Consider the following 260,909-nt stretch of genomic DNA (forward strand, 5'->3'; position numbering starts at 1 on the left):
GCCGGGAATCGAACCCGGGACCCCGGGCGTGGGAAGCGAGAACGCTACCGCGGGCTCCAGTGTGTTAAAAAATGCGCTACCTCGCTCTGTCTGCCACTCAATATAGGTGGGTAGATGACATTATAAAAAGTGCAGGAGCAACATGGATATTGCAGGAGGTGTCCATCTGACGCCGGATGTTGTGTCTGCCCGTGAGGGAGTGTTCGCGCGTGTATATATGTGTGTGTGTGTGTGTGTGTGTGTGTGTGTGTGTGTGTGTCTAGATGTTCCCACTTTGGTCGTCGCAGGTACGCCTCTGATTGGAAACCTGTTGGGCGTGTCCTCTTCCTTAACGAGCGAATTCCCCGCAGCTACAATTATTGCCTCCAGCTCGCCGATTAGATAGCGTTCGGCACCATTTCCTACACGTGACGGTCGCGCTTTAAAACGAGCCTCACACATTGTACACCTTTAGTATCCGGGTCGTTGTCAACGCAACATCGCAGGTAAAGAAACGAGTCGCCATATTTTACTCCTAAGTGTGCACTTTCAGCACCTTCAGGTGTCTGGCGGAGAGTGCCTCACGCCCTGTGGTCCTTCTTTGTTCTAATCACGAGTAGCGCGTGAGAGGATCGATTGTCGATAAAGCTCCGCATGCCAACTAATTTCTCTGATTTTTAGCCCCTTGTTATATATGGAAAGAAGTAATATGAAAACTGACTTTTGTTGGAACATCTCTCGGAATTTCTACAGAAAATGATTTTTCCATTACGGGTGACCACAAACGTGTAGAACATTTTGAAAGAAATTTCTACTATTTCATTGTAAATTGCTGTTCATTTATTTCACACTGTCATGATTTCGGCCTTGTAGCCATTCTAAAGTGCAAGCTGAACGACGACAAAATGCCCGGCGTGCCTTATACATCAGTTGATGTATGACTGACGTTGACTTCAGTTCATGTATGGACGTAATGAACGCAGTTTACAGTAACGTACTGGGTGTCAAATGCGCACTACAGTGTGTTAACATTTATTCCCTGTGCAGAATTTCACCATTAATATGTCTATTTTGATATGTACTCATGTCTAGTAGTACTACCGGATATGTGTCATCTGGACCTTCAACTGACTCCCCGTCACAGACAATGAGAGCCACCCCGATATCTGAACAGGTACAGCACAAAAGCGTACAGGCCGAACTCGTCTGTTGACTGACATGTGTAATAGGCAGGTAGCTATCCAAGGCATCACACAGGAATTCCAAACTGCATCAGGATCCAGTGCAAGTACTATGACATTTAGGCGGGAGCTGAGAAAACTTGGCTGCTCATAAGCCACACATGCCAGTAAATGCCAAACGACGCCTCGCTTGGTGTAAGGAGCGTAAACAATGGACGATTGAACAGTGGAAAAACGTTCTGTGGAGTGACGAATCACGGCACACAATGTGGCATCCGATGGTACGGTGCGGGTATGGCGAATGCCCAGTGAACGTCATCTGCCAGCGTGTGTAGTGCCAACAGTAAAATTCGGAGGTGGTGGTGTTATGGTGTGGTCGTGTTTTCCATGTAGGGGGCTTGCTCCCCTTGTTGTTTTGCGTGGCACTATCACAGCACAGGTCTACATTGATGTTTAAGCACCTTCTTACTTCCCACTGTTGAGGAGCAATGCGGGGATGGCGATTGCATCTTTCAATACGATCGAGCACTGTTCATAATGGACGGCCTGTGGCAGAGTGGTTACACGACAATAACATCCCTGTAATGGACCGGCCTGCACAGAATCTGTCCTGAATCCTATAGAACAGCTTTGGGATGTTTTGGAACGCCGAATTCGTGCCACGCCTCATCGACCCACATCGATACCTCTCCTCAGTGCAGCACTCCGTGAAGAATGGGCTGCCATTCCCCAAGAAACCTTCCAACACCTGACTGAACGTATGCCTGCGAGAGTGGAAGCTGTCATCAAGGCTAAGGGTGGGCCAAGACCATATTGAATTCCATCGTTACCGATGGAGGGCGCCACGAAGTCATTTTCAGCCAGGTGTTCAGACACATAGTGCATTGCTAGAAGAGAGTCACAAATGTCAGTACTCTTAACACGGAGCGTAGGAAGAGCACGGCTGGTTGCACATCGTCTACGTTCACGTTGGACGAGTGGGCACCACCTCAAACACAGGCAACGCACAACTACAGTGTCACCTGTCCGACCAGCTCCGGACTGCGCTTCCAACTAAGCACCAACAACCAACCTCCGTGCCTCTCTCTGATAAACAACCAGCTCCACCAGTGACATCACAAGTCCAGGACGCGGAGGTACTGCCAACCACTACATATAGTGCCAACCCTCGCACACCACGTATCTGTGAGCATTCAGACTGCCTTCAAGTTTTATCAAATCAATGCTTATATCATATTAGGTAACTCCCTATATCATATTTCAAGGATCTGGAGGGATATAGCGCCTGAGAATAACATCAGTATTTCCAAATTTCGTTGTATTCTCCGGACCACTTACCTTCTCCAAACTCACGACGTCAGGGTATTGTACCAGAAGATTCTTTCCCATAATAAAACTGATACAGTCATCTGGTACCACCATACCAATAATTCTCATCTCTTTTTCTTTACACCTCATTTCCATCAATATTCGTTTCTTTATTCCAATGGCATCTACGACCTCAAATTCCTGCACTGGTAACCCTGGTACGCTCCTCTACCTGTTTTTTTATTGCCACGAAACGCGAGCCCTTTCGTTTCATATCGATATTGCTGGAAATAGTATCTACCGTAAAATATCTACGAGTAACTATCCACAATGGCCTAAGTGGAATGACCACACAAAACAAATAGTAGGAAAAGCAGACGTCAGACTGAGAGTCACAAGAAGAAAAGATTTTTTTTTTTGAGTCATCAGTATTCTGACTGGTCTGACGCGGTCCGCCACGAATTCCTCTCTTGTGCCAACATCCTCAACCCAGAGTATCACTTGCAACCTACATCCTCAAATATCTGCTGGATATTTGAGGATGCTAAGAGAGCTGCATGGTCACCGATGGTATCTGTTGTTTCGGACATGTCCGAAAAGAACAGATACCATCTTCATATATAGTTGTCGAAGTTGTGGTTCGGATGCGCAGGAACTGTTGCAACATCGTGGTGGTATGGATGAAACGCCACTCTGGGATACCAGAAAATGAACACTGATACCCATGCTCAGAAAGTGGTTGTTCGGACTCGCAAGAGGAATGGTCGCAGATATCTAAAATCAGAGGCAGTCACTGGGTACTATTTCATCCCACAGTTCCAAAAGTACCATGGTATAGTAAAATATAACGAGTAGCTTCTCGACCGTTATAGCACCGCTGAAATTTGATCATTAGAAGTTCAACAAACACCTCTATAGGATAAGCCTAAGCGCCACGCTCCTACATGTTTGCGGAGAGGAAGAAGATCCAAACCATACATTTCTACAACGCCCTCGAAACACGTATCACATAAACGGCTTTGCAACTACTCTTCGGACTCGAGCAGCTTCAAACCTTTTTAGCATCCAACGATACTGCGATGTGTAAGCTACTGAACGAGGTCATCAGGTGTGACAACACTAAAATGTAGCTTCCCGCACTGCTACTGGTACTTAGAATGCCAGGGGAATAACAAAGGTAAATTAACTGCCCATATCCCCACATCCTACTCTGCAGAATATGGAACGCTCAGCCTCTACATTTATGTCAAGATGTACCTCCCATGTATACGTTTGTGATACTGGTGTATTTATACCTGTGCCTCCAATACATGACTCTGGTTTTGTAAACTATTCGCCTGTTCTGTTTAGACGATATTTATGGACTTGCCCAAATATTCATTTCTCTATCCACAGCTTTTGAAACAATTCTCACAGGACATACGAACATTTAATTGTTAATTTAGAAATACAGGGTGTTTCCGTAAGGGCATGCAGGACATAGAGAATGCTCCACTGAACAATTTGAGGTTGGGAACCAGCAGTCGGAGAAACCATCTTCAGGAGATATGGAAGTAAACTTGTCTACCGCTTTTTCTAGGCTTACTGTTTCCCAGCTTATGTACATCAAACATGTGTCAAAGTTTACACGTACTTTTTTTTACGTGTAAATTCTTTATTTCCTGCAAGGAAAAAAGGGGGACAAGCCTGAGTACTGGGAAGTCATGATGCAGGTTTTGTTCTACCCGACCATCTGAATGACCAGCTGTACTTGAACTTCGTGCAGAGAGTTCTACCTGAGTTGTTGGAGAACGTACTCTTGGCTGTTCGTGAGAGGATGTGGATACAACAGGATGGTGCGCCGCCTCACTTCATTTTAGATGTCCGCAACCATCTCAGTGCTGTATTTCCAGGTCGCTGGAGTGCAAGCTGAGGTCCCCTTCCATGGCCTGCGAGGTCACCTGACCTGAATTACTTTTATGTCGATATCTAAAGCCACATGCGTATGAGACCCCAGTGGATATGGAGATGGAATTATTTGCCATAATTGTAGCTGCCTATGATATGATTCGATATACAACAGGGATATTTCTCACGGTGCGTCAGATCTCGTTCGCCGATATCACGCTTGCACTGAAGTTGATGGCCGTCAGTTTCAGCACAGTTGGTAAGGTACAGAACAAGTGGCACGTTCAATGTGTCAGTGATGGTATTTGTATTTAACTGTAACTAATGTAAATAAAAATTGTACACAGTAACGTGATTTTATTCCTATTATCTTCGTAAGCTGGCTTCTCCGACCCCAGGTTCGCTGCCTCAAATTGTTGAATGGAACATAGAATGTTCCGTCAAATTTTTGTACGCTTTTATGGAAACAGCTTGTGTAGACGTTAATGTGAACTGAACTGGGGATATCCCAAAAGTGTACAAATGGTGATTTACCAGTGACGCTTCCTCTTTGTATGTAAAGAAAGTGCTGGAAAAACTCTTACGTTATTTGATTTTCACACAGCTGAGCAAAACTGAACGTACTCAGACAGTTCTCTCTTTACTTGGTCTGATCATCACTAAACTGACACACAATATTTATAGGGCAACGCAATCTGACTTTCAATAATCCCTACAAAAGAACGGCCCTGACTAACAATAATCTATACCTTTCATGAATCACTTACCTCACAAAAATCTTCATTACTCGAACTACTGCAATACAGCGAGCGCCAAACCTGCCAGCTAAATAAAAGATTCTAACTACGGAAGGCACTAACTACTGATAGGCATAGTTAGCAAATGAAAGATTTTGATATAGAACAAACAATGTATTTACCTTAATAGTGTTCAAAAGTCATAATGTATAAAGGGTGTTACAAAAAGGTAAGGCCAAAATTTCAGGAAACATTCCTCACACACAAATAAAGAAAAGATGTTATGTGGACATGTGTTCGGAAACGCTTAATTTCCATGTTAGAGCTCATTTTGGTTTCGTGCACCTACGCTCAATGGAGCACGTTATCAAGATTTCACGGGATACTCTACCTGTGCTGCTAGAACATGTGCCTTTACAAGTACGACACAACATGTGGTTCATGCGCGATGGAGCTCCTGCACATTTCAGTCGAAGTGTTCGTACGCTTCTCAACAACAGTTTCGGTGACCGATGGATTGATAGAGGCGGACGAATTCCGTGGCCTCCACGCTCTCCTGACCTCAACCCTCTTGACTTTCATTTATGGGGGCATTTGAAAGCTCTTGTCTACGCAACCCCGGTACCAAATGTAGAGACTCTTCGTGCTCATATTGTGGACGGCTGTGATACAATACGCCATTCTGCAGGGCTGCGTCAGCGCATCAGGGATTCCATGCGACGGAGGGTGGATGCATGTATCCTCGCTAACGGAGGACATTTTGAACATTTCCTGTAACAAAGTGTTTGAAGTCACGCTGGAACGTTCTGTTGCTGTGTGTTTCCATTCCATGATTAATGGGATTTGAAGAGAAGTAATAAAATGAGCTCTACATGGAAAGTAAGCGTTTCCGGACACATGTCCACATAACATATTTTCTTTCTTTGTGGTTGAGGAATGTTTTTTGAAAGTTTGGCCGTACCTTATTGTAACACCCTGTATATCAGTTCATGGCATCCAGTCAAAAAATTTCCTTTTTCTGACGGACACACGCCCAGATCGTCCGCTCATAGTACCTATCAAAGCGTTGGCATCTCTCTCCCCACATCCGCCAGTCCTAACGGCTCACCTCCAACTGCCCAACGCCACGCGCTGTTCACATCCAACTGCCCAACACTACACAAGCGAATATTCCAACAATGAGTCCAACCAGCCACAGACTGCACACAGCGCAGTCAGCGATTTTCATACAGAGCACTACGTGGCGTTATCAACATAAAAACCTAAACAACCTACTTACATAGCAGAAAAAGGAAATTTGTAAGACTGGATGTCACGAACTGATACATACATATTATGACTTTTGAACACTATTAAGGTAAATACATTGTTTGTTCTCTATCAAAATCTTTCATTTGCTAACTATGCCTATCGGTAGTTAGTGCCTTCAGTAGGTAGAATCTTTTATTTATCTGGCAGTTTTGGCGCACGCTGTATTGCAGTAGTTCGAGTAATGAAGATTTTTGTGAGGTAAGTGATTCATGAAAGGTACAGGTTATTGTTAGTCAGGGCCGTTCTTTTGTAGGGACTATTGGAAGTCAGATTGCGTTGCCCTATAAATATTGTGTGTCAGTTTAGTGATGATCAGACCAAGTAAAGAGAGATCTGTCTGAGTACGTTCTGTTTTGCTCAGCTGTGTGAAAATAAAATAACGTAAGAGTTTTTCCAGCACTGTCATTCTTTGCATACAATGGGGAAGTTTCACCGGTTCTTACTATGTTCCACAGAAGGATTTTTATAGTATACTACCAGTGTATCTCTTGTGTTCCATTTTAGTCTCGTTTTCGTATACTCTAGTTGTAAATCTTGTTTTATGTCAGATCAGTCCTCTGTTAATCCTGCGTTGCGTCGTATCAGGGTACGACTTCATAATGTCTACCATGAATTGACAAAACCACTTGTAATACAATACGAGGGCTATCCACAAAGTACATTACGTTTTGGAATTGAAAATAAATAAAGTATTGGAATTTTTTTTATTATATACAGATGAAAGCCACACTTAAATACTACTTTTCAACATAGTTGCCATTTAAATTGAGGCACTTATCGTAGCGATGGACGAGTTTGGAAATTCCTTCGTCGTTAAATTCGGCCGCCTGCGCCTTCAACCACGTGGTTACCTCTTCTTGAAGCTGTGCGTTGCCATCAAAACGCTGCACAGCCAACCACTTCTCCATTGCTGGGAATAAGTGGAAGTCGCTCGGTGCCAGGTCGGGACTGTACGGCGGATGAGGAAGCAACTCCCACTTGAAAGATTCGAGAACTTCACGAGTGGCATTTGCCGTGTGGGCCCGGGCATTGTCGTGGCTCTGAGCACTATGGGACTTAACATCTATGGTCATCAGTCCCCTAGAACTTAGAACTACTTAAACCTAACTAACCTAAGGACAGCACACAACACCCAGCCATCACGAGGCAGAGAAAATCCCTGACCCCGCCGGGAATCGAACCCGGGAACCCGGGCGTGGGAAGCGAGAACGCTACCGCACGACCACGAGATGCGGGCATCATTGTCGTGAATCAGCAAGATCTTTGAGCCCAACTTTCCCCTGCGCTTGTTTTGTATTGCTCTTCTGAGGTTGTGCAGAGTTTGGCAATACCTTTGAGAGTTTATTGTAGTGCCTCTTTCCAGGAAATCCGCAAAAATCACACCTTTTCTGTCCCAAAAGACAGTCGCCATCACCTTCCTTGCCGACATTGTCTGCATGCATTTCTTGCGTTTTTGGGGGGGGGGGGGATTTGTGTGCCCCCACAGCATTGACTGCAATTTTGTCTCGCAGTTCACATGCTTAACCCGTGTTTCGTCACCAGTAACGATGCGATCAAGTAATGAGTCGCCATCTTTCTCGTAAGCGTCCAAAAACTTTAACGCTGCAGCCATTCGCTGATTTTTGTGAATCTCTGTCAAGAGTTTTGGTATCCATCTTGCACAAAACTTGTGGTAACCAAGCTTTTCGGTAATGATTTCGTGCAACAAACTTCGTGAAATTTGTGGAAAACTCATAGAGAGTTCCGTTATTGTGAAATTATGGTTTTCACGGACCGCGGCATCGACTTTTTCGACAAGTTCGGCAGTCACTATGCTGGGTCTTCCACTTCACTCTTCGTCGTGACCGTTAGTTCGGCCATTTTTAAATTTTATGACCCACTGACGCACTCCACCTTCAGTGATTATGTTGTCCCCATACACTTCTCAAAGATGCCGATAGATTTCTATCGGTGTACTGTTTTTCGCAGTCAGAAGCCTTATTACAGAACGCACTTCACACTTCGCGGCATTTTCAATTAACGCTGGCATTTCAAACTGTCACAGTAGCTCAACGGAGTACAGCACGAACCTCAGTGCACGGCAGGCAGGGTGCCGACTGAGCTGCGGAATGCCATGACACCAAGATGGCCACGCTAGCCCCGCCCCTAACGGACGCAAACGAAAACGTAATGTTCTTTGTGGATAGCCCTCGTATCTCCTGTGATTGTCTGGCCGGGCACGACCCGAAATCCAATTAAGAGAGCTAAGCTACTTGCTCACCAACCAGCTACCCTAGCGACCAGCTGCTCACGGTGTGTTGTGTGTGTGTTCCCGCAGCATGTTGGCGACGTGTCTAGCGCTGTCGGCCGTGTACCTGCTGCTGCCTGCTGTCGTGGGGGACCGCTGCGGACACAACGTGGTGCCGCTGTCCATATTTGAGGGCAAACCCTGCCAGCTGCGCCTCACCAGGGGTGAGTAGGCCTACCGCACCAGCGCTGCACCTGTAGTGGTCGTAGTAAGGAAAGGAGGGAGGAGGAGGATATTAGTGACTAACGTCCCGTCGATAACGAGGTCATTAGAGACGGAGCACAAGTTCGGATTAGGGAAGGATGGGGAAGGAAATCGGCCCTGCCCTTTGAAAGGAACCATCCCGGCAGTTGCCTGAAATGATCTAGGGAGATCACGCAAAACCTAAATCATGATGGCCGGACGCGGGATTGAACCGTCGTCCTCCCGAATGCGAGTCCAGTGTGCTAACCACTGCGCCACCTCGCTCGGTCAGTAAGGAAAGGAGGACCCGTCAGACACTGTTGACTGTGAGACCTCGAGGACTTGTCTACAGGGTGTTACAAAAAGGTACGGCCAAACTTTCAGGAAACATTCCTCACACACAAAGAAAGAAAATATGTTATGTGGACATGTGTCCGGAAAAGCTTACTTTCCATGTTAGAGCTCATTTTATTGCTTCTCTGCAAATCACATTAATCAAGGAATGGAAACACACAGCAACACAACGTACCAGCGTGACTTCAAACACTTTGTTATAGGAAATGTTCAAAATGTCCTCCGTTAGCGAGGATACATGCATCCACCCTCCGTCGCATGGAATCCCTGATGCGCTGACGCAGCCCTGCAGAATGGCGTATTGTATCACAGCCGTCCACAATGCGAGCAGGAAGAGTCTCTACATTAGGTACCGGTATTGCGTAGACAAGAGCTTTCAAATGCCCCCATAAATGAAAGTCAAGAGGGTTGAGGTCAGGAAAGCGTGGAGGCCACGGAATTGGTCCGCCTCTACCAATCCATCGGTCACCGAATCTGTTGTTCAGAAGCGTACGAACACTTCGACTGAAATGTGCAGGAGCTCCATCGTGCATGAATCACATGTTGTGTCGTACTTGTAAAGGCACATGTTCTAGCAGCATAGGTAGAGTATCCCGTATGAAATCATGATAACGTGCTCCATTGAGCGTAGGTGGAAGAACATGGGGCCCAATCAAGACATCACCAACAATGCCTGCCCAAACGTTCACAGAAAATCTGTGTTGATGACGTGATTGCACAATTGCGTGCGGATTCTCGTCAGCCCACACATGCTGATTGTGAAAATTTACAATTTGATCACGCTGGAATGAAACCTCATCCGTAAAGAGAACATTTTCACTAAAATGAGGATTGACGCATTGTTGGATGAACCATTCGCAGAAGTGTACCCGTGGAGGCCCATCAGCTGCTGATAGTGCCTGCACACGCTGTACATGGTACGGAAGCAACTGGTTCTCCCGTAGCACTCGCCATACAGTGACGTGGTCAGCGTTACCTTGTACAGCAGCAACTTCTCTGACGCTGACATTAGGGTTATCGTCAACTGCACGAAGAATTGCCTCGTCAATTGCAGGTGTCCTTGTCGTTCTAGGTCTTCCCCAGTCGCGAGTCATAGGCTGGAATGTTCCGTGCTCCCTAAGACGCCGATCAATTGCTTCGAACGTCTTCCTGTCGGGACACCTTCGTTCTGGAAATCTGTCTCGATACAAACGTACCGCGCCACGGCTATTGCCCCGTGCTAATCCATACATCAAATGGGCATCTGCCAACTCCGCATTTGTAAACATTGCACTGACTGCAAAACCACGTTCGTGATGAACACTAACCTGTTGATGCTACGTACTGATGTGCTTGATGCTAGTACTGTAGAGCAATGAGTGGGATGTTAACACAAGCACCGAAGTCAACATTACCTTCCTTCAATTGGGCCAACTGGCGGTGAATCGAGGAAGTACAATACATACTGACGAAACTAAAATGAGCTCTAACATGGACATTAAGCGTTTCCGGACACATGTCCACATAACATCTTTTCTTTATTTGTGTGTGAGGAATGTCTCCTGAAAGTTTGGCCGTACCTTTTTGTAACACCCTGTATACTCTGTTCATCATGAAAAAACCTCTCCGCCCCGATAGTGAATGGTCAGTGTGACGGGTTGCCGTCCTCCGGGCCGGGTTCGATTCCCGGCTGGGTCGGAGATTTTCTCCGCTCAGGGACTGGGTGTTGTGTTGTCTTCTTCATCATTTCATCCCCATCCTGCGCGCAGGTCGCCCAATGTGGCGTCGAATGTAATAAGTCCTGCACCAAGGCGGCGGGACCTGCCCCGCAAGGGGCCTCCCGGCCAATGACGCCAAACGCTCATTTCCATTTCCAGAACAATAAACCTCATGTAAGCATTACACTGTGTATTCTTCCCCGTTTGCTGGAACCTCATTGGATTTCGTTTCACGTGGAGCGGAAGCCAAGCTGTCTCGAGTACAGTTACGTCCGACAATGAGGGTATGTTTTATGCTTTACCGGCGCATTTAACCTTTAGATCACTAGCCAGCAACCTGGTCCAACTAACCTGCAGTGAAGTGAACAGTTGTAATAAAGGCGTAAAAAGAGGGGAGCAGAGATCAATATAGTCTTTAATGTCACTTAATTTTTCAACAGAAGGAAATAATATAAGGTAAAACACAGTGACCAGACGGAAAACATAAGACGCTCTCTACCTTAGATAACATAGTATTGTAATTAAAAACAAGAGTGATGAAAATTCCTGACATTAAGAAGCGTAATTTTTCTGTGTGAGTTATGGGTTCCATTTGAACCCGCTGAAAGTATTACAGTCAGTCGTCTGGTAATCTCTGTGATACGCCCGATCAACCCTTTGGGCAGACCAGGTGATTAGGATTGTGGAAAGGGCCTAATAAGGTTGGGGTCACCTTCACCTTAAAATTGTAATTCATTGTAATTTAATAACACATTTACAACCAAAGCGGCACATAGCCGAACTTTTACGAGTCTCAAACTCCAAATCTTTCACGGCTGAAGGCCTCCAAACAAGAAATCTTAAAAATCAACCAGATAAAAATGCAGTTAAAATAGCAAATAAAATAATTAAAATATGTACATATATATCACAGCTAGATGGAAAGCCTCAAGGCAAAAGTAGATAGAACAAACACATGCAAGGTGCAATACAAACGGGTGACGGCCACAATTAAATTTCAAAATTTTAAAATATATTACAATAATTTTTTAAGGCGGAATCCGGCAATGTTTTCGCTTAAGGGGAAATTTTGAGAATAAGGCTTTAAGCGGCTGAAGGCCCAGAGTTGATTTTCCAAAAATTCAAAAATACCTTAACCTTTAAATTTTCAATGGTCGAACGCACACAAAATGAAAAAGCAGCGCAACGACAATAACTAAATTTAAGAATAAGGTTTTAAGTGGCTGAAGGCTCACAATTGATTTACATAAACTGATTTACATAAAACACAATATATTTTTTTTTTGAAACGTTGGCTGTAATAGATTACCAACAGGACAGTACAGACAACGGCACTCAGACGCCTCCAGGTAGGGAGCGTGGGGGGGGGGGGGGGGGGGGGGCTGCCCACGAAACATTAAAACATTAACGTTCACTTAGTTGAGACAGGTAGTGGGCCAAACTACACTTGATCCGACGGTAACCCAACCAAGAGACACAGACCAACCGACCAAACGACTTCCTCGCCAACTATCGGTACATAAAAACTCAAAGACCAAACTCTTACAGACATAATTATCCACAATGAAATATGTATTAAGCTGTCGAAACTACACACCATGTTGGACAGTGACAACAGGTGAGGAAAGGACGCTGCTGGAAATTACGTTAGTGGCCACTGTGGGTAACCGGAACACTAACGGCCACAAGGCAGAAAATTTCGCTGGTACACTTGACTTTGAAATAAGGTAATATAGTTAACTTCACTAAAAAGGAGCACTGCCTGTGTGGCCAGGGCAGGTAACCAGAACACTAACAGCCACAAGACAGAAAGTTCCGCTGATGCACTTGAATTGTAGTGAACCAATATAGTTAACTCCACCGCACGGCGGCTCGATTTCACCATTGCAAACACTCGCTGTTGCCCACAGGAAAAGCTTCCCAACAGCGAATCACCGAAACGAACGACACAACATGAACGGTTGTGGCTTGGGTACTTAACGCACCACTCAACTTTGACGTCCTGGGTCGGTGAGCCACTAATCTCGTAGCGATCGGACAGCTCCACGCACGCTCCGACACCGCGATGGGACCGCCAGCGGACCCAGCCGACTGCACCGCACAGAGATCCTCCCTGGTCCTCACTCCTGCAGACCCCCTAGCTGGAAACTATATGCACAAGATCAAAGATGGTACACGGTGCAAATATCGATGCACATCGCTGCTGTCACACGTAGAAGGAGGAAGAACCATGGCATAACTGCAACAACAGCGGGAAACCAAACACAGATCGACAGCCAAGTTCAAGAAAACGCATAGTTGGGAGTGAGCACGGCTCTCTCTGAACTCCTTCTATATCGGACTCCGAGGAATACATTTACTTCTATGCTGATAACAAGGCGATCAGCAACAGAGTCCCAAGTCACCAAAAAGTCCACGTTTCCTCCTCCTCCTCCTCTTTTGTGACGGTCTGTCCCACATTTCGCCATGATTCGGCAGTGACGTGTCAGAAAGCTTCGAGCATTAGTTCCAGTACGTTTGGCAGCTTAAATGTCTTGTTGTTTCTCGCGAAAAATCCCTGAACTTGGTTCCATATTAGTTCTATTGGGTTCAGATAGCACTGTTAAGGAGCCAAGTGTAAAAACCGGCATTTGTACCGTGTGTTCGACACCTTGAAAATTATAGTTTTCCATGTTTCTATGACGCTTATCACTCTGACTCGTGTGAGACTACATCTTCCAACAGAACAATGGGCATATTCGAACAGAATATCATATTTTTCATTTTTCTCCAAAAAATTTAATTGTGTAATGTTTTCTCGACTTCAACAATCTTTAACAATCTTTTACAAAATTTAGATGATTAAGAATTGTATTGGCAATGAAACCCAGAATTTTGCATGAAAATGATGGTTAAGTATGAGCTAATTACCGTATATTTGATAAATTGCATATTTAAATGATTTAGGTATTGAAACCGAAAAAAAGACTTTAACGAGCTTTTTTTCTTCTTTTTTATTTTTTTCGTTTTTTCTTTTTGTTTTCCCTTTTTGTTTCTTTGTTTTTTATTTATTACTCTTTTTCCTTTTTTAAGAGAACCGGTGCACTTTTTACTGTTTTTTTCTTTTTCTTTTTGTTTTTTATTCTTTCATTCTTTTCACGGTGAACGGACGAGAACCGGTGTATTTATTTCTTTTTTTGTTCTTTCTTTTCAAAAAATGGTTCAAATGGCTCTGAGCACTATGGGACTTAACATCTATGGTCATCAGTCCCCTAGAACTTAGAACTACTTAAACCTAACTAACCTAAAGACATCACACAACACCCAGTCATCACGAGGCAGAGAAAATCCCTGACCCCTTTCTTTTTCAAATTTGTCCCGAATTGGAACCACAACCTGTTACCTAGTGCTCTTTTAAGAGAAAACTAATTCCGTTTCCTCTTCTTGATCAACTATTAAAAATGAATGAGATCAGTCTGTGAATCATCGAATCTCGAGTGCCAGACTGAAAGATCAGGTGAAAGAATAGGAAGGGCTCACCACCAGAAAAAATTAAGTGTGATGCAGTATCACATACGCATGATGTAATGCTGCTGACAAGAAACTTGCAAAGAGTTCACGATGTTTGTCACTATTTTTCGTCTTCAAAAACTGTTGCCAGATGCAAGTCAAATAAACAAGTCCACCATGAGTTTGCCACTCGATGAGGGCGTAGACGGTACGGCCTAACAGCCACACAGCAATATTGTGCTTTGCAGGCGGAAAATATTTAAAGTCAAGTGCAACGACACTGTTAGTGGGCCAGTGTAGTTCGAGTGCTGAGAGCCTTCACTAACTGACAAGTCCCTCCTCCACACGTCTGAAACAGCGCGACGCTGGAGGCGGTGTTCCCTGGTATCGGTCAGGCCACACCTGCCACAGTTGGGGGAGGCAAGGAGTTGGATGTCGGCTAAACGCCGGTTGGTGGGCAGTGTATTACTGACAACTTTGTATCACAACGCAGACACACCGGACGACAAGACACTCTTATTGACATCTGACCACACTTGCTTCCAGATCACAGTAGGTAGACAGACTGCCAATTTATGAACCGGAAGTCGTCCCATCAAGTCGATGTAGGGTCGCCGTGCTGTCCTACGAGGTGAATCTGTGGCCGTGCAGAGAACGTAACTTCCGTTGAGGATGTATTATGTTTTGAATCGCCGCCCACCAGCTCACACGATTTTCAACCTATAACGTTACCGAGTATGCAACGCATACGATTAATATGCCGTGCCTTTTTTTATTACATAATGTTTCTCAAGACATGTCAAAGCAGATTTCTGTCTATAATCTTGTGGAAAACATTAACACTTGTTTCTCGCTATTAACGGTGTTCCACGCACGTGTTTCACCATGGGTCAGGAAGGAGTGTCGTCCATTTTCACGGTACTTATGAACAGTGAGACAATCAGAGCATAAGTAACGTTTACAGTGACTGTACACGATTTTTGAAATGAAAATTACGTGGCTGTTAATACCCAGACTGTCTTAAAGTTTCATCTAGAGTGACATAGTAGGCCTTCTATGGTATCTAATACATAAATAGGACCTACCTCTAAGAGCGGAACAACACCAGTGAACGAGAGCTGCGGCTACTAACCAATCGCCGGCCGGAGTGGCCGAGCGGTTCTAGGCGCTACAGTTTGGAACCGCGCGACTGCTACGGTCGCAGGTTCGAATCCTGCCTCGGGCATGGATGTGTGTGATGTCCTTAGGATATTTAGGTTTAAGCAGTTCTAAGTTCTAGGGGACTGATGACCACAGCAGTTAAGTCCCATAGTGCTCAGAGCCATTTGAACATTTTACTAACCAATCATCCCGTTTGTTTGTTTACATCAGGTTTATTCCTATGATGAACCAAGTATAGTATTATGTGGACACTATATCGTGGTAGTTTGATGTGGGGAGCGTTTTCAACTACGGTTGCGTTAGCTAATGGTAGAGGTCATGCCTAAAATAGCACTGCCAACTGCAGCAAACAATGGCGCTGTAGCCACTACCAAAGGCTTTGTGTACTACAATTTCCTTTGTGCTGTGAATGGCTTCTTTTTTTTCTTATTTTGAAATGAGTCAAAAGATTAATCCTGGTGCATAAAGGTATTCGAATGCTACTCTCACTATGAATCAGGGTTCGTTATGACCGTTATGTCAGCTTTGCTTTCGTTTGCCCCATCTGTTCCTTTTCCTCGAACATGTCCACGTCCTCAACACCTCCTGCTGACTTGATCACCCTCATCCCATGGTTGCTCCTCTTCTCTCCAACCCCCACCCGCTGGCGCGTCTTCACCGTTGTGTCCCCCCTACCCTCCATCTCTACACCCTACATCTCCTTTCCCAAGGTGGCTTCCGTCAACTCCCCCTCCCGGATGATGCCCTCTCTCCCTCCATTTATCCCTCCTATCAACTATGATCCTCACCTCCACTGCACCCCCTTCCATACATCCTGTTTTTTCTCCACCTACCCACTCATTGCCTCCTTTCTCTCCCCCTGAGTCCTTTTTATTTCCCCTCCACTGTCTTCCCCACTCCTTTCACCCGGCTGCCCTGCTCCCCCCCCTTTTTCTGTGCCCTCTCCCTCCATCGGTTGCCCTCTTCCTCCCCCCCCCCTCCTTTAATCTGTCCGGGTCCTGCCGTGGCCCCCCATACCCATATACCTTCGTACTGTTTTCTGTGCACTGTTTTCTGTGAGTGTTCAGTGTTGTGTGTCCTCTTTTTACAGTGCTGCGAACAGAAACCAGACTGTCGCCGTATTTTTTAATTGTGCTTGTCTGTTTCATAAGTTTTTTTTTTAATCAGCATTACTGACCTGTTTGTTTTTTCTGTTTTCTTCACAACTTTTTGGCCATGTACCAGTTTTAAACAGCCACCGTTTTATCACCTCTTTTTATTGTTATATCTCCTCATTATGTTTTTTAACTCTATCTGTAGGCTGTAGAGCGACATATTACGCTGCTCCGAGGCTGCTCCCCATGGGGGTGGGGGAAATCGAAATACAATAAAGAAAAACAATTTGTTTTCGTGAAAGCAGAAGTAAGTTGGCAGCCCTTCGAGAGGGAGGCGGGTCTTACTTCCCTGCACCGCCCCTCACCCCTCGGACAGTCATCGCTTGTTTACGGTCGCGGCCGACTGCCACGATATGCATTTCTTGCGGCACGATCGGTCAGAGCTTGCTGGCTGTGTTTCATTTCTTATGTATATCTGAACGCCACAGGGAAAAAGGAGATGGTCAGTTTTTGGCTGGAACTGAGTTATTGGAATCATTCGTTTGAAAAAGAACGAACAGTTGGTAACGGTAAGCAGTTTCTACTGATATGTTGAAAATAACTAATAAGTGGGTCAAAAATGAATATTTTGCTTCTGGATGCTGTACCGAGTTGTTGTTTCCGTTTTCTGCACAGTATTACAGTTCTCGCATTTAGTACACATAACATCATATCTCACAGCTGATGGCTGGATCGGTCGTCAAAATATTGTGCAGAAAATGGAAGGGACAAATTAGCAGAAGACCCAGAAGCGTACCGTCAATCAGTGACATCGAGAAAGTCTGAGAGAGCAGGTCCATAAATCAGTGACATCGAGAAAGTCTGAGAGAGCAGGTCCATAAATCAGTGACATCGAGAAAGTCTGAGAGAGCAGGTCCATAAATCAGTGACATCGAGAAAGTCTGAGAGAGCAGATCCATAAATGAGTGACATCGAGAAAGTCTGAGAGAGCAGGTCCATAAATGAGTGACATCGAGAAAGTCTGAGAGAGCAGGTCCATAAATCAGTGACATCGAGAAAGTCTGAGAGAGCAGGTCCATAAATGAGTGACATCGAGAAAGTCTGAGAGAGCAGGTCCATAAATCAGTGACATCGAGAAAGTCTGAGAGAGCAGGTCCATAAATCAGTGACATCGAGAAAGTCTGAGAGAGCAGGTCCATAAATCAGTGACATCGAGAAAGTCTGAGAGAGCAGGTCCATAAATCACTTGCAGTTTTGCACACAGTGCTAGGCGCTGCCTGATTTAGAGCAACGAGTGACCCCACTGTACTGTGGGTGACTAGAAACGATTGATTTAGAGTGATGAATGACGCTATACCCAGTGGCAACCCAGTAGAAGGGTTTGGGTTTGTCCAATTGCTGGAGATGCAGTGCCAGCAGTGAAATATGGAGGACGAAGTGTTATGTCGTGGGGATGTTTTTCGTATTTGGCGTTAAAGTAAATGCTAAATGCGGAAACATTGATTGATTCGCGGGAGGGGACCAAACAGCGACGTCATCGGTCGCATCGCATTAGGGAGGGATGGAAAAGGAAGTCGGCTGTGCCCTTTCAAAGGAACTGTCCCGGAACTTGCGTCAAGCGATTTAGGGAAATCGTGGAAGACCTAAATCAATATGGCCGGACATGGGTTTGAATCGTTGTCGTCCCGAATGCGAGTCCAGTGTGCAAACCATATCGCCACCTCGCTCGGTAAATGCGCGGAAGGATATGAACATATTTTAAGGCATTGAGTGCTTTTACCAATAGAGGAAGAGTTGGAAGACGATGAAAGTTTGTATCACTATGACGATGAACAGTGTTATAAAGCAACTGATTGTGGACAATAACGTTCCTGAAATGAAGTCACCTGCCGAAAGCCCCAACATGAATCCAATGGAGCGTCCAGCATCACTGTCTACTCTGGTACCGGCTGTTGAGGGAGAATAGAGCAACATTCCTCCACAAACATACAGACATGTAATTGGAAGCGTATCCAGCAGAGTTCAAGCTGTCATAAAGGCGAAAAGTGAACATGACAGCCATATTATTCTCTAGTAATAGGTGTCCAATACTGTTGATCAGGTAGTGTAGAAGGACCGACTTTTAGGTTTTTACACAAACAGTGAAAGAAAACTGTTTGGGTAGATATTGTTTTGTTGTTCTCAAGTTAGTCACATTTAAAATTTATGTATTTTTACCTGAGTACGAACCAAATGTGGAAACATTTTCGTCTCGCAATACGACGTCGTATAGTGATTTTGCATTTCTGTGGGCGATTTTTTTTATGATTTCTCTACAGCGATTTACTCCAGGTAGCTTCTGATTGGTTCAAATGGCTCTGAGCACTATGCGACTCAACTGCTGAGGTCATTAGTCGCCTAGAACTTAGAACTAATTAAACCTAACTAACCTAAGGACAGCACACAACACCCAGCCATCACGAGGCAGAGAAAATCCCTGACCCCGCCGGGAATCGAACCCGGGAACCCGGGCGTGGGAAGCGAGAACGCTACCGCACGACCACGAGATGCGGGCAGGTAGCTTCTGAACTCATGTCAAATTGTCTGGACTCCATCTGAAAAAGATGTGTTTCCACAGCCAAATGTTCATTCAAGATCGAACAAATTTACAAGACAAGCATATTTTCTTGACTTTTTTTTTTATTTTGCTTATGTACAATGGGTATTTGGGATGATCAGGATAAATAAGACACAGTGTAAAACAAAATATTTTTGAAGCATTGATTTGCGGGTATAAGAGTTTTCTTGTACAGTCTCTTCCTCCTTTTTTTTGATAAAAATACACTAATTGTGTAAAAAGTGAAACACTAAGAAGCAATGGCCTTCCTCAGGCCGTGACAAGAGGACGTGTAGAACCGCGGAACCGTAGTAAGTGACTGAAATGGCAGAGAGGTGGCGTGCACGTGCGTTCTTTTCTGTTTGGCCGGACAGGCCAGTGTTACATAACAATCAAACGCGGTGGAGCTGTCATACGAAGTGGAAACGTGTAACCAAGTGGCAATATGGCTCTCCGACGATACAGTGTGTAACACCAGAGAGTGAATGCGAATGGTGCCGAATGGTGGTGGTGGTGGTGGTTTTGGGGAAGGAGACCAGACAGCGTGGTCATCGGTCTCATCGGATTAGGGAAGGATTGGGAAGGAAGTCGGCCGTGCCCTTTCAGAGGAACCATCCCGGCATTTGCCTGGAGTGATTTAGGGAAATCACGGAAAACCTAAATCAGGATGGCCGGACGCGGGATTGAACCGTCGTCCTCCCGAATGCGAGTCCAGTGTCTAACCACTGCGCCACCTCGCTCGGTTGAGTGTGAATGCGCTCGAATGGGGCAGAATGACTGGTCTCCGGTATGTGGGTCTGTCGTTCCGTGCCATTGCAGCTCGTACAAGGCACGCTGTGAGGCATGTGTGGAACCAGTGGAGAAGAAAGGCCGCACACACCACGGGATGACCGCCATCTTGTCCGCTTGGCGGTAACGGACAAAACAGCTTCTTCGACAGTGTTAACGCCATGTTGGAGCACTGCAACGAGTGTGGACATGTCTGCGCCGACGGTTGGACGCCGTCTTCTGCTGGCTACAATGGTGATGTTGATGATGATGAAGTCCCATACTCTTCGACAGAGCGTAGGGGACGATGCGGGAGACCCGCACCGGCGTACTAGGCAAGGTTCTAGCGGAAGTGGTTTGGTATTGCCTTCCTCCGACCGTAATGGGGATGAATGATGATGATGAAGACGACACAACAACACCCAGTCATCTCCAGGCCGGTGAAAATCCCTGACCCCGCTGGGAATCGAACCCGTAAGACCACGAGTCGGAGACTGCTACAATGGTGGCAAGCATGCTATTGCGTCTGATTCCACTGACCAGAACCCACCAACCGTGCAGCGTGCAACGCATACGTGAACGCCGGCAATGGCGTGGGGTGCTGAGTGGCAAAATTTAGTATTTTCGGACGAGTCCCGCTTGAAATTGTCCTGCAGTGATGGCTGCAGACGTATTCCACGCCGCCGTCTTGAACGCAATCGAGCAGACTATATTGCTGAGCGGCATAGCGGACAAACGCTAAGTGTGATGTTTTGGGGCGCCATTGCCTGTCAGACGCGATCTCTCGTCTTGAGGACACCCTGAACAGCTGCCGCTACATCAGGGAGGTCTTTCAGCCCGAGGCGCTGCCCCTCCTGCGGGCCGTTCCGCATGCTATGTTTCAGCAGCCGGCCGCAGCGGACGAGCGGTTCTACATGGTACAGTCTGAAACCGCGCGACCGCTGCCTTGGGCATGGACGTGTGTGATGTCCTTAGGTTAGTTAGGTTTAAGTAGTTCTGAGTTCTAGGGGAATGATGACCTTAGAAGTTAAATCCCATAGTGCTCAGAGCCATTTGACCCATATATTTCAGCAAGACTACGCCCGGGAACAGATGGCGACAAATACGAAAGTCTTCTTTGAAGAACGACGGGCATCGCGGCTTCCCTGGTCTGCCTGTTCACCTGACTTTTTCCTCATCGAACATGTCTGGGACATGGTTGGTGGGCAACTTGTTCGTTCATGTCCTCCTGCAGGCACAGTGGACACGCCTACAAATCACGTGACAGACTATTTCCCAACAGCATGTTCAGGTGCTTTTTGACTCTATGCCACGACACGTAGCGGCTGCGATTACAGTTCGTGGTGTCGTTTCTCCGTGCTGTACGGTGCATGTACAGGTCCGTAACACTAATCATTTGTGCAGTGTCACCCCCCTAATCGACGGAATAAATGTCATTGCGATCTCATCTCTCGGTGTTACTGTTTCACTTTTCCCGAAAAGCAGTGTATCACGAAACCGCCAATAACATTGTGAAACATGATTTTTGAAGTTTAACGGAAATTCCAATATTTCTGAACTAATTTTTCTGCCATGTTTTGAGATCTATTATTAGTGTTCTATTACGTTCAGTTTTTTCTAATCAAGTAAACTCGTTTTTTATTCAATCCAAAGTTCCACAGAGAGAAATTCTGTTACAAGTAAGGGAAATTTCATTTGAATAAAATGGTGTAGTTCGTGACACTTATCTCGTTGTAGTGCGGGATGGTTAGTTCATTGTTAACGTGTTATAGTGGTGTAAGGTTACATTTGTGCTATTAAACGTAGTTTTGCAGTTTCTTAGAAATTAGCTCCCGCAAGTGTTTGAATAGCCGAAAAGTATTTTGTAACGTTTGTGGTAGCAACGTAACTGCTAATAAAAGAGAGGACATTAACAATTTCATACATGCACTTTGGTATAGGGCTTGCTGATCACGGCACATAAGGTATGCAGTACATTGCGTTGCAGGATCGAGACTGAGAAAATGGGAAGAACAGTGCAGTGCCTTTTGCAGTTCCTCCCCGGGGCAGGATTCTTACCTGCGACCGTAGCAGCAGAACAGTTCCGGACTTAAGCGCCTAGAACCGCTCGGCCACATCGGCCGGCCTGAAGTAGTACAGAAAAGACAAAACTAGATTTGAAATTGGAATGAAAGATACTACAAATATTATCTTCCAGTCACAAAACATCGTTCCAAAATTTTTAATGTGAGCCATAATGTTTCATGGCAATGAAGAGACTGGAAACAGCTGATTTATAGACACCAATCGTGTAAGACACGAAAACGATATTTGATGGGTCTAGAAAAATCTTTTCAAGCCCAACACGTGAAAAATGTCAGCGATAACTGTTCCCTAAATTCGGTTTTCGTCTTCCGGATTCTACGTCGCGCGGAGACGAAGGTAGTCCGAGAGTAAAGGGAGTCCCTTGTCCTTCACTTGCAGCGCGACAGCTCTGCTGGTGGAACTCTATAAACACACAAGCGGAACCGGCGTGCCCTTTGCCTGCGGCAGCGTGACGTCACCGGCACTCGGCAATGTCAGATAAGTTAACATGCTGGCTGTTCTCTTTCTCTGCAGTGACCTAGCAGCCCTAGATCGCAACGCCGTCCTTGTCTAAGTGGAACGCTCCTCTGGAGTTGGGCTGTTGATAAAATATCGATATATATCGCGATATTCTTTTCACCGAAATACCGATATCTAAATGGCAATATCGAGTGCCAATATTTTTGTTTTATGTCACATTTTTTTTTTCGCAATTTCCGGTTAATGTTCGAAATTGTTCCTTTGAAATTGTAGTAGAACATAGTTTTACTTTCAATGTGTGAAGGAGTCTTACTTTTGGGCTTTCATCATGTCTAGTCTCTTTCTTTGACTGCGTGAAGCAAGTACAAGTAGCACAAAGGAAGAGGTCCGATTGCACTGGAAGGGGGGTGGGTGGAGGGGGAGTTTCAACGCAACTAGTGTGCTATTTCTCCACAATTTCTGACGGTAGTGCAGAGGACCGATTGCGTCAGCGTTTCCCCTCAAATGTCTCCGCCTAGCACAAAGATAAATCTTGTCATTTAGATTTTTGCTCATCAGTTTCAGCAACTATTTGCGTTAAAAATTCTTTTTTAATACAACTGGTGTGCTATTTCTTCACATCGGCATTCTTCAAAAACAGCTGCTGAAACTGATGAACAAAAATCTAAGTGACAAGACTGGTCTTTGCGGCGGGCGGAGACGTGTGAGGGGAAACGCTGAAGTAATCGGGGCTCGGCGCTACGCAAAGAAACGGCAACGTTTGAGTTCAATACGCAGTTTCTTGACACTACGATTGCTAGTTTCGTGGCGTTTGCAGAAATGACAAACAGGGAAGTCGACATGAAGTGTTCCACACAAATCCGATATGTGACCAAACCGAACGACGGACCCATCGGAAACCTTTTATTGTGCCACTTACTTGGTGTTACCCTTGTTAGCCAAATGGTTATCGCCAAGCATGAACGTGCACCGTTTTCCTTTCAATTCTTGCTCTAAAGGGAATAATCAGGCTGCTAGCTTGCTGATATACAGAATATCTAATAATAAATCAGCAGTTTTATGCACAACTCTAAAACTAACAGTATATTTACAATGTGCAACCGATATTATTATAGGCCGGTACGTAGTTATTTTCCGTCGATATATCGATAATTTTTTCGATACATTGAGTGCCTTCGGCGACACATTTTAAATATCGATATTTTTAATCATCACTCCTATTCTGGATGGATTTGAATGGCTTTCTTTTTGGAACGGTGGGCAAGCCACTGGAGTCGTACTCGGGTGGAACCTAAGGTCGAGTCCCTGTTCAGCTGACCGAGTGTATACGAGCACACCTGTTCCCTGGGGCCTCGAAACACGGACTAGTTAAACCATTATCTAAAAAGGACGTTGCCACAAAACCCTCTGATTATCCACCGATTTGCATTCTTCCTGAACTGTCCAATACCTTACAATAGGTAGTCCACTACCTAACAGCAAACATCCAACTGCTAGATGAATACCAATCAGGTTTCCACAAACATTGCTGCACAAAACCTACCTTAAAGGAAGTAACAGATGATCAGAAGCTTGCTATGGTCGCACAAGAAGCGACTGTCATGTACTTCAGCAAAGCCTTTGACACTGTCGACTTCGACATTTTACCTGCCAAACTTATATAGCGGCCTTAATTTCTCGGCAAATTTGGTGCAATGCTTTCGCTCATACCTGAAGTCTCGCCAGCGATGCGTCATGTGTGGCACCATAAAGTCACAATGAGGGCAGGTAGTATCTCGCGTCCCCCAGGGTTCAGTATTAGGTCTTATACTCTTTTCATTGCACGTCAACGATGTGTCATCAGTTTTGTCCCACAGCAAATACCACGTGATGACTTCCAGTTGTATCTAAGTGCAAAATCAACAAACCTGAAAAAAGCCATTGTACATTACTCTGAAAAAAATAATTTGTTTTCCAGTTATGATACAGCACTACATAAGCTTTGCTACATGTTGCTTCTGGCAAACATTGAGTACTGCTGTGAGATAACTGGAAAAAAATTATTTTTTCTGATTAATTTGTGACCAAGTATGAAAGTCATGGATGCAAATAATTCTAGACTACACCCCACAATGCTACAAACAACCAATAACTGTGTGTATAACCAGAAAATCAGTCGCTAGGCGACTTGATTAACGCTAGCAAAATGCGACCGGCTGCAGCTATTTGCGAAAACCTTTATTCATTAAAGTCGCAGTGTTCCACATCGATAATGGATAAAAATTTTATACAGAAAGATCGAAACAGGTGCATGCGACTGAAAATGGACAGTACACAGCCATTGCCGTGAAACTTTCCTTTTTCACCTCCATGTAAGCTCTTCACCCTCAGCTAAATAATGTCTGATGGTCTTTCAATAAATTGTGAGCATTAATGAACATTGTGAACGCAGTGAAAAGGGGACAGGCTTTGACAAAGTGATTAAGGTCTCTTTCTGCTCCGGTAGACCCGCTGATTCAGCTCATCCATGACTGCTTACGGCGGCTCCAGCGCCGAGGCAAAGAGGTAATCTTTTGCTGGGTACCTGGCCACGTTGGGATACAGGGTATTGCCATGGCTGATAAAGCTGCCAAGTAAGCATGTTGGGATGGTGTTGTCCATCAATGTCCCATTCCATTGCACGCCATTATCTCATTTTCTGACAGATGCATCATGCATCAGTGGGAGACTGAATGGTTGCAGGTGTGGGACAACAAACTGGAACGAGGGCTTGCTTACCAGACTGCGCATCAGAAATATCACTTTCAGCCATGGCTTCCTCCACTGGGGGGAGGATCCACCTTTCTGTGAAGTTTGTGGCGTGCCGCTTTCAGTTCAGCATGTCGCTACGTATATCTTGTTTAGTGATTTTTGGGCAGCCCTTGGTCTCGCTGGAGATCTTCCCACCGTCCTCGCAGATACCGATACCAGTGTTAACAGAGTGGTGAAATTTTGTGAACTATCAGGCCTCATCCCTAAACTGATCGGGAAGGGCGGTAGGCTTTAGTATATTATAAACTGCTCTGCATGTGGGAACAGCCTTTGTCCCCAACCATGAGATTTAATGTTGACTTTTCGTCAGGGCACTGATGACCGTGATGTCGAGCGCCTCCTCAACCCAACTCATCATCATCATCATCATCATCTTTCTGTTCCACTCATGCAACTGCTGGGAAGCGTCACTGTTTGTTCAGCCCCGTGAGAGCTATCAATTGTTTAGTTTATTTGTTTATTTATTCTTCAGAATTCCAGTCTATTATCTTGGAAGCTAACACAGGCAATATGCCTCACTTCTCTGCTCATAACAAAAAATTATACATTAAATTTATTCCTGGTAATTATGTATGAGGGTCGTCCCAAAAGTAAAATTGGTCATTGTTTTTGAAAGAGAAGATAGTATACCGGGTGACACGAAGAAACACTATATGAATCCACACACGTTGCTGGTTGAACGGCAGAAGGGCATCAGCGGAGGAGGAATGACGCATGCACAGAGTGCCGAAGAAAAGAGAGTTGCAGAACACTGGCGTGCCCAAGGTTATTCGAGTACACCTCACGATGGCAAATGGACGTGTACTGACAACACGGTTGCCAGTGGAAGTGCATGTGTGTTATTTGGTATAAATGGGCCCATGACACAAGTGTGTCCGTCGTCCATGAACACCAACAGACCGTATATGAAGTCATGTCTCATCAAATGGTTGGTCGCTGGTGCTGCATGCTCGGCGAAAAAAGGCAGAGTGTGGAGGATGAAGGTCAAAGTGGCCGTCCCTCCACATGCATGAAAGAAAATACACTACTGGCCATTAAAATTGCTGCACCAAGAAGAAATGCAGATGATAAACGGGTATTCATTGGACAAATATGCTATACTACAACTGACATGTGATTACATTTTCACGCAATCTGGGTGCATACATCCTGAGAAATCAGTAACCAGAACAAGTTACCCAACCACTAACACTACTGTCAGTACTACAGATTTTGTTCTGTTTATGTTCATTTACTAGAGTGCATCAAAATGTTGGTTGTATACCCTACTGGACCCGTCACCATACTACCCTGTCATCAGGCATTTTCTGTTGGATTTCTTGGGCATAGGGTAGCACGTCAGCGCTGATTCCAACGCAATATGCGATTCCAAGATTCACTATAACATCTTGGAATCCACACATCCGTGGTCACTTGGACCAAGGGGATGGAAAGTCATTTGTAGGTTGTCGATATCAACTGCCTCTTCTCGATCTGTAGAGCTTGTTCTCTAGACGGGATAGCTGACCTGCAGTTTAATGCTTCGTGAAATCCTCCTTGACCTTCCTGGACACTACACCTGCAGTATCGTCCAAGATGTGTCAGACCGACTCATTTCTCAGTACTGCTCTGGGATCCAGCATTCTTAATGCCTGTCGGCCGTTACCTGCTGCGTCTTTTTAGAGCACACATCGACGCGCAAGTCGCCGAAGTGGCGTCAGATCGAAAGACTTGCACCACGCGAGCGGTCTACCCGACGGGAGGCCCTCGTCACACGCCATTATTATTATTATTTAGAGCACACAGTCCCCCAATGAGTGTTCTGAAGTGCCTACACTGCCGCAGGCGCAACTTATCATTCGTCCGTCTTTTGATTTTCTGCAGATACATTGCATATGGGTCGTGGCCAGTCAGGTAATGCATCAGTACACTCGACGGGTAAAGAAAATTCATTTTGAGTCTCTTCCTGATGTTAAATACAAAATCCCATGAGCTCCTACCTGTGCCTGAAGTGTCCCATTCATTTTGCCATAGTTGAGATTAGTACGAACTGCTATATGCGTGGTTTTATCTGCACGATTTCTACAGGAAATATACAAAGAGGTCTGAACAATTGTCAATCGTTTTACACGATCCAGTCACAGTAATGTGATGACCGCCTACGTTCGACGTCGACCAGCAATAACCACACACAGACGGCAGGTTGAAGCGTTAGCAGTGGAGGACATACAAAAATTATCGGGGGGACGCGGAAAGCAGTGCAGTCGTTGTCATAATGCGAAAAAGGAGCGATTTATCTGGCGTCCTAAAGGCCATGATCATTGTCTTTCGGGCCAAAGAGAGGAAGAATCTCCGAAACGGCTAAGTTTGTAAACTGTTCACGGGCTGCCGCGGTTAAAGTATACGTGGATGGCAAAGTGACGCTTTCGAAAATCGGTGTCGAGGAAACTGTGGTGCACCACGGCGTAAACGATGGCTGCGGAGATATGTATGGGCGAACAGAAGTGTGACTGTTGAGCACCGACCGCCCAGAGAAACCAAGGGGCTATCAATAGTGTTCATTACCAACTAAGGCTGGCCTTTGCAGGCCAGTACCACAAACAGACGTCCACTGAGTGGATGCTCCATCGGACAGACGCCGTTGTCGTGTACAGCTCTGCAACAATCGTCGGAAGGGCCCACACGGAGGAGGGAGCGTTATGGTCTGGGGAATGTTTTCCTGGCGTTTCCTGGATGATCCGGTCATTCTGGAAGGTAGAATAGATCAACGCAAGTATGCATCTATACTTTTGGACCATGTCCAGATATACATATAAGGGGCGTTCAAAAAAAAAAAAAAAAAAACCGGAGGCATAATTACAGAAACCAGTACCTGTATGTTAGAAGTATTGCCTCTGGCTGTTGAGACACTTGTCCTACTGTGACACAAGCGATGAATGGCTGTCTCATAAAATTCCCAGGCTGCGATGTGAACCAGATCCGCACGTACAGCTGGACGTCGTCGTCCACACGAGTGCAGGAAAGGTTATGCTGACGTTCTTCTTTGATGGCCTCCTTCTGGTTCACTTCCTGTAGCACGGGACAACAGTGAATGCCCAGTGTTACTCGCAAACCTTGACCACCCTTCGCTAAGCGATCAAATCAAAACGACCAGGCAACCTCACCTGTGGGATCATTCTGCTCCACGACAATTTGAAGCCTCATACTGCGAACACAGTCGCGGCACTCCTGCAGAAATTCAAATGGGAGGTTCTCGGTCATCCTCCATACAGTCCGGACCTCTCTCCCTGTGATGAGGCCATTTTTGGCCCCCTTAAAAAGGCTATGAGGGGCAAACGATTCACCTCGGATGGCGAAGTCCAGCTGTACGTGCGCAACTGGTTCACACTGCAGGACCGGGAATTGTATGAGACAGCCATTCACCGCCATGTGTCACAGTAGGACAAGTGTCTCAACAGCCAGTGTCAATACTTCTAACATACAGATACTGGTTTCTGTAATTATGACTCCGGCTCGTTTCTTTTTGAACGCCCCTTACACATTTGATTTTCCCGGGCACAATGACAGGTACCAGGAGGGCAATGCAGGGTGTCACACAGCTTGCAATGTATGGGCATGGTTCGAAGAGCACCAGCATGAGTTTATTCCGCACACATTGCCATTCCTGAAGAGCCAAACACAAGGTTATTGCTGAGAAAGCACATCACACAAATGGCCTCCATCGTTGGCGATGAACTGAAGAACATTCCTGTAATTCACTTCATTACGTTCTCAATCATGTCTTGAGGAATGGCCGGCACACAGTTTTAATCTGCCAGGGAGTTTCGTATCAGCGCACACTCCGCTGTAGAGTGAAAATTTCATTCTAGAAACATCCCCCAGGCTGTGTATAAGCCATGCCTCCGCAATATCCTTTCTTCCAGGAGTGCTAGTTCTGCAAGGTTCGCAGGAGAGCTTCTGTGAAGTTTGGAAAGTAGGAGACGAGGTACTGGCGGAATTAAAGCTGTGAGGTCGGAGCGTGAGTCGTGCTCGGGTAGCTCAGTTGGTAGAGCACTTACCCGCGAAAGACGAAGGTCCCGAGTTTGAGACTCGGTCCGGCACACAGTTTTAATCTGCCAGGAAGTTTCATATCAACGCACACTCCGCTGTAGAGTGAAAATTTCATTCTAATGGCCTCTATTGTTTCCCAGATTGCGTCTTTCAACTCATCAATATTGTGGAGTTGTTCTTGAGACGACTCCACGGAAAAAAAGCTCAGGGGCTGAAAGATCAGCTGACCCCTACGGCGGTTGGGTATCAGCGAATGGTAAGAGTAATCGTTGTACAAAGTGGTGCCTCCGTGTACTCACTGAATTAAAGGTCGTATGCGCTGGCCCCGCGTCTTATTGAGACCATATCGCGTTTAGAGGTCAATGTCCCTGCAGATACGGAATGAAGAAATTGTCGATGACTGTCACATTCTGCTTGCAACTGACATTTACTTGGCGGCCCTTGTTGTCTTTAAAAAAGAATATGGCCCAACGATTCCAACGGATTGTCCGATAGCACACCAGGAACTGGCCTTTGGGCTACCTGGGCTTTTTCATGTCTATGCTGCGGATTTTATTTTAGCAATATCGAAAGTTTCACTTACTGACAAACTCATTCAGATTAAAGTTCGCCGTATCAGACATCACAATATTTGTCAGAGGCCGTGATCCTGGTAAATTCTGTCAAGTAATGCTGTGCAGAAATTGCACATATTCACTGTTACCTCCAGGCCACATCTGTTGAGCCACTTGCAACTTATAAGGACGAAACTTTAAACGCTGTTTCACAATCCTCTGAAAATATGATGGAGGATCAAATACAAACCGGAACTTTTTTTTATAAGTATGTTTAAGTTCCAGATAAATTCAGCCTCCTGAACAGGGAACACATTTTTCCCAGCGGATAAGGAATTTCTTGATCCCGTTTTACATAAAATGAACGTGGCTGTGACAGCAGCCATCTGCGCATGAATTCGTGAATATTTTGTTCAGTTCAGTCAGCTGTGGGGGTGATCGAGCGATGTCGTGAAGCATGGTCGCATCATGGGTTGGAAATGTGTGCCTTTTCTGACAGTATACAAGGCTCGTTTGATCCTAAAGTCGGCAATAGTACGCGCTAAGACGTCAGTGGAGATAATCGATTACAAGAAATCCTTTAAAATAAAAAAAAAAAAGACTTTTGCAAGAACCTTCCCCGCAGAGAGATGACTTTTGGCTCTGACGGGCCCATGTTTCATCAAAGTTCACAGTCCGGTGTAAAAAATGTACTCATTCAGCTCGGTAGTGTGTCAATAGCCGTTTGCATACCTCGAAACGAAACTTGTGCTTTGTGGTGAGAGGATGACAAGATGAGAAACCCATTTTGCGGACACTTTCCGAAACACAAGTTTGTTAGTAATGATGGCCTAGAACCACCGTAGCTTTTGTAACCACTTCTTTTGTAACCACTTCAGCCATTTCAGCAACTGTTAATGTGTAATCGTCTTCCGTAAACTGGCTAACAATGCGAATATTCTCCTCAGTGAGGCTGGTCCTCTGACCACGTTGGTGAGCTGCGTCCCAGGTGTTTCTCGTTCTCGTGAAAACTTTTTTTGCCTTGTGTACACTTGGGTGTTTCTCAGGGTGTTGTCTCCGAACTGCGCACGATGCCTTTTCAAAATTTCGGACGCTTTTACGGTCTCTGTTGTGAGAAACCTGAATATAATGCGTTGCGCAACAGATGACGGTATCCCTCGCCGTGACATTAGGATTCTGACTAAAGAAGCGGTACGACCAATTTCTAGCTGCGGGGAACCCATACTGGAAACGAAAGCAGCCGGCCGCTGTGGCCGAGCGGTTTTAGGCGCTTCAGTCCGGAACCGCGCCGCTGCTACGGTCGCAGGTGCGAATCCTGCCTCGGGCATGGATGTGTGTGATGTCCTTAGGTTCAAATGGCTCTGAGCACTATGGGACTTAACATGTGAGGTCATCAGTCCCCTAGAACTTAGAACTACTTAAACCTAACTAACCTAAGGACATCACACACATCCATGCCCGAGGCAGGATTCGAACCTGCGACCGTAGCGGGATGTCCTTAGATTTGTTAGGTTTAAGTAGTTCTAAGTCTAGGAGACTGATGACCTCATATGTTAAGTCCCATAGCGCTTCCAGCAATTTGCTTTGAAACGAAAGCAACAATGAGCAGAGATCGTGCAGTTCCTCGTTTACAAAAAGGCGCCTAGAACAAAAATTCCAGTGTGTATTATTCACCCTCCTTCGTGCGAGGTATTTGTCATATTCTGGAATGACGACGAACAAATCACTGTGGGCTTCGTTGCAGAGCGACACTAGCTCCTCGGATATTTTCCAGCGTTCCGAGTGTCATTTCAAGTCTCTTATGCTTCACATTCGTTACAGAACTCGTACCACGCCGTTGTCTTATCCGCCTCGATAATGTCCTTCTGCCTGGAACACGGAAATGCCGGCCCCGTCAACGGCTCATTGAGAGTTACACAATCGCAACGCTATGCACACGGCAGACCTCCAGCACTGCCTCAGTACGCACTTGCGCTGGACGGCGTTCCATACTGAACCGAAGTCATACTCCGTGAGCCAAAGTAGACGGGGTGGATAGAACCAGCACCTCTACACCTTGAAGAGAGGCCAATTGAAGATGTTTCCCGCGGGCCACGCTCTATGATGACTCCCTGACCGACAGGAAGATCACCGTAATGTTAAGCCGTGCGTGGCTCGTGTTCCGTTATCATGTATGCTACACCCTCTTTTTAACGTACTTCCACCTCACTACGTTAATTTAAATTACTACTGTCACTGAGTTGCTGCTTTGCCTGACCGTGAGCGGCGCTAGCAGCGCGTATCGATATATCCCCTCTCGTAGTATCTTTGCTCCACTGCTATTACTTCCCGGTCGTTGTCTGTCGTAAGACATTTCGGGTCGCGAGTTCGGGTCTGCCAGTCAGTTGGAACGCGTCTGAAGCACAGTCCAGACCTGGCAGTCGGGGAGTTGCATTGCGGCACTGGTGCAGTCGGGTTGGAGCAGCAGTGAGGTCTGCGTCGACATGGCTCGCCCGACCATTGCCGCCACGCATCACTTGAGCCGGGCCTCGGCCTTGGTGGATCGTCGGTCGGTCGTCCTACTGGACGACGCGGTTTGCCTCGCCGATCGTTCATGAGTCGGCTGTGTGTGTGTGTGTGCATCGACTCCCGATTTGTCTTCGTGCGTGTTTAGTTACTGTTGGGTACCGTTCAGGTCTTAGTGCAAGTGTTTGTCAGGTTGTGTGTGTAGCTGGCGTTATTTCAACGACTGCTTTAGACGTTGTCGACATTCTGAGGGCAATCGGTCGGTTGCTGCGGACCAAGGAAGTTACCTCCGCGCGGTGTAGTTGGTCGGGCCCGCTGGCGGTCCCTGCGCAGTGTCGGAGCGTGTGTGGAGCTGTCCGATCGCTACGAGCTACGTAGCTCACCGACCCAGGACGTTAAAGTTGAGTAGTGGTTTCAAGTACCCAAGCCACGTCCGTTCATGTCGTGTGGTTCGTTTCGGTAGTTCGCTGTTGGGGAGGTTCTCCCGTGAGCAACACAGAGTGTTCGTATTGCTGACTACAATTCAAGTGCACCAGCGGAATTTCCTGCCTTGTAGCTTTCCGGTTACCTGTCGTGGCCACTAACGTAATTTCAGGCAGTGTCCTTTCCCCACCGGTTGTCCCTGTCCAACACGATCGGTGGCAAGCAAGTCGTTTGTCGGTCGGTCCGTGGCTGTCCCTTGAGTGGGTTCCGACGGATCAAGTATAGTTGGGCTCACCACCTGTGTCACCTAAGTGAACGAGGGCAGACCGACCCCCTGGAAGCTTCTGAGTGCTGTTGTCTTTACTGTCTTTCTCACCAGTTTTTAATTGTCTGTTTATAAGCTATCATAGCCAATGATTAAAAATTTTTTTTGCTTTTACTGTGTTTTATGTAAGTAAGTTGAATTCCAGCAAGTGGATATTTGCTGAATGGTTATTGCGTTGTCTTTTCTTTTAGTGCGGTTTCCGCTACTTAAAACTTAAGGTTTATGGTTATTTTTTTTTAATTTTGGAAAATTAATTGTGGGGCTTCAGTTTTGGAACCTTATTCTTAAAATTACAAGCTTAAACATTGCGGCCTTCTGCCTTTGAAAGGTTATGGTAATTTATTTTAAAATCTTGAAAATTTTATTGTGGGCCTTCAACCATTTGCATTGCATCTTGTTTAGGTTTGTCTATCCACCCTTACCTTGAGGCTTTCAGCCTACCTGTGATATATTCATATTTTAATGATTTTATTTGTAACTTTTACTGTGTGTCTTCGTTTACTTGAAATTTATTTGATTGCTTTTCAGATTTCTTGCTTGGAGGCTTTCAGCCGTGAAAGAATTGCATTTTGAAACTCGTAGTTGCAAAAGTTCGGCTATGTGCCGCTTTGGTTGTAAATGTGTTATTAGTTTACAATAAGTTACAATTTTAAGGTGAAGCTGACCGCAACCTTATTTGGCCCTTCCACAATCCTAATCACTTGCTCTGCTCAGCAGGTTTAGCGGGAGTATCAAGTGTCACATCTGTCCTCACTCCTTGAGAAACTGCGGAGAGGTTTGGAATTTAATTCGGCACACTGGCGCAAAGACTGGTGGCCAGGAACGTTACGCCACCACCTCTCCTGCCCTTGCCGGTTAAACACTGACGATGAGGGTTCCTTCCACCATACGATTAGAAACCACTGCCTCCGAGTCAAGAGCCACCGCACACACGGATGTTGGCGGATGCGGCTCCGTCCAATCCGATTTCCGTCCCACACAGTCTAGTATTATTCAAGTATCGGGTGTGTAGACCACGAGGAGCGTTCAGTAAGTACTGCGAGACATTCTTTTTTTTTAAAACAGTTTGCTTTTATTCAGGATTCCAACACATCATATTATTCTCAATATTTTGACTACAAAACCCTATTTCTCAACATAATCTCCATTCAACGTGACGGCCTTACTCCATCGGAAGATGGACCGTCTCCCTGCATATGCCACTCTGCTCTCAAATGGCTCTGAGCACTATGGGACTTAACTTCTGAGGTCATCATTCCCCTAGAAGCTAGAACTACTTAAACCTAACTAACCTAAGGACATCATACACATCCATGCCCGAGGCAGGATTCGAACCTGCGACCGTAGCAGCCGCTTGGTTCCGACCTTAAGCGCCTAGAACCGCTCGGCCACAGCGGCCGGCTACACCAAGAAGGAGTTGTGTTCACATAAAAGCAACTTGGTAGGCCTGTTTCTACGTCTGAAGATGATCACTATTCCAATTTCGCGCCAGTCGCTTTAGAGCGGCGTTAGTAGCGCCACTATGAAGGCGCAAGTCAGCTTTACTTAAAAGACACGTTGTAAAGATAGTGAGCGTTAGTTGGCTTTGACATTGGACGTGATGAGTTGATGTTCGTCAAAAACGCCTTGAAGGCAACAATTATCAACACCTCACTGAGTCTGAGCGAGGTCGTGTAACGGGGTTATGAGAAGCTGGATGTTGCTTCGGCAATGTTGCAGAAAGGCGTGCAGGAATGTGGCCACTGTACATGACTGCTGGCAGAGGTGGTCTCGATATCAATAGCACCCCACGGGCGAAGTTGGAAACGGAATTGCAAGTTTCCGTCAGACGCCTATAGTGGTTATGTGGGATCTGTCGGACTCAATGGTGCGCACCCGCTGAGCCACACCTCCAGCGCCCTCTGCCGCCCTGTTGTAGCACGGCTGGCAATAGCGAGATGGCCACTACCACTTGGAGCCTCTTTGCTACAACATCATCGCTCGTGCTTACTTCAGGCAGCATCATCCTTGTTGACATTGTGATAGAGGGCCTCCGTTTCTTGCGGCGTTCTAATGAGTCTTTGTATACTTGGAGAAAGGTAAGTTACGTAAATTTTCTGTTTACTGAGTTAATTTGTTTGCTAATCATTTCTGCTCCTGTTAGGCTTTCCTACAGTGACATCTACCACGCCACTCTGTAGTCCGCCTCTCCTTACTGTTGTGTATAAAGTCGGACACAACAACCAGAATGTACGTTCACAAGAAGACTGCGCCTGGACGGCCACGTGCCACTACCGAGAGGGAAGATCATTGTGTTCAGCGTACGGCTCTGGAGCGTCATACTACATGTGCAGCAGCAATCTGACCAGCAGCTGGCATCACAGTGAACAACAAACTGTTACATATCGGTTACTTCAAGGACAGCTCCCAGCCAGATGCCCTGTAGCGCGCATTCCACTGACCCCAAACCACGGCCGTTTCAAGCTCATTGGAGGTCAGATTTGAGGTCAATGAATGTAACTCATCTTTTGGTGGAGTATGGCACTACAGTTGTTCATGTTCAATAAGAACAATACCAATCTTTCTAGGCAACCAGTTTCGACGTTACACTACGTCATCTTCAGGCCTAAACTGCTACATTTGTAACACGAAGGTTCCTAGACTGGGGCAACTACCTGTATAAAACACATAAGCACGTTCAGTAAAAGCATTAAAAGGTATTGAATTGGAAAAACACACAACAGTATATGCTGACTAGAAACAATATAAAAAATCCACTACGGCGTACATTAACAGCCTTGCTTATTATAGCCAAATATACATAAACTTAGGTCAGTTACAGCTTCCGGATGAGCAGGGATTCGTTATGCAATTGACTAGTTCTTACCACGAGGCAAAAGGAATTTTTCTATCTTTCTTAGAGTACCTTTTACAGGTGAGTCTAGTAATACGAGGTGCATTCAAGTTCTAAGGCCTCCGATTTTTTTTCTAATTAACTACTCACCCGAAATCGATGAAACTGGCGTTACTTCTCGACGTAATCGCCCTGCAGACGTACACATTTTTCACAACGCTGACGCCATGATTCCATGGCAGCGGCGAAGGCTTCTTTAGGAGTCTGTTATGACCACTGGAAAATCGCTGAGGCAATAGCAGCACGGCTGGTGAATGTGCGGCCACGGAGAGTGTCTTTCATTGTTGGAAAAAAGCCAAAAGTCACTAGGAGCCAGGTGAGGTGAGTAGGGAGTATGAGGAATCACTTCAAAGTTGTTATCACGAAGAAACTGTTGCGTAACGTTAGCTCGATGTGCGGGTGCATTGTCTTGGTGAAACAGCACACGCGCAGCTCTTCCTGGACGTTTTTGTTGCAGTGCAGGAAGGATGCACCTGTTACCGTAGTGCCCTTTGGAACGCAATGGGTAAGGATTACGCCCTCGCTGTCCCAGAACATGGACACCATCATTTTTTCAGCACTGGCGGTTACCCGAAATTTTTTTGGTGGCGTTGAATCTGTGTGCTTCCATTGAGCTGACTGGCGCTTTGTTTCTGGATTGAAAAATGGCATCCAAGTCTCATCCATTGTCACAACCGACGAAAAGAAAGTCCCATTCGTGCTGTCGTTGCGCGTCAACATTGCTCGGCAACATGCCACACGGGCAGCCGTGTGGTCGTCCGTCAGCATTCGTGGCACCCACCTGGATGACACTTTTCGCATTTTCAGGTCGTCATGCAGGATTGTGTACACAGAACCCACAGAAATGCCAACTCTGGAGGCGATCTGTTCAACAGTCATTCGGCGATCCCCCAAAACAATTCTCTCCACTTTCTCGATCATGTCGTGAGACAGGCTTTTGTCAGCCCGAGGTTGTTTCGGTTTGTTGTCACACGATGTTCTGCCTTCATTAAACTGTCGCACCCACGAACGCACTTTCGACACATCCATAACTCCATCACCACATGTCTCCTTCAATTGTCGATGAATTTCAATTGGTTTCACACCACGCAAATTCAGAAAATGAATGATTGCACGCTGTTCAAGTAAGGAAAACGTCACCATTTTAAGTATTTAAACCAGTTCTCATTCTCGCCGCTGGCGGTAAAATTCCATCTGCCATTCGGTGCTGCCATCTCTGGGACGTATTGACAATGAACGCGGCCTCATTTTAAAACAATGCGCATGTTTCTATCTTTTTCCAGTCTGGAGAAAAAAAATCGGAGGCCTTAGAACTTGAATGCACCTCATACTAGTTATGGCAGGCGAGACAATGGATCAGGTCTTAGTGCCTTGCATTTTAAACAGTACAGTCATTGGTGCCTTAGAGTTTCACAGACTTGACAGAGGCTAACAGTCAAATAAACCCGTAGGTAAGCTGGGAGGGGAAAGAAGCAGTCCGAACCACAGATTTACTCTGACTCCCCCCCCCTTTCGTCCTCAAAAGGGGACAAACGGACTACCCTTTCTCATATTACCACCTTCCCGCGGGTGGGCGGACGAGAATGAATGGCGGGAAACCCCCCAAAAAATACGGCTGGTATAATTAACAAGAATAAGTAAATTGGATTCAATTAAACTTCATAAAATCTGTTAACAATCAATACTCAACTTCTGGTGCGTTACGACTCCCAGGACTGAACCAACGCAGCACCTCCAAATGCTCTGCCGAGCCGCCCGCTGCCAGCCGTTTCAACGGACGCAGGAAGGCGCGCCGATTTTCAGAACCTCCTCGCCGGTCGACAGCATACGGCCGAACTGCTGATTAGACCCCTCGCCGACCCACGCTCAGGAAGATTCCTTTCGCGACGAGCAGTTTTTTTTTTTTAATTTGGCCTTTGAGTGTGTACTCAATTTAGCCATCGGCAACACATAGTGACAATGTACACATAATTGAATAAACAAATATAGAAATGCATATTTACAAGAATAAAAAGCTTAACTGTTACAGTTGTGTACATAATGTTTTAAAATTTGAATTGAATTGAATTGGAAAATAATTAAAAGTGTCTTGGCTTACAATTTACACCAATTCTGAAATATCTTCATCAGCAAGACATATTTATAATTTACGTACACCATTAAAGACTACATATTGTGACCAGTACTCTTGATGAAGTTAACTATCACTTTATATAGACGAACGTCTTTAGTACACAAAAGAGAAGACGCTGATTGAGGAAGATGGTAGCCCATACTCAGCAATGCCTTCAGAAAAACCAACCGTTCACGGTCAAATTTGGGGCACATAAATAAGATGTGGTTGACTTCAATAAAATTCTTCAGGGTATCAGACCGCATCGTCATAATTTAAAATGCACCAACGTTTCGGCCAGCGTTGCAGCTAGCCTTCATCAGGGCCTTACGTTAACAAGATGTGGTTGACATCAGCTTCCGACTCAGGATCACACTCACATGCCGGTGAACTGTAAACGTTGATCCGATGTAGATGTTGTGGGAAAGAGGCATGATTGAAGCGGAGTCTTATAATGGTAGAAATCGTGGATCGGTCCAGATGTGTCCTCATGAACCACGGCTGTGAAGGAATCCGAGGTTGTAGCACTGCGTAATAATCGCCTTTTGTCTGTTGAGAAACGTTCCACATTTCCTGCCATTGTTGTCTTGCGTGATCCTTGACTACCCGTAAGTAGTCTGTATAAGGAAGGTGCAGATCCAGGACGGTGCCTACGGTTGCCGCTTGTTTGGCTAATGCATCAACTTCATCATTATAGAGGATACCAGAGTGGGAAGGTACCCACAACAAATGGATCGTCCGGCCCGTGCGTGTGCTGCGAATATATTCAGATATCACATCCAAGATATAACTGTTGGTTGTTTTGTTCCATCGACTGTACTGAATGTTTTTAAGAACGCTTTGCGAGTCAGATACTATCAATATCTCGGGGAAGGAAGTGCTAGAGACAAACTTAAGTGCTTCCAAAACTGCCTACGAGCAGTTAACGCCCCATAGCACGGAGCCGTTGCTCGCGTCGCTTACGCTGATGCCGCGGTCTGCGTGCTGTCCCTCTAGCACCGGCAGAGAAGTCGCTTCGCGATGCCCCGACTGCCAACTCTCCAAGAGACCCTATACAGACACTTCTCAAACCCACTCGAACAGCCCACTTTTCCCCTTTGCCTCTACAGGGAGACACCGAAGCCTTCAATTGCGACAACGGCGCCACCGCCAGAAAACGGAGGGCGACTGCTTCACGCTATGCGCTGCGGCGCGGTTTTCAAAGCTAACTTTACTGCGACTCATGGACTTACACCTGCAGTTATGATCTGAGTTGCGATTTCGTATGACAGCGTATCCCACGGACTTACACCTGCAGTTATGATCTGAGTTGCGATTTCGTATGACAGCGTATCCCACGCACCCTAACTGCAATTCTGTACGTTAGACTGTTGATTCAACCTGTTGTTCTGCCATTCATGAACTGCATACCAGGGGATGTTTTCCAACAGGATAACGCTCGCCCACATACCGCTGTTGTATCACAATATGCTCTACAGAGTGTCGACATGTTGCCTTGGGCTCCTCGATCACCTGATCTGCCTCCAGCCGAGCACATGTGGAGCATCATCTAACGAAAACTCCAGCGCCATCCACAAACAACACTAACCGTCTATGCGTTGACTGACCAGGTGCAACGGGCGTGGAACTGCATCCCACAAACTGACATCCGGCACATGTACGACACAGTGCATGAACGCTTACGTTCAATATTGGCGTTTAGACAGGTTATTAATGTACCTGCATTTCCCATTTGAAATGGCGTACCTCGCCCTTACGTTAACCTGTGATCTTTCAATGTTAATCACTCAAATATGTTACCTAGACATACCCATAAATTTTATTACTCTAGATTACTTATTTTTTGGTGATGCGAACTTTTTCCATCAATGTGTTTTTGTTCTGCGTATCCTTCATCACCAAGTAAATTGGAAACTCCTGAGTTAGGGTGAGAGCAGAAATTATCTCGATGTTTCCACTTTCGGTGTAAACCGTGATTTACTTTCAAAGAATACTCTTAAGAATTTATTTTATTTACTAGCAATTCATAAATAACATTAACACATTTAATCACACTACGTAAGCATGGAACTAGTTGCCAGGGAGTAACTAATGACATCATAACCAAATTCCTTTTAACAAATGGGAATTTTATTCACTTTAATAGTGCCTAAAAGCTTTTTTTAAAAAGAAACAGATTTAAAATTATAATCAGAAAGCACCTCTAAATATCAAGTTACAATTTATTCAGAGGCAGAAAGAAACAAGTTTTGACTGTATGAGCTTTCGGGCAGAGAACCTTGCCGCTCCCTTTTGACACGGCCGTAGTTACGACTGCTCACAACAGCCTCTGAAAGACTACACTGGTGCAAATCTGCAACACACTAGATAACTTTAAACTAAGAGTTTTAACAATTTACACAGGCACACAAACTATGCATCCCCCGTAGGAGGGATGGAAAAGGTACAAAACACTAACAGTTAAAATATTAACCTTGCTACGGTAGGTGCAACTTGATTTTAACTTCTAAGAAAGTCTTACGGTGAAAGGGTGGCAACTTTATGTACCAAAACGATCATTTAAATAAAAGCCCATGAAATGCAATCTTATATAAAATTCTACAAGGTTGGCCAAACAATAGTTAAGATGCTCTACAGTACACAGATACCGCCGCTCAAGATCATAGGCAATAATATCAAAGTTTCCAAAGGTCAAAACATATTTCAGGTATTAGGCCGTTATACTCCAAGCAATAAATTCGTTAACACACCAAGTCTGACAAACATGACAGAGGGAGCTACTAACGTACGGTAGATTGATAGGGAGATTACCGAACAACCCGAACCGCAGGTTGCTCTAACCCGCCCCTACTCCACAAGGGAAAAACTGACCACCCAATTTATAAACAACCACCTCCCCGCGGGTGGGCAAACGGAGAAGAATGGTGGGACGACCCCAAAGCAAAACGGCTGGTGACCTCACCAAGAAAACAAGTAGAATTTAACAAGAGTAAATCAAACAAGATATCACCAATCACTTAACTTCTAATAAACTGCAATTTCTCGAGAAGACCTGACGCAGCATCCCCAAATCGCTCTCCCGAACCGTCCGCTGCCAGCCGCTTCAACGGACGCAGGAAGGCGCGCCGATCTCCCGTCTCACGGCGTCGCAGCTCGCACCGGCCAGACCGATGTCGTGGGTTGACTCCTGTTGCTCTCGTGTCGACCGCGAAGTCACTACACCTCGCTATACGCCACGGCCCACTGGACTCACGTGGCGACTTCACATGCGCCGACGCTCATGACGGACAAGTCATCTCGTGTCCCAGTGCGCAACTGACCAACCGATCGATCCAACCGCCAATGACCATTGCCGAAGCAAACTCGAGCAGACTGGCGGCCTAACACGCAGACTCAGATGCAGGAACTAAGCCCCGACCGGGCGACCACTCGCTGAGTTCTCTTACTGGCGGAGTGGAAAGACTCATTTTGCCGGCTTTAAAGGTTGATCCGAACGACAGACATACTAGCACTCCGAACGACAGACAGACAATAACTGCCTAACAAATGCGGACGAGAGACAGACTAGCAAGCTGGGGACGAGAGACTGACCCAGACTGACCGACTGGCGAGCTCATAGCGCCCCTTAAATGCACGTGAACAGGCAACCTTTCCTCTTTCCCACCAGAGGGAGACACCATACGATTGCCACAGCGGCGCCACCGCCAGAAACGGAGGGCGACTGCTTCACACTACACGCTGCGGCGCGCTCTTCAAAACAGCAACTTTTCCCACGTCTCACGGTGGCTCGTGTCTCGAAGTTTAGCAGTCTCATAAACTTACCTGTATAGCTAAAAAACTTGATAGTAACAAAACTCTCACCTCTGCTTAAGGCAGCTTATTTCCTGAAGGCTCCAAATGCAACTCAATAGAATTTAGTGTACTCGAGAACGAAGTTCTCAAGTTAACACACATAGAGGTATGGAACAAGTGAAAAAATTAATTTGAACATGTTGTGGTTGGCATGAGAGCCAACACCGTGTTACTAGAGGAGGCCGAAAGGCACGCGTTTTAGCTCACGCAAGCTGGCGTGAGGTCTGGAACAGGACAAGGAAATTAGAATTTATAAAAACGGACGTAGCTGGTGGAATACTTAACTTTAATCCATTGATGATGAACGTCGCTCTTGACGGTACATGATTCTAAATATCAATACTAACTGAATATGGCGCCTTGCTAGGTCGTAGCAAATGACGTAGCTGAAGGCTATGCTAAACTATCGTCTCGGCAAATGAGAGCGTATTTTGTCAGTGAACCATCGCTAGCAAAGTCGGTTGTACAACTGGGGCGAGTGCTAGGAAGTCTCTCTAGACCTGCCGTGTGGCGGCGCTCGGTCTGCAATCACTGATAGTGGCGACACGCGGGTCCGACGTATACTATCGGACCGCGGCCGATTTAAAGGCTACCACCTAGCAAGTGTGGTGTCTGGCGGTGACACCACAGAACACAAAAGAAAAGGAATGAATATAAGCTCGGGAAGATCCGAAATTACTCTTTAAGAAAAAGCGCATCACGACGGAAATTGTGATGGGCCCGAAATCGCTAGATGTGAAAGAGGTTCACAAATTGTGGTATTTGATAATGCGTCAGTCTAACTCTGGTCCTTATGCTAGCAGTCATTCAGCTCGGCATTCACTGGTATAGTTGTTGGCTCCTGAGGATGTCGTGCCAAATGCTGTCCAATTGGCGCTTCAGATCGTGAAAATCCCGAGATGGCTGGAGGGCCCTTCCCATAATGCTCCAAACGTTCTCAATTTGGGGCCAAAGCAGGATTTGGCAAGCACAAAGGCAAGCAGTAGAAACTCCTGCCATGTGCGAGTGGGCATTACCTTGCTAAAATGTAAGTCCAGGATGACTTGCTATGAAAGACAGAAAAAGGGGACATAGAATATCGTCAACGTGCCGCTGTGGTGGAATGGTGCCGCGGATGACAACCAAATGGGTCCTGCTATGAAATGAAATGGCACCACCGACCATCACTCCTGGTTGTCTGCCCGTATTAGGCGCGACAATCAGGTCGGTATTGCACCACTGACCAGGTCGTCTACAAATACGTTTTCGCTGAAATCTCACTGAGTGGGGTGTAGAACTCCCAGTGATGAGTTCCGCTTCGAATTGAGCTCTGATGACCAACGAAGGCGTGTCTGGAGGCGCACTGCACAGTGGTGGGATACTGCCCTGACTGTTGCTGCCATACAGCCAGACAACAGCGACTGATGCTGTGGGATACCATTTCACTTCATAAAAGATCTCCTTTGGTTGTCATCCAGAGTATCCTTACAGCAGAGTGGCAAGTCGACGATACTCTACGGCCCATTTTGTTGCCCTTCGTGGCGAGCCATCCTTGGCTAACATTTCAGCAAGATAATTCCCGCCGACACACAAGAATTTCTACTTCTTGTCCTCGTGCTTGCCAGGTCCAACCTTGGCCAGTAACGTCGCCGGAATTTGGCTGTCTAACGCGCTAGTGGACAGTTGGCAATATCCCTCAAGAGGACATCCATCAACTCTTTATCAGTCAATGCCATGTCGCATTAGTGCTCGCATAAGGGTCAGAGGCGGACGTACGCCTTATTGACTTGTTCAGTGGTTTGTAAAGGTCTTTCTCTTGAGCAAGTCATCCAGTTCTTCTGAAAGTATAATTTGTTGTCTGTACATATACGTCAGATCTGCCGATTTCCGCCCGATCCGAAGAGTTCATTCGTGGTGCGTTGTTTTTCTGCCTTAGAGAGTACAACATGAACAGCAAGAATCCCAACACACTTCCCTGGGGCACGTGAAAATATACTTTAGCATCTGTCTTGGCTGTCCATCCAAGATAGCATACTGCCGTATCCAGTCATAAATTCCATGCCATTTCTTTTCAGGCTTCCCAAGACAACTTTCCACTTGATGTTATTTTACATAGTACTAACCACAAGCAAGACATGTTGAATCCACAGACTGCAATGCCAACTGGCCAATTCATGCAAATACCTGAGTATAGCAATTTGTAGCTACATGAAATGGAACGATGACATAGGCTCACTTGTATGTAAGGTAGGTGGCAGACCTCGGTTCATTGGTACAATAGCCGGCCCCGGTGGCCGAGCGGTTCTAGGCGCTTGACTCCAGAACCACGGGGCTGGTACGGTCGCAGGTTCGAATCCTGCCTCGACGTGTGTGGACGTGTGTGGTGTCCTTAGGTTAGTTAGGTTTACGTAGTTCTAAATTCAGGGGACTGATGAACTCAGCTGTTAAGTCCCTTAGTGCTTAGCCATTTGAACCATTGGTACAATATTAGGTTCAAAAATGGCTCTGAGCACTATGGGACTCAACTTCTGAGGTCATTAGTCCCCTAGAACTTAGAACTAGTTAAACTTAACTAACCTAAGGACATCACACACATCCATGCCCAAGGCAGGATTCGAACCTGCGACCGCAGCGGTCTCGCGGTTCCAGACTGCAGCGCCTAGAACCGCTCGACCACTTTGGCCGGCTACAATATTAGGGAAATGCAATCAAGTCACAATGGAGATTCCTTAGAAAACACTTGTGGTCGCATGTAAAGTACACTAGCGGAGAGACACAATCAATACTTACGTGTCCGATAACAATGGCTATGCTATTGAAGACAGCGCCATTAAAACAGAGTTACTGGAAACAGTTTCCCGAAATTCCTTCACTAAAGAAAGGAAAAGTAAATATTCCTGAATTCAAATAATGAACAGCTGCCACCATGAGTTTCCTCCTTGTAGCGAAGCAGCTTAAATCACTTAATAAAGGCAAGTTCTCCGGTCCAGATTGTACATCAGCCAGGTTCCTTTCAGATCTCCATACTTAGCAATGACATATAACCGGTCGCTCGATGAAACATCCATACCTAAAGACTGGAATGTTGCACAGGCCATACCAATACTCAAGAAAGGAAATAGAAGTAATCCGCTCAAATTCCGACCCATATCATTAATATCGATTCGTAGTAGGGTTTTGGAACATATATTCTGTTCGAACATCAAGAATTACCTCCAAGAAAATCATTTGCTGACGGATCCATAAAAATAACTCTTGCGAAAGACAGGTAGCTCTTTATTCGCACGAACTACTGAGTACTATCGACAAGGGATCTCAAACTGATTCCATATATCTAAAGCTCCGAAGGGCTTTTGACACCGTTTCTCACAAGCGACTTCTAATCAAATTGCGTGCCTATAGAGTATCGTCTCACTTCTGTGACAAGATTCGTTATTCCCCGTCAGAAAGGTCACAGTTCGTTGTAATTGAGGGAAATTCATCGAGCAAATCGAAATAATATCTGGCGTTCCCCAAGGAAGTGTTATAGGCCCCCTGTTGTTCCTGATCTATATGAATGATTTAGGGCACATTCTGAGCAGCACTTTTAGACTGTTTGCAAATGGTGTTGTCATTTAACGTTCTGTAAAGTCATCGTACGAGGGGCGTTTGAAAATTCCGTGCAAAAATGAAAACTACTTACTTGTTTGGGATAAACCTTTTCTATTTTTCGACATAGTCTCCTTTTAGACTCTTACACTTCGTCCAACACTGTTCTAATTTGTTGATCCATTCCGAATAATAGGAATTTTCCAAGCTATTAGTTGCTACAATCACCTCCTCGTTTGAATAAAATCATTGTCCCGCCAGCCATTTCTTCAAATTGGGGAACAAATATCAGTCCGTGCGAGGCAGGTCTGGAGAATAGGACCGTGGAGGGGGGGGGGGGGGGGGGGGGTGAAACGAGTTGGAATCCTATTTCCAATAATTTTGCGACCACAACTGCTGAGGTGTGTGCTGGTGCACTGTCGTGGTGGAAAAGGACTTTTTTGCGGTCCAATGGCCGGCTCGGTTTTTAAACGATCCAATAACGACGAATAATATGCATCTGCAATAGTTTTACCCTTTTCCAGATAGTCGATGAGGACTATCCCTTGCGAATCCCAAAAGACAGTCGCCATAACCTTTCTGGCAGAAGGAATGGTCTTCGCCTTTTTTAGTGCAGATTCTCTCCTGGTAACCCATTGTTTAGATTGTTGTTTGGTCTCAGGAGTATCCATGTTTCATCCACAGTGACGAAACGACGCTTAAAGATCTGCAAATTCTTCCTGAACAGCTGCAAACCATCCTTGCAACACTTCACACGATTCCGTTTTTGGTCAAACGTGAGCAATCGTGGAACCCATCTTGCAGATAGCTTTCTCATGTCCAAATGTTTGTGCAAAATATTACGTACCCGTTCATTCGAGATGCCCACAGCACTAGCAATCTCACGCACCTTAACTCTTCTGTCATCCATCACTGTATTATGCATTTTATCAATGATTTCTGGAGTCGTAACTTCCACAGGGCGCCCAGAACGTTCAGCATCACTTGTGCCCATCTGGCCACTCCGAACATTTTGAAAGCACTTATAAACTGTTCTAATCGAAGGTGCAGAGTCACCGTAATGTTTATCAAGCTTCTCTTTAGTCTTCTGAGGCGTTTTGCCTTTCATAAAGTAATGTTTAATCACCACACGAAATTCTTTTTCGTCCATTTTTTTACAATCACTCGACGTCCTTGATTCACACAAATGCCAAACACAAAGAAATAGATCAATCTGGCTGAAAGCAGGGGTGCCTTCTTTCCAAAGATGCTACTAACTAAACATGATCTCGATATGCGCCAGTGGTGCCATCTCTCGGACGTTGCACGGACTTTTCAAACGCCCCTCGTATGATCAAAACGAATTTCACAATGATTTAGACGAGATATCTGTACGTTTAGAAAAGTGGCAAAATGACTCTAAATAATGAAAAGCATGAAGCCATCCAGAAGAGTACTAAAAGGAATCAATTAAATTTCGGTTACACGATTAATCTCACAAGGGCTGGAAATTCAACTACATACTGTGGGATTATAATCACAAATAACTTAAACTGGAACGAGCGCATGGATACTGTTGTAAGAAAGCAAACCAAAGACTGCGATTTATTGGTAGAACACCTAGGAAGTGCAACAGGTCTACTGAAAAGACTGCTTTCTCTACGGTTGTACGCCCTCTACTACTGTGTGATGTGGGATCCATATCAGATAGGATCAAAGGAGGACATCGAAAAAGTTCAAAGAAAGACAGCTCCTTTTGTATTACCACGAAATAGCGGAAAGAGTGCCATGGACATTATACTTGAACTGAGGTGGCAATTATTAAAATAAAGGGGTTTTTCGTTGCAGCAGGATCTTGTCATAAAATTTCAGTGACCAACTTTCTTCTTATAATGTAAAAATTATTTTCTTGGCGATCACCTCCCTAAGGAGAAATGATCATTGTAAGAAAGTAAGTGAAATCAGAGCACGCTGTTCGAAAGTGGAAAGGTAGAGAATTAGTTTGAAGGGGGTTCGATGAACCTTCTGCCAGGCTCTTAATAGTGAAATGCAGAGTAGTCATGTAGATGTAGATGTAGATGCGAGTCATCCTAGAAGATTGCTGAAGTGTGTGGGGCCTCTACGAAACAGGACTAACAACGGTTATTGAACGTACTTAGAGAAGGGCTTGGCGCGCGGGATTAGCCGAGCGGTCAGAGGCGCTGCAGTCATGGACTGTGTGGCTGGTCCTGGCGGAGGTTCGAGTCCTACCTCGGCCATGGATGTGTGTGTTTGTCCTTAGGATTATTTAGGTTAAGCAGTGTGTAAGCTTAGGGACTCATGACCTTAGCAGTTAAGTCCCATAAGATTTCACACACATTTGAATATTTTTAGAGAAGGGCAATACGAATGGGGGCAAGTTTGTAGTGTTGAAGAATCTCACACAGATGCTGAGAAAATTGAGCAGGCAGACACTTGAACATAGCCGCAAACTATCCAGAGAAGCTTACTTATGAAGTTTCAAAAACCGGCTTTAAATGATGTGACTTGGAACCTACTTCGAGCCTCAACGTATCGTTCCTGTAGGGGTCGTGAGGACAAGATTAGATTAACTGCAGCATGCACACAGGCTTAAGTTAAGCCCCATCATGAACGGAACGGGAAAAAGCCGTAATAATTAGTAACGGGAAGTACCCTCTGCCATGCACTTCACAGTTGTTTCAGAGTATGTGGTTTGTTGGGCAAGGTAGGGTTCGGCGAGCACGAAGACAACTCCCGCCGAGTCCAAGGGCATTTTTTAAAACGTAAGCCCAGGCTGGCTTCCCACAATAGCAACAACATGGGGTGTAGAATATCGTCCACGTACCGCTGTGCTTTAAGGGTGCCGCCGATGACAACCAAAGCGGTCCTGCTATGAAATTAAGAGGCACCCCAGACTCTCAGTTGTCCGGCCATACTCTGGACGACACTCAGGCTCGTATCCCACCGCTATCCGGGACGCTTGTAAGTTAGAAGCGGGACTCGTCAACGAAAATAATTCCACTCCAGTCAGTGAGATTCCAGGCCGAACATGCTCCTGGAGACGCCACGGGCAGCAGTGGGATACCAACCTGTCGCCCGCCTTACACCTCGACAACCGGGAATGATGCTCTGGGGTGCCATTTCTTTTCATAGCAGGACCCCTTTGGCTGTCATCTGCTGCATCCTGACAGCACAGCGGTACGTCGACGATATTCTACGCCCAGTTCTGAAGCGATGCAGTCCTTCAACAAAGAAAATAGCTTACACTACGTTAGTTCGTCCAGTCTTATTGTTCGTCTGTATGGGACCCTTATCAGTTGGGTCTGATTAAAGAGACTGAGAAGGTCCAAAGAAGAGCGGAAAGATTCGTGACTGGTACACTAAGCCATCGCGAGAGCGTTACAAATCTCATAGAAAGTTTGAAGTGGGAAACACTTGCAGATAGACGACGCGCTAAACAGGAGGGGCTGCTCACTAAATTCCGAAATCCAGTCTTCACCGAGGATGTAGAGCATATATTATTGCCACCAACTTTCAAATCGCATAATGATCATCATTCTAAGATAAGGGAAATTGGAGCTCGTACTGTGGCGTTCAGACAGCCTTTTTTCCCTCGCGCGATCCGCGAGTGGAACAGAGGGGGGGAAATATGACTTTGCCGCGAATTGTGCCCTCCGCCACACACCGCTTGGTGGCTAGCGGAGTATAGATGTAGATGTTCTGTTGCCGTTCATAGCGAGCCATCCTAGGCTTACATATCAGCAAGATAACGCCCCCCCCCCCCCCCCCCCCCCACCCCACGCACACGGCGAGAGTTTCTCCTGCTTGTCCTCGTGCTTGCCAAACCCAACATTAGCCAGCAAGGTCGCCGGATGTCTCCCCAAGCGAGAACCTTCGTAACATTATGTGCAGGGTGTTCCGACAAGCTCGGTATTTTGATAATCTAATGCTCCAACTGTGCAGAATGTTCCCCTATATTTCTCAGGGGGACATCCTACAGCTCTCTCAATCAGTGCCAAGCCGAATAACTGCCGAATAACTCGCTCAATTTGTGAAGTTCTTTCTCTTAAATAAATAATTTTTCTGAAATTGTAATCATTCGTTTGTCTGTACATCTACTCATAACCACCAATTTCCATCTCATGCTGATAATTCCTTTGCGCAGCGTCGTGTTTTTATCTTAGAGAGTAGTTTAGCCAATTTGCACCAAGTACTTAAATTAAGAGGGCCACCAGGAAAGTAACAGACGTTTCGGTCTGTCGTGGCGGAGGGTAGGGCTACAGCCGCCGTCTTGGAGCCACAACATTCCTACACTCACAAGGGAACCTCCCCATCGCACCCCCCTCAGATTTAGTTATAAGTTGGCACAGTGGATAGGCCTTGAAAAACTGAACACAGATCAGTCGAGAAAACAGGAAGAAGTTGTGTGGAACTATGAAAAAAATAAGCAAAATATAAAAACTGAGCAGTCCATCCGCAAGATAGGCAACATCAAGGAGAGTGTGAGCTCAGGAGCGCCGTGGCCCCGTGGTTAGCGTGAGCAGCTGCGGAACTAGAGGTCCTTGGTTCAAGTCTTCACTCGAGTTAAAAGATTAAGTTTTTATAAAATCAACTTCGCTCTCCAAAATTCCAGGACATGTTCAGATTTGCTTGGACATATGCAGGATTTGGCGGTCAACACACGGAAAAATTTGAAAACGTTAAAAACATATGTTTTGACAGAGCACAGGGAAAACTGTGGGACTGTGAAACTGTTGCATTCATTTGTAGCAGTTTATGTGACAAACTCTTACGTTTTCATCACGTTTTTGGGAGTGATTAACACATCCACAAGAAAACCTAAATCGGGCAAGGTAGAAGAATATTTTTATCCATTCGCCAAGTGTACAAGTTAGGTGGGTCGACAACATATTCTTGTCATATGACGCACATGCCGTCACCAGTGTCGTATAGGATATATCAGACGTGCTTTCCTGTGGAGGAATCGGTTGACCTATGACCTTGCGATCGAATGTTTTCGGTTCCCATTGGAGAGGCACGTCCTTTCCTCTACTAATCGCACGGTTTTGCGGTGCGGTCGCAAAACACAGACACTAAACATATTACAGTGAACAGAGACGTCAATGAATGAACGGACAGATCATAACTTTGCGAAAATAAAAAAGGTTAACTTCTCACTTCAGGGAAGACTTGAACCAAGGACCTCTTGTTCCGCAGCTGCTCAAGCTCACCGCGGGACCACGGCGCTGCTGAGATCACACTGTCCCTGATGTTGGTTATCTTGCTCATGGACTACTCAGTTTGTATATTTTGCTTATTTTTTTCGTAGTTCCACACAACTTCTTCCTGTTTTCTCGACTGATCTGTGTTCAGTTTTCCAAGGCCTATCCACTGTGCCAACTTATGACAAAATCTGAGGGGGGTGCGATGGGGAGGTTCCCTTGTCAGTACGTAGACACCGGTGGTACCGTGAGTCTCTCCTACACTAATGGCCATTAAAATTGCTACACAACGAAGATGACGTGCTACAGACGCGAAATTTAACCGACAGGAAGAGGATGCTGTGATATGCAAATTACTAGATTTTCAGATCATTCACACAAGGCTGGCGCCGGTGGCGACACCAGCAACGTGCTGACATGAGGAAAGTTTCCAACCGATTTCTCATACACAAACAGCAGTTAACCGGCGTTGCCTGGTGAAACGTTGTTGTGATGCCTCGTGTAAGGAGGAGAAATACGTACCATCACGTTTCCGACTTTGATAAAGGTCGGATTGTAGCCTATCGCGATTGCGGTTTATCGTATCGCGACATTGCTGCTCGCGTTGATCGAGATCCAATGACTGTTAGCAGAATATGGAATCGGTGGGTTCAGGAGGGTAATACGGAACGTCGTGTTGGATCCCAACGGCCTCGTATCACTAGCAGTCGAGATGACAGGCATCTTATCTGCATGACTGTAACGGATCGTGCAGCCACGTTTCGTTCTCTGAGTCAACAGATGGGGACGTTTGCAAGACAACAACCATCTGCACGAACAGTTCGACGATTTTTGCAGCAGCACGGACTATCAGCTTGGAGACCACGGCTGCAATTACCTTTGACGGTCATCAGAGACAGCAGCGCCTGCGGTGCTGTACTCAACGACGAACCTGGGTGCACGAATGGCAAAACGTCATTTTTTCGGATGAATCCAAGTTCTGTTTACAGCATCATGATGGTCGCATCCGTGTTTGGCGACATCGCGGTGAACGCACATTGGAAGCGTGTATTCGTCATAGCCACACTGGCGTATCACCCGGCGTGATGGTATGGGGTGCCATTGGTTACACGTGTCGGTCACCTCTTGTTCGCATTGACGGCACTTTTAACAGTGGACGTTACATTTCAGATGTGTTACGACCTGTGGCTCTACCCTTCATTCGATCGCTACGAAACCCTACATTTCAGCAGGATAAAGCTGCAGGTCCTGTATGGGCCTTTCTGGATACAGAAAATGTTCGACTGCTGCCCTGGGCAGCACATTCTTCAAATCTCTCACCAACTGAAAACGTCTGGTCTATGGTGCCCAAGCAACTGGCTCGTCACAATACACCAGTCACTACTCTTGATGAACTGTGGTATCGTGTTGAAGCTGCATCCAAGCTCTGTTTGACTCAATGCCCAGGCGTATCTAGGCCGTTATTACAGCCAGAGGTGTTTGTTCTGGGTACTGATTCCTCAGGATCTATGCACCCAAATTGCGTGAAAATGTAATCACATGTCAGTTCTAGTATAACATATTTGTCCAGTGAATACCCGTTTATGATCTGCATTTCTTCTTGGTGTAGCAATTTTAATGGCCAGTAGTGTACTTTGCTTCATGTTAAGTGTTAAAGCATGCCCCGCAATAGAAAATCCAGCCACTTGTGAGATGCGTTCTGTGTTAAGATTTTTGGTGGCAAAGAACTGCGAACCAGTTCAAATTTATCGTGAACTTTGTGATGTGTACGGAAAAGAAATAATGAGTGAAATCCGAGTGAGGCAATGGTGTACTGATTTTGGAAACGTCCGTACCAGTGTTCACGATGACCTTTGTGACTGACGAACTAGTGATGAAAATCGACGATAAAAATTCGTGAAAATCGTCGTTTCACGCTTACGGAACTCCTACATCTTCCCCAAATTTCACGGAGTTTGGTGCATGAAATTGTGGCGGTGAAATTTGATTACGATGAATTTTGTGCGAGAAGGGTTACTAAAATCCTGACGGAAGACCACAAAAAGCAGAGACTAGCTGCAGCACCGACCTTCCTCGAAGATTGCGAGGAAAATGGCAACAAAGTTGTCGACCGTATCGTAACTGGGGACGAGAATAGGGTGAAGCGTGAGAGTTGTGAATGGAATAGACACACAAAAAATCTGCCGGGAAACCAAGGAAGTGTTTGCAAACGCTGTCAGCAAGAGCGGTTATGGCTTCTGTTGTTTAGAACTGTAAGGGAGTGATATCCTTGAACGAGGGACAACAGTTAAATCAGAGAGGTGTTGTCAGTCACTGACAAAGTTAAGGCGAGCGATACAAAAATAGCAGCGGGGGGAAAACTTAGCGCAGAAGTTTTGTTTTTTCACTACAACAGTCGTCCTGACACGGCCAATCGTACCCGGGTTTTGGATGGGACGTGTTTGATCATCCACCGCACAGCCCGGATTTGGCGCCCAGTGACTACAACCTCGTCCCAACAATGAAGATATGGCTCACCACTCGACACTTTCATAGTGAGGCCGAACTGCATGCCGGTATAAACCAGCGACAGCAATCACAGGCGGCTCACTTCTACAAAGACCATTTGGAAAAAAAATGTGCCACAGTATGATAAGTGCCTCAGTTTGATTGGCTATTATGTAGCAGAATAGCTTAAGGGTGTACCTTCAAAAAGTATGTAATAAAATTTGGTTTTTCCATAGTGTAATTTTTAATTCAAAAAGTCTGTTACTTCCAGGATAGCCATCGAATATACGAGGGTTGGAACTTAAATAGTGGCAACTATTTATTCGCAACCGATACAAAAGAGTTATATGTTTGCACCTGTTACTGTCCTGCAAAGTGGTCACGAGCGTTGTGTAGAACCCGTTGTCAGCGATATGGAAGGCGTAGTACACCGTTAGCACAGCCTGTTCTGTTGATGGTACTGTAGGGAAGCAGCCTACTCACGCTGTAGTAAATTCACATCAGTTTCCATTGTGTGCCAGCCAGTCTGCTGTAACTCTGTAACTAGCTCTGACGTCATAAATGTTGCGCAATACCTTAAAAATCAAGCAAATGACCTAAAACTTTTCTAGCATGTCAGGAATAATACTAAATTAATGTGTGTTAAATATCAGTTCGATAACTTCAGCCATTTTCGAAATTTGGACGTTTTTCTGGAAAAATCATTGGCGCAACAGAAAAGAGCTAGAGACTTCAAAATTTATATTTAGATTCATCTTTCATAATGATTTAATAAAAACAGTACTTTGGATTTCACAAATTAAGACTTTAGTGGAAATTCATGATTTTCTGGTTTTCGTCTCAAAACTGAAGGAAGCAAGATAGATTAAGTAGGCTAATAAATAAGGCTAGGATGTTTAGATTTAAATAGGTTGGAGGTCCGCTATGATTATGAAGATGTGTAAAGTTTCTTTTGAATACCTATAAAATTATAGCGATAGCGGATCTCAAAAGGGCCAGTTCAGAGCTCATCTACTGCGTGCAGTGTAATTTAATTAATTCTCTCGCCCAAAATATTTAACTTAGCCACGTCAAAATTTTATTATCAATACTTACCTGCGTGCTGAATGCACGTTTAAATTAAGAGCTTCATCGGCCATCAGCAAAAGAAGCTATAAATTATTATGTAACTTGAAGTGGTGCGTTACTAGCCCCGCGGCTAGTCGGGAGAGCCGAAAAGATCAGGCGTTCCCTAAGCCGTCCGCACCGCGGCTATATATACAAGAAAGCTGCGCGAGGAAGAAAGGCCCCAGTTCTCTCCAGACACTGAATGACGCGCCATCTGCGTCGGGAGTCGCGTCGCGTCGCGTCGGTATCACTGCTACATACAGCCTCGGGTGCCGTATTAAGTTACTAGAGATACGCGGAACCATGAAAACATTTCATGTGAAGTGTTAATTCTGGGATGATTTTCATTATCTAGCTTCAGTTTGCGTATTGTCGTATTTTCATGTGCCGTCGCGGGACAGACATTCTACCAATTATTTAGCGTGGCGTTTGATGAAGTATATTCATCAAATTATGGCGAGCATTCATTTCAACATTTAATTCGGACATTTATAGTTGCATCAGCGCATTAGACTCTGAACTGCTCTGTTAGTTAGGTTGTAGGGATACTTGTGTTTTTTATCAGTGAATTTCAGAATATACTCAACTATTTTGGAAAACCGTTTTTGATTAGAAATCCCGGACAATCTCCTAATTCCTTAGAGCTATAAGCTGCAGCTATAATGACATTCTCAGCTAAAGTGGGCACTAGGATCTCTAATTACTGGTTCCATCTTTTGTTAAATCACTTTCTGGGTGCTAAAAAAGTAAATAGAGAGCCAGTGTTGAGAACGGCGAAAGACAGCATTAACAACATTCTAAAAGCCAGAAACTGATTCTACATGCAAGTGTATATCCAGCAATCAGATTTTTTATTATTTTTACGAACTTATTCGCCGCCCCACATATGGTGCATCGGCCGGGAAATCAACTAAGTGAAAGTGATTTTTAACTATTCGGATTCGCGAGTGGAATGCGACACGCAGCTGAGTAATAGAACAGTGAAAGTGTTACGTGTGCATGTGGACGACGCAATTGGATTAACAACGCATCTGGATTGATGGAGCTGGCACTGAGTCTAGCGGTGCTGCCGGCATCGCGAGAAGCCAGTCTCGCCGCACCGCAGTCGTCCGCTGGAGCAGCCGGCGCAGAGCCTGCAATTGCGGGCCACGCAAACACACAACAGCTGTCGGAGAGCCGTCTGCAGTTCAACGTGCCACGTCGCATCAGGAATCCTGGTACGCTGCGCCGGCAACGCCATACGTCGTGCAGAAGGAACTAAGTTAAGTGAAAAGCTGTTAAAAATTTTACTAACCTGCACTAAAAGACTGTCGGTGATGGAACCGTCAAAAGAAGCTGAGGTTAAACTTAAATCAGAACCTATGTCTGTTGAGGGAACTGTAAATCCAGACAACGGTTCAAGTGTAAATATGCATGAAAGTAGTAAGGTTAAAGTGAAATATGAAGTATTGTCTCCTGACAGTAATGTGCGAAGGGGCAATGATTCAATAATAGAGACCCCTGTAGTAAAGCGGAAAGTAGAAATGGTAAATTTATTGGATGATAGTTTCTCTGATGAATTAAAAATGAAACAGTCATCAGAGATGGTAGAGTTTAAGAAGGAGCAGTTAGATATGACTAATCAATCAGAAGTTTCATGTAGTTTTGATGATTCTGCTATTGGAGCTAGTTTTTCGTCACCTGAGTGTGATAAAAAGCCAGCTCGTGAGCAACCCAAAGATGCTGGGGCTGTTGATCTAAATGTTATATTACAAGCAATAGCTGCCAGTCAAACAAATTTTAATATGCGGTTTGAGGCAATGGACAATAAATTAGAATCCAATAATGCTAAATTAAAGTCTGAAATAAGTGAACAGGTCAAAAGCAGTAATGCTGAATTAAAGTCTGAAATTGTGGCCAGCCAAACAAATTTTAATAAACGATTGGAGGTAATGGACGATACCTTCAAGGCTGGTTGCAATAAGTTGAAAGAGGATCTAGACAGTTTGAATTATAAAATTGATTACAATCATGAAGATATTAAGAAAAAGGTTGCTCAACAGTTTTCTGAAATGTATAAAACAGTTAAATCCGAAGTTGCTGAGGTTCGCAAAGACTTCCAAATGGAAGATGCGAAGCTGGAGCACAAGTTAACAGAAAAGATCGAGGCGGAATCTGAACTGTGCTCAGATAGATTTAAAGATGTTAATATAAAAGTAAACATATGTCAAGCAGAAGTAGAAGCAATCAAAACTGACACTACTCATATTGTGCAAAGAGTAGATAATGTTGAAATGAAAGTAGAAAATATCAGTACTAACATTGCTAACATTGAAAGTAAAGTAGCTTCAGTAACTTCTGTTAATGGTAGTATACAACAAGTTGTAGCTGCAAACGCCGCTTTTATCGGGTGTCGGCAGTTCTTGCGGTTCGATCCAGATAAAAGTATCCATCCGCTAGATTTCTGGAACGATTTTGAAGATGTGATTCCACCAACTTGGTCTGAGCGAGAGAAAATTTCATTTATTAAAAGCCATTTAGCAGGTGACGCCATGCGTTGGTCAGCTGATGTTATGTTAAAGTGTAAAACATTAGCAGAATTTAAAACAGCTTTTATTAATGAGTATTGGTCTAGCAATAAGCAAAATGAAGTGTTGAGAGAATTTTGGAGTGGGAAACGCTTCAATGCAGGCAAGGAATCAATTAAAGAGTTTGCTAGGTCATGGATTTCACGTTTGTCACATTTGGCGGAAAAGCTAAAACCAGAAATGATTATACTAGGTCTTGAAGCCAAACTGCCATGGTATTGGCAAACGAGAATTATATCAGCCCCTAGAGATAATCTGGATCGTTTCATTGAGTATTTGGAACGTGTAGAACGTGTTGCTGCCAATGAGGAGCAAGCACGTAATAACCGAATTGCCAATAACAATAATAGTAATTTTAGGAACGAGCAAAATGGCAATGTAAACATCAGAACAGTAGGTGTTCGCCATCCTAAGAGAGGTAGGAATTGGGGAAATAGTTATCAGAACCTACAATGGCGTCCAAGGGATAATAATTTGGTTCCAAACAGAAATATGCATGTGCTTCATAGGTTCTCGGGACTTACGCCGGATAATATTGTAGAAGCCGCACAATATTTCAGCGAGACAACTGCCCGCCATCTTCAGGTGCTACTGTCGCGTCGCTGAGAAACGCGCTAATTTATATGCTGGCTTTCTAGAACAGCGCAGGCGCCAGCGGGGCATAACGTCATCGAACACCAATCGTAGGCAGCGTCGAATACCAGAGTCCTCTGCTGGAGAAACGGGTCGCGGTCTGCGGAAGCGCGCCGCGGCGCGGGAAATGCGGCCGGGAGCGACGGACCCCGTTCGCGCGCGCGAGGTGTTGGCGCCCGATTTAAGCATCTGCGCTAAGGCTTCCCATCTGCGTTGACGGGTGCGCTAAGGCTTCCCATCTGCGTTGACTCGGTGCGGTTGCTAATCTGTGGCTGACGGTTCCTTAGTGCCGACAAGGCTGGTTCCCAGGCTTTGCTCAGGTGAAACCCCGTGTCTCTGTTTATTAGCTCACTGCTTATACGTATTTCGACCGCCTCTTTGATGATGGAGTCCCAGTATGTGGAAGCATGCGAGAGGATCTTGGTTTCTTCGTAATTCATGCCGTGTCCCGTGTCAAGGCAATGTTCAGCAACCGCAGATTTCTCTGGCTGACCCAACCTCGTGTGACGTTTATGTTCGTCGCATCTGTCTTTGACCGTACGACACGTCTGGCCAATATAAGATTTCCCACACTGGCACGGGATTTTGTATATTCCTGGTCTCCTCAGGCCGAGGGCGTCTTTAACAGAGCCCAGCATCGATTTCACTTTTGCTGGAGGCCGGAAAACACATTTAATACGGTGTTTCTTGAAAATTCTGCCCACCTTAAAAGACACGCCACCGACATACGGTAGAAAAACCAACCCTGTGGTGTTATCTGCTTCTTCAGGTTGTTCTTGAGGTTTGGAGCGTGCTGGTCGAAAGGCGTTCCGGATCTGCTTCTCGGAGTACCCGTTCTGGGCAAATACAGAGCGGAGATGGTTGAGCTCTGCCGATAAGCTGTCCTGATCTGAGATGGCTCTAGCCCTATGCACTAGCGTCCGTAATACACCGCTGCGCTGTGAGGGGTGATGACAGCTCGTAGCTTGTAAATACAAGTCTGTGTGTGTAGGCTTCCGGAACACACTGTGACCCAAGGAGCCGCATGGGACAGCAACGCTTCCTTCTTTCCTGGAACATTTGAACTCTATCCATCCAAGTATCTGTTTTACCATGGAGGTAGAAAAAGATGGTGAGCTCCCGTTTCTGGATGTTTTGGTGCGTAGAAAAGGTGACGGCTCCTTGGGTCACAGTGTGTTCCGGAAGCCTACGCACACAGACTTGTATTTACAAGCTACGAGCTGTCATCACCCCTCACAGCGCAGCAGTGTATTACGGACGCTAGTGCATAGGGCTAGAGCCATCTCAGATCAGGACAGCTTATCGGCAGAGCTCAACCATCTCCGCTCTGTATTTGCCCAGAACGGGTACTCCGAGAAGCAGATCCGGAACGCCTTTCGACCAGCACGCTCCAAACCTCAAGAACAACCTGAAGAAGCAGATAACACCACAGGGTTGGTTTTTCTACCGTATGTCGGTGGCGTGTCTTTTAAGGTGGGCAGAATTTTCAAGAAACACCGTATTAAATGTGTTTTCCGGCCTCCAGCAAAAGTGAAATCGATGCTGGGCTCTGTTAAAGACGCCCTCGGCCTGAGGAGACCAGGAATATACAAAATCCCGTGCCAGTGTGGGAAATCTCATATTGGCCAGACGTGTCGTACGGTCAAAGACAGATGCGACGAACATAAACGTCACACGAGGTTGGGTCAGCCAGAGAAATCTGCGGTTGCTGAACATTGCCTTGACACGGGACACGGCATGAATTACGAAGAAACCAAGATCCTCTCGCATGCTTCCACATACTGGGACTCCATCATCAAAGAGGCGGTCGAAATACGTATAAGCAGTGAGCTAATAAACAGAGACACGGGGTTTCACCTGAGCAAAGCCTGGGAACCAGCCTTGTCGGCACTAAGGAACCGTCAGCCACAGATTAGCAACCGCACCGAGTCAACGCAGATGGGAAGCCTTAGCGCACCCGTCAACGCAGATGGGAAGCCTTAGCGCAGATGCTTAAATCGGGCGCCAACACCTCGCGCGCGCGAACGGGGTCCGTCGCTCCCGGCCGCATTTCCCGCGCCGCGGCGCGCTTCCGCAGACCGCGACCCGTTTCTCCAGCAGAGGACTCTGGTATTCGACGCTGCCTACGATTGGTGTTCGATGACGTTATGCCCCGCTGGCGCCTGCGCTGTTCTAGAAAGCCAGCATATAAATTAGCGCGTTTCTCAGCGACGCGACAGTAGCACCTGAAGATGGCGGGCAGTTGTCTCGCTGAAATATTGTGCGGCTTCTACAATATTATCCGGCGTAAGTCCCGAGAACCTATCAAGCAGATGCAGCGCCGGGAAAGCCTCAAACAGCAGAAATATGCATGTAAACAACAGTACGGAAAGTAATGCTGTGCCAGTCAACTATAATGAAAATAAAGGAAACAGTAGTAGGCCGAGGCAGGAAAACTAGTTCCCGTCTATGAGGACACTGGCGCTCACCAGGCGGTTACTTTTCCTAAGCCAGTAGTTAAGGGAATTGGTAAGACAGATCAGAATACTCAAACCGAACATGTGGATGAAGAGTCGGTAGCATCCAAGGATACAACAGAAATATTAGATCACTCACAGTATTTGATAGATACCGTATTAGAGACGCTTTCTAAGTGGGAAGAGAAAGAGACGGTGCAGCTGTGTAACGATAGGGACGAGCTACAAAATACTGAATTGTCAGGTGAAGAAGCAGAAGAAATTCATGCTTATATTTACGATGAGGATGATGTGCTCTTATCTAAAGTGCCTGTGCAGGATATTGATAATGTACTAATAGATTTAGGACAGGAGGTAAGTGAGAATGTAGAGGGTAGGCTGTTGAGGGTCGATGAACCCAGTAGCTGTGACCAGTTGTCACTTGAGAAGGAAACCGACGATAATGGTGAAAGTGGTTTAGCTGTAACTAATGTTATGCCCGGTCTGGAGGTGCAGAATCGCTCAGACTACAGTAATTTGGGTCATGTTCAGCAAACTAAATGTAATGAAGTCGTGCGGTGTTTCGATTTAAAATTAATAGACCGACTGGAAAAGGCAGCTGAAGATGTAATTCAGGAAACCCCTACACACTGTGACCTAAATGTAATGAAGACAGATGTCGATTACTTTAGTTGGAGACAAATCCAAAAGGAACTATTAGATGAATCTGAGGAGCCACCTGTACAACCTAGAATAAGCCACCCTATAATAATAGTGAATATATTGGGTATCAATGTACGTTGCCTCTTAGACAGTGGAAGTGAGGTGAGTGCAATATCTCAGTCCTTCTTTGATGCATTACCTGGTAAAGACAAACTTACAGTCATGAGGGTATCAGGACTAAGAATAATTGGTGCTACTGGCAAGGTGTCAAAAACGGTAAAGCAAGAAGCTTTGCTGCCCTTTAGCATTAATGGTAATTTAGTTGATCATCCATGTTTAATTGTAAACAATCTCAGTATTGAGGTTTTAATTGGCATAGATTTCTTGTCAAAATATCAGAGTGTTGTTGACTTTGAAAGAAGCCAGTTAAAAATGGTCTTGCCAATAACTGGAGTAATTATAGTACCTTTTAGTGATAAACATGTAGTAACTGATCATGAAACTTGGGAGCTGCCTATTCGAGTTCTGAAAAATAGGAGGTATTGGGACGAAGGTGTTAATCTTAGTAACAGTAAGCTTAACACAGAAGAAGAAGAAGAAGCAATTATTTTAGACAAAATAGAAGCTAAATTGCAGGAAATCGAGAAGATTTCAGCCAATCAGAAGGAAGAACTGAGACAGGTTCTAAAAAGGCATCATAAAGTATTTTCAGATCGATGGGGCGTGGTCAAAGGTTATGAATGACGGCTGTAGGGAGGAGGTTGTTCTGTAACCTCTACACAGTGTGGCAGCTGTGCAGTCCCAGCTCTGTGAGATCTTCTTTCCATTTCGGGTCTCACTCATTCTTCCTCTTTCCTATCCTCAAAAATTTCGACCTCTTCTTTCATACATTAAATTTTCCGGTATGGTTATCAATACAGCATTAAGCTAATGAATGCTGTAGGGAGGAGGTTGTTCTGTAACCTCTACACAGTGTGGCAGCTGTGCAGTCCCAGCTGTGTGAGATCTTCTTTCCCTTTCAGGTCTCACTCATACTTCATCTTTCCTGTCCTCAAAAATTTCGACCTTTTCTTTCCAAATACTCAAATTTTCCGTTATGACTATCAAGCCAGCATTAAACCAATGAATGCTGTAGGGAGGAGGTTGTTCTGTAACCTCTACACAGTGTGGCAGCTGTGCAGTCCCAGCTGTGTGAGATCTTCTTTCCCTTTCAGGTCTCACTCATTCTTCCTCTTTCCTGTCCACAAAAATTTCGACCTCTTCTTTCCAGACATGAAAATTTTCTGTCATGGCTATCAAGCCATGAGTTATGTAACCATTCTATCTACCGATTAGTGACAAAAAAATACCTAATGTGACAAACCTAATAGTGACAAACAGTAGAGAAGTATGACGTAATGAAGATATAAAATGTATTTGAGTAACAATTATGTATAGTACCCTGGTAATATAGTAAGTACAAAGTGTTGTTTTATTGGAAATGGTCCACCAACAGTAATTTAAAAAGATATATGAATTCATGTACAAGCAGGATCTGAAGTGGTAGTGAAACCTAGTGTATGCTGTAGAGCTAACTAATTAATAATAAAAGAGATTGCTTAGTGTTATGAAAAATATGCAGATAAGTTGTAAGGATAAACTCACCTGGTGTAGCAAGGAAAGGCAGTGTAATAGAATTGAGCAGTGTTTGTGGTTGAGACGTGAAGGACACGTCCCTGAAGTATTTATAAGGTTGGAGCTGGCCATTATTTTAGTGTAGTGTGTGACAGGATACACCTACACGTATTGAGGTTATGAGTTGGAGGCGTGAATGCGACCATAGGTACCCTTATGTTAAATGAGACAGAGTAGCTCATGGTGTCCTATAGGTTTAAGGAATTTAGCATTACGCTCGTCCATAATTACTTGATGCACTTTAGTGGCAGGTCTGAGAGAGACTACCTGAGGTTTCAGCGTCCGATCGAGTGGAAATGGATTGCCACGTGAGCAAACTAATCAGCTGCAATACACTATGAATATGAAAGAAATGTGCTATCCTATGCTTTAAATATTAATAGAGTGAGTGTTAAATAAGTACATACACTAGCAAGATAAATAAATAACACACTGACAGACGTGAAACATTATTTTAGTTCAGCATAAATACACTTCTAAGTAAGTAAGTACCTAATTGCAGATGTGGGACTGACAACACCAGAGGACCAATAAGTGAATTTTGTAGTCAACTAAACGTAGTGTGTTTTGAACACTCAGAACTGTACTATTACCAAAAGTTACTCACATGTACAAAGAAGCTGAGAAAACAACCACTAATCAAATATACTCATACTATCTCTAAGAATAAGGTAATCAAAGATGAGTCAGTTAAGTAAATAAAATGCAGATTTGTCAGGAATGTACCGAGCATTGGTTCAGTGTTCCGGCCCAGAACTAATAAATTCAGATTAAATAGGATTTATGATTATATGCCTTGAGCATAAAATTTTCTCTTGTAAGTGACTAACGGCGTTTTGAGCCATTTGTTTACCGATTTTATGACAGTTAAGTAACCGTACGAGTAAAATTGAGAAAGGTTCTGTTAACTTTGTTCCAGTAACATACTGAAGGATAAAATGTATATATCCCCATTTCATTGTGACCCACCCTTAGATATTAAGTGAACAGAGTCTGAGGCACTCTTTTTGTTTGTTCTACAGGACAAACCAGATAATGGCAGCCTGGTAACTGCGTGAAAGCGTGGAGTGACTTGGACACAACTCACAGTGACCCCTCCCCTTTCCCCCATGTAATTTAGAGAGAACGTGAAGGACGCACACCATAGCAACTTCCCCTTCTCTACCCTTGTGAATGGAAGTGTAGGACGCCAGCCAAAGCGGCTACAACCACGTGTGTAAAAATTATTTGTGAAAATTTCTTTCAGGTTTAGAAAAGACTGCTAAGAGACAATCATCTGTTTATGTATCATGTTATTTTCTTTGAATTTGTGTATGTAAAAATGTATTTAATGTATTTAATGGATCTAAGATTTTCATAATTTTTCAATTTGTATGTGTTTGTTTGTCTAAGGCAATATGTATGCCAAAATATTTCATTGACTTTGCTTAAAATTTTGAGTAATGACATTGTTTAAAAGGCAGTGAACATGCCTACAATTTAAATAATTAATGTAGGTAATCAGTTTTCTTTACTGTTTCTACAGGTTTATATTTCAATTTGAATTTTCATAGGAAATTAAGCTGTACTCTTGCTTCCCTTTTTGTAATTAAATTTTTTTTTCATTCATTAACATTCATAAACAAAAAATTTAAGTAGAGGGTGATGTAGGGAAGCAGCCTACTCACGCTGTAGTAAATTCACATCAGTTTCCATTGTGTGCCAGCCAGTCTGCTGTAACTCTGTAACTAGCTCTGACGTCATAAATGTTGCGCAATACCTTAAAAATCAAGCAAATGACCTAAAACTTTTCTAGCATGTCAGGAATAATACTAAATTAATGTGTGTTAAATATCAGTTCGATAACTTCAGCCATTTTCGAAATTTGGACGTTTTTCTGGAAAAATCATTGGCGCAACAGAAAAGAGCTAGAGACTTCAAAATTTATATTTAGATTCATCTTTCATAATGATTTAATAAAAACAGTACTTTGGATTTCACAAATTAAGACTTTAGTGGAAATTCATGATTTTCTGGTTTTCGTCTCAAAACTGAAGGAAGCAAGATAGATTAAGTAGGCTAATAAATAAGGCTAGGATGTTTAGATTTAAATAGGTTGGAGGTCCGCTATGATTATGAAGATGTGTAAAGTTTCTTTTGAATACCTATAAAATTATAGCGATAGCGGATCTCAAAAGGGCCAGTTCAGAGCTCATCTACTGCGTGCAGTGTAATTTAATTAATTCTCTCGCCCAAAATATTTAACTTAGCCACGTCAAAATTTTATTATCAATACTTACCTGCGTGCTGAATGCACGTTTAAATTAAGAGCTTCATCGGCCATCAGCAAAAGAAGCTATAAATTATTATGTAACTTGAAGTGGTGCGTTACTAGCCCCGCGGCTAGTCGGGAGAGCCGAAAAGATCAGGCGTTCCCTAAGCCGTCCGCACCGCGGCTATATATACAAGAACGCTGCGCGAGGAAGAAAGGTCCCAGTTCTCTCCAGACACTGAATGACGCGCCATCTGCGTCGGGAGTCGCGTCGCGTCGCGTCGGTATCACTGCTACATACAGCCTCGGGTGCCGTATTAAGTTACTAGAGATACGCGGAACCATGAAAACATTTCATGTGAAGTGTTAATTCTGGGATGATTTTCATTATCTAGCTTCAGTTTGCGTATTGTCGTATTTTCATGTGCCGTCGCGGGACAGACATTCTACCAATTATTTAGCGTGGCGTTTGATGAAGTATATTCATCAAATTATGGCGAGCATTCATTTCAACATTTAATTCGGACATTTATAGTTGCATCAGCGCATTAGACTCTGAACTGCTCTGTTAGTTAGGTTGTAGGGATACTTGTGTTTTTTATCAGTGAATTTCAGAATATACTCAACTATTTTGGAAAACCGTTTTTGATTAGAAATCCCGGACAATCTCCTAATTCCTTAGAGCTATAAGCTGCAGCTATAATGACATTCTCAGCTAAAGTGGGCACTAGGATCTCTAATTACTGGTTCCATCTTTTGTTAAATCACTTTCTGGGTGCTAAAAAAGTAAATAGAGAGCCAGTGTTGAGAACGGCGAAAGACAGCATTAACAACATTCTAAAAGCCAGAAACTGATTCTACATGCAAGTGTATATCCAGCAATCAGATTTTTTATTATTTTTACGAACTTATTCGCCGCCCCACAGTACGAATGGAGGGTCTAAAGTTACGGTGATTGTCGTGTACGACTGTGATGGTGTTAGCCTAACGCATTACGTTCCTCCACGGCAGCCGTCAATGCACAGTATTACTATTGGAGCTTCAGCTGCGACCAGCTTTGCGAAAGAATCGGCAACACTTTCTGCGCAATCCACCCATCATTTTCCACGACAATGCGCGGGCACGTATAGCGCAAGTTGTGGCTGCTCTGTTCGGTCGATGCGACTGGGAAGTACTGTACTATCCACCATACGCTCCGGACTTAAGGGGGCTAGGACGTGAAACGGGTCGACTTGGAGTAGGAGAGGCAGCACAGGACATTTTAATTTGCACTGTCTATACTTTTACAAATAAATTTATAAAACTTCGTTAGCATGACCAGGAAGGATTCAGCATTCACACTCATAGCAGTGGGAGTTCAAAAACATAATAAAACAAATTTTCTTACATGTGAAATTTCATCATTTTTTCACTTAGTATTGGCTGCATTTGTTGCTGTAGGTACACTTTTCTTCATAACTAAGAGAGATTCTTCGATGAATTTTGCACAGCGTACAAATCATACTTACAGGTGTATGAAACTCTAGAATTTCCCAAATCTGTTAAAAACTGTGGTTATAATTTAAATAATTAACTATAAAATTCGAGTTTTCTCTAAACACAAAGTTTAAAATGTAACAACTCATTCATTTTTTCACAGATGAAATAAATTCTACAGTTTCATACACCTGTAAGTATGGTTTGTAAGCTGTGCAAAATTCATCGAAGAATCTCTCTTACTTATGAAGAAAAGTGTACCTATAGCAACAAATGCAGCCAACAGTAAGTGAAAAATATCATGAAATTTCACTTTTAAAAAATATTATTTTTTCGTGTTTTTGAACTTCCACTGCTATGAGTGTGAATCCCGAATCCTTCCTGGTCATGCTGACAAAGTTTTGTGAATTTATTTGTAAAAGTATAGACAGTGCAAATTAAATTGTCGTGCGATGCCTCTCATTCTCGAAGTCGGCCCGTTTGACGTCCTACCCCCCTTAAGTCCTTGTGACTTTGATTTGATTCCGAAGATGAAGCAACCACTTTGTGGCATTCGCTTCAGAACTGTTCCAGAGATTCGACAGGCAGTAAACCGCTCCATTCGTACCATCAACAGAACAGGCTCTGCTAACGGTATACTGCTCCTTCCACATCGCTAGCAACGTGTTCTCCACAACGCTGGTGGCTGAAGGACAGTAACAGTCGCAAACATGTAACTCTTTTGTATCGGTTGTGAACAAATAGTTGCCTCTGTTTAAGTTCCAACCCTCGTACTCAAACGTTCATCACGTTCTTCTGGAATCAACGTATACATCAGTTCCTCGGATTATCTTTCACATTAGGCGGAAAAATGTGGCGGAGCGCTGTAATCTGGCAATATATTCGTATGTATAGATTATGGGTTCTGTCCTAGGTGTAGCACTGGCAATAGCTGCATGGGAGTCGTGAAAAGACGTAGTACGAACGACTGAAATTGAAGCACTCGGCAATACGCTTTCTGAAACGCTGTTCTTTGAACAAACCCTCTTAGTCTCCTTAAGTGTTTTGGGTGTCCTACATTGCCGAAAATAACCATTACTTTCACAATGCCACAAGTGAACTTTAGCACTGCCAACAGTCCCCCTTGCTCTTTCATTTCTTTTCTCAAATACGACGCCAAACCGCGAATGCGATTTAACAGTCGGGCTTGCAGGCTCGTGTGTTTTCCTGTTCTTCTCGGACAGCTCACTAGTCGCACGGTTTACAACCAATTTACGCTAATTATTCTGACAACGCTGGTATCGGAACGTGGAACCATTTAAGTACGATAACAAGTAAATAATAGATAGTGATAATTAACGAGTCAAGATACGTAGTTTTAAAAATAAGTAAAAATAGGAAATCTGTTGAGTTACGTCCGCCATGCGACCGTTATCCCTACCCAATGGGCAGTGTGATGACGCGGAAAGTGCAGCAAGTTATTAATGCTTAGAACTGTTCTTAATTACTTAGATTGCTTACAGAACTAATAAGTTGCCGAACAAGCGCTGCGTACTACACTACTGGCCATTAAAATTGCTACACCACGAAGATGACGTGCTACAGACGCGAAATTTAACCGACAGGAATGAGATGCTGTGATATGCAAATGATTAGCTCTTCGGAACATTCACACAAGGGTGGCGCCGGTGGCGACACCTACAACATGCTGGCATGAGGAAAGTTTCCAACCGATTTCTCATACACAAATAGCAGTTGACCGGCGTTGCCTGGTGAAACGTTGTTGTGTAAGGAGGAGAAATGCATACCATCACGTTTCCGACTTTGATAAAGGTCGGATTGTAGCCTATCGCGATTGCGGTTTATCGTATCGCGACATTGCTGCTCGCATTGGTCTAAATCCAATGACTGTTAGCAGAATATGGACTCGGTGGGTTCAGGAGGGTAATACGGAACGCCGTGCTGGATCCCAACGGCCTCGTATCACTAGCAGTCCAGATGACAGGCATGGCTGTAAGGGGATCGTGCAGCCACGTCTCGATCCCTGAGTCAACAGATGGGGACGTTTGCAAGACAACAACCCTCTGCACGAACAGTTCGACGACGTTTGCAGCAGCATGGACTATCAGCTCGGAGACCACGGCTGCATTCATGGCACTTTGAACAGTGGACGTTACATTTCAGATGAGTTACGACCCGTGGCTCTACCCTCCATTTGATCCCTGCAAAACCCTACATTTCAGCAGGATAATGCACGACCGCATGTTGCAGGTCCTGTACGGGCCTTTCTGCATACAGAAAATGTTCGACTGCTGCCCTGGCCAGCACATTCTCCAGATCTCGCACCAATTGAAAACGTCTGGCCGAGCAACTGGCTCGTCACAATACGCCAGTCACTACTCTTGATGAACTGTGGTATCGTGTTGAAGCTGCATGGGCAGCTGTACCTGTACACGTTACCCAAGCTCTGTTTGACACAATGCCCAGGCGGATCAAGGCCGTAATTACGGCCAGAGGTAGTCGTTCTGGGTACTGATTTCTCAGGATCTATGCACCCAAATTGCTTGAAAATGTAATCACATGTCAGTTCTAGTATAATATATTTGTTCAATGAATACCCGTTTATCATCTGCATTTCTTCTTGGTGTAGCAATTTTAATGGCCAGTAGTGTATTATTTATTTGTTTTTTCTTCAGTAATACATCCACATACACACTCCACAAGCTGTAATTCCGATCCTGGTGGAGGGTCTTCCTCACCAGTATTATCGGTTTTGTGGGAAAAATGGCTGTCTATATGTGTTCGTGCGCACAATAATTTCATTTAGACTCATGATACGTACGCGAGATTCAGACCGATTAGTTAAATAAATTATGACCACTGCACACCGTGACACATTGGAGGCACACGACGCAGTAAAAAAAGTATATACGCTGATGGAATGTATTCGCAAACTGCAAATACGGTACCATACAACTATACAATTTACTGGAGACAAATGAAAATTTGTGATGAAATGGGACGCCACGGACCCACCCAAACGTCCATGTGCTCCAGTGTCTCCTTTCCATACCGCTTGCACAATTATCTGATCCCCGCACAGGAATGGACTTACACTCATGCTCATAAATTTAGGAAAATTGCAGAATGTGGTGCCACACAACGTGGCACTACACAAAACTGGCGCTAATAGCATAGGCACATAGGGAACACACACGACACAGATCTGTAAGTCCACAATATTCGTGATAAGTTGAGAAAACCGTCCCAAAACACATGTGCTACAAAACACCACTGCTTCCTGTGCATGTTCCCCGACATCAATATGGGATATGATCACCATGCACACGTACACAGGCCGCACAACGGGTTGGCATACTCTGAATCAGATGGTCGAGAAGCTGTTGGGATATAGCCTCCCATTCTTGCACCTGTGCCTGTCGCAGCTCCTGAAGTGTCGTAGTGGTTTGAAGACGCGCAGCGATACATCGACCGAGAGCATCCCAGACGTGCTCAATGGAGTTTAGGTCTGGAGAACAGGCAGACCACCCCATTCGCCTGATGTATTCTGTTTCAAGGTACTCCTCCACGATGGCAGCTCGGTGGGGCCGTGTGTTATCATCCATCAGGAGGAAGGTGGGACCCACTGCACCCCAGAAAAGGTGGACATCCTGGTTCAAAATGACGTCCCAATACACCTGACCTGTTACAGTTCCTCTGCCAAGGACATGCAGAGGCGTACGTGCACCAATCGTAATCCCACCCCACACCATCAAACCACGACCTCCATACAGGTCCCTTTCAAGGTCATTAAGGGGTTGGTATCTAGTTCCTGGTTCACGGCAGATGAAAACTCGGCGAGAATCACTGTTCAGACTATATCTGGACTCGTCCGTGAACATAGCCTGGGACCACTGTTCCAATGACCATGTACTGTGTTCTTGACACCAGGTTTTACGGTTCTCCTGTGACAAGGGGTCAGTGGAATGCACCTTGCAGGTCACCTGGCGAATAAACCATGTCTGTGTGTCTGGAGACAACTGTTCCAGTGGCTGCAGTAAGGTCCCGAGCAAGGCTACCTGCAGTACTCCTTGGCCGTCTGCGGGCACTGATGGTGAGATATCGGTCTTCTTGTCATGTTGTACACTGTGGACGTGCCGTACTGTAGCGCCTGGATACTTCTCCTGTCTGCTGGAATCGTTGCCATAGTCGTGAGTTCACACTTTGTGGCACACGGAGGGCGCGTGCTACGACCTACTGTGTTTGACCAGCCTCCAGTCGCCCTAGTATTCTACCCTTCATAACGTCATGAATATGCGTTCTTTGAGACATTTTCAACACTCAGCCACCATTAGGACGTCTGAAAACGTCTGTACACTTACTCGCTGCACCGTACTCTGACATGCACCAACACACCTCTGCGTATGTAGACTGCTGCCAGCGCCACCATGCAACGACCGTAGGTCAAATGCATCGCATGGTCATACTCTAAGTGATTTAAACCCACAAACCGCCCACCAGAACGTTGTTTCACCATGTATCAGCATTATCCTTATGAGCATGAGTGTATTTAGTTTTCATGCATGCATGCATGTCTGAAGGAACATTGTATCAAATCTTACAGATATTATCAAATACAGACACTGCACTAACGTATTTCATCTCAAAGCGAAGGTGATCTGACGAGGAAACTAAATAAGTCTCTCCCTGTGCAGGAGTCACATAATTGTGCGAGCACTACGGGAAACAGACACTCGGACATATTCAAGTTTGGGGTGTGTCCGTGCAGCATGCTCAGACAGACAAAGTGGTTTAGGTGAGCACTCGCGTAAAGTGGGAAATACGGCTTCGGGTCCTGATCCGGCACAGATTTTCATTTCTTTCCAGCAAATTGAGCTGTGGTGGTACCATATTCGCAATTTGCTGATACATTTCATGATTTAATATGGCTGTAAATCGTTTGTGGTGTTTGCTCCTATGGACATGCTCGTATTTCCAAAAGAACTTTACAAGCACTATCAAATACTGACACTGCCATAATTTACTACGGGGTAATTTTCTTGTCTTGGAACAACGAAATATCTTAAAAAAAACTATGTATCAGATGGAAGAACAGATAAATACAGCCACACAGGATTAGCCAAGCGGTGCCGGCACAGTAGCTCAGTGTGTTCAGTCAGAGGGTTTAGCTACCCTCAGTAATAAAAAAACTGAGTGAACAGATCAACGAACAACCTGAATGAGTGTCATCGGACGTCCGCCACGAATAAAATCAACAAACAATATAGAACAAGATGAGACTAAAAGAATAAAAAAAAGAAAAGCGGTCTAAGGCGCTGCAGTCATGGACTGTGCGGCTGATCCTGGAGGAGGTTCGAGTCCTCCCTCGGGCATGGGTGTGTGTGTTTGTTCTTAGGATAAGCTTACACAAGCTTAGGGATGATGACCTTAGCAGTTAAGTCCCATAAGATTTCACACACATTTGAACATTTTTTAGATAAATACGTGTTCGATATTTTTAAAAATACTATCCGGCGATACCAATGTTGATCCCCTCCCCCTGCCCCTCTGCCACGCCCCCAGGGGCGGGGTGGGGGCGAGATTTAAATCTTACATAGGAACTGCCCATTTTTACTCTAGATACGTTTGTCGTTGCACGACAGATGACACTGTAATCGACGAATAACACATTTCCAAAACGGTTTTATCTAGAGAAAAATGCACTGGATTAAAAAAAATCCAGACGTGTTCAGTGATTGTGAAAAAAAGCTTCTTTGAGGAGTATTCTCTCATTTCCCACCAAAGGGATACTCGTTTGTAACACTTATCTGACAGTAAGTGCTCAAAAATGTAGCAGCCCACTTCGATGCACTTATTTATCTCGACATGGAATGATGTGACACAACTGAGAAGTGTTTACTGTGTAATCTGCTAGCATCCATTGGTGATAGATTGAATCATGTTATGTCACGTTGTTATAAACTTAACTCTTCAAGTAACCCCATAAACAAAAGTCAGGGAGAAGTAAGGTCTTGCGATGTAGCAGGCTAAGATACTGGACCACCTCTTCCAATTCACTGACAATTGTACACGGCATCTAATGCCTCCCATGCTGCTACAGAATAATGTACTGGACAACCATCATGCTGAAAACACAATGTTTGTCTCAAGCTGAAAGCAGTACTGGAAGGTCGTCCTCCAAGGATGTTTGATACTTATCACCGTTGAAGATGCCATTGATAAAGAATGGACAAATGAATTTGTCCCCAATTATTCCACACCAGATATTCACTTTCCACAGAAGCTGATGTTCAACCTGCTGTAACCAATATGGCTTTTCCTCATTCCAACAATGTATGTTATGTTGGTTAATCGTGAGGTTGACCTGTCAGAGCACGATAGTTGAGCAAAGCAGTTGGTACCTCTGTATTTGCTGGAACAGCCACTGGCTTCTGGAAATCATTGCTGTGAATTTCCTGAGGGACTTAAAAATTTCGGGAAATGCTAGCCTGATGAATTTCCGATTCACAATTTACGCTACGCACCACTTTAGTGTGTTCCAGTGTGATTTGAGCTTGAAAAACGTGACAAGAATTCCAGCAAATGTGGCGGCCACACAGAATGGGAAAAACTGCCTGGTAGCGGTAGTCAGACGGCCAAGTAAGTTCACGTACAAATAGGTGCAGCAAAAACATTTGGCGATAGTGCAGTTTCGTCAACTATTGGAACTGACTCTTGACTCCTTCCTGCAAACATTTTTTCTATATAATTTTTAATATGTCTCCGTAACTCACTCTCTTAACTGAAAACATAACTGGAGAAGGGTTATTCACTTGCTATACAGGTAAGGTACCTTATTGTTCCCTGCATTTCCATCTACCTGCCTGCAATTTTAACCTTCTCAGATATTTATCCAGTATTCTTTCCAACGGTTTTGCATCTCCTTACCTAAAATAGGACGTATACATGGTAACTCAGATACCTCTACTGCTGAGTTTTATGCAGTCTGCAATGTCTTCAAATACCACATGCGAGATTTTCATATTCTCTCACTCACTATGTGCAAACTGTTAGTCCTACAGAAAAGTGAACAGGACCTTTTTATGGGACATTTCATGTAGTTTAGTATTGTACTTGAATCCGTTTGCCACAGTTTTTCAGTTAGTCAAGAAAAATTCAGGTGAAGTTTGCTTTTGTATGAGGGTGAGTCAAATGAAAACCTTAAATTTGTAATAACAATTCGAAATTTTGCGCTGTTATCCTGTAAGTTGGTAAGCCTGCTACAATCAAGTGAACAAATTACATAGGGTCAAAAGTACTTTGTTAAAACCGAACAGAAGAAAAACAATAATGAAGTCTTGATCCGAGATGTTCTTGGCTTAATACTTGGTAGCGTAGCCCTTTGCATGTATTACTGCATGTCTGGATGGCAGAGATTCCTTGAGTTTGGCCAGTCACTCCTGGGAAATCTTCCATTGCTCACACAGTTCTTGAAGAAAACTTCCTTCTTGGTGCAAATGCATCTGTCTAGCTCACCCCATGTTCTATGGGGTTTAAGTATGTACTTAGGCTTAGCCATCTGAATACCTTTGCTTTGTGCCTCTTCAGAACTTTTTTCACATGGCCAGAAATGTGCTTCGGATTTTTGTTATGTTGGAATTTACAGTTGTAATGCACATTTTATCTTCCGTGAGGTATCATATGGTCTGTTGATATGTTATCATACTTGACTATCCATTACCCTGCAAATTTTTATGACAGGACCTACACCACTTGGTGAGAAACAGCCCTATACCATGGTAATCTCTCCTCCATGCTTCATGGTGGGTGCTTGGTACTTTCTGTCATTCTTTTTATTTTTTGGCCATCGAACGTGCTGTACCCCATCTGAGGAGAAGAGATTACACTTGATTTCATCACTCCACAGAATTTTTGATCAGTCTGGAGTGGTCCTCAATGAGTACTTCTTAGCAAATCATAGTCTTGCCTTCCTATTTTCTGCACTTATCATAGGATTTTGAGAAAGTCACCTGGCATTTAGATCTATAACTATTAAGTGACATTTAACTGTTGAAACATAGACCTTCAAGCCATGTTTTACCCGTAGGTCACCACTTATTGCCCAGACATTCACAAGCTGTTGTGAGAAGCCAAACACTACAATGAAGGTCTGAGTTTGGCCTTGAATCAGTGCTGTTAAGACAGCTTGTTTGAAATCTACTGAATATTCTTTAGATTTAGGCACTAGTGTAAGTAAATAAAAATATTAGAATTAGATTTGCTTTGTGTAGCTAGGTTTGTAATAGTCTTCCTAACTTGCAAAATGCTTATGAACCTCTTGGAAACACTGTTTATGGCTGATGTCCACGATTACCTGCACTCAGAAATAAATACATGTAACTGCATCAAGGTCAAGCAGTCTTCTGTCTGAATAACCAGTTGTTTTGAATCTGTGTATAGATAAACATGCCTAACAACCTACAAGTTCAACTGCAAAATAATTTTGAGCAATAATGTATGTGCACCATCCTAACCACAAAATTCTGAATGGCTCCAGTACAAGCAAGATATAGACCTGTATGAAACTTCAGTCTTTTTCATATTTATCACAAACTAAACAAACTTCTTGTTTTGACTCTGCAGCTACAACATCTAGTCTATTATTGTCACACAAGTTAGTCAAATCTTCCTCCCATTCAGGTTCAGATGTTAAAAATTCAAGTTTTCTCTTACAATTTGTACATTTTGTGTTAGAAGGCCTGGCTTTCTTCTTCGATATTGTGGAGCTATATGATGCACCCAGCCACTGCATGCTATATTACCCCTTTTTGCATTGTTTGACTTAATATGTTACAAAAAAATAACTGTGAAGTTCATTTTATTAATTACGGTACTCCAGCTCTAAATGTAGAAACACATAAAGATTACTTATGTTGTACACACATTTAATAATAAATTATATAGTTGGTGTTAGATGGTTTGAAGGGAGCCACCTGAGTTTTTGCCTTGCACAACTTAGGGTAACTAAAGAGCACCTAATCCCAGATAACTGAATGGGAATACAACCTCCTATCCTTCCAAATATGAACCCAGTGTCTCGATGACGGTGCCACCACAGTCGCTGACTCAGTGATTTGTTGTTTGCTATGGCCAAGTTAAACTTCTCACCTTCGTGTTAAGGTGCTCTTTATCAATGTCACAGCTTATACACTGTGTTGGGTAAGAAGTGGTGATGCGGGCTTGTTATTACAGGTGAGCTGAATGTGAGTGACTCTGAACTGTGGGACGTGGTGCAGCGTGGACTGAAGAGGGGGTCCAAGCTGGCAGAGAAGGTGAAGGACCATGAGCGGTGGGTGTCCCAGCGCCTGCATGTGCCACCGTCCACACCAGAGTACCACCACTACCTCACCAATGAGGCCTCTGATTCTGAGAAGCAACATGTGATGGACACGCTAGAAGACCTTGCCAATGTCACTGCATTGGCCACCCTCCTGGTGCACAAGTGAGTCTCTCTCTCTCTCTCATATATATATATATATATATATATATATATATATATATATATATATAAACAAAGATGATGTGACTTACCAAACGGAAGTGCTGGCACGTCGATAGACACACAAACAAACACAAACATACACACAAAATTCAAGCTTTCGCAACAAACTGTTGCCTCATCAGGAAAGAGGGAAGGAGAGGGAAAGACGAAAGGATGTGGGTTTTAAGGGAGAGGGTAAGGAGTCATTCCAATTCCGGGAGTGGAAAGACTTACCTTAGGGGGAAAAAAGGACGGGTATACACTCGCACACACACACACATATCCATCCACACATATACAGACACAAGCAGACATGTCTTCTTGGGTCTGTATATGTGTGGATGGATATGTGTGTGTGTGCGAGTGTATACCCGTCCTTTTTTCCCCCTAAGGTAAGTCTTTCCGCTCCCGGAATTGGAATGACTCCTTACCCTCTCCCTTAAAACCCACATCCTTTCATCTTTCCCTCTCCTTCCCTCTTTCCTGATGAGGCAACAGTTTGATGTGAAAGCTTGAATTTTGTGTGTATGTTTGTGTTTGTTTGTGTGTCTATCGACGTGCCAGCACTTCCGTTTGGTAAGTCACATCATCTTTGTTTTTAGATATATTTTCCCATGTTGGATGTTTCCCTCTATTAATTAATATTAATATATCCCCTCGTGGATCATTCAGCGCTTATTGACTTTTGCATCATCCTCTTCTGACACTTTGTATTTGCTACTACTCAGTCAGTTAATTCATCAACTGGCATCATATATCTAGACAGACAGACAGACACACACACACACACACACACACACACACACACACACACACACACACAGAGTGACCCAGAAACATTGTGACAAACTTCTAGTGAAGGTGGCGCTCATCATAACGATTGAGAATTTGAGAATTTCATAGCAGCCCATGGCCACAAGTGCCAGGGGTAAGTTGTAGCAGAGGTCAAAGATTGGAAAGGAAACACTAGAGTGATTCATTTGACAAATTTGTTGGACACAATGTGTACACATCGTGTATGACTTGACTAAAGCTCTCGTGTTACAACAGATGCTAGAAGTTTGCCCCATCAGATGCCATGCATACTCGACACTAATGGAGAACTGATTGCCAGAGATGCTTGACACTAATGGAGAACTGATTGCCAGAGATGCTCAAATTCACCAGGAGCTTCTTTGATTCTAGCAACTTCTAACAACCCTACCACAACAAAGGTCAAAAATTAATTATGATTGTAGTGTTGCTCACGCTGCTAAATATTGCATTTTTGGGCAACAACAAAGTTATATTACGTGGCAGGTATCGTTAGAGCACAGTTAATAAAGCCATTTCTTGAAATAATGGATAAACTAAGAACTCATCTTTTCGTGTTTCCCATGCTGGTCTCATTGTGAACTCATGGCTCAATCGTCGAAAATCTAAGTAGTGATGATTCCAAGCTCAGATGCAAAGAGGCCTAGGTGTTATTCTGCAATATTCAAAAGTTTTATAGATGTGTTTCATAAACCATTCCTGAAGGTTAAACTTTTGCAAGTTAAGACAGTGGTGATGTAAAAAAGTAATCAGCACTCCGAATTTAAGTTACACTTCTTTTTTATTACTTTTGTTGCAACATCAATTGACAATATAAAACATACTTGAAAAAATCTTCCTCACTGTTAAAGTTCACATTTCATAAGCTGACTACAATTTGCGTCTTTTCAACATGACAACCAAGACTTGACTCTCTATAATAACCACTTACGCACCCAAAAATCAGAGTTACAAGTACGTCAAAGATCATAGCGATAAAAGAAAGAATACACATAAGAATAATATCATTACAATATAAACATATTGGTGTATCAAAGTATCTCTACATTAATGAAATCAAATCTTAATGTTGTCACAGAAATATGTTAACTATTTTACAGAAACACAGTAGAATATTGCTGGTATCGAGAGGTTGAGGTGAGGTGCCGTAATGGTTACGCAATTCAGGTACCATTACAAACTGCACAGATGGTTCTTGCAATTAGATCCAATTCAGACTTCACAGGATCGCAATACATGAGAATCTCATGGATACGCACAGAAAGAAATCAAGGCTTGATAAATCCAGTGAGTGTGGAAGGCAGGCAACCAGTCCATCATGCCCAGTCGATCAGTGTAGAAATGATCTCTCCAAATTCCTATGAAAAGCCAGTCCATAATAAGCAGGCACCCATATGTTGGAACCACATACTGCACCTCAGATTTTCTCATATATCTTCAAGCAAGCTGTGAACAACCTGTTCCAGAGAGGTCTAATAACTCATGGCAGTCAAGTGGGATTGTGAAAGGTACAGCCTGACTATGCACTCACTGACCAAAGCCACCTACACATTAACTGTAAAGTGACATTAAACCACACTGTGCCATACACCTTGGGGGAATTCCTGGTACCCATAAGTGCTCACTGTGGTGACTGTGTACGCTACCCCTAGTGAATGTGGCCTCATCAGTGGACAACACATAAGCTGGGAAATTCACATCTTGGCCACTTCGTTGCATAAACCGCTGCAAAAAATGCATCTGTGCAGAATGATCATCAGGATGCAATAACTGCACCCTTAGGAGATGAAAGGAGTGTAAGGACTTGGCATTCAAAACATGCTGGATACTGCTACAGCACATTCTTAAGTTGGTTGGTTGGTTTGGGGAAGGAGACCAGACAGCGTGGTAATCGGTCTCATCGGATTAGGGAAGGATTGGGAAGGAAGTTGGCCGTGCCCTTTCAGAGGAACCATCCCGGCATTTACCTGGAGCGATTTAGGGAAATCACGGAAAACCTAAATCAGGATGGCTGGACGCGGGATTGAACCGTCGTCCTCCCGAATGCGAGTCCAGTGTCTAACCACTGCGCCATCCCGCTCGGTCATTCTTAAGTTCGAGGCAATGCCAAGTATGCTACTGCTTGGATTGGTCCACACTGCATCTGACACACTTTCTTCCCTCGTGATCAAACGTGCCAATTGTGGGCTGCCCTCACTAGCCCTGTCACTTCTAAATTACCTGTGCTCCCTCAAATTTTGATGCAGATGTGCAAACAAACTGTGGCACAGTTGGCATCATTCTGGAAAGCGTTCTTGACAAGTGTGTCCAGCAGCTCAGCCATTGCACTCAGCTATTCCACAGATTAAGTGCATGCCTGCAAGCTCATCATTCGTGTACTGTTATGAGCTTCTAACATGTTGGCTAGTGCTTGAATGAGGAAATCTTCACATTCCCTTCCAGTACTCCTGTGTCTAGCACCACCTAGCAGCAATCTGCTCCAACAATCTAGGGTACAGCACCACCTATCAGTGTACAATGATGTTTGTGGACAGTGCAGGCACCCAGGGTAACATCACTCATCCACTTGTTGGAGTTGACAGTAGACAAACACAAACTGAGGAAGCTGCACACTGGACTTCCAGTCAGTCACTTCAGTTGAAGGTTTGTGTGAGTACGAGGTACACTAATGAAGAGTCATTATCAAATGCTACTCATTTATGAAGAATGAACACAACATATTATTTAAAGGTACAACACTAGTGTACTGCTTGTATCTGTAATGTAAATAAGAAAGCTTTATTGCAGTTACTGTTCTGCTAACTTGCATTCTACGTAGATGAGTAACATTTCTACCTTTTCCTCATTGTGTACAATGTACTCAAACAAATCTTCAACAGACAATGGTTGACTGGATGATCAGTGCACAGTTTTCTTTTTCATTTCCATTTGCTTACTGTCAGCTCCAGCAAGTGGATGAGCTCCAATTTAAGACAGCTGATTGAATGAGTGATGTTCATTATCCTTGTATTTCCACTTATTTTCTGGCCACTCCTGCAAGTGAATGAGGCAGTCATTATGGTTAAGGTCCCATGGTAGCTTAACAAATTTGGCTTCATACACTTTTTATTTTGCTTCTAGACAAAAAGTTATCTAGGGTGGGCAAAGTAAGTAGGACACCCTTTCTAAAGTAGTGTTCAGTCAAGAAAATTATAAAAATATAAGCCAGAATTGCTGCTAGTACTTACCTTCCAGAGGTGAAACATCAGGACTATGGATGTATATGTGCAGACAGCCTGTCTCATCCTGGGATCTGGGTATTTGTCCCTTCTTCTTAAACTTCCTCAACCTATCCCATTCTCTTGCCTGTGGGAGGAAATATTAGTTCCAAAGCCTGAGATATCATTATGTGTTTATTAATTGATCCTGTAATTTTACAACTGCAAAGTGTACAAAAGATATTGGACCATTTATAGCCACTATATATATTTATTGATCTTTTAAACACACAGTTTTCAAGAAGAAGTAATATTACACAATATTTTATTGATCTGTCACACAAACAACAACATGACAGATATCGAAATAATAGAAAAGAGATAAGAGACAGAAAAGCAACTGAAATTAACTGGCAGAGGAAAGGCCACTGAACTTGATGGAATACCATTTAAATTCTACACAGAGTGTGTGAAAGAATTTACCCCACTTCTAGCAGCTGTAGGTCCCTAGAGGAACAAAGCATTCCTAATGGTTGTAAAAAAAGCAGAGGTCATTCTCATTTTCAGGACAGATCATTGAAGAGATGCTAGGAAATATAGGCCTATATATCTGATGCCAGTATGTTATAGAATTTTGGAACATGTTTTATACTCATGTAGTATGATGTTTCTGGAGACCAAAAATATCCTCTGTAGATATCAACATTGATTCCAGAAACAACAATTGTACGAAACCCAGCTTTCCCTGTTCATCCATGAGATCCAGAAGGTGGTAGATACAGGTGCCTAGTAGAATTTCATGTTCCTTGACTTTCAGAAGGCATTTGATACAGTTCCACACTGCTGCTTATGGAACAAAATATGAGCATGCAGGATGCCAGACCAACTGCATGATTTGACTGAACAGTTTCCATCAAGCAGAACAGGATGTCATTCTCAATGGAGAGTTAGTTAGTTGGTATCATGTCCCACAGATCATTTACATGATAAATTGCATTGAAGTGGAACAAGTCATCAAACATATAAGTTACTTTAGGTGTATCCCAACACAGTGTTATAGGTCCATTAGTTTTCACAACACATACAGAAGAAATAGAAGACAACATCACAAGTTCCATCAGCATTTCTGTAGCTGATACTGTTGTATATAGAATGCTATAAAATTACAGTGAAATACAGGAAAACTTGGACAGGATCAGTGCTTAGTACACAGAATGACAATTGACTCTCACCAGAAAAAATTAATGTAATGTGAATACATAGACAAGAAGACCCTTTACTGTAAGTTTACACGATTACTAAACTATCAATGGAAGTGGTTAATTCCATAAAATGTCTAGGATATGTTTACAGAGTCATTTGACATGCAGCAATCACATTAAATTAACTGGATGTAAGGCAGATGCAAAACTGAGATTCACTGAAAGAATTCTCTGGAAACATAGTCCATCAACAAAGGAAGTAACTTACACAACATTCATTTCACCAATGTTTGAGTATTTCTCATCAATTTGAGAGTTTTGCCAGATAGGATTGATACAGAAAATAGAGAATACCCAAAGAAGATTACCACATTACATTACATTTAGTTAGTGCGAAAGCATCACAGAGATGTTCGGCCAACTTCAGTGGCAGACACTGCAAGAGAGGTGTTCTGTGTCATGATGTGGTTGACTGTAGAGGTTCCAAGAGAGTACATTCCTAGAAGAGTCAACCAACATATTGCTTTCTCCTGTGCATAGCTAATGAAAAGACCATGGAGATAAAATTTAGATTTGAGCCCACATGGAACCTTACCAGCAATAATTATTTGCACAAACCATATGCAACTGGAATAGTAAAAGGTAGAAGAGACACTGGCTCACAAATACCCTCTGCCACACACCATAAGGTTGCTTGCAAAGTGTAGATGTATATGTTGATCTGTACACTTTCCAAATACAATCTTAATTGCTGCTACAAGGTTTTTTCTCAGAAACTCCCTCATTGTATAGAATCAGTGCTTGACCAAGTAATCCTTCATGGTTGACTTGAAACTGTTCCTGTCCATTACTGTTTTCACAGATGTGGGTAAAGTGTTGTACAAGCTGATGCTAGGAGGATGGAGTATGCCTTTTTGTAATCATGCTGTATTTGTATGTTGTAAATGTACTTCATTTATTTTTCTTGTGTAGGAGCTGTGTACAGATTCATTACAGGCAATACATGGATTTTTTAAATAATAATTACATTTCATAGTATGCAAATATGTATAAGTAGTAGTAGAATTTTATTTTTCCTAAATGGCTGCCTGCATGAAGCTCTTGGTCTATCAGTTCCATTAGACTAATTATCTTTTTCTGTAATCTTAATTATTTCAAACATGCTCCACACTTTCCCCAAAATATTACACCATATTTCAGTACCGAGTGAGCATAGGTAAAATATGCAGCCCTGATATCATCATTTGATGTAGAGTTTCTTAGTATTTGTATTATGAAAGATGTTTTGCTCACTTTTCTGTTTACGTCCACCCCATTTTAAGTTCTATCATATCCATGCACAGAGAAATTTCGTTCTTTCTATTTTACTAATTGCATGTCCATTTAATTCAATATGAGTATTACTTGGGGTCCTATTGTGGGTGGTTAATATGTCTATTGCAACAGTTTTTTTTTTCAGGTTTATAATGAAACTGTTTGCATCAAAACTACACTGCTATGTTATTTCCAGGCAATTAAATGTTCTTTTTTCAAATGTTTCTTTGATACCTTTTGTAATTAAGATGCTTGTGTCATCTGTAAACTGGTCTAGTTTCCTTTTACTACTGTTTGTATCAAAATCAGTTAAAGTAGTAAAAACAGGATTGAACCCAGTGCTGAACTCTGGGGGACACCATTATTTGACCACTGATAATTCTGCCTGTTTACTTTATTGCAATAGCATCCAGCACAAACAAATACATATACCTGAACCACACCAGTGTGGATGCCACCACTGTTGGCACTACATAATTATTTAAAGCTAAAATAAAGTTCCAACTCGAGTGATACACATCATGTGTTCATCGCTGTCATTGTCCGACCAACAGCCCATCACTCTGCCCAGCTTCAAGTAAGGCAGCTAGTTTTGTAACAATGGTCCATGAGATCATTCCTATGGCATCAGCCAAGCCATACATCATAATAAAAACTTGTCTTCTAATTCAAATATTAAATTGAGCTGAAGGTCAATTTGTTGCAAGATGAAGTGCATCATAATAAAAATTAGATTCTCTCACAGACTGCCATTCTTTTAATATGTAAATAATATTTATAAAATGTGTGTGAATTCTTAAGGGACCAAACTGCTAAAGTTATTAGTCCCTACACTTACACACTACTTAAACTAACTTATGCTAAGAACAACACACACACTCATGCCTGAGGGAGGACTTGAACCTCTGGCGGGATGGACCATGCAATCCATGACATGTTACCATAGTAACTATGTTTACTGAACTAATATGACATTAGGAAAGCAGATCTAAAAACATGTGAAAAGAATTACAACAAACAGGGCTGGTTTTAGGCCCAAGCGACACAAGCTGTTGCTTGGAGCACCAAGCTGAGATGGGTGCCAGGGGTGCCACAATTGTGAGATATCTGTGCAGAACATAGTACAATCAGTATGGCTGATCACCCCTGACACCCAAATGCAGGGCTTGTATACTGTGAATATTGTCTGAGTGGGGGTAATTTATATCAATGGGAATATGCAAGGGGAAAGTGGGAAAAGAGTGGGTGCCTGTGCTGAAAAATATTCTAGAACAGGCCCTGACTACAGCACTCTCAAAACAAAGGCTGAAAAGAATCTAGTTGTTACGTGTACCAAATAACTGCACTTGTTTAGGACAGTAGGAGTCTATAATCAGATTTTGTGAAGCAAAGTGTTTTGAAAATTATTGGTGTATTTTTGTCTAAAACTAACTTTTAATAGCAGTCGGTTGTCTGAGTTGTGCTATTGTGGTCTGCTGCTACTGAGGCACCTCAGTTGCTTCAGAAAGCATTTTGGAAAGGTGTGAAAATAATAAGTCTGAGCACTATTTTTGTATCAGGCTTGGTGGGACTAACTCATGGAAACCATGTTACAGAAAATAAGAGGTGGTCCTGACATTCAATAAATGTATGTTACACTTTCCTTCCAGTTTGATAGTATCCATTTAGCCGGTGTAGGCAAATCCCAAAGTGGATAATGAATTTTACTCGGTCATTAGTAACTGTAGTACAGAAAGTGTTAGTTGCAGCTTTAGCCTTAGATTCTGATGATATTACAGATATTATTTGTCACAGACAAATCTTTTTTTTTCACAGGTTTAACATATCCCGAGACAAAGTGGGTGATCTTCTCATTGATATTCAGGTACCAGCAGATCCATCCCATATTCCACAAAGTCCAACCTGCAATGCATCTGCCATCTACAGAACATATAATGGGTCATGTAACAACTTGCAGCATCCAATTTGGGGAATGACTGAGACTGTTTACCCACGGCTTGTGGGCTCAATTTTTCGTGATGGTAATATATGTAGGGTGGTGATATATATATATAGTTGTACTTACTATTACAAAGCAAAATTTTAAATGATACATATTAATGACTCATGAAATGTTGTGAAAGTTAATTTATAACAATGGAAAGCAATAAATTCTAACAATTTTAAGAAAAAGTTCTACTACTTTTGTAAAGTATTTCATAAGCACACTTACAGCTGAGTCTGAGCACAAGCTCAATGAACTATAAATCCTCTATAACCATTGTATAAAAATTAAACAGTCAAATTGGACAGAGATGAAGTATGTTGTTGCTGTTGTGGTCTTCAGTCCTGAGACTGGTTTGATGCAGCTCTCCATGCTACTCTATTCTGTGCAAGCCTCTTCATGTCCCAGTACCTCCTGCAGCCTAAATCCTTCTGAATCTGCTTAGTGTATTCATCTCTTGGTCCCCCCCTACGATTTTTACCCTCCATGCTGCCCTCCAGTACTAAATTGGTGATCCCTTGATGCCTCAAAACATGTCCTACCAGCCGATCCCTTCTTCTAGTCAAGTTGTGCCACAAACTCCTCTTCTCCCCTATTCTATTCAATACCTCCTCATTAGTTATGTGATCTACCCATCTAATCTTCAGCATTCTTCTGTAGCACCACATTTCGAAAGCTTCTATTCTCTTCTTGTCTAAACTATTTATCGTCCATGTTTCACTTCCATACATGGCTACACTCCATACAAATACTTTCTGAAACGACTTCCTAACCCTTAAATCAATACTCGATGCTAACAAATTTCTCTTCTTCAGAAACGCTTTCCTTGCCATTGCCAGTCTACATTTTATATCCTCTCTACTTCGACCATCATCAGTTATTTTGCTCCCCAAATAGCAAAACTCCTTTACTACTTTAAGTGTCTCATTTCCTAATCTAATTCCCTCAGCATCACCCGACTTAATTCGACTACATTCCATTATCCTCCTTTTGCTTTTGTTGATGTTCATGTTGTACCCTCCTTTCAAGACACTATCCATTCCGCTCAACTGTTCTTCCAAGTCCTTTGCAGTCTCTGACAGAATTACAATGTCATCGGCAAACCTCAATGTTTTTATTTCTTCTCCATGGATTTTAATACCTACTCCAAATTTTTCTTTTGTTTCCGTCATTGCTTGCTCAATATACAGATTGAATAGCATCGGGGAAAGGCTACAACCCTGTCTCACTCCCTTCCCAAACACTGCTTCCCTTTCATGTCCCTCGACTCTTATAACTGCCATCTGGTTTCTGTACAAATTGTAAATAGCCTTTTGCTCCCTGTATTTTAGCCCTGCCACCTTCAGAATTTGAAAGTGAGTATTCCAGTCAACTTTTTCAAAAGCTTTCGCTAAGTCTACAAATGCTAGAAACCTAGGTTTGCCTTTCCTTAATCTTTCTTCTAAGACAAGCCGTAGGGTCAGTATTGCCTCACGTGTTCCAACATTTCTATGGAATCCAAACTGATCTTCCAAGAGGTCGGCTTCTACCAGTTTTTCCATTCGTCTGTAAAGAATTCACGTTAGTGTTTTGCAGCTGTGACTTATTAAACTGATAGTTTGGTAATTTTCACATCTGTGAACACCTGCCTCCTTTGGGATTGGAATTATTATATTCTTCTTGAAGTCTGAGGGAATTTCTGCTGTCTCATACATCTTGCTCACCAGATGGTAGAGTTTTGTCAGGACTGGCACTCCCAAGGCTGTCAGTAGTTCTAATGGAATGTTGTCTACTCCCGGGGCCTTGTTTCAACTTAGGTCTTTCAGTGCTCTGTCAAACTCTTCATGCAGTATCATATCTCCCATTTCATCTTCATCTACATCCTCTTTCATTTCCATAATATTGTCCTTAAGAACATCGCCCCTGTATAGACCTTCTATATACTCCTTCCACCTTCCTGCTTTCCCTTCTTTGCTTAGAACTGGGTCTCCATCTGAGCTCTTGATATTCATACAAGTGGTTCTCTTTTCTCCAAAGATCTCTTTAATTTTCCTGTAGGCAGTATCTGTCTTACCCCTAGTGAGATAAGCCTCTACATCCTTACATTTGTTTCTAGCCATCCCTGCTTAGCCATTTTGCACTTCCTGTCGATTTCATTTTTGAGACGTTTGTATTCCTTTTTGCCTGCTTCACTTACTGCATTTTTGTGTTTTCTCCTTTCATCAATTAAATTCAGTATCTCTTCTGTTACCCAAGGATTTCTATTAGCCCTCGTCTTTTTACCTACTTGATCCTCTGCTGCCTTCACTACTTCATCCCTCAGAGCTACCCACTCTTCTTCTACTGTATTTCTTTCCCCCATTCCTGTCAATTGTTCCCTTATGCTCTGCCTGTAACTCTGTACAACCTCTGGTTTAGTCAGTTTATCCAGGTCCTATCTCCTTAAATTCCCACCTTTTTGCAGTTTCTTCAGTTTTAATCTACAGTTCATAACCAATAGATTGTGGTCAGAGTCCATATCTGCCCCTTGAAATGTCTACAACTTAAAACCTGGTTCCTAAATCTCTACCTTACCATTATACAATCTATCTGATACCTTCTAGTATCTCCAGGATTCTTCCATGTATGTAACCTTCTTTTATGAGTCTTGAACCAAGTGTTAGCTATGATTAAGTTATGCTCTGTGCAAAATTCTACCAGACAGCATCCTCTTTCATTTCTCTCCCCCAATCCATATTCACCCACTATGTTTCCTTCTCTCCCTTTTCCTACTCTCGAATTCCAGTCACCCATGACTATTAAATTTTCATCTTCCTTCACTATCTGAATAATTTCTTTTATCTCATCGTGCATTTCATCAATTTCTTCATCATCTGCAGAGCTAGTTGGCATATAAACTTGTACTACTGTGGTAGGCATGGGTTTCATATCTGTTTTGGTCACAATAATGCATTCACTATGCTGTTTGTAGTAGCTTACCCGCACTCCTATTTTTTTTTTATTCATTATTAAACTTACTCCTGCATTACCCCTATTTGATTTTGTATTTATAACCCTGTATTCACCTGACCAAAAGTCTTGTTCCTCCTGCCACCAAACTTCACTAATTCCCACTATATCTAGCTTTAACCTATCCATTTCCCTTTTTAAATTTTCTAACCTACCTGCCCGATTAAGGAATCTGACATTCCACGCTCCGATCCATAGAACGTCAGTTTTCTTCTTCCTGATAACGACGTCCTCCTGAGTAGTCCCTGCCCGGAGATCCAAATGGGGGACTATTTTACCTCCGGAATATTTTACTCAAGAGGACGCCATCATCATTTAACCATACAGTAAAGCTGCATGCCCTCGGGAAAAATTACAGCTGTAGTTTCCCCTTGCTTTCAGCCGTTCACAATACCAGCACAGCAAGGCTGTTTTGGTTAGTGTTACAAGGTCAGATCAGTCAAACATCCAGACTGTTGTTCGTGCAACTACTGAAAAGGCTACTGCCCCTCTTCAGGAACCACATGTTTGTCTGGCCTCTTAACAGATACCCCTCCGTTGTGGTTGCACCTACGGTACGGCCATCTGTATATCTACATCTACATCTACATCTACATTGATACTCCGCAAGCCACCCAACGGTGTGTGGCGGAGGGCACTTTACGTGCCACTGTCATTACCTCCCTTTCCTGTTCCAGTCGCGTATGGTTCGCGGGAAGAACGACTGTCTGAAAGCCTCCGTGCGCGCTCTAATCTCTCTAATTTTACATTCGTGATCTCCTCGGGAAGTATAAGTAGGGGGAAGCAATATATTCGATACCTCATCCAGAAACGCACCCTCTCGAAACCTGGCGAGCAAGCTACACCGCGATGCAGAGCGCCTCTCTTGCAGAGTCTGCCACTTGAGTTTATTAAACATCTCCGTAACGCTATCACGGTTACCAAATAACCCAGTGACGAAACGCGCCGCTCTTCTTTGGATCTTCTCTATCTCCTCCGTCAACCCGACTAGGGCACGCAAGCCTCCCCACCAACGACAAGGTCCATGGTTCATGGGGGGTACATAATGGTACAAATGCTATATTATTACAACTTATCTATAACACTATAGGGTACTGCAATGATAGCATGTCGTTTACTACATTCATTTCACCATAATATCAACAAATTCTCATTTATCATGTTAACTGAACTCACAGATTGGCTGAGGAGATGTCTCAGTGTGCCACTCCTCACTTTGCCGCTTTGTCTCTGTGTCAAACTAAAAAATGCAGGATTCAACATCTGTGATCAGATGAATGAACCATTTGTAGTCACTGGCAGTCTCTCAAGAAGGTCAATGCACACGTTTGATTGTCCTTTTGCTCAGTTGTGAGGTTTCTTGGGAACCAGTTTGGCAAAAGCCTTTCGCATGTGCAGAATTTGATGCACAGTGAAAGGGTTTAAGTTTAACACATCACCCATCATCATTATTGTTAAACATTGGTCTGATCCCATAAGAGCACACATGCATTAAAAATTTTTGTCAGTTTTTGAAGTTGGAGTTGTCCCTGAGTGAGGTTCATCATTTCCAACGTATTCTTGGTCTCTGAAAACTGATTGATGCAAGGGAAAAAGTTGTGTTCTTGATAAGGAATGATCCGCAAAGGCCTGTTTAAACTTTGCAAAGGTCACTCTCATGGATTCCCCAAGTTTAACACAAAACTTGATGGCATAACATTTCTCTAAATTCTGCTGTTCCATTTTCATAACACATGTCAAAAACACAATTTCAGTGATGGTGCTCTCAACAACCACATGATGGCTCTACAGACCTGAAACTTGGACTGAGTATTTGGAAGTGACAAACACACAGGTCTACACAAGCAGAACAACACAGCATTACCAGACTGCTTGCAGTATTGTCAGTCTCATTACTTTTCTTACACACCTCCTATGATGCTAAAATGTGTGGCACATTTGTGGCTGTGATTCCTGGACTCTGAGAGCTGAGGCAGAGAATAAATTAAATTCTTCTGAGGTGTAGTGCTAAAGATAAATGTTCAAATTAAAGTGGAGTGACATGATTGCAAGTGAAGAAGTTCTTAATTAAAGAAGTGGGTGAGAAGAGAAGCATCAGAAGTTAGTTGTGAAAAGCAGAGTGATCTAATGAGATCTGAGAGAATCTGGAAACACCTGCTGAACAGCATGTTAATGGAAAGAGACTGAAACAAAGATCACAACTAAGGTACATACAGAAAATTAAGAGCAGTTAAGAGCAAACTGGAAAGATGTGATAGTGAAGATCTGCTATCGACTTGTCCTCAGATGGATCACTACAGAAGAAGATAAAAAAAATCACTGCATAGTAGGTCACCACTAAGAGATTTGACATGAGTTATCAGGGCTTTATATATCTTTATGATTGACTAATTTACTCCTTTGTGTACAGCACTGAGGATTTTTATCACTTTATGTAAATCCTAGTTATTACATGCATTGTACTCATTATATACTCTCTTCAGTCTGTATAACGTTTAATTTTTTTACAATGAAAAAGATAACTCAGAAAATATACTCATATGTCTTGGTGAGGATTCCAGACTGTTTGACTAAATCTCTTAGGAATGTCTGGGATGGGCTCAGTTCACGGTTCTGATAAATGGAATGAAAGAAACAAACTATTTGCATGAGTGTCACTGCCATAGAATATAATGCTGTGCACCATAACTGAATGGAAATAGCCCTAGCAGACTGATTTGGTTGCCTTCTTTTTACTAACGGATGCAATCATATGAATAGCAAATGTTGGATTTAGGCTTCTACATGACGCATAAGTACGTAGCATTTTTGTTTTGCATGTTGGTATTCCAGTCGCTATGGATGCGTTTATCAATTTTCATGTTTTACTTGTACTTAAAGGTTTCTATTTGAGTTTACATACTGACATTTTGTCATTTGGAGATAGAGAGTAGAGCTGTGGACACTAGAAAATAGAGTGCAAAGTGGAGATATCAAAACATTTCGACATATTCTTCTGTTTGAGTGAAATAGAGGGGCGACAGCAGTGAATGCAGCAAGAAACATTTGCTCTGGGTATGGGGATAAGAAGAATGTTGAAAATTAGGTGGACTGATGAGGTAAGGAATGAGGAGATTCTCTGGAGAATCGGTGAGGAAAGGAATACATGGAAAACACTGTCAAGGAGAAGGACAGGATGGTAAGACATGAGTTAAGGCATCAGGAAATAACTTCCATGGTACTAAAGAGAACTGTAGAGGGTATGAACAGTAGAAAAAGACAGAGGGAATAACTTCCGTTGTACTAGAGAGAGCTGTAGAGCGTAAAAACTGTAGAGAAAGACAGAGACTGGAATACATCCAGCAAATAATTGAGGATGTAAGTTACAAGTGCTGCTCTGAGGTGAAGAGGTTACCAAAAAAGAGGAACTCATGGTGGGCTGCAAGTGTACTTAAGAACTGGCAAATGTGATGGACTGTAATCATTCCACCATCATGTGATATTTGCATGCAATGGGGAAGGTTCAAAAATCTGGTGTATGGATACCACGTGCTCTAAGCAAAAATCAATGTGTTGCCATATGCATCTCTGCTTACTCGTCATGAATTTGCTCGTGAACAACACTGACCATTCCTATACCATATCTACACATATGATGAGAAATGGTGTCTTCATGCTAAGATAAGGAAAAGAAAGGAGTGGCTGAGCCCAAACAAAGCAGCAGTTCCCTGTGAAAGACCTGCACACGTCCACAAAAATAATGTTATGCATCCGGTGAAACAGCCATAGCATTCTGTACTACAAATTTCTTCTCCAAGGTGTAACCAACACAACAGACATTTACTGTGAACAATTGAGATGTCTTGCAGACACAGGCCAAGAACAACCACCAAGAAGACTGTACGAAGTGATGCTACTCGACGATAATGCCCACCCGCATTCTGCTAGACTGCAAACAATGCTATACAGGAGTTGGATTGGGGAGTCATTCCACACCTCCCTTATTCACCCGATGTTGCACTCTCATATTTTCACCTTTTTCGCTCTCTATTGAACAACTTTCAAGGAACTTCCTTGTTGGATTAAAATATGTTCTAAACATGAGTTCTCAACAACAAACCCACGTGATTTCTACAGCTGTGGAATCAAAAACTTACCCCAGCATTGATAGACTGTTGAAATAGTGAAGGAGAATGTATTATTGATGACTAATGTGGCTCCTGTTATGTGTACCTGTTGTATTTATTAAACTTATGGAAAGTGCTACTAACTATGCACCAACCTAATAGCTTGCGTACTGTCCTACACAAGCTAAACCAAGCACTAAGAGAGCTTTGTAAAGTGCAGAACCACATGTGTTACAAAGACCTCTTCAAATATCTTGGAATTTCTAAATTTTTTAATTTATTCCCCAGTACATTAACTCCTTAATGGTATTAATTCTTAACAATAAAAATCAGTTACAACAGAATTCTCATTTACATTCATTCATTCATACACTGCATTCCATAAATTTTATAATATGGGAGAGGCTTTAGTGATGTGTAAAATTCAAGTCTTACATTAACTGGCAGAAGTAACAATTTAAGGTCATCTCTGTATATTAAGAATACCTGAGCTCTTTGGAGACCTATGTTTCAATGTAACCTTTAGAATAATGATGATATGTCTCTCTTCTTGGCAGGTATCAATGCACCAAAGAAGTCAGTAACAGGCAAAGAGTTGCCAAATCCCAGAATTCTCAGACAGCACTTACTGCCGACTGGTGATTTTGACGATGAAACAAATACTCTGCTGGTAATGCAGTATGGACAGCTAATAGCACATGATTCTGCACTTAGTTCTGACTGGCTTGGATTTAGTGAGTAGTACTGTCTTCCTTTTTTTACAAATTTCAGTGTTACACCAATTTTTAGAACAACATTTATGATGACCCAGTTTGGTTCTAACAAAGAGAAGATAGCAGGTTACACAGTCTTGGAGAACAAAATGTGCCAAACAAAAATAATATTCCTCATTTTTTTGTACTCACATATGCAGCAAATCCTGTGATACTCACCTGTGACCACTGGCATTGTACTTCGCCATACACAAGGTGTAATAAAAAAGTAACAGGTATTTTTTTAATTTTGTGGGCTTCATGCATCTAATTTTAAAATTATTTTATGTTTTTGGTACATGTGTTCCTGGCGTGCATTTGGATTTTCAGTAGATTTCAATATTTAGTTTACTGTTGAAGTCAAAAAGGTTAAATGAGTTTTTGAGTGGTTGGCAAATTTTTACTTTAGAAAAAGCTGGATCAAAGAATTTGCATTTTCTTGAAAAATTGAATAATTGCAGCACCACATTCAAAATGTTATTGTGGCTGTTGTGTTCAAAGAGGGTTGACAAAACACTGAAGACATCGACTGCCCTGGACATCCTAGCACATCAGTTACTGATGACAATCTGGAGGAAGTAAAGAAATTGGCTCTGGAAAATTGCCAAACCAGCATCAGAGAGGTTGCTAATGATGTTGGAATATCTTTTGGCTCATTCCAAGAAATTTTTGAATGTTTTGGGCATGAAATATTTAGCAGCAAAGTTTGTTCCAAAATTGTTGAATTTTGCCCAGAAAAAACATCATTCAGACATCTCTCAGGAGTTGCCGAATGAAGTCAACAATGATCCAGAATTAGTAAAGGAGCTTGTGGGTGAACAGGTGACAAAAAATGGGTGTATGGGTGTGATATCAAAACAAAGGCCCAATCACCCCAATGGAAGCTGTGTGAAGAGAACGAAAAAATATTTGAGAAGTTCCATCACATGTGAAGGTTCTTCTCACTGTTTTCTTTGACTACAATGTGATAGTGCATCATAAGTTCCTGCCTTCTGGTCATACAGTCAATAAAGAATACTACCTGGATGTTATACATTGTCTGTGTGAGGCAATCCGAACAGAACAACCAGAATTGTGGCAAGACCACTCATGGTAATTGCATCAAGACAATGCTTCCACTCACACTTCAACACTTGCTTATGATCTTTGGCAAAAAACAAAACTGTTATGTTTCCTCAGCCACTATATTCATGGGACGTGGTCCCTGCAGCTTATTTTCTATTCCTGGGGATGAATGAAGCCATGAAAGGATGTCATTTTGCCATCATTGATGATATAAAAACAGAATTGCTGAAGGAACAGAACACAATAACAAAAAGTCAGTTCCAGAAGTGTTTCTAAGATTGGAAAAAATGCTAGCACGTGTGTATGATATCTGATGGGACTACTTTAAAGGGGACACACTTGATGTTGATGAATAAATGAAGACTCATTATGAGAAAACAATTATCATTACCTTTTTATCACACCCTGTATACTGTGATTAATCTAACCTGGTGCTAGTTTTACTCACCAAAACAGTACGTTAATCTATTTTATATTATCAATGATTTTACATACAGTCCTCCCCCCCCCCCCCCCCCCCCTCTAGAGAAAAAGTAGTTCATAACATCCTACAGAAATATCAGTCTTCCGCATGACTGAAAATATCAAATTATTTCATGTTCTGAGTATATAAATTGTAAGTAATTAATCATGCAATCACAAATTACCATATTTTTTAATCTTCTGATGTGTAAAGACTTGTAATTCTCGTAATACAGATCCTTTTACTGTTTACTTCAGCTTCATATTTTGTCAAGACCTGCGTGGATACTAGTATTAGAAAAACGTGTTTTCGATAACAATCTCTTGCACACAGCCATTATGTTGGTTACAAAAATCTAAGATTATGGCTAATGTTATCTGCCAACATAAGAATATGTAAACAGCACTTGTCTGGATCCACTTGTTCAGCGTAAACATCAACCTGTGAGACAAAGATGTCACAGTCACATCATAGTCACCTCATAGCCACATTCATTCTTAGCAACTGACAAATATATTTCTTCACACAGACATTGTGTTGTTGTTGTTGAGGATGATGATGATGATGATCAATTTGACACCAAATCGGTAATTTCCATGCCTCTAACCTTACCATGTAGTCCTACTGGTGAAAGGGCTCTACAGTTTAACATGGACTCAGAACAGTGTGCTGTTCCTGGTGAATTCTACATCATTCAGAAGTAAAGGCTAAGTTACAGGAAAACTCAAATATTCTGTGGTCTAAATGCAGTTTGTTATACAATCTCTTGATTCCCAGGTGAGTGTTTTGCTGTTAGACTGTAAGACCCAACATTTTGAGATTAATTTTGTCAGCTGATCCCAATCTGAGAATTCTGTAGCTTCTAACAGAAACTATTTAAAATACATAAAGTAATGCAGTGATGCATATGTTAGTCAGACAGACTAATGAGTACATCTAAGCTGTCCCTGTATCTACAATGATAATTTTCTCACTCTTTCACTGTGAACCCTGAAGGTGGAGTAAGCAGCAAAGACAGTGTCACAAACACGCTTTCTGATCAATGAAAAAAATGACTTGTAACACAAACAAAGAATTATAATAATTTCATCAAACACGAACCATAATGCAGAGACTTTTGTTGCCCGCTGTGGCGATGATATTACAAAGGTGAGGCAAACCAAGGCCCAACTGGTAAACCAGATCAACTGTTTGTTTGGTTTACCAGGCAGCCTGAGTGTGGATTTCAGTTGGTTTTTCCAACTTTTATTGGTAAGTGCCAGACTTATTCACAATCTTTGTATCTGATACACAGCACACAAATATATGAATACCTGTACAAGTGGAAAAAAGTAATACAGTTCACAGACTCAGTGTGCACAACCTTTACTCCCCTTGGGGTTACCAGCCACAGAATTAGAATAAAACAACTGTCTAATCATGGGTTGATCATGACCTATTGCTAGCAGACAATGCAGTGGTGGGACAGGCACTGAAGAAAAAGAACATGTATGGTAATAGCCCTCTCATCCTTCCCTGAGGAACACCAGCAGTTGCTCATGAGTCTGAGAACGTCTCAATAGTCAAGGATGATGTGTTGCCTTGTGCCCATCACTAAGTCCTCAGTCATGCTATATAATCCACTGTCAACATATTTTTTATATGGAGTGTTGAAGTGCTGCTGAACCAAAACCGTTTTTAAAATCAAGAGCCAATGCTCCATATTGCTTATTTCCCACAGTGTGCAAAGTTATAACCTAATAATGTTCTAATGTTCACTGTTCAACTACTGCTAGTTTTTCACTGTTTCAATAAATTACACAGTTCATGATAGGGGTTTTCATAAGCAATAAAGTTAAGGCTGAAAAACTTTTGCATTTTATGAGTGCTATCCAGAGAGTAACAGACATTTTTGTCTATCATGGCTGTGAGCAGTGCTACAGCTGCCATATTGGTGCCATGAGGTTCCTCCACTCAATACGCATTCAGCAATGGCAGCGTATGGTCTGTGCCTACACTACTTTTGCTTTCTGTGATGTGTTAAAATGTGCACTGCAATAGAAAATTCCCCACTTGTGAAGTGCATTCTGTGATTTTTTGGCAAAAAAACTGCAAACCAGTTGAAATTTATCACGACCTTTGTGGTCTGTATAGAAGAGGAATAATGAGTGGAAGCTAAGTGAGGCAATGATGCAATGATTTTAAAAATGACTATACCAATAAGGACTGCAGTGGTGTGGTAGGCTTGGGAGTGACAAATTGGTGATGAAAATCAGTGTGCTAGGTGGTTCTCAAAATCCTAATGGAGGACCACAAAAAAATTGAGACAAGCTGCAGCACTCACTTTTCTCAAAGATTATGAGAGAAATGGTAACTAAGTTACTGACCATATCATAACTGGGGATGAAGCATGGCAATTGTGAAACAGAAAGGCAGTCAATAGAACAGGGACATACAAATTCTCCCAAAACAACAAGAATGTGTTTGCAAACACTGTCGGCAAGAAAGATTATGGCTGCTGCATTTTGGGACTCTAAGGGAGTGAGTCTCTTTCATTACCTTCAATGTGGCACAACAATTAACTCAGAGAGTTATTGTCAAACACTGACAAAGTTAAGGTGGCCGATACAAAACCAGGGACTGGGAAAACTTAGTACAAAAGTTTTGTTTTTTCACAAAAACACACATCCACACATGGCCTATCGTGCCTGAGAGCTTCTATGGTGTTTTGGATGCGAGGTGTGTGATCATTCACCCTACAGTCCGAATTTGGCACCAAGTATGTGCCACCTCTTCCCAGCATTGAAGACATGGCTCGCTACACAACACGTTGATACTGATGCCCAACTGCATTCTGGTATAAATCAGTGGTTGCAATTGTGGGTGACACATTTCTACAGAAATGGTGTTGAAAAACCTGTGCCATTGTATGATAAGTGCTTGGTGATTGTGTAGAAAGTGCTTGGTGATTATGCAGAAAAATGGCTTAAGCCTGTACCTTTAAAATGTGTATAATAAAATTTGGTTTAACCATATCATTAATTTTTTTTATTTCAAAACATCTGTTACTTTATAGATACCCTTTGTATTTGTTTTTATTCAATAATGAGCACATCCATGGATGATTGTCCAAAACCTCACATATTGAAATATTTATACTTCATACAGAATGTACATTTTCTGCCATGCATTTCTTATGTATAATTCTGACTGTAGACATCATAACTGTCTTATCAAGTTTTAACAAATTAAAGCTCATTGGGGGGATGAGAAGGGGGTGCTTGTGGGGAGGGGGAAGTGCTATTTGTAGTGTTGGCAGAAGATCCAACACCGTGTTGCTAGAGGAGGCCGAAATGCACGTGTTTAAGGTCACGCAGGCTGGCGTGAGGTCTGGAACAGGTCAAGTAATGAATACTAGCAAATAAAGTACGTAGCTTCTGGAATACTTCACTTTAATACATAATTGGTGAACATCGCTCTTGATGATACATGAATTACAAGATCAATAGCAAATGATAATGGCGCCATGCTAGGTCGTAGCAAATAACGTAGTTGAAGGCTATGCTAACTATCGTCTCGGCAAATGAGAGCGTAATTTGCCAGTGAACCATCGCTAGCAAAGTCGGCTGTACAACTGGGGCGAGTGCTAGGACGCCTCTCTAGACCTGCCGTGTGGCGGCGCTCGGTCTGCAATCACTGATAGTGGCGACACGCGGGTCCGACGTATACTAGCGGACCGCGGACGATTTAAAGGCTACCACCTAGCAAGTGTGGTGTCTGGCGGTGACACCACATTCCTCCCCCGCAAATCGGCGTACGGTTGTGTTATAAGGCTTCCGCCCGCCGTGGGGAGGACCCCATGTTGACGTATGCGATGAGGTGGGGAGCCTAACAGGCGAGGCTGTGCCACCCGCACCCTGCCATTCGGTCTGAGGGGAGCTAGGAAACGCCTGAAAACCTAGTCCAGGGTGCACGCCAACATGCGGTGTATGCGCCCGTAGAGAGACAGGAGGGGCCGAAGAGTCGACCTCCATCGGGGCGGGGCACCCGACGGATGAAGACGCCATGTGGTCCGGAGCGGGCAAGAAGTCCATGGTGAAGGACAACTGGTCACGGGAAGCGATCGGCTGTGCGTGACCCAGGGAGGCGCCCGGCGGTTGCAGCGACGCATCCACTGCGGGCGTCACAGGTGGGAGAACAGGCGGCGGTGGCGGCGCATCGCCATGGGACAAAATGGAAGGCAGCGTCGGTAACACCTGAGGATGAGGCAAGCCAATAGATGGGGCCCCAGGGCGCTGACCAGACGGCACCATCGCTGAAAGCAGATGGGGAGCGGCAGAACCCGTGTGACGACAGAGGCACAGCTGATTGAGATGCCGATGCACCTCACCAGAGGCCCCCAAAACCAGATACATAGCGCGGCCGAGGCAGCGAAGAATTCGCCCTGCAAGCCAACGCCGTGAACCTCGATAGTTGCTATAGTATACAACGTCGCCTGGAGCAAAAGCAGGTGGCTACCGCTGCACAGGAACCTGATGCAGCGGATGTAGCAAAGACATCAAGGTTCGATGAGGACGACCATGGAGCAACTCAGCCGGCGAGCGACCATCTCGGGGCTGAGAGTGATACGAGGACAAAAAGAGCAATAACGCGTCCTCCCAAGAATGCGACTCTTTCAACTTCAACATCTGTGACTTGAAAGCCCGGAACAATCGTTCAGCGGCACCGTTTGACTGAGGCGAAAACGGCGCAGATGTCAGATGTTGAATACCATTGGCCTTGCAGAATGACTTAAATTCTGTGGACGTGAATTGTGGGCCATTGTCGGAAACAATAGTCTGTGGAAGACCTTCAATGCAAAAGATAGCAGATAACACTTGGATGGTGGCAGATGACGTCGTGGAAGACATCCAGACAACAAAAGGAAAATTACTGAATGAATCTACCACAACCAACCATCGAGCATTCCAGAATGGACCAGCAAAATCGATGTGTAAGCGTTGCCAAGGGGTAGTGGCTTTCGGCCATGTAAAGAATTTCCGCGGTGGTGCGGATTGTTATTCGGCACACGCCATGCAAGAAGAGCACATATTCGTAATCGCAGCATCGATTCCGAACCAAGTACAGTGCTGACGAGCAAGTTGTTTCGTTCGCACTATACCCCAATGTCCTTGGTGGAGAAGCCGTAAGACAGAGGACTGTAACGAACGTGGGACCACGACCCTGGACTGATCATTATCAGAACGCAACAGCAAAACACCACGTGGAACAAAAAGTCTCTCCTTGTGAGCAAAAAATCGGCGAACCAACGGATCCTCGATCCGTGATTTTGATAAGGGCCATTGCGTAGCAATAAAACGCAAAACGGGAGCAAGGACAGGGTCAGCAGTCGTGGCTGTAGCTACACGACGAAAATCAATCGGAAACGATTCGACCACGTCATCGGTTTCCGCATCAATGAACATGCAAGTAAGTTCGGAAGAATCGAATGCTCTATCCTCAGCAACAGGCAAATGGGACAACGCATCGGCGTTTCCATGCTTAGCAGTGGACCGATACAAGATATCGGAGCGGTATTGCAAGAGGAAAATCGACCAGCGAATGAATTTCTGCGCTGTACGTGAAGGTACAGGCTTGTTCGGATGAAAAAGCGATGTCAAAGGTTTGTGGTCTGTGATGATGGTAAAGTGACGACCATACAAGAAATCATGAAACTTAGTAACACCAAATACGAGAGCCAATGCTTCTTTCTCGATCTGTGAATAATTTCTTTGCGCAGACGAGAGCAATTTGGACACAAAGGCAATAGGGCGATCATGTGACCCATCTTTGTGCGCAAGCACGGCACCGATCCCGAAATCCGATGCATCTACCATCAACAAAAGGGGTTTTTGGGGTTCGAACAGCGTAAGGCAAGTATTGGAAAGCAACGCCGATTTCAACTGGCGAAAGGCGCGTTCGCATTCCGTCGTCCAGACGAACAGAACACCTTTACGGCGTAAGCGATGAAGCGGAGCTGAAATGGAAGAGGCGTGGCGCACATAGCGATGATAATAATTGATTTTTCCCAGCACACTCTGTAGATGCTTCAAATTCTGCAGCGAAGGCAAGTCTTGTACGGCACGGAGGTGCTCTGGACTGGGATGTATGCCTTGGGCATTGAGTACATTTCCCAGGTAGGGTAAGTCACGAGCAAAAAACACACATTTGTCCTTCCGCAAGCGAAGACCATTTTGTCGCAAGACCTGAAATAATGTTCTGAGATTGGCTAAATGTTCTTCTTCCGTCTTTCCGCAAATCACAATATCGTCCAGATAGTTTGCTGCAGTAGGGACCGAGGCACAAACAGTTTGTAAATATTGCTGAAACAATGCAGGGGCGGATGCACACCCGAATGGCAGTCTTTTGAATCGATACAAACCAAGATGCGTGTTAACCACCAAAACGTGCTGGGATTCCTCGTCCACCCGTATTTGCAAGTACGCATCTGCTAGGTCCAACTTCGAAAAATATTTACCCGGGCACAGTTTGTCAAAAAGATCTTCCGGGCGGGGTAAAGGAAAAGTTGCAGTCACTAGTTGTGGATTCACTGTTGCCTTGAAGTCCACACAAAGTCTCAATTTTCCGGAAGGTTTTGGCAAAATTACTAAGGGTGATGCCCAGAGAGAAGCCTGCACACGTTCAATCACACCTTGTGATTCCAACTCGTGTAATGTTTTTGTGACCGCATTACTCAATGCTTGGGGAACATTGCGCGCTCGGAAAAATTTATAGTCGTTAGCACAACCGAGGCCCGGTTCAAAAATGTCTGCAAACTCTTCACATAGACGAGAAACACTGTCTGAAGGCACAGTCTGGTTCACTGATAGGACCTGATTGACTATAGACAAGTTAAACAACTGAAATAAATCTAAACCAAACAAGTTCACAGCAGAAGGAGAACGAAGTACATAAAATGACACAAGTTTTGTTTGTCCCTTGTATGTTGCGAGAAGGCTGCACTGTCCTAACACAGGGATAGCTTGTCCTGAATAACTACGTAACTTAACATTTGCGGCATGTAACGGAGGTGTGCCCAGCTGTTTGTACGTGTCTTGATTGATCAGTGAAACTGCAGCTCCGGTATCGAGCTGGAACGGTATCACTTTGCCATTTATGTCCAAGTCTACAAAAAGTTTATTGTCCTGTTGACGACAAGAGCGACTGTCTCGTGCACCGTGAAGTAACACCGGTACAGAATCACTTGCGACGTGACGGGATTTCCGGCGATGTCGACGCACACTATTTGTGGGACGAACACAGTCACTGTTAGCGAGAGTGGCACTGGGCGGAGTGGAATGAACTACATGAATTTCCATGGGCGAAGGTTCACGAGCCTGAGTATTCCGGGTTCGATTCCGATTCCGGCGCGAAGCAAAGGGCCTGGAATGGTTGTGAGTGTCCGTTCTGAGCTTTTTCTGGCAAACACTTTGAACATGTCCTTTTTTATTACAGAAAAAGCAAATAGCCTGGCGTGACGGGCAATTCTCACGCGAATGTCTAGTAGCACACCGCGGGCATGATCTCACTGCATTTGCTTGCCGGTGTGGGACACGTGGCAGAGAGTTTGGTGGCAGCTGCGCGGACAGGCACGAGGGCTGTTTACTGTTCCGTGTAGCTCGCCCGACGGGCCGGTTAATGTGACACACGGCTGGTGAAGTTTCAAATGCTTCCTGAGCAAAGTCAAGTGTGTCCTGCCGATCCAATATGTCTATCACTTGTTGAAGGGAGGGATTGACTAGTTTCAAAATCTGTTCCCTTATACGAACATCAGAAACGTTCTGTGCAATTGCATCACGCACCATAGTATCTGAATAAGTGAGTCCACATTGACACTCAAAAGCACAATCACTAGTAAGGCCTTGCAAAGTTGCAACCCACTCCCTATTAGTCTGACCTGCCGTACGTTTTGTAAGAAAGAAGGTATACCTTTTTGCAACTACATTGACTGATTCTTTGAAATATGCATCTAATGCAGACAAAATTTCGTTGTAGGACAGAGTTGCTACATCGCGTCGGGGAAATAATTTCACTATCACACGGTACGTTTGGACGCCAATGGATGAAAGAAGATAAGGATGCCGCTCATTACCTTGAATTCTGTAGGGGACGAGATGGAATCCAAATTGGCGTGATCACTCCGTCCAGCTTTCCAGTGCCGCATCAAAAGGACAAAAAGGTGGTGCAACTGCGTGTCGTGGTGGCAGTAGCGGTGGAGCGGCGGCTGCCATGTCGTTTTGCATTGCACGTTGACCCTGGACGAGCTGTCCAAGGGCATCCAGCATGGCCTGCGTCTGCTGATTCTGTAAGCGATAAAATTCGGACAGTACATCTGGAGATTGTGGCGAAGCCATTACACAATGAAATCAGGGCAGTATAGATAAGAACACCATTTTTACACTCATCGCCAATGTAGTGTTGGCAGAAGAGCCAACACCGTGTTGCTAGAGGAGGCCGAAATGCACGCGTTTAAGGTCACGCAGGCTGGCGTGAGGTCTGGAACAGGTCAAGTAATGAATACTAGCAAATAAAGTACGTAGCTTCTGGAATACTTAACTTTAATCCATAATTGGTGAACATCGCTCTTGAAGATACATGAATTACAAGATCAATAGCAAATGATAATGGCGCCTTGCTAGGTCGTAGCAAATGATGTAGTTGAAGGCTATGCTAACTATTGTCTCGGCAATTGAGAGCGTAATTTGTCAGTGAACCATAGCTAGCAAAGTCGGCTGTACAACTGGGGCGAGTGCTAGGAAGTCTCTCTAGATCTGCCGTGTGGCGGCGCTCGGTCTGCAATCACTGATAGTGGCGACACGCGGGTCCGACGTATATTAGCGGACCGCGGCCGATTTAAAGGCTACCACCTAGCAAGTGTGGTGTCTGGCGGTGACACCACACTATTCATAGTCCAATCTGATGAATCATGTTACTGACAACAATGTGCAATTCCCAATCCACCTCATTCTATGTAGTATAAGTTAGGACATATTTATACTAATACTTCAAAAATTTTGTAAGTGGTTTTACTTCACACAGTAATTTTAGTTAATAGCATAATTAACACAAATTTCCTTGTAGCTCAGCATAGTTTGTATGACTTTTTGACAACTGTTATTAATTAATCAGCTCCGACTTTATTGGAATGTCATTGAAACAGTTGTACCAGACAAAATAACGCTCGCCAGTACCACGGTGGGTTCTTAGCTTTAGTTCTGGTTTGACTGACATGTTACGACAACACAAAAATATTACAACTTGAACCAGATGAAATAACTTTGTAACAATCCATGTCCACAAGAATATCATAAGTATTCATTACTGTTATTCAACATTAATGCATACCTTGATGTAGAACAAGATACTAGTCCCTTCTCACAGAGTACAACCAACTACAAACTTTTATGCTGATTTCTGGTTTGCTAGAGACACAGTGCTAACTGGGCTGAGTGGCACTGCATGTAGGTGTAAGTAAGTGAGCAGATGCGATGACATATGGAAACTGTTCTGGGTGTGTCTACACCTCTGTCTTACATTTTTCATTGCTTCTAGTAGCAACTATGTTTACTTGTAGTTCCATCATAAGCGACCAAGCTTGCTTCGGCACCTCACTTTTTGGATGACATCACATTGTTACATTACTATCTTTTTATATAAAGAATCAGATCTTTCAATTAACAACACTTTAAGACTATTAGGTAAAATTAAAAGCATTTCTATTTTCACGATACCTAGTAACATAAGTTAGTATATAAATTAATGTTCCATCAAGAGTTTACTAGTGAGGTCAAAAATTTTCTAGTTCATGAAATTCTTAAATGTTAAATCTCAAGTGCTTCAGTAAAATTCACAACACTATAGGGATCATCAGATCACGAATTGCTGTCTGACTAATAAGGATTTGGAAAACATAGCCCGTGAAGTAATCCTGATATTTTTTTAAGAAATTGTTGTCCGAAATCAAATTGTAAAAGGAAAAAATATAATATTTCTTTACTGTAACCAAAGGAACTGGACATGCTGTACTTTGGAATCTTTTAAATGGAATGATAAGTATTGTTATGTGTATTTGTTCAGGAGACCACAATGGCAAACAATGGAGTTAACTGGGATTGCAATAATGATTACACTACCACTGTAGCAATTACTGGAATGTTATGTGTTGTATTAACACCACACAAATTTAATGTGTTATAAATATGATAAAATGTCTTACATTCTTAATTGCAGATGGGCTTGGGATAGAATGTTGCTCATATAACGCATCTCCTCTCCCATGTAAGAACATCAGCGTTGGTTGTTACCCAGCTAGGATACCACGCAATGATGAGTACTATGCAGACAAAGGGGTGACATGTATGAGTGTGGCAAGATCTATGAAGACTTACACTTTTGGAGGTATCTTAGGTCCAGCAGAGACAGTAAGTAATTAAGCATGTATTTAGCAAGATACATTACTACTTTATGAGGACTGCACTTTATTCATCATGTGACGAAAATCTGCAAAACATTTGGTTTGTGTACAGGAGACACATCAGTAATGTACATCATAGTAACAGTACTTTTTATGTGAATAATGACTAATACAACATTAAAATGCAATATCAAAGAATAAAAAGCTATATTTACTTAGTGGGGGCAAGTAACCTGTCCCATTTTAATTACTATAAACATAATTAGAATTCATAAGCAAAAAACTGTTCACTATTGAGGATCCGGAAAGTATACTCTGAGTTGGCATGTGGGATACATAAAGCTTTCTTTGTTTATCGCATTGTATGTATGTGCAAAATGATAACAATTCCATAAACAGACATAGAAAGGACTGACATGATTCTTTATGATGTACAAATCACATGTTCTGAATGTTTTTTTTTTCTGTATCTGTAGTATCCACGCTGTGTTACCCAAATTCTTCAAAAATGAATATTATGCTTAAGTAGAGATTAAAAACAATTATTATATGTTACTCTTAATGTGTCCATGCCAATTAAAATTGATAATATATGCATCGCAAATGCAAAGCTGCTAACTTGTTTACCAAGTATGGCACTCCATGTATGCATACTTCTCAGATACACTGATAAGTTAAAATATTATGACTACCGCCCACCACCAGATTAATGCCACCTGATGGAGCTATGAGCACAAGCTGCAATAAGAAAAATACATAGGCAAACAAGTGACAAATGATGAATCATTGTAGTGATGAAACAGACTGCAAATGAGGAAATTTTTTTGACATAATCAACTTCAACAGAATGCAGAGTGTTGCAACCTGACATCTATGAACAAAATGGAAAAGCTGGTGTGCTATTTGTGTGCTGGTATTATGGGCATTTATGGAAACTGGTAGAAGGATGGTGAAGGGACAATGTTTTGGTCATCCATGTCTCACCACAGAATGCTTGCCTACTCTGTAAAGCAGAATGGGCAGAAATTTGTGACAGATTGCATGATGGAGTACAATGCTGGTGTGGGCACAAGCATTTTGGAACACACAGTTCAAGGCATATTGTTGAAGATGGGACTTTTCAGTAGATGACTCCTACGTGTTCCTATTGGCTCAACATCATCTGTTGTCATTCCAGTAGGCATGGAATGTGGACATTTGGACCATGGATCATAGGAAATGTGTCACCTGGCTGGATGAATCATGTTTCTTGCCAGACTAGGTCATTGGTCATATCCGGATGTGCCATCATCAAAATAAATGCCTGCTGAAAAGATGCACCGTGCTGTGAACAGAGGCTGACGGAGACAGTATTATGCTATGGGGACATTTACCTGGGCTTCCATAGGACCAATTGGATGCACCATGAGAGCTATGAGCTATGAGAAGATTACTGTGGACGACCTGCATCCCTACATGCTTGATTTCTTTCCCCATGGCAATGACATCTCCAATGCCGCGCCCACAAGCCACCTGGCCATAATTTATGGCAGATGCACAACCTGTGCACAGCAAAATGGTGGCACATATATCCAGAAATGTACCAAGAACTTTTTGAATGCATGCAATGCATAACTGCTGCAGTTTTGCATTTCAGAGATGGACAAACACACCATTAAGCAGGTGATTTCAATGTTTTGGCCCTTCTCTCAGTGTTTATAGCTAAATTAAATCCAAAGAATTTGATGTAGGCAGTCTGTTTCAACTGTTATGGGTAATCTTAACTAGGCCACAATTTGACTGTTTGGTTCTGAGTTGCACCATATAGGTTTCAGACATATTCATGTTCAACCTATTTCACTGAGACCAAGTTTTTAAGCTACTGAGAATACTGATCACCAAGTCATGAAGTTTTTCTGCAGCCTGATTTTCAACTAACACAGGAGTATCATAAGCAAACAAAATTGATGGGAAACTGATATCTACCAGCAAATCACACACAGAACATAAACAAGACAGGGTCTCTTATTGAATCTAGAAACACAGAGTGGAATCTTGTTTACCAGTCAGACAAATAATTTTTTCTGATTTATAGTGATGATAACTCTCTCTTTTCTGTCCCATAAGTTGGACTGAAGCTATGTGGAAAGCTGCCCCTAACTTGTTTACTTATTCTCCACAAGCAAACAATTCATGTCAAAACTTCCCAGAAACAACACAAAAAACACAATATATGCCAATTACAGAATCAAAAGGCTTTGTGAGATCACAGAATATTCCTGTAACTTTGTTGCTCTTTTCTAATGTTTTGCTATTTTCTCTAGAAAATTGATGTCTGTATCTATTTAGCTCCTCCCTGCCTGAAAATCAAACATCAGTTAGAATAATGTAATGCTTTGTAATGAAATTTTTGATTTGTGTAACAGCAAATACCTCAGATATTTTTGATGTGGCAGAGAAAAAAGAGGTAGGTTTTTAATTTCCCATCCACTTTATCACTTTCTTGCAATGAGTACTTCATTACCTGTAGGAAGCAGCCTTGATTCAAAGACTGGACATGTCATTATGTTGGGTAATGCTTTGAGAATTTTTGGTGGGTACTGTATCTACTTAGCTCCTCCCTGCCTGAAAATCAAACTGATTGGTTAGAATAATGTAACACTTTGTAATGAAATTTTTGATTTGTGTAACAGCAAATACCTCAGATATTTTTGATGTGGCTGAGAAAAAAGAGGTAGGTTTTTAATTTCCCATCCACTTTATCACTTTCTTGAAATGAGTACATCATTACCTGTAGGGAGCAGCCTTGATTCAAAGACTAGACAAGTCATTATGTTAGGTAACGCTTTGAGAATTTTTGGTGGGTATTTTTAATCATAATTTTGCATTTTCTACATCCTTAATTGAAATTTTTAACAAACAGTCAAGGCCCTCAAGAGTTCTCATAAAGATCAAAGATAGTTACTTTATTGTGACACTCTGTTACAGTGATACAAGTTATCACTTCATTTTTAAAGAAAACTTGCAGCACTCTGACATAGAGTTCAACATACAACAATGTTTCCCTCAAGCTCAATTTCTGAAAATATTTGTAGATTTTAGCACATAATCGTGATTTAACAGCTGACCACTTGATATTCATCCTATTTCTATATTTTAAAATTATTCTCTTACTTGCACTTGTTTTTCTACTTTAACAACTCCTTCTAAATATAAGTATATAAAGTGTTATCAGAGTTTTGGTGTTATAGTTTTATTCTTGTGCCAATTCCTTTTCCATTCACTGTAAATTCTTATGCTTTTGGTGATCCACTTTAATTTATTTGGCACAAGGAAATGTTTCACTGAAGACATCTTGAATATTGTTAAAGAATTTGACAAAATTTGGTTACTTAAGACACAGTCACCAAGAAATTTTTCTATCTTATTTAGCTTACTGCTGAAAATAAAACAAGTTTTCTTTATCAAAGGTCCTCTTCATGTGGTTTTTCCTAACTGAAATGTTCCTCCTTGTTTGGCTGCTTTAATTAATATGCAGAATAGTCTGAGAGTCATAAACTGAAACAAAATTGACACGTATGTTCATATACATAGTTATAATAGAGGGAAACATTCCACGTAGGAAATATATATCTAAAAACAAAGATGATGTGACTTACCAAATGAAAGTGCTGGCAGGTCGACAGACACACAAACAAACACAAACATACACACAAAATTCAAGCTTTCACAACAAACTGTTGCCTCATCAGGAAAGAGGGAAGGAGAGGGGAAGACGAAAGGAAGTGGTTTTAAAGGAGAGGGTAAGGAGTCATTCCAATCCCGGGAGCGGAAAGACTTACCTTAGGGGGAAAAAGGACAGGTATACACTCGCACACACGCACATATCCATCCACACATACAGACACAAGCAGACATATTTGGTCTTTAAATATGTCTGCTTGTGTCTGTATGTGTGGATGGATATGTGCGTGTGTGCGAGTGTATACCTGTCCTTTTTCCCCCTAAGGTAAGTCTTTCCGCTCCCGGGATTGGAATGACTCCTTACCCTCTCCTTTAAAACCACTTCCTTTCGTCTTCCCCTCTCCTTCCCTCTTTCCTGATGAGGCAACAGTTTGTTGCAAAAGCTTGAATTTTGTGTGTATGTTTGTGTTTGTTTGTGTGTCTGTCGACCTGCCAGCACTTTCATTTGGTAAGTCACATCATCTTTGTTTTTAGATACATATACATAGTTAGTTACAATATTAAAATATTGGTTACCAACTGGATGTTTCTTCTGGGACATTTAGAGAAATTCAGACTGAAACTAATCATCACCATCTGTTTCAGATTAATTCTGAAAATCACCTTATTGATGCTTCTTTCATATACGGCCCTAGCCAGACGCGTGCATATGAAATAAGAAAATTTGAAGGTGGGAAGCTTACTGAACAGGTCCTTCCTGACGGCAGAAAGGTGTTGCCACAAGTGTCTAACTCAATGGTATCCTGTAGCCTGCCATCAAACGGAACATGCTTCATCGCAGGTACATAATTTTACATGTCATTTATTTTTATGGGGCACTTTTTGTATGTGAGGAAGTGTTGTTCAGTGATACTTCTTTGCATTATAAAGGAACAGTATTGTAATGTCTATACAGAGCCTGGCTACAGGGGAGGGGTGTGGGGGTGTGGAAAGAGGAGAGATTGAGAAAAAAATGTCATTGCATTAATAATTGGAATTTAGCACAAATGTTCTGTACTTTCTTATGTTGTGGGTACAAACAGTACAAACATAAGAACTGAATCAGATGGGAGTTCATTTCAAACATAGATTTAGCCCAATATACAAAATATTATACAGAGAAACTGCAGTTTCCTGTATGGATACGCAAAAGAGTTTATGCCAGTATGTTTTGTCTACAGAATTTCTAATATTTCAATCTTGTATCAATGAGTGAAACTAAATGCATTAAATGAAAAACTGAAAATGAATCTGACCTTATTCCACAAGTTAAAATTGATTTTATTTTCACAGTGTCCCATTTAATCTATGATATAAAATGTCACATGTGCAGGTGATGTGCGCGTGAACCAGAACACCCAACTAACGATTCTACAAAATTTGTATTTACGAGAACACAACAGGGTGGCTGACAAGCTGTCTTCCATTAACCCACACTGGGATGACGAGAAGACATACCAAGAGGCTCGTAGAATTGTTATTGCAGAACATGAACACATAACCTACACGGAATTCATTTCACAGATTCTGCGTAAGTACCCTTGTTAACCTGTTATACTGTAAGAGAATTAACTTATTATATTCCTCTGTTTTAACTCAGAAACTACTGAGTCTCCATTAATTCATGCATCGCATTCCCTAAACACCATAATGAAGGAGGACTATAGGGGTGTGAAATGAGACAAGCTATACTATAACAGGCAGAAGAAATCACTGTAGACTACATTTTTTGCATATACTAACAACCGGTTACCACTAATGCTAATGCACTTACAATGACAATGCCTTATATATACAGGCTGTTACAGAATGAATGGTCAGTATTTAAGGACATGATGGTATGATCATTCGAAACCAAAATTTCGTATTGGCATATGGCCTGTTCTGAACGGTTTCCAAGATAGAATGCATTCAGTGCACATTTTTTTTTTTTTTGTTTTTTTTTTTTTTGTTTTTTTGTTGTTTTTCTGTGTTATTCAATACATCGTCAGGTTTGCAAATATACACACGTACAACAGTTAGTAAACATTACAACATGTGTTTTACAAAGTATCAATTGAAAATAAATAGTTTAACATATTTACATCTAAGCATTATCATATATTTCACACTACAGGTGTTGTACAGTCCACAATAAACATTTGAATATCAAACATCAACTTCAATGGATTTGTGCAGTCTTGGGAGAACATGTTGTGTTGATTGTCTGAGTGCTTTGCAACGTCCATGATGTAACCAAGCAGTTCATCTCTTGTATTCACCTTTCATTTGTCCACCTCAGACTTCATCTAGTCCTACAAACAAAAACCTAATAGCATAAGGTCTGATGATTTTGGTGACCAATTAATAGGTACTACCATACCAATCCAGCAATTATGGTAAGTGCAGTTGAGACGTTCACTCAAATACATTGCAAACTGTAGAACGTATCCCTCATATTAGAGGTATGCTGCCGTCCAAACGGTCAAAGGAACATTCACAAGGTGTTAAATAAGTGAATTTTCCAAAAACTGCAAATATTTCTGTCCCACCAATTGCTCTTCTAAAATGACTGGACCTACCAACACATTACTGATCACCTTGCACTACATATTGTTCAAAAAGTGAAACTCAAATTTGATTCTCACTATAGTGTGTGAATTTTTCTGCAACCATCAATGATTACAACATGTGTTGTTGATTCCATTCCATGTAAATGTGGCTTCATCAGTGAGTAGAATTGAAGAAAGTAAATGGCAATTGTCATTTACCTGGTATCAAATTAAGGTGTGTGGTGTTTTCAACAACTTCAAGATTTAGGACATACTTATGTGAAATGGATACAAGTTTTCCACATGTAATGATCACCATACATTTGTTCATGGGACACTGATATGTGCAGTAAGTCATCTTATGCTGATAGATGGGCTACGCAGCACCATTTCAACAATGTGTCACTGTTCCTGCACAGGTTGTTTAACTACATGTTCAGATGAAAAAGGGATCTTGGAAGAATACTTATTTCATGCTAAGTGCTAAAAACTCTGGTAAATACCCTATAATCATGAATTCAATGTATCAGAAAGAACTCATGGTATTCTTTGACAGCAGCACAAGCACTACCATCACAGTAGCCATATACATACACTGTAACTGCATATTCCTCGTTATTGTAGATGTGTGATATTTTACCCAGGATATGTACAAACACAGTTAATCTATGTTTCTCTCTGAGACACTCTCAATCCTTCACACAACTTCAATCAGAACACAGTATGGAAAACTGTGCATTCAGTGGGTAGTTCAATGGCAGCAGACATCCTGAGCAAAGAGGTTGAAAGCAGTGAGGTAAGTTGGGCTAGAATAAAACTTCAAAAAGGTTGAGTGGATAAGATACATACATACAAGCTACCAGCACAAAATTAAATGTACATTAAATGTCTTCTGTCTCAGAAACTGTTCAGATTAGGGCGTATGTCCATAAGTAGGTTTTTGTTTCAAATGAGCATTCCTGTCATACCATGAATACTGACAATTCCCCCTGTATATTAATTAAGATAGATTATCAAAAATAATCAATATTTCAAAATATCGTGTAAGTGGATAAATAAAAAACCTACTCACCAAGAGGTGGCAGGAGGAAATTTACAAGCTTTTGGAGCCAGTGGCTTCTTCTGTAGACATTTTCGAAAGGACTGAATGAAATATGTAATATGTGCTTCTTTTTTGCCACTCCCACCACCTCTAACACACCAAACCCTTCTCTTTTGCCATGATGAATACCATCACACATTACATTTGATCCTTTTGAACACATGTACAGGAGAAGAAGCCACTGCTCTGAAAACTTGCAAATTTCTGTACCTCTACATGTGTTTTTTCCTGCTGCTGCTTTGTGAGTAGTTTTTTTATGTATCAGATTATGATAGAATCAAATGAAACTAGTCGGATAGGGATGGGGAAGGACAGTGGGCTGTGATGTGAGCACCATGTTATGGGATTAAAGGATGTGTTATAGGAAGACTTCCCACCTGTGCAGTTCAGAAAATCTGGCATTAGTACTGACAAACCATTGGTGTGGGCTGTGAAGCAGTCTTTGAAGTTAAGCACACAGTGCTGTGCAGTATGTTTGGTATCTGGGTGGTCCAGCTGTCAACTGGCTACAGCTTAGGGTTGGTCATTTATGCAAGCAGAGAGCTTGGTTAACGGTCAAGTCCAAGTAGAAACACATAAAGTGGTTGCAGCTAGGTTGGTTGACTATATGGCTGCTTTCACATGTGACCCTGCCTTTGGTGGGGTAGAAAATGCCAGTGACAGGACTGGAGTGGACAGTAGAGGGAGAAAGTACAGGACAGGTCTTGCGTTGAGGTCCATTGCAGGGACATGAGTCTCAGGGCAACAGGTTAGTAACAGGGCTGGAACAGGGACAGGTAAGGATAATGAACAGATTGTGTGCGTGGGGAAATAGCACTGTGGGAGAGGTAGAGAGAATAGTGAGGAGGATACTCTTTACAGAACAAAGACTCGACACAACTACACTAAAGTATACCTGTCCCAATTAAAAATTTTATGATACCATCTTTTATTTGTTTATTTAAAAATATTTGAGTTTACCCCTTCTTTAATTTTAGGCGCTAATTCTGCAGCACTATTTATCTGTTGCTTACAGGTGATGACTTATTAGAGAAGTTCCATATAAAATCAAATCAAACTGGCTACAGCAACTGTTACAAGGAGGATTTGAAACCAGCTACACTTTCCGAGTTCACAGAGGCAGTTTACAGGATGTTCCATGGGATCGCTCAGAGTGACTTGCTGTAAGTGATACTTGATTCTAAAATTAACTCATAACGATTTCACACAAATTAAATGACACAGCGTAATATCAGTTTTTCCAAAACTGCATTCTGCAATTTCTGACATACACCATAAGAGATCTGTAAAAAGTATGAAAATCTGCTACAAGACACTGTATTAGGAAACTGGGCTTCCATGTATTTGTAAGTGTACTGTTGCGTCATCATACAGGTATAAATACTTAAAATGCTAGAATGCTAAGATAAATGACATTTTACTGCAGAGAACTGTAATAATTTGAACTAAATATTTAAGAATATCAGGCAGGATTCAGACCAAGCCTTTCATATCCAGAGCAAATCTTAAACCTATAGTTAATCCTAAGACATCACAGCATTTGTAGCAAAAATTTAGTCTGCACTTTAGTTGATTTCAAAAAAGCTATGACTCAGCTGATTATGAATCACTCTTCCAGATATTAAAAGAACAATGTCTAAATGTGAAAACACTTGTAATCATAAAAGAGACACTGAGAGATATAAAGTCCAAGGTTAAATTTATGGCACAATGCCCACATCCTTTTGAAATCAAAACAGGAGATGGACAGTCACAGTTATTTTCCAACTCCATTCTTGAGAAAGTGATACAAGAATGATGCAAACAGAAGTCAGATTTCAAAATTCATGAACCAGTCACTTCAGGCAGAGGAAAGTTATCTACAGATTGCCTAGCACTTGAAGACAATCTAACAGTATTACCTCATGACATCTCATCAGCCCAAAATCAGACTGAACTCTTGAAAGAAAATGCAGAAAAAGTCAGTTCCCAGATATGAAAAGACAGAGTACATGCTCTGCAACAAAGACACACAAAAATTCATGGAGACAAAATATGGCAAAATTAAATTAGTTCTGCAATTTGAATAGCTCAGTCAAACAATTGAGTGAAATGGAATTGAAAGAAAAGCAAACAAAATTAGATGCCAGAAGATGGAAACTGCGTATTGAGTTACCCAAAATAGTTTCAACAAGGAATGTATCATGAAACTCAGACATTACAATACAGTAATTAAACCAGCTGACTCTATGGATCAGAAATGTTAATTCTGGTTAGAAAAACAGACATTGGAAACATTATAGACAAACAATACCAACTCCAAAGCACTCAGGAACTCTAACAATACACAAATATACATAGTGACATTTGAAAATGCAGGTTAAGATTCTATGGGCACATTAAAAGCATGAAGCTAGACAGACTTACAAAACAAACAGAAATTTTTTGACAGCAGGAGCAAAGCCAAAACTGACACAATGAAATGGGTTTGTGATATCCAAACTGATCTGAAATGAGTGGGAATCAATCCACAAGATGTCCAAAACTGTAAAATATTTAGGTCTGAAATTCACAAATGACATGTTGACCAAGAGGAGAAACTGAAGAAGAAGTCTGGAATGACATGATCATAAGAGAGGAAGGAAGCCCACAGGAAGGGAACGTGAAAGAAATATGGGCACAAAGGAAGGCAAATGCTCACCTCTAAGTACTTCATGCAGTCCTAATAGGCTTATTTTCAAATAATAATAACATTCAGAAAATATTTACATCATTATCATTAGCAGTATAATTTGTAGTTAGGGGCATAGGACACTTAGGAGTGTCTTGGAAGTCATGTGCAATCATAGTAATTCATACTTGTTCCTGCCAATACAAAAGAAATTGTGCTCCAGATGTAAAATGAAATATTACAAAGCCAAATTAAGAATGCACCAAAGTATTCGAAAGCAAGTAATTTGTAGTATGTTGCAATAAGAACATTATGCCTTTAAAAGTGCACAGAAGTCTTTGCCATCTAAGCATTTCTTGAAGAATTAATTATCACGGGGGGCGAGGGGTACACAATGTGGCAACTAAAGTTTTTCATCACTTACCTAGTGATGTAAAATATCTGAAAGACAGCAAAGCAAAATCCGATAACAAAGTGAAAACATTCCACCTCGACAACTCCTTCTATTCAAGAGAAGATTTTCTATTATTCTAATGTGCCAAACTTGACAGGTAGGAATGCTCATAAATTTTCAGCACATAACCATATTTCCTAGTTAATCTGAGATGTGATTGTAAAATGACTCACTCCGAGTCAATAAGATTTAGCATGTAAAATAATCCATCGCACATGAAACTAATTAACTAACTTTTAGTCCACGAGTGAAACAATAATACAAGGTGAACATCAAGGCTCTATCCTTGGTCACTTTCTCTTCCTTGTAACAAGAAAGACATTGCATATCCCATTAATCCTGATATAATAAGCTCTGCAAATGGTAATTCAGTTTTATTCTATGGTAGAGAGTGTAAGGAACTAGTGGTGTAGGAAAAGTAGAAAAAATACAATGATCAGGGCCTCAAGGTGAATGTCACTAAATCTCACTTACTGAGATTTAAAGCAGATAGTTCACAATACAACTATATTAATTATGTATGTAAACGCTCAGTAACAAAATCTGATGGCAATAAATTTCTTGTATGTATGATGATACAAGTTGTCGGTGGACAAACCACATTAACTCTGTCTGTGGAAAAGTCAGTGGTGGCTTATATCTCCTTAACCACTTCACATAGATAATTGCTAGCCAAACATTAAAAATTTTAAAGGCTACCATGGAATAAATTACACCTTTTTTAATTAAGGGGTTGAAATATGGAGCTGTCCAGCTGATATTCACTCAAAAGAATATTTGTGTTACAGGAAAGTCGAATAATATTTATTTGTAGGATCGCCCACAGAGATTCATGTTGTGAAGTACTTTTGCATGACAAGTACCTAACAACTTATTCTTTATACACATTTAAATTAGTTACATTTTTTATGAGTCAACCAATGAAATTATCAAGTGCAATGATGTATATGATCACAACACTAGGAGAAAATTTAACTATTTCTGGAAAAGAACAAGACTAAAAATAAAGCACTCCATCTTCAGGCCACGAGTGGTCTATCGGGACCATCTGACTGCCATGTTATCCTCAGTGGAGGATGCGGATAGGAGTGGTGTGGGGTCAGCACACCGCTCTCCGGGGCATTATGATGGTATTCTTGACCGAAGCCACTACTATTCGGTCGAGCAGCTCCTCATTTGGCATCATGGGGCTGAGTGCACCCCGAAAACAATTTGTTGATTTATTTATTGTATTTTTTTTCATGGAGTCACCAACTGATTACTTTTGCAAATGCCACAGCAATTTTTGCATAAGTGACTAGATATTTGAGTATATGATACAAATATAAGGTTACTTAGTAAGACAATAGAGTTTACAAGTTTTTTACAAAGAGAGAGGAGATACATTTTATACACATATAAGTGATTACATATATGTAATACAAATATCAGTTTACTTAGCAAGACAAAAGAATTAATAAGTTTAGAATGAACAGAGAGCAGATACATTTTATGTATGCATAGGTGATTACATACACATAATGCAAATGTCAGTGTACTAAGTAAGACAACACAATTGGATATTACATCATAATTATTACAAATATTCATATTTCACATAAGAAAATATACAAAGATTTCATTTCAGCTTAATGTCAATATTTACTTAAAAATTATAAACACTTTTCCATCAAGAATGATTTCTGTTTAAATTTGAATTAGTTCTCTTTGTGATACCTTATAAAGGCCAGCAGTTTGATTTACTATATGTGACTATTAAAGCATGGGCCATTGCTTTTAGTTTAGCTCCTAGTCAATAGTAGCATCCTTCCTTTCTTTTATTACAGTCATACATAATAGACTGCGTGAATGCTTTCTTCTGACATCACAAAAAATGTAATTGATTTGTAAAGCTACCAGTACAATGAGCAGACTTTGAGGTATTTATGACATACAATTATTTCTGTGTGTGACCCTCTGTACCCTGTTCCACTGATGATCACGACTGCACTTTTCTGCAGGGTTAATATTCCATTCGTATGTATGTCAGTAGCACAGTCCCATATCTCTATCCCATAAATAATCTGTGCAAAAATTGTCCCATGGTAAATTGTTTTTAATGTCTGATGGGAGAAGACTAGTTAGCCTTAGTGCACTACTGATTTAATACATGTGAAATTGATATCTTTTACCCCTCATAGGTTTTCATTTAGGTAAATACCTAGAAATTTAGTCTACAGTCTTCTGTTTCCACTGCTTCAGTTCCACCTATATTACTGACAGATGTTTGGTGTGAATTTGCAAGTTTAAATGGTAATAACAGTGATTTGCAGATATTAATCTCCAAATCTCAGTCCTGGAAATAAGCAATTATTTGACCTCAGTTATTTAACTCATCATTTTGTTTGCCACCAAATAACAGTAAGACATCATCTGCATAAGTTACCAACTGGGAGATGATGGGTGACTCTGCATCATTCATGGACACTAGGAAGAGGAAAGCGACTAAAATTAGGCCCTGGGGTATACCTTCTGTGGCTGCTTCATATCTGGACTGAAAGTTTGTAACCTTATCATTGAGTTTATGTCAGCTTTGTACATCACTTATGATTAACTATGTATATAGTCAGCACTTGCATGGATGCATGCAAAGAGGAAACTCATTAATGTTTTTACTTGGTCTAACCAACTACCAAACTCTCTAAGAAAGTGTATGGGGAACAATTTTAATGTCACATTAAAATTTTTCTGACAGGTAAATGTTTATATTCATTTACCAAATTTTAAGACTTTGAACAGTAACTTCAACTAGTAGCATATTAACTATTAAGTAATAAATGTATAAAACAAATGTAAGATATAACAACTTTAATATGTAACATATTTTGTAAGTGCAATTATTGTCACTTCTGACATGTGCAAAAGGCATTATTGTATGGCTCCACGCAAAAAATATAAATAAAGAGATAAAAACTGAACAAATATTGTGCAAGCCCTCTTACAGCAGCTGCTACCAAAATCTAAATCCATTTCCTTTTCGAAGAAACAGTCCATGTATACATTCATTTTTCTTTTTAATGAGATAAACTAATTAAATCACATTTTACAGTATGTACAAAGATATAGGATGTCCAGTCGGAAAAATAAAAATAAACAGATGGTTCGATAAACCAGAAATCCTCATTCAAGGTAATAACTTGGATCAGCTGACCTTGGGCCTCACACAGCAGCCTGCCACAAAGGATGACAAATACACAGTCTATGAGGTAAGGCAATTTTTTACAAACTTTTCTCATACTTAATGCAGTTGTTCTATAAGCAGATTTGAGATATTAAATTTCACAGCCTCATCCTGAATCAATTGTAAATTGTTTGCTGCTGGAATTTGGCTGCCACACACTCACTTTTTGCATAGCATACTCCTCTTTTAATTTTTGTTTCTCAGGTCTGAATATTCTGCATGATATCATCTTGATTTCACAACTGAATAACAAATTAAAGTAAAGTCAACACATGTTCAAACTAATCATTAAGCTTAATTCAGTACATAATGGTTTTCAGTATGTAGCAGCTTGCAACTTTCAAATATTGAAAAAAATACACGTTTAATTGTTTGCACCTAAATTGCTAATTATTTATTGGTTGACAAGTTTCAGGCTTTCCCTATTTTCATAAGCCACATATTTTGTATTTGGTATATGTTTTGTGAGGATAGTTCTATTTATGTCATCACACTTTAGATGTAGCTCAGATCTTTATTAACCAGCATGACCTGAGGTATGTGACAATGATATTTCACAATACAATGGAGAATTCATTCTTATTGGAATTCACCATGTGTCATGCTGGCTTATTTGTCGTAGGTGTTATTGTAAATCTGACAGATGTCAATGCAATTCATTATGAGTCAAATTTACAATCATACCTATGAAAAATAAGCCAGCATGAGATGCAGTTAATTCCAATGAGAACAAATTATCCATTGCATATGAAATATCTTTGCCACATGAATCAGGATCATGTTGTTGTTGTCGTGGTCTTCAGTCCTGAGACTGGTTTGGTGTGTGCAAGCTTCTTCATCTCCCAGTACCTACTGCAGCCTACATCCCTCTGAATCTGCTTAGTGTATTCATCTCTTGGTCTCCCTCTACGATTTTTACCCTCCACGCTGCCCTCCAATGCTAAATTTGTGATCCCTTGATGCCTCAAAACATGTGCTACCAAACCGATCCCTTCTTCTAGTCAAGTTGTGCCACAAACTTCTCTTCTCCCCAATCCTATTCAATACCTCCTCATTAGTTACATCATCTACCCACCTTATCTTCAGCATTCTTCTGTAGCACCACATTTCGAAAGCTTCTATTCTCTTCTTGTCCAAACTAGTTATCGTCCATGTTTCACTTCCATACATGGCTACACTCCATACAAATACTTTCTGAAACGGCTTCCTGACACTTAAATCTATACTCGATGTTAACAAATTTCTCTTCTTCAGAAAAGCTTTCCTTGCCATTGCCAGTCTACATTTTATATCCTCTCTACTTCGACCATCATCAGTTATTTTACTCCCTAAATAGCAAAACTCCTTTACTACTTTAAGTGTCTCATTTCCTAATCTAATTCCCTCAGCATCACCCGACTTAATTTGACTACATTCCATTATCCTCGTTTTGCTTTTGTTGATGTTCATCTTATATCCTCCTTTCAAGACACTGTCTATTCCGTTCAACTGCTTTTCCAAGTCCTTTGCTGTCTCTGACAGAATTACAATGTCATCGGCGAACCTCAAAGTTTTTACTTCTTCTCCATGAATTTTAATACCTACTCTGAATTTTTCTTTTGTTTCCTTCACTGCTTGCTCAATATACAGATTGAATAACATCGGGGAGAGGCTACAACCCTGTCTCACTCCTTACCCAACCACTGCTTCCCTTTCATACCCCTCGACTCTTATAACTGCCATCTGGTTTCTGTACAAATTGTAAATAGCCTTTCGCTCCCTGTATTTTACCCCTGCCACCTTCAGAATTTGAAAGAGAGAATTCCAGTTAACAATGTCAAAAGCTTTCTCTAAGTCTACAAATGCTAGAAACGTAGGTTTGCCTTTTCTGAATCTTTCTTCTAAGATAAGTCATAAGGTTAGTATTGCCTCACGTGTTCCAACATTTCTACAGAATCCAAACTGATCTTGCCCGAGGTCCACTTCTACCAGTTTTTCCATTCGTCTGTATAGAATTCGCGTTAGTATTTTGCAGCTGTGACTTATTAAACTGATAGTTCGGTAATTTTCACATCTGTCAACACCTGCTTTCTTTGGGATTGGAATTATTATATTCTTCTTGAAGTCTGAGGGTATTTCGCCTGTCTCATACATCTTGCCCACCAGATGGTAGAGTTTTGTCATGACTGGCTCTCCCAACTGAGTTGCCATCTGAGCTCTTGATATTCATACAAGTGGTTCTCTTCTCTCCAAAGGTCTCTTTAATTTTCCTGTAGGCAGTATCTATCTTACCCCTAGTAAGACAAGCCTCTACATCCTTACATTTGTCCTCTAGCCATCCCTGCTTAGCCATTTTGCACTTCCTGTCGATATCATTTTTTAAACGTTTGTATTCCTTTTTGCCTGCTTCATTTACTGCATTTTTATATTTTCTCCTTTCATCAATTAAATTCAATATTTCTTCTGTTACCCAAGGATTTCTATTAGCCCTCGTCTTTTTACCTACTTGATCGTCTGCTGCCTCCTCTACTTCATCCCTCAGAGCTACCCATTCTTCTTCTAATGTATTTCTTTCCCCCATTCCTGTCAATTGTTCCCTTATGATCTCCCTGAAACTCTCTACAACCTCTGGTTCTTTGAGTTTATCCAGGTTCCATCTCCTTAAATTGCCACCTTTTTGCAGTTTCTTCAGTTTCAATCTGCACTTCATAACCAATAGATTGTGGTCAGAATCCACATCTGCCCCTGGAAATGTCTTACAATTTAAAACCTGGTTCCTAAATCTCTGTCTTACCATTATATAATCTATCTGATACCTTTTAGTATCTCCAGGATTCTTCCAGGTATACAACCTTCTTTTATGATTCTTGAACCAAGTGTTAGCTATGATTAAGTTATGCTCTGTGCAAAATTCTACAAGGCGGTTTCCTCTTTCATTTCTTCCCCCCAATCCATATTCACCTACTGTGTTTCCTTCTCTCCCTTTTCCTACTGACGAATTCCAGTCACCCATGACTATTAAATTTTTGTCTCCCTTTACTACCTGAATAATTTCTTTTATCTCGTCATGCATTTCATCTATTTCTTCATCATCTGCAGAGCTAGTTGGCATATAAACTTGTACTACTGTAGTAGGCATGGGCTTTGTGTCTATCTTGGCCACAATAATGCGTTCACTATGCTGTTTGTAGTAGCTAACCCGCACTCCTATTTTTTTATTCATTATTAAACCTACTCCTGCATTACCCCTATTTGATTTTGTATTTATAACCCTGTAATCATCTGACCAAAAGTCTTGTTCCTCCTGCCACTGAACTTCGCTAATTCCCACTATATCTAACTTTAACCTATCCATTTCCCTTTTTAAATTTTCTAACCTACCTGCCCGATTAAGGGATCTGACATTCCACGCTCCGATCCGTAGAACGCCAGTTTTCTTTCTCCTGATAACGACGTCCTCTTGAGTAGTCCCCGCCCGGAGATCCAAATGGGGGACTATTTTACGTCCGGAATATTTTACCCAAGAGGACGCCATCATCATTTAATCATACAGTAAAGCTGCATGTCCTCGGGAAAAATTACGGCTGTAGTTTCCCCTTGATTTCAGCCGTTCGCAGAACCAGCACAGCAAGGCTGTTTTGGTTAGTGTTACAAGGCCATATCAGTCAATCATCCAGACTGTTGCCCCTGCAACTACTGAAAAGGCTGCTGCCCCTCTTCAGGAACCACATGTTTGTCTGGCATCTCAACAGATACCCCTCCGTTGTGGTTGCACCTACGGTACGGCCATCTGTATCCTTGAGGCACGCAAGCCTCACCACCAACGGCAAGGTCCATGGTTCATGGGGGGATCAGGATCATACTGGATACTAAAGATTTGAGCTACAACATCTAAAGCGTGATGGCATACGATGATGATGGCGTGTGACGAGGCCTCCCGTTGGGTAGGCCACTCGCCTGGTGCAAGTCTTTCGATTTGACACCACTTCAGCGACTTGCGCATCGATGGAGATGATGATAATTGGGACAACACAACACCCAGTCCCTGAGTAGAGAAAATCTCCGACCCAGCCGGGAGTCGAACCCGGGCCCTTAGGATTGACAGTCAGTCGTGCTGACCACTCAGCTACTGGGGGCGGACCGTGATGGCATAAATTGCCCACAACAAGTACATGGCTTGTGAAAATGGGCAGAGACTGAAACTAGTCAACCAATAAATAATTAGAAGCTTTGGTATAAAAATTGAAAAATGTTTTCCCTTCAGTTAGTTCAGCATGTTTTACACACTGTATTGATTGTATGGATATTGCCACATGTTACGTACTTTCACACCCTACTGTCTTATGGAATTATATTCGGAGGTAGGACAGCAAAAAGTAACTAAAGTATTTATTAAGTAGAAGCAAGTACAAAGAATATGGTGTAGAGTGGATGACTACATACGTTGCAGAGGTCTCTTTAAGGATGCTGGAATTCTTACACTCACTTCCCAGTACATTTACCATCAATGCTTTTTGTTGCAGATAATACAATTTTGTTTCATCTGAACTGTGATTTACACAAACCCAGTAACGCACCCAAAAATAAACTTCGTGTGTAGCATTTAGAGTAGAGTTTGTAACAGAGCAAGGTGGAATTATCTTGCTTGTTCTTATACCGCACCTGGTGTCAATATTCTTAAGTTTTCCTTTCTGGTCTGTTTGGTTCATAATACACAATGGGTGTAACTAACTTCCATTTACAAAACTTTGAGGACTTGAAGTGAGGAGCAAGGTGATTAAGTTAAGCGTAGAAACTCCTGTCTGGAAACATGCTATTTCCCCATTACACACAAAATACCACAGAACACATTGCTCTCTGACTCCAGCTTCTTGTTGCCTGAGTTCATTTACAAACAGGGCTCAATGTAGCAACCATCAACATCAAAACAGATACAGTATCTTTGTACTGTGTTGTGGAACATGTGAGTGCCAGTCCTTGGTTCTCCAGTGTCTGTCACAGTCGTAACTCACACTAGTAGGTCTTCCCCATAAACCAGAGGGATCTTGTAAATCAAGCATTTCATGTGAGCCCACAGCCAGTAGTTTATCAGGTTCACGTTGGGAGAATGTCCAGGCCAAGCAGTCAGCTCACAGTGACCTATCCACTTTGGCCCCATGATTTAGGACAGCATGTGTAAAATGAGATCCAGGCAGGTCACAAACACATCTGAATGCCGTGTAAGCAAACCTGTAGTGAGCATGGATCTGAATGTCTGTTATGGTATTTTATATGTAGTGGGGACAATAGTACATTTGTGGACATAAGTTCCTATGATAAACTTAACTGTCATGACCTCCACTACAATTCCTCAATATCTATAAAGGGAAATTAGTTGCACTATGTATACCTAGCGATGCAATATTACCTGTTTTCACTGGGAGCCACCCATTTTTGAGACCGTTCCATGATCCCCATTCAGTTTTTTGAATTGTTTTGCTAAACTGCCCATTTTAGTACACAACAAAAACACATTATTTATTTTTCAGTTCAGTACATTTTTTGTCATATTCTTCATAATACTGGGAAGGCTACCTCTGACATTTTGACTCGGATGTGGAGGCATTCATACATAAAGCATTTTCATATTTTTCAATCTGCACTGTAAGAGCTCAAAAGTTAATGAATCGCTCTGAGTTTGTGGGAACAGAATATGAGGTTTTGTCTCACTGCTAATAAGATGGTGTCACTAGCACATGCAGATATATGACTGTCTAAAAATTTATTTCTTATCTGAACAAACCTGTCCTGTAACTATTAGGCTCTTTTTAGAATATACATTGGCACAGTGCTACTTATGGTTTGTACATGGCATAATGAGCTTCATGCAAAAAGAAATTCTACACATTGAAGGTGATAACAAAACTCTATCCAATCACAAACAATTGTGGCCCAGTGATGTGGGACATTATCATCCTTCAAAATTCCATCATTGTTTGGCTGCATTTTCAGTAAGTGATTGCTTCAGTTGGACCAGAAGACCCAGTCCATTCCATGTAAACACAATCCATTCCATTATGGAGCTACCTCAAGCTTGCAAACTTCCTTGCAGAAAAATTGGACCCATGACTTTGTGGTGTCAAACCCTACCATCAGCTCTCCCATTCCACAGTTTTCCAGTCGTCTGGGGTCCAACTGATATGGTCATGAAGCCAGGAGATGCTCTGCAGCTGATGTTGTGCTATTAGCAAAGGCACTCGAGTCAGTTGCCTGTGGCCATAGCCCATTAACACCAAATTTCACGAGACTGCCCAAATGGATATGATTATTGTTATGTTCCACATTGGTTTCTGTGGTTATTTCACAGTGTTGCTAGTTTCTTAGCAACTCTATGTAAACGCTGCTGCTCTTGGCCGTTAAGTGGAGGCCGTCAGCCACTACGTTGTGATGAGAGGTAATGCCTGAAATTTGGTATTCTCAGCAAACTCCTGACATTGTGGATCTCAGAATATTGAATTCCCTATTGATTTCCAAAATGGAATGTCCAATGTTTTTAGCTCCAACTACCATTCCTCATTCAGAGTCCATTAATTTCAGTCTCATGGTCATAATCGCATCAGCAACTTTTCATGTGAATCACCTGAGTACAAATGTCAGCTCCACCAATGCACTGCCCTTTTATACCTTGTGTATGTGATACTACCTCCATCTGTATATGTGCTCATCATTGTAACACGACTTTTGTAACCTCAGAGCAAAGCTGTTGTTGATCGTACTGTACAAAATGAAAAATGCAACATGTGTTCAGTACAACAACAGAATTATCTTTAAAAAAGATTTACTAAAAAGGTCCAAGCAAATAAAAAGTATGTGAAATAAATCACATTATCTGAATTTCCCCAGTTTTTGGACAATAAAGTATGGTAATTCAATGTACCAGGTGTACCGGTATGAAATGAGTGTTAAGATACACATGTGTCGATAGGGAACATTTGTTGTGAACAGGACTTAATTTTATTTTGTTTGGTTGGTATGACATCTGTCAAAGATGTTTAGTATACATCAAGTCATGGAACAAACAACATCATATGTTTTCATTTTGTTAACAATGTCGAATTTTGTACCAGAAAGTGATGATTTGGGGAAAGCATTAATTTTTTGTTTTCATTTGAATAGAAGTGCTGCAGAGTTGCATTGAATGCTTGTCAAGGCATATGCTGATCATGCTCTATCAGAAGCAACATGCAAAAGATGGTTTCAACAGTTCATAAATAATGATTTTGATGTAAGAAATGAAGAACGTAGAAGACCACCAAAAAAGTTTGAAGACACCGAATTCCAAGCGATATTGGATGAAGATGATACTTTGAGTCAGAAGAAAATGGCAGAAATGCTAAATGTTGCACAATAAACAATTTCTGACCGTTTGAAAGCTATAGGAAAGATCCAAAAGTGTGGAAAATGGGTGCCACATGAATTGAATGAAAGACAGATGGTTGTTGTTGTTGTGGTCTTCAGTCCTGAGACTGGTTTGATGCAGCTCTCCATGCTACTCTATCCTGTGCAAGCTTCTTCATCTCCCAGTACTTGCTGCAACCTACATCCTTCTGAATCTGCTCAGTGTATTCATCTCTTGGTCTCCCTCTACGATTTTTACCCTCCACGCTGCCCTCCAACACTAAACTGGTGATCCCTTGATGCCTCAAAACATGTCCTACCAACCGATCCCTTCTTATAGTCAAGTTGTGCCACAAACTCCTCTTCTCCCCAATTCTATTCAATACCTCCTCATTAGTTATGTGATCTACCCATCTAATCTTCAGCATTCTTCTGTAGCACCACATTTCAAAGGCTTCTATTCTCTTCTTGTCCAAACTATTTATCATCCATGTTTCACTTCCATACATGGCTACACTCCATACAAATACTTTCAGAAACGACTTCCTGACATTTAAATCTATATTCGATGTTAACAAATTTCTCTTCTTCAGAAACGCTTTCCTTGCCATTGCCAGTCGACATTTTATATCCTCTCTACTTCGACCATCATCAGTTACTTTGCTCCCAAAAAAGCAAAACTCCTTCACTACTTTAAGTGTCTCATTTCCTAATCTAATTCCCTCAGCACCGTCCGACTTAATTCGACTACATTCCATTATCCTCGTTTTGCTTTTGTTGATGTTCATCTTATATCCTCCTTTCAAGACACTGTTCATTCCGTTCAACTGCTCTTCCAAGTCCTTTGCTGTCTCTGACAGAATTACAATGTCATCGGTGAACCTTAAAGTTTTTATTTCTTCTCCATGGATTTTAATACCTACTCCGAATTTTTCTTTTGTTTCCTTTACTGCTTGCTCAATATACAGATTGTATAACATCGGGGAGAGGCTACAACCCTGTCTCACTCCCTTCCCAACCACTGCTTCCCTTTCATGTCCCTCGACTCTTATAACTGCCATCTGGTTTCTGTACAAATTGTAAATAGCATTTCACTCCCTGTATTTTACCCCTGCCACCTTCAGAATTTGAAAGAGGTTATTCCAGTCAACATTGTCGAAAGCTTTCTCTAAGTCTACAAATGCTAGAAACATAGGTTTGCCTTTTCTTAATCTAGTCGTAGGGTCAGTATTGCCTCACGTGTTCCCATATTTCTACGGAATCCAAACTGATCTTCCCTGAGGTCGGCTTCTACCAGTTTTTCCATTCGTCTGTACAGAATTCGCGTTAGTATTTTGCAGCCGTGACTTATTAAACTGATAGTTCGGTAATTTTCACATCTGTCAGCACCTGCTTTCTTTGGGATTGGAATTATTATATTCTTCTTGAAGTCTGAGGGTATTTCGCCTATCTCATACATTTTGCTCACCAGATGGTAGAGTTTTGTCAGGACTGGCTCTCCCAAGGCTGTCAGTAGTTCTAATGGAATGTTGTCTACTCCTGGGGCCTTTTTTCGACTTAGGTCTTTCAGTGCTCTACCAAATTCTTCACGCAATATCATATCTCCCATTTAATCTTCATCTACATCCTCTTCCATTTCCATAATATTGTCCTCAAGAACTTCACCCTTGTATAGTCCCTCTATATACTCCTTCCACCTTTCTGCTCTCCCTTCTTTGCTTACAAGGGGAGGCCGCCAATTGTGAAATTCAGATTCGATACATACTGCGCATAATAAAAGCTTATGGCCAGAGGTGTAATGTGGCAAAGCACCAAGATGCACTTCTCAGCCGTTGTCGAGAAAATCGACAGTTAAAAGAAACCATTGCGGTGAAATACTCTCTACGATTAATAATTTTCTTCAGCGTCGTGGCGCAGCAGTAAGCACTCAGGTTCGTAATCCGAAGGTCGCCGGATCGAATCTCACGCCATGCAACCCTTTTTTTTAGTATTTGTTTTTTGTAATTTTTTATATATATATATATATATATATATATATAAAAAATTCCTGGCAATCAGTTGCAACAATTATGCATATAATAAGTTGTTGAAAGTCGTTTGTCGTGGAAAAACTGGCGACTTCGAACATCATTATGTTTTCCGCAAACAAAGTTGTATTTCACAAATGTTATTAATTGTCTTCATAATGTTAACCACTATAGTTAACAGAAGACGTAGAAACGGTATTCCAAAATGAATACATATAGCGTAAGTCAAACGTTTGAATTAGAATAGAGACCCCACGAACACAAATTTGCTGCGGCAGGTATGAAATATAAACTCCGTCACTCGCTCGTTACACTTGAAGGACAGATGTTGAATGGGCTGAAACGAGCCACCGCATAACAGCATAGTTGCCTGCTAACTTCGAAAGAAGGTAGATGCGGTCCCTAGCGCAACTTACAACAGCGTCGAAAATCAGTGCAGACGGGAGAGCTTTGGTACACTCTGTTAAAAAAACGGAAAAATGGAGGCGGTACAATTGGAGAGCGATCCGCCTTCACCAACATGCATAAGGATTCATTAATAGTTTTTTTTATATATATATATATATATATATATATATATATATATATATATATATATATATATATATATATATATATATATATATATATATATATATATATATATATATATACTAAAAAACTAATAATAAAAAAAATTGGATGTCGCGAGATCAGATACGGCGACCTTCGGATTACGAACCCGAGCGCTTACCGCTGCGCCATGACGCTGTTCAAAATTATTAATCGTAGAGTATTTCACCGCAACAGTTTCTTTTAACTGTCGATTTTCTCGACAACGGCTGAGAAGTGGTGCTTTGCCACATTACACCTCTGGCCATGAGCTTTTATTATGCGCAGTATGAATCAAATCTGAATTTCACAATTGGCGGCCTCCCCTTGTTAGAACTGGGTTTTCATCTGAGCCCTTGATATTCATACAAGTGATTCTCTTTTCTCCAAAGGTCTCTTTAATTTTCCTGTAGGCAGTATCTATCTTATCCCTAGTGAGGTAAGCCTCTACATCCTTACATTTGTCCTCTAGCCATGCCTGCTTAGCCATTTTGCACTTCCTGTTGATCTCATTTTTGAGATGTTTGTATTCCTTTTTGCCTGCTTCATTTACTGCATTTTTATATTTTCTCCTTTCATCAATTAAATTCAGTATTTCTTCTGTCACCCAAGGATTTCTACTAGCCCTCGTCTTTTTACCTACTTGATCCTCTGCTGCCTTCACCACTTCATCCCTCAAAGCTATCCATTCATCTTCTACTGTATTTCTTTCCCCCATGCTTGTCAATTGTTCCTTTATGCTCTTCCTGAAACTCTCTACAACCTCTGGATCTTTCAGTTTATCCAGGTCCCATCTCCTCAAATTCCCACCCTTTTGCAGTTTCTTCAGTTTTAATCTACAGTTCATAACCAATAGATTGTGGTCAGATTCCACATCTGCCCCTGGAAATGTCTTACAATTTAAAACCTGGTTCCTAAATCTCTGTCTTACCATTATATAATCTATCTGAAACCTGTCAACTATCTCCAGGCAGATGGAAAACCGAAAAACCATTTGTCAAATTTTGCTTCAAAGACATGAAAGAAATTCAATTTTGGATCAAACTGTTACTGCCAATGAGAAATGGATTGATTTTAAGAATCCTAAATGGAAAAAAATCATGGGTTAATCTGGGACAGTCATCAACATCGACTGCAAAACCAGATTGATTCAGCAAGAAGACAATGCTCTGTGTTTGTTGGGATCAGAAAGGTGTAGTGTATCATGAGCTTCTAAAACCCATTGAAACTGTGAATACTAATCACTACAGACAACAAATGATCAATTTCAACTATGCATTGATTGAAAAAAGACCAGAATGGGCCAGAAGACATGGCAAATTAATTTTTTTACATGACAATGCACTTGCACACAAATCAAAACTGGTTCAGGATACAATCAAAACACTTTGATGGGAGCTGCTACCCCACCCACCGTATTCACCAGACTTGGCTCTGTCTGACTACCATTTGTTTTCATTAATGGGACACAAATTGGCTGAGGAACACTTCGATTCCTACGAAGAAGTCGAAAATTGGGTGTCTGATTGGTTTGCTTCAAAAGACAAACATTTCTGTTGGTATGGTGGCCACAAATTGCCAGTAAGGTGGTCAAAATGTATAGAAAGCAATGGTCAATACTTTGAATATAATGTTTTTACTTTTCAATTCAAAATTAGTGTTTCATTTTCACAAAAAAATGCTCATTTCATTCCGCTACACCTGGTATACCATAATTAATTTATTATACACACTACATTTCATTAAACATTATTATTGAGGGTACATTTTATACAGTGCTGATGACAATAGCATAAATAACTCACATGGAGACATATTATTTATAGAAATATTTATAATTTACAGTACCCATAAACCAAGTGTTCGTCAAAATTCAAACTTACTAAGAATTGTTTATTTTAAGATCAATAGTGTTTATTCGAGAGCCCCTATAGTCCTCTTTAAGAGAAACATTTTACTGTTTCTAGAACCTATCATTCCAAAAGTTATTAATTCAAATCTTAAAATGTGATTCTTCCCAAAAGCCAATATTATAGTTTTATAGTCATGACTTTTCTGAGTCCAAAAATGTATAATCTTTCTAAAATAACATGTTAGTTAACAAAGTATTCTAACTGACAAATTTAACTTTCCAGAAAATTGTTGGCAGGCTTTGTAAAACCCTTATATGAAAAAACTCCTCTCACAAAAATACTTCCTACTTTATGGCTATTTCCTTATCATGCAGCCTATAGATAAACTAATTTAATTCACTGCCAATTGTATCTTTGCATCTTTTACTTTCTCTGTCATTTATATTAACATTTAAAACATAATAGTCTTGTATTTGAGTATTCTGTGATTTATGTACTACGTGTTTCTTTTTGGGCACAATGCCACAGTTAGTCCATGCCAGGCAGTCAACAAGTAAACTTCACAGTGAGTCATCATCAAATAGAACAATGACTGTGTTGTTGATCAGTCAGCATGTATTAATCATTTTATAAAGATATATTTGAGTCAACCAGGCTTCTGCAACAATTATGTGAAGTTCTAAGTCAGTTGGTAATTAGTCATCAACAAGTGCCCCTCCTATGTTCAGTGTCATCATGTTAGTTAGTACATCTACAGATTTGTTGTCCATGACTCATTATGCAAACATCTATATTAGTCATTTAATAAGTGCACATTTTGATGAAGACTAGATAATTATAAGCAAATTACTGCAGTGTTTGTGCTCTCCAGTGTGGTACATCCATCTTCTTTGTAAGTGCTGAAGAAATTTGTAAATTGGTTGAAATACTTTTAAAGGGCAGAAATCTGGTGTCATGTTTTATTCCAAGAAAAGGCCTAGTCCTCCTACCCGTGACAACAGGTATATGAACATGTGCAGGTCAGTACCCACCTGCTATACTCTTAATAATTAATGCCATCAAATTCCCCTTCCTAGTCCTGTCGAGGTACAGATCATGCCCAGAGTAGCCCCTTCTCCCTATAGTCTCCACTAGTACCCTTACAATGTGTGCCCATCAGTAGTCGTCAGCACCATCTCCAGTTCCACAGTGACTCATTACACAGCACTGTTGAGATGAGGCCAATTGTGCCTCCTAAACAGACCAACTGGCCTCACACTGGTGCTCCAGTTAGGGAAGCTATCTTGCTTAGGTCACCACCAACCATGCTGTGAGCCCTATCCCTGCCCAAGCTGTTCCCTGTCCCTCCCTCCTTTCACCATCTAATCATCTTTCATGATATCCACATTAAAAGGCTCTAAACCCTCAGTCATCTGATTCAGCCCAACACTCAGCTTGAAAATGCTGTTGGTCTGAAATTCTCCCCGTAACTTCTCTTGTAACTGAGCCTCTGGCATGACTGCTACCTAGCAGCAGCATTCTCTTCTTCCTAACATTAGTGTTATTCCTAGCCTCCCTCCTCACAGACAGTCTGCTGCACATTTCATACTCCTACACTTATGTGAGCTCCTCTCCCTTCAACTCTAACAGCTGGAACATGTTACTGGTAGAAACAACAAAATTGTCAGACTGTGTACTCCTCTCACTAGCCTTCCTACCAACTGCCAGTTCCCAACCATTCCTCTTACCACTGCCTTCCTTCACCCTCATTAGCTCTCTCCTACCTTCATCAAAATGTACCTCAAGTGCATAAATCTTCCTCTCTTGCTGCATATTTTACAGCCCAAGAGAGAGTCTTGGTGACTTTCCCAGGGTTCTCCTCACTACATGCCCCCTTCCTTTCCAGTAACCATTTTGCTACAGCTCCTACAGTATATCCCACTACCTACTTTCCTATGGTAGCTCCCACAGTATCCACTCATGGCCAAATGAAATATCTACAGCAAATAAAAACACTAAATGTGTGAAACTAAAGGGATATTCTGAGATGTATTTTGTTTGTTTCAATACAAAGAAAGTTACCTTATGATAATGTGCTGTGTTTGCTATGAGTGTGAGTTCAGTAACTTCAGTTATATTTACAAAAAAATACCATAAAATGACACATGGTATTTCCTAAATGCAATACAGAGATGACAAGTCTTCACTTGTGTGACAAGAAAAAAAAAGATGGTCTTGAAATAAGACAGCCTTGGTTGCAAATTTGTTTAGTGCAGATATTCACATCAGAAGTATATGTAAAATGTGCATGAATTTGCACAGTTCACTACGAGTAAGTAAACAAAAGTCAGGCCTAGATAATGAGTATTGGAAATTCAGTGTGCAGTAAATGTTAAATATACTAAAAAGTATGCAAAATGTGAAACAGATAAGAAACAAGAAAAATATGATCGAAACTTATGTTTTGATGAGCACTAAAATCACACTTGACACTTAGTGTCCATCTGCCATTATTATCTTGACAAGTACAAAACAGTAAAAACACCACAAGTTTGAATACAGTACTTCAATACGAATGCAGTAATTCAGAATCGAAAAGGCAGTTGTTAGGATTATTGCAGGGAGATTGGCTACTATTGTTCAAAAGACTAAATGTGCTGTTATTTCCATGCATCTGTATGGCGTCTGTTCAAAATATGTATTTTTGTCCCTGTGAATATCCAGAGGGGGCAGGGGGAGGGGGGAAGATGGAGTCAATTAAAAAGCTAGTGATATGCCCAATCAAAATATGAGATTAGAAGAAAATTTTTTTATTACTCAGTCAGTACAAGTGGCACTGTAGTCAGAAAGAAAATTCCATGTGGGAATAAAAATTTCCACAAAATGTAAAATGGATAGCAAATAAAAATGCATCTGGAAAATTTGTTGGAGAATATCTACTTACCACTTCAGTTCTTCTATTTAATAATTTTGTAGAGCTTGTACATATCAACATGAACATTTTTACTTGAAAATGCTAGATTTAAGTCCAATGTCTGTTACCATCTAATACATTCTTCTATGAATGGGCAAAATGACTAAACGGATCTCTTCCAGTTAGCATATACCTGTATATGTAGCATATATCAAACAATGAAAAATCCAGGATGGAATGTAACAATATTGTGAAAAGGAAAGTTGCTACTGACCATATAGTGCAGCTGCTGACTTGCAGATAGGCACAACAAAAAACAATCTTTTCATTGTGCCTATCTGCGACTCAGCATCTCCGCTACATGGTGTGTAGCATATACATATAAACTGTAAGATTGGTACATATGATGCAAGACAAAAAGTTCTCTATGTGATATAGATATGGAATTGATATAGATAATTCTTCTTCTTTCCTGTAGTGTTGATACAATGTTTCTATTATAAAATATTTTACTTTTGTGATATATACCTAATGAGGAGCATACCTTATTCTTACATTCAGCCATCATGATCAGATTAATAACTATCAGTTTTACTGTAAATCGCTGACAGCAGTTGTATCACCGAGCGAGGTGGCGCAGTGGTTAGACACTGGACTCGCCATCGGGAGGACGACGGTTCAATCCCGCGTCCGGCCATCCTGATTTAGGTTTTCCGTGATTTCCCTAAATCGCTCCAGGCAAATGCCAGGATGGTTCCTTTCAAAGGGCACGGCCAACTTCCTTCTCCGTCTTTCCCTAATCCGATGACCTCGCTGTCTGGTCTCCTTCCCCGAAACAACCAACCAACCAACCAGTTGTATCTCTAAATAAATTGACAGAAGCTGTCACACCGTGACTTCAATCCTTGTCAGGAGTTTTTCTATGAGAAATAATTGAAAGCCATGCATTGCCCCCACACAGTCTCTTCAATCAGCACACTCTGCCAGAAAATTTATAGTTAAGTCTCCATGGGCAATGGGCCTTCAATTAAGTCTGTGTAGCATTATTAATATTACAAAGATAAGTAATAGCTTGTTAGTGCTGCCTTTAGGAAGTGAAATCCCACACTGCTGACAAACACATTTGAATGTGAAAAGGCTATACCTAGATTTTGAGCCTGTTTGTTCCTTCCATAGGGAGAGAAGAGGGATATGTCTTGTAAGGTTAGGAAGGAGGGGCATGTCACTTATAAATGTGGCTATCAGCAGTACTGGAATTTCACTTCCTGAAGGTAGCACTGTCCAACCTTTCTGCCTGTTTGCAATTTTATAATTTTTCTTTAGAGATAATTAATATTCTGTTTAACTGTTTGATGAAACTTATGTTTCCTGCTGATGGCCCATAAACTATTAGTACTTTAACTTGCATATTTTCAGATCTTGTTTAGCAAACAGCTGTTCAGTATTGAGTTGTTCAGCCTAGGACTTACCAATTATTATACATATGATCACTCCAATTTCTTTTCCTGCTTCTAAAATAATATGATGTTCAGCAATTAAGCACACTGCAACTGGGCATAAATTTCACACAAAAACTGGTTTGAGCACTCACTTGAAGACATATACACTAACTAAAATTACTGTAATAAGATGAGAAATCCATACACTTTGAAAAAAATTATGGCTGATAATTTTAGCTTGTTTTCATCTTCATATTCCTCATGGTTTCAATGACTTTTTAAGTCATTTTTTGATAAACTTCTACATTGTGTAGAGAAAATTAAATCCTATAGAAAATCCAGGATGGAGTAATGACAATATTATGAAAAGGATAAATTGCTACTCACCATATAGTGGAAATGTTGAATCGCAGACAGGCACAACTAAATGACTACTAAACTGTGACACACACACACACACACACACACACACACACACACACACACACACACACACACACACACACACACACACAAAACCACTGTCTCTGGCTGTCGATGTAATGTGAGCTATTGTGGATGATGGGAGAACCAAACCCGATGGTGGGGATAAGGAGGCGGCTGGGGTGGGAAAGTGGAGGGACAGTATGGTATGGGTGGGGGATGGTAAAGTGCTGCTTGTGGGGGCATATAGTGAGTAGGCAGAGAGAGGGTAGGGCAGTTAGGTGCAGTCAGGAGGTTAGATGGTGGGCAGGTTGGGATGGAAAAGGAGAGAAGTAAACAGACTTTGAGTGCGATAGTGGAACAGAAGATTGTGGAGTGAGAACAGGGAGGGATAGGTGGGTGAAGGACAATGAGTAATGAATGTTGAGGCCTGGAGGGTTATGGAAACATAGGATAAATTGCAAGGAGAGTTCCTGCCTGCACAATTCAGAAAAGCTGGTGTTGATAGGAAGGATACATTGAAGAACATTGTTGCGGGTAGTCCACCTGTTCCTTGGCTACAGTTTGTCAGTGGCCATTCATGCAGATAGACAGCTTGTTAGTTGTCATGTCCACAGAGAATGAAGCAGAGTAGTTGCTGCTTAACTTGTAGATCACATGACTGGTTTCACAGGTAGCCATGCCTTTGATAGGGTAGATGATGCTTGTGACTGGGCTGGAGTAGGTGGGAGGATGTGTGGGTCAGGTGTGCATCTAGGTCTGCTAAAGGGATATGAACAATGAGGTAAGAGGTTGAGAATAGGAGCTGTGTAGGAGTGGATGAGGATATTGTGTAGGTTCGGTGGTCGCTGTAATACCACTGTGAGAGGGGTGAGGAAGATAGTGAGTGGAATATTCCTCATTTCAGGGCACTATAAGAGGTAGTTGAAACCTTAATGGAGAATGTGATTCAGTTGCTCCAGATCTGTGTGGTACCGAGTTATAGGCTGTATGCTCCTCTGTGACCCGACAGTGGGACTTTGGGAAGTGGTGTGTGTTCAGAGAGATAAGGTGCAGGAGATCTGTTTCTGTGCTCTATGAAGGCCTCAGTGAGACCCTCGGTATATTTTGAGAGGACTACTTGTCACTACAGATGCAGTAGCCATGGGTGGCTAGGCTGTATGGAAGGGACTTTTTGGTATGAAATGAGTGACAGCTGTCAAAGTGGATGAATTGCTGGTGGTTGGTAGGTCTGGTATGGAGGGAGGTATTGATGTAGCCATCTTTGAGATGGAGATCAACATGAAGATGGCTTGCATGGCTGAGGAGGACTAGGTGAAGCAAATGGGGAAGAAGGTGTTGATGTTCTGGAGGAATGTGGACAAGAAGTCCTCACCTTCAATCCATAATACAAAGATGTCATCACTGAATCTGAACTAAGGGAGGAGTTTGGGATTCTGGTTGTTTTAGGGAGGATCCCTTTAGACGGCCCATGAATAGGTTGTCATAGGATGGTGCCATGCAGATACCCATTGCTGTACCCCAGATTTGTTTACAGGTGATGCCTTTAAAGCAGAAGTAATGCGGGTGAGCGTGTAGTTACTCATGGCAACCAGGAAGGAGGTTGTAGGTTTGGAATTCATTGATAGTAGAAAACATTCAACAGTGGCTAAACCATAGGCATTAGGGATATTAGTGGAAAGGGAGGTGGGATAAATAGTGATGAGCAGGGCACTGTCTGGTAAAGGAACAGGAACCACAGAGAGTCAGTGGAGTTAATGGTTGGTATTTTTTATGTAGATGGTTAGGTTGTTGGTAATAGCCTGAAGGTGTTGGTCTAAGACAGCAGAGTTTCTCTCAGTGGGGTGGCACAGTAACTGGCAAGAATACGGTGTCCTGTGTTGTTAGGTTTACGGACTTTAGGAAACACGAGTGAGGCGAGTGTTAGGGGTGAAGAGAGAGAGAGACTCTGGGGAGAGGTTCTGGAATGGGCCAAAGGATTTGAGAAGAGACTGGAGATCATGCTTTCTCATACGGTGCCTATTGATGCCATCTTCTTTTACAGTAACATCCCTAATGCCCATGGCCTAGCCTCTATTGAACACTACCATTACCAAATGCCCAATGGATTCCAAACCTAAAACCTCCTTCCTGGTCACCATGACTAACTACATCCTCACTCAAAATTACTTCTGCTTTGAAGACATCACCGCTAATCAAGTCTGGGGTACAGCAATAGAAACTCACATGGAACCATCCTACGACAACCTTTTCATGGGCCATCTAAAGGGATCCTTCCTAAAACACCCAGAATGCTAAACTCCTCACCTAGTACAGGTTCACTAATGACATCTTCGTGAACTCGATTGAGAGTGAGGACACCCTGTCCACATTCCTCCAGAACATCAACACCTTCTACCTCATTTGCTTCACCTGGTCCTCTTCAACTGAACAAACCACCTTCCTCGAAGTTCACCTCCACCTCAAAACTGGCTACATCAGTACCTCTGTCAATACCAAACCTACAAACCACCAGTAATACCTCCACTTTGACAGCTGCCACCCATTCCATATCAAAAAGTCCATTCCATACTGTCTAGCCACACATGGCAGTCGCAATTGTAGTGACGAGCAGTCCCTCCAGAAATATACCAAAGGTCTCACTGAGGTCTTCATAGACTGTAATTACTCCCCCCCCCCCCCCCCCCCTCTCCCCAATGTTGTACAGAAAGAGACCTCCTGTGCCTTATCTCTCCATACACGTACCACCTCCCAAAGTCCCACCATCTAGCTACAGAGAAGCACACCCCTTGTTACTCAGCACCACTGAGGACTGGAGCAACTGAATCACAGTCTCCCCCAGGACTTCGACCACCTCTCATTGTGCCCTGCAATGAGGAATGTCCTACCTGTACCCTCGCCACACTCCCACAGTGGTGTTCCACACAGCATCCTTGGTCACCCCTACACAATCCCTGCTCCTAGCTCCTTGCCTCATGGTTCATACCCCTCTAATAGATCTAGATGAAAGACCTGTCCCATCCATCCTCCTGCCACCACCTACTCCAGTCTGGTCACAAGCATAATCTATCCCATCTTTGAACACTTCTACAAGAAATACACAAGCATGTAGTTCACTGTCTATATTTAAGAACACAACGAACTCAACACAAATAATTTTCATTGACCTCCAAAAAAAAAAAAAAAAAAAAAAAAAAAGTAACCAACTTTGTAACTGTTTCCTAGTAGGGAAATAAGTTCATAACTAACCGCAAGTACTTGTAATACCTGTCTTGGTTGAGGGTACAACAAAAGGAAGCCTTTTACAGTCAGATTCTGCTCTCCACTAGTCTGACTATCAAGTCTTTAAGTCCTCATTCTTCTTTAGTGGAGCACAGTGGAACTGACTAACACTTAAGTTATGATCAGTACAAGTTTACAGTTTCTACAGTCTTGCCAAGTGAATCTGACAGAATACTAACAGGCCCACAAGGAGTTTCCGAGGTCCTCCAGTGGCGAAGGCGGTCAGTTGCGCTGGATGTAGAGCAGACTACTTCTCTTGGCTGGGTGCATCATAACTGCCGCGATCATTGCAGATACAGTCCTAAATACCTACCTGGTGGAGGTACACTTCCTCCTGATTGGCTGCCTATGGTTCTCGCAGATGCAAAAAAAGGTTCAAGGCAGGAGCAACCTATCTTGCTGATTTACATGCCCTCTGTGCTTTAGTCCAGTGTAGGCGAAGGCCCTCTGCAGGTTGCACTGCAAATGGTGGAATCAGAAGGTCAGGTAGTCACAGGGACTGAGCTGGCAACCAACCAGATGGCAGTATGTTGCTGTGTAGCATTGGGACTTTTTAGCTTTTGTAACACACCACCAGTCATGTCATCTACAAGCTAAGCTGCAACCACTGTGCTTCATTCTACGTGGGCAAGACAACCAACCAGCTGTCCATCTGCATGAATGGCCACCAAAAAACTGTGGCCGAGAACCTGCTGGACCACCCAGTTGCTGAGCATGCTGCCCATCACAACATTCTTCACTTTAATGACTACTTCACAGCCTGTTCCATCTGGATCCTTCCTAGCAACACCAGCTTGCCTGAACTGCACAGGTGGGAATTATCCCTGCAACTTATCCTACATTCTGATATTTCTCCTGGCCTCAACATTCGTTAGTCATTGTCCTTCACCCACCAATCCCTTCCCTGTTCCCACTACAGTCTTCGATTCCATAAGTGCACCCACAGTCTTCTTACTTCACTTCTTTTCTGTCACCACCCCCGCTCTCAGTCTAACCTCCTGACTGCACCTAGCTGCCCTAACGTCTCTCCGTGTCATTCCTTTACGCCCCCACAGCCATCACTTTACCATCCCCCACCTGTACCCTGATATCCCTTCCCATCTCTGCCCCACCCACCTCCTTACTCCCACCATCCAGATTGCTTCTCCCATCATTTGCTGTTACTCCCAGTAGTCACGTGTGTGCGGGCTGTGTTTGCGTGAATGTGTGGGTGTATGTTGTCTGTTTCAGAAGAAGGCCTTCTGTCTGAAAGCTTGTGTGTTTAGTAGTCTTTTTGTTGTGCCTGTCTGTGACTCAACATCTCTGTTATATGGTGAGTAGCAATCTATCCTTTTCATAATATTGTCAAATATTAAATAAATGTTCTTCCATATCTACAGTTGTGGAACATTTCTTTCTATTTCTGTGTTTGCTGTAAATCTATTTCTTAATGTAGTTTCCATTTGCCTTTACTGTAGTTTGCCATTCTTTCCACTGAGCCTTATGTCTGTTGTGCCTTCTCCTTGGAATTTTTCTCTCCATTCCCAGATTAAATTAAATAACACTGACCAATGTCAGTCATCCTGTTTCAAATTAACAATATTAATGCAGATATTTCAATATTCGTTCACTAGTGCTTGAAATAATGAATTTTAAATGATTTCAGCTTAACAGGAACCTGTTCCAAGTTGATGGGCCTTATGGCCAAGACCTGGATATGTTTGACATAATAAGAGGGAGAGATAATGGCTTGGGACACTATAATGATTATCGAGAATTAATAGGCCTGCCAAGAGCGACAAAATTTGAAGACTTTGCTGATCTTATGTCATATGAGGTATTTAAACAGCCATTGTTATTCTACATTCATTTTTATTTGTGAAAATGAAATACTAAGTACTACATCTTAACTAGTCTTTATAATTCAATTTGGGCTTATGGTTCAGAATGATATAGTTTTCTACATACAGCATATATTAAGTGAATCAGATCCATTAATAAAACTTATATTGATTATTCATGATAGATAACAACAAATAATATCTGTAACTCTAGGCTACTCATAGTTTTTCCCATATTTGCAAACATCCACAAATGCTTTTGGAAATCAGCTTGTACCAAAGGCCTGCCAAAAAACAGCACTTGGTGCTCATTTGTCTATCACAGGCAGACAGACGAAACTGCATATACTGAAATTTTACTTCAAGAAGCTGGTGCAAATTTCAATTTTCTGTTTATAGTAGATGTTACATACCTTCCCAAAGTCACATATTTCAGCTGATGGAGATAAGGCAGCAAAAATGAGATCCTGTAATGATGTTGTTATAATTTACAACTCTGTTATGTGCCTACCATACCACAAAATATCATCATCATAAGTCTTCTGCTAGGCTGGGAGAGCCTTCGTTTCTTCATTTCTGGCAGTCTATCACTTCCTTCTTAATGCTACTGTCCAGCACATCATGAAAGATCTCAAATATCTTCCTCTCTTGCCTCCTCTTTTCTTCAACATTCATTTATAAGACTTCCTACAAGCCGCCCCCCCCCCCCCCCCCCCCACTTCATTCTTAACATATGTCCCACTTAATTTCTTCTCCTTTTTTTATTACACACGGTAATTGAATAGTTGTCTCTGCTCTCACATTCTCCTCACCATCTCAACATTTCTCACTTCACTATTTGACTTATTCTTTCTGTCCTGCATGACATTCACTTCTTAGAAGCCTGCACCATGTCCAGATCTCAAAAGTCTCTGACTTATTCTTTCTTTCTGCTTCATTTTTCGTGTTTCAGAACCAATCAAGATGGCACTCAATATAAAAAACTTTATCACTCTTTCCCTCGAATATTTCTCCAAATTGCTGAAGAAGAGTCCCCTATTCTTATAAAATGCCTTTTCTTCATTGCTAGTTGGGTTTTAATTTCTGTGCTCCAGTTCCAACTGATTTCCCTTCTGCTTCCTAAGTGTTAAAGCTTTGCACATGTTCTAGTGTTTCTCCATCCAGTATTATATTTTCCCTTTCATTTCCTCCTAATGTCATTACTTTCATTTTCTTTGTATTCATGTTAATTCCATAGCTCTTTCCTTAGGTTCAGTGGCATCAAGAGTCCCTGCAACTTTCTCTCCATCCACTGCTAGAAGGACCAAGTCCTCTGCAAACATACCATGAAATAATACAAGAGGACAAACAGTGTACACACTGATGATGCCAAAGCTGTGGCAAAACATGGTTGGGTGAGAATAAAATAAAACTGTGCTTAAAGCAGATTTGATCTTCAAAAATAAAATTTTGAGGAAAAGCCAGGTACAGAACAAGGGTTGCACCTGGAAAGTGGGCCAGAGAGGGGTGGAGGTGGGGAGGGCAGAGGGGGAAGGTTAACATAAGTACAGAAGATGCAATTAATCAGTTAGTCCATGAATGAAGCAGAACCAGTTCATGGTGAAATATCAGCAGAAATGGATCTGAGATTGTTCCAGACTGCAGTCCTTGCATGACTTATCCGGATAACCAGTATTTTGTTTCAGAGTTTCATAAAGGCTAGTGTTGGTGGAAATCCCATGTTTATGATCCACAAAACCAAATGCTGTAAATAGTTGCAACATTGTGGAGTCCACGGACAGACGTGAGACAAATAACAGCAAAGGCAGAGGCAGAGACATCCACTAGGAGGTATTTTATTCCCACTATGGGTACCCTCACTGGGCTTGTATGGGGTTATACATATTAATATGTTAGTATCATGCATTTGAATGTGAAAAGGTGTTACTAGCACTTTTAAGATACCTCAGATACCTAGAATTTAATAGTAACAAGAATGGAATAATTGTTTTAGTATAATTACAATTTGGTACGATTGATGTTTGGTAGATTGATTTAGAATAGCATACAAGGATAGTAAGTCACATGAAATAAAATCAAAGTATACACTCATCATTATCACTGTCTCATTTGAGAATAGAGTTGTGAACACGGGTCTGCAGACTAGCTATGTGAGTGTGTGAATGAGAGGAGTGCCGTTTGTTTCTGCTCACAGTCAGGGAAGTCAGTGTTTCTGTAATTTTATCCTTGGTGGAGGGTCTTCCCCAGCCTGTTGTTACATGTAGACTCTGGAATTGCATTGAATTTGTTGTCGGCAGCAGATGTGGCCAGCCTGTGAATGGGTGCCTGTACCCAGCTGGAATGTTCTCTGGAACCAGTCAGCCCACTTGTAATTTTCAAGGATTCCTTTCTGTATTTAGAGTATTTCCAAACTAGTTTATTTTCCAAAAAAATTACCTTTGAACCTGGGAACTGACATACTTAAAAATATAGATGCTGTTGGTAAAATGTTCCCTGGACTGAGGGAGGATAGTTTGGCTCTGGGAAGCACATTCATTCTCTCGCAAATAAAAGATACGTGGGGCACATGTAAAACATTATCAAACAAACTTCAAATGCTTATTTCCTTGGCCATGACAATACCATTTTATTCATTCTAACTCTGACAGCTTAGATAACTCCCCCTCACTGCAACTATAATACATGAAACCTGCCACTGCAACACCAATAGTCAGTCCGTTGGTGATTGGTTGCTTTTACTCATTTTTCTTTGTTGATTACATTGAGGAATTTTTATTATCATTATATATATTTGTAGTCTGTAGTGGTGGGACCAAATGGGAGCAGCCCGCGATCAAACAAAACGAATGGGAAAGGACGGACAAGAACAATGATGGATGACCAATCAAGACCTTATGAAGAACTGCACGCATGAAGCAATGGGGTCGCTAGCAAAAACCTCATGAATCCACAATGTCCACCCACACACACTGTCTGTAGGCGAGATATCGATATAGATATATTCACATGAATATCAGACTGCCTTGCTGAATGAGAGGCAGGCGCTTAAATGCATGATAGGTACATTGCTATTGGCTGCTGGGACCACGTGCTCTACTGTGGCATCCTCACGTTATACGTGGGCCAGGAGCTCACGCAGCCACGGCTTATGGTGTGATGGCTGCAGAGCCCTATAGCAGTAATCGAGGTCCATGCCGTCTGGTGCGGATTCAAAACCAGCAGTGCTTGGTACCAGAGTAACAGTTTTATTTTGTCAGCTTACCACGTCATTTGAGGTGCAGATTTTTTTGAAGCACATATTCACGCATACAGTCATTTACTATAGTTACAAAACTAGATTTGGGAATAGTGGAGCTGTCAGAGGAATATGTTGAAATAAAACTCTTATAAGCAAGAAGGGTGCAGAAGAGAAGCAAGAGTCTGAAGAGAATTAAGAGTGTACAGCATGAAACTTTGATTTCATTTTGCACCAAACCAGAGAACACACAATGTAATTTACAGTTTTAATCTGAAAGAGCTACTAATGTATTGTCTTATTCGATTAAACATGACTATTTGAATGGCGACAATGTGAGACACCTAAAAGCAGAGTTGTTTACACAATATGTGCATTAATCAAAAACGCACTTAACATAACTTTCCTTTTCAGGATGCCATGGCCTTGGGACAGTATTATGCAGATCCAGATGACGTTGAGCTGATGATGGTGATGCTGGAGAAAACCAGCCCAGACAAACTGACTGTGAGGCAGGCTATTCTCGCAGAGCAGTTCTACCGCTGGAGATGTGGAGACAGATTCTTCTATGATTACAGTGGGTCCCCTTACCCATTCTCAGAAGGTATCAGTTAATGTAACATTCCTTTAAATTTTTCACTGTTTAATAAGTCTACATAAACTTTGTTACTGTTACAGTCTCTGACATAACTGTTTTCTTCCTATCAGCAAACATTGCTTATGTGATTTAACTTTGTTCAGAATAACAAACACTGCCCTTGCTATTTCATTAACACATTCATAATATGACACCCTTCCTCTTTTTCCATTACTTTGTATATATTTTCAAATCCCAGCAGACTTGTAATCTTTTATTCTCTTGCTCCCCCATCCCCCCCCCCCTCTCTCTCTCTCTCTCTCTTTGTGTGTGTGTGTGTGTGTGTGTGTGTGTGTGTGTGTGTGTGTGTGTGTGTGTGCGTGCGTGCGCGCGTGCATGCATGTGTGTGTGTGTGTTTTTATGCATCAATATTCAAAAGCTATGCAAAATTGTGAAATGAGAGCATGTCCAAATTCATTTATTCACATGCCTTGTTCAACAAATCGGATCATGAAGAAGCCCTTCAGAGTTGTGAAATGAGTCAAACTACATGTAAAATGGCAGAAGTAGATTAAACAAGCCTACTCCATTTCAAACAGATCTCCATCAACAATATTGTTATGAAGTGTGACTCTTGTGGACAAGAAAACATCTTTGTATTGATTGTGGCATGGAAGCAGACTACCTCTAAACGCCATTTTGGTGGATTTCTTGTCATGTCAGAAACATACACTGTATCAGTTCATGAAAACTGCTGGTTGGAGGTTGCATGAAAATATTCGGTTTTCTATCATATACCACACAAGCTATATGGGTGACAAATCAGGGAACCAGTGGGGGCAGACAAGAATCCATACATTCCTCAAGCCATTTGCGGTGTGAACTCCATGTGAGATCTTGCATTATCCTGCTGAAATATGCCATTTTGTACCATGATCATGAGGGTTATGACAACAGTGTTTGCCATTCTTGCCATTTACTGGAGTACATTCAGCCCCCACTCAACTATTATGGAATCAGTCCTGTTGTCACGTCCCACAGCTCCCCAGACCATGATTCCAAGAGATGAAGACATAAGGGTCTTGATAATCACTGATTACTCTGACCGTTGACCACGTCCTCTACAGACCCTTTGATTTCAGTTTGACTGCCACAAGCAGAAGCAAGACTCATCACTGAACACCGCAGAATGCTACCCAATACCTCATTTGACTCTGGTTTTATGCCATGCAAGGGTCTATTGTTTTGCAATGGCATTGGCAGTAACTGACATACGGCAGCTTGAGATCTGATCTTACCTTTCTAAACGACTCAGTTCCACAGTTCAATTAAACTTACTAAAATTATTTCAACATTTTTGCCTAAAACAGCAGACATAGAAATGATTTTTGCACTTTTTGGGACAGATGTTGCAGATGAACAATGTCCAACTCATTTGTTGATAAGGTCAATAGTTAAAAAGCTATCCTCAATTCTCTTGATGTCAAAGTAGCTGTTATCGCTCATTGTCCTGTAGCAAAATGGTGTATGGTCTCACTGAGAAAGGCCACAGTTCATCATGTTTAAGACTAAAACTCATTTCTCTTCCTAGAATCAATGTTTTGGTGTAACCCATTCATCAAACAATTAAGACAATAATGAAGTACAATACTGTTTTGTTTGGAAATAATGTAAGTACGTAACGCAAAATATTGTTGAATGAAACACTTTTTGAAGAACTACTTTTATATCTTTCACACATCTGACAAAACGCTTCTTTACTGCTTACAGTTTTTGTACAACATAATTCTATGGATAAGTTTCATGTGGGTGCTGTGGAGAAAAGTTACAATTTTGCCTCAGCCATCCATCCACTATTAACACTTGAAACACTTCCTTACAACTTCACTAGCACATTATGATATCCTATCTATATAGAAGCTTCAGAGAGTAAATCAAAGCAAAGACAAAGATGTTACATTCCAATAGATCACACACTTCCATTAATATCAGTATAGTTCAACTGAAATCATGTTTTTAGATATATTTTTCCCATGTGGAATGTTTCCCTCTATTATATTGAAATTATGTTTAGGTAGATATTACTATTAAATACATTAGCATATTTTGTAAGATATAATTTGTTAGATAATTTTTAAATATAGTTTTTAATAATGGATTTTTTAATAATTTTGTTTGCTGGGAATAAGTTCCACTGCTGACTCTCATTATAGTAAACAAGATGAATCACATGACACAATTAATGTTTTCAGATATCAGGTGCAAAATATGGAGAAAAGGATGTTTAACATACAGAAGAAGCAATATAAAATGACAAATGAAGCTTCTAACTCAGGTCTCAAAAGATAAAAAAAATCTGCATACACACACACAAACACACACACACACACACACAGTAAATATAGTTTGTGAATGCTGAGAGATACCACAGGGACAATTACTGTATCGAGATGTTTATTTAGACACAGTCACAGCATCATCTACTATTGCACATGTATTACCAAAGTATAGGTTCATTTCAACTTCCAGTAATCTGTTCCAGTGGTTCTACAAACCTCTGGTTGGCTTTCATCTATTGTCACCCTCCTGCTCATCAGAACTGGTATAACAATTTTATGTTCTTCTCGTTATGTAGGCTTTATGTAAGGACCACCACCTGATCTCTTCACAGACTGTTGTCCTCGCCATATTTCATCTCTATTCATTCTCCAGTCATGGCAATACAACCAAATGTCTGTGAAATTTACTGGATGATGGTCCCATGTCCTTCCTGCCAATGATGGCATCTTCCATAAAGTTTGAATGTTGTTACTGAGTTGTACATGCACAGCATCAGGGATACTGTGTTGTGATCTCCAAAAGTAAAGTTCCAGTAATGTTAGACACACCATTCCTAACTTCTCTAACATTTCTGAGAAGAAAGCTGAAAACAGAATATTAAATCAAGTTTCTTTGATTTACATTTTTACAGTAGCTGAGATTGGCTTCCATTAACGGTTCTTGACTGAGAAAGCTACATGTTATCTCATGATGTTGGAATTTTCTGTGTCCTAGCCAAGGCCTTTAATCAAGAAGATTGTGAAAGCCTACTAAAGAAACCAAAAAACTGAAATGCTTCTGGTGTTTCGTAAAAGGCAATTCCTTTGCCAGAATGGAAATGTGTTAACAACAGAAAACAGATGGACAGACTAACAAATAATACAGCAGTAATAAGACTAAATTAGGAGTTAAGAAACATTAAATATGGCTTCCCACAAGGATCAGTGCTTGGACCACTCTTGTTCTTGACCAACATAAATGATTTACCTGGGACACTAGATTACTCTTCAAAAACTTTTGTTTGCTGATTGCACTAGTACACTGATCAAGGGTCCACACATCCATATCAGGCACACCTAGGAAAATAATGTGGTAGGATTAGAACTAGTTCGTAGTTTAACCCTTTATCGTAAAAAGGGCTAATGTTATGCAATTTCAAACAAGTGAAAATGATTCACAGGCACCAGAGATATATAAGTGAGGACACACTGAGACCCCATTTGTTATGTTCCTTGACATAGAAATGAATAATAGATTGAAGGGACAGCACCACATACATAAGTTAACCAAGAAGCTCAGTTCTACATGTCCGAATGTACAAATCTCTCTCATTGTGCTGACCTGCACATCAGATTGCTAACACAGTTTGGATACTTTCACTCAGTACCGTCAAGTGGCGTATTCTGGAGCACTGCTACGAAGGTGAAAAATGCACGGTTCTACAGATGCATGTAGTAAGAATGCTAAAATTGATAACCAAACATCTTGCAGAAGTCTCTTTAGGGACCCAGGGATTCTTAGCCTTACATGTCAATACATAAACTCTCTAATGTATTTGTAGGTAATATAAGGAGTGAATTTAGTACAAACTCTGCAACTCATGACCATATGGCAGTAAGGATAATTTCAAAGTAATTATGCATCCCAACATAGGGTTCTGAATGGAGTCTTATATACAGTTGGAAAAGATTGGAACAGCTGTCAGGAGACATCAGAAAGGAAACTGGAAATCCCAAGTTGTTAAAAAATCTCTTTAGCCAGTTGTTGTACAGTTTATTAGACTGTTTCACCTTAGGTGCCAAAATTCTGCATAGCTCTAATATTTGTATTAAACAGATCTTGCTTTCATATCACATGTTTGCAGTGCATTGTTGCACTCATTCCTTATGGATAGGACAGATGGAATAAATAGAGAAGATCCAAAGAAGATCTAACATTACAGGTTCATTCAGTAAGCATCATGCAAATGTTCAGCTGACACCAGTGATAGATGCTGCAAGACAGGTGCTCTGTGTCATGGTGTGGTTTACTGTCAAAGTTTGGATAGCATACATTTCTAGAAGAGTCAATCAGTATATTGCTTTTGCCTACATACATATTATAGCATGGAAACTAATTACCATATGAGTAGCAAACTTGGTAGCATTAATGTACAGAGTATGAGGTGCATGATTTCCATGCATCACAGTGTCACCATCCAGTTCCAACTATGGCCACCAGATGCCATGATCAATCATCATGATTCATAGTCTTACATACCTGATCAGTCACAGTGCACTTATTAACGCGTCAACATGAGCTTGGACAAAAGGAGCAGGGCATTATAGGTGAAGCTCTATTATCGAAACAACAGTAATGCTGCAGCTGAAATTCAAGAATATTGCCAGCTGAAAGAACTATGGCAGGGTCCTCTTTCTCCACCCACTGTGCAGAGCATGATGAGGAGGTTCGAATCAACTGGAGAACTGGGCATCGCTCTACCACAGGTGGTTGATGAAATCGCTGTTGCTACGGCAGACAACACGGCATGCAGTTCCTGACTGTCAGGCAGTGCACATGCTGTGTCACAATTGTTGAACATCTGGTAATCCACTGTACGGAACATGCTTCAAACCATTCTCAAATGGTATCAGTACAACATCTGTATCATACAGCAGCTTGCACCACAGGAGGCACAACATGTTGATTTCACTCTCCACTTTCTCGCAAGGACTGAATTTGATGAGAGCTGGCCCTGAACCATCCTACGGACATACAAAGCTCATGTTTTCCTAATGGGTGAAGTAAACACACAGAATTGCCGAGTGTAGGGACCTTCACCTCCAGTCACTGTGCATGAAGTTCCTCTGTATGGCGAACATGTGGCTTTGTGGCTACATTCATCTTTGGCACATCGTTTTTTTTTAACAAGTTGGCACTCAAGGACCAAGACATGCAGTGTGACTGGCCAGCTTTACTGTGACATGCTTCATTTGCATGTCATACCCGCCCTATGGGAGACAGACACATTGAACTAAACAGTTTTCATGCAAGATGGGACCCTACCACACATCACTTGTGAAGCTCACCTGCTACTCTGAAATACATAAACGATCAAATTATGAACTGATTGTTTCCAAATGCTTGGCAGGCACTATCACCTGATCTCACACCCTGTGATTTCTGGTTGGGGGGCTACCTGAACAGGGTTTACCAGGTGAACATTCACACACGTGCTGATCTGAAGTGCAGCATGTCAAGAGAGGTAGCCAGCATACCTACGGACATGCCTCATTCTACTGTGCAGAATGCAATTCACTACTCTTCTGGACACTGATGGGTGCCATATTCAGCCCCTTTTGTATGAGTAATCATACCAGTATGTAATGGTATGATGTACCATAGCAGCACATTAAAAGTGTTTCAATTGAGTTGATTTTGCATTACATCTTTCCCCATGTCCTTGACATTAATGCTACCAAGTTTGCTAACCATACTGTAATCAGTTTCCATTTTATAATGTGTTAAATAGGAAAAGCTTAATTATTACCACCTGGTACATCTCGCTAAAAGACATTGAAGATAAAATTAGAGGCTTACCAGCAATCATTCTTCACACAAACCATTTGCGAATGGAACAGGAAAATGTGGTAGTGATAGTGGTACACAAAGTACCCTCTAAGACACCCTGTAAGGTGGCTTACTGAGTGTAGATGTAGGTGAGAATAAGAGTTTTTGACAATACCCACCATTGTCAATGCCAGGAAAGGTATTGACAGCAGTAAATGATGGATTAGTGTCCACTAAGACCAAATATTACATAGGTGCTAATGATGAAATGTCACTCACAACATTCTTGTTACCATCACGATGGATAATATGGGACACACACCTATGCAGTCTTTTGGTGCCTGCATCTGTGCTCTACTGAGTACATAGCTGTATGTCCATAATATGCATGACAATGGAAACAAAGACACTGTTAGTGACATCACATCATTGGCGTTAAGACAATCTTTGGTCACAGGGGCCAATGCTACACAAATTACATTGTTGTGACTTTGTTACTTTGACAGTCAGTTGGTTTCCTGATAATGATAATGGTTGATATTATCGAATGTCCAGATTTTCATAATGAATTAATGTAACAAATGCCCAGAGAATATTTAAAATGACATATTCACTGCGAGAGATAAGTGAGTAGATTTTGCTGTGTTTAAGATATTAGATAAAAATAGCAACTGCACAGTATAAGGACAGGATCAATGGCTTTCTTCGAAGCAGCTGTTTTTTTTTCCCCAAAATACATAAACATATGAGGGTTATCCTAACAGTAAATAATATTTGTTTCCTCATATATTTTTACACAAGACAATGAAAGAAAACATTCTTTTACAATATATTTTGATATCTTAGCATTTTTTTCTATGTGGCTGCCACACAAATTTAAACATCTGATAGTACTCCACAACATTTCCTATGCTTTCAGCATACTCAGTTGCTACCAAGGTGTTCACCCATTCATTAACCTCCTCTTTGAGTTCATTGACATTTCCATAGTGCTTTATACCAAAAACATTATTCAATTTGGGAAAAAGTATGGGGAGTAAGGTGAATGTTCAAAATTTCTCATTTTTAGTGCCAAAGCAAATCCTTTATCAATGCAGCTGAACACAGGTGAGTATTATTATGAAGTGCAATGCCACTGGACTACAGTCCAGGCCATTGTTCTGGAATGGTGTGATGTAGTTGGTGAAGGGTCTGACAATGACCACTTCATTTGTAGTCTCTGCTCTAGCTGTGAAGTCTATGAAAAGGATACATTTTCAATCCCAAAACACAATGACCATAAGCCCTCTCAATGAATTTCACAAATTCGTTGAGATTTTTGTTTTGTTGGATATTGTGAACGATGTCATTATATGAACTAGCATGTTGTTTCTGAACTTTTATATAAGACCTAGCTGTCATTACCAGTAACAGTGTGGTCCTTACCATTCTTGTCATACCAAGTAAGAAGAGCCAGTACAGTTCCCATTCATTGTTTTCATGTTTGTCTGACAAAAGTCGAGGAACCCTCCTGACACTTTTATATAACCCAAATCACCTCCAAGGATGTCATAAATAATGACAGGGAAATTTCTGGAAGTGCAAGCTCAGTCCTCTTCAGTGAAATATCTGTCCTGTTTAATACTTTCTATAACCCTTGATTCAAGGTTGCCAGTCACAACTGAAGGCTGATTCAATCATTCTTCATCATGAATATTCGTTCATCCACCATTAAAATTATGCACCAAAATCAAACTGAAGCTATGTTTACCACATTGTTATGAATTTGGATTATCCACCTGCAAATTTCAATAGTGGGATTTTTTTGGCATTCACAAACCATATTACAATATGAACCTCACACTTGGTGAAATTGTTAAATTTTTGATACATTTCAAAATAGCACAAATGGTGCCAATGATTAAAAGGTCTTATGGCATGGTGGTGGGGTGGGGTTGCAGGGAGGGGGGGGGGGGGGGGCGAGGGGAGAATTGCATGGCTTGTTTGACCACTGAGGCTTACATAAAAAGTAATTGGGAAGTAACTCCATAGTTCTTAAAATGAGTACTTTATCACTAATCATAATCTGTTGTAAGTGTAATAGCTCCAATGGTTGCTCCAGCCTGCTAATGTATAACTTGACTCATTTCACATCTCTGCTGCTTTTAATTCCTGATGAGATTTGCAGAACATGATGTGTGAATGAATGAATCCAAGAAAGACCCATTTGTCACCTCTGAGTTGAGTGTCACTGCACAGGCATGATTTACTGACTTCAACTGCAAGGGCGAGTTACATTGCAGTAGTTTTGTAAACACACCCTGAATCTCTGCTTTCAAACTATGTCATGTACCTGAAAATAGCAGAATCACTGCTACAATATGGTTTTATTACATTGTCTCAGATCAATTTTTTTCTAACTTGTTTGCAGATCAGCTAAATGAAATTAAAAAGGTAACAATGTCCAGGATAATTTGTGACAACTCAGATAACATAACCAGAATACAGACCAACAGTTTCAAGAAAATCAGTGACACGTAAGTGCTTTCTGAGTGTATTTTGACTGGAGATAAATGGCAGTTATTTAATGTAAATGAGGAGGCACATGATTTTTTTCAGATTAGCAGCTGATCTTTTAATTTACTGAGTTTCACTTTGTTGGTTTAAGCATAAATAGTGTTAAGCACTTCAGTGATGGTCTATTGTTAATACACTGTACAGATTAAGTTTTCTCATTTGCTCATCTTTTATTAATGTATATCTTACTTCTTTATCTTTCTTGGTGGGATCTATGGAAGATGATGAATCAATGTAAGAATGAATTAACTATAAAATTAATTCCATGACAAAGTAAACTGTCTGAGCAATGTGGGTAGGTTTGTTGAGGTCTGGTGGGAGATCCTTACTTGCAGAGAAATTAAACAATATGTACATGCTGATCTAGATTTATTGTTATTATTAGTGTATTTTTTCTTGTCCTATGACATTTCCACTTGCCTCCTGGATGCTTCTTGTATATAATTGAGGTTCTCTGACATATTTATGTCGAATCATTGTCGCTCAAGATTTGTTAATATTTGACTCTCATTGGCAATATTGTTTTTCCAGGAACCCAGCAACAGACTGCACACTCATTCCGCAGGTGGATCTGAGCTACTGGAAAGAGGAACAATGACTACAGCTCCAAATAAAATAATGTGACATTATTACACTAACATGTAATTGCACTCTGTAATACATGAATGTTTATAAACAGTGCAATTCAATTTGAATGTGTATTTTCTGAACCACCTAAAAAATGTCTTTATGAATTTAATCATTAAAATATTTTATTGTTTTTTCAACTAATTGTACAACATCATTACACAAGTCGGTGATCATAATAGCACTGCTTGATATAATTTTCTATCCTTATCACTTTTTATGTCACATATTATATGTTAAAGCATCATCAGAAAATGTCTCAAATAAGAAAGAAACGAATGAAAGGCAGTTTTATAAGGAGCAGATATATGAAGTTCAAATGACATTCCTGACTGCAGGCAGGATCCACTGCAGGACAAGGTGTTAAAATGAAAATTGCCAATATAGCTGTAAGTGTGACTTCTCCATCACATAATGAAATGAAGCAAATGTGCTCTCTGAGAGTGAATAGTGATGTAAGAATTTTGGTTTAGTACTGTGTATGCAGCTTCTATAAAGGGCAATCACTGCAGATATAATTAATATATCTAACATTCTACACTTTGTGTTTCTTGTTGTGTATGCAACTGCCACCCTGCTAAAAGTATTTCAGTTATGAACTGAAAAAAATGAGGCTTTTTCCGGGGGAGGGGGGGGGGGGGGGGGGGGAGAAGAACGGTAGGGGAGAATACCTGAAGAAGTCTGCAGGTAGGAAGATAGTTTGAGTTACTGCTTTTTACAGTTATTTTAGAGTAACAGTCTGAGCAGCCTTCTAGAGAGGGATGGAAGGTCTGCATAGTCATAAGTTGTATGATGATAGAGCCACAAGCATCCCCGCAAATTTGTTTAGTGTTTTCACAGAGTGACTTACTGACTGTCATACCACTAACACAAAAAGAAAATTATATGTGTTTCATATCATCTTGTGACGTTGGGTTGCATGTACAAAAAAACGTAGTGTGTGATGTGATCCTGTGAAGGTGAGGGATAGAAAGGCAGCCTCATGATGGATGTTAACACACATGGTGTCTACTGCCGGTCTAGTCCATAAACCACCACCTTATATACAACAACAGGATGGTCATTTTTTACAGTACTTTGTTTTCTTTCCTCCCACTCCCCTTTCCATGTGTTTTACACCCCTGCTTTAAGTTCAGAGATTTGGCCAGGTGCATTGATATTGGGATGAGCAAGTGACCATTGTGTGTTTCATCATCTGCCAGGAGATCAAGCTACTAATTTGGTTAGAACCTTAGTGGCAATGGAATAGGGAGAAAGTTCAAAGTTTCATCCTCTGGGTCTTTACCAATACTTCCATAACATGAAACAAATGCCAACACATTACAAAGTTGCAGCAAGAAATAAGACAGATAAAATTAGCTAACAGCAGATGGAGAGCTAGCCCAAGGGTGCTGAGAATCACAACGAAGACACTGTACTTCTCTACAGCAGACTATGCTTGCCCAGTGTGGTTCCATGCCAGAAAGGTCACCTTAAGCTTAAGTGAAACACACTGAGTAATAACCAGTTGCATGAAACCCTTGCTGCTTCAGAAACTAAGAGAAAAGTATTCACTGCACAAAAGTGTGTAATCAGAATAGTAGCTGGAGCCCACTCAAGATCACCTTGCAGACATTTATTTAAGGAAGTAAGGATATTCACAGCACCTTCATAATACTTATATTCACTTATGATATTTGTTGTTAATAGCCCATCCCAATTCAAAAATAATAGCAAAATGCATAGCTGCAACACTAGAAGAAAGTATGATCTTCACTATTCTGGATTAAAACTGATTTTGGCATGGAAAGAGGTGAATTAAGCTGCAACAAAACTCTTTGGTCATTTACCAAATAGCATTAGAAGTCTCACAGATACCCAACCAGCATTTAAATGTAAACTAAAAGAATTTCTAAATGACAACTCCTCCTACTCAGTAGATTAATTTTTTGATATGGAGTAGTAATTGTAGAATTATATCCTGTAAATAAATGTTGTATTCCTGATCTATGGACCATGCATTAATGTATTGTAACTAAAAAAAAAAAAAAAAAAAAAAAACGGATTTACAGGTTGCAACTACAAAAGAGTTGGTTATCAACACATTGAGCCAACATTTTATCATGATTTTAAGGGAGATTTAGTCGCAATAAAATTCAACTGCAGAATTATGGCAATGGAGATATACAAATAAAATTGGCATATTTTGCTTACTATTACTCTATTGTGACATACAGTAGCATATTTTGGGGTAGCTGCACAAAGCAAAACAAAGTTTTTAGAGAGCAAAAGCATGTGCTAAGACTCATTTGTGGTGTGAATTCAGAAATGGACATTACATTCAAGCGCTCTAAATATGTTTGTTATATTATGTTTTCTGACATGTTCCACATCTACAAGAATCCCCCCATTTTTGGGTCCACGAAATGAAAAATACATCTAATTATATCCAAACAAACAAGTTTATTTATTCACTGAACATAACATACAAATATAATCAGAATAAAATTTAATAAATTTGCACATATGTATCATATGTGCCCTAAAAGTACTTAGCAGAACTCTGCAATGAGAATGAATTTAAACCAGAAGCTCTGACTTAATCAATTATAAACTGCTGCTATTTTTCTGATCAGTTCATTTATTGTTTATAAGAGATAAAACTCTTTTGATGTGATGCAAAATATTGTTGTGTTGTGTGAATCTATTGAGGAATAAATAATGTAACTAGCCTATTTAAACATGAATATCTCTATAATCTTCTTTCGGGAGCCCTTATTTATACCACAGCTTCTGATTGAGCACATCTATAGGCTGCCAGTACTGACTGAAATGGAAATGATAGTATGGCATTGTTGGCCGGGAGGCCCCATTCGGGGGAGTCCACCCGCCGTTTTGCAAGTCCTTTATAGGTGACGCCACATCGGTGAGATGCGAGTCAATTATGTTGAAGGACACACAACACCCAGTCCCCTGCCGGGAATCAAACACAGGCCCCCTGTGTGGTAGGCAGTAACGCTACTGCTAAGCTATGGAGGCGGACTAAGAAACAAGTATTGTTTGCGCAAACAAAGTTGACACTCAGCGCGGTGGCTGATGGGAGTGACTATAAATGGGAAATGCCTTTACGGTCATTCCCATCAGCCACTGCGCCGAGTGTCAACTTTGTTTGCACATATAATAACCATCCCCTCTCACAGCTTCCAGTTATATCATTCATTCAACACTCCTTGCTTTCCATAGAAGCACAAACTGGAAACAAACTATAAGCCAACCAAGGTATCAATTGTTTTACGAAAATTATTTGAAATCTGTCGGTCACAAAACTTGAACTATTGATAGTACTTTGCAGGATTAATTTAATAAGTGATTACTGATGAAATATATGCAAGAAATGGGCAGTCAATGGCTGAGCCAGGAGGATTAGAAATATTGATATGTATGAGAGATCCTAGAAGATAAAGTTTGTCACCTTTTTCAGGATCTTAAGCATGCCTATGAAGAATGCCATTCCACTCAGAGATAAGAACAAAATAAAGTGATACCTGCAAATGGCATTTTCAGCTCTGCTTTCAAAATTTTGTCCTTAGTCTTCAGTATGATTTTTAGTGTAATTTTTATGCTTTGTTGAAGACAGTACCAGAGCCAGTTGGAAGGGTATTTATTTACATTTGCTGACTTTAATTAGGTACTGCTGCCGAATCATGGGAAATATCTGTTTGTATGGATGGGCAAAACTCTGCATCCTGCTCTTCCTGAGTGTGAGTCCAGCACCTAAACCTCTGCAGTCACTTACCTCTTTCTGGGCAGACATTTTGACTGAGAAATGTGCCTTTGTTTCTCTTTCACATTGTTATTTTTGCTGGATCTCACAGCAGACATGTGATTGCTGAACCCCAGGTCTCTTTTTGCTTATGCTACACACAATGTATTTACTTATTGGACCTGGTTTTATATTTCAACAGTGCACATACAATATGTATGTACACACATTTGTCATTCGGGTATTTGTATATCTGTAACACACATGTTAACCGAACATTTAAAAATGGTATCTAGACCTGTGGAGGATTTCAAGAGTAAACTTGACTCTCCAGGCAAAAGGACTATTATAAGTATAGGTAAGTAGATGGGTAGGTAAGTAGTTATCCACCAGGCCTCAATCTCCGCTAATTTCAAGTTGCCGCCACTCATACCTCACCTGTCATTCAACAACATCTTTGCCTCTGCACTTCTGCCTCGACTGACATCTCTGCCCATACTCTTTGTCTTTAAATATGTCTGCTTGTGTCTGTATATGGGTGGATGGATATGTGTGTGTGTGCGAGTGTATACCCGTCCTTTTTTCCCCCTAAGGTAAGTCTTTCCGCTCCCGGGATTGGAATGACTCCTTACCCTCTCCCTTAAAACCCACATCCTTTCGTCTTTCCCTCTCCTTCCCTCTTTCCTGATGAGGCAACAGTTTGTTGCGGAAGCTTGAATTTTGTGTGTATGTTTGTGTTTGTTTGTGTGTCTGTCGACCTGCCAGCACTTTCATTTGGTAAGACACATCATCTTTGTTTTTAGATATATAAGTAGGTAGGTAGATAGATATACACATAATCCATAGGTTCATAGCAGCTACCAAAGGAGACATGGTAATGATTATTCCAAAGGTCCTAATGGAAATGATTACCAATATCAAGGAAGAAGGATAGCACAAAATCTGGAACATAATTCCCTTCATAAGTTAAAACCAAAGTTTTACAAACATGTAAAGGTATATACGCTTAAGTGCATAAAACAATTTTATAGTAGCTACATACAGGGATGTAATTACTGCACAGATGAGCAGATGTCAGATATTATGCAATACTTGCTTGTATATAAATTGGTTCTACTGAGGAATTATCAATGGAGTACAAGTTTGTCACCAATTTATCTGTAGGCTCCACTTATTGAAAGCTACATATTTTATGGCTGCAATTACGTTATTGAAAATTTATGTTCCTGAATAATGCACACATTCTTAGATAAAAGGAAAATACTTTAAATAAGTAAGTAGATTATTCTTGTTTCTTGTATTTATTCCATGAACTGAGCTGTTATTCTGAAAAAACAGATATACTGTTTATGATAAATTACATTAAGGAATAAATATACTGGGATGCAGTAATTAGCATTTACAGTTCCTTCAACAGGCCTATCTAGCACACTGCTGAATTTGCACATCAATTAATTCTTATTACATGTTTTTGGACTAAGGGAATTTTAACTTATCTTTATGAATTACTTCAAAGTATGATGCAGTAGGATGATACAGAATGAAATTAAGCAAAGTATGCAAGTTTTTCTAAATTTTTGTATTAGCTGTTTCTAACAAAATGCATGCTGAAAATAAATATTTGACAGGCATTCACAGTCACTGGAGTGCTCCTCCCAACTGAATTTATCATTGAGTAGTAATGGACAAACTTGATCTTGTCCTTTTTCTTTAATTTAAATGAATTTTAAATCAAGAGCTGTTCTAATACTGAAAGGGATTATTCCTACATATAGTTCCAACCAAAGTTTCACAAAATTGTAAATGTATATACCCTTAAGTGTATATCTCTCTCATCATGCAGAAGGCTGACCTCATCTTCTTTATCCTCTCTGTTGGTCCCTCCTTGCTCCTGTTCCTTCCTGTTATAAACCTAAGGAAGAATTTTACCAGAACATGAGAACAATATCCGGGGAAATCAGACTCAAAAGGGCAAGGTTTGCTGGGCATGTAGTTAGGATGAGTATGGACAGAATGATGAAGAGGGTGTGGGAAACAACAGGGAGGACAAGGGGAAAGACAGGAACCAAGTGGATTGTTGAACTTCAGAAGGACTGGTTGGAATTGGGGATCAAGGCCAAAGGAAAGGAAAATTGGGGGAACAAATATACACCGACAAATATGCCAGAGATCAATGACAGAAGAATACAGGAAAAGATTAGAATGTCACCAGTGGAGCCTCCAGGAGAAACAGAAACTGAAGATCTCGGAAGAAGAGTGGGAAAGGAGAAGAGAAAGAATGAAGAGGTTCTGGGAGAAGAAGGGGAAAATGCAGTCCACAAAGGGGCTACCTGTGGTCCTACGGAGGTCGTAATGCAAGAAGAAGAAGACTTAAGTGCATAGAAAAATTTTATAATAGTTACATACAGAGATTTAATTACTGCACAGATGAAACAAAATATGGAAAATACAATTGGCGAGAGATGCACGTCTCTCAGGGTTTCACCAAGTGAGCAGGAATGCTCAATCCTTACATGTCAATGAACACAACCTTCAACACAAAGTTAGGTTTTTGTAAGTGGCATATGTATGTTTTCTCTACTGAAATGAAAACTAGAGGTACAATTAATGATGGAAGACTTGGTTTCACTATACTAACCCTCATACATTCTGAAATATTAGACTTTAAAGGATGGCAGCAGTGTTGCAGTTTCTGTCATAATGCGCAGGGCAAGGGTTGACTGCAGTGATCTGCAGCCTGCTGTGAACAGACCACTATCAGCATGCACATTCTATTACACTCTTCGGTACTGCTGTACTGCTGTCAGTGTCAAACAGGAAAATACACTGTGACACATTTCACACACATTTTGGACAGTACTTCCCCTGTTTTGGTGTCGCTTGTGACATCTGTGGTCATCTTGTCAATATGCTGGTTTTTAATAATGAAGATAAACTAAATATGATGTTACTTTATTGCAAATGACATGGGAATGCAACTACAGCTGCAGCAGTGCACACTGCCCACATCAATGGCATCCTTCACCATTTACACCATCTGAGCAAGTCTTATGGAAACAGGCAGCTGGGCTCCCCATAAAGCATCAGTGTATGAACATAGCAACTAACCAATGACGTAGCCAGGAACTTTTTCAAAGGTGGGTTCCAATTTGTTAAGGAGGACCTTGATGAGGCTCGTGTTTGTCAGTTATTTGGGGAATTTCATATAAATAGTATTTAGTCTATAAATTTAAGCAAGAAAAGTATTGCATATGTTCTCAATAGTGTATATACAAGATACACCCTACAGCTCAATTAAATGTTTCTTTATTGCCCAATATGGTAACTTCACTTCATTGCCAATGAATTAAAAGTCTTATATACTGTACACCTCTTTGTTAACAAATGCATGTGCTCTCATAAATGACTTTCTATTTATCTATGAGAATTTGCTTATCCAGTCTTTGATGCTAATCAACTCCTCTACGATGTACAACATACTTGGTTGTTTAAATGAAGTTTGTTTACAGGTACACTTGCATTGTGATGGCTGGAATCACTGTTCCAAGGATATTAAGAATAAGGCATTTCACACTAGAACATAGTTACCATAGCTAACATATTTTAGACTGTGGTAAAACTTGAAAACAGGGTATATTGCCATTCCACATGTGAGCCATTTTTCTGCACAGATGCACAGTACAAAATGACGATTGCTAGCCACCTTCCAATGTAAATATCACTGAGCTATGCATATTGCCGAAATCTTATGCAAACCAACATTAAAATGAAATACTGTTTGCCCCAGAAATACCACCTGTGTGACCAGATTGGGCGGTATTTTGCCATTTGGCCTACAAATGATAGAATTTTGAGAAAGCTTTTAAAGAAATTAACCATCACCGTAAAGGCGGCATTTATGTTGACCACCATACATTTGCAAGACACAGGCAAATCCAAGTGTATTTTTTGTACTGACTTTAATTTAACGTTATTTGTAATGATGGTTACCGATCTGGCACTTGTGAAATCGTGAAATATTGCAACCCTGAAGTTTTATCAGTGTCCAAATAATGACTCCAGTTCTAACATTAAAGTGCTATATACAGATAATTAGGGGCCAATGACCAAGCAGTAGTTTGGTCACTTCCCCCCCCCCCCGCCCCCCCCTCCCCCCACTGTTTTAAGCCAGCCACTCAACATAGGAAATTACCCTACTACAGTAGTGTGTACTGTAACTTGTGGTACTATAATGCTCATGGACAAATGGAAATCTGTTTTCCTCTTCTTTCTTGATACAAACTTATCCTTAATTAGAAACTGTCTCAATAGCACAAAAGCAATAAATGGTACCACTTACATTAAATTCTATTGCAAGTAAGAACTGAACTGATTTGCAAAACACCAACGGGGCAATACCTTTTTTTTTACACATCAAAGTGGTGACCAAACCAAAAGCTCTACTGTCACCTCTATATAACATGTCACAGGATGCGGGCTGTGATGTTATCCATGTGTCTAGGTAGGATTACGCATTGACGTGGTCCATCAGGAGACAGAAAGTGCACGAAAGTGATCGAAGGGTAGCGGTTTGTAAGGGCAGAGGGAAAAAAGTGTCAAGGCAAGCGCCAAAGGAAGAAAACCTCTGTGACAGTAGGAAAGGTAGTAAGGGCAATAGCGGCTTGTTAGCTGAAATAGTGCATGCAAGGTGTGGTTATGTTAGTGCATCATTACCTTTGTCATTGCTGAAGCTCGTTGTAGGGCTTGCTGCAGCTCCTGCGTCCCTGTAACAATTCAAGGTCGTCATACAATAGTGGGCCATCGGTCATAGATCAGCTCACAGCGTAGGGGGTGTGTGTGGCTGGTTTGCATGCTGTGTAGGGTATGATTTCCCTGCCATTGCCTGATTTTCGGTGGGTTGAGCATCTGGGGTTGCCAGTAGTAGCTGTGTTGCTGGGGCTCACTAGTACTGTCATATTAGTGCACTATGGACCATAGATCTTTAGTTTCTTGCTAATAGTGTCTTTGGTCTATTATGTTTCCATCTATGGTTGTGGTCGTAGTTACCCAGAGAAACGGGTGTTTCTGTACAGTCGTGTGGAGAGTTTTTGGAATACCTGCAAGATGGTATCGAGCCGATATTACCGGTGAAGATCTGCGGTGCGTGTGTAGCGCGGAACATTGCTTATTGATGTGTTGGCAAATGTCCCAACACCTTGTAGATTTAGGAGGCCGAAATGCACGCTATCTAACGCAGACGGGCGTGAATTCTGGAACAGGATAAGTAGTGAAAGCTAATAAGAAAAGTATGCAGCTCCTCGAATACTTAACTTTTATTTATCCTTGTTGTATACATCGTTCTTCTTGTTGAGACATTTCATACGATAACTATCAAACTATGTAAGGCTAATGGCGCCTTGCTAGGTCGTACCCATGGACTTAGCTGAAGGCTATTCTAACTGTCTCTCGGCAAATGAGAGAAAGGCTTCGTCAGTGTAGTCGCTAGCAAAGTCGTCGTACAACTGGGGCGAGTGCTATTCCGTATCTCGAGACCTGCCTTGTGGTGGCGCTCGGTCTGCGATCACACAGTGGCGACACGCGGGTCCGACATGTACTAAATGGACCGCGGCCGATTTAAGCTACCACCTAGCAAGTGTGGTGTCTGGCGGTGACACCACACTTATGATTCTGAGTACTTTGTTCTGTATGAACTGCAGACGGCGCAGGCGTGTGGGCGCAGCGCATCCCCAGACAGGGACTGCGTACGTCATCAGGGGTCAAATAAGTGTCATGTACATGGACGTGGGTAGAGTTGTTTGAGCCTTGCGTTTGTTGGTCACGTGTTGAATGTGGTCCACCCAGAGTAGTTTCCGGTCCAGCCAGACACCGAGGTATTTGACCTTCTCGCGGAAACGTATTGGCCGTGTGTGTAGTGTTATTGGGTTGCAGTGCTCATGTTTGCGCAGTAGTTTCGGTCTTCTAGTGAACAGAGCGGCTTCGCACTTGTCGACGTTTACTCTAACACGCCATTTCACCAGCCAAGGCTCTGCCGCTCTGAGTGCAGTCTGTAGTCTTGAGTTATGATAGACGGATTCCAATCTTGCGCAAGGAAGGCAGTGTCATCCGCGTAGATTGCCACCTTCGTGGGGGCAATAGCCGATTTTGGAATGGATATATCGATGGTTTAAACTTGTTGGTGGTCTTGATGACGACCGATAGTGCGTATCCCTTATCCTTCATATCACTGAAAATCAAAATGACAGAATTTTGTCATAATGAGAATTTAGAAGGAGGGATCTGCGTTTTATTTGAGGAAAAACCTTTCAGTCTCCAAGATTGCATAAATTAGTCTTTATTGTTGACAGTCGGCTTCGACAGATGTAACAGTTATCTTCTGATCTTCAAAATAACTTTGTTATAAAACGTGTTCTATCGTGAGTTAGTACCTTAAGCCACGTTGTCTGTATGACATGAGATGTTAATTCACAATGGAACACGTTTTTCATCAAAAGCGTTCACATTCACAATGGAACAAGTTTTGTACAAAAATTTCTTGAAGACCAGAAAATAACAATTAGAACTGTCTGAACAGGTTGTCAACAACAAAGACTAATTTACGCAGTTTCGGCGACTGAAAGTTTTTCTTTCCAAGAAAATAAAAAATATTTCAGTTTCACTACTCAGCAGTCAGGTCATGTGTAATTCCGCTTAGGTGTTGGTGTTAGGGGGAGGGGGAATCCGGACCACCCCTCCCCCACTCTTTGACTACATTCTTGAACTAATGAGCTGACAATCACAGCAAAATTGCTGCCCTGGCTACTGTAGCGTACAATCCTGAGGTGAGAGTGTACGATGGACTGTACGCGCTTCCTGAATAAACCGTTATTGAGAAAATTCTTGGATAGCGTAGCTCTAAGGAGACAGAAAGCATATATAAGGCATTCTTGATTACTACTTGAATGTTTGGGATGCCGACTAGGCCAGATTACGGGAAGACATTGAAGCAATTCAGTGGTGTGCTGCTAGGTTTGTTATCGGTAGCGTCGACCAACACACGAGTATTACTGTGATTCTTCATGAACGCAAATGGGAATCCCTAAACGGAAGAATGGTGAGAAAAATTAGTGAACTAGCATTTGGGGCAGAATGCAGAACGATTCTACTGCTGCCATCGTACATTTTGTGTAAGCTCCACATACACAAAATAAGAGAAATATTAAGGGTCTTAGGGAGACATACAGACAGTCGCTTTTCCATTGCTCCATCTGAAAGTAGAACAGCAAACAGTGATGCAAAGTGCAAGATACGCCTCGCTATGCATAGTGTGGTGGCTTGTGTAGTGTGTATGTAGATGTTAGCGGTTTTGCCAGCTCAAAAGTGCCATTTTTTAACCGCCTACCACTGGGTGTTTCACATGAAGCATTATAGGCTCTGCGCGCTTGCTGCCTCCAGTCAGGGCAGCTGTCCACTGAAAAATTCTTCCATATAAGCCATTCAAAGTAATATGTATACGTCTTTTACGTTTACAAGAGGGCTCGCGTTACACTATTAAAACAAAGAAGTTTATATTTTAAATTTTTTGTGCCACGGGTCTAGATAGCCTGCAGTCCAAATATGGCCTTGCAGCGTTTAGACTTTCGTTTCATAGATAGAAAGTGAAGATAACGACAAGGATATGAATCACGATATGAAATATTAAGTGTAATGTCATGTAATAAGATTACAAGGAGATGGAATGACCAAGATTTTGGTAAAAGAATCTTCAGAACGAACGGAACAGCAGCTATAATGTCGAAAAGGATATAAAATTCTTGAAAATTACAAATTAGAGAGACTATTGCAATAACAGGCAACTCTGCTAAAATGTTGTTGAGTCAGCTGCTAAGGTCTTATATAGTATACGGTTAATAATAATAATAATGTAATAACGATAACAATAATTGTAGCATAATATTGATCATTTTGACCGCCCCAGAAGTGTGCGTGAGCGCATTCAGTCACGAATCCCGATGCGACATGAGTAACTACTGCAATATGACTACAGTCATCTCACTCAAAATATCCATTATCTTTGGCAGTTGATGAAGCCCTTGTGAACTCACAGTCAATGTGCCTCTAAAGCGTCGAATAATAAGCACAACTGGTGATGAATACCCGCCAGTCGCCTAGACGTACCTACTATTTTACTATGGCTCTAACAGTCAATGTTGATGCATCAAGTCCTTGACTGAATTGATACGATTAGACTGCGCATGATAATCTGTCATGGTAATTAGCGCAACTGATTCTCTCTTTAGGCCGTGTATGTACTCGGAGCATGGGACTCTGGTGGAACTTACCTTAGAAGTTGAAGACACTAAAGAAATACGGTACAATATATTGATGGGGGAAGAGGGAGGGGGGGGGGGGAAGAAAGGAGCGGGCTGTAATTTATTTCAACCATAGGAACGGCGGAGGTGAAGGGAGGAATATTTCACTCCTGTTATGCAAATTGGTCACTAGTAATCTAGGTATATTTGATATATTACGAAATAGCAGGAATAATAAGTGTCCAACGTACGTCATTACACATATGGTCAACAGCTGAAGCCGTACACTGTTGAGTACAGTTGTGCTCTAGCAAAATTATAGTTCAGTAGTTTTGGCATATTACATAAATGACGTGGTAAATAGTAGCATTACTGCTAGTATTGGTAGCATTGGTACGAAACAAACATAAATGAATGTGTAAGACACAAACTGGAAGACGACGTTTTCTACTGGCTTTTTAGTTTGTTTGGTTGTTCGTTTTGCGCATAATTAGAATCGAATCTTATTCAATGTTAATCCATTGTGTATTTTATATCCCAACAATATAAACTGTATTTTATTTAGTAATAGAAATTAGTTGATCGCTGCTGTTCTATGTAACGAAAGCAATTACTTTTCATGCAGATATAGTTTACAAGTTCAAGACATAAAAAGATCTGTATAATTATTGTTGTATTTTGTACTCAGTGGAACATTCTTCATCATGACCAAAGGCAAGAGTTTCCTGTTAATATTGATAAATAAGAGAGTTGTTCATGATAAACAGAAACATTTTTTATGTAAGTTCGACAAAATATTAAAGTGATGTTAACCACATTTTTCTTTTGCAGTTTCTTTTTATTTTACCCTTTTGTTGAGAAAATTGTGTTTTCTAGAGGTATACGAAAAATCTGTATTATTTTCTTCATTTTTGCTACCACAAATCAACAATTTTCGAATAAAGCCTGAATTAAACATTTAGAGTTTCAAATTTGCTATAAACACTGTTTACTTTTGAGTAACAGACAGGAGGGTAACTATGTTTTTGTAAACCGTCGTCGCCAGTTTTGTAAAGGCCTCGTCGCTGCTTCTGTGGAGGCCTAGTTGCCGCTGTTGTTACAGTAGGCCGAGTTCGTGAAACGGCTTCCGGTGCAGTACACCGCTAAGACAATTTCTCCCTGCCGCTATTACACAGCTATGCTCCATGGTCAGGTAACAGGGTAGGAGGATGAATGTTGTATAATACTCCGACAAATTAGTAACGAAGTCACACAAATGAGTTGAAAAGTTTTACTTATCTTTGTAACTTGTCGAATAACGAAGTCCGTAACACTGCATGTAATATAACATAAAAAAAGGCCCTCGATGGCTAAGTGCACATAATCGTAGGTAAGCTTCACAGTACATAGCACATGCAATTTATAACAACTGTCTGTTAACTTCTAAGAGTTCACTAAACGACGTTCCATGTCTAAGTAAGCCCTGGACGATGATCTATAAGCAAGTGGGAGAAGGCTGCTCTTCTATCTTCCGAGTGGCCTTCTGTCCGTTGTCGTCTGATCGGATTGTACTAGGCCGGCAACTGGCCGGGGCGAAGTCCATATCTTCATTCTCAGCTGGTGGAACTCGCTCCAGTGGCGAGTCTCTATGGCATTGGCACCAGCTCGCATCCTTGCGCCTGTGGTGCTTTTGCCCTGGCTGCGTCTTCTTCGAAGGACACAGTATATGTACTACAAAAATTTCCCGTAGGTTACCCAGACATTTATATAAGCTCATCCTATTTCTAGAGGGTTCACTACTTAAGGTTTTTAGGGGAATCTAAGACAGTAGTGGCATACGTAAAGAAACCGATCGTTATGAGGTAATGCCTAATAGGTATGCAACACACCAGTAGTAGTGCAAAAAAGCAGGTTGCCTATATCAGGGGTAGGTATGCAGTCAGAGGCAAACCTATTGTTCTCCTTTGATTGTGAGTTACTTAACCTATTGTTCTCCTTTGATTGACAGGTTCATAACTATTGTACTGCTAAAAGGATCCTTCCTTTTGATTGACAGGTCCTTAACCTGTTGTTCACCCCCGCCCTCCCCTTCCCCCATCCTACCCCTCAGGAAACCTCCCCCGTCGCTGTTACACTTTCAGGTCTGAGTTATTGAAATAGCCACTCTCACTCTTATGAATTTGATTATTTAATTAAATTGATAAATTAATTAACCTCTCCCCCCTGGTAAACCTCCTCCTCTCCCATCCTCCCTCTCGGAAATTGGCGGGGAAAAAACTCAGTTATTGTTTAAACAATTTATACAATGTATAGAATAATGTTTAATTATTTATAGCAAATTATTTATAGCAAATTCTGAAGGTGACAGGGGTAAAATACAGGGAGCGAAAGGCTATTTACAATTTGTACAGAAACCAGATGGCAGTTATAAGAGTCGAGGGACATGAAAGGGAAGCAGTGGTTGGGAAGGGAGTGAGACAGGGTTGTAGCCTTTCTCCGATGCTATTCAATCTGTATATTGAGCAAGCAATGACGGAAACAAAAGAAAAATTTGGAGTAGGTATTAAAATCCATGGAGAAGAAATAAAAACTTTGAGGTTTGCCGATGACATTGTAATTCTGTCAGAGACTGCAAAGGACTTGGAACAACAGTTGAGCGGAATGGATAGTGTCTTGAAAGGAGGGTACAACATGAGCATCAACAAAAGCAAAACGAGGATAGTGGAATGTAGTCGAATTAAGTCGGGTGACGCTGAGGGAATTAGATTAGGAAATGAGACACTTACAGTAGTAAAGGAGTTTTGCTATTTGGGGAGCAAAATAACTGATGATGGTCGAAGTAGAGAGGATATAAAATGTAGACTGGTAATGGGAAGGAAAGCGTTTCTGAAGAAGAGAAATTTGTTAACGTCGAGTATAGATTTAAGTGTCAGGAAGTCGTTTCTGAAAGTATTTGTATGGAGTGTAGCCATGTATGGAAGTGAAACATGGACGATAAATAGTTTGGACAAGAAGAGAATAGAAGCTTTCGAAATGTGGTGCTACAGAAGAATGCTGAAGATTAGATGGGTAGATCACATAACTAATGAGGAGGTATTGAATAGAATTAGGGAGCTGAGGTGTTTGTGGCACAACTTGACTGGAAGACGGGATCGATTGGTAGGACATGTTCTGAGGCATCAAGGTATCACCAATTTGGTATTGGAGGGCGGCGTGGAGGGTAAAAATCGTAGAGGGAGACCAAGAGATGAATACACTAATCAGATTGAGAAGGATGTAGGTTGCAGTAGGTACTGAGAGATGAAGAAGCTTGCACAGGATAGAGTAGCGTTGAGAGCTTTATCAAACCAGTCTCAGGACTGACGACCACAACAACAACAACAACAGTGTATGGAATACAGTTAATTTATTTAGTTAAATAATTTGTCCAGAAATCGATTGCTGTATACGGATTATTGTTTAAAAGATTTAGACAATGTGTGGAATATTGTTTATTTAAACAATTTAGGGGTTCAAGGCAGTGTATAGAATATAGTTTCTTTACATATTTAAATATTTTTCAGGAAATCGATCACCACTCTGGCCACACCATCCCCACCTCCCTCGCCCCCTCTGTTCCCCCCTACCTTCTTCTACCTGGAAATTGGCAGTTCTGCGATGTAGAGGAAGGACCTCATGAAGGGAAATTCAAGGGTATATTGATTTTTAATAAAAAAATCAGTTTGTGGGGCTTGAATTTCTCTTGCTCATCATTCTCTGCTGTTTGGAAAGATGCAGGTGTTGTGAGACGTAATTACATCAGTCGCATTTCTTTTTTATTCCAATTGAGCAAGGAATACCATCATGAAACACACATCACACGTAATTACACAGTTAAAAATCTCTCGATCACGATGACCAGACCGCGTATCGTCCCCTGTGCATCGGACCGCACCGGATGCTACCGCACACACCCCCAGGTGTCGGGATGCACTGTTGGCCCCCGCAAAGTGATGACTTGGCCATCAGCTGCCGAGCCGTGCACAGGTGTCCATTTGGGTCCCACAAGAATCTGGCGGCGTCATCCTTTTCATACTCGACACCGAGAAATTCCTGTCGAACTACAGATCTATATCATTGACGTCGGTTTGCAGTAGGGTTTTGGAGCATATATATTATTCAAACATTATGAATCACCTGGAAGGGAACGATCTGTTGATACGTAATCAGCATGGTTTCAGAAAACATCGTTCTTGCGCAACGCAGCTAGCCCTTTATTAGCACGAAGTAATGGCCACTATCGACAGGGGATCTCAAGTTGATTCCGTATTTCTAGATTTCCGGAAAGCTTTTGACACCGTTCCTCACAAGCGACTTCTCATCAAGCTGCGTGCCTATGGGGCATCGTCTCAGTCGTGCGACTGGATTCGTGATTTCCTGTCAGGAAGGTCGCAGTTCGTAGTAATAGACGGCAAATCATCGAGTAAAATTGAAGTGATATCAGGGGGGCCAGGGAAGCGTCCTGGGACCTCTGCTGTTTCTGATCTATGTAAATGACCTGGGTGACAATCTGAGCAGTTCCCTTAGGTTGTTCGCAGATGATGCTGTAATTTACCGTCTAAAAAAATGTTCAAATGTGTGTGAAATCTTATGGGACTTAACTGCTAAAGTCATCAGTCCCTAAGCTTACACACAACTTAACCTAAATTATCCTACGAACAAACACAGACACCCATGCCCGAGGGAGGACTCGAACCTCCGCCGGGACCAGCAGCACAGTCCATGACTGGAGCGCCTAAGACCGCTCGGCTAATCCCGCACGGCAATTTACCGTCTAGTAAGGTCATCCGAAGACCAGTATCAGTTGCAAAGCGATTTAGAAAAGATTGCTGTATGGTGTGGCAGGTGGCAGTTGATTCTAAATAACGAAAAGCGTGAGGTGATCCACATGAGTTCCAAAAGAAATCCGTTGGAATTCGATTACTCGATAAATGGTACAATTCTCAAAGCCGTCAATTCAGCTAAGTACCTGGGTGTTAAAATTACGAACAACTTCAGTTGGAAAGACCACATAGATAATATTGTGGGGAAGGCGAGCCAAAGGTTGCGTTTCATTGGCAGGACACTTAGAAGATGCAACAAGTCCACTAAAGAGACAGCTTACACTACACTCGTTCGTCCTCTGTTAGAATATTGCTGCGCGGTGTGGGATCCTTACCAGGTGGGATTGACGGAGGACATCGAAAGGGTGCAAAAAAGGGCAGCTCGTTTTGTATTATCACGTACTAGGGGAGAGAGTGTGGCAGATATGATACGCGAGTTGGGATGGAAGTCATTAAAGCAAAGACGTTTTTCGTCGCGGCGAGTTCTATTTACGAAATTTCAGTCACCAACTTTCTCTTCCGAATGCGAATATATTTTGTTGAGCCTAACCTATATAGGTAGGAATGATCATCAAAATAAAATAAGATAAATCAGAGCTCGAACAGAAAGGTTTAGGTGTTCGTTTTTCCCGCGCGCTGTTCGGGAGTGGAATGGTAGGGAGATAGTATGATCGTGGTTCGAAGAATCCTCTGCCAAGCACTTAAATGTGAATTGCAGGGTAAACATGTAGATGTAGATGTAGAAATACGTGTTCACCTAGACACTGTTGCTGGCACAAAGACGCAGTGTTGCAGTGCAGGTCCAGCACCTACAGAGATGTTTGCATAGCAGCTAAGTAGTTCTCAATGTTATACTGACATCACATGTCTGTGTAAATAATAGTCAAGTCCCCCTTGTGGACACGCTATCGAAATCTGTCGCAGTGCTTACTGAATAACACAGGTTGCATTCTTCCTAGCAATCCTAATGGGACAGAACACTCGTCACTGAATTTACTTGCCAAACTGCTGCTGCTGCGAGTGTGGGAACACCATCCGCCATTGCTTCCTGCAGATGAGACTTTCAGTGGCAAAACTATTTTGTACAGATCGCCACATTGCACTGACTGTTAGACCCCGCAGAAGTTGTCTACAGATCGTCAAATACATGCAAGACTCACAAGAATATTGGGAATCAGGAACGGGTGTACCAGTTTGAATACAATTAAATATTACGATTGCTGATCGATGTACAAGTAATGTCGGCTGTGGAATCTCGGTATCTATAGCGCACATTATTTTCTATGTAAAAATCTCTCTCATACCCTCACGGTTATCGGTGTGCTGAGTCTATATGTCCTTCACGAGAGGACACATACTCGTTTTCTCTGGTCATGCCACAACACAAGCCACAGTAACATTAAACTGCAATGTATACACATTTTACACAAACGATGCAGTTATCTTTTATATCTGTACAGCGCCTGAAAAAATTATGGTATGCCTACACTCACACCGGCTATCTGTCTCGATTCTCCTAAGTTCTAGGAGATTATCTGACAAAGTCTTCGAATCAGCGCATCTGGAAAGTGCTGCATCCTGCCAAGATTCACTGAAACGAGTGTTATGAAGGACAGGGATCCGGCACTACATGATAATGAATACCGCACCCGCGGACGTAATGCTTGGAAAGACATCACTGACACAGATTGGTGTTCTGTAATCAACATCACTATGGATAGAACAACAAGGAAAATGCGAGGGTACGCTTAGGGGTGCCGACGAGGCGATGTATTGTTACAGCTATATTGCCCGTCCTATCTGAACACTACAGCATAACATTTCTATCGATTATAGGTGTATAAAAAAAAATTGTGATACATCCGCACTTGCACCAGCTGGGTGTCGTTTTCGTACTGCAAAAAGCCTCCCATCATTACATATTTGTCGATGAATAAAGGGTGTAATTAAAATCTAAAAACGCCCTAGAGTCGTTTTGGTTTATCGATTTCGCCACTTCCACGAAACCTTTTGGTATTTTCGATACTTGTAAATCCAGCCAACACACAGTGGCGTCTTCAGACCGCCAAGTCGGGGTTTGTGTCCGCGCATTCCACGCATAGCTTCCACCACTCAGATCACACAATTGTCCCCTGACTATGAAATCATTGTGAGTGCAAAATATACTGGAGTACGTTCATCCAGAGCTAATTTCCACGGGCGGAGCAGGTGTGTGGAGAAACCGCAAAACTGTTGTAGTCTAAGCGTATTTTTAAGTTCATGTTGCTAAGCACCGTACCTATTTATCACTTTGGAGCAGGGGTAGGATCATCTCGAGATGGACCTGTGGTTTCAAGAGGCAAAATTGAGTTTGTTCCGAAAAAACAAAAGAGGCTGTTAGAGCATCATAGAAAGATTTTGTTCGCCTCAAATTTCCACGCGATCACGAAAGCTGTCCAACACATTTTAAGTAATAGTTCGCTATTCGGCCGTCTAGAGGACGACATGGTTAAGTCAACTACATTCCTGCATCCCAACAGGCCTCTCCATTCGGACGACTCCTGCCGTTAGTGGGAAACGTGAATCATTCCCGCCACAGGCCATCTCCGCCGCCGCTCCTAGCACATATAGACAGAATCGTCCTATGAAATCAACCACATATACAGGGTGTTACAAAAAGGTACGGCCAAACTTTCAGGAAACACTCCCCACACACAAATAAAGCAAAGATGTTATGTGGACATGTGTCCGGGAACGCTTAATTTCCATGTTAGTGCTCATTTTAGTTTCGTCAGTATGTACTGTACTTCCTCGATTCACCGCCAGTTGGCCCAATTGAAGGAAGGTAATGTTGACTTCGGTGCTTGTGTTGACATGCGACTCATTGTTTTACAGTATTAGCATCAAGCACATCAGTACGTAGCATCAACAGGTTAGTGTTCATCACGAACGTGGTTTTGCAGTCAGTCCAATGTTTACAAATGCAGAGTTGGCAGATGCCCATTTGATGTATGGATTAGCACGGGGCAATTTCCAGAACGAAGGTGTCCCGACAGGAAGACGTTCGAAGCAATTGATCGGCGCCTTGGGGACCACGGAACATTCCACCCTATGACTCGCGACTGGGGAAGACCTAGAACGCCGAGTACACCTGCAATGGACGAGGCAATTCTGCGTGCAGTTGACGATAACCCTAATGTCAGCGTCAGAGAAGTTGCTGCTGTACAAGGTAACGTTGACCACGTCACTGTATGGAGAGTGCTACAGGAGAACCGGTTGTTTCCGTACCATGTACAGCGTGTGCAGGCACTATCAGCAGCTGATTAGCCTCCACGGGTACACTTCTGCGAATGGTTCATCCAACAATGTGTCAATCCTCATTTCAGTGCAAATATTCTCTTTACGGATGAGGCTTCATTCCAACGTGATCAAATTGTAAATTTTCACAATCAACATGTGTGGGCTGACGAGAATCCGCACTCAATTGTGCAATCACGTCATCAACACAGATTTTCTGTGAACGTTTGGGCAGGCATTGTTGGTGATGTCTTGATTGGGCCCCATGTTCTTCCACTTACGCTCAATGGAGCACGTTATCATGATTTCGTACGGGATACTCTACCTGTGCTGCTAGAACATGTGCCTTTACAAGTACGACACAACATGTGGTTCATGCACGATGGAGCTCTTGCACATTTCAGTCGAAGTGTTCGTACGCTTCTCAACAACAGATTCGGTGACCGATGGATTGGTAGAGGCGCACCAATTCCGTGGCCTCCACGCTCTCCTGACCTCAACCCTCTTGACTTTCATTTATGGTGGCATTTGAAAGCTCTTGTCTACGCAACCCCGGTACTACATGTAGAGACTCTTCGTGCTCGTATTGTGGACAGCTGTGATACAATACGCCATTCTCCAGGGCTGCATCAGTGCATCAGGTATTCAATGCGACGGAGGGTGGATGCATGTATCCTCGCTAACGGAGGACATTTTGAACACTTTCTGTAACAAAGTGTTTGAAGTGACGCTGGTACGTTCTGTTGCTGTGTGTTTCCATTCCATGATTAATGTGATTTGAAGAAAAGTAATAAAATGAGCTCCAACATGGAAAGTAAGCGTTTCCGGACACATGTCCACATAACATATTTTCTTTCTTTGTGTGTGAGGAATGTTTCCTGAAAGTTTGGCCGTACCTTTTTGTAACACCCTGTATATTTGATCGCTATACTTACAATTAAATGCTACGATTACGGTCTCAGTTGAAGGACATTCCACAATGAGCGAAGTATCGGAAATAAATCCTGCTGACGGCTGTGGCTCTGGAAATAGGAATATCTTACCATTCTTATCACTTGACATACTCTTCCCTTTGCTATCACAGTATTCCACGTCAAATCCGTACCTTCCTTACGACTAGACATAATCATTTCCTTGTCACATGTTGGAACACAAACACACACTTCATAATAAGTCTGAGGCTCAAGGCGAACCTACCACGCATTCGCTACTACTAAGTATAATATTTCGTCAGTAACTGATTGCCAGCGATACGGAATAATACTGACCGAAAATCAGCGATGGGTGGACGTGTCTCATAAGTTTTTCTTGCGAGTGGCACCACTGTGTCTTAGGAAGAGGGGCGTATTTTTCCTACAAACCGCCAGATGATAAAAACCACGATCGCAACAACTACTGTATGGTACCGTCACAAGTGGTCTTGGTTCTAGAGATGCATACAAGTATCCATGTTAAAAGCTATACTGGCTTTATAAATCGAGGTATGGCATTACCTCCGAAGCGATTTTTCCAGACAAATACAGCGACACTGAATATAGACAGTGAACGCCACAGACCAAAAGTGTGGTTACACATTGCCGACGGTGCAACCTCATAATAAAGTTACCGAATTTAGAAAGTGATTAAGCTAAGGAACGTGGTATGAAACCGGTATTTGCATCTCCCTCATGCCGCCACTAGATATTTCTCCAGTATTTATAACGTGTTCTGTCTTGATGCCACGTCAAAGGCGATATATCCAGTGTGTTATAGACGAAGGTTGATTGAGAAGGATCACAAACCGTAGATGGTGTTCTGATTGAGGTCGTAAGAAATGTACACAGGCTTTTCAGATCTCTAGTGTTGCACTCTCCAGTAGAAATGCTCTGGGATACGGAATCAAGTCTTTCCATTCAACCACTTACCTGCGTTGGATGCTATGGAGAAGTCCATTAATGATTACTGTCACTAGTGAACCATTGTGGTGTGCATACTGTAAGACTTCGGTACACACACCATCAGATTATTTGACTTGTCGCTCTAACGAAGTAGGCAAGTCTCAGCAATATGTCTCGTGGTCTTATCGTGGCGTGTTTATCTTCTGCCGTTAGGTCAGACGATAGAACTGCCACTTGCACGCTTAGAGTAGCAGATTGACGGTGACCAAAATTGACAATCTGAAGTTCCTTTGGTCTTGGTACGTTAATCTTATTCTCACATATCTCTGATACTTGACAAAGTGACTATTCATTTATCTTCATGGCTATGTACAGGAATATGATAATCTCATTAGGCGCAGACTGAAACTTGACTTTAGACTGGTACAGACTAATGCAGACTAATCGAGACTAACGCAGACTGACTAATCGGAGGTCTGTACACTCGTTATAATACCTTGAGCGTTCAGGTATCACTGCGCGAGTGTGATCTGCGAGGAGAAAAGGTTCTACGTTAGCAGCAATCTCATTGGCTGCGTTACATATTAATACGTGGATCGGCGGAAGCAGAATTTGATCCATCTCTAAGACAGCGCCATCTCGTAGTGCGGAGATGGACGAGCGCTGCGCCTGCGCTGTTGTGCTTAGTGGGGCGCGCTCTAATGGGAAAGTTGTGTACGCGCTGACTACGCGGAACTATGTACACAACAATCATATTTCTGGCACTCACATATCTCAAAACGAGTCACCTTTTTCGAACCTATCCAGCTACAATAAAATTTCAGATAGTCCCTATGCCTCCTACAACTGCTGCCATTTATGCAGCTTTGCACATGTGATCATACCAGTTTAAGTTGGAACTCTGCAGAAGTCAGAGAGAGCTATATCCACCACCTTCTGCAACCCGTGTAGAAACAGAGTGACCTGAGTTAGTGTGGCACGACCCTTTTTGACCAGTCAGTGGAAATGGGGAACATGTTGTCATAGCTCCGTCAACAGTGTACGATGTGTAAGGTCAGCGCCAAATGAAGCCTGCCGCTGCAAACGAGGTAGTATAAAAGACAGTCTGGTATTGGGGGCAGGACGAGGATTTTGCTACTGCATTGTGGTGCGTCCCCAAACTACATACCATTACTGCTGTCTGAAGCAGATTTGTGCCCCTCAAGGCCCATTCATCAGCCCAACATGCTATCTTTGTTATTCTGTGCCATCCTACAGAGAAAAATTACGAACTATAAAAGCTCCACTAACTTCATCCAACAGAGAACTCTATAAGATTTTTTGTATCCCGCCTGAAAGGTGGCGCGTGGGTGGGAGCAGGAAAAGGTGAAAATCTCTCGGTACTGCAGTGTGAACTAAAATCACCTTTACCTTAGCAACAAGAGTAATACCTAACTTTGCCCTGAAGTGCAAAGCTGAAGCGAAGTGTCCTGGCCGTCTGCTCTTGATCAAAAATGGGGAGAATCTATAGCGGAGCTTGTAGACCTCAACAGCCCCTGCTAGAGGGCGCTGTCATTGGTGTCTGTCATAGTGCCAACTTAACTTGCACTTAGGCTGTGGCGTAGTTGCTATTGATACCACAAGATTTTTACTGCATCTCTCTCCTCCCATACATCGAAAACAAATACCGTATGTGTGCCAACATCGAGCAGATGTGACTATCCTATTAAATATGCAAGTATTGACCCATTGCACAGACCAGTGTAAAGTTGCATCTCCTGTACTTGTAGGCGGATGACCGTATCCCACAAACTATACAATAAGTCGCTGGAGACGCTCCCTGTGACCCTGTGCCGTAGTTTGAAACATTGTTTTTTTATGCTGTAACATGCTTTATCCACTGTCATACATTTTGTTTTTCCGCCACGACTTTGAGGTCCGTGCCAGGATCTAAACTGACATTAAAACGTTCTGATCCATTGCTTCTCACAGAAAACTAGACATGGTATAAGTAATGTTGTTACTGCTGCTACCTTAACACACCACAAACCCTGGATGATTTTAAATAAAAGACAGTTACAACATAAGGAAACTGCAAGGGTTTGGCGGCATTGTGGGGAGTTTCCGAACTGCTGTCTGAAGGCAATTGATGACCTCTACATTTACACTCATCTGTCACAGTGACGGAATAGCTGATAGCTCTGCGTTGCATTTCGACTGATTCCTCATAATGCAGTCATGTATGCGATCACTGTTTCGGTGCTAGCCATCCCCAGAAGATGTTGCCCCTTCAGCAAAACTCTTTCTCCAACTCAAACAAGCGATGTCAGTCAGTAATTATGTGGTAACCAACAGCATACCAATGGACAGATTGGATGGAAAAGACACCGTCAATGTACTGTAATAATAAGCATCACAGTTGATAGTGTGAACAATTTTAGCAATTTTACAGTATTTCAACACCGACCAATGATGCGACAGCATGTTTCCCAATTTCAGTAGCATAGCTAAAACACCGCTTCTTTACTTTGTGAGTATCATTGCAAATGTAGGTAGATGACTGTGTAGTACGTTCATTTATTGTTAATTCTCGAACTCCCACTCCTAAATATACCAGACAGTGCTCTACATATTTCTATCATCTCGAGCATACTGCTTAATTTACGATCTATCTCTATGCGGATGGGAGTCACAGAGCATTCTCGCAGTCTTAGGATAAAGTTAGAGACTGAAAGACCCCCTCGTACTGTCTTTGACCAACCTGCCCTGCAGCACCGTTACCGATTTAATCTGCAGCCGACCAGAAGTAGACCGCTTCATTCCATGTCTCGTGAATGAATGGAGCTTGCCGAGTCCTCGCCCATCCAAGAGCACAATATTTCTCCAGATTCGCCCATGTCGAGGAGGTTAGCGCTCCTCATCGATGTACACTAACAGATTTGGAAGTGTTGAGATGTAATAGCAGACAGTCAAGAAGAACAAGAAATGGGTGATTTTTACGCATGATGGAGCTCCAGACAGGTGGAGTTCAAAGCATTTTATGTGAATCAACTACGCTATCAATTTTAAAGTATTGTTCCAGTGTCTGGGAGCAGTACCAGAGGATGTTGGTAAGAGAGAATATAAACACTTCCACTCCTAAGGCTACACGGTTCTAAACTTAAAACAGGCTATAATGTCACCATCACAGCAAGGCCGCTCAAGCCTGTCCAAAATCCCGCGTGCCAGACAAGTGCACACAGCTGGGACTCCCGCAGTGTTGGACCATGCAGAGACAGTGATTCGAGGGATCGACATATCACAATCAAACACTTCGCTGCTCATCTGGACATCCTTGTTGCTAGTGCTGACACACTCATCCACCAGTTGAGGCACTGTAAGGTGTGTCCATTAGGTTACTCAAGGCCTAACAGAAGACCATGAAGAGCAATGAAGGACCATCCGTGTGGAATTGATTGCATGTTACAACACTGATTTTGATAATGTTTTGTCGAACATCGTCACAGGGAAGATGTGTTTATCATTTTGAACCAGAAACAAAATGACAATCCACGGAGTAGTGTCTACAGAAAAAGTTCACACCCTCAACCAGAAATGTCATGACGATTTTCTGGGCTCTGAAGGGGTTATTCTGGTTAATGTGCACCCTCATGGTGCAACAGTGTATTCATCGTCACAAAAATGTAAACGAACTTCTCCATGTCAACGCAAGTCTGAGCACGAAAGAGGAGCTTACAAAACCTCACTGGACTATTCTTTCTCATCTGCCCTACAGCCCAGATCTGTCGCCTTCTGACTTCGATGTGTTTGGCACAATGAACGATGCATTGACTGTTCTTTCTCATCCACCCTACAGCCCACATCTGTCACCTTCCGATGTCCATTTGTTTGGCCCAATGAAGGTTGCACTCCATGGGAAGCAGCACTTGAATGATGGGGCGGTTATTGATGCAGCATAACACTGGCTCCAACATCAACTAGTAGAGTTGTGCCATGCAGGCATACGTGCCCTCCCAGTAAAGCGACCTAAGGCAGTCTCATTGAGCGGAGATTGTGTTGAAACATAGGGTTTTGTAGCCAAAAGAGTGGGGAATAATATGGTGTATTGGAATCCTTTATAAAACCAACATGCTTTCAGAAAAATGAATGTGTTGCATTACATACTGAATGCGGCTCATAATTTCAGGCGATCTGATTGTAGCCACTAGCAGACAACAAGACAATGGATTGATTATCCGACTAACCGGTAGTAACAATTCTGTGGCCTGATGGCTGTAGCACTCAGTTCAACTATCCCCGCATGGTATATCCTCTTCAGTCCTGAGCACATATTAAAATTCCAGGTGAGCTAAATTTGTGATAACTGCAATCTGTTAATGCTAGTTAACAATGAATGACCCTCAAAAAATTTTTAACCATTGACAATTTCTTATAGATGGTATCACATATGATACCTTGGGACTCAAGCAGAGCATTTATACACACAACTATGCAGTTTCATTTCGGTTTATTCCAAAAAAATTCCAGTCAGAAATATTACACACATTGTTCATATTTTCTGTAGATACCATGATAGGTGAAAACAGAAATTTTGTATCAAAATTTTTGACTATATTATGTAAACAATTAAAAATATATAAACAAAATTACCATAGAAAAATGTGTCAAATTATTGTTCCTCTTATCATATTATCACAAGTATCAAATGTAAATTAACAACACCTATACTAAATTTATTTTATTTTTTGTGGAATTTGTTGAGACAGTTCCTGTCAGCAATGAAGCAAAGGAACACTTTGCACTGCTCACATCACACAAAAGTGAGACCTCTACAGCCTTCTGCCTGGCATTTTGACCTGTTCTTCTGAACATGGTTCATCATTTCAGGCAAATGAAGCTTCCTTGCTTTTCTTTTTTCCATTGGTGGTGGTGGAATGGGACGCCTTGGTCCTTTCCTATCTTGCAAATAATCTTCATCTTCGGAGTCTAATTCTTGCTCCACAGGTTCGATCAGTAAACTTGACCGTTGGTGAAAATATATCAAATTTTCTGCAATATCAAGCTTGAACTGATAGTATGGCACTGTATGTTTCTTTGCAATACCATTCTGCATTGCAGTCTCTCTGTATTCCAACCATGCAGCAGCAATTGCAAAAATCAATAAAGTGATGAATCACTCTGATGGTCCATTTGTGGGTCTGGGCTCTCATGCCATGCTTTCCCACCATCCTATCTAACAGGTCAACCACCTCCCATGTAAGTATTTTATGCCTTTGCTATACATGGGCGAGGAACTTCAATGTACTTTTCCTCTTTTTTAGACCACCGAGTGCATTTTTCAATTGGCTCAACACCTGATTCTATTGAAGCCAAATAAATCGCTCAGTTGTCAAACCATTCGATAATTGCTAGGTTCCCATCATTCCTTACCACCTGATCATGGCTGCCTCTTGTTTTTCTCATTGTTGCATCTTCCTCAAACCGTATACCTCTGGGGATGCCACTCAGCATTATCGTGCCAGTGGCAGTAATGTTCCTATCTCTCAGTAACTTGTCGAGGAGGGGAACAGAAGTAAAATATCTGTCAACATAAATTGACAACTTCTCTATCACTAAGTTCCAACACTACTCTGCGTCCTAAATCTAACTTCTCTGGAGGGGGCAGTTTTTCAGACTGAATATCTTTCCCTTTTCCATCATACGTACAGAAATCAAGGGGTGTGCCATTAGGGTTTGTCATGACAAAATTCTTCAAACCTTCTGGGTTAGGTTTTACCTTTACATACTGCTTCATTTTCACTTGTCCATGAAACGGAATCATCTGCTCATCGATAGATATTTGAGTTGACCAATGATTTTCTAAACATCCCTTTCTAACAGTCTCTAATATTGGTTTTATTTTCTAAAAGTGGTATTGCTTTTCTTGTTCACTAACAGCATTGTCGTCAACTAATTTTATATTTTTCCTCAGGAGGTAAAATCTTTCTCTTGAAACATTGTCTGCAACTAGTGAGTAACTACTTTTCCTCTCCCAGCACATTCTTAGACGTGGTAGACCTATAAGTGCTGCAACAACACTCACTCCACAAAACTTGTGCATTTCTTCTACAGTACAATTTAGTGATTTTTCTGTTTTACTGACATGCCTATAATTTGTGAATTGAGGCATATCCTCAAAAAATGAACCATGAAAGTATTTGCAAAAGTATTCAAATGGTTTCTTGATTTCATTTGTGGCTACTGATGTGCAGGCAGCCATGTTGGATCGGAGGTTTTTGGAAGTACCTGAAAACTAAAGAAAGGCAAATTAGTTTTTTAAGTAAACCATCTAGTAAGAGCCCGTAATTTCTTTAACAACCCACTTATTCTTACACGTCTATATGCCTCCAAAACTCGCTTCTTTTTCGGATTTTAGCAAGAGGTACAGTTTCTTCATCTAATGAACTTTCATAAATTCGATTTCTTTGTATCAAAGCGTCATCTTCATCGTCAGACTCATCAAACTCTACGTCAGACTCATCTGGATCAATTCTGTTGACCAACTCAGTGATCTGTTCATCAGTCAAGCCTGAGAATCAAGCAGAAAACAAATATAACCTCACTTCCACTGACGTGAACAAAATCGGCATTGAGTCCCAGGGTACAGTATATGATGCCCAAAACATTATCTTTTATAAATCCTGTATTACGTTAATTTATAGTTGACTATTAAGTAAGTATTGTCTGTAGAGCTTTCCTAAGTTGTTAAAGCACGTGAAAGCACATGTAATTGTTAAAATTTATGTCTTTACCTTTATTTCGCCGAGACATGCTGTACAGTTCCAGAATCCGTATTTTCCAATCTATGCTGTCACCTAGTGTCACTTGGCAGAAGCACGAACAAGTGAGCTGCGGCAAGCGCGGTGTCTATCGTGTATGATACCAAAGGCCGAAAAAGACTCCGCTGCGTACCCCAGAAAAAAAAAAAAAAAAACCTGGAGGTATCATATATCATACCTGGGGACTGAAGAGGATATGAACGGTAGGACCTTGTGCTCTGGTGACTGTGTGTACCAGCCACAGAAACGCGTCTAGACTGCAGGAGATGTTGAGTCCAAATGAGGCAGAGCTCTTGCTGTGGGGGTTATTCAACTGCTCGGGTATCGGAAAAAAACGGCCGACTGCGAGGAAGGCTCTGCTTTCCACAGCCAATCTAACAGCGCCCATTTCCAGCGTTATGGACAGGTCAAAAAAGTCAAGTCAGGTTGGGCTGCCACTGCCTTCCTGTAACAGTTGGGATCGTTTATCCGGCGACCCTCTGGTGAATTTATGCGCAAAAAACAGTCCAAACCAGAAACAAAGGGCTGCCTTGCGACTGTAAACGCCATGTTGGCAAAAATTGCCTACTTCTCAGTTATTAGTAACTACGATCCACAAAATCTTATACTGTGTCATCATCCATATCTATTTGGCATCTCTTTCCACCCTCTTTAACACAAATAAAATTATAAATAAATAATTGTAGTTAATATTAAGTACTCTATATGAGACAGGTGAAATACCCTCAGAGTTCAAGAAGAATATAATAATTCCTGTTCCAAAGAGAGGAGGTGCTAACAGGTGTGAAAATCATACAACTATCAGTAGGGTACAGTAGTACAATTTCTATAAACGTACAGTGTCGATCAACATAAGATTTCACACCGTTTTTCAGTTTCGTAGTGTTGGTAGCACTTGCCTTTGTGGCGTTGCGGTGTGGAAGCTTTCTGCAGCTCCTCCTGTGTTTTCCCTGAATCGACCAGTTTGTGCTACACAGGTATAATTTTTTTCATGTTGAGAGGTAAGTGAAGTTAATTAGCTTTATGCACTCTTGTAAACTGACTAGTTTCCATGTCGTTGTGAATTCTACATTAGTCAGGTTAGACTTATTTTCGATTCCAACTTGTTCTGACGCATCGACAGGGAAAGACTGCGTGAAATGTGCTGCCATCTCTTGGCACAGTTCAGTGATACTTACTCGTGATTTCACTCCCGCCAGTAGTAAATTTTCGATCAGAAAAAAGGTATAATTTCGATACCCTAGTACAATTTCGATCAATGCAGTTCTTCAGTTTAGTTCGTGTAGATATATTATACACAATTACTACAAACTAGTTCTGTATATTTAAAAATATTTTCTCTCGTGAGCTTTTAAAGCAAACCCTTTTTTTTTCTCTTATATGCCCCATAAACGACCAGAAAAGAAAATCTACTGCAAATGGCATCCACCTGCATTACAAAAGGCAATGGGTGGACATATGAGCCTTCGAGTTCCATCGGAATTATACGACATTCCTTTCAGCACTCCACAGGGTAAAATACAGATTAAAAAGAAAATACAAGTTGGATTACTTCCGAAATATAAAAAAAGCAGAATTGGTCATCCAATTGTACTCAGTTCTGAAAGAATGGCTATTTATTTCTAGAACAGAGAACATTCGATCTGTCGCCACTCCAGTTAAGAAAAGCTGCATTTCGGTTGGCTGAGAAAAATAATTTGAAACATCCATGGAATTTAGAAAGCAAAGGTGCTGAAACCCATAGGCTTAGAACTTTTATTAAGAGACACGTTAACCTTAACCTGCGAAAATCCGAGGGTATATCGAGAACCATAGCTGGAGGCTTAAGGACAGTTGTAGGACAAAATGCATTCTTGTACTTAAACGCGTTTATTTCCACAAATCTTACAGCTAAAATAGTAAAACTTGAGACTATTATGTACAACATAATGCTTTACATTCTGTACAATTTTTACTTGAAAATGAGCACCGACATACATTTTATAAAGATTTGAATTTTTAATTACCATTCATTCTATAGTGTAGCATTTCTCGTAAACTAATCAAGCAATAAAACTGGAATTTCACAGTTTACATGTGCATTAGAGGCTAATAAAACGTGTTGAACAGATTTTTTGTTTAAGGTCATAGTTGCTTTGAAATTAATTTTTCAGTTTTGTTCCCCAGGACTGCTCTATCTTTTTCAAATTTTAAAGGAGAACTTTTCGCAGAGAAAAGATAATGGGAAAGCGCTTCACAGGATCATTCAGTAAATAATTCTTAAGAACTGTGCCAAATTTCAGGATGGTAACTTTTATAGTTCCTGTGAAAACGTACATCATAACTCAAAAAAGTAATTTTATGGAAATTCACATTTAAAATTTTTATTTCAATTTTTGACAACATTGATATACCTCTAGTGACTAATGCTGTCCATATCCAAATTTTCTTTTCTTCTTCTGCTACCTGAGCTTTGTCCATCGATGCTTTTGACAATCTTCAGTGTGAATGCACCTAGTCTCTGCAGGCACTTGATCATACACACATATCCCCACTACTGAATGTTAGACAGGCATCACGTGCAGCTATCTTCACAACAAAGACAACACAAATACTGCTGATCCATATAAGGTGAGTGTAGCTCTCAATTTTATTCTGTGTTTTCCCATGTACACATTTTTTTCAGCACTTCCAGCTTGGCTTGATACATGAAAGTTGGTTTTATAACATCTAAAACAGCAAGTGGCAAACCACGTTTTTGGGTGTATGGCTTTCCACTGGCTTCTGCCTGAAGATATTTGCACCACGATATGTCACAAAGGAAACGTTGAGGATTATCGTCTGTGGAAAGTTTGAGAAAGAGTATTGCCCACACTGCTTGCTGCATTGTTTCCACACTATAAAAAATATTTTCCATAATATATTTGTAAAGTGTGAATTTCCTTATCTGTTAGTCTGTTAACACCTTTCAGTGGGGTTTACATCTACTAATACCCATTGTTGTAAACAAAGGAACAAGCAAAGATAATCCTTCTCACAGCCTTCTAGACTCATTTGCAGTTCGTTTAGATTGTGTGAACGAAAAATTAACGCACAAGGAATTTTTAGTGTAGAAAAGATGTGGATAACAGAGGGGGCGAGGCAGATGCTGATACCAAAACAAACGTTTTTAAAACATATTTCTAGCCAGAATTCGATTATGAAACTTCGCAATGTTATTCTTAAAGAATCAATCTAATAAATTACCCAGTAAAAAAAATCGAATTGTTTTACAATTTTATCCTACATCTGTAAATATTTCCTTAATTTGGAAGAAGTCATAAAGGAATATGATTTGTTTGATAAACCGGAGTTTATAAATTGGGTGAGTCTGACTTTCCTGTTAAGTTAGTCGTAAAGGTAAGTGAGAAGTTGTTTCACTAACAAACGTGGCAAGAGGACAAAATGTGACTCTTGTTGCATGCATGAATACATTTGGTACAAATTACCACCAATGGTAATTTTCAAAGGAGTGAGGAAACGCCCTTAATTTCAAGATGGCTCATTTCCTGGTTCCATTACGGAGATGAATGAATTGGGGGTACATTAATGAAGAATGACTTCGACACTTCAAGAAATAACAGTGGGTAGTATTACAGTTCCTATTATTGGCAAACATGGCAGCCATGCCAGCTTCGATGCTATAGAGCACTGTCAAGAAAATGGGATAGGACCTTTGGGATTGCCTCCACACAGTATTCAGGTAGGCCTACTATAGCCATTAGGCTAAAGGCTCAGTACCACAGAAATGTTACCGAGTGGATTCATCGTAACCCCAATGAAACCACTACAAAAGAAAAAGATTTTGTACTATTTACTATGGCGCCTTGAGGAAAGCTGCATCTGTTGCATGTGCAACCAAGGGGTTCCAGTGCACGGAATAATGCCCTTCTGCAAAAGACGCAGTTCCCGAGGAGAAATTTACACCTTCAACGTTATTCGAGGCTCCTGCTCCTTCAACCTCCGCTAATCAAGCCACTATCAGCATTCTGGGTAAAGAGAGCATATCTTTAGAAGTGAAATTGAAGAGTACGGCAAATACGTAACACCAGCATCCAGTATCATTTCTCAGCACGATGCTGTCAAGGACATTATGCCAACTACAGCGAAAAAAGTATCGTCTTGGAGAAGGAAAACGCATACATCAGGTCGACTCACTTCAGATGAAAATCTGGAAAATCTCCACAGCAAAAGAAATCTTTTTCAGCAGGGAACAGAGAAAGAAATAATCATGCAACAAGAACAATAAACAGAAATGTAGGTTTATGAACAAAGACGAAAGAAGTGTTATAAGCTTCAAATCGCCAACAAACAATGAGAATAACTGTGGAGTTTGTTTCTTTAATTATTATAGTGCAGAATCACTGGCAAATGGTGACTGGATTCGCTGCCAAAAATGTAATGTTTGGTACCACCGAAAGTTTCCTTTAAAAATTCTTTTTGTTTGATATGATTTTGACTGGCTTCCTTGGTTGGTTGTAATTTTGCTGTTGTTTAGCTTTGGGTGGCTTTGTGCATTTCCAAATACGAGAGAAACCAAATATACGTATCTGCCTGCGAGAATACAACATGAAATCGTCTCTGTCTTATAATCTTTCTAACAAAATGTGCAAACTCATTAATTCCTGGACTTAACAGTTAATCTCCTTAATTAAACAAAGTAGTCCCTGTGCGTTAATGATCTGCCTAATACTGTTGTTGCGACTTTTCGTAGCAAACTGATCCTGAAATAAAAATATCTTACCTCATAATGTAACTCCCTGCAAATGCGGTGCTTGCTGGTCTCTGTGCGCCAAATTTCTACCGTTGCTAAGAGATTAGTGCAATGCTCCAGACAACAAGTAAATTATTTTATACACATCATAAAATTACTTGGATGGAGGATATGGACAATGCTCTTAGGTGGAATATCCCTTTAATAATTTTTGTAAACTATCTGATATATTATTACTTGTATGCAATTAATGTTATGACACTGATTAACATTGAGAAAGATTAACATTGATACCGAACTCTTACTCACGCAAATGCTTGGTAACTCATTAACAAACTTGAAAAAAACCTGACAGTGAAAATTACTCAATCTTTACTGAAAAATCCAAACTTACCTAACGTAGATATCTCATTCAACAGCGACTCTAACCACTAGCAACAGCAGTGCCCAGAAATAAAAATATTACCTTCATTCCTCTTCATATTCTTTTCATTCTAAATCACTAATCATATCCTTATCAAGTGTTACACAATATTCAAACACAAATCATTTAACTTAAACACAGATGCATTTAACTTTACGTCCTCTCCTCAGTGTTTGGCTCACTACTACACTAACAAAAAATGGTTCAAACGGCTCTGAGCACTATGGGACTTAACATCGGAGGTCATCAGTCCCTTAGAACTTAGAACTACTTAAACCTAACTAACCTAAAGACATCACACACATCCATGCCCGAGGCAGGATTCGAACCTGCGACCGTGGCGGTCACGCGGTTCCAGACTGAAGCGCCCAGAACCGCTCTGTCACACCGGCCGGCTACTACACTAACAACAGAGCTCCCTTCACTCCTCACTACCAAGCAGCGATGACAAGACAAACACATCTTCCAGCGACAAAGCTACTCTGACCAAAAACTGTGAGTGAATAATAAGCGATTCAAAATTGTCGCTGAGCGTTTGAGACATCCATAGTATGTACAAATTCCAGAAATTCAAAAATCAAACTACCAATAGACCTGTTTCAGACGAAGGTTGCGTCTGTGCCCGAGGAGAAAAGTGCTTTTGATGTGGAAGACGTCAAAAATCAGAACTGTACCAAGAAAAAATCACAGTTGGATCTAGTGTGATACGTTTCCGAACAGTTTAGTACAATTCTGTAATCTTTTTTGTGTTTAAAGCAACACTTGCAATGGTGTAATATTTGTGTTACATATTCATTGAACATCAAAGAACACGTGTAAGAATTTAAATTATTTCTTTTCTCAATATGTTTCCACTTACAACAGCATTTGTCTGAAATGATTCGAACTGTACCACCTTAGTCTATAATAAGAAATGTTTGGAAAATTGTAAAACGAATTGTTAATAGACGAATGGAAAAACTGGTGGAAGCTAACCTCAGCGAAGATCAGTTTTGATTCCGGAGAAACGTAGGAACACACGAGGCAATACTGACCTTACTACTTATCTTAGAAGATACGATAAGGAAAGGCACAACAACGTTTATAACATTTGTAGGTTTAGAGAAAGCTTTTGTCAATGTTGAGCGGAGTACTCCCTTTGAAATTCTGAAGGTAGCATGAGAAAATACAGGGAACGAAAGGTTAGTTACAACTTTCGCAGAAACCAGAAGGCAGTTATAAGAGCAGAGGAGCATAAAAGAGAAATAGTGGTTGAGAAGGGAGTGTTCAATCTGTACCTTCAGCAAGCAGTAAAGGAAAGCAAAGAAAAATTTATAGTAGGAATTAAAGTTCAGCGAGTAGAAGTTTGAGGATTGCAGATGACACTGTATTTCTGTCAAGACAGCAAAGGACTTGGAAGAGCAGTTGAACGGAATGGACAGCGTCTTGGAAAGAGGATATGAGACGAATATCAACAAAAACAAAACAAGGATAATTGAAGATAGTCGAATTAAATCAGATGGTGCTGAGGAAATTAGATTAGGAAACGAGAAGCTTAAAGTTGTAGACGAGTTTTGCTGTTTTGCCACCAAAGTAACCGATGACGGCCGAAGTAGACAGAATATAAAGTGTAGACTGTCAATGCCAAGAAAAGCTTTTCTGAAGAAGAGAAATTTGTTAACATCCAATATAGATTTAAGTGTCAGGGAGTTTTTTCTAAAGGTATTTGTCTGTAGCGTAGCTATCTATAGAAACGAGACATGAACGATAAACAGTTCAGACAAGAAGAGAATAGAAACTTTTGAAATCTGGTGCTACAGAAGAATGCTGAAGGTTAGTTGAGTAGATCACTTAACTAATGACGAAGTATTGAAAAGAAATGGGGAAAAGAGAAATTTGTGGCACAACCTGACTAGAAGAAGGGATCCTAGAAGAAGGGATCAGGATTTTGAGACATCAAGCGATCACCGATTTAGAATTGGAGGGAAGTGTGGGAGGTAAAAATCGTAGATGGAACCAAAAGATGGATGCAGTAAGCAGATTGATTCAGAAGGATGTAGATTGCAGTAGTTACTTGGAAAAGAAGAGGCTTCGACAGGATAGAAAGCTGCATCAAACGCTTTCGGACTGATGACCACAACTACATTTATTACTTTACATAGAAGTATCTCTGACAGTCTCAGAATCTTGTTAGGCTGTAACAACCGCACCCCAGAGACGCCGATAAAGGCCTGCACCGCTGGCGATTGTAGCATCACAATATACAGGGTGTTTCAAAAATGACCGGTATATTTGAAACGGCAATAAAAACTAAACGAGCAGCGATAGAAATACACCGTTTGTTGCAATATGCTTGGGACAACAGTACATTTTCAAGCGGACAAAGTTTCGAAATTACAGTAGTTACAATTTTCAACAACAGATGGCGCTGCAAGTGATGTGAAAGATATAGAAGACAACGCAGTCTGTGGGTGCGCCATTCTGTACGTCGTCTTTCTGCTGTAAGCGTGTGCTGTTCACAACGTGCAAGTGTGCTGTGGACAACATGGTTTATTCCTTAGAACAGAGGATTTTTCTGGTGTTGGAATTCCACCGCCTAGAACACAGTGTTGTTGCAACAAGACGAAGTTTTCAACGGAGGTTTAATGTAACCAAATGACCGAAAAGCGATACAATAAAGGATCTGTTTGAAAAATTTCAACGGACTGGGAACATGACGGATGAACGTGCTGGAAAGGTAGGGCGACCGCGTACGGCAACCACAGAGGGCAACGCGCAGCTAGTGCAGCAGGTGATCCAACAGCGGCCTCGGGTTTCCGTTCGCCATGTTGCAGCTGCGGTCCAAATGACGCCAACGTCCACGTATCGTCTCATGCGCCAGAGTTTACACCTCTATCCATACAAAATTCAAACACGGCAACCCCTCAGCGCCGCTACCATTGCTGCACGAGAGACATTCGCTAACGATATCGTGCACAGGATTGATGACGGCGATATGCATGTGGGCAGCATTTGGTTTACTGACGAAGCTTATTTTTACCTGGACGGCTTCGTCAATAAACAGAACTGGCGCATATGGGGAACCGAAAAGCCCCATGTTGCAGTCCCATCGTCCCTGGATCCTCAAAAAGTACTGGTCTGGGCCGCCATTTCTTCCAAAGGAATCATTGGCCCATTTTTCAGATCCGAAACGATTACTGCATCACGCTATCTGGACATTCTTCGTGAATTTGTGGCGGTACAAACTGCCTTAGACGACACTGCGAACACCTCGTGGTTTATGCAAGATGGTGCCCGGCCACACCGCACGGCCGACGTCTTTAATTTCCTGAATGAATATTTCGATGATCGTGTGATTGCTTTGGGCTAATCGAAACATACAGGAGGCGGCGTGGATTGGCCTCCCTATTCGCCAGACATGAACCCCTGTGACTTCTTTCTGTGGGGACACTTGAAAGACCAGGTGTACCGCCAGAATCCAGAAACAATTGAACAGATGAAGCAGTGCATCTCATCTGCATGTGAAGCCATTCCGCCAGACACGTTGTCAAAGGTTTCGGGTAATTTCATTCAGAGACTACGCCATATTATTGCTACGCATGGTGGATATGCGGAAAATATCGTACTATAGAGTTTCCCAGACCGCAGCGCCATCTGTTGTTGACAATTGTAACTACTGTAATTTCGAAAGTTTGTCTGCCTGAAAATTTACTGTTGTCCCAAGCATATTGCAACAAACGGTGTATTTCTATCGCTGCTCGTTCAGTTTTTATTGCCGTTTCAAACATACCGGTCATTTTTGAAACACCCTGTATATGGGCTTTGTATGAGCTTCATGTAAGGGGCGAATAAAATTTAATTGAACATTGAAGTGTCTCCTTCATTCTTGTTACCGAGCCAGTGTCCATCATCAAGTACGAAAACAGAGACGTAACTTCCATGTGACCCATCTGAGGATGAGCGTGAAAAGGCTTGAAAACTAGTTTATGGCAATAAACAAATATTTGAAAAATGATAGGCCACAGATTTCCATATTTATATTCAAAACGAGACTGTGACTATTCGCTCCAGTGTTCTTTGTGTACACTCCAAGTGCGTAGCTATAATTCCTTTATTGTAAGAATGATCCTGACGTAACCAAACACATGCTCGGCGATTAGGCATCCGTCGTAGCACAGGTTCACGGGTGTTATTACGCCATTGGAAATAGATGCTAATTACATGGTGACCATTGTTGATCTATATGAAAGAAAACGTAAATTAGTTACAAACTACGGCGTGCACACATTTTTTTCAACGTGTAAACACCACTACAGATATTCGGATATACACTCCTGGAAATTGAAATAAGAACACCGTGAATTCATTGTCCCAGGAAGGGGAAACTTTATTGACACATTCCTGGGGTCAGATACATCACATGATCACACTGACAGAACCACAGGCACATAGACACAGGCAACAGAGCATGCACAATGTCGGCACTAGTACAGTGTATATCCACCTTTCGCAGCAATGCAGGCTGCTATTCTCGCATGGAGACGATCGTAGAGATGCTGGATGCAGTCCTGTGGAACGGCTTGCCATGCCATTTCCACCTGGCGCCTCAGTTGGACCAGCGTTCGTGCTGGACGTGCAGACCGCGTGAGACGACGCTTCATCCAGTCCCAAACATGCTCAATGGGGGACAGATCCGGAGATCTTGCTGGCCAGGGTAGTTGACTTACACCTTCTAGAGCACGTTGGGTGGCACGGGATACATGCGGACGTGCATTGTCCTGTTGGAACAGCAAGTTCCCTTGCCGGTCTAGGAATGGTAGAACGATGGGTTCGATGACGGTTTGGATGTACCGTGCACTATTCAGTGTCCCCTCGACGATCACCAGTGGTGTACGGCCAGTGTAGGAGATCGCTCCCCACACCATGATGCCGGGTGTTGGCCCTGTGTGCCTCGGTCGTATGCAGTCGTGATTGTGGCGCTCACCTGCACGGCGCCAAACACGCATACGACCATCATTGGCACCAAGGCAGAAGCGACTCTCATCGCTGAAGACGACACGTCTCCATTCGTCCTTCCATTCACGCCTGTCGCGACACCACTGGAGGCGGGCTGCACGATGTTGGGGCGTGAGCGGAAGACGGCCTAACGGTGTGCGGGACCGTAGCCCAGCTTCATGGAGACGGTTGCGAATGGTCCTCGCCGATACCCCAGGAGCAACAGTGTCCCTAATTTGCTGGGAAGTGGCGGTGCGGTCCCCTACGGCACTGCGTAGGATCCTACGGTCTTGGCGTGCATCCGTGCGTCGCTGCGGTCTGGTCCCAGGTCGACGGGCACGTGCACCTTCCGCCGACCACTGGCGACAACATCGATGTACTGTGGAGACCTCACGCCCCACGTGTTGAGCAATTCGGCGGTACGTCCACCCGGCCTCCCGCATGCCCACTATACGCCCTCGCTCAAAGTCCGTCAACTGCACATACGGTTCACGTCCACGCTGTCGCGGCATGCTACCAGTGTTAAAGACTTCGATGGAGCTCCGTATGCCACGGCAAACTGGCTGACACTGACGGCGGCGGTGCACAAATGCTGCGCAGCTAGCGCCATTCGACGGCCAACACCGCGGTTCCTGGTGTGTCCGCTGTGCTGTGCGTGTGATCATTGCTTGTACAGCCCTCTCGCAGTGTCCGGAGCAAGTATGGTGGGTCTGACACACCGGTGTCAATGTGTTCTTTTTTCCATTTCCAGGAGTGTAGTTTATGACATGTTCGATACGCTTGCCATCATTGGCGATGATGTGGCGCAGACGAATAGCGAAATTCTGCCTGACCCCCTGAAGTGTCGGAACATCGATGCTGTCGATGACCTCCTGAATGGCTGTTTTCAGCTCAGCAATGGTTCAAGTGGTTCAAATGGCTCGGACCACTATGGGACTCAACTGTTGAGGTCATTAGTCCCCTAGAACTTAGAACTACTTAAACCTAACTAACCTAAGGACATCACAAACATCCATGCCCGAGGCAGGATTCGAACCTGCGACCGTAGCGGTCTGCTCAGCAATGGTTTCGGGGTTATCGCTGTCCACCTTGTCTTTAATATAGCCCCACAAACAGGAGTCGCATGTGTTTAGATCCGGAGCATATGGTGGCCAATGGAGGCCCATGCCAGTGGCCTCTGGGTACCCCAGAGCCAGAATACAGTTCCCAAACTGCTCCTCCAGGACATCATACACTCTCCTGCTTCTATGGGGTCGAGGTCCGTCTTGCACGAACCACATCTTGTCGGAATCAGGGTCACTTTGGATAATGGGGATGAAATCATCTTTCAAAATCTTCACGTAGAATTCGGTAGTCACCGTGCCATCAAGGAATAAAGCACCGATTGTTCCTTGATAGGACACTGCACACCACACAGTCACTCGTTGAGCGCGAAGAGATTTCTCGATCGCGAAATGTGGACTCTCAGTCCCCCAAATGCGCCAATTTTACTTACTGATGAACCCATCCAAATGAAAGTGGGCTTCGTCTCTAAACAAAATAATACAGCGCTTACTAATTCCCATCATGCCCCGCGGCCAATCGTGCAGTTTGAACGTCCTAACGCAGAAGTTATGGTGATCTTATTTCATATACTTCAATAATTGTCACCCTGAATGCATTAGATATTTGTGTTATACTACAGGTAATGAACATTTAAGGCGTTCTAAAGCACTAAAAGGCAGCAATGGTTTGGTGATCAGTATGCTAAATGCTTACACAATTTGTTTCTCATTTGAAATCTCAATGTTCTCAGTGTATAGTCGCTTTCTCTGAACAGTTCAGTGAAGGAGTTATGGTTAGTTCTGATGGGCACATGTCGGCTTCGTTTGTAAATACTCTCTCCCTTAAACATGAAATTCCGTAAAGCTTACGTTTTGGTCTTCTTTTTAGTAAATTTGAGAAACTGTGTAGTATCATTATGAAAACGTTACAAATTCTACACAGTTGTGCTACAGTGGTGAATATAATAGCTGACTTGTACATGCATGGCCGTGGGCTCGATTCCACTCCACTTTTTTTAAAATGTTTGTCGAATTGGCATTTTGTATTGCACAATTGAGAATAAGTGGAGTATGCGGAGGAAAATCAACTTTTGTATGTGACAATGCACTGCCCACCATACTTCAGCCTGTAAGAGATGATATTCCTGTGGAGGAGCATTCGCTTATGTACGCTCTTAAAATCACACATCGCTATCATGGACAAATTATATTGTGTTTACACAAGTATTTTTTGTTGCTCTTTTTCTAGGCTACAATACGACTTCCGCTTGGTCCCTTAAGAAGCGTATTACTGTAGTATTAATGTGTATCAATTTATCCCTTTTAAAAATTAAATGGAATTTCAAGTTTAATATTTGTCTGCTGTTTGTCGATTTTATTATCTGCTGGTGTAGTGTTTCGTATGATCTGTTTCCGAATGTTTTAATACTTTTGACGTGAATGATTTGAGTGTTCTAGTAATTTCAAGTAGCTCTCTATGAGATGTGTTAAAATAAGCAATTGCAAACAGATTAAAGAAAACTGTATTAACATTCAGTTGTGGAACGTGGAACAGAGACAAATAAGCTTGCACACGATTACCCGCAGTTTTTCACACTGTTGCCGGCTTTATCGACCGGATTCCCTGCTTCAATACGCCGGTACAGCGCTGTACGCTGGGTTATCTTCGTTGGATAGCGTGGGCGAGCTACGCTGCTGCATGACACGTAAGGCTGTTATTGAACCTGACTACACGCAGCTCATGCTCCGCGGAAAATAAAAGCCATTGAGGTAACAGCAAACGCGAAAGCATACGCACTGCACTGTTCTTACGATGAATAGATGCCAGCATTGCCAGAGAATCGTAACCTGCCATTTGGTGCCCCTCAGTTAGATCTATGTCATGGTTCCATTTCAGTGACTATTTGTGATCCATTATTCGTACACTCACAGGATACTTACCTTCTTCTATTTTGTTATGGCGGTCATTATAAAACCATATAATAACGCTGTAATTGGGGTTCATCTGACACCCTATATTATCAAAAGCACGTGCTGCATGTAGTCCCACATGTAGAACATAGGAGGCGTGTCCAGAATGTAAGTGTATGGAGCCTGTGAAGCTGAAAAACGTTTTTTTCGAAGACGTTAGTAGCACTGCTTTCAGGGACAGAGTGTTGGGGGTAGAATTCTTGACAAAGATCATTTGCACACGAGCACCTTTGTGAAATGACGTGAGGTGACGTAACCGAATACTAATGTCAAACGTTCCATATTTACGTCGACTTTACTATTGCTCTGAAGAAATTGGGAGCACCGGTACTGGATTTTCTATTTGATGGTTTTCATATTATAACTTATAAAATTACGCCATTTCAAGATAATGGAATAGTGAAGATTTCTAAAAGAGTGTCGTCCTTGATAGAATTTTTTATAATTAAGTTTCAGTCAATGACAAGGAGACTATAGGTTGCAAGACACAAATCGCTTAAGTTAACAGTGGTGTAGTGTGCAAAGACGTGGAGGCACGAAGTAAGAAGGAATAGGTTCGCCACTTGGTACTTCCAAACTTATTCCCCTTCCAGTTTCTAAGGGATTCTGGGTCTTTCTTACGGACCCTCCTGATTATTTTCAGAATATTTCACTTTCTAGACCTGAGCCAGGTGCAGCCAAAGATGTTTCGTTCATTTTTATATTTAGAACACATTAAAATTTATTCGTGGCTTTTTCTAGAGAGTACCACTGACGTCGATATTACACCAATCTAAATTTGTTTTGTTTCTTGAACGTAATACTCGTATTAATGAAAATAGGATCATTACTATTATACTGAACAATTGAAATGCATGTTTTACTTCGTTAAAATAATTCCAATTTATCCGATGTAAATTACTTGGGGTCTGCATGAATCCAGTGCTACCCAGTGACTAAAAAAAAAAATGCTAGCAGTACGACGGTTAATTTAACACGAGTATGTTCCGAAATATTCGATGTTATGTACCTGTAAGAGAGTTATGTACCTATAAGAGAGCTCTCCATCGAGAGTTTATATGATTTTATGAACGGGACAGGGAATATGCACAAAAGTATTGCAAAACTGGTCGTCTGATTCACATCCGCAGAAAACTGCATAGCTAACGCGATGATGAATGTTGTAAAAGACGCGCTACATTTGTAACCTCACATATGCACTAGCACATATAGTTCACGTTGACTATTTGCGAGGTATGTCGATTGGCGAACACGAGTCGAGCTGATGTGAAAGTTCAAAGACAGGCCAAGGGACGTATACTGCTAAGAAATCGGCTGCAACGAAGAGTCCTTCTGACACGGGCGGCCGCGCATCCAGCGACTCGCCGCCAGCTGAGCGATACGAGTCTTTCCACACGACGGGCCACGGAGGAGAGTGAAGACGACGTGCAGGTTGCCCAACGAATCGCCGCTACTCGCTTTGCACGTAGTCAGGTGTGTGTCTTACTTCAAATCACATACAAAAACATACTATTAATTCTCTGTATGGCGCTTTTTCATACATTCATCCATCATCCTCTACGTCTCTGTAATTCAGTTCCATTGGTGTGCTTGCATTCATCCATACCAAACCTCTTCAAGAGATTTTCCAAACAAGTTTCGTGGCTCAAAATTATTCCATTCTCCCTCTTTTCTGCCTTAATTCCCAAGAACAGTTTCAGATCAGCCAAATCTTTCGTTTTAAATTTACTTCTTGAAGCTAATTTGAATTCTTCAATTTTGAACTTATTGTTATCTAAAATGATAATGTCATCTACATAGAACAAAACATAAACCGTAGTATTTAAGTTCCTGTAAGTATATAGACACCCATAAGCGTTGTTTTGAACATTGCATGAATATTTAACAAACTTATCAAACGTTAAATTCCAAGATCTTGTAGCCCACTTTGAACCATAAATTGCCTTTTTTTAGCTTACCTACAGTACCTGGGTCTACGTTAAATTTTGACAGTATACTTACATAAATTTCTTCATCTAAATTTTCATGAAGAAAGTCATTTTTCACATGCATCTGAGGTGCAGCCAATTTTTCACGATTCATAAGAGCAAATAATGTTCTCAAGGTTGTCAACTTTGCTACAGAAGCATGATTTTCATTACAGTCAAACTCGTTTCTTTGAGAACATCGAACAACTAGTCTAGCTTTATAACCACTAATGTTGCCTACATCATCAAGTTTCCCATTTAAGACCCACTTAGTGTAAATATCCTTCCTGTTTTAAGGTAGTTCATAGACGTGTTTCGTTTATTGCTTGCATCTTTTCTGCTAAATCGTGAAGCCATTCCTCGTTATCTGATCTGCTGTAAATGTCACCGAAAGCCTTCAGAACGTCCTCAACGTACTGTACATTTCTGCATTTAATGCTAATACAGCATAGTCTTCCATCCACCACGGATGCATTCTCTCTCTGGTACTTCTCCGTATTTCAAGATGTTTAACATCCTCAGCTTCATTTCTACTTGATACAGAGTCACATCTGCAGTCACTGACATTTTCTTAATCGATGACAGCTTCATCATTATTGTCTCCTTACCAAGAAAACGAAACTACATTATTAAAATGAAAACGATTTTCATCAAACTTGACGTCTCTTCCAAGAATGATTCGTCTCTAATCTGGACACCGCAACTGATACCTGTTAACATAGTCTCCATCCATGAAGCACTTCTTCATCTTGTAACTAAACTGTCCAGCAATTACAGAAAGTCATAACCAAACACTTTCACTTCTGCAACTTCGGCATTTCACCGTTCAAAATGGCTCTGAGCACTATGGGACTCAACTGCTGGGGTCACTAGTCCCCTAGAACTTAGAACTAGTTAAACCTAACTAACCTAAGGACATCACAAACATCCATGCCCGAGGCAGGATTCGAACCTGCGACCGTAGCGGTCTTGCGGTTCCAGACTGCAGCGCCTTTTAACCGCACGGCCACTTCGGCCGGCCATTTCACCGTACCTCGGTGTAGCGGGAACTATCATTTTTACTGGACATGTTGATGTTCTGTTTATAGCGTAAGCATCAGTCTTTATTGGCTCTGACCACAAACATTTTTCAAGTTTACTGTTCGACAATATGCAACGAACCTTGTTTATAATGTTCCTGTTAATTCAATCATACACTCCATTTTGTACGGAGTGTGTCTCATCGTCAATTGATATGGATTTCCTTCTCCATAAAGAAGTTTTTCATCTCGTTTGACATTATCACAGCAGAGTCAAATGGAAAAGAGCAGTGGCCATTGCTTCATACTGTTTAACATATTCCAAAACCTAGGATTTTCTTGCATCACATATGCAGCTGTAAAATGAGTATGATGATGAAGTCCCATGCTTCTTGACAGAGCGTAGGGGAACGATGCAGGAGACCCGCACCGCCGTACTAGGCAAGGTCCTAGTCAAGGTGGTTTGCTATTGTCTTCCTCCGACCGTAATGGGGATGAATGATGATGATGATGAAGACGAAGCAACAACATCCAGTCATCTCGAGGCAGGTGAAAAATCCCTGACCCCACCGGGAATCGAGCCCGGGACCCCCTGCTCGGGAAGCGAGAACGCTACCGCGAGACCGCGAGCTATGGACGAAAAGATTATTGTCATCTATAAATGTAATGTACCTCTTTCGCCGATAACACGTGGGAGTGATAGGACCCATGACATCTGTGCTCTAGTTCCTGTGGAAGTTTTGCTCTTGTCCTCTTCAGATTGTGTGGAAGTTTTGCTAGTCTCGCTTAAGCTGTCGCCGCGGTCGCACGCTCCTCAAGTTTGCTCCGTGAACGTTCAGTGTTTACGCCAGTGTTTTCGTGTTTCGTGATTGTTTATTGGCGTTTTGCACGTGAATTAAGTGTTGTAAATTGAGCTATTGGTCTTCGCTCGTGTCGTCTTTCTACGTAGTGCCGTTGGGATTTCGGAGTTGTCCGAAATGTCTTTGCTGCAGAACACTATGGCAAGCTCTGTGAGAAAAAACACCGTGATTTTCACCTTCGACAAGTACACCCGTCGAATACAGCCCTCTGCACTTGAAATACACGACTGGATTACGGATTAATTGGCCTTAATTCTGAATCTGTTCATACCATGCAGCTAGACTCTGATGAATACTGCATTTTTGTAAAGTTTAACGATCCCGTGAGTGTAGACCACTTTCTGGAAAAATTTGGTTGTTGTTGTTGTTGTTGTGGTCTTCAGTCCTGAGACTGGTTTGATGCAGCTCTCCATGCTACTCTATCCTGTGCAAGCTTCTTCATCTCCTAGTACTTACTGCAACCTACATCCTTCTGAATCTGCTTAGTGTATTCATCTCTTGGTCTCCCTCTACGATTTTTACCCTCCACGCTGCCCTCCAATGCTAAATTTGTGATCCCTTGATGCCTCAAAACATGTCCTACCAACCGATCCCTTCTTGTAGTCAAGTTGTGCCACAAACTTCTCTTCGCCCCAATCCTATTCAATACCTCCTCATTAGTTACGTGATCTACCCACCTTATCTTCAGCATTCTTCTGTAGCACCACATTTCGAAAGTTTCTATTCTCTTCTTGTCCAAACTAGTTATCGTCTATGTTTCACTTCCATACATGGCTACACTCCATACAAATACTTTCAGAAACGACTTCCTGACACTTAAATCTATACTCGATGTTAAAAAATTTCTCTTCTTCAGAAACGATTTCCTTGCCATTGCCAGTCTACATTTTCTATCCTCTCTACTTCGACCATCATCAGTTATTTTACTCCCTAAATAGCTAAACTCGTTTACTACTTTAAGTGTCTCATTTCCTAATCAAATTCCCTCAGGATCACCCGATTTAATTTGACTACATTCCATTATCCTCGTTTTGCTTTTGTTGATATTCATCTTATATCCTCCTTTCAAGACACTGTCCATTCCGTTCAACTGCTCTTCCAAGTCCTTTGCTGTCTCTGACAGAATTACAATGTCATCGGCGAACCTCAAGGTTTTTACTTCTTCTCCATGAATTTTAATACCTACTCCGAATTTTTCTTTTGTTTCCTTTACTGCTTGCTCAATATACAGATTGAATAACATCGGGGAGAGGCTACAACCCTGTCTCACTCCTTTCCCAACCACTGCTTCCCTTTCATGCCCCTCGACTCTTATAACTGCCATCTGGTTTCTGTACAAATTGTAAATAGCCTTTCGCTCCTTGTATTTTACCCCTGCCACCTTTAGAATTTGAAAGAGAGTATTCCAATTAACATTGTCAAAAGCTTTCTCTAAGTCTACAAATGCTAGAAATGTAGGTTTGCTTTTCTTAATCTTTCTTCTAAAATAAGTCGTAAGGTTAGTATTGCCTCACGTGTTCCAACATTTCTACGGAATCCAAACTGATCTTCCTCGAGGTCCGCTTCTACCAGTTTTTCCATTCGTCTGTAAAGAATTCGCGTTAGTATTTTCCAGCTGTGACTTATTAAACTGATAGTTCGGTAATTTTCACATCTGTCAACACCTGCTTTCTTTGGGATTGGAATTATTATATTCTTCTTGAAGTCTGAGGGTATTTCACCTGTCTCATACATCTTGCTCACCAGATGGTAGAGTTTTGTCAGGACTCGCTCTCCCAAGGCCATCAGTAGTTCTAATGGAATGTTGTCTACTCTGGGGGCCTTGTTGCGACTCAGGTCTTTCAGTGCTCTGTCAAACTCTTCACGCAGTATCTTATCTCCCATTTCATCTTCATCTACATCCTCTTCCATTTCCATAATATTGTCCTCAAATACATCGTCCTTGTATAAACCCTCTATATACTCCTTCCACCTTTCTGCCTTCCCTTCTTTGCTTAGAACTGGGTTGCCATCTGAGCTCTTGATATTCATACAAGTGGTTCTCTTCTCTCCAAAGGTCTCTTTAATTTTCCTGTAGGCAGTATCTATCTTACCCCTAGTGAGACAAGCCTGTACATCCTTACATTTGTCCTCTAGCCATCCCCGCTTAGCCATTTTGCACTTCCTGTCGATCTCATTTTTGAGACGTTTGTATTCCTTTTTGCCTGCTTCATTTACTGCATTTTCATATTTTCTCCTTTCATGAATTAAATTCAATATTTCTTCTGTTACCCAAGGATTTCTATTAGCCCTCGTCTTTTTACCTACTTGATCGTCTGCTACCTTCACTACTTCATCCCTCAGAGCTACCCATTCTTCTTCTACTGTATATCCTTCCCCCATTCCTGTCAATTGTTCCCTTATGCTCTCCCTGAAACTCTCTACAACCTCTGGTTCTTTCAGTTTATCCAGGTCCCATCTCCTTAAATTCCCACCTTTTTGCAGTTTCTTCAGTTTCAATCTGCAGTTCATAACCAATAGATTGTGGTCAGAATCCACATCTGCCCCTGGAAATGTCTCACAATTTAAAACCTGGTTCCTAAATCTCTGTCTTACCATTATATAATCTATCTGATACCTTTTAGTATCTCCAGGATTCTTCCAGGTATACAACCTTCTTTTATGAATCTTTGGTTATGGAACGGAATTTATACACCGTGATGGTACTAAAAGTACTGTAAAACTCAGGAATTCCGAGTCTGTAATTAGAAATGTTAGGGTTTTGAATATTCCCATAGAAATAGATAACTCGAAAATTAAAGATGTCCTTTCAAAGTATGGAGTTGTCAGGCAAATAGTAAACGTTAGGTGGGCTGCGCATTTCAAGCTCCAGTGCTTTAACGGCATTCGCTGTGTGGAGATGGAAGTGAAGGCAAACATTCCCTCCCACATCTTTATTGACGGGCACAAGGCGCATGTTATTTATTGAGTGCAAACCCCTGCATGTCATGTATGTAACGAGTCTGGTCACCTCCGTCAGGACTGCCCTCGCCGTGTATTTGTGCTAACAAATAACCTTACGTAACGCCGGAAATTCACACTCAACGATTTGTTGCCAGCCAGCAACACAACAGAGCCGGCGGCTGTCGTGGATCCTGTTACTGCCTCTAAAAATGTTGCACTTAATGTTAATGAATTTCCGCCTTTAAAACCTGCATTAACTGCTGAAATTCTGTCCCGTGACAGCGAGATTCCCACTAAAAAGCGTCACCTAGAGGACACTGAAAAAAATGTTGATGAGGACTCTTCCTGTGAAACACCCGTTGCCAGGAAGCCGAAGCCAAGTCCTGAAGATCTGTTGGAAGTGGAAAATGGAGATGAAATGCAGGTCGATGTGGCTCCCACTTCTGAACAAGGAATTACCGCCACGAACAGATAGTGACGCAGCTGGTAGTGACCTTTCACAAAAATGTGACCCTGAGCCTGACGTCACAGCTGCAATAACCGCATCGAGTGCTCAGCCCATACAGTGCGAACAGTACGAGGAAGAACCAAGTAAACAACCTGCTGACTCCGAAGCGCAACGCCGCGCCGAAGGAGGAAATAAACAAGCACCACCGCCTCGCCAGCAAGACAACACAACAGACAACACGCCGGGGCCAAATATTGACAACTCGCAAGCGACCGCCGTTGCGCCAGACGGCCACCGTCAGAGGCTGCGACCGAAACCAAGGTCTTGCTGTCACGCGTCATCAAGCGAAAGCCACACCAGAGAAGAAAGACATCAAGAAAAAGAATATTAAATATGAAATCATCAGGGTCAACACTGACGAGGAGAAAGAGAAATGCCACAGTGACTTATAGCAATGCATTGTCAGGATTTCAGGATAATTTTCTTCTCAAGCACTTCGTTTAAAAGCACTAACATTTTTTCCAGGAAATAGTACATGTAATGGGCACACAGCTTGTAAATATCGTGGCTTGCAGAGAAGCACGATGCTGCTAGAATCGTACCGATCCTCATCCCAAATAGCTTCTTCTGGTATGTCTGTGATGCAAGCTTATAGCATTACTACTATTAACATTAATAAAATACAGTCACCCTTGAAACTGGCAGCACTAAAATAATTCTTGTACGAGTCTGGGACAGATATCGCGTTGCTACAAGAAGTTGCGATAACGGAATTTCGGATCTCAGGCTTTTCTGAAATTGTTAATGTTTCTACGGAAGCCAATATCGGTACAGCCATTCTTATAAGGGAAGGCATTCCGGTGACTGAAATCGAACGACTAGATTCAGGACCATGCTAGATTCGATGTGACCATGCTTAACCTTTACGCCCCATCAGGAAATTCCCAGAAATTGGATCGTGCGAAGTTTTTTCAAGATGAACTTCTTTATTTATTGAGGAAAAATTCGTGTTCTTTTATATTAGGTGGAGATTTTAACTGAGTTTGAAACCAGAAAGATCAAAAACCCAATTTCAACTACTCGCCACAGATAAAAAAGTTAGTAAGTGATCTACAACTTAAGAATGTGTGTGAACTTCAGCACCCGATGTCAGTCGAGTTCACGTATATAACCAGCCACTCCCGCAGCAGACTAGATAGAATTTACGTGTCACCAAATTTGCAAAATTTTTTATTAAACGTTGAAACTGTTCCCGTGCATTTTAGCGGTCACAGTACACTTTTAACTTGCTTTAATTTAAGTGTACAGCCAACCCGTCGATTCAGAGGCCAATGGGATTTGGATATCTCTGTTTTAACTGACGAAGAACTGGAACAGGAAATAAGAGTAGCGTGGACTATGTGCCTCCGCACAGCAGACAAGCACCCAACAGTCATTGACTGGTGGACCAGGAGGGCTAAACCGAGGCTGCGGAAAGTTGTCATGCAGTATAGTGTAGCGAGGCACAGGGAGTTGAGGAATACAATGGAGTTTTATTATAAAGTTTTAAGAGACTTATATCGACAGGCACATGATGACGTAATTCGTCTGAATGATATGTATAAAAAAAGCCAAGTTATTATGCATTAAACGGAAACAGATGGAGGGACTAATAATTAAATCGAAAGACACATCAGTTGTAGCAGATGAAACAGCTTCTCTGTATCACTTGGTGCGGCATCCTAAAAACAGACGTCGAACTTTTATTGATGAAGTCCAGACGCATACTGGTACCAGGCTCACATGCCAGAAAGAAATACTGGACGAAGTCCACAGGTACTATGACAACTTATATGCCCCTACCACAGTGGACGATGCAGCTCTCGAGGACTTTCTCACTATTTTAGGTCCACAATGGTCGGGAACAGAGAATGCTGACATCCTGTCACCTATTACTAAAGATGAAGTGCATGAGGCAGTGCGTAACTCACCTCTCAAAAAATCTCTGGGACTTGATGGCCTCCCTGTGGAGTTTTTTGCCCGCTACTGGTCTATAATTGGGGTCAAGATCACTTCCATGGCGAATGAGGTCCTGAACGGAAAAGCGGTCCATGCAGAGTTTAAGGAAAGTAAAATAGTACTGACTCCTAAGAGTAAAGGCAAAACCAACTTAAACAATTTTCGGCCTCTTTCGCTACTAAATTCTGAATACAAAATAATTTCGCTTATTATCAACAAAAGACTCTCTGCCTTTTCCATCAAAATATTGAGTCATCATCAATCTTGTTCTCCAACCAGAACGATATTCGAAAGTCTATCTGCATACAGAGACGTCATTGCAATTACCTCAGTGACAAGTATAATATGTGCTTTAATCTTTATAGATTTTAACAAAGCTTTTGACCGCGTTAGTCATAGATACCTCTTTGCGACGCTGTGAAGAATGGCTTTCCATCCTCAGATTGTCAACATGCTAAGAAATATTGCAACAGGCATAAATGCGAAAATAGCAATCAATGGCCTAACATATAAATCCATACAGATAAGGCGAGGGGTTCCACAGGGCAGTCCCTTATCTATGTTCTTATTTCCCGTCTCTTCAGAGCCCTTTCTCCGCACTGTCCACGCAAGATTAACAGGCATACCAATGAGTGCTGAGAAAACTGTCATACTAGCTTATGCTGATGACGTGGGTGTTGTAATAAGGAATAAGAAGGAGACAGTTACACTGGAAAGAGAAATCCAAAAGTATTGTCTAGCATCGGGAGCGACAACCAATGAAAACAAAAGTAAAATATTGAATCTGCGGGGCCTAAATCACCTCCGACTGGCATGGGCAAAACAAGACAACAAACACAAAACGTTGGGAATAACCTTAATGGCATGGCCGATGAGGATGGCTGCTTTTAACTGGACGGAAATTAGGAGGAAAGTTCATGGTGCTGTAATGGAGAACATCCATCGAACTATGGACCAGGTGCAAAAAGTCAGATTCATCAACTCCTGCATTTTGTCTAAAGCGTATTTCACTGCGCAGGTATTTCCAATCCCCAAACTAGTAGCGAAAGAGATCATATCCACTGTTACCAATTATTTATGGCGAGGAGACATATTCAGGGTTGGTGCGACTACCGTTATACTGGATGTCAGAAACGGGAGTCTCGGATATTCGAAATAAAGCGTCTGCTCTGTTCCTCAAACGGACTTTCCATATGCTCAGGGAACTTCCACAATGTATAACCGCAAAGCTCTTTGAGGCTGTGACACCCCATAGCCTGCAAGCACCGATTGATGTGCGAAGGATTAATGCCCGTCTGCAGTATGTGAGGAACTTTTTCCTCGAAGCAAGTTATCTTAGTGACGAAATCAGAAGCAACATATGTATCACAGCGCGCGACATCATACTTGAAAGGAAGTTAAATGAGGGCAGAAGCAAAATTGAAAAGAAATTTCGTAATTGTGACTGGAAAGCTGTATGGCGGAACATAAACTATGCCGGGCTATCTGTAGACGCTATTTCCGCATGGTACAAAACAGTTAACAATGTCATCAGCACCAACGAGAGACTATTTGGGATCGGTGTAAACCAGACACACCTTTGTAGAAAATGCAATCTTGTGGATACACTCATCCACAGATTCACCTGTGGCGGCAATGTGAATAACTGGAATTGGATCAGGCAACAAATCGCCTTTCTTACCAGAACCTCGACGGGATATATAACGCCATCGCTCCTCCTGAGACCAGACATGACGTACTTTCCGAAACGCCATTAGCTGGTTACTGGGAAAATACGTTAGTTATGTCATCAACAAACTTGGGTCGGACAACGAGACAGAACTCCGCGTTTACATGAAGTGTGAATACGCAAAAATCAGCACGTATCGCAACCGCAAGAAGCACTACGGCAACATGCTGAAGACCATCTTTGAAAGAATGGGTGTAGGTTAAATATGTGGAACCACTACAACACCTTGAACGAGAACGAACAGAAGAAAATTAAAAGTCACTTGTGTTCTTATTATTATTTACTATTACCTTGCTTCCGAAACTTCTATGTTACACGAAGAGTTTTTTCAAAACATTTTGTTCAGAATTACTCGTGTTCGACTTCCAAAGTATTTGTGTGATTCAAGAGGAATTGTTAAGTTTTATAAGTGTTAAAAAAATGACATCCTGTGCATTAGTTCCTGTGGAAGTTTTGCTCTTGTCCTCTTCAGATTGTGTGGAGGTTTTGTTTACTTGCTTTCTGTGCAGATGGTGCATCAAATGGTGTCTTCAGACATTCATTGTTCATTCATTCCAAGTATTACGGAATTCGGAAGGACCTTTAGATCGGCATAATTCAAGTGTCATAACCTTTGATGACAGATTTGGAGTGTTTCGACAAGAAACGCCTTGAGGCGTTTCTAGCGAATTTCAAAGCGTACATTTTCGCCTCATTTTTCATTGCCATGACAACAACACCCTTTTCCTTAAGAATAGTTGCATCTTCCGTTCTCAAACATGAGTTTTAAGCCATTTGTCTCCAGTCCATGCACTAACGGCAAGTTGTGAGCCAGCCCAGGAACAATGAAATTATTTTTAATCGAAATTGGAACTAGCCTTCCGTCGATGTAGCTGACAACATTCATTTCACGGAACTGCGTTGCCTTCGAAACAGATCCAGATTTTGCAAGGTTTATCACTACAAGTTTTTCTAGCGTTTCCGTATCTCCAACACCTTTCACGTCATTCACAATGTGTTCACTCGCATCAGACACAATGTGTCACGTCATTCACAATGTGTTCACTCGCATCAGACTCCAAATACCACAAAACCGTTTCAATATCAGTACAAAAACAATGTGCATCCTAACTTACAAAAACTTCTCGAGAGTCGTAACTTATTGAGTTTTCATAACCTTTCTTTTGTTTCTTTTATTACTGTCAGTTCTTTTGTGTCCAAATTCACCGCACTTATTACATTTAAAACTAAATGGTTTCTCTGCCTGAACTGTGCTTGTCACTTTCGACGACGTTCGCCAATTTGTTTTCCCATTGAGTTGTCCCAAGAGAGAAACCATTTCTGTACGTATTAAGCACTGCATTCCGTCCTGAGTCTACTGCAGGTTTCTTTTTATTGTCTGCATGTTTATTTACGTAATCTATGGGCCTGTTTATCACGAAGCTTAACTTCGGATTTTTGATGGATAATGTTTCGATAGCAGTTACGACATCATATTTTTTAATCATTGTCACCAAAAGAGGACAAATGGCATCAGTTTCTTCAATTGTAACACCGATCGATCGAAGATTACGTGTCAAATTGTCAAATTCTAAGAAATGCTCAGTCAGTGCACTTTGTCTTGGATTGAATTTCAATTGGTGTCACTGATTACGCACAAGTAACTGACTAGCGATGCTTTTCCTTTCAAATATGTGCAAACAAGTTTTTCCACATCCGAAACGCACTGTTATAATCTTCCAAGTATTCCAAATGGTTTGCGCAACAGACCCTATCGTGTTTGAACGACGCTTTTAATCACATTTCGTAAGATTTTTGTTTGTCTTTCCCAGTACATTCCTCTTCTGTGTCAGTTCCTAGAAACTGAATTTTTTCTACGTGTTCTTCTGAAGCGAGATCCAGCCAATCTAATCTTCTTATCTCTATATATAAAAAAGGCGATGCCCTGACTGACTAACTCATCATCGCCCAGTACAAACTGCTAAGTACAGAAACTTAAAACGTGGAGAAGGTGTGGATCTTATACTGTAGGTGTCGTTTAAGAAGGGATTTTTCAAAATTCCAAACCTAAGGCAGTGAAATACCTGAAGAACGTTTTTTCTGAAAATTCTCGCTATTGAGGCAATTTAGAAGCTAGACCAACAACTTTTGGAAATTTAACCCTATGGAGATGGAATAGTGAGTGAAACCTTTATTTCAAAATTATCATTATTAAAGAATTACTAAAGTATTTTTAAAGCTACTTCTGTGAACATTGGTGTTTGACTTCTCCGTTACAAATAAAAAAACAAAAAACAAAAAACGTGTTTCAGTGTTGCTGAAAACTGAACCTCTAAGGGGGTGAAAAAGAGATGAGATATTTTCTCAAAATGTTTTACCATAAAAGCATTTTGACTTCTCAGTTTGAAATAAAAAAAATACATGTTTAAGGGTTTTTAGCAGTTGGTGAAACGAAGTATGAAAGTTTTTTTGGTAATATTTCATAGTGCAAACATTTTTGAAGCTAAATCTCTGAAAATTTTTATTTGGCTTCTCTATTAGAAACGAAACATACGCATTCCACTGTTTTCGGAAATTCAACTGGCAAGTACTTGTAACAGGCGGTGAAATATTTCATGAGAAAATTTCATTGCGAATAATTTTTAAAGCTAAATCTTTGAAAATTGGTATTGGCCTCTTCGTTAGAGGTGAATTCACGAACTCATTACCGCTCAACCCAAATCGCTAAACCGAAGTTTGGAGAGGGTGTAGATCTTGTACTTTAGGCATCGTTTAAGAAAGGATTGTCAGAAATTCCACTCCTAAGGGGGTGAAATAGTGGATGAAAGCATTTTTGAAAGTATTTCACTATGAAGGGAATTTTGAAACTAGAACTACGAAAGCTGGTATTCGGTTTCTCAGTCAGAAAATAAATAATACGTGTTTCAGCATTTTTGTAAATCCAATCACTAATGGGCCAAAACAGTGGGTGAAAGTTTTTTTGAAAATAAATAATTACTAAAGAACTACTAAAGGATTTTACGGCTACATCTACGAAAATTGGTATTTGACTTCTCGGTTAGAAAGTAAAAAAAAACGTGTTTCAGTGTCTGAAAATTCAGCCACTAATGGAATGCAACAGGGGATGGAATTTTTAAAAAAATATTTCGTTATATTAAAAAAAAATTTAAAGCTAAACTTATGAAAATTAGTATTTCACTTCTCTGTTAGATATAAAGAAATATGTGTTAGGGGATGAAAGTTGCTATGGAAATATTTGCACAAGAACGCAAAAGGCATGATTAACAAAAACTTTGGACTCCACCTACCGAAATCGCCTTTTGATCAGAAGTGCATTCGGAAAAGACCATGCTCACGTTACCTTAATTAGCGTGAAAAGCTTAGGTGTTGCAATTTGTGAACAATATAAAAATTAGATCAAATAAATACAAAAAAATATCTGTGCAGATCGTAGAGTCTAAGCGAGTGAAGCAGCGGGCGCTAATCTAGTTCGTCTAATATAACTTGCATTCGAAATTTCCCGTTTCCAAAACTGCATAGGTCCCGCTGTCATTTCAAAAAATCATAGCCTGGAAACTATGAGAGACAGAGCATCGTCGTTTGTTCAAAATATGAAGCAACTGAAAGTTTTTTTCCAGTATTTCAATGTTGGCATTCGAGTCACGGTACTATCACGATCCTTTTTTTTTTTTTTTATTAATCTCATTTTGTTCGTTGTTTGCTCGGGGCGGACGTCGCAAGACACCCGTTTAAGTTCGTCGTCGATCCATGAACTCAGTTTTTTTTATTACAGAGGGCAGCTAACCCTCTGACCGAACACGCTGAGTTACCGTGCCGGCTAGCCTTTGGGTCTGAAGTTTTTTGAACAACCTCATTACCCTTGTTTTAGCCTGTGGCAACCTCCCATGCTAGCGTCCATAAGAGCCTATTTTCCTGTGTTAAAAACATGGTTCGCATTGTTGTTACTTAGAGTCATTATAACATTCAAATCACATTTACGGTTAATATTCTCACAAAATATCTCTTATTTTTACGTAATTAAAACTTAAAATCATTAAATATTAAGATTTAGTCACGTGCTCGGAAACGCTCTGTTATTGGCTGGAACTATGATGACGTCACAGGGTAGGAGTTCAGACGAAACTACACGCCTTTTACAGTAACGTACTCTTCTGCAAGTAATTTAACTATTTAGTGGTGGGAAACGCATTTGCAACTTTTAACTAACAATAGGAAAGAATTTTGTGAACACTGTATAGTGGAAACCTTACGAAAACTAATGCGTTCATGCTCCATTCATTTAGAGCGGCGATATGTGCAAGGACAAACATTCTTTTCCCTGCTCCTTACAACATCATGTAAACCCGCTGATAGCTAAGGAATTATGGAACTTTTGCAAAATGGGTCCATATCTTACACCCAGATTGACGGCTATCAGTCATTAAATGCGACCCACAGCACAATAAAGTTATTCTTGGCAAATCATAGTGCTGATTTCCGCTATGCATGACGCTCAACAGACGTACTGTGACGCAACGTATAGCGCATGCGACTACTTATAGGAAGGGCACAGGTTCGAATCCTGGAAGGGTTGCATTTTTAAAAGCTTTACACGAAATATGAAACTACCGTCAGCAAGGACTCATTATAGCAGTTGTTTCGATGGTGGGATGTATTGTATATAGCGTCACATTAGTCTGAGAAATGGGCAATTGAAGATAAATGCATCTACTTACAAACAATTACCCTTTTAGAAAGCACTGCTAGTAATGAATATATCACCATTCTCCCATAATGAGGCGTAGGATGAGGTTTTTTGTGCGGGAGACATGAAGCATGTATAACATGCAGGTAACACAAATGAAAGGCGTATGCTGTTTGAGAGTAAGATGATGAAACTTCGAAAGCTTCAACAATAAGATAATAACAGATTAAACAATAAGGATTCTAGCTAGACGTTACGAAGAAAAAAAACATTGTTTATAATAAAACAAAAAGTGTGTTGTCACATCAAGCAGGAAACATCTTCTTGAACGTAACGTATGTCAACAGCGGTTGCAAATGTCAGCGCATGTAAACGCCAAGGGAAACGCAATAATACTCTGTTTCTAATCGGTGTGGTGGAGTTCTGTAATTTTGACTCGATTTTCATATGAAAGGGCTGTCAATTTATTTTATAAATAAGTTAAAATATTGTTGCAGACTAAATTCGAACCAGCGACCTATGGATTTCGTCGTTCAATATTCGACAATTCACCGCTCTGCCAACGGAACTAGGTTAATTTTTAGAAAGAGTGTAATTTTTTCGACTGACGCTAACCATCTTTGTAATAGTTGGAAAGCGTATATCGAAGGTAAATTAATGTTAACTGCAGAGTGCAAGACTTTTTAATCAAGTAAGACAACTTGGGTATTGACATAGTGACCTATACCACATGACACTTCGCGCTTTTCGTAATCTGTGATCATTCCCCTCATACACTCCAAGTTAAATCTGCAACAAGGGACAAAGAAAAATAAAACTACGACTGTTGCTAAACGTTTTACAATACGCCACGGTTCTCGATATCTAATAGTTTCCTTGTTTTGATTTTTTATAAGCATTGTGGAACTTGCGTTACACATGAGATAGTACAGTTGACTAAATTTCTCCGAAATTCCCAGAATCGATGTGATGATAATCGTTTCTAGATTTGGGCAGCTGAAAGGGTGACAAAAGTCTGGAACACTGTACTGATAGATCTTTTTTGTTACAAGCGACAGAACTGCAGTTATTCGGCGAATCCCTGTATTTTCTCCACCGTGAGTCATTTACTCCATCGCTTCGACACGAGTAGCAGACGAAATATCAGTTTCGCAGAAAGCATTTATATTTTTACCGTTTCCAACAACATATCTGCAAAGTTTTATTATCCTTCAAAATAAATGTCATTCGTCTTTATCCATAATATCCGCCTTTTGAAGAAACTAAGAGTTTATATTTTATCAATTTCACTTAATCTAGAACAGCTACCGAAACAGTACCGAGATAATAAGCGTAACATATAAGAAGAATGTGGAGATGACACCTCGTGTGTATAGGTGGCGTTTTACCGCCTACAAGCAAGTTTATGACGTATAAATTGAGCATAGCTTTACTACCGTCACCGACGTATAAATTGAGCATAGCTTTACTACCGTCACCGCTACACATCAGTAGTTAGTTCGTGGTCGTGCAGTTATGCGTGGTGTTAAATTTGATTTCGCCTTGATGTTGACGGCGGTAAAAACTTAACTCTTGTTGTTGTTCGCCTAAACAAGAATATTACAGCTGGGACCACTGCAATAGCTAATATTCCATTTCGAGATGTCATCACGGGCAGGATTTTAAAGGAAACATCGACTGTGTGGTAGATCGTGCTACTGCAAATGCAGCTGCTGCCTTTGATAAGCCTTTGTTTATTTGTTTTATACGTAGAAGTAAATTAGGTTCTGAGGAAATGTTATGTGTATGGATTACAGAACGGGTAGATTTGCAAAATTTACGTTAATGAGTGATGAAACTGTATAAGTCATTTAAAAATTAAAGATGAGTACAAAAGAAAAATCTTTTACTTGTGTCGCAGGTAGTGATGTGCCCAAACGAGCTCTATGACTGACCTGCGTCGTACGCTACACGGATCATTCTCCACAGACCGGAAACAGTGTTTTGATTGCGTAAGCTTTTGCAGTGCGCAATAGCGTCTGGCTCATCGCGAGCACTGGTATACGAGGTCTGTTCAAAAAATTCTGGAACATACGTAATTTCGCGCCAATAGTGTGCAGGAGGGAAATGCGAATGGCATCCCAGCACACGCCTGTGTTAATGTGTTTCAGGCCGAAAACAATTGATTTTCGGCATTCATCATATTTCGATAGATTAAGGTTTTATTTAAGTGCTCTGAAAAGGATTTCGCAGAAGAAAATTTTTTTTCGAGCATTTAAAGAGCATTTTCCTACCACGTGTGTTTATGTGCCACACCCACTTTTCTGTCACCCACTTTTCTGCATATCTTTTAGATCTTTATGTCCCCTACATTGCACGTTAGTGTTTTTTTTTTTACTCCAGAGTGCGTTGGATATTCTTGTAATGCGACGGTCGGTATTCTTTTGTTTCTGTTGTTTGTAAACAACACGCTTTCAAACACGCGGTTAGTTTTGTTCAAGTGTGATTACGAGTAGTCAGGTATACTATAGGCAGGCAATTAGGAGAAATAAAGAAAATCTGGAGGCAATGAAGAGAGATGTTTGGGCTATATTCTTCCATAAGTCCGATACTGCATCAAATAGTGTTCTCAGAAATGGGTCAAATACTTGCCTAAATTAACATGAGTTAGATAGGCAGGATGTGGTCCCCTTAACTCCCGGAAGTTTCATTGTTGTGTGTGTTAGTTATTGTTCAGTGCTGTATTGAGTAGAAAGTTGTGTTGCACAATTTGCGAATTCAGATATGGAAGAGTTGAAGGAGCACCACGCATGCATTAAATTTTGCACTCAAGGAAACCATTACAGAGAGACGCCAAATGATGCAGGAAGCCTACGCTGATGAGTGCATAAGCCGTACTCGGTGTTACGAATGGTTTACACGGTTTAAAAATGGCCGGACGGAAGTCAAAGATGACCCACGTTCAGGACGCCCTTCGACGTCTACAGACGACGCCAATTTGACGAATGTCAACGAAATTGTGCTTACCAACCGAAGACTGATTGTCCGTGAGATTGCATGAGAATATAACATTTCAGTTGGATCATGCCATGAAATACTGACACAGCATCTTGCAATGCATCGTGTTGCCTCCAAGTACGTTCCACTTGTCATGACCAGAACGACCTTCACCTCGCAATCTATAAAGAAGTTTTGTATCGCGGAAATGAGAAGGAGTTAAGAGAACCATAACTAGTGATGAGACGTGGGTCTACAGTTTTGTTGAGACCAAGGTTCAATCCTGGCAATGGGTCGGGAAAGGTTATCCAAGACCAAAAAAGGCTCGTCATGTCAGGTCCTATGGTAAAGCCATGCTGATACTTTTCTTTGACTTTGAAGGATGAATTCATCATGAATTTGTGCCACAAGGACAAACAGTTAATCTATGGTACTATCAGGACATCTAGTGTCGCCTCTGACGAAAAGGGGGGAAGGAAACAGCCTGACATGTGGCGAGACAATTATTGGCTCTTGTATCACGATTAGGCACCCGCACCTCCATCCTTGTTGGTGTGTGAGTATTGCAAGAAACGAAATCACTGTGCTGTCTCATCCCCCGTACTCTCCAGACCTTGCCACTGCAGACTATTTTTTTATTACCCAAGTTGAAAACCCTTGAGAGATCGAAGATTCGCAACGACAGACGAGATAAAAGAAAATTCGCAGACGGTGCTTTGCGCGATCCAACAAGAGGTGTATTAAGATTGCTTCGGGAAGTGGAAGCACCGCTGGGAGCATTGTATCAATTGTGGAAGAGAGTATGTCGAACGAGACCGTACACAATAAGTAAAACGCAAGCGCAGAAAATTTTTGTGGACAAAGTACCGGAATTTTTTGAACAGGCCTCGTACATGGTCCATCCACATCTGCGTGACCACCTGTCAAAATCCTGAATAACAACCTGCTGCTTAGCGGACGGCTGAGAGACCCGCAGAATAGGATGAGAATCAATGATGTTCTGGAAGGTACAGGCACGGATGAGGAGCCATATCAGCTCCAGTAGATTTCTCTGTTGAGGTTCTATGGCGCGTACAACCTGACCGAAATTGTCCGGCAGATTCTCGGTTTGGTTTAAATACGGCGAGTCTGGTGGCCAGGGGCTGCGAGCTGTGTGACACGATGCATTGTCCTGCTGGTAAATGACATCGTGCTGAGGGAAAACAATACGCATGTAGTGGTGGAGGTGATCCACAGGGATAAACACATACTTGTGTTGATGCATTATGCCTCCCAGAATGACGAAGACACACAGAGAATGCCATAAAGGCATTCCCCAGACACTAACGCTACCTCCTCGCCCTTGAGATGTTTCACGCCGTGGACAACGGCCATCTGTTCAATTGAGCATACATCTACATATACAACTACATTTACACTACTGGTCATTAAAATTGCTACGCCAAGAAGAAATGCAGATGATAACGGGTATTCATTGGACAAATATATTATACTACAACTGACATGTGATTACATTTTCACGCAATTTGGGTGCATAGGTCCTGAGAAATCAGTACCCAGAACAACCACCTCTGGCCGTAATAACGGCCTTCGAACGCCTGGGCATTGAGTCAAACAGAACTTGGATGGCGTGTACAGGTGCAGCCGCCCATGCAGCTTCAACACGATACCACAGTTCATTAAGAGTAGTGACTGGCGTATTATGACGAGCCAGGTGCTCGGCCACCACTGACCAGACGTTTTCAATTGGTGAGAGATCTGGATAATGTGCTGGCCACGGCAGCAGTCGAACATTTTCTGTATCCAGAAAGGCCTGTACAGGACCTGCAACATGCGGCCGTGCATTATCCTGCTGAAATGTAGGGTTTCGCAGGGATCGAATGAAAGGTGGAGCCACGGATCGTAACACATCTGAAGTGTAACGTCCACTGTTCAAAGTGCCGTCAATGCGAACAAGAGGCGAGTGAGACGTGTAACCAATGGCACCCCATACCATCACGCCGGGTGATACGCCAGTATGGCAATGACAAATACACGCTTCCAATGTGCGTTCACCGCGATGTCGCCAAACATGGATGCGACCATCATGATGCTGTAAACAGAACCTGGATTCATCCGAAAAAATGACGTTTTGCCATTCGTGCACCTAGGTTCGTCGTCGAGTACACCATCGCAGGCGCTCCTGTTTGTGATGCAACGTCAATGGTAATCGCAGCCATGGTCTCCAAGCTGACCTGGTAAAGATTGCGTCGGCATCGAAACACACCGATGTTGAATTTCTACCTGTCCTGAGACCCCATGACCGGCCTCATTTGAACTCTTCTGTTGGAAGAGTTAATTTGGAGTTGGAACGGCGATTGGTTCGGGTGCGGGGGCTCATATTGGTGTGGTTCCTGTTGATTCTCTCAGTAGGTGGGACTATACCAGGCACAGCCTACATCTCAACAAGAAAGGGAAGGGTAAACTGGCTGGGGTAATAGCAGGAAATTTAAGGGGGGGAGGCACTGCCATGAATGGTAAAATACCAGTGGTTACAGGTGTTGGAGCAGCACATTTTTTTAGGATAGGTAAAACAGAAAGATGTCAAGTTCTACGAGAGGTCAGGATTGAAACAAATCTTCAGTTTAGGAAAGAAATTAAACAGCACAATTCTAGCACATTAGATCACCAATAACAGCTGTCAATTATAAATTTTCACCATTCACCAGAAATTTTATCTCCACCAAGTTGTATCTCAGTCCTAGGTAATTACATTGATGAATTAAAGTCAGTCAGTCCAGTTGACATAATCTGCCTCTCTGAACACCATGTGACCAATGGTATAGGAACTAGGCCTAAGCACAATGAGAAACTTAGACAGGAGAGTACTGCAAATGTTAGAATAAGGAAAGGTTCTCATAAAAGTATAATTAAAAATAATGTAAGTATATTTCATCAAAAAATTGGGAGTTTAAAGAATAAAATAGATGAGCTTCTGGTTTGTTTAGAAGATTTAGAAGCTGAGGATGAAATAGATATACTATGCCTGTCTGAGAATCACATTGTTACAGATATGGATAAGGTAAATGTAAGTGGATATAAGCTCTCTAAACATGTAATTAGAGAAAATATGGAGAAAGGAGGAGGTGCCATATATGTCAAAAGTTATCATTGTGCAAAAAGTATAGAAATAAAAAAGTTTTGTGTAGAGAAACATATAGAAGCATGTGCCTGTGAGGTTAAATTAAATAAAGGCACATTTATAATTGTAGCTATATATAGGTCTCCATCAGGAAATTTTCATCTATTTCTGAAAAATTTGGACTCCTTGTTGTGCTATCTGTCAGACAGGGGGAAGCAAATTATTATTTGTGGAGACTTCAATGTAGATTCTCTGAAAGAGGTTAACAGGAAAAATGACATTGAAGTATTACTTGGTTCTTTCAATTTGACACCAATTGTTGATTTTCCTACTCGGGTGGTAAAGGATAGCATTTCACTGATAGATAACTTCTTTATAGACCGATAAGTTTAACCAGATAAATGCTCAGCCTGTTGAGAATGGTCTTTCTGATCATGGTGCACAGCTAGTTACAATATATGACATAGCAGTACTAAACAGTCCTCCAAAGTAGTGCGTTCAGTCAACAATTTAACAATTACAAATTTCAGGGAAAGCCTACAGCAGTTAGACTGGGATGAGGTGTACCGTGAACCTGATGCCAATTTAAAATATAATTTATTTCATGACACTTTTGTAAATGTATTTGAAAACTGCTTCCCCGAGAAAATAGTTAAATATACTCATAAGAAACCATGTAACAAACCATGGCTTACTAAGGGTATAAAAATATCTTGTAACCGGAAAAGGGAAATGTACATGACAGCAAGAAAGAGGAGTGACCCAGAAACAATATAAAAACTACTGTGCTATATTAAGAAAAGTTATTAGAAAATCCAGAAGTATGTGTATCATGTCTGAAATCAGCAACTCTGATAATAAAATTAAAACAATTTGGAATATTATTAAAAGAGAAACAGGTCAACCAAGAGCACAGGAAGACAGTATTACCATCAAATTGAATGAAAACTTTACAAACAAAAAGTCAGAAGTTGAAAATGTTTTTAATAATCATTTTCTAAATGTTGTGGATATAGTAGGATCCAGGTGTTCATTAGAAGATGCTAGGCTGTTAATGGAAGAGGCCATACCTATCCAATTTGATACAATTGAAATCTGACCCACTTCTCCCTCTGAAATTAGGAAAATAATAAACTTGCTTAAAAGCAAAAACTCACATGGAATTCATGGCATTTCCACCAAAATACTAGAAGTTTGTTCTCAACAGATAAGTAAGATTCTCAGCAACCTTTTGTAATAGCTCTCTGGAACAGGGCATTTTCCCTGATAGACAGAAATATGCTATTGTTATACCTTTGCATAAAAAAGGGGATAGATCTGATGTCAACAATTACCATCCCGTCTCCCTTCTAACAGTTTCATCCATAATTTTTGAGAAAGTAATGTATTCAAGAGTAGCTTCACAGTTTGGTTTCCAGAAAGGTTTTTCAACAGAAAATGCCATATATTCTTTCACCAATCAAATTCTGAATGATCTGAATAGCCGAACACCATCCATTGGGATTTTTTGTGATCTCTCAAAGGCTTTTGATTGTGTAAATCATGAAATTCTGCTAGACAAGCTCAAGTATTGTGGCATGAGTGGGACAGTGCACAAATGGTTTAATTCATACCTAACTGGAAGAGTGCAGAAAGTTGAAATAAGCAGTTCTCATAATATGCAAAGATCAAAACATTCCTCAAACTGGGGAACTATCAAGAATGGGGTTCCACAAGGGGCGGTCTTGGGTCCTTTGTTGTTATTAATATATATTAATGACTTGCCATTCTATATTCATGAAGAGGCAAAGTTAGTTCTCTTTGCTGATGATACAAGTATAGTAATCACACCTGACAAACAAGAATTAACTAATGAAACTGTCAATAATGTCTTTCAGAAAATTACTAAGTGGTTCCTTGTAAACGGACTCTCACTGAATTTTGATAAGACACAGTACATACAGTTCCGTACAGTAAATGGTATGACATCATTAATAAATATAGACCTTAATCAGAAGCTAAGGTAGAATAGTCAAAATTTTTAGGTGTGTCCATTGATGAGAGATTAAATTGGAAGAAACACATTGATGATCTGCTGAAACGTTTGAGTTTTGCTACTTATGCAATAAGGGTCATTGCAAGTTTTGGTGATAAACATCTTAGTAAATTAGCTTACTACGTCTATTTTCACTCATTACTTGGATATGGCATCGTATTTTGGGGTAATTCATCACTGAGGAAAAATTATTTATTGCACAAAAGCGTGTAGTCAGAATAATAGCTGGAGTCCACCCAAGATCATCCTGCAGACATTTATTTAAGGATCTAGGGATATTCACAGTAGCTTCTCAGTATATATACTCTCTTATGAAATTTGTTATGAACAACCAAACCCAATTCAAAGTAATAGCAGTGTGCATAACTACAATATTAGGAGAAAGGATGATCTTCACTATTCAAGATTAAGTGTAACTTTGGCACAGAAAGGGGTGAATTATACTGCCACATAAGTCTTTGGTCACTTACCAAATAGTATCAAAAGTCTGACAGATAACCAACAAGTATTTAAGAAGAAGTTAAAAGAATTTCTGATGACAACTCCTTCTACTCCATAGCGGAATTTTTAGATATAAATTAAGAAAAAAAGAAAAAAAACAAACAAAAAATTATTGAAAAAAATGTTATATTAACTTAATTATGTCGTTAAATTAACTTAGTTATGTCATGTATTGGAAAATTTGACTAGTTCCACATCATTACGAAATATCGTATTCGTGATCCATGGAACTAGTATTAATCTAATCTAATCTAATCTAATCTGATAGTCCATGCTGCTGCAAATGTCATCGAACTGTTCGTGCAGATTGTTGTTGTCGTGCAAACGTCCACATCTGTTGCCTCAGGGATCGAGACGTGGCTGCACGATCCGTTACAGCCATGCGGATAAGATGCCTGTCATCTCGACTGCTAGTGATACGAGGCCCTTGGGATCCAGCACGGCGTCCCGTATTACCCTCCTGAACCCACCAATTCCATATTCTGATAACAGTCATTGGATCTCGACCAACGCGAGCAGCAATGTTGCGATACGATAAACCACAGTCGCGATAGGCTACAATACGACGTTTATCAAAGTAGGAAACGTGATAGTACGCATTTCTCCTCCTAACACGAGACATCACAACAATGTTTCACCAGGCAACGCCGGTCAACTGCTGTTTTTGTATGAGAAATCGGTTGGAAACTTTCCTCTTGTCAGCACATTGTAGGTGTCGCCACCGGCGCCAACCTTGTGTGAATGCTCTGAAAAGCTAATCATTTGCATATCACAGCATCTTCTTCTTGTCGGTTAAATTTCGCGTCTGTAGCACGTCATCTTCGTGGTGCAGCAATTTTAATGGCCAGTAGTGTACAACACATACTCCACAAGCCACCGTACGGCGCGTAGCAGTGGGTACGCCGCACCACTACCGTCATTTCCTTTCCTTTTCCACTCACAAATACGAGGGGCGTTTGAAAAGTCCGTGCAAAGTCCGAGAGATGGCACCACCGGCGCGTATCGATGTCATGTTTAGCTAGTAGTATCTTTGGAAAGAATGCACACCAAGTTTCAGCCATATTGGTCTATTTCTTTGTGCTTGGCATTCGTGTGAATCAAGGAAGTCGAGTGATTCTCAAAAAATGGACGAAAAAGAATTTCGTGTGGAGATTAAAGATTACTTTATGAAAGGCAAAACACCGCAGGAGACTAAAGAGAAGCTTGATAAACATTACGGTGACTCAGCACCTTTGATTAGAACAGTTTATAGGTGGTTTCAAAATTTTCGGAGTGGCCATATCGGCACAAGTGATGCTGAACGTTCTGGACGCCCTGTGGAGGTTACGACTCCAGAAATCATTGATAAAATCCACGATATAGTGAAATATGACGGAAGAGTTAAGGTGCGTGAGATTGCTAGTGCTGTGGGCATCTCGAGAGAATGGATGCAAAATATTTCGCATAAACATTTGGACATGAGAAAGCTACCCGCAAGGTGGGTTCTGCGATTGCTCACACTTGACCAAAAGCGGAATCGTGTGAGGTGTTGCAAGGATGGTTTGCAGCTGTTCAGGAAGAATCCGCAGGACTTTAAGCGTCGTTTCGCCACTGTGGATGAAACATGGATACATTACTATACTCCTGAGACCAAACAACAATCTAAACAATGGTTTACCAAGGGAGAAAATTTTTTTTCAAATGTGTGTGAAATCTTACGGAACTTAACTGCTAAGGTCAGCAGTCCCTAAGCTTACACACTACTTAACCTAAAATATCCTAAGGACAAACACACACACCCATGCCCGAGGGAGGACTCGAACCTCCGCCGGGACCAGCCGCACAGTCCGACTGTAGCGTCTCAGACCGCTCGGCTAATCCCGCACAGCACCATGGGAGAATCTGCACCAAAAAATGCGAAGACTATTCCTTCTGCCGGAAAGGTTATGGCGACTGTCTTTTGGGATTCGAAGGGATAATCCTCATCGGCTATTTGGAAAAAAGTAAAATATAACAGGTGCAATTTATACATCGTTATTGGACCGTTTGAAAACCGAGCTGCAAGAAAAACGCCTGCGATTGGACCGCAAAAAAGTCCTTTTCCATCACAACAATGCACAAGCACACAACTCAGCAGTTGTGGCCGCAAAATTATGGAAATAGGATTTCAACTCGTTTCACATCCTCCCTATTCTCCAGACTTGGCTCACTCGGACTAGTATCTGTTCCCCAATTTGAAGACATGGTTGGCAGGACAAACATTTTATTCAATCAAGGAGGTGATTGCAGCGACAAATAGGTATTTTGCAGATTTGGACAATTCCTAGTATTCGGAAGGGATCAACAAATTAGAACAGCGTTGGACGAAGTGTATAAGTCTAAAAGGAGACTATGTCGAAAAATAAAAAAGGTTTAGCCCAAACACGTAAGTAGTTTTTATTTTTGCATGGGCTTTTCAAACGCCCCTCGTACAGCAAAGAAAAAACTATGTTCTTCGTCCTTGGGGGAAATTTATGTCGGCGGCGGTAATATCGTTCAGCAGTCAGCTTCAAATGTGGGTTCTCTAAATTTTCTCAATCGTGTTCCTGAAAAAGAACGTCGCCTTCCCTCCAGGCATTGCCATTTCCCGGAGCATCCCCGTAACACATACGTGTTGTTCGAACCTACCGGTAACAAATCTAGCCGCCTCTGAACTGCTTCGATGTCTTCTTCAACCGGAACTGGTACGAGTCCCAAACAGTCGAGCAGTACTAAAGAACTGGTCGCACTAACGCCCTATATGCGGTCTCCTTAACAGCTGAATCACACTTTGTCGCCCATCCAACTTCCCTGCAACTGTCCTCGCATGCTAGTTCCATTTCATATCGCTTTGCAACGTTACTCACGACATTTAAACGTCACTGTGTTCAGCAGTACGCTACTAATGCTGTATCAAACATTACTGGTTTGTTTTTCCTGCTCATCTGCATTAACTTCCATTTTTATACATTTAGAGCTGGCTGCCATTCGTCCAAATAGGAAGTTTGTCTATAGTGCGTTTAAAATTAGTTGTGACTTTTGGCAGTTCACTACGGAGCGGGTGGATGGAAGCGCAGTTGCAGCGTGTGCTGGACACGTCAGCGGGCGACGACAACGCCAGGCCTGATCGGCGCGAGAGCTGGCCGATCTTCAGTCTTTCTCAGACGGTTTTAAAGAAACTATACGGTAGTAAAAAAAAAAAAAAAAATTTGAAATGGCTCTGAACACTATGGGACGTAACATCTATGGTCATCAGTCCCCTAGAACTTAAAACTACTTAAACCTAACTAACCAAAGGACAGCACACAACACCCAGTCATCACGAGGCAGAGAAAATCCCTGACCCCGCCGGGAATCGAACCTGGGAACCCGGGCGCGGGAAGCGAGAACGCTACCGCACGACCACGAGCTGCGTACTATACGGTAGTAAACTCTGGGTCTCACACATCTGATAGCTTTGTTAACGATCATAGTTATTGTGATATTTCGGTATTAGCGAAACTACTGCAACAAATCCTTAAAGTTTGCAGCGAAAAATAGGATCACTATATGTACACACTTAGGTGTGTGTTAAGGTCATATTTTGTTGCATGAGTAGTGTAGATAACATATTAAATAATTTTTTCCACCGCGAAGGATATCGCTGCCTGTCTCAAATGCCGAGAAAATGGAATGTATGTAAAGGACTCCATCACGAACGCACTCGGCAGTGAAAAGGCCAGAATGAAATATTCATCAATTCCCCGTATCTCATAAACGGTCTGAGATGTCGCAACAAGATTTTGACAAACGACAGCACGCAAAGTGAACAGTATTTTGTCACGTGATTAATATGCGAAACTGGCATATCTACCGCCGGCCAGAGTGGCCGAGCGGTTCTAGGCGCTACAGTCTGGAGCCATGCGACCGCTACGGTCGCAGGTTCGAATCCTGCCTCGGGCATGAATGTGTGTGTTGTCCTTAGGTTAGTTAGGTTTAAGTAGTTCTAAGTTCTAGGAGACTGATGACCTCAGTAGTTAAGTCCCATAGTCCTCAGAGCCATTTAAACCATCTGGCATATCTACCGCGATTTTCGAGCAACTACAGATTTAAAAAAAATGAAATAATGTAATTTTTAAGCATCATTAATAGCGTGTGAAACGTTAATTCCTGTGGGTTTTGCAACAATATAAGTGAACAAGATGCACATTTATTTTTATACTAAGAATGGACTTTCTCATACCTGTTGATATACCTCGCCCTCAGTTGCTAGTTTAATAATTCGCCGTAGCGGCCTACTTTTCGAATGGACGTTCGGTCATCAGAACTCAAGGTGCATTCAGGAAACAGTTCGACATCGCGCCTGCTGGTCGTGTTCCTGATGGGAAATCAATTGTTATCAGAATGAGATTTTCACTCTGCAGCGGAGTGTGCGCTGATATCAATTGTTATGTGTGTAGACAGCTTTATGGATACTGGAAGTGTGCAGAAATGGAAACCATGACCTTCAAGAACCACCAGAACACTTGAAAACATCGAGAAGGTAAGGATATCGATTTTGAATTTCCCCCAAGCGATCTGCAGTTTTCCTGTAGGCAGTATCTATCTTACCCCTAGTGATACATGTCTTTACATTTGTCCTCTAGCCGTCCCTGCTTACCCATTTTGCACTTCCTGTCGCTCTCATTTTTGAGACGTTTGTATTCCTTTTTGTCTGCTTCATTTACTGCATTTTTATATTTTCTCTTTCATCAGTTGAAATTCAATATCTACTCTGTTGCCCTAGTATTTCTACTAGCCCTCGCCTTTTTACCTACTTGATCCTCTGCTGCCTTCACTATTTCATCTCTCAAAGCTACCCATTCTTCTTCTGCTGTATTTCTTTCCGCCATTCTTATCAATCGTTCCCTAATGCTCTCCCTAAAACTCTCTACAACCTCTGGTTCTGTCAGTATATCCTGGTCCCGTCTCCTTAAATTCCTACCTTTTTGCAGTTTCTTCAGTTTTAATCTACAGTTGATAACGAATAGATTGTGATCTGCCCCTGAAAACGTCTTACAATTTAAAACCTGGTTTCTAAATCTCTGTCTTACCATTATATAATTTATCTGAGACCTTCCAGTGTCTCCAGGCCTCTGTCTCATACAACGTTCTTTCATTATATTAAACCAGATGTTAGTTATGCCGTATTATGATATGAAAAATTACAATTGTGGTTCTCTTCCTTAAATGATGACTAACGAAAGAAACGAACGAATAGCGTGCGGGCTGACTGGCGGGGGCGGCGCGGGTGGCAATGCTGTCGGCCCCGTGCGCCCCCGATATGTATCCGCCACTGCCCTTGATACGTAAATCTAACGCTCTACCAACTTCCGCATGAAAGCAACATGTGTTACTCGCTCGCAGTAATGCTTTTGATTTGGTTAGTAGTTCTGTAGATACTTTATAAATTAACGTTTACGCCCGTTCTGCTGGATGACAGCTCATGGTACGAAGTAAATCGGCGTTTTGCTTGATACTCTATCAACATACAACGTTTGGTACCGATATGAGTGTCTGGCATTATAACACTGCAACTGGATTTACGTAGCTTATATAATCAAATACCAAGTTTGGCTTATTACCTACTATGCCCCAACAGAACAAATAGTCCTGTCATGGAAAAGCCACGTATAACACTACTGTATGCTACTGCTATACCACAACCTTAAAGTTGGAGGCAGGTTGTGAAATAAAACTATCTTGTTAAAGCAATTATGGCATAACGCTACAGAACAGTGTTACCCTCTGAGAGGAATTATGTTATTTTGACCGTGTTGTACCTAACGGAGGTGGCTTATCGGAAATAAAAGTCAGAATTACGTAAATATTCGAACAGTAACAAACAATATTTTTGCCTGTCTACACTGTTTAAAGATTAAAGAAAACGGTCGCCAGCCTAATTAGGCAAGAGAATGATTGACATTCTTGTTCAAGAAATTAAGTATGAATAACCTTAACGGAGAAACACAACCTATACTTTGCTACACGCGAGTGCAATGAACTCTGACACCTGCATATGTTCACGGTAAGGTTTGAGCTAACAGAGCAGAACAAACTATTTGCAAAATTATAACAGATAACGAAACTCACTATTACTTTCAGGGCTTATTCAAACTGAATGGTCTTTATAACATTACTATTAATATTCACTGCAGAATCATTAATCGGACATAGGTTCAGTATTATTGTTCAAACATTTTCCTAGCTGACATAAAATTATAAATGCAGTTCACTGCAAAATTATGAACTGGTCACAGGTTAAATATCTCTCAACTAAATACTATTCCATTTAAAATGAAAGTTAAATGGAATTCACTAACAGGTTACTTCTCACTGTCTTTTGTATAAAGAAATTATTGTTTTCACAAATAGTGGTAAAGGATAACCTGTGGATCTTATTACATATTAATATGCTCTTTCAATACCCAAAAGAAACAAGTGCTTAGCAAGCGTCCAACTTCCCACAACTGCAATTCACGACTTTTACTGCAGTGAGACACAATGTTGACAAATTTACAAGAAACTGACTCACCTTTTAAAATTTACTACAGGCAGCACTATGATCATCAACTAAGCAAAACTTTATAAGCCTCAGTTTTAAGAATTTTAATTTTTAAAAGAAACAGCAGATTGTCTTTATTACCACAATCTTCTACTTTCAAGTAAATAATTAAATAGGTGACTTCGAAACTCCAAAAACACTTTAAATTGGACTGTTTCCATCACTGGGAGGCTTTCACAAGACTACATTTACTACCTCCCACAATTTCACTAAATCCACAGTAAATCTGAATACTCTCTTCTTACCAAAGATCAAACAACATTATTTGATTAAATATTTGGCTTTGAGGCTTTCATTTTTTCCACAAACTAGGACAGTCGGTAATCATAGTTCAAATGGAGAGGAACCTGAGACGTGTTGTGACAGGGAAAAAATCAAGATAGGTACATGAATTCAGTTATAAGTTACCTTATATTTGTGCACACTAAAACATCCAATGAGCTGATCCTTCACTGTACATTACTATAGTGCTCCATTATAATGATTGCGCAATGTGGTGGCAGCTGCATATTGGTAGGTGGAATTGCAGGCAGAATTGCTAGGCTCTGTCCCTTCTTGGTGGCGATGGTAGATACCAATTCCAGAATAGTTCCAGCTATTTATCCATCCATCTGAGGCATTGGTAAGCGGCAGGAAAAGCCTCTCTCGGAACCAGCACAATATACAACTTTTACATGGGCAGTGCACAGTTTGGTAGCTCGTCCCCCGACTGACTCTTGTTCCACCTTTTCTACCTAGGCCAACCACAATTTGCGCGCGCTACTAAGTTCCGTTCCCGAGGGGAACCACACTATCTTTTACAGACCACATAACTAAGAATCCTGAGTGAAGGTCAGCAGTTTAAATAACAGCAAACAAACATTTTAAATAAAATAGAACATTTGCACATATTAGTATTTCTACAAAAAATTATTCACCCAAATTCCAAATGTATACAGTAAGTGTTGTCTCCCTCCAATTGAGACAAAGAATTTAAATGACAGATATACTACATTTCATAGAATCAAAACATGGCATCAAAGTTTTAACAAAGAAAGGAGTATACAATTTTGTGTTATCGATTCAAACGCATTTAACGATGTAACATTAAATAAAACAAAAGGCAAAATAAATCAGTAGAGCATTAGAGCTGTGGTGTTTGTGTTTAAGACAGACGGCTACAAAAATCTGCAAGTTTTCTGTTGTCTCAGTAAATTTATCTTCTGTGGAAAACGAGGTTGTCAATATTACCATAATGCGTAGCAGTGGTTCCCTATCTTAGTGTTAATCTGGCACACTGACGGAGCTAAAAATTTGTATCTGTTTGTTTATATCGTTTCATTTCTAATTATCCATGGTAGTTCCTTATTCAGGGATTGTGCGCGAGGAAGCAGGCGCAGGAATCCTGCATCACCGTTGTCGGCAAAATACCAGGGGAGCTGGTTTGCTTTGCCTTCTTCGGACCTGTTATTAAGTGTCCAGCGTGTGTAACTGTGGCCGGCCGGTGTGGCCGAGCGGTTCTAGGAGCTTCAGTCTGAAACCGCGCCGCCGCTACGGTCGCAGGTTCGAATCCTGCCTCAGGCATGGATGTGTGTGATGTCCTTACGTTAGTTAGGTTCAAATAGTTCTAAGTTCTAGGGGACTGACGACCTCAGATGTTAAGTCCCATAGTGCTCAGAGCCATTTGAACATTTTGTGTAACTGTGTCGTGCGAATGTCCGTGGTGAGTGTTGGTTCTATGTTTTTGTGGTTGAAGGAAATAGAGATGCTGAAACCCGGTACCACCATACAGCGTACTTGTCTCAAACAACGTCGAAGGTGCCGCCAAACTTAACGTGCCCATCCGGCAGACGAATCGAGAGCTGGGCCGTATCGGAGGGGCAACGCGGGTGGGCGCCATTCCCCTACCTTTTTTTCCGACTAGTACTCTGCCCCGTTACTATATTACGTGCATAATATTTTCTTATTGCGGTAATTCTTTTTCATCGTCTCTCTAAACTAAATTATCGTCAGTTCTTAGTTATAACTGATAGACTACATTCACACCAAACCGCGCCGCTCTGCACAACAATGAAAAGTTTCGTGTCATGTCGAAACATCAAAGGAAATTCACGCTCTGTTTGGACGACGTTTCTCGTTTTCTATTATTAATGACTGACACGTACGCGCTCACACTCTGGAACATTGCTGGGCATCTAAAATTCTTGGCAGATGTGGACTGCTATGGGCGGCCCAAGCGGCGTTGCACATCGCGTGACATGATTTGTTGTTGTTGTTGTTGTTGTCTTCAGTCCTGAGACTGGTTTGATGCAGCTCTCCATGCTAATCTATCCCGTGCAAGCTTCTTCATCTCCCAGTACTTACTGCAACCTACATCCTTCTGAAACTGCTTAGTGTATTCATCTCTTGGTCTCGCTCTACGATTTTTACCCTCCACGCTGCCCTCCAATGCTAAATTTGTGATCCCTTGATGCCTCAGAACATGTCCTACCAACCGGTCCCTTCTTCTAGTCAAGTTGTGTTACAAACCCCTCTTCTCCCCAATTTTATTCAATACTTCCTCATTAGTTATGTGATCTACCCATCTAATCTTCAGCATTCTTCTATAGCAGAACATCTCGAAAGCTTCTATTCTCTTCTTGTCCAAACTATTTATCGTCCATGTTTCACTTCCATACATGGCTACACTCCATACAAATACTTTCAGAAACAACTTCCTGACACTTAAATCTATACTCGATGTTAACAAATTTCTCTTCTTCAGAAACGCTTTCCTTGCCATTGCCAGTCTACATTTTACATCCTCTCTACTTCGACCATCATCAGTCATTTTGCTCCCCAAATAGCAAAAGTCCTTTACTACTTTAAGTGTCTCATTTCCTAATCAAATTCCCTCAGCATCACCCGACTTAATTCGACTACATTCCATGATCCTCGTTTTGCTTTTGTTGGTGTTCATCTTATATCCTCCTTTCAAGACACTGTCCATTCCGTTCAACTGCTCTTCCAAGTCCTTTGCTGTCTCTGACAGAATTACAATGTCATCGGCGAACCTCAAAGTATTTATTTCTTCTCCCTGGATTTTAATACCTACTCCAAATTTTTCTTTTGTTTCCTTTACTGCTTGCTCAATATACAGATTGAATAACATCGGGGAGAGGCTACAACCCTGTCTCACTCCCTTCCCAACCACTACTTCCCTTTGATGCCCCTCGACTCTTATAACTGCCATCTGGTTTCTGTACAAATTGTAAATAGCCTTTCGATCCTTGTATTCTACCCCTGCCACCTTTAGAATTTGAAAGGAGTATTCCAGTCAACATTGTCAAAAGCTTTCTCTAAGTCTACAAATGCTAGAAACGTAGGTTTGCCTTTCTTTAATCTTTCTTCTAAAATAAGTCGTAAGGTCAGTATTGCCTCACGTGTTCCAGTGTTTCTACGGAATCCAAACTGATCTTCCTCAACGTCGGCTTTTACCAGTTTTTCCATTCGTCTGTAAATAATTCGCGTTAGTATTTTGCAGCAGTGACTTATTAAACTGATAGTTCGGTAATTTTCACATCTGTCAATACCTGCTTTCTTTGGGATTGGAATTATTATATTCTTCTTGAAGTCTGAGGGTATTTCGCCTGTCTCATACATCTTGCTTACCAGATGGTAGAGTTTTGTCAGGATTGGCTGTCCCAAGGCCGTCAGTAGTTCTAATGGAATGTTGTCTACTCCCGGGGCCTTGTTTCGACTCAGGTCTTTCAGCGCTCTGTCAAACTCTTCACGCAGTATCGTATCTTCCATTTCATCTTCATCTACCTCCTCTTCGATTTCCATAATATTGTCCTCAAGTACATCGCCCTTGTATAGACCGTCTATATAGTCCTTCCAACTTTCTACTTTCCCTTCTTTGCTTAGAACTGGGTTTCCATCTGAGCTCTTGATATTCATACAAGTGGTTCTCTTTTCTCCAAAGGTCTCTTTAATTTTCCTGTAGGCAGTATCTATCTTACCCCTAGTGAGATAAGCCTCTACATCCTTACATTTGTCATCTAGCCATCCCTGCTTAGCCATTTTGCACTTCCTGTCGATCTCATTTTTGAGACGCTTGTATTCCTTTTTGCCTGCTTCATTCACTGCGTTTTTATATTTTCTCCTTTCATCAATTAAATTCAATATTTATTCTGTTACCCAAGGATTTCTGCTAGCCCCCGTCTTTTTACCTACTTGATCCTCTTCTGCCTTCACTACTTCTTCCCTCAGAGCTACCCATTCTTCTACTGTATTTCTTTCCCCCATTCCTGTCAATTGTTCCCTTATGCTCTTCCTGAAACTCTGTACAACCTCTGGTTCTTTCAGTTTATCCAGGTCCTATCTCCTTAAATTCCCACCTTTTTGCAGTTTCTTCAGTTTTAATCTACAGTTCATAACCAATAGATTGTGGTCAGAGTCCATATCTGCCCCTGGAAATGTCTTACAGTTTAAAACCTGATTCCTAAATCTCTGTCTTACCATTATATAATCTATCTGATACCTTGTAGTATCTCCAGGATTTTCCATGTATACAACCTTCTTTTATGATTCTTGAACCGAGTGTTAGCTATGATTAAGTTATGCTCTGTGCAAAATTCCACCAGACGGCTTCCTCTTTCATTTCTCTCCCCCAATCCATATTCACCCACTATGGTTCCTTCTCTCCCTTTTCCTGCTCTCGAATTCGAGTCATCCATGACTATTAAATTTTTATCTCCCTTCACTACCTGAACTATTTCTTTTATCTCATCATACATTTTTTCAATTTCTTCATCATCGACTGAGCTAGTTGGCATATGAACTTGTACTACTGTAGTAGGCATGGGCTTTGTGTCTATCTTGGCCACAATAATGCGTTCACGATGCTGTTGGTAGTACCTTACCCGCACTCCTATTTTTTTATTCATTATTAAACCTACTCCTGCATTACCCCTATTTGATTTTGTATTTATAACCCTGTATTCACCTGACCAAAAGTCTTGTTCCTCCTGCCACCGAACTTCACTAACTTCCACTATATCTAACTTGAACCTATCCATTTCCCTTTTTAAATTTTCTAACCTACCTGCCCGATTAAGGGATCTGACATTCCACGCTCCGATCCGTAGAACGCCAGTTTTCTTTCTCCTGCTAACGACGTCCTCTTGAGTAGTCCCCGCCCGGAGATCCGAATGGGGGACTATTTTACCTCCGGAATATTTTACCCAAGAGGACGCCATCATCATTTAACCATACAGTAAAGCTGCATTCCCTCGGGAAAAAATTACGGCTGTAGTTTCCCCTTGCTTTCAGCCGTTCGCAGTACCAGCACAGCAAGGCCGTTTTGGTTAGTGTTGCAAGGCCAGATCAGTCAATCATCCAGACTGTTGCCCCTGCAACTACTGAAAAGGCTGCTGCCCCTCTTCAGGAACCACACGTTTGTCTGACCTCTCAACAGATACCCCTCCTTTGTGGTTGCACCTACGGTACGGCTATCTGTATCGCTGAGGCACGCAAGCGTCCCCACCAACGGCAAGGTCCATGGTTCATTGGGGTAGGGTGACTTGATAATAACACTTAATTTCTTTCTTCGGCAAGCTGATGTATTCTTTAACCTTCGGGCGCTCGCGTGGGCACAATTTACACTGCCTCTTGAACATGTTAACTATTATCGCGCTTGTTTCTCTGGTAATCCCCAGTTATCTATCGGCTCGCCTTATGGCGCGTGACCTTGACATTGACTGCTCAGACTCTATAGCCCGTTGTAATGATGTATGGGGATTCGAAAACGAAAATCAATTCGTGGCGGTGTAGATGCTGCCGTGCGAGCACTAACCAACGTTGCTTGAAATTGCGCGAGCGACTGAAGATTAATAATACAACAAAACCTGACTCATATCTGAAACCTAATCTGTAAGATAAGATAGAAGTAAAACGAAAACATTTCCCGCTTCCTCATGCTGATATTGCAATCTCCAATGATCCACCGACAATATCGAATGTCGGTTCTTCACTTGATACTCGGCTATGATATTATCGAAGTAGACCTATTTATTATTTCGAGTCATTGTCGTGCCTTTCGTTTGAGCTTTTACAGCCCGGTTGTTAACAGCATTGAGCTAGTCACTGCACGGCGGGCACGGGTATTGTTGTTCGGTTTTCTTTTCAGTGAAGTTACAGACGCTGTAGAAAACAGCTCTGCTGACTCTTCGGTTCTACGTAACTTCGCCGTTTTAAAGCCAGGTGTATTGCATTTTTAAGTGAAAAATGCATAAACTGTCCTAGTAATTGAAAGGTATAATTTTTCAGACTGTAACACGGTATGGTAGATTATTTCAGTAAACAAAAGCCAATTATGTAAAGTAATTCCTTGTTATTTGGATTCCCAAAACGTATCTGATTATCCTTTTTGTTGGAACGACAGTACACGGAGACAATTTAAGTATGAGAAGTTAGTGTGTAGGGAAGGCAAGCTGGGTTGCTCGGTGTGTAAAGATGTGGAGAACTTTGGAGTTAGTAAATCACTGGGAGACTACATTTGTAAAGAATGGAGTAGTATTTTGGTGGGTCCAGTTAGTGGAGGTGAACAAGCTCAGTCAATTCATAAACATAGGAAATCTGTAGCCCATTTAACTGCATGCAGACAACGAAAAAGAAAGACAAGACAGCATTCTAGAACAGCTTGTAGTTGAACAGCAGAAAGTATTTCGCACAGCACATTTTGTAGTAAAATATAGCAAACCATATTTAGACTTTCATGAGCTTGTAGATTTGCAGATTCAAAATGGTCTCCACATGAGAGAACACTGCATGAATGTGTGTGATGTACTTAGGTTAGTTAGTTTAAAGTAGTTCTTAGTTCTAGGGGACTGATGACCTCAGAAGTAAAGTCCCATAGCGCTTAGAGCCATTTGAACCATTTGATAATGGGGGACAACAGCTTTACCGGCTCATTAAACTTGGACAGCACTGGTCACATAGCTGTCCTACTGACCTGCAATGATGTGAGCAGCTGCACTTCAGACGTAAAAAGAGACTAGGAAAGAAACAATATAGCTTCGATCGTCATTTAATTTTTAAGGAAAATGAACCAATACTCGGCAAAACTCCAGCACTACTGCACGCTTCTTAGGTGACCAGACGGAAAGCATAAAATGCTCTCGTTCCCACCTGACATAGTGTCCTAATTACAAACAAGAGCGATGAAAATTCCTAACTTAAACACAACATAATTTTTCTGAGCAAGCTATGTGAGATGCAGAAGCATACTGCAAGGATTTCACCGTACTGTTGAATACCGAAGCCACTGAAGCTATTAATTACAGCCGGCCAGGGTGACCGAGCGGTTCTAGGCGCTACAGTCTGGAACCGCGCGACCGCTACGGTCGCAGGTTCGAATCCTGGCTCGGGCATGGATGTATGTGACGTTCTTAGGTTAGTTAGGGGACTGGGGACTGATGAGCTCAGAAGTTAAGTCCCATAGTGCTCAGAGCCATTTGAACCATTTTTTTTATTAATTACAGTCAGTGTTAATTCCTTTCTTATCCGAATCCGAGAAATACACTTGAGCTCTAGAACTGTCATCTGCAACGTTGATAATGAATCGATCAACAACAAAATCCACGAAGCCAACCAGGCGCCGAATTTTCGCCTTTTCTTTTATGACGTGCCGTACTAATATCCCGCCAGCGTTCGGCAGTGACGTGTGAAAAAGCTGCGTGCGTCAGTTTCAGTACGTCTGCAGCTTAACAGTCTTGTTATTTCTCGAGCCAAATCCCTTAAATTGGTTCCAGATCAGTTCTTTTGGCTACAAATTGTAATGGTACAGTGGGAAATGTAAACATGCAGCATTTGTATGGTGCGCTCGCTCGATGCTGTGAAAATGATTGTTTTTCATGTTTCTACGACACTTATATACATCTGTGGTATGAAACAATGTACATAGTCCAAATAAAGAATATTTGGTTTTTCATTTTTGCCTTAAAAATTAGATTGTTATGTTATCTTAATTTTAAGCAACCTTCATTAACAGCCTTTCATAAAATATTGATAATTAAGAATTTTAATTTGGAATGAAAACGGGTATTTCGCGTACGGTATGTAATTAGAAACAAGAAGACGCGCATTATTCATAAAAATGATGATAAATTTTACAAATATGAGATGTGTGTATTTGAAAATGAACGTGATAAAAAAATGACTCAGGGGAGACTTGAACCAGCGAACTATGAACTAGCAGTAAACTATCACTCTATCACCCTGCCGATTCCGGTATACGTTCCCGTTGCTATTTGTATCTACAGTGTATCTAATACAATCTGTTGGAAAACTTCAAAGCCGATAATCTCTTTAAATTTATGAAACACGTTAAGGACCACCTATTTCTCGGTACTTTTTAACCGTGTTTCACTACAACACAAGAAATAGCATCAGCCATTTTCATATTGCGTATTAACAGCCCGACAATCAGAGCACAACAGTGCGGAGGCTGTGACTGTACAAGATTTTTAAAATAAAAACTACTTACCTATAACGTGATTAAGAAAAGCGTTGATGGCTGTTAATACATTTGAATATCTTAAAGTTTCATGTAAAGTAATTCAGTAATAATATATGTAATACATAAGTAGGACCTACTTCCAAGTGCGCAATAACACCAGTGTACGTGTGCTACGGCTTCTGACCTATCATCGTGTTTGTGTTTGTTTACGTCAGGTTTATTCTAATGATGAAAGGGGTTATGAACCACTGTAGGCACAGGTAACAGCATCTAAATGGCCGCTTTCTCGGAAAAGTTTTATTTAATAGCTCTGTCGTGTAACAATTTACAATCTTCATAATTTTTATGTAATTTAAGTTTGCTTTAGTTACTTAAAAAGTCTTAGCTTGATTACATTTACACTTTTCCGGTTAGAATTTTTGGAACGGAATTGACGGTAGGGTAGAACATGATCTCTGAACTACCTCTTTAAGAGTCCTTGCATTGATTGTTATTTACACTAAAGTCTTGAAACTTGATACAGTTGTATAATTTAATGAATGTAATCAAGTTCTGTAGTTAGAACTTTTTATAGCAATTACAAATGGTACTTAATCTATTATAAATAGGGACATTTTCCAGAGTGAAATTTCGAAGTTTGGAAGCTGGGGGCGAGGTACTGTCGGAAGTAATGGTGTGAGGAGGGGGTGTGCGTCGTGCTTGGGTAGCTCAGACGGTAGAGAACTTGCCGGCGAAATACGAAGGTCCCTAGTTCGAGTCTCGGTCCATCACACAGTTTTAATCTGCCAGGAAGTTTCAGGGTCATTTTAACTATAAATTTAGCTTTTAGTAAATTACTTGAAAACTAGGAGAGGTAGTTTATTGGTGTTACATATTTAGTGGTTTTGTATCAAACTGAGGCTACGAATTTTCATCTGAGTCTAATATTGGAGCCTTTAAATTTTCGCAAAAGCGCCTATTTTGAGCAAAATATTGCTCAGATCAAGTAGGGACCTGTAACTTTTGATTGTGTCATACATTTACACATTCTGAACAATTTTCATCTTTCTAGTTTAATTATTTAGCGCCACATATTTTTTTTTCTTAAAGCAAAATATTTAACGAAACATTGTCTCGAATGAAAAACAGCCCACAGTTGCACTAAATTATGTTTATTTTAAACCTTGACAATGGTCTCTGCTATAATAATATAGCCAAGTCATACACTTTAATAAATGGAAAATGTATTAGCCCAGCGGCTCCGTCAAGACCAATAAAATAACTTCAACAGACATAAGCCTGTTTCGATCATAAGTAAAATTACATATGGCTCCGTATGTACTCCGCTACTACCACTGTTTAAAACATAATTTGGTGCAACTGTGGGCTGTTTTCATTCGAGACAATTTCGTAACGGTTGCTGTTGTCGCTGTCATGATGAAAATAATAAACGAAACATATTCATTAGATCATTATGAGACTTCACAGTTCTAACATTAATATGTTGAAGCATACACTGACAAGTTTTGAGAAGCTGTTTCAGTGTTTAATTTCACTCTTAGGTTATGACGCAATACTTTGTATGCTATGCGCAGGCGCGTTGTGATAACGTGGCGCCAGTGGCAGAGAACTGGGCTCAGCCCCGACACATTCGCTCGCCTCTGTATCTCTTACAATGATAACAGCGCTTGTTTCGCTACAAAGTGAGCTTCAAAAGCGTTTTCTTGAACCAACTCGAAAACTGCCATCTCCAGCGAAAACGTATTCCGATAAAAATTTTAACCATTAAATTTGCTACAAAAAGGTCCTGTTCATTTTTTTCTGTAGGGCTAATAATTTATGCGTAGTAAGCCAGCGAATATGAAAATCTAGGATATGGTTTTCCAAGGCATTGAGGGTTGCATGAAACCTACCGGCATGGGAAGCCGAATTACCTTCCACACACACTTCTAGCGGTTTCAATTCACTCAAGATGTATTATAGCAATACTTACCGCCCCGATAGCTGAATGGTCAGCTTGACGGACTGGCTTCCTAAGGGGCCCGGGTTCGATTCCCGGCTGGGTCAGGGATTTCCTCTGCTCGGGGACTGGGTGTTGTGCCGTCTTCATCACCATTTCATCCCCATCCGGCGCGCAGGTCGCCCAATGTGGCGTCGAATGTAATAAGACCTGCACCAAGGCGGCCGGACCTGCCCCGTAAGGGACCTCCCGGCCAATGACGCCAAACGCTCATTCCCATTCCATTGCAATACTACATAAGGAGTACATGAAATTATTTACAGATATTTAGCACAAGCGGTGCTTGGGTGCCCTGTATCGATCCATGCTGAAACACTCATGTTAGTGCATGATATACACTCCGTGGGCTGCAATACTGGCGCTGACTCTGACATCCAGTTGATAGTACAGATGGCGAATGCTGTCCTGCGATACTTTATTCCTTTCCTGCTTGGCCTGTTCACGTAATTCTGTAAGAGCTGATGGTTGACGAGATGTACGAGTCACTTCTCGTCTAATCCTATACCAAGCATGCTCCATTGGAGACAGGTCTGGCCAGGGAAATTGGTGCATGTCCTGCAGAGTTCGTTGAGTTCCACGGGCAGTGTGTGGGCGGGCATTACACTGGTGGAACAATACATCACATTCCTATTGCAAGAACAGAAAAAGAACGGGTCTAACTACATTCCACATGTATCGAGAACTGGTTAGCGTCCCGTCGAGAAACATCGAAGGGGAACGGAATCTGTAGCTTATCGCACTCCAGACCATAAGGTCTGGGTTGGAGCCAGTGTGTCTTCGACGAATGTACTCAATGAGGCAGTGCTTACCAGGTGCTCATCGTACATGTAAACGACCGTCGCTTGCGTGCAGGCAGAATCTGCTTTCATTACTGAAGACCATGGCGCGCCATTCCATTTTCCAAATGATCTTCTGACACCACCACTCGTGCCATTCACGTCGATGCTGTGGTGTGACTGGAAGACGCGCTAGAGGCGCGCGTGTCCCTAACCCACTGCTAATAACCAGTTCGTAAAAGTTCTTGTTGACACATCTGGGCTCACATGCCCTTTTATCTGCGCTGTGGTAGCTCTACGATCTGCCACTGTTGCCCTTACAATACGACCATCCCGACGGGCTTCTGTGCTGCGTGAACGTCCAGAACCACGCCTATAGGAGTGAAAACGTGCAAGTAACCGCTGATACCAGCATAGTTGCAAGACTGACGCAGCACGTCCATCTTGTGTGGCAGAGAAGAGCATCCCGCCACTGGAAAGGCCACAGTTTGACCCCGTTCAAACTCTCTCAGTTGGCTGTAGGAAGCACGAGTGCGTCCCCATGGCTTTGTTGCCTGCTTGCTTCACACGTTCCCACCACACTGAGCCTTCTGGACAGAGGCATTCCCTATTAGAGGGACTAATGGGTAGACAGAGATGCCGCACTGGTAACTATGCTGCTGGCTAACTGTTGGCGGACGATGTTGAAATTATATACACACACACACACACACACACACACACACACACACACATATATATATATATATATATATATATATATATATATATATATATGTGTGTGTGTGTGTATAATTTCAACACACACACACACACACACATATATATATATATGTGTGTGTGTGTGTGTGTGTGTGTGTGTGTACGAGTATATTCTGTGCACACATTTTTTGCAACACCCTCAAAGTGAAGTGACAGGTAGTATATAGTTGTAAGTGTATATCATAAATTCAGACCAAACACACATGTTACAGTAAAGAAGGATGCCCAAACAGTTACATAAATACACACCCCATTCTGGTGGACACACAGGCGTGTATTCTCACGTGCAAATGATCTTAGAGGGGCCGAATGGCATCCTGCAACAGACTGTGGAGCATCTTGTGCGTTTTTCTGTTTTTGTAATTCGGCAGTGGTTCTTGCAGGTCCTGTTTCATCATATCCCACACCTTTTCAACTGGCGATAGATCTAGTGATCTTGCTGGCCAGAGCCGTTGTTTTGCACCACGAAGAGCACATTGCGTCAGAACAAGCCTGCATAGTCCTCTTGAGAAAGCACATCACTTTTCTAATGAAGAAATTGCAGTAGTACGTGAATAACAACATGTACAAAGTGTCAGACACTGGTTAGAGTCCACCCAGCATAAAGACAAACAGTGACCTCGAGTTCTAACTGATGGTCCCTAACATCATGAAGCCTGGGATGGGACCTGTATGTCGTGCGCGAATGCACTCGGGAACAGGTAGCTCACCAGTATAAGGCACACATGTATATGCCCATGACTTGCATGCAAACAGAATTCACTTTCATCAGTGAAGACAACATAGTGACATTCCACTCTCGAGTCAATGTTTTCATGACACCAGAGTAACGATGATCCATGGCGTCATGGTGTTAGTGGTAACTTGCCCAGAGGCACATGTGATCTTTATCCTGTTGCAAGCAGATAGATTCCAGGTGCATTGTGTATCCAAGTTTCGTCGGGTATCATGTTCGGTAAGCCAACACTGCTCACACAATGCGTCGAACTAGACATTCATCTGTACTACTGAACATCCAGAACCTGTTGATACTTCTATCCAGATTCCCAATGGCCCACAAGTGGATCCCGTAAAAATGGCTGAAGCTGTTCAACAGTAGTGTGTACTTGTCGCTGGGGTATAGTTTTACACTGGAATGAATGTCGCAAACAGTGATCACCTCTGAATTCAGCACAGCTACTGTCTGAATAGCCCAAAAAGAGGGCGACAGACAGGCATCCTCAGCGCCTTCTGATTGCCGATTACCATGATAAATCAGCCAATAGCACTGCAACCTCTCAGTTGAACCCAGACCTTGAAGGTCTTTTTTCTGGCGGTATATATATGCTGTATGGCAGGAGACAGGTTGGTATCTCACTGCTGTCCGAGACGTCTCCAGACTCGTTTTCTCCCTGGAATTTTATTGACTGGATTAGAAGTGTCTTTAGTGATGAGTCCCACTTCGAACTGAGTGCTGATGAGCAGCGAAGATATGTCTGGAGAAGGCCCTGACTGCAGTGGATACGAATTTGTCACTCGCTGTACGGCCTGTCAGCCAGGAGGGCTTCTTTTGGTAGCAGGACCTCTTTGGTGGTCATCCACGGCACCCTTACAGGACAAGGGAACGTCTCGATAATCTGTGCCCCGTTTTGTTGCCCTTCGTGGCAAGCCATCCTGGGCTTGCATTGCAGCAAGTGCCCACTCGCACACGGCGAGCTTTTCCACTGCTTACCTAACCCTACCTTGCCCAGCCAGGTCGGTGGGAACGTTTGGAGCATTATGGGCAGGGCGCTCCAACATCGTCGGGTTTTTGACGATCTATCGTGCGAATTGGACACAATTTGGCATAGTATCCCTCAGGATAACACCGAACAACTGTTTCAATCAATGGCAAGCCGAATAACTGCTTGCATAACGGTCAGAGATGGACCAATGACCTATTGACTCGCTCAGTTCGTGAAGTTGTTTCTGCTGAATATATCATCCAATATCTTTGAAATTGTAGTCATTTGTTTGCCTGTACATCTACATGATATCTATCGATATCTATCCAATTCAGGTAATTCCTTTGTGATTCGTCGTTTTTTGTAATTATAGGACGTCTTTTTAAAAGACATCAGCAAAAAAATCCTACTTTATTGGCTTGCACGCTTCATCTCCAACGAATTAAGCATCTTTTGTATGTTACTACAGTAGCCTTTAGCGCAGCATACTGGCATCGCACTTTTCTAAACGTATAATGCTCGTGGAAAAATCGTATGTCTCATCTACAACAGAAAGACGTGACCTAACTGGCTTTGTTATTCTTTATTCTTGGCAATGCGTGTGGGGTAAGTACATGAAATGCTTTGTTTAGAAGGTTTTTCCTGAAGATTAGCATGGGCAACGACCTTATCGCATCCGCGAGTTTTATCTACATCCGCTTGAAGCGGCTCATCACGCCACAGCGCAGATGTGACGGTAGGCCTGAAGTTTCGCCCGCTGAGGTCGGACGTCGTAAATCACACTGCATAGACTGAGAATGCAGAGGCCAATCCTGACCGAATTTTAGTATAGAGCAGTCTGTCGTACTTCTGATGTTCTCCTTAACTCACGACGTTTCAGTCGTAATTACTGAAAGAGACTATGTGGAATTTTGTGGCGAGCGTTTATTCAATATTGAGACGCCAGATGAAGTAGTGCTACAAGTTGGCAACCCTTGCATACTGTTAAATATCAGCCCTATATGTCGAATCAGATTTATAAACAACTTGGCAGTGTGAGTCCACTTGTTGGTGTGAGACTGCATCCTGTCTGGACTAGATGCGTGCACTGATTCGGTTGGTAAGGGTGTCGTAAAGCCGTGGTATCCTGCCCTGAGGCAAGCTCGCCCACGGCTACTGCAACTGGTCCTTGACATCCCTGATGTCGGTGCTGGGATGAACCTGACATCCGAGCTGGTCCCATCCGTGTTCTATGAGTCACAGGTCTGGGGATCGTTCTGGCCACAGGTATACCCCAAGTGCATGTATATACTTAAATCTGTAGCACAAAAATCCCAAGTAGCCGTAAGCAACTCCCATCACCATTACAAGCTAAGAAAGATTTGCCAGAACTTATCTGGCTTCCATTCCTTGGCAAAGTGTAACATAAACTTATAATCTTTTCAGACCACACAACATAAAAATATCCTTCCACGCTGCAATAAACCAAAAAATAAAATTGTTCGCAACAGTAAATCCACTGGAGATTGGCTTAAAAATTCTGGCATATACAAACCCATACGCTCCTGTTCTTGTTTCTACATAGGTCAAACAGGGAAAAATTTTGCAACCCCCTGCAAAGAACATATGGACACCCTTCGACTCGAAAACTTAACTAAGCTCATCTTTGCATCACATATTGCTCATCATGAACACTCTGTTGGTGATATCAATGCCAATCTTCTGTGCCAAACAATTCTGAGAGAGGGTTACAGATAAACCTCCTTGAGCAATTAAAGATTTACATCCACAAACTAAAATCACCTCAAAAAATCCTAAATGAACAAACTGAATCAACATAAAACTTTTTCTTGCAGAATTTCCAGGACATCATGGCTCCTAGACCACAACAATAGCAATAATGACACATATTCATCTTCGTGCATAGATTTTATTCCCCTTGCCATGTAACAAATATGGCATTCCGTAACTTATAAAAAGTTTACGTAACAAATATTCCAGTCTATTTAGTTACCTTTTGTATAACTGTTAACGCATGTTACAGTCATGTTGCCAATAAAAAATGCTCCTGCAGCTAGCAAAATTTACTGAAATACACACATAAAAAAAAGTTTTGCATCACTTCGGTTCCAGAGTTCCGGAACCTGTACAGAAAATTGCAATGGAGATCAACATAAATATCATTTCCGCCCTTTTTATTGCTCATTAACACCATACATTGCCTGTTGTACCAACGTACAGCGAGACCTTCAGAGGTGGTGGTCCAAACTGCTGTAGACACCGGTACCTCTAGTACCCAGTAGCACGTCCTGTTGCATTGATGCATACCTGTATTCGTCGTGGCATACTATTCACAAGTTCATCAAGGTACTGCTGGTCCAGATTGTCCCACTCCTCAACGGCGATTCGGCGTAGGTCCCTCAGAGTGGTTGGTGGGTCACGTCGTCCATAAACAGCCCTTTTCAGTCTACCTCAGGCATGTTGGATAGGATTCATGTCTGGAAAACATTCTGGCCACTCTAGTCCACAGATGTCGTTACCCTGAATGAATGTCATTCACAAGATGTGCACAATGGATTCGCGAATTGTCGTTCATGAAGACGAATGCCTCGCCAATATGCAGTCGATATGGTTGCGCTATCGGTCGGGGAATGGCATTCACGTATGATATAACTGTTGCGGCGCCATCCATGACCACCAGCGGCGTACATCAACTCCACATAATGCCATCCCAGCAGGGAACCTCCACTTTGCCGCACTCGCTGATGTATCTAAGGCGTTCAGCCTGACCGAGTCTGGTTGCAGGCATATACGACATTCATCAATGAAGAGAACGTGATGTCAATCTTGAGCGGTCCATTCGGCATGTTGTTGGGCCCAGCTGTACAGCGCTGCATGGTTTCGTGGTTGAAAAGATGGAGCTCCCCATGGAAGTCAGGAGTGAAGTTGCGCATCATGCAGCCTATTGCGCACAGTTTCAGTCGTAACACGACGTCCTGTGGCTGCACCAAAAGCATTATTCAACATGGTGGTGTTGCTGTCAGGGTTTCCTCCGAGCCATAATCCGTAGGTAGTGGTCTTTCACTGCAGTAATAGCCCTTGGGTGACCTGAGTGAGGCATATCATCGACAGTTCCTGTCTTTCTGTACTTCCTCCATGTCCGAACAACATCGCTTTGGTTCACTCCGAGACGCCTGGACATTTCCCTTGTTGAGAACCCTTTCTTGCACAAAGTAACAGTGCGGACGCGATCGAACCGCGGTATTGGCCATCTAAGCATGGTTGAACTACAGACAACACGAGCCGTGTCCCTCCTTCCTGGCGGAATGCCTAGAACTGATTACTCCGTCTAATAGGCGCTGCTCATGCATGGTTGTTTACATCTTTGGGCGGGTTTAGTGACATCTCTGAACAATCAAAGGGACTATGTTTGTGATACAATATCCACAGTCAACGTCTATCTTCAGGAGTTCTGGGAACTGGGATAATGTAAAACTTTTGTTGTTGTGTGTATAATATCTGTACCAGTAATATTTGTACCGTAATACAATGTATCTAAAGCCAAAGACCATTGTTACTGCGTAAAGTCAGGCGCCGGGATGCCAGCCAGGAACGATAAAGAAGAGATGGCTGTGAGAAGATGTCAGCTAATCGCACGCTGACCGACCCCTCTCCAGGACGACAGCAGCCCCTATGTGAAGAGGACATAAGCGCCACGCCCGACTGGTGCGGCCCAGTTCAGTAGTAGAATAAGGCTAGGCACTTGTATAAAAGTGTCATCATTAGTTACTTTGCCTGTACATTCTATATAGCCCAGACTGGTGATTCTTTATACTACAGAAGAGTCATTATACCGTATGTCGGCCTTTGCTTGCGACACATCTGTGTAATTGTTAAAGTTAAGTATTGTCTCTTTTCATTTTGTAATAAAACTCATTAATACGATTTGTTTTAATGTTTGATGCAGGCAGGCTTCCTAGACAGCCTGTATTTGACGACAAGGCTGGACATAAGAAGTAAAGCGTAATATCTGTCACATCCATATTCTTTGTAAAACCGTTCAGTGTATACTTCCTGGGAATAAGTATAAAACGAAGAGCAGCTAAATACTGTGGGTTTTTGTGTACATAACTTAACAATGTACGTTAGAGGAACAGATTTGTTGTGGATACCACAAGTACTATAAGTAGTTACAACATAAGAACTTGAGGTTTCGTAATCGTTTCGTCACCGATTACTAAATTTTCGCCATAAGCATCAGCTCTGCATGTAACTGTGATTGGTCCGCACCGTAATGTTTTTGTAACACCTCTGTCTCATGATGAGTCTCCAGTGGTACGAAAACATTTTTATAGTTGAATAAATCGTTTCAAAAAACTGAAAAAAGCAACATATTGCATGTTTGTTACTAGATAAATCGCCAATTTAAATCACAGTCGCAGTTCGTCATCCACAATGGGTATACTGAAATCACGTAGGCACTTCAAAGAGACACGTTATGTGCATGGACAAGGACTCTCCAGTTGAAAATAGCTCAACGAAACTACCGTATGAGAGGTGGCACACAAGGGAGAAGAACGTGGTGCTTCGCCATCAGAGTTCTCCTGGTGACTATCAACCATTACCTGAATTCATACCCAGTGGCTCCCCACACCCTGTCTCGCCAGGAACAACACCGCTCTGTCTGAAACACTGGTTCCCAGGTCGACCCCATGGCCACCCCCACACCCTGTCTCGCCGGGAGCAACACTGCTCTAAAACAATGGTTCCCAGGTCGACACCTTGCCCCCCCCCCCCCCCCCCACAACCTGTCTCGCCAGGAGCAACACCGCTCTAAAACATTGGTTCCCAGGTCGATCCCATGGCCTCCCACACCGCGTCTCGCCAGGAACAACTCTGTCTGTCTAACACATTGGTTCCAAGGGTGACCCCATGGCCTCTCACACCCTGTCTCACCAGGAGCATGCCTGATCTGTCTAAAACATTGGTTCCCAGGACGACCCCATGGCCCCCCAAACCGTGTCTCGCCAGGAACAACACCACACTGTCTAAAACATTGGTAACCAGGTCGACCCAATGGCCACCCACATCCTGTCTCACCAGGAGCAACATTGGTTCCCAGGTTGACCCCATGGCCCCCCACACCCTGTGTTGCCAGGAGCAACACCACTCTAAAACATTGGTTCCCAGGTCGACCCCATGGCCCCCCTCACACTGTCTCGCCAGGAACAACACCGCTCTGTCTAAAATATTGGTTCCCAGGTCGACCCCATAGCCCCTAACACCCTGTGTCGCCAGGAGCAAGACCGATCTGTCTAAAACATCGGTTCCCAGGTTGACCCCATGGGCCCCCACATCCTGTCTCACCAGGAGCAACACCGCTCTGTCCAAACCATTTGTTCCCAGGTCGACCCCATGGCCCCCCACACACTGTCTCGCCAGGAACAACACCTTTCAGTCTAAAACATTGGTTCCCAGGTCGACCCCATAACCCCAATCCCAACACCCTGTCTCGCCAGGAACAACACCGCTCTGTCTAAAACATTGGTACCCAGGTCGACGCCATGGCCCTCCACACCCTGTCTCGCCAGGAGCAACACCGCTCTAAAACATTGGTTCCCAGGTCGACCCCATGGCCCCCCACACCCTATCTCGCCAGGAGCAACACCGCTCTGTCTAAAACGTTGGTTCCCAGGTCGACCCCATGGCTCCCCACAACGTGTCTGCATGTCTCGACAGGAACAACACCGTTCAGTCTAAAACATTGGTAACCAGGTTGACCCAATGGCCACCCACACCCTGTCTTGCCAGGAGCAACACCACTCTAAAACATTGGTTGCCAGGTCGACCCCATGGCCCCCCTCACACTGTCTCGCCAAGAGCAACACCGCTCTGTCTAAAACATTGGTTCTCAAGTCGACCCCATGGCCCCCCACACAATCTCGCCGGGAACAACACCGCTCTGTCTAAAGGATTGGTTCCCAGGTCGACTCCATGGCCCCCCACAGCGTGTCTCCACAGGAACAACAGCGTTCAGTCTAAAACATTGGTTCCCAGGTCGACCGCATGGCACCTTCACACCGTGTCTCGCCAGGAGCAACACCGCTCTAAAACATTGGTTCCCAGGTCGCCCCTGTGGCCCCCCACACCCTATCTCGCCAGGAGCAACACCGTTCTTTTTAAAACATTGGTTCCCAGGCCATCCTCATGGCCCCTCACACTGTGTCTCGCCAGGAACAAAACCGTTCTGCTTAAAACATTGCTGCCAGGTCGACCCCATAACCCCCCCCCCCCCCAACACCCTGTCTCACCAGGAACAACACCGCTCTGTCTAAAACATTGGTTCCCAACTGTACCCCATGGCCCCCCACACCCTGTCTCGCCAGGAACAACACCGCTCTGTCTAAAACATTAGTTCCCAGGTAGACCCCATAACCCCCCCCCCCCCACACGCTGTCTCGCCGGGAACAACACCGCTCTGTCTAAAACACTGGTTCCCAGGGCGACCCCATGGCCCCCCACACCCTGTCTCGCCAGGAACAACACTGCTCTGTCTAAATAATTGGTTCCCAGGTAGACCCCATAACCCCCCTCCCCCCCCCCCCCCCGCCCACACGCTGTCTCGCCAGGAACAACACCGCTCTGTCTAAAACACTGGTTCCCAGGGCGACCCCATGGCCCCCCATACCCTCTCTCGCCAGGAACAACACTAATCTGTCTAAAACATTGGTTCCCAGGTAGACCCCATAACCCCCCCCCCCTCCCACACGCTGTCTCGCCAGGAACATCACCGCTCTGTCTAAAACACTGGTTCCCAGGGCGACCCCATGGCCCCCCATACCCTCTCTCGCCAGGAACAACACTAATCTGTCTAAAACATTGGTTCCCAGGTAGACCCCATAACCCCCCCCCCCCCCTCCCACACGCTGTCTCGCCAGGAACATCACCGCTCTGTCTAAAACACTGGTTCCCAGGGCGACCCCATGGCCCCCCATACCCTCTGTCGCCAGGAGCAACACTACTCTGTCTAAAACATTGGTTCCCAGGTAGACCCCATAACCCCCCCCCCCCCCTCCCACACGCTGTCTCGCCAGGAACATCACCGCTCTGTCTAAAACACTGGTTCCCAGGGCGACCCCATGGCGCCCCACACCCTGTCTCGCCAGGAACAACACTGCTCTGTCTTAAACTTTGGTTGCCTGGTCGACCCCATGGCTCCCAGGAGCGACACCTCTAAGACCTTGGAAGTCTGAGACCTCTCCCCAGGTAGGCCCCATTCTTGCCGACCGTGGATGTCTGAGGTAGTGCAGAACTGCGAACCATTACCGAACACTCTGCCACGGTACTCATATCAGCAGTCCATGCTTCCTGCTCACTGCACCACACCAAACACGTATGTGTCGTTGCGTTAATGTTGAAATGCCGTAGCATTGATGATATTTCATTTCCCCAACCATGTTCATTACCAGCTGTTATACACTCTAAGACAAAAAAAAAGTAACGACACACTACGAAGGAGTTATAAGAATGGGATCTAAATCGGTAGATGTGGCGTACATGGCAAAAAAAATTATAGTTTCAGAAAAAATTCGTGTTTCATTCTAGGGAAAGAGCTTCACCAACTCACCAAGTCAATAATGCTTTGGTCCATCTGTTGTCCTTATGTAAGCAGGTATTCGGGTTGCCATTGAGCGATAGATTTGTTGGCTCTCCTCCTGAGGAATACTTTGCAAATTCTGTCAAACTGGAGCTGTAGGTCGTCAAAATCCTGACCTAACGGAGGGCCGTGCTCATAATTCCTCAAACGTTCCAATTGGGGAAAGGTCCGTCGACCTTGCTGGCCAGGTTGGACGGTGAAAGTACAAAGATAAGCAGTACGAATTCTAGCCATGTATGGGCAGGCATTATCTTGCTGAAATGTAAGTCCAGGATGGCTTGTCATGAAGGACAACAAGACTTGGCGTAGTGTATCGCCACTGTACCACTGTGCTATAAGGGTGCCACGGATGATAATCCAAGGCATCCGGCCATGAAGGGGAATGGCACCCCAGACTGCCACTTCTGGCTGTCAGGTTCTATGGTGGATGTGTCAGGTTGGTTTCCCACTGATGTCCAGCTTGTCTCCAGACATGTCTTTGGCCTTGAATCTCGTTGAGTGGAGTAGAATTTTGTTTAGTGATGAGTCCTGCTTCAATATGAGCCCCAATGGCCAGCAAAGACCTGTCTGGACACGCTCTGGACAAATCTGGGAAACCAGTCCAACTGTTGTGCGCCATATGGGCCAACACCTAGGAGTGCCATTTCTTCTCATAGCACGACCCCTTTGGTTGTCATCCACAGCACTTACAGCACAGATGTACGTCGACGATTTTCACGCCCTATTTTCTTGCCCTTCATGGTTAACCATCCTGGGCCTACATTACAGCATGTCGTCCTACTTGCCAACTCTACCGTGGTCAGAAAGGCCGTCGGATCTCAGCCCACTTGAGAACGCATGGAACATTATGGACTGGGCCCTCCAGTCATCTCGTAATTTTGACGATCTAACGCACTATTCGGACAGAATTCGGTACAGGATCCCTTAGGAGGATATCCAAGAACACTGTCCATCAATGCCGAGCCGAGTAACTGCTTGGATAGGGCCAGAGGAGTTACTGACTTGCTCAATTTTTGAAGGTCTTTCTCTTGAATTAATCGTCCATTTTTTCCGAAGTTCCAATCCTTGACTGTACATGTATGTCATTTTGAACGATTTCAGTCCCATTCGCATAATTCCTTTGTCGTGGAACCTTTTTCGTCTTACAAGGGGAGGCCGCCAATTGTGAAATTCAGATTCGATTCATACTGCGCATAATAACAGCTCATGGCCAGAGGTGTAATGTGGCAAAGCACCAAGATGCACTTCTCAGCCGTTGTCGAGAAAATACAGTTAAAAGATAAAAGAAACCGTTGCGGTGAAATACACTCTACGGTTAATGATTTCCTACAGCATCGTGGCGCAGCGGTAAGTGCTCGGGTTTGTAATCCGAAGGTCGCCGGATCGAATCTCGCGGCATGCAAATTTTTATATAATTCCCGGCAATCAGTTGCAACAATTATGCATATAATATGTTGTTGAAAGTCGTTTGTCGTGGAAAAATAATGCTTGAAATAAAACACAATATCACAAATAATATTCAAGTGGATACAATTTATTGAAAAGATCGGTATACACTCGCACATAATTAACAATTAGTGACCAGAAGTAGCTGGAGTATCGCACGAACCAGAGTGATAGTTATCATAGGAACATGGAAAGCAGAAAACAGCGCGACATCGAGCACATCTGATAAACGATGCATTTTTACGAGAACAATTGTTTTTTAAATTATCTGTTGGGAAACACACCTGATTGACATTCTGAAAAATTGTTCCATCGTTCGTCAGGTTTGATGCATACCACGCGTATCGTATCATAGCGGCAAAAATCGGAGAAGACAATTGGTGGTGGACGATGGATTGGATTTTTATACAATCGTCTCTGGAGTTGATGTCACGGTTTCGCTCGATTAAAAAAGCACAATTTTGAAGGCGCTTGATCAAATTTTTTACCTGCCGGTAAAAATACACGTCACACGGTTGGACGAGAGGAGTGCACTTTGGAAGAATGACTTTTATAGTGCACGTTGGTAACTTCTTATCGTCCTGGAACAACTCATCGTATAATGCCGGGTTCGTTTGCCCACCCCAAGATTCGATCATAAGGAGAAATTCTTTCTTTTGTACGTATGGTTGCAAAGCATTACGCAAGAAGTCCATGAACAAACCCGTTGTTAGTTTACCGGATTTGGAAGATGTAATAACAACGTTGGTATACCTCTTGGCGTACTCGTCGACTGTCTTCTGTACTCTGGGTCTAAACGTACCTGTGGACTGTTAGAGGCACACGAAAACAAGTGGAAAGACTCGTCCAGACATCGTGATTGAATATTGTGCCGTATACGAAAGCGTCACCTTGTTCATGTCGTGTCGGGTTACCAGGACAGCCTTTTTGTGTGTGTGTGTGTGTGTGTATACATTTGTATTACAAAAAACAAATAATAAAAAAAAGTTGGATAGCGCGAGATTCGATCCGGCGACTTTCGGATTACGAACCCGAGCGCTTACCGTTGCGCCACGACGTTGTAGGAAATTATTAATCGTAGAGAGTATTTCACCGCAACGGTTTCTTTTAACTGTCTATTTTCTCGACAACGCCTGAGAAGTGCACCTTGGTGCTTTGCCACATTACACCACTCGCCATGAGCTGTTATTATGCGCAGTATGAATCGAATCTGAATTTCACAATTGGCGGCCTCCCCTTGTTAGAGAGTATTACGAAATAACGCAAGCTGGGAGAAAGGATAAATTATTGTTTACTAGGCTTTAAAATATGCTCTGGCAAATTTCCATTTTCATTGATGCAATCTGCATAAAAATCGTACCTATAGTTCGATTGCTATTCAATTTTGAAAATGAAGACTCAACAGGGAGCCGTGTTTGCTAGTGTTGTGGAGGGCGCGGGGGCAGACGGACTTGCGGGCGCAGCGTGGGCGGAAACTGTCGCTCCTCCAATCTTCTGGAAGGGTGTCGTGTACGGTCAATAAAACGTTCCGCACTGGTTGTTAAAACACTTTCATTAAAAAGTCACTATCGGTTTCGCTTCAATAGAGATGCATCTTCAACCGATTTGTACAAGAAATTAAAACATTACAGAGTTACAATGGCTTGAAAATACGTGTTTGCTGTGCCGTAAACCTCCATATATCAATGGAAGTTATGTACTCACAGGTCATTATACAGTCTTAGGGCGACAAGCGAATTGCATCGCGCCAAGTTACATCCCACTGTCGTATAGATGCGCTTCCAGCGAATAGGTAAGTGAGACACTTTTAGTGAAGGAATATCTCTTCAGTCCGGAAGAACGGAGCCGCCAATGTTTGTGTGTGTGTAGGGGGGTGGGGGGAGGTCGACACAAAATAGTGCAGCAGTAATGCATTATAAATGTTTAAATCCATTCTACTAAAACGAAAATATTTTCGAACTACGTATTGAATCCCGAAATGGCGCAAATATGTGTGGATGTCAAGGTTCTGGTCATAATGCTTTGTCTCGTCTATGTATGCGCAGTGTTGCACAAAATTAACTCGGATCCGCCAACAAATAGTTCAGAGGGAGTCTGGACAGCAGTAGGTCGCGTAATTTACCTCACGTGCCGCTCTCTGCCAGGTGTGCGTGTGTGTGTGTATGTATGTATGTACTCTAAACACGGCCGCGTGTGTGTCGTGGCTCGACGCTACGGAAGCACCGACACAAGGATCAGAAGGAACGTTTTAGAAGCGATTTAAGGATACAGGGCACTTTCCTGGCTCAATATTACGTAAAAATGGTTTAAATGGCTCTGAGCACTATGGGACTTAACATCTGAGGTCATCAGTCCCCTAGAACTTAGAATTACTTAAACCTAACTAACCTAAGGACATCACACACATCCATGCCCGAGGCAGGATTCGAACCTGCGACCGTAGCAGTCGCGCGGTTCTGGACTGAGCGCCTAGAACCGCTAGACCACCGCGGCCGGCGCGTAAAAATCAACACCTATTTCTTTTAGGCACTGTTTATGTTCTATATGTCTTACAGACTTTTTGTTGTTGATATCAGTTAATGCGGCACATTTTCTAAACAAATTAGAAATATTATGAATATTTTTGAACCTGTTTAGCGTTATAAAAAGATTCCAAAGAAATTGCTGTAATTTTTTTCCAAAACGCTTCTTCAGATTGAGATACCATTTAATCCAATGTAATACATTTGACGGAGACCAATTTTTTACAAGAAATGCATCACATGATGGCTGAGGTACTAGACCTATTTAATTCCACCTACTATGTATATTACAAGGATAAAAATTCACATCTTACATTTTAATTTTTATAATTTTTTCCTAATTAAAATGTTATTTTTCTATAATGTAGTAGATTCTGGAATAAAGCTTAGGTCTACTACATACGTATGGACTATTACAAGTTACAGAAAAAAATAGAGCAATGGTTTATAAGCTTTAGGAAATATTTGTACCTGAAATCTGAAGAACACAACTTGCGGGATATTGAGAATGAAGATATGAGTCCAATTAAACTGTGCCTGAGAAGATTCCTGAAGCATAGTCTTCATCTGGCAGCATTTCTTCATCTTCAAGCTTCCTCTTGGAGTTCCTTTTAGCACTTATTGCTTCTTTGGTGACTTGAAGAGCGAATCTATAAGCTTCATGCACCAGTTGTCTGTCACACAGAAGAAATTCTTCCGTATTAGAGCTACATTTTATGCCTAAATTTCTCAGGACTTCCAACCTTCCTATCACTCCATCATTAACATATCACTGCATCTTGTACACCAACTTTTAATGTATTTATTCCTGCAAAAACATTCTTGGGTAATCTTTACCATATGCAATGGTTGAAACTTTAATTACTAAGCAAAACAGGGTGATTCAGGTCTCTAAAAATTGGTTTTATTTCATTCATAACAGGCTCAGGAAGAGAATGCTTATGATGATATATTTGACCACTTTCTTTTGCTTTTTGGTAACCACACCGAGAATCTGCTCCTTTAGGGCAAAGTGCGTGAACAGGTTGGTCATCTGTGTAGAACTTATGAAAGTAGGTGGTCCATACAGCTTTTCTCATTGCTGTAACATCGTTCAGAGGTGCAGTTCGTCTAATGGCTACTCCATAATAACTATTTCAGTTTCTGTCAATCTGCCTCGGCCAGACAGAGATTTTCCATCAGATAGCAGCTTTCCTTTCATTTCTCTTCATAGCTTCCTAAATCTAGCATCCATCCTCTTTTGCACATGTCCACAACATTCCAGTTTTGTTACCAAGGTGTCACCATAAACATTGAACTAATTAATTTTATTGAAAGCTTGAGTCCCCATCGCCTAGGTCCTTCGCATAGCTAACGGTGTAAACGGGCACCGACCTCTGAAATACTTTTAGAGCTCTACTGTAACCATCGTAATTCTTAGAGCACTGATGTTCAATACGTCCTTCAGTGTTACCATGGCAGGTGTGGCAGTACTTACATAAGCACTCAACATATCAACTTTTCCATTCTCCAGAGAAGTAGCACTTACAACATCATTCGAGGAACGATGTTCTCGACGTTGCCATGTCCCATGAAGTGCGACAGCAATGTCCCTGGTTCCACTAATATTTACAGTTTCTTCTACCACACGTTTCATAGATGCTTTAGACACAACCGTCAAGCCACCTAAATGTATTTTTATGTACTTGCTGAACCTACTGGGAGGAGGAAGGTCCATCAAACCACAAAACGTTTGAGCAGCCTTTTTTTCCTTTCCATATTGCACGCAGTGTATACACTAAATTCAAATTCACAACATATGAATTACGCACAATGTTCGAAATCATTTTCGAGGTAGATTTATTGCAGGATCTACACAGATTACTAATTTTTACGCTAAACCCTTCTTGCTACTTTGTTGTTCAGTTATTTCCAGACAGCCTACACCATCACATTGTTTACAGTTCGCCACTTCCTTTATCAAAGAAGATAAGATGCCCACATCAACAACAACAAATCCGTTACAAAGAGCGTCATTGCTAACACAAAAATTTGAATCACCAGGAGGCGTGCCATGTGGGAGTTTCTTCCCTGCAGAACTGATACATAGGTTACTTTCAACAGTGTGGCTTGCTTTGTGAACTGGTTACCACGGAAATTCCTTTTATTGAATTTCTTGATGCGTGGCATAGTTCGTATTTATTGGACACTAAAGGATATGTACATCCACAAATATATATAGCACTTGGGCAACAAACATTCAGTAACACGTGAACAAACTGCTTCAGCGAAATAAAAGTAAATACTAGCAAAGATAATCATTTAGAGACACTAGAAACCTGCATTATTACCAACATATACGATGTATCATACGGACAATCGCTGGAAACAGAAATTTCACAGTTCTTTTCGAAATAATGCTGGTTTCTGTAACAGAAATAAGGGAGCGTGGGGGGCATACATGACTGTAACGTTAAAATTTGGTATATATAGATCATTTTTAATTTGAAACCCTATAATGTACACTCCTGGAAATTGAAATAAGAACACCGTGAATTCATTGTCCCAGGAAGGGGAAACTTTATTGACACATTCCTGGGGTCAGATACATCACATGATCACACTGACAGAACCACAGGCACATAGACACAGGCAACAGAGCATGCACAATGTCGGCACTAGTACAGTGTATATCCACCTTTCGCAGCAATGCAGGCTGCTATTCTCCCATGGAGACGATCGTAGAGATGCTGGATGTAGTCCTGTGGAACGGCTTGCCATGCCATTTCCACCTGGCGCCTCAGTTGGACCAGCGTTCGTGCTGGACGTGCAGACCGCGTGAGACGACGCTTCATCCAGTCCCAAACATTTCCAATGGGGGACACATCCGGAGATCTTGCTGGCCAGGGTAGTTGACTTACACCTTCTAGAGCACGTTGGGTGGCACGGGATACATGCGGACGTGCGTTGTCCTGTTGGAACAGCAAGTTCCCTTGCCGGTCTAGGAATGGTAGAACGATGGGTTCGATGACGGTTTGGATGTACCGTGCACTATTCAGTGTCCCCTCGACGATCACCAGTGGTGTACGGCCAGTGTAGGAGATCGCTCCCCACACCATGATGCCGGGTGTTGGCCCTGTGTGCCTCGGTCGTATGCAGTCCTGATTGTGGCGGTCACCTGCACGGCGCCAAACACGCATACGACCATCATTGGCACCAAGGCAAAAGCGACTCTCATCGCTGAAGACGACACGTCTCCATTCGTCCCTCCATTCACGCTTGCGAATGGTCCTCGCCGATACCCCAGGAGCAACAGTGTCCCTAATTTGCTGGGAAGTGGCGGTGCGGTCCCCTACGGCACTGCGTAGGATCCTACGGTCTAGGCGTGCATCCGTGCGTCGCTGCGGTCCGGTCCCAGGTCGACGGGCACGTGCACCTTCCGCCGACCACTGGCGACAACATCGATGTACTGTGGAGACCTCACGCCCCACGTGTTGAGCAATTCGGCGGTACGTCCACCCGGCCTCCCGCATGCCCACTATACGCCCTCGCTCAAAGTCCGTCAACTGTACATACGGTTCACGTCCACGCTGTCGCGGCATGCTACCGGTGTTAAAGACTGCGATGGAGCTCCGTATGCCACGGCAAACTGGCTGACACTGACGGCGGCGGTGCACAAATGCTGCGCAGCTAGCGCCATTCGACGGCCAACACCGCGGTTCCTGGTGTGTCCGCTGTGCCGTGCGTGTGATCATTGCTTGTACAGCCCTCTCGCAGTGTCCGGAGCAATTATGGTGGGTCTGACACACCGGAGTCAATGTGTTCTTTTTTCCATTTCCAGGAGTGTATATATCAACGTAATCAGTAAAGACTATAGAATTTAATGAAGTCATAAAAAAAATTCGATTTTTCCACCATTTATAAGTACCGTGTATCCTTAAGCAAGCAGCGAGTGGCATGGACATCCGCAGAAACGTTTGCCAGATTCTGAAAGTGCCATCCTTGGTTTTAGTGATTCATTGGGCCCGGAAAACGTGTCATGCTCCTCAAAATAAATTTTGTAAGGACACATAACTTATTGTATCTGAAATGTTTGACAGAATCACCTTAGAATTTTTAAGATAGATTACTTTGATATCTATACTTTAGGAAAAGTTCAACAGAACAGGCAATGTGCAGCTTTTTATATTATTAAAATGAATATGGATAGGGGCGGACTACGTTTTTAATTCATCGACTTGAAATTACATCCCTATATGAATAAACTGGTGCAAGATGTTCTAAATTTTGAAAGAAATAGGGTTAAGTTATAAGGGTAAAAGTGTAATATATGATATGTACAAGAGCGAAGAGGGAATAATAAGGGTGGACGACCATGAAGGAAGGACTCGGATTAAATAAGATGTAAACCAGAGATGCAATCTTTTGCCCCTACTCTTCAATCTATACATCGTACCGAGTTCGCGTCTCGGTCCGGCACACAGTTTTAATCTGCCAGGAAGTTTCATATCAGCGCACGCTCGGCTGTAGAGTGAAAATTTCATTCTACATACGGCTTTGATAGCCATTTCATGTGCTTCCTTATGAATAGAAAGATGTCAATAGAATTTTCAAATGCTTACTGGAATTAAACTGCATTCTCCTACCGCCCGAAATTTGTGAAAATGAACTTACAGGAATTGATTTGCAACTTGAGTTACGCGGCCTCTGTGTGGTAGGTAGTGGTTTCATCAACGCTGCTTTACACTGCCTAGCGTGTATCTACTACTGTAGAGTGAAGGGACTGAGGAAGGAAGAACTATAGAGGTGAAAGTGACTGAGAGAGAGCGAAGGAGACAATAGAATGACCGACCGACCCCCGCCCCGCCGCAGTATGTTGAAAATTATTTGGGCTGAAAGGAGCATCTGCGCAGAGTCGGAGAAGAGAGAAATATGTGAAAAACACTGACAAGGAGAAGGGACAGGACGACAGGACATCTGTTGATGCATCAGGGAATGACTTCCATGGTACCAGAGGGAGTTTTAGAGGTAAAAACTATACACGAGGACAGAGGTTAGAATGCACTCAGCAGAAAATTGAGGACGTAAGTTGCAGTTGCTGCTCTTGGATGAAAAGGTTGCCACGGGAAAGGAATTTGTGGTGGGCTGCATAAATCAAGTCACAAGACTGATGACTCACAAGAAAATGAATAAACTGTGAGTATCCAATGAATTTTGAAATAAATGTTGAAAGCTAGGAAATATTCACAAATAAATTATACAGGGTGCGTCAAAAAAATGTATACACACTTTGAACTGTCACAGACAATTTATTTCCCGTTCTACAAGGTTAAATATCTGTGAGAAAGTAATGTTATATTTCTTCAACAGGTGGCAGTAGTGGCAAGGAAGTAACTGCAATATGGCGGACGTGCGTTTGAGCTTTGAAGCGCGGGAGCAGATAATTAAGTGGTACTGGAAGTTTGAGAATGTAGCTGCGGTTCGAAGACAGTGAGGAAGTGAGTATGGTACAGAACTACCTTCAAGGTTAACAATTACTCATCTACGAGACAAATTCGAAATTCATGGAACAGTGTGTGATGTGCACAAAGGTCGATCAGGGCGACCTCGTACAGCTACAAGTGACGATTCCACAACTGCGGTCTTGGAACTGTTTCAGCGTTCGCCTCAAAAATCTTCAAGCCAAGCGGCACGTGGGAGTAATGTAAGCGCTAGTAGTGTGCTACACATTCTGAAGAAAGGCAAGTTACGTGTGTACATTCCAAGGCTGGTGCAACAGCTAAGAGACGACGATCCAGATCGAAGGTTAGAATTTTGTGAATGGGTTCAGGAGGTGGCGAGACGTGAACTGGGATTTATAGGTAGCATAATTTGGTCGGATGAAACCCAATTCAAACTCAATGGAACTGTCAATAGGCACAATTGTGTGTAGTGGGCTGAAGATAATCCTCACATTACAGTTGAAAAGGCTGTGAATTTGCCTGGTGTAAATATGTGGTTTATCTGTAAGGGGACTCATTGGGCCTTTCCGCTTTGAAGATACTGTTACTGGAGTAAACGTACCTAACAATGCTTGCTGACTCCATATTCCCTGCCATTCGTGCATTATACGGTAATTATGAGTTTTATTTCCAACAAGATGGCGCCCCGCCGCACTATCATAGGGACGTATGAGCATACCTGGATCACAATGTGCCAGGCCAGTGGATAGGACGCAGGGGACCAATCGAGTTTCCTACACGCTCTCCAGACCTCACACCGCTAGTTTCTTCTTATGTGGCACAGACAAAATAAGGTGTACAAACGTAAATCATGTAACCTGGACACACTTTGGAATGAGATTCACGCGGTGTGCGCAGAAATCTCATTGGACACATTGGTATGATGTACGGAATCAGTGGTGGCTCGTACTCAGAAATGTATTGATGCTGAAGGCCACCAGTTTGAACATTAATCATATTTGCAAAGTACATTTATTTTTCCAATTGGACTTTAAGCTTTCCATTTCCAGAAATGTAACATTGCAGAACGGGAAATAAATTTTCTATGACGCTTCAGAGTGTGTATACAATTTTTTGATGCACCCTGTATTCCAATATTGTTGGGTTAAAAATGAAAATTAAGAACATGCAATAGAAAAAGTTTCAGGCGACTGACAAAATCCTGTTTGCATATCAACAAAAGTAACGAACAAAGTGGGCTCCCTATACAGACCTCGAAGTGGACAAACAGGGAATGAACTTTAAGAAAAACGCTTGTACCGCATTACTTCGACAGTGTCTACTTTTTACAGTTAACTGGTATAACGAATGTTCAACAAAATGCGTTTCGAAACCTACATGAATTGCAACCCAGGACCATTTTACGACTAATAGAAGTGGGAAATCTCTCAAAAACACCCTAGCGTTATATGCCACAATTGACTTTTAACATCCTTGGACTGAACCAAGATACTGATCGTTTCTCCAGCTCGCCTCATTACTGTGCAGCCATGGCAACACAGCTGGACTGTGGAATTCGTAGCTCTGTGCCTGCATCTTCAGTTGGGTTGCACTACATTGAGCAAGAGAAGCTCTAAATTACTGGAGAACACATCTTTTCGACCATGAAATTTTAAATTTCATAATTTTTTTCTCAGTTTTAGCAGGATGAATGTTATTTTCTTTTCACGATTGGAGCATTTGGACTGATAAGCAAGTATGGACATACACATCTATAGTTCTGCATAGTCGTGTTGTTCGAAGTCCACTACAATTTGAATTTATGAGTTGGACCATGTCAACATTTTTTTTTTTTTTTTTCAAATTACGTTTACCGGTGATAACTGATCTCTACACTGCAAGCATCGTTTAGTATAATAGCGGGGTCATTCCCATCAATAGAAGTGTTCGTCCCTTACAATTTTAAGTGACACTCAAACGAATGTGGTGAGAGTTTTAAGGTTTTGAGATACACTACTGGCCATTAAAATTGCTACACCAAGAAGAAATGCAGCTGATAAACGGGTATTCATTGGACAAATATATTATACTACAACTGACATGTGATTGCATTTTCACGCAATTTGGGTGCATAGATCCTGAGAAATCAGTACCCAGAACAACCACCTCTGGCCGTAATAATGGCCTTGATACGCCTGGGCATTGAGTCAAACAGAGCTTGGATGGCGTGTACAGGTACAGCTGCCCATGCAGCTTCAACACGATACCACAGTTCATCCATCAAGAGTAGTGACTGGCGTATTGTGATGAGCCAGTTGCTCGGCCACCATTGACCAGACGTTTTGAATTGGTGAGAGATCTGGAGAATGTGCTAGCCAGGGTAGCAGTTGAACATTTTCTGTATCCAGAAAGGCCCGTATTGGACCTGCAACATGTGGTCGTGCGTTATCCTTCTGAAATGTAGGGTCTCGCAGCAATCGAATGAAGGGTGGAGCCACAGGTCGAACACATCTGAAATGTAACGTCCACTGTTCAAAGCGACGTCAATGCGAATAAAAGGTGACCGAGACGTGTAACCAATGGCACCCCATACCATCACGCCGGGTGATACGCCAGTATGGCGGTGACGAATACACGCTTCCAATGTGCGTTCACCGCGATGTCACCAAACACGGATGCAACCACACACACACACACACACACACACACACACACACACACACACACATGCATACACACGCACTCACACACAGAAGTTATCGTTAAAAGGATAAAGTTATGGCTTAGAGAAGAGTTCACGTCCACATAAACAAGCACATGGTTGACCTATTCCCAAAGGAAAAGAAAAATAGTCAATGATGGAAAGCAAATTCTATAATACATACCTGACGGGTGGAAACCATTTTATCCGCTAGTGGCCAGTGAAGGATGGACAAGGTAAAGGCGGAACCTACCTATCACTGAAGTTAAAATCTTCAAACAATCGAAGTTTCGACGCCTCTGCTGGAATCTGCATTAGGATCTTGTGGTGTACACTGCAGATAGTGCTCAATCTACAGTGGACACCACAAGGTCCTGATGAGGATCACAGCAGACGAGTCGAAACGTCGATCGTTTGAAGAAAAATGACGTGGCCTAAAATCCCGGCAGATCTTAACTTCAGTGAGTGCCTACAGTCTTACACAACCATTGTCAGCTTTGCTGTATTTCACTTGTGGTTGTATTATTCTATTATGAATAAACCTGTGCCCGCATCTCGTGGTCGTGCGGTAGCGTTCTCGCTTCCCACGCCCAGGTTCCCGGGTTCGATTCCCGGCGGGGTCAGGGATTTTCTCTGCCTCGTGATGGCTGGGTGTTGTGTGCTGTCCTTAGGTTAGTTAGGTTTAAGTAGTTCTAAGTTCTAGGGGACTGATGACCATAGATGTTAAGTCCCATAGTGCTCAGAGCCATTTGAACCAATAAACCTGTACACCCTGGTGCCAGCTGCTTAATGCACACCCCACGACACCATGCTCAAAGCCGTCGTGTAGTAAAACATTTTTCTCATGCCTCCTAAAAAGTTTACTTTCTGGGACATGAACCCTTTTCTAGGTCACCGATTCAATTGCACTGCTGTGCAAGAACGTATAATTAGCCAGCCAGCACGGATATTCGTCCACAGACAATCGATTGGCCACTGTCGTGATTCTATTGTGCTACCCTGTGGTAACGGATGACGACACGTGTACTGAGCACTGGCCTGTTTAATCTGAGCTGGAGAATTCGATCATCAGGCTGCTGCTTTTCTACCGTTCAATAAGGTCTGCATGAGAAAGAGAGAAGATCGGGGAATCCGTTTCAGCACTGTCTGTGACTTATTTTCACTGTAGAACTAAGCTGAATCCACCAACGGATTAAAAGACTATTACTTGATTGAGGAACACATCCATGGTAGAGGCAGGAGACAATTCAGTTTTGGCACAACTCTGAAATACAGAAAGGTCTTGATCTCGCAAAGAGTGAAGCGTTTCAAAATTTCATCATCACACTGAAGCTGAGGAATGAAGTGTACGAAGAAATTAACGATAGCAAATACGCACATAATAACAAAAACGTGCATCTTTGTAATCCATGTACAGGCTTTTCAGTTAATATAGTTCTTAAATTTAACTGTCTCGAATGAAAAACAGCCCACAGTTGCACCAATTATGTTTATTTTAAACCTTGACCATGGTATCTACTGTAATAATATAGACTTTTTCAGAACTCATAAGCTTTTAAAAATAAAAATAAATGTCTTAGCCAAGCGTCTGCGTCAAGATCAATAAAATAACTTCATCAGACATAAGCCTGTTTCGATCATAAGTAAACTTTATTTTATTGGTCTTGACGCAGCCGCTGGGTTAAGACATTTTTTCATTTTTAAAAGCTTATGACTTCTGAAGAAGGCTATATTATTATAATAGAAACCACGGTCAAGGTTTAAAATAAACATAATTAGTGCAACAGTGGGCTGTTTTTCACTCGAGACAATTTCGTAACGTTTGCTGGTGTTGCTGCCATGATGAAAATAACCTTGAATTTAAATCAAGCTTGATTAAAAAGGCAACGAAAGTGAGCGCAGAGACTGAATACAATACAGATCTCACTCATCTCATGTTGGCATATTTGACAGTGGCGTTGTCTGTTCGAAGAGAGTCAGTGCTATACCGACTGTAGCGATTAAGATATCTAAGAAGCAAAAGAAGTAACTTGAGAAAGCTACAATTATACTGATAAACATTCTGATGTTATACCTTCACACTTTTTAATATAAAAAAGAGAGAAAATTGTAGTATTAGCTTCTATTTCATTTCAAATTGTTGCCGCTCGTCTAGACTTATCTAAATGGTTCTGCTATATGTCATCCATTCTATGCTTGACGATTATAATAGTACCACAATTTGTCGTACACTTGCAACATTTAATTTTGTGATAGTTGTAAACTCATAACAGCCGAATTGCTGTTACGATCTAATTCTATACCATAAGTTCTTTAAAAACTTAAAAAATCCTTTTTATTGTGATGATGGCTTTCTCTTTATTTCAAGTTGTTGCCACTAATCTAGGCTCACCTAAATGATTCTGTTGTATGTCATTCATTACACGTTCGATTATTGGAATATGACTACATTTGTACATTTTATTAACGATGGTTA

General features: G+C 42.0%; 1 protein-coding gene across 1 annotated transcript; it reads left to right on the forward strand.

Moving 5' to 3' along the window:
* Nucleotides 1–440: 440 nt before the first annotated feature.
* LOC124551034 (peroxidase-like) lies at nucleotides 441–152,303 on the forward strand. Its single transcript, XM_047125889.1, has 14 exons — nucleotides 441–485; nucleotides 8,721–8,854; nucleotides 75,353–75,602; nucleotides 83,983–84,188; nucleotides 91,803–91,979; nucleotides 103,774–103,964; nucleotides 108,266–108,461; nucleotides 108,993–109,190; nucleotides 112,308–112,455; nucleotides 117,485–117,641; nucleotides 139,126–139,296; nucleotides 142,950–143,139; nucleotides 151,391–151,496; nucleotides 152,068–152,303. Exons 2-14 carry the CDS (start codon nucleotides 8,722–8,724, stop codon nucleotides 152,132–152,134), a joined length of 2,190 nt encoding a protein of 729 aa, XP_046981845.1. The 5' UTR covers nucleotides 441–485; nucleotide 8,721; the 3' UTR covers nucleotides 152,135–152,303.
* The last annotated feature ends 108,606 nt before the right edge of the window (nucleotides 152,304–260,909 follow it).

The sequence above is a fragment of the Schistocerca americana genome, chromosome 9 (assembly GCF_021461395.2).
Source record: "Schistocerca americana isolate TAMUIC-IGC-003095 chromosome 9, iqSchAmer2.1, whole genome shotgun sequence".
Taxonomy (NCBI): Eukaryota; Metazoa; Arthropoda; class Insecta; order Orthoptera; family Acrididae; genus Schistocerca; species Schistocerca americana.

What these genes read in the sequence shown, in the direction of transcription:
- LOC124551034 (XM_047125889.1), top strand. Translation starts at nt 8,722, where the DNA reads ATGTTGGCGACGTGTCTAGCGCTGTCGGCCGTGTACCTGCTGCTGCCT. An exon ending in ATTCATTTCACAGATTCTGC is followed by an intron (nt 109,191 to 112,307) that starts GTAAGTACCCTT and finishes TGTTGCTTACAG; the next exon opens with GTGATGACTTATTAGAGAAG. An exon ending in ATCGCTCAGAGTGACTTGCT is followed by an intron (nt 112,456 to 117,484) that starts GTAAGTGATACT and finishes CACATTTTACAG; the next exon opens with TATGTACAAAGATATAGGAT.